This window comes from Trichosurus vulpecula, chromosome 8, assembly GCF_011100635.1.
Source record: "Trichosurus vulpecula isolate mTriVul1 chromosome 8, mTriVul1.pri, whole genome shotgun sequence".
Classification (NCBI taxonomy): Eukaryota; Metazoa; Chordata; class Mammalia; order Diprotodontia; family Phalangeridae; genus Trichosurus; species Trichosurus vulpecula.
Genome location: NC_050580.1, coordinates 72,589,882 through 72,871,755, shown reverse-complemented (window position 1 = coordinate 72,871,755; position 281,874 = coordinate 72,589,882). Strand labels below are relative to the sequence as shown.

The 281,874-nt window shown below is 41.7% G+C and overlaps 1 protein-coding gene across 2 annotated transcripts; it reads left to right on the top strand.

The window, feature by feature from the left end:
• The first annotated feature begins 58,247 nt into the window (after window positions 1-58,247).
• On the top strand, window positions 58,248-267,261 carry ARHGAP22 (Rho GTPase activating protein 22). Of its 2 annotated transcripts, none has more exons than XM_036736347.1 (8): window positions 58,248-58,470; window positions 187,294-187,422; window positions 230,958-231,165; window positions 240,438-240,570; window positions 244,477-244,550; window positions 245,267-245,388; window positions 253,264-254,221; window positions 266,487-267,261. In XM_036736347.1, the coding sequence occupies exons 1-8, from the start codon at window positions 58,419-58,421 to the stop codon at window positions 266,713-266,715; spliced, it is 1,905 nt and encodes a 634-aa protein (XP_036592242.1). In that variant the 5' UTR covers window positions 58,248-58,418; the 3' UTR covers window positions 266,716-267,261. The 2 variants fall into 2 exon arrangements, with proteins under 2 accessions (XP_036592242.1, XP_036592241.1); XM_036736346.1 differs by having other exon boundaries at window positions 187,294-187,470.
• Window positions 267,262-281,874: the final 14,613 nt, after the last annotated feature.

Sequence of the window (281,874 nt, the reverse complement as noted above, 5' to 3'; positions counted from 1 at the left end):
ATATGGATAGCATTTTCCATCATGAGTCATTTGGAATTATCTTGGATCATTGTATTGCTGAGAAGAGCTAAGTCTATCAAAGTTGATCATCACACAATGTGGCTGTTACTGTATACAATGTTCCCCTGGTTCTGCTAACTTCACTTAGCATCAGTTCATGTACACCTTTCCAGGTTTTTCTGAAATCCACCTGCTCATCATTTCTTATAGCACAGCAGTATTCCATTACATTCATATACCACAACTTGTTCAGCCATTCCCCAACTGGTGGGCATCTCCTCAATTTCCAATTCTTTGCCACCACAGAAAGAGTTGCAATAAATACTTTTGTACATGTGGGTCCTTTTCCCTTTTTTATGATCTCTTTGGGTTACAGCTGTAGTACTGATATGCTGGGTCAAAGGGTAGACACATTTTTATAGCCCTTTGGGCATAAGGACCTTATGATCTAAAAGGATGCTTAAGTATGATAATAATGCTAGAATGAAGTAAGGGCATAGGAGGAGTCAAGATGAAGTGTTATAAGAAAATTTAGGAGACAGTGATTGCTTTTGAGGGGGAAGAGGGTTGGAGCATTAGGAAAAGCTTCATGGAACAGGCAATATTTACACTATGTTTAGAAGAAAGAGAATGATTTCAGCAGTCATGGGGGTGGAGGGGATGCATTTTGGCCACAAGGGATGGTGGTCTTTGCCAAATGCACAAAGTTGAGAGAAAAAAATAGGCTGAGAGTGAGGAAGAGCTAACATACCTGTTTGCTGGAATGAATAATGTGTCAAAGAAAGCAGAATGAATTCAGGCTAGAAATAGATCAGCTAACGTCTTAGAATGACAGTCTAAATTGTTTCTATTGTAAGCTCCTTGAAAGTAAGAATTGTTTCATTCTTCATATTTGTTTTCTGGCATCTGGCACAGTGCCTAGCACATAGTAGGCACTTAAATGCTTGTTGATGGTTTGGTCTTCCCTTCAAAATCTTTAAATAGTTCAACTTAGTAATATCCCTAGACCATTGACTTCCTTGCCCACTTGTTCTCTTGCCACTCATCCCTTCCCAAAGCTCACGCATCTATGACTTCCACTTTCCGACTTCTCTGCTCCTGCTTCCTTATTGCTGAATAACACTGGAAGGAGTTACACAAGCATGTTGATGGGGTCCACTATAGATTTTTGCTATCAAATCTCAAGTAGTCCCACACTACTGCCTGCCAATTCCTGTCTTCTTCCTTGACCTCTCTATTTTTTCCTTAACCTGACTCCAAATCTTGCTTTCTTTTCCAAGCTCCCATAGCCAATTCTCCATTCAGTCACCAAGTCTGGAGGCAGCATGGGACAGTGGGACAAGCACTGATTTTGGAGGCAGGGGACTTTGTTCTCAATCTTAATTCCAATGCTTGCTACTTTGTGACCTTAGTCCCATAATCTCCTTGGGTCTCAGGTTCCTCTTCTGTAAGATGATAGGATTGGGTTCAATAACCTCTAAAATGACTTCCAGCTCTATAGCCACTCATATCATCTACCTTCTCAACATCTCTCTTATCTGTTTCCTTTCTACTCATACCATGGGACCATCTCCAGTCACCCTGATTTATATCTGGCCACTGGACCCAGATGGCTCCAGAGGAGAAAGTGAGGCTGGTTACTTTGCACAGCCTCCCCTCATTTTTAAATCCAATTCACTTACAAGTCTTGGCATCATCTTCAAAATGTCACTGGTCCTCTTCGAGAACAAAGGACAAACAACAACTCATACCACAACCCCTCTAATCTAGATCTCATCACCTCAGTAGGTCTATCACAACAGCCTCTCTTTCTTCACCCCATCTTCCTCAAAGCCTCCAAATTAACATTTCTAAAGCATGTGTGACCATGTCAAGCTGTGTCCTCCTCAGGAGGTTCCATGGCTCCCCATTTGCCTTTTAGATAAAATGCAAACTCCTCTGTTTGGCACTTTAAGTCTTTCACAGGCTCACATTATTACCCCTCCCAACTCTACGTCTGAGCCAAACTGGCCAACTTGAAGTTTCCTATACATGGAATTCCATACCCTACTTCTGTGCTTAGGGATCGGCTGTTCCTCAAACCCTCTTGTGTCACTGCTTCTAGGAGGCCTTTGCTAATTCCTTCAGTTGTTAGTGCTTACGCCCTCTCCAGCTCCCATTGTGGGGTGTTTACTTTGTATGTAACCTGCATTTATTTTAGCTGTGAACATATGTCATGGTTATCACACACACCCTACCCTATCCCTAGTAGAATATAAGTACCTGGAGAGCAGGAACTATCTCAATTTTGTCTTTGTATCACCAGCACCTACCACAATGTTTGGCAAATAAGGGAGGCTTAATAAAATATTTCATTAGTTGATTGATCGATTCCAATGGCAATAAAGTGCTATTGGAGGTCTTAGTGTTGGCATAGTGACATACTTGCACATTGGCAGTGGCAGGGAAAGGGAATGAAGGTTAGAGAGATTGGGGGCAAAGAGAGCTATTAAAAAGCAATCTCAATAACCCAGTGAAGAGGTTATGAGGACCTGGACCAGTGTGGCATCTGGGCAACTGGATATTCTGCAGTTGTTACTGGCCTTCCTTGATTTCAATAGTCTGTTGTCTGATTTTGCAGCCAGCTTGAAATAACCCTAGGAAATTAAGCTACCCATGAAAAGATTTCTGATCATAGTGTGACATGTGGCATTTATAATTATTGACTCTTTCATGCCAGAAAAGAATTTTATAAACTAGGTTAGTCATCCCGGAATCAATTCTATTCATTGTCCTGTAATCCCCATTTACCGTTATGAATAGAAGGTTCATAAGAAAAGTTGTCAAACGTAGCAAGCAGCTTGAACTAAACCCAACCAGTCCACACCTAGTAGAGTGAGCCTACTTCTCTAATTCAGGTTAGTCAATCTGCTCATTTCATTCTTCTTCAGGTTAGAAAAATTCTCAAAAATCTTCATTTTTATAATATTCATAGCACAAATAGTTCTCATGGTTCTGCTCGCTTTGTCTTGCATTAGTTCATGTAATCTTACGAGGCTTTTTGTAGCCACCTATTTCCTCATCTCTTATAGTACAATAGTGCTCCATCACATTCACATACCACAACTTATTCAGCCCAGGAGAACAATTTATACAATAACAACAACATTGTAAAAACAAATAACTTTGAAAGCTACAAGAACTATAATCCATACAATGACCATTCATAATTCCCAAAGACTGATGACAAAAGTTGCTCACCATTACAGAGAGTTGATGCATTTAGAGTATAGAATGAAACATATTTTTGTATATAGCCATTGAGGGAATATGCATCGAGCAAAATTTGTTTTTTGTTACAATTGCATATTTCTTACATTAAATTTGTTTTTCTTTTCTTTTCTTAGTGGTATGGGGAAGGGTTGTAGAAGGAAAAGAAAAGAGATTTCTCTTAATATTAACTATTGTTATAGCAGAAATTGTTCTTGTGGTTCTGTTCACTTCACACTCAGGCCTTCGAACACAAAGTTGATAGCTCTTCCCAATACTTGATAGTGTTCAATTAATGCATGCCATTATTCTCCAAATTGCTGTTGCATTATTTTTTTAATCCTAAAGTAAGAGGTTTGAATTCTCTTCAGAAGCTGCTCCTCATTCTTCTGAGTATCTCCACTGATAGGGAATCTTTCAACTGTGAGGGCAGATTTAATTTTTGGAAATAGCAAAATGTCATTTTCAGTTGTCTGGTGAGCAGAATAGGTGATCAAGGTGTGCCATACAAATTGGACCAAAAAATGAGGTATGAGTGTAAAGTATTTAGACTGATTTCTTTATAAGACTCATGTACACTGATTCTCCTCAGGGACACTTCTAAATAAGAAGGTCAAAAAAGTATTTTCAGCAGAAAATTGTTGTAATAGTATTGTTGAAAAATTGTTGGAATACTACAAGTTCTTGTGTTTTTATTCACATGGGTATACCATCTAGGACCTAACTAGACCAATACACAGGATTTTATACAAATACAAATTGTAAATACAAGGTATTCCAAAAGTTTTGGAGCAGTTTTAAGCCTTAATCACTTAATACCTCCAGCCACTGTGCAAGGACACAAAACTTAATTTCTTTGCTTAAAGAACAAAGATATGCCATCTAATGGGTTGCAAGCATAAAAAAGACTTCCCAAGGATAGCTAATAAATCAGCCAACACAGGTAAAGTTCCAGAGTAAGTCCTAAAACCTCAATTATTTCTTTATCTATGTTCAAAATCTTTAGAGTTATATGTGGGAGATCACTTTTTATTTCCAAAGTAAATTGTTTAAAAATGCTTTCAGCTAAAGATTTCCCTCCAATACAGAAAGTAGTTTCTAAAATTTTGAGAAACTAATCAGAATTTCAAAGATCAGTGATAATATGTGATAACTTTTTCTTATACCTACCCTTCCACATGATCCAGGTCAGTTTAGTTTAAATGAATATACCCACTTTAGAACCTGCTACACCTTCCTTTGTCTCTTTCTTCCATATTTCCTTTCTTACTTAGGTCTTTAACCTTGCCACCTCTATTTTGGTCCCTCTTTTCTGCTTTTTTTTCTTTCTGTTTCTCTTTTTCTCTTCATTCTGTTAGTTCCATGTTTTCCCAGCCCTTACTTTCCTCTACTTCCCTTATATTTTCTTCCTTTTTCTACTCTCTTAATTCATCACAATATCAATTCATTTCAACAAGCATTTATTGAGTCCTTGTTATGTACAAGGCACCATGCTAAGTGCTGAGAATATTTTTTAAAAAAAACTAAATGATTTCTTCCTTGAAGAGCTTACAGCCTACTAGAATATGACATTGAAATTTTTAACAAGTATTATTTACTTATACCTCATCCTCTTCTAACTCTTTTGCAATAGCAGTTCTAGACTCACTTGTCAACGGAAGTCATTAGAATGTGTGGTCCTAGGGACAGGAGCTGTTTTTGCTTTTCTTTGTATTCCCAGTCCTTGGTACAGTCATTGACAAATTGTTGCTGTTACTCAGTCATTTTCAGTAGTGTCTGACTCTTCATGACCCCATTTGGGGTTTTCTTGACAAAATACTGGAGGGGTTCGCCATTTCCTTTTCCAGCTCATTTTACAGATGAGGAAACTGCAGGAAATAGAGTTATGTGACTTGCCCAGGGGCACACAACTAGTAAGTGTCTAAGGCCAGATTTGAACTCAGAAAGATGAGTCTTTCTGACTCCAGGCCCAGTATTCTATCTACTTCACCACCCAGCTACCCACCTTGATGCATATTAAGCACTAATAAATGCTTATTGACTTTCTGACTTCAAAGTCTCAGATTCAATGATTCTGTGATTTTGTGACAAACGTATTGTTCCATACCCAGATCCCCTATGTTGGTAAAGAAGGAAGGCAGGTGCTTCCTCAACTACTAAATAACATTTTATTTTCCGAGTTATTCATCCAAAATGCAAGTTAATACCTTATATTTCTTTAATGATGCCTGAATTAAATTTATAGACTTGTATGTGACCTCTGATTAGTTTTTTTTTCCATATGAGTCAGTGACCCTTGATGAGGGGAGAAAGTCAGCATATTATAAAAGAGATGGTTGGCTGGTCAGTATCTGCATTGTATACCATAAAGGAGTTTCTATAAATTTAACCTGAATTTGACCTCAAAAGGGCATAACAGTTTACTATTCAAGAGAAAGAAAATAAAAGGGAAAAGAATATAAAGGGGCAAGAGCCCTAGCAAGGTCAACCATGAGTATAGGAAGGCAATTTATTGAGTTTTGATTATCTTTCATTCCTTCAACAACTATATTTTAGCATCCTAGAGGTTGTCCATGACAGACCAGTTTCATTTTTCCTTTCATACCTTCATAATCATGTCTTATATCTAGTGATTATCTTAGTACTTCAAGGATCTGTGATTTCTTCTATGTGGATATTCCCCACCTTGGTGGGGGGAGAGGTGAAGTGTGGGGGAAGCAAGGTGCAGAGAAAAGAGCAATGAACTTGGAGATATACATGGGATTTTAGTTTGAATCTACCCCTCTTCTATTCACTACCGGTGTGACCTTAGGCAAGTCATCTTTCATATCTGGGCCGTACTTTTCCCAATTATGAATTGAAGAGATTGAATTTGATGACCACTAAGGTTCCTTATATCTCTATATCTATATTCCTATGATCATCAGATGCAAAGCAAACAAATAGCTTCTCATTGCCTTAATAAGTGGTGTCTGTGAATTGCTGAGAGAGAAACCTAATGTCAAGATGGCGATAAGCCTCTGCAAACTTAGCTATCCTGGTCCATGGAAGAGAGATACATAAATCATGTAACCATAGCACCAATCTTACATAAATGTGTTTCCAGAAAGGAAAGTCAAGTTTAAACATTGTGTTAGTGAAATTAGTTACTTACAAATAGAAGCCACAGTTCTATATTGCATAGTAACAGTGACTTCAAGGTATGTGCGCACTGTTAACATTAGGGAAATGATATAATTCTTTCTTCTTAGATTTGTAGCTTTAACTCTATCAACCTGCATTGACTCTATTTTGATGCACTATGGGATCAGTTCTCTATTGTTAAATATCAGCAAAGGCTCAAGTTTCATACAAGAGCCTAAGTACTGGCTGGCATGTGTACGATCAGTATCGTAGACCAGGCCCTCTTGGCAAAATGTCAACTCTCAGGGCCACCGCTTGGACGAATTCTAGGAACAGCATGGAGCAGTAGCTATTGCAAATACCCAGTTTGTACTTCTTATCTTTATAGCTGATGGTATAGGGCTTACTGAAAGAGGGACACTGTGTTCTGGGATAATGATTTGCAGCTGCCAAGGCTATTACATTACTGAAAGCACGTGTGCCTTTCAGCACCTGGACAGTGTTTCCTTAGCTTTGACAGCTGTAGACCATGGACAGTACCTGGATTTTACCATCCATTTCCTGACACTGTCAAATACAAATTCCTCAACCTGACATTCAAATCCCTCCATAATATGACCCACCTAGCCATGTAGCCTTTTGCCTCTTTTTTTTAAAAAAATGCAAATCCTCTCTCCATTTCACATGCTTTCCTTTATTGTCTCTCCCATACACAATCTCTGTCTCTATGGTCGTAACTCCTTGGCTTGTTATGTCCATTCCTCTCCTTTATATTTATTAATATTTGCCCTATCTATCCTTCCAGATCATATTTCACTTCCTTCATCAAGCCTTCTTTAATAAGGTCAGGCCACATTGTTTTCACCATATATACATATATTTGCTTTTTATTATTTATGCCAGAAAATTAACATTTTATTGCATAGTATCACAGTATGGAATTATCTATATATTTTAGGACTTTTATGCTCAATTCATAAAGAAATTCCATAGAATATTCTCCTGTTTGCTTTTTTTCCATATATCTGTCTTTTGTCTCCTCAACTACATAGTAATTCTTTAAGGGAATGAACACTTATACTTCTTTCTTTACTTCATAATTGAATATAATGATAATAGTATTTCTATAGTGCATTAAGGTTTTCAAAGCACTTTCTTCACCACAAATATCTGAAGTAAACAGTGGAAATATTATTTTCATCATATAAATAAGGAAACTGAGGATATGGAAGAGGAAGTACGTTACCCAAGGTCACCTGGCTGGTACCATCTACAGTGGAACTTGAACCCAGGGCTCCCAAATGCCACTTCAATACTTTTCTTTTACCCTATATCACCAAAAATAATGCAGCAAGGTGGAGCTGGTCTGATGCAAATACTATATAAAATGAGAATGTTGTCAAAGTTTTGATGAAAATCCAAAAGCAGAAGGATATTCCAAAGATGGGAAAATGATTAGATCAAATGGAATAAGAAATAAAATAGAATAGAATAAGCAAATTTAAAATATAGACACCATACAAGACATAACATTACAAAGAGAATATGAAATATTTTGGGTTTTTTTTCCTTTTTGGTGATAAATGCCATACGTATCTGGCATAAGTAAAGTCTGGAACCTGACAAGACTCATTCATAAGTGGCCCAGCTTTGACTTGCCACTTGATTCATTGCTATATATTCAACTTATTAGTCCCAAGATCTATAATAATCTAGGTATATGTTGGAAAATATATTTCTTATCAATAAATTTACAATTGCTTAATAATCAATTAATTAGCTCTAATCCATTCAATATTAATTATGTAATGAACCAGAGAAACATCCTTTCCAAATGGTTATTACTATTACTTATTGATATACATACACATATAAATATCAAAATATTAGATATATTATTTATTTAAAGTGAGTGGCAATTAAACATAAAGATATATGTATAAATAAATACAGTATTTGGGCTATGACAAATGTCATTGTCAAAGTCTTTAAAAACCCTCAAAATAACAGTAGTTGACTCCTCTTCACTTATATGGAAACAGTCTCAAATTATTCAACTCACTCCGAATCATAAAGTCTGTTGAACATCTTCCTAATATTTCTTCTCAGGATTAGTGTTTTATCTCTTTATATTCTCTTCCGTAATGACAGGAAACATTCTTTCATTTTTTCTCAAGGTCTTTTTAGAAAATTCTCCATATAAGACTTTTTCATAAAATAGCATAAGATAGTTCTCATTAGAAAAAGCTCTCTCCCCCTCACTCTCTCTCTCTCTCTCTCTCTCTCTCTTTGTCTCTGACTCTGTCTCTAACTCTCCCTGTCTCTCTGATACATGCAGACATAAATCTTGATGACTTCTTAGTGATCAAAGAATAAATCTAGACATGTCCACACACATACATACACCCCACCTTCCTGACTCCATAGGGAGAAGTGCTTCACATCGAACCATTTCTCAACTGTCATTTCCAGCTATCTTTCCCCCTCAACTTTCCATCTAAGCCCTTAAACCTACAGTAACAATATCTGCTCTCTTAAAGACACAGTAATAGTTTCCAGGAGATTATAAGATGTGGCACAGCATCGGGGCAAGGGCCCTAGAGAGAGGGTAAGGATAAATACATAGTGGTGATGATCAGAATGAGATTAGAGTGGAGAAAACCTTGATAACACAAAATTACATGGAGATAGAAAGGCCAGAACATCCATCAATTAAGCAGGCATCTGTTCTGACCAAAAGAATCATCAGGATGGGAAGGACCAAATGGTGTGAATACAATGACCAGCACTGGAACAAGGAGTAAGATGTAATAACTTCCCCCTCAGTCTGTAACAACCTACCAATTCAATTTCACTTTAAAGACAAATGAAATATGACTACAACATAATGGGACTGGCTTTCTAACAATCTTGCTAGAACTTATACAGCCAAATGAGCATTCTCTTTCAAAGGAGTCAATTTATGAAGCCCTACACTTGTTCCAATATGTTACTACTGCTGAGAACATGTCTGGGTCACCTCTTTGAGAACTGGACTTAAAAGCCAGATTCCTGGTAAGTAAGAAAACTGGTCACATTACTTTATAGTGACATCTCAATTTTTTTTCTTTTTAGCAAAAATGGCATTGTCTTGCCTGATTATTAAGCTTATTCAATAAGCATGGCTCCAAATAACTTTTGTAATAAGACTTAAAAGAAAAAGGAGATCATTAATCAAGGGAGGGATTTCCAGGATGAGTTAATGGAGGATAGTCCTTGAAGAATGATTAGGATTTTAGCAGAAAGAAATCGAGGGAAAGGGCATTCTAGGCAAGAAAATCAAGTTAGTAAAGACACAATTATTGATGTTTTGAGAATTTTCAGACAGTTTGGCAATGATATTGGTCACAGCAAAAATACTCTGTGTGTGTGTGCATATATGTGTGTATGTATATGAAAATATATACATATATGTGTATATCTATATATCTTTTTGGTGATTGCTGCTTTTTTGAATAAATCATGTATTTAATAATTTTGGTATTTATATAAATCAATAGACAACAGTAAGAGGAAGAAATGTATAGAGCCTAGATGTATAACATGCAGCCCTTGGGCCATATATAGCCTATCTGACTAGGCTTGAGGCCTATATGAAACTGTAGCCCCCACCCACAAAAAATTTTTAGGCTATCACATGTGAGCTAGTAAGCTAATAGTTCTCTTTGAGGCAGCTAGGAGGTAGAATGGATAGAATGTTGGGCCTGGAGTCAGGAAGGCCTGAGTTCGAAACCAGCCTCAGAAACTTCCTAGCTGTGTGACCCTGGGGGTAAAGTCATTTAACCTGTTTGCCTTAGTTCTGCCAACTGGGACAAAATAGGAATAATAAACAGCACCTATTTTTTTTGGCAGGGCAATTGGGGTTAAGTGACTTGCCCAAGGTCACACAGCTAGTACACGTATCAAGTGTCTGAGGCTGGATTTGAACTCAGGTCCTTCTGACTCCAGGGCCAGTGCTCTACTTACTGTGCCACCTAGCTGCCCCAACAGCACCTATTTCAAAGGGTTTTTCTGAGGATCAAAAGAAATATTTGTGAAACATTTGGCACATAGTAGGCACTATATAAATGCTTATTCCCTTCCCTTATCCCCCCACCCAGCAATAAAAAACAAACATTTATGAAATACAAGACACTAGGGATAAAAGAAAAACAGAAATCCCTTTCCTGAAAAAGCGTAATTCTTGGTGGGGGATGGGCAGAAGTATGACATTTACACAGACACATTAATATAAATGTGGTATATACAAAGTAATATGAAATTATTACAAGAGGAAGAGGGAAGATAGCCACTTGACCCTATTTCTTATCTTTTACTGCTGCCTAGCGATATAACAGGAGCCTTGAGTCGATTAGTAATTATAATTACGAAAACTTTGTGCTGTCTGCACAGATATGGATTTCTGATCACGTGTCCCATTACTGGGGTAAGAGTGGGGGCAACTTGAACAGGCCTGGCAAGTAGTTAGTTTTTGTTGTTATTCAGGAGAAATGTAGTAAAAATAATGAGAGAGAAGACCGGTAGGGTTTAAATTGTGGAAAGCCTCCAATATATTAAGCTATTTGTACTTTACCCACTTGGCAATGGGAAAGTATGGAAGCTGTTTTGAGCAGGTAAGTTACCTATTTCCACGTGAAGATTTCCTCATCGTTAAAGGCCTTCAGTCAGTTACTAGATGGTCATCAGGGATATTGTAATTAGGATTTATGCTTCTTTGGTTTTTTTTTTCACTTTTCTGTTTCCTGCCTTTTGTTGCTGTTGCTTTTGCGATGTGGCTAATGGGGAAATACATTTTACATGACATCACATATGTGATTGATATCATATTGGTTGCCTTATCAATGAGTGGGGGAAGGCCGGAGGGGAATTTGGAACTAAAAAAATTAATGTTAAAATAAACCAATAAAAATTTTAAAATAAATTTTAAATATATGGAATAGGAGCATGGCAGTGGGGGGGAGGAGGTGGAGAGAAAGGATTTATGCTTCTTGAATGGAGTAGAGTCTAGACAATATGACCTATGAAGGACCAATTAATTCTCAGGGGTTTCTCGTGTCATTCTATGATAACCTTGACTACAGCTTGAACCAGGGTGATGATGGCCATGAGAACAGAACAGAACAGACATTTTGGAGGAATGCACTTAACAGATGCTCAACAAACATTGCTATATTGAGTAACTAAATACTGCTTTCATGTGTTTGTAAATCAAAAGTTAAGAAACAGCCTTCATCTTCATGTGTACCAAGAACAGTGTTTAGAGGTACTCGACTGTCTAGAGAGGCAGTGTGGCATCACAGATGGAGTCAGGCCTCAGGCTTGGCCTCACATCCAGGAAGTTCTAGGTTCAAGTCACACCTTACACACATTCTAGCTGTCTAATTCTGGGCAAATTGCTTAATCTCTCAGTGTCCTAGGAAGCTCTTGTTGCAGAAGTTTCTGAGAAAATACCAACCTGCACTGGGTAAGGAAGTCCCTCATCAGGAGCTCCCTACATCTTGGAAATCACAGGTCCAGTCTCTCCATTCTTGGGATGGACTTGCGCTCCCTTGGATGGCCAATCTATTTGTAGGAGCCATGCCAGCATGGCATAATGAATGAAGCTAGAAGATGTGGGTATGAGCTTTGGAAAGTCTCTTAGATCTCTCAGAACCTTGGTTTCCTCATCAATAAACTGTATATAACAATCTATATACTATCTACCCCATGGACTGATTTCTGAGTTAGAAAGAACCTCAAAAGTTCTTTGGCCTTCTAGTCAAATCTATATCTGAACAAGAACTCCTTTTACATCATATGGAGCGAGTGGTTATCCAAGACTCACCAAGAGGGAGAACCAACTATCTCCTGAAGCAGCCCCATCCAACTGCCATCCACTGCCCTTTGTTTTGTCCGGGGGGCAGGCAGAACCCAAATACCCAAAGAGCATTTCTCTCATGTTCCCCATTGAGTCTTCTACTCTGAAGGGTTACCATCCCACGTCTTCAATCGGTTCTCATATGACAGATGTTGAGAGTCTTCACTAGCCTAGTTTATCTTTTCTAGATGACCTTTAGCTTACCAATGCCCTTAGGTTTCTCACCTGTAAAAGGAAATGGTTGGACTAAGTTTCTAAGGCCCTTCCAACTCTAATACACTATGATTTCTCCCTTTTAAAATCTTTCTAGTAAAGCATATTGGAGGGAAAAAATGCTAAAAAATAATTTTGGGATACATAGCCCAGTAGCTTTTCCCGCTTTCTCATTGGCTATTCTAAAAATGGATTTAAGCAGAGATAATGAAGGTCAGCTAACACCTGCTGCCTTTCAGTTAGTGAGATAAACTAATACACTGATCTTAGCAGCTGCTGAGTGCAGGGCTATGTGGAAAGCATTTGATCATAAAATCTGAGTTTCAAAGGCCACAGGCAAACAAGGGAGGAGTTTCAATATTACAGTTCAAAATGCCAGGAGTGTTGTGTTTAATCAGAATAGGAGTGAACTCTGCAGACTAAATAAACTAGGGAGTTTTTGAAACACATAGGATAGTGATAGTAATTTCCCTTTTAAAAATCACATGAAATCACAATCTATGGTATCTAGTTTACAATTTTATAGTAATAATATGTACAATATTAATAACAAATAGCTAATTGTCCTAACATAAATATAACAAATACTATATATATATACACATGTTACAAATTAATATGTAATAAGTACTGTTTTTGATGTCCTAGACTCCTGGAATCTTGCTAAATCTTTTCTCTTCTCTTCTCTTCTCTTCTCTTCTCTTCTCTTCTCTTCTCTTCTCTTCTCTTCTCTTCTCTTCTCTTCTCTTCTCTTCTCTTCTCTTCTCTTCTCTTCCCTTTCCTTCCTTTCCCTTCTCTCTCTATCTCTCTGTCTCCCCCTTTCTCTCCCTCTTTCTCCCCCTCTGTTTATAATCTGTTTTTCTTTCTCTCTCTTTTCCCTGTCCTTTGATTCCTCTATGCTTCCTTTTACATAGAAGATGCTCAATAAATGTCTGTTGAATGAATGCATTTTTTTTCAGTGAAAATTTTTCATATTGATCAGATGTACTGGGAAATGTTTTGTTGTCCTTGTACCTTGCTTTTTATCAAACCAGACAATTATGTAAAGTAAAGTTTAAAAAAATCAATCACCATCTAACTGAAATATTGGGAATAATCACAATAGACTAAATCAGAGGAGGCATAAGTACTATATTACTTTATAATTTTGCACAAGGTCCTTCACAATAATCAATAAATATTTGCTGAGTACACTTTGCCAGGCACTTGGGGATACCTACCTCTTCTCTCAAATCCAGTTGATGAAATGGACATATGCATTAAAATACAGCTAACATTACAAAGAAGGGAGTAATAAAAGTCAAATAACAATAATGCCTCCAGGAGCCCAGAGGAGAAGAGAGAGAGCACTGTGAGTTAGAGAGGTCATGGAAGAAGGCTTGCACAGAAGGAGTACAACTTGAGCTGGAATTTAAAAGTAGGATCCACATAATCAGAGAAGAGGGGAGGGGCACATCTGGAGTAGGGGTCATTGTAAATCAAAGCACAGAGGTCTGTTGAGGAGACAGAGAAGAAGAACATCCTAAGCAAAATGGAGAGCACCACACACTCTTGTAATCCTCCAGCATTTGACAATCCCACCTTTCTCACTGGATTGTTTTGAGGAAAATTGCTTTGTAAACCTTAAGGCAGAATGTAAATGTGAGTTATTTCTAAAAAATATTTATACTGAATTTGTCTCTGTTGATACTTCATAGATCCCTGAATATGGGTTTTCGTCTGCTACTAACAAAAATATATGATATGGGATAATCACATGATATATGTTCCAATTGAAATGTTAATCAAAGACCTCTCCAGTCTGGAAATGTACAATATGATCCATGCAACCAATAAATTAGCATCATAGATTTAACACCGTAAGCGTCTATAGAAGCTGTCTCACTTAGCAGTTGAGGAAACTGAGACGTAGAGAGTTTATAAATGTCTTACCCAGGGTCACACAGGTAGTAAATAGCAGAAATGGGGTTTAAACTCAGGTTCTCTGACTCTAGAGCTGGTACGTTTTCCATTGTACCATGATGTATTTATTGAATTGTTCAGAGAGTAAAGCTACTAAATATGGCAAATATAGGATCATAAAGTTGGAATGCAACCTCCCACTCAGTGAGAAATGCGTTTTACATCATCCTTGCCAGATACTGAGTGGATCTCTGCTATCTTTCATTTTATTCTAAACCACAGGACAGCTGTATTTAAGTCAAGTTAATCCTTCTCTAAAGCTGAAAATTTCCCCTTGTAATTTCTACTCATGGTGGAAGAGCATAAAACAAATCTAATCCTCCTTTGACACAAACAGTTCTTCAAGTTTTTGGATGATTTTGTTTTGTTTTTTCCATATTGAGGCTGAACATCCTTCATTCCTTCAAATACTCCTCATCAGACGTGGTTTCTAGATCTACTGCCATGCTAGTCACCCTCCTTTGGATACAATAGAGTTTCTTAATGTCTTTGCTGGAATATGGCATCCTGGAATTTTTTGTTGTTCTGTCATTTCAATTGTGCCTGACTCATCATGACCCCATTTGGGGTCTTCTTGGCAAAGACACTAGCATGGTTTGCCATTTCCTTCTCCAGCTCATTTCACAGATGAGGAAACTGAGGCAAATAGGGCTAAGTGGCTTGCCCAGTATCACACACAGTTAGTAAGTATCTGAGGCTGGATCTGAATTCACAAAAATGAGTCCTCCTGACTCCAGGCCAGTGCTCTATCCTAGCTGCCCCAACCCTGAAATCACCAAAGTACTATAAATATGGCTTGACTAGTACAAAGTAGAATAAGACTATTATTCTCTATGATCTGAACCTTACAGTGATTAATGAGGTTTTCTAGCAGCTTCATCACAATGTTGGCTCCTTTTTAGTCTGTGATAAACTAAAGCCTCCAAACGTGCCTCATTCATGTTCTGTCGTCAGACCGAATCTCCCTCAGTATATCACTAGATGACAGTGCAGTAAATTTGATGCCTTACATTTTTCCCCAGATTCCATCCTGTTGGTATTAATTCAGTACTCCAACTTGTTGTAATTCAACAATATAACTTAACAAACATTTATTAAAAAGCCCCTGTGTGTACTGCGCTTAGTGCCAAGGGTGCTACTTGAACATTTCAGTGGATCTAGGATTCCCTTCTAATGATAAAGATTACAATCTGTCCATGCCTACTTCTCCTGAGGGATTCTTGCCTGCTTCCTCCCATGAGCTTGCCACAAAGGCCACCCAGTGTGCTGTAGGATCCCCTCCATTTCTCCTGCTCTCCTGAGAATACCAACGGAGTGCATGGGTTTTCCATTGGTTGTCTTTTGTTTTCATGACATGTTTTTTTGTTCATACAAATCATCCAATGCTAAAAACGTATGACTATTAGAAAGATGGGCCTGTGTTTCAAGAGAAAACTTAGGATCCTTAAAAGCACTTGGGAATTCATGGAGGCTGTTCCAGCTCACTCTGTTCCTTCTGTTCAATCCTAGTACCCCCTTCCAATCCATCTGCATTGGCTACCCAAAATATATAGAGAGGTAGGCCAGCTAGATGGATCACCAAGCCAAGAACATATCATACTCTGGACAGCTGGTATTCTTCATCTATGAGGTTTTTTCTTGCATGGATAGCTAGTCTAATTTCATTAAAATGATTATGACTCTCATGTTAAAAATAAGAGGATACTATGTAATTTGCTACTAACCTAATTTTATAGCTAAACTGAGACATAGAGGACGTGAAGTAAACTGCTCAAAGCATTTTGCCAAATTTTCCTCACATTGTAAAAAGCTGGGTTAAAGTTGCCTTGGCAGTATTATTATATGACAACAGTGACCAGAGCAAACTCATGCAGCATTTTCCTTTATTACTATTGTGTTATTTCAGGCCTTTAGCCAAGTAGAGCAAATTCAATCTGGAGCCAAAAGTTTTATTGAATTTTTTTCTGGTTAAATGTTCCACTGATATCCTCATTTGCCAGACACACTTCCCCTTTTCTCTTCTCTTTGGGTGTCATGACCTGGAACTAGAATTGTCTTTGCCCTTTTGAGCTGTTAGTGATATGTGTAGGCAGTTAATAATGATGGGAGTCACATGACTTCTGGTCTTACCATTAAACTCAAATTCCTGCACAAATTATAAGGAAAAAGCTCTGCTATGTCCAGCATTCCCAGGCCTCCTTAAAATTTAAATTATTTAGAGTCTGAATTATTGTTCACATAATAGAAGATAAAGGTTTTTACTTGCAGGCATTTTTTTAACCTGGATATACAAGGTTAAATCTTAAACACAGAAAAGGGGTGGCCACTTTTGTAGTAGGACTGAAGATTGCGATATACCTCCTAATTAAGATATATGTGTGTGTGTGTGTGTACATATATATGTAAATATATACACACATTTATAAGTGTCTGAAATTCCTTCCTTCATCATCATTCCTTAAGATCCTTTGAGATGAGTGAATCATACCTCGGTCACAGTATTATGTTACCTGAGAAAGATAACATGATGATTATCTAATACAAGAGACTCCCATTTATATAGCACATTTATAGATATGACATTTTGGTTATACAATACATTAAATCCCCATGCATATAGGTAACATGTTGTCTAATTAATTAAACTCGCCTTTATAGTATTCTCCAAGATTAAAAAATGTTTTTTTCCATAATCAGTTTTTTTAATTGACTTTATTTTATATCTAGAGAAACAGAGGCTCGAAGACAGTAAATGATGTCTTAATGATCCTGGAGCCAACAAATGTCAGGGTTGTAATTTGAGACCAGGTCTCCTAATTCCAGGTCCAGCATTCTTTCTACTATATGAAATGCCTCACCACCAGCACAGACTAAATTATCAGATGAATTACTACCCATTTTCACTTAGTGTAAAACAGATCCCTAAAGGAATGAATCACGGGAAAAAATAAATTTTGATATCAGAAATAGAGGAAGGAAAGTTTGAGAACATAGCATTCCCAGGCTCACTGGGATATCATAGTAGGAGGGACTTTGAGCAGGGAGAGACAATAAAAGGATAATAATTTGACACTTGCGGATCATATGAGCAATAGGAGTTCAAAATGGACCAAAGGGCATGGAAAGGCAGGTAATAGGAAATTGAGGCAAACCACATTTCATAATCCAATCCAGGGCTAGCCCTAGTACCATATGTCCATATAATGAGATATATAGATAGATAGAGATACGTACTATGTCCATATAATGCGATAATAATATAACAAGTCTTGTCCTCAATGACTTTCAATATAAAGTCATCAAGTAAATAGCTGGGGGGAATAGCTAGGCTAATACAATTATGAGAGGCGGTAGACAGAAAGCTGGTCTTGGAGCCAGGAAGATCTGTGTTCAAATGCTTTCTCTTCTACCTATTGGTGGTGTGACCCTGGGCAAGTCACTTAATGTCTGAGGGCTCCATAGCAAGTCTTTTCTAAGATGAAAAGTTGCAGGAAAGGTGTTCACCTGCATTGGTAGGAGTTTCCATTTGATCAGACACAGTTGGACACAATGTACACTGACCCCAACATCATGATGTCATTTCAGTCCCCTTCAAGTACAAAGGAATTTCCAAACCTGAGAATTCCTTATCTCGGTGTCATCACAGGTCCATTCCCTATCTCTAAACGAAAATATAAAATAAACCAAGAGGAAATATAACAACTTGAATCAGGGACATAAACACATTAACTTGACAACAATAATAACAAAGATAATAATATTTCATATGTATATAATATTTTATAGTTTATAAAGTACTCCATAGCAATCCTGTAAGTGACACAAATTATCATAATTTCCATTTTATATATGGGAAGACTGAGGCTCAGAGTCACTTGCCCATTGCAATTGAAGCCAGGATGCAGACTGAGATTTCATCTCCAAATCAAGTGCCCTTTATATTATACCAAGATAAATAATATAAATTGCATCACCACTTACAGATCCTATAGTGAATCACTAGCAAAAGGCAGAACCAGAGTACCAAGCACTTCCTTGTGGCAAATCATTACCCTTGTATGATGATGACTCTAGACACTTTAGATTGACCAAAGTATTCTGAGTATAATATGGGTCTGTTGTTCTTGCTGGATGAGAGAAGAAAGGGTCCATAATCCATGGACCCAAGGCCATTTACCGTTGTATTCTCTAGAACATATTCAAAGCCAGAATCAAACTGACTTTAGAGACCAACATAAAGCTTTTAAAAAACTAGACTCAAGTGTACAATTGAACATACTCACTGGGAAGTCCCTGTCTTCAAATATCCTTTAAATCAGTAGAGACTTCCATTTAATCCAATAAAAGTTTATCCTGCTGTGAGCAATGCACTCAGAACAGCAGGCTTCAACAAATAGAAATCTTGCTCACTGGGGTTTGAAGCCCATGTATATGCCTTCTGTATTTATCCATATGTTCTTCATTCATTCAGTGAGTATTTTTAAGTGCCTACCCCAGTACATACCTAGTGTTTAAGACCTGCCCTTCTAAAAAGATATGACTATAGATTACAAGAAGGAAATTGTTTACCTTTTCCCTGTAGTTTAGGAACGGAGGACCTTGTCTACTGAACCGTCAAATACCGAGGTTCATTTTGGACCATAGTTCCCGAATCACGTGTAAGCATTTATTTCCTTTGGTCTAACAAAGCTATAAAGTATAAAGTTATTACCAAAAATGAATACAAAAGACAACCATCAAAGGTAGTCCTGGGCAGTAGGACACAATGCAAGAATGTTGGATTTGGAATAAGAGGCCTCTCCAGGTTTTGGTTCCTCCTCAGTAAAATGAGAGCCATCTGCCCCTTATGGTCCTTTCTAGCAATTCTGTGGCCACTACTGATACCATCCCAGGAACACTGCTAGGAAGGGGGTGAGGGGAAGCTACTGAAGAATTCGAGACAGATTAGTATTAATGGCCGCGACAATTGAGAATGAGGCAGCAGACAAGGAAAAGGTTGTTATTACATGACGCCTCAGAGCTTTTCAAGAGCCCAGTGTTAGATCAGGTATCTGGGAAGACAACAGGCCTTCCTCCTGGGACTCCACATGCTTGAAAGATAACAGCCATGACAACAACATCACGAGGATGAAGACGATGATGATGGCTAACAGCTGCCCTTTATAAGCAGATGCTACCATTAACCTCATTTTGCAGACCAGGTTACTGAAGCTGAGTGTCTGTTATAAGTGTCTTGCCCAGGGTCCCACAGCTAATAAATGGGACAGGATTCAGACTCCAACACTATCATTTTGCTCTCCTATCCAGCACTCACACCCTCATCTCTGCTCCCTTTCCTTCCCCATCTGCTAAAGCCCATCAAATTTTACCAAATGCCCAGCAGTTAGATGTGCCAGGTTATAGGTTGTTGTTGTTCAGTCATTTTCAGTCGTGTCCAACTCTCCATGATTCCATTTAGGGTTTACTTGGCAAAGATACTAGAGTGTTTTGCCATTTCCTTCTCCAGCTTATTTAACAGATGAAGAAATTGAGGCAAACAGGATTAAGTGACTTGCCCAGGGTCACACAGCCAGTAAGTGTCTGAGGCCAGATTTGAATGCAGAGAGATGATTCTCCCTAACTCCAGGCCCAGGGCTCTGTGCACTATGGCACCACCTAGCTGCCCTATTACCTTTTATATAGTAGGAACTTAATAAATGCTTGTTGAATTATATTGAAGCAACCCTTTTCATTGAAAAATACAGCTTCTAGGATGCTTGGCACAGACATCAATAAATGTTTGGATCCAGAGGTTACTAAGTTTTTTGTTTTGTTTTGTTTTGTTTTGTTTTTTTACTTCAGCTCCCAAGAGAGCTCTGGAATCAAGACGACAACCCTCATAATAAAATAATAAAAATTAAAATCATGTTGATAAAGTACTTCCCATCCATAAACTCTGTGAGATAGATAGGTAGAACAAATATTATTATCCCATTTTATGTATAAGGAAATTGAGACTGAGAAATGTGGCAACTTTCTCAGGGTTACGTTGCCAGAAAGTGTCAGAATTTGAATTTGAACCTAGGTCTCCTGAGCCCAGGTATTATACTCTTGCTGTTATACCATGCTGCTGCCTCTTCAAGGATCTTTAAAACGGTGGTAGTGGTGATAAACTAATGCCTTTGTTAAAGCATGAAATCCAGGAGCCCACCAACTGATCTAAAAAATTAAATTGTGTCCTTTAGTCTTTGACTTATTCCCAAGGAGACCGGGAGAAAAATAGTCATACACACACACCCCTTTAATTTTGTAAAGCACTTTAAGTGTGTTTTCTCACTCAATCCTCATAACAACCCTATGAGGCAGGGATCACTATTATCCCCAGATCATTGATGAGCAAAAGGAGACTGAGAAAGGTCAAGGGACTTACAAAGGATCATATAGCTGATAAATGTATGAGACAGGATACAAACTCAGATTCAAACTGAGTCTAAATCATCCATCAGGATGTATCCCTGCCAGCTGCATACTGAGTTGGTTTTAAAATGTAATATTATCTATGTTTTATTGTAATTGTATTTATTTTATTATATATTTCCCAAGTATATTTTAATCTTTGGCCAAGTATTTAATGCCTCTAGCACAGATAACATGTTAATTTATTTTAAATTTAAATTTAATTAAATTTTAAATTAAATTTTAATTTTAAAATTTTAATTTTTAAAATTTAAATTTAATTAATACATTTAAACTCTTTAAAAATTTAATATTTTTTCCAAGCACACATAAGGCAATTTTTCAACACTCATTTTTGAAAGATTTTGTGTTCCACATTTTTTTCCCTCCTTCCTTCCCCAAGAGGGTGAGCATTCTGATATAGGTTAAACACGTGCAATCAGGTAAAACATATTTCCACAGTAATCATGCTGTGATACAAGAAACAAAGCAAAAGGGAAACAAAACAAAAAAAAATGAAAATAGTATGCTTCAATCTACAGAGTCCATTAGTCCTTTCTCTAGATAGAGAGTAATTTTTTAAAAAAAGATGTCATGACATAGAGAAAAGAGAACTTTTAAACCCAACACTCAGCATAGAACAATTGAGATAATATATGTAAAGCAAACCTTAGAGTGATATATACATGCGAATTATTATAGTGCTTCGCGCAGAGTAGATATCTAATACTTTTTTTTTTGGAGGTGGGGGAAGGTAAGGCAATTGGGGTTACCCAAGGTCACACAGCTAGTAAGTGCGTCAAGTGTCTGAGGCTGGATTTGAACTCAGGTACTCCTGACTCCAGGGCCGGTGCTCTACTCACTGCCCCACCTAGCTGCCCCTATCTAATGCTTTTTAAAATGTATTGAATTACATCTGGAGTCAAGAGGACCTGAGATTGAAACCTGGCTTTGCTATTTATTTTTGAACAAGTCATTTTCAAAATCTTTCCTGGGCCTCAGTTTATCCCTCTCTGAGATGGGGAGATTGGACTACATGACCACCAACACCCCTTCCAAGTTTAAACCCTGTGATCCCGTTCTAGCTGCCTCATACTGTCTTCTTACTCCAACCCACCAAGTTACCAAAGTAATGTGTCTGATCCAGATGTTAGAGCTATCATTAGTCTTGAGTCTGCCAGATGGTGTATCCTTAGCTTTCCTTCTAAAGGTTTTCCCAATAGTTGTAGGAAAATTTAAAGCTATGCAAGCTTAAAGTTATTTATATTTAACAGCTATTAAAGCTCCTAATTGGTGTGAGTTCTTTTTATGTTTCTTTTTAAGCTGTTAAAGCTTAAAACTGCCCTAAGACTTTTGGGAAACATTGTATCGACCAGTGTCATTGCAAAGAGACAATGTGATTGTCTAGTGTCACGCTGGATATCCTTTGTGCCTTGGGCCAAAGGGAGATAGTAGGATCAAATGTATGTATGTAGATTCACAGCAGCAAAAGATTACTCAAGATTCAACCATCATTTCACTCTCCAGGACCCATTCTCTTCACACAATATGTTTGCAGTAAATGTTATAAGCCTTATTTTACATCTGGAGCAACGCAAAAGTTGAATATCTGTCCAAAGAAACACAGCATACAACCCAGAAAACAGAATGCTTAAACAAGAGTTCTTCATTGTTTCTGTCCATCTCCCAAAACTTGGGACAATATCCCTGCAGAGGGCAGAGTGGCCCTGAATGCTTTCATCAATTAATACAATAAATTCTGCTCGTCTGACTTATCAATATAGTCAGATTTCCATCCCTGCCCTCACTTCTTGGGGCACCTATTGACACTGTTACTTCTCCAGCTTCTTTCCCAGAGAAAATTAATTGCAGATGGCATTTATTATAACTTGTATTTTTTTAAATAGATCCTCAAATATTTACCATCTAGGAGTTTCCTTATCCAGTCTTCAGTTTCTTGGCAGACGAAAAGCATGCTACATGCCTTCTTCAAAGCTTGACCTTGAAACTTAGCCAATGTAGACAGATTATTTTTTTAAATGTAGAATTATACAGTGTTTTTGACATCCATAAACCCTTTTGCCAATCTAATTAGAAAGCTTCTTAATGAAATGTTGATGTCTGGCTATCTCTGCACCTGGTACCAACAGGGAATGCTGGATATCACCTTGAACTCGCTATACTGTTCACTGGCCTTCCTTTCAGAATTCCAGCTGGTCTGTATCCAAGAGGAATGAAAATTACTTGAAAGATTCACAGAAGATTCTCATTCGGAAGAATGGGAAATTTAGCCAAGAAAAAAAGTCCTGATATTTTTGTATTCATCTAATACAGTGATGAGACTTCCTATCTATTTAGCCATATCTATCTCAAGGGAGACCAGAACCAGGACTCATTAACTCACAGGTACACCTTGCTTTGCACAATCCATATCTTGCTATACCAAGGACTGGTACCTTCTTCTGCATTGTGATGCAGATTATGGCTTTCCATACTTTAGGAAATAGTCTCTTTGACTTCCTGTAGCCAACTTCACAGTAACAGATACCTCCAAACTTAAGCTAGGTAGCAGCCGATTGTAGAGGACCCTGAATTCCAAAGAAGTTGGAACTTAACTCTGTAGCCAGCAGAGAGTCAGCCCACGAAGGAGTGACAGAACCATCACTGCCCTTTGTAGCAACGCCCAGAGTGACAAGAGTCTAAGCAGTCCTGGGGAACGACTCTCCACTTGTCCAGCAGTGAGGGCCAACCAAATTATGCCTCCTCCATAAAGCTTATTTTTTCCTGGTCATAAAACAGAAATGACTTTTTTTTATTTGGAAAGAACTTTAGAAATGATCTAACCCAACTTGTTAATTTAATAGTCGCGAAAACCAGGGCCCAGAGAGATGAAATTACTTTCCCATAGTCACGCAAGTCCATGTTTCCTTAAGGACCTTTGTAATTCCTGCCCCTCCCCCAATACCTAGAATAGATATGCGCACATGGAAACAAAATTCTAATACCCTAAAGGAACCTAAAGATCATCAAGGCTATTCCATCCTTTTGTTGTTATTGTTCAGTCATGTCCATTTAGGATTTTCTCAGCAAAGATACTGGAGTGGTTTGCCATGTCCTTCTCCACCTCATTTTACAGAGGAGGAAACTGAGGCAGATGCGGTTAAATGACTCAGCCAGGGTCACACAGCTAGTATGTGTATGAGGCTGGATTTGAACTCAGGTCTTCCTGACTCCAGGCCCAGTGCTCTATGTAGTGCACCACCTAGTTGTCCTATTCCTTCCTTTTACAGATGAGGAAACTGAGACCCAGAGAGACTGTGACTTGTCTATGGTCACATAGTTAGTTAGTGACAGAGCCGGGTCTAGAGCTCAAATCTCTTCATTCTTTGTCCAATGTGTTTTCTCCCTTCTCTACCAATCTTCCTAGCTATAAAAATTCTCTTATTTCTTTTGTAAATTTGAACATAATCATCAAAAAACACAAACATTTCAATATACAAACAAGAAAGAAGTTTGTAAAAGAAGTCATATAAAATGGTTTTTTTAAAAAATGCACATTACATAAAATTTAACAGTGCATTTGTGTCTTCTGTACTTTTTTCATTTTCTTCTGTGCATTAAAAAATGAAACGTTTTATTGCTGGTCTTTTGGGGGCATATTGATCACTAACCTAGGTATTCTGAACAACTGTAGAGTCTAGGAATTAAGGCTCTGAAACTGTGTCTCAGTATAAATAAAGGAAGGAGGAAGCATGACACTGTGGAATGAGTGTTAGATCTGGAGTCAGGTACCAGGTTCAAATCCTGATTCTGCTGCTTAACACCAGTGTGACCACTTCACCAAACCTGGCCTCAGCTTTGGCATCAATAAAATGTGGGGAATTGGACTAGAAAATCTCCAAGGTACTTTGGGTTCTAATGTCACTATTCTACAATATACTTTAAAAGGACCAGAATGCATACCAGAGTTGGATTTAGTACTAAGAGAAGCCGCATGATTTTTCCTTTCTCCAGGAACTAATACTGTCTTCTTGTCTGGGAACAAAACTTGTCTCCTTTTCCTCTGTGGTCCTGGTGATAAAAGGGAACTGTTCATGCTTCTCTAGATAGGTTGGATTGTAAAATTCTTCGAAAAGATTAAAGTCCAGCAAAGGACGTGGGAAAGTAAATGATATTTAATGTGCTATAAAGAGAGTGAATTTTTATCAATGCCCAGGAAAATCTTTGCTCAGTCCACATCTCAATCTGAGAAGATAGAAAATCCCCATTAATTGGCTGTTGCACCATTCCTTTGTTGAGAATGTTCCAAAGGGGTTTACATTTGTGGGTTGACATGTCCTTTACAGCAGAGGTGTCAAACTCAGATAAAAACAGGATCACTAATCTGTACAGAAGGATTCCCACTGACCCCATATTGACTTATTGTTAAATGCTATCTATGTTTTATTCTAGTTTTATTTATATTGTTAAATATTTCCCAATTGCATTTTGACCTGATTTACACAACACTTAGATGTTGTGGAAGGTCACATGCTTGACATCTCTGCTTTAAAGGACCCTAGCCAATCAAAGGCATGAGGAAGTAGAAAGAACCAAGGCACCTGAGTTCAAATGTAACCTGAAACATTCACTAGAAATGTGACCTTGAGCATTTCACTTAAATTTTCCGAGCATCAGTTTTCTCATTAATGAAATGATTGTTATGCTTATACTACCTACCTCATAGAGTTAAAGAAAATTCTTTGCCCACCCACTTTCTCTCTCTCTCTCTCTCTCTCTCTGTCTCTCTCTCTCTCTTTGTCTCTCTCTCTCTGTCTCCCTCTCTCTCTTTGTCTCTCTCTCTGTCTCCCTCTCTCTCTGTCTCTCTGTCTCTGTCTCTGTCTCCCTCCCTCCCTCCCTCCCTCTCTCTCTCTCTGTCTCTCTGTCTCTCTCTCTGTCTCTCTGTCTCTCTCTCTCTCTCTCTCTCTCTCTGTCTCTCTCTCTCTCTCTGTCTTTCTCTCTCCCATATATATGTATATATATATATATATACACATATGTATGTGTGTGTGCATATGTTGTATTATTACTATTCTCATTTATCAGTGAATAAGTTAGAGCCAGTGGAGGGAATGTCCCACACTGGAACACACACTCAATGTTGCCTTTCGCCTTCCATTGGAGTATCTTATCTTGGTTTAAGTTGCCAATTGTCTAGACTTTTCTTGCTACTGGTCTCCAATGACTCTAAAGGAGAGAGGGAAGCTCGTGACTTGGTGCAGCTACCTCACTTAAATCCAATTCACATGCAAGTCAAGACATGACCCTCGTGATGTCATGTTCTCTTCAAGAACAAAGGATGGTCAACAAATACTGCCACATTTCATGTATATAGGAGACTGTCCATTGTCATGGACATTACAGCATGTGATTACAGTATTTCTAGTTTACACTGACTTTGGAGATAATCGTTTGGTTTTGGTTTGGTCTGGCAGTTAGATGGGTAGAAGAACCAGGAGGGAGCAGTGTCATGAAAACCCAGTGGGGAGAGGGAAGAGAGAGATCAGCATCTGCAGAGAGGTCAAGAAGTAGAACTGAGAAAAGGCCATTAGATGTGGCAATTAAGGGGTCATTGGTAACTTTGGAGAGAGTAGGGTCAGTAGAATCATGAGGTCAAAAGCCAAAAGAGAATGAGAGGAAAGGAAATGGGACCAGTAGACTAAAATGGGCAGCTTGATACAGTGAGAACAAAAAACAAAACCTTGAGCTTGTGTTCCCAATTGGGCCACCATTTCCTAGCCATTTCTTTGGGCTTTCTCTCTGGGATCCAATTTCTTCAGCTGTAAAAATAAGGGTATTAGACTAAATGACCTCTAAGTCCCTTCCAGCTCTGGCGTTCTGGTGTTTTGTGGCCATTAAAGTCAGACCAGTTAGATCAGTTCTGTGGTTCTCTGTATTGGCACCAAGAGGACTGGAAATCTTAAAACAATCATGGAGGAATCATTTGGAGTCATGTAGACATGGAGCTAGCCACAGCCAGGTGTGGACCTGAGGGAGAAATTGGAGTATAGCAAGGAAGAACCATATAGCATTTGAATCCAAGAAGTCAACCTCCATCAACTGTCACGTTTCTATTCCTTCCTAATTAAGAATGAAGGTCAGCCAGAAGCTGCTGAGCTCCCCAGTGAGGATGCCATAAATCACTTGGTTTCCCTTGCTTTCTTAGCACTAGGGACAGCGGGACATTCTTAGTCATCACTCCTTATTTCTGTAAACTAAGGATGGATTCTTTTTACTTTTCCAGAAACAGGGTAGAGTCCCACAGACAGGCACCCAGGTGTTTGGTGACAAAATCTGAGGGATTAAATTTGAGGAATAATTAGTTTAAAAGAGCAGAAAGTGTGGAACAGGTGACAGGGAGACCAACTTAATTTTGTCATTCATGATTACTTCCAACTTATCCTATCTATAGCTTGTTTGTACCTAGTTGTTTGAATATATCTTCTCCGTTAGACTGTGAGCTCCCTGGAGGCCTTTCTTTGTATCCCTAGCATTTAGCATGGGGCCAGGCATGTAGTAGACACTTGATAATGTTTACTGACTATATGTGTGGAGAATAAGGGTGACTAAGAAAAGGAAGGAGCAGCTAGGTGGCACAATGGATAGAGTACCTGACCTGGAATCAGGAAGACCCATCTGCATGAGTTCAAATCCGGCCTCAGACACTTACCAGCTGTATGACCCTGAGTAAATCACTTAACTCTGTTTGCCTCAGTTTCCTCATCTGTAAAATGAGCTGGAGAAAGAAATGGCAAACCACTCCAGTATCTTTGCCAAGAAAACCCCAAATGGGGTCATGAAGAGTAGGACAGGACTGAAAAATGACTGAATAACAAAGGAAGAGGAAAAATGAATAGAAATACTTTCCTAGGAAATACAGAATTATGGAGTCATTGAATGTTCAAGCTCAAAAGAATCTTAGATGTCGTCTGTTCTATTACCTTAATTTTATATGTGAGGTAACTGAAGCCCAAAGAGAGGTCCCTGGTCATGCAGCTAATAAGTGGCTGAGCTGAGAAGGGCAGGCCTTCTCATCCACAAGTCCTCCCAGTCACTGGGAAGACTAGAGCTATGTTTATGCAAAGATAGAAATAAATGAAATTAAAGAACAATACGATGAAACTCAACTTCCACAAAGCATGCTGGGAAATTTCCCACAATGCTAGATGATAAGGCTAAGTTCCTGGGGACAGTAAGTTATTAATGTTTTCTCTTCTACAAAGGAAAATGCAAAAAACGTAGTCTCTCCTACAGGCAAAGGCCAAATTGTCCTCTGGCATCATTCTATCACAGCCCAATCCTCTTAGTGAAAACCATTTATGAGCAAACAAAGCATAATTCTAGATTCTTCCTTCTGTTCCCAGGGGCATGTCTGTGCAAACATGGTGCTTCTTAGCTGTGTTATATAATCTTGCTCTGAGACACTGAGGAAGATAAGGGGTATGGAGGTGGGGGTGGGAGGATTCTTGAAGTCTTTCGATAACCAGTCAGGAATCAAAATAGGAAGAGATGACTCACAATGGCCAACCAGTGTAAGGCACCGACTCAGAACAAAGAGATTGATGAGGTCCTTTCATTACTGATCTTAGCTATGTTTCGGCAGATGAAAAAAGTGTGTGGGGGAGTTAGGGAAGAGGGAAAGCAAGGCAGGGGATTAACTATCCAGACAGCTGGTGGAGAAAATCACCCATTGCAAGGTGCTAGGCAAATTCTCCAGTTGGGCCACGGATACCTTGGTGTTTCTGTTGCCAGTAGCTTCCTCAGGAGATAACCAGGCACCTCCTCACTTGAGGTCTTCAAGCAAAGGCTAAGGGACAACTCGTTAGGAATGTTGTTGAGGGGACTGCCAGGCAAAATACAGGTTGGACTAAATGGTGTCTGAAGAGATAGGTCAAGACTGAACTAGGACAGTTAGAACAAACACTCAATATTTGTGAAAACTTCTCCCAATTCTGATATTCTGCGAAGGGATTTGTGCCTCAGGCAGAGACTGAACTAGACTTCAGAGGTCTTTTTCAACTCTAAGATTCTATTATTTAGTATTAATATTGTGTTGCATTGTTATTTGTTTATGTGCACATGTGTCTTACTTTTATAACTCAATATACTATGCCTGTACACATTTCTCTCTCTCTCTGTCTCTCTCTCTCTCTCTCTCTCTCTCTCTCTCTGTCTCTCTCTGTGGGTGTGTGTGTGTGTGTGTGTGTGTGTAAGAAGCAGCATGGTGTTGTAGAAGGACAACTAGGCTTGGAGTTAGGAAGTCCTGGATTCAAATCCCACCTCTGACACATACAATCCTTATGATTCTAGGCAAGTTGCTAACCTGTCCTGTCCTCTAGGTAGATCTCTAGGACTCTAAGGTGCATCAAGAGGGGCTACCAGTATTAGCTTAGTGAGTTTTCTCACCTGTGAGTTCCCTACACCAATTAAATCAAAAATCAAGTCCCTATTCCTATCCACATGAGTGCACAAATGTATTTATATGTGTGTGTAACAAATATTTGTACTTGTGTACTTTCTCTTTGTTTGACCTGTTTTCTCCATGACATCTTGAACTCTTTTCTTTGAAGCCCTTCCTTTGGTAGGAAGTCTGATCACACCTGCCATGGGCCTCTCCACCGCTCTCTGTGTGATGCTTACTTGCCTTCCTTTAAAGACTGTTATACTCCATTGGTTACAGTCATATAATATTGGTTTTAAAAAGATTGGCTTTATTTGTAGGAAAAATTTGGAGGTCATTAAAGGAGCTTTGAGATTCCCTGAAGAACATCTCACCTGCCATCTTCTCCTGTTTAATTCTGGGTCCAACTCGTGGTCCATTTGCACTGTCATGTGTCTGTTAATCAGCTAGCCTTTAAGGCCTCTACTCTTCTCCAGGCACTATGCTAGGCCCTTGAGATTCAGAGAAAGTGAAAAAACTGCCCCCTCCCTCAAGGAGCTGACATTCTTCTAATGTTGGTGGGGAAACACACAAAAGACTATGCCCACACAGGAGATACAGGGCCCATGGGACGCAATTCACAGTAAGAGGGGCTGGAAGAGGCTTCTGGCAGAAGGTGGGATTTTAGCTGAAACTTGAAGGAAGCCAGAAACTGAAGAGTAGAACAGAGTGCATTCCAGGCACGGGGGACAGCTCATCATTGTTCGTCCTTCGTTCTCGAAGAGGACCAAGGATGTCACGAGGGTAACATCTTGACTTGTGCATAAATTGGATATGAGTAGGCCAGACCTGCACAAAGTCAACAGCTACACTCTCTCCTCCAGAGTCATCAAAGTCCAGCGGCAAGACAAAGGTCCAGATGACTGGCCAGGGCCCAGTGTGCCAGAGGACAGCTAGTGTGGGGAGGGCAAAGAGGTAGGATAAATAAGATGACAGTAGCAGCAGCGTTACAGCTAGCATTTATAGAAGACTTTAAAGTTTGCAAAGCCCATAATACGTAGTGTTTCATTTGATCCCTCCAACAACCCTAAGAGATAGGCATTATTATTAACCCCATTGTACATTTGGGGAAACTGAGGCAGGTGGAGGTTAAGTGACTTGCCCAGGGTCACATAACCAGTAACTGGCTGAGGTTGAATTTGAATTCATTCCTTCCTGACTCCAGACCTAGCGCTCTGTTCACTATGCCACCTAGCTACCTAATCATAGGCAGCTGCCCAGCCTGTTAATAAAAATAAAGATGCTGTTGCTAAGAATACCAGCAGCAATAGAATTTATATAGTGCTCTAAGATTTGTAAAGCACTTTACGTGTTATCTCAGCTGATCCTCAGAACAACCTGTGGCGGGGGAGGAGGCCCTATTATAGCCCCCATTTTGCAGACGAAACTGTGATGCAGAGCAGTTAAGTGACTTGCCAAGGATCTGGGGCAGGGATTTGAACCCAAGTGTTCCTGAATTCTCACCCATCATTTGGTATTCTATGGCACCTAGGGGCCTCTGCCTGTTCTGTAGAAGTCATGTCTTGATAGCCATGAAGGAGGAAGTCATTCATGAAGTGCTATAAATAGCATTAGCATTAGAATAAATCAGAATAAATAACAAAATATAATAAATATAAATATAATAAATGAACAAATTAGAATAGATTAGGAGGCCTGGCAATCTCGAAGCTTCTATTCAACGGCTTCTTTTCTCCTGTTCTTGCTTAGCACAGTGCCTGGCACATAGTAGGTATTCGATAAATGTTGACCAACTATTCCTTTGTGGTGGTGTTGACTCTTTCAAATGCCTTAAAGACATCTTACTGAAAAGATCAGTTTCATCATGGGTCATCATGGAGGATTTTCATAGACTTTAGGTGTAGAAGGGACTATAGACATTATCTTACCCAACCTTCTCAAATTCCAGATGAAGAAACTGAGTTCCAAAGAAATGAAATAATTTTCTGGGTTTTGTGGGGATTTTTGGAGTTGGGGAGGGGTGGGATGGTACCCCTGACTCGTCACTTCACTTGTGTTGGAAGCTTCTGGCAAAGAAGCTCCCACTACCAATGCAGATCAGCAATGAGTTGTTCTGTAACTTTTGATCTTAGGTTACAGAAGTAGTAGTGAGTAGGAGAGTTGGGGTTTTAACCGAGCCTTCCTGTCTCTTTGTCCAATGTCCATCTGTAATGCCTCACCAGTAGGTCGTGGGAGGTCAGTGAGTAACGGCCAGCTGCTGCAGCTGACCACCGACAGTTGGTGGTTGACAAGTGATCCAGGAGCTAGGAAGGGCCAGAATGCCAAGACCCGAGACCCTTGGCGAAGTCAGAGCCAGAAGAAGTCTGTGGAGGAAGTCAAACCCAAAGGGGACGCCAAGAGCTGGAAATGGCGTAGTCAGTCTCAAGAACAGGGTAGAAGACAGTGATAGAGACTAATGAAAGAAAGAATTAGGGACAAAGATGAAAGCAGGTCCTTCATAAGTGTCTCTGCTCAATTAACCAGAAGACATGGGGGAATGAAACTGGCTCTTGGACCAGGGTCAAGAGGACCAGGAGGCATCTGCCTCTGTGCTAGCGGGTCACCAGGCAGTTTCTCTCCCATTTAAGAAGCATAAAAAGTACCTTTTAGAGAGACACCAAGCCATCTCACTACAAATTAGGAAATGAACAGAGCTGCTGAGTGGAACTTTTAACTATGTAATAATAATGGCATAGTGGATAGAATACTGGACTGGGGGCCAAGGAGATGAGTTCAAATCCTACCTCAGACATTTGCCAGCTGTGTGACTGTGCAAATCACTTGACCTCTCTTTTTTGTTTGTTTGTTTAAATTTATTTTTTATTTTTAGTTTACAACACTCAGTTCCACAAGTTTTTGAGCTACAAATTTTCTCTCCCTCCTTCTCCTCCCCTCTTCTCAAGACAGCATGTAATCTGATATAGGTTCTACATGTAACTTTGCATTGAACTTACTTACATAAAACCTTTCCTATCCTCATGTTGCTCATCTGTAAAATGGGGGAGATAACTGCCTTACAGGGTTATTGCAAAGCTCAAATGAGATAATATGACTAAAGTGGCTGGCAGACTTTAAAGCGCTAAATCAATGTTCCTGATGATGCTGACAATGACCATAAAGTATTTTCTGAATAAGAGCATTGTCGAGTAGGAGCCCCGGTGCAGAGTTCGAATGAGTGTCTCTGGATAGGAAGATCCTCCAGATTTTTGAATTTGCAGTTGACAATGGGCAGTGGCATCAAGCCTTGCAAGCTGACTGTGCTTCCTTAGAGGGATTCACAACCGCTCAAAGGAGTCCAGCCTCACAGGAAGGGGAAGGGAAGGGGGGAGGGAATAAACATTTATAGAGTACCCAGTAGGTACCAGGCACTGTGCTAAGCACTTTGTAAATGTTATTGCATTAGATCCTCGCAACAACCCTGGGAGGTAGGTGCTGTTATTATCCCCATTTTACTGGTGAGGAAACTGAGGCAGACAGAAGTTAGGTGACTTGCCCAGGGTTGCATGATTAGTAAGTGTCTGAGACCAAATCTGAACTCCTGCTCTCTATCCACTGTGCCACCTAGCTGCCCCACTGAAAGGCTACCCACCTTTAAGGTTTGGCTCAAATGCCATCTTTATCTCTTTCAATAATCCCTTGCTGCTTCTCCCTTTAAGTAATTATCCATCTTTACTCTTGGACCTGGTGGAGGAGTGAATTTTGGCCTCTCCCATGCAGTTATCACACCCTGCAGTCATTTTGGAGTCTAGTTATTTACTTGTATCTCGGCTCCTCCTACTTAATGTGGGAAAGCCCCACGTCCTCTCTGACTGTGAAATGTCCCCCAGCGGCTTAATATCATGCTTTACTCACAGCAGGCGTTTTAAAGGTATTTGTTGACATTGAAAAATACAAAAAGTCCACTTAAAGGTCACCTGGCAGTACGTACAGAGCAGAAGGTTAGAAGCCAGAGGAGACAGACAGGCAATGTCTCTCTGGGCTTCAGGTTGGCATCGCTTGTGCATGGAACTCTGAAAATGGATTGAGAAGCAGTCTACCATAATGGTGTCAGAAGGGATCTGGGTTTGAGCCCTGCTTCTAAACAGTTAGTCAGGGGACCACAAGCAAGGTACTCAAACTCTAACTTCATTTTTCCTATCAGTAAAGTGGGGATAAGAATACCTGTGACACCAACTTCTTCCAGTTCCTACGAGGATTAAAAAGATAATAAGTATAAAATGCATTACAAAAATAACACATGATTAAAGTGTTAGTTTTGTGATTAATTTCAGACCAAAATTCTTTGTGCAAGAAAGAGAAACTTTACTTATAAAAGGAAATTGGTTTTATTGAGTTTTCAGAAAACCCTGTTATCTTTAACACACACACACACACACACACACACACACATGCCGCATGTTGGAGAAAAACAAAAACCAGAACTCATCTTGATTATATCTAATCCTTGGATTAGATTGTCATGTGACACAGGGAACCTGATATTTTAAGTGATTAGAAAATTACCAGTTTCTTAGAAAGGATGCCTTGGAAGTGTACAAGAAGGCAGCCAGGCATGCTGAAAGAGAGAGGGAAAGAGAGAGGGAGGGAGACAGAGAGAGACAGAGAGAAAGATAGAGACAGAGAGACAGAGACAAAGAGAAAGAGAGAGAGACAGAGAGAAAAAAAGCAAGAGACAGAGAAAGAGCGAGAGATAGAGACAAAGAGACAGAGAGAGACAGAGAAATAGAGAGAGACAAAGACAGAGAGAGATCTCTGCAGTTTGTCTTTACCCCAAATGATCACCCAGAAAGGTCGACCTTCTGAACTCCTCATTTCCCTGCAATGTCACATCAAGATTTTGATCAGTGAGGCTCTGGCCTCATGCTGTGGTCCCTTTTTAAAGTTGTATTGATTCCTTTTGTTTTCACCCTCAGTGACTTCCCTCCATGTGCAAGTCCTCTTCCCTCCCGCCCCTCTCCCCTGTAACTAATTGACATGGCTACAGCGACTGACACCATATGCAGCATTCCACAACAACCATCACCCTTCACTTCTCCAATGCAAAGAGACACATGCATTTTCTGAGTGGTCATAGAGACAAAGCCAGGTTAGTCAATGGATCAGTGACAAAGCCAGCACTTCAGGGTTTGCAAAGATGTTATTTCATTTAATCCTCACAGCCACTCAGGAAGGGAAATGCTACTATATTCCTCATTTTATGTATAGGGAAATTGAGGCCAACAGAAGTTATGTGCCATACACAGGGTCACGCCATTTTTGCTGTTCAGTCCTTTCAGTTGTGTCCAACTCTCCATGACCCCATTTGGGGTTTTATTGGCAAAGATACTGGAGTGGTTTGCCATTTCCTTCTCCAGATCATTTTACAGATGAGGAAACTGAGGCAAACAGAGTTAAGCAGCTTTCCCAGGGTCACACAGCTAAGTAAGTATCTGAGGGCAGATTTGAACTTAAGTCTTCCTTAATGCAGGTGTAACTCTCTATCCATCGTGCCACCTAGCTTTTTTAAATTAATTTATTAATTTTATTATTTTTATTTGTATTTATTAAATAATAAATTTATTAATTTTATTTATATTAATAGATGCTTAGTAATAAGCATTTATTAATAGTCTATATGTCAGGTGCGATGGCATTGTGGTATACCAATGCAGGTCAGCACCTTACATGAAACTCAGAAAGATGCCTAAAGCCTAAAGAGGTCTAGTGACTTTCCCAGACTCACACATCCAGTGTGTATCAGAGGTCTCCCTAGCTCTAAGGTTAGCTGTCTATAATCCCCCCCAACTGACCTCCACCCTCACCCCCACCCCACCTCGGCCCTTCTATTATACCAAGTAATGTAGAGAAGATCACTTAAATTATAGAAACCCATCTATGTTCATAGATATGAAATAGATTTACACAGCACTGTACAGATATAGGAGATTATCATAACAATTGGCATTTTAAAGTTTGTAAAGTATATATATTATAGATATAATACATATTTTAATATATTCTAATATAATATATAACATTATCTAAATTATAATATATTATATACTGTATATAATATATTATAATTTTTATAGAGATAATATATAATTTATAATCATATTATGATATAATATATATATATATATATATAAAATCTAAGCTGAGTCTTGGCTTTGGAGCCAACTCTGCTCTGCCACCTGTGACCCGTGTGACCCAGAATGACTCATTTAACCAATCTAGGCCTCAGGTACCTCGCTGGGCTAAATTCTTTTAAGATTTTCTTTCCATTCTGATGATTTCATGAGTCTCTTGTGATCAGGAGGAATTTTTTTATTATTATCACATCCATTTTACAAATGAAGAAACTGAGGTTTGGAAAGCTTAAGTGTGTTTCATGGCCACGGAGCTAGAAAGGGTCAGAGGTGGGACTAGAATCAAGCTCTTCGTCTGTCTGAGCCTTTCTTGTCCCGGGTGCACTGTCCCTAGGCACACCAAATGTAGGTGAGTGTTGTGCTTCTCACACACACAGAGGATCATGACAGTAACAGCACAGGAAAGAAAAGCCAGAAAAATGAGGGAATTTATTCTGAGTGGAGCTCAGGCCCACCCCAGAGCCAAGCTGTGAATAAACACAGATCTGGCTGGAGACAGGCTCAGTTATTTATTTATTTTTGCCCCGCGCCTTTCTCATTTGGCCACTAGGTGGCAGCAGCACACGCAGTCACTCTACAGATGTACCCCTTACTGCTACTGTCCTCACGTTGTCGTGTTGGCTGTTCAGCGGGATACATTGTTCCTGGCCTGCTGTCCTATGATCTTTTAGCACCTGACATCCCCCCAGGACCCAGCAAAGCGGCCCTTTCTTTAACAAGTCTTTTCCACACAGCCCCCTCCCGAATTGCCATTGTATTAGAGGGTCCTGGAGCTGAAAGGGACTTCAGAACCATCTAGCCCAGGGATGGGGAACCTGCAGCGTTGAGGCTGCATGTGGACTCCTAGGCCCTTGGGTGCGGCCTTTTGACCAGGTCCAAGTTTTACAGAACAAATGCTTTTATTAAGGGGATTTGTTCTGTGAAGTTTGGATTCGGTCCAAGGGCTGCACTAGATTCAAGACCAACCCATTCATTGTACAGATGAGGAAACCAAGGCCCAGGAGGCTAAGCGACTTCCTCAGGTACTAGGTACTTCCACAATACTAGGAGCTGGAGTCAGGATTTAAACCTAGGTGCCATGACATCAGAGCCAGTCAACCAACCAAATATTTCTGAAGTTAATCAGTCAATTTATAAAGCACTTTGCATCTGCTCGGCATTGTGCCAAGAGGTGAGGACACGAAGAAAGGCAAAAGACAGTCCCTGCCGTCCAGGAGTCCAATGGGGTAGACATGCAAACATGCAACCATACGAACAAGCCACATGGAGGATAAACTAGACACGGTCAACAAAGAGAAGACACTAGAACGAAGGGGGATTAGGAAGGCTTCTTGTAAAAGATGGGATTTTAGCCTGGACTTGTAGGAAGCCAGGGACGCCAGGAGGCAGCGACAAAGAGGCAGAGCATTCAAGGCTTGGGGGACGGCCAATAAAAATGTCGAGAGTCAGGAAATGAAGGTTTTTGTTTAAGGAACAACATGGAGGCCAATGTCCCTGGATCAATGAGTACCTGGTGGGGTAGTGGAGGGGGGTGGTGTAAGGGGGAAGAAGAATGGAACGTTTCAGGGACTTTTGGGGTGGAGGCATGTTATGAAGGGCTTTAAACACCAGCAGAGGATTTTTTTATTTGATCCCAGTAGTGACAGGGAGCCGGTGGAGCTTAATGAGTGGGGTGGGGTGGGGGCGACAGGGTTATATCTGTGCTTTAGGAAGATCACTGTGACAGCTGGAGGCAGGGTAGATTGGAGCAGGGAGAGGCTTGAGAAAGGGAGATACCCCAGGCTACTGCAAAAGCCAGTCCTCTTACCCCGGTCCTATGGTTCCTTAGAGGCATGGTGGCACAGTGGGTAAAGTACTGGCTCTCCAGGATTCGAATCTTGCATTTCATGTGGACTTGGGCAAATCGCTTTCCCCCTTAGACAAATCGTTATGACCCTCGCTCTGCTACTTCCTAGCCATATGACCTTGGACAAACCATTTCATCTCCCTAGGCCTCAGTTTCCTCATCTGTAAAGTAGGGGTGAGGAAGGTAGATTCAGCGGCCTCTGAGGTCCCTTCTGGATCTCAGCTTATGATCCTACGTCTTCTCAACCCATTCTGTTCATTGGCAAGGGCTCTCAGTAATCCTTTAAAATGAGGCAAGGACATTTCCAACAGTTTCTGACAGGCTAGGCAGCCAACAGCCATAGGAGAGGGTGTGTTTAATTGTGTATGTTGGAGGGAAGGGGGTGACAGTAGAGGAGAGTTGTGTTTGACTTCAGTAGGGAGAAGTCTCCTGGTTGTATCTGAGACCCACTATCTGCTTGTCAGCTAGGTGGCAGAGTGGTTAGAGCACCAGGTCGGGAGTCAGGAAGACCTGAGTTCAAATGTGGCCTTGTACACTTCCTAGCCATGTGACCCTGGGCAAGTCATTCAACTCTGTTTGCCTCAGTTTCCTCATCTGTAAAATGAGCTGGAGAAGGAAATGGCAAACCCCTCCAGGATCTGTGCCAAGAAAACCCCAAATGGGGTCACAGAGAGTCAGACACGGCCGAACAATAACAATAAATTTGCTTGACGCCTCATAGAATAATATAAGGAGGACCTGGTGGGTGAGGTGACTTGTCCAGGACGACACAAGTATTTAGAGGCACAGCCGGGACCGGACAGGAACTTCTCTTGCTTCCCTTTTCTATTCCATGCTCATAGTACTCAACACTATTTCAGTTAAAAAGAGCCTCAGACATGATATAGGTCCATGGCTTTATAATAATTATAAGATTTATAGAGTGCTTACTGTGTACCAGGTGAAGTGCTTTTGATCCTTACAACAGCTTTGGGAGGTAGGTGCTGTTCCTATATCCATTTTACAGATGGGGAAAGGAGACAGAGGTTAATTACTTGCCTAGAGTCACATGGCCAGTAAACCTCTGAGGGAAGCCTTCAACTCGGGCTTTCTGACTCCAGGCCCAGCACTCTGTCTACTGTGCTCCCTAGCTGCCTGCTTAGGGACTAGCAGAACCAGGGTGATGATAATGACTGACATTTACACACTGTCCTAAAGTCTGTAAAACACTTTGTACGAACTATTTCATCCACCCTTCTCAACAACCGTGTAAGACAGGTCTTGTTATAATGTTATTATACAGAAAAAGAAACTAAGGCTAGGGTCCCAGAGCTATTAAAGGTCAAAAGTGGGATTGGAACCCAAGTCCCTTGACTTTTTTTCCTGACATGCTGCCTCTCCAGAGGCCCAGAGGCCTGGTTCTTCGACAAGCATTTCATTGGAGCTTAGAAAGCGATTTGCTCCACTGAAAAACCATTATCATTCTAGCCTGCAAATGGATTTATATGACATCTCCTTTGAATTCCCTTCAACCTCCTCATCAAAAGGCCTGTATTAAGATCTGTCTTTGCACAGCTCTAGGCTAAGGGCTCGTCTGCCCTCTAAAGGCTTAAGGATGAAGTAGATGGTAATCTCTAAGCCTTTCAGTTCCCTGGCCTCTCCGGGAGGGAGGCGGCAACTAGTTCTCTCATCTCCATTTCGTAGATGGAGAACCTGGGGCCCATGGAGATTATCCAGGGAGTCAACAGAGCTAAGATTCCTGTTTGTCTAACTACCAGAGCAAAGAGCACGCTTTATTCATCAAGCTTTATTCATCCTAGAAACAATCATTTGGGGGTTAGATTAATGTTGAAAGGAACGGGCATTCCTTTTGAGCAACTGATGGAACAGGAAATTTAACAGAGATTCACCGACTCAAGGCCTTGACTTGAAGCTCAGAGCTGACCACGTCTGCCTCTGCCTCTGCCCCTCTGCCTTTGCCTCTGCCCCTCTGCCTTTGCCTCTGCCCCTCTGCCTTTGCCTCTGCCTCTCTGCCTTTGCCTCTGCCTCTGCCTCTGCCCCTCTGCCTTTGCCTCTGCCCCTCTGCCACTACCCCTCTGCCACTATCCCTCTGCCTCTGCCCCTCTGCCTTTGCCTCTGCCCCTCTGCCTCTGCCCCTCTGCCACTATCCCTCTGCCTCTGCCCCTCTGCCTTTGCCTCTGCCCCTCTGCCTCTACCCCTCTGCCACTATCCCTCTGCCTCTGCCCCTCTGCCTCTGTCCCTCTGCCTCTGTCCCTTTGCCTCTGCCCCTCTGCCACTACCCCTCTGCCTCTGCCCCTGCCCCTCTGCCTCCGTGCTCCATCTCAATGGCTGAAAGCTGTCTCCTAAACTTCGGGTTTACTGGCTAGGTTTCTTTCTCAAAAACCAAGCTTTAAACCCAATTCACTCTGGAGCTCATAGGCTGGACGAGAGGTCCCTGCCCTCCTAGCACAGAGTGAATGTAAATACCAAATTGTAACTGTTTCTCTTTTGGCCAGGAATCCTGAGGGTCTTCCCTTCCCAGTTTGATTTTTTTTTTTTGAGTTTTGATTAAAGGGGCCAACCCTTGGTTAACTTCTTAAAGAGGCCTATTCACTGAATGGGTGTTACCTCACTCTAAGTGAGTACATGAAAAGGCCTGAGCCTAAAAGGCCAGGGTCTCCCAGTGCATCCTGGGTCATCTCCAGTCATCCTTATAAATACCTGGTCACTCGATCCAGGTGGCTCTGGAGGAGAAAGTGAGGCTGGTGACCTTGCACAGCCCTTCCTCACTGAAATCAAAGTCAACTGCCAGTCATGTCACCATTTCCCTGATGTCATGGTCCTCTTCAAGAATGAAGGACAAACACAACAACAAAGCCTTCGTCGCAGTTGTCCCCCTTGCCTGGAATCCACTCCATCCTCCCCATTCCTGTTATAAATTTTCTCATCCTTCGAGGCTCAGCTAAAGTGCCTCGAAGCCTTGGACAAACCCTCACTCCCTTTCCCCCGGCTGAATTCAATTTCTCACTCCTCAAATTTTCCTGGAGCATTTGTTGTTTTCTCTTTGCCTCATTACCTTCCTTGTACCTTATTTGTGTACATATCTTATGTCCACGCCTCCTTCCCCCATTAGAATGATTGCTTATTCAGGACAGGGAACATGGGATCATAGATCACAGACAACTGAAAGGGATTTTAGAGGCCATCAGTTTTACTGATGATGTAGCTTAGGCAGGAAGAGACTTGTCCAAGGTCACTCGGGGGTTTTTGTTCAGTCATTTCAGTCCTGTCTGAGTCTCCATGAGCCCATTTGGGGTTTTCTTGGCAAAGATACTGGAGTGTTTTGCCATTTCCTTCTCCAGCTCATTTTACAGATGAGGAACTGAGGCAAACAGGGCAAAGTGACTCACCCAGGATCACCCAGCTGACAAGTAACATAGTTGAAATTTGAATCTAGGTCCTATGGCTGTACAGTTCAGAGGGCATCTAATCTAGCCTTCTCATTTTCCAGATGAGAAGCTGAGACCCAGAGAATAGAAGTGATTTTCCCAAGGTCCCACGGGTAGTCAGTAGCAGACAATGTCCTCTGACTACAAATTCAGCACACTTTGTACTCTACCACATTACCTCCGGGTTAGGGCATCATTTTTCATCTTTCTATCCCCAGGGCTGAGAGCATGGTGGGTGCTTAATAAGGGTCTGCTGAATTGAAGCCAACTAAAGCAATATTAATACAAATTCCCCTCCCCCTTCAAAATTGCCTTCGGCAGTCCTGACAGAGTCGGTTCATTTGTTAACAAGGTGTCTGCTGATGAGCCTGTGACAGATGGACAGGAGACTAGGGTGTGCTTTTCTTCAGGGCAAACCACAGTTCATTTTGTTTTCTTTTCAGAAGACTGGGTGTTGCTTGCACACCAAACTGTCACATTCAGGAGAGATTTTAAAAAATGATTTTTTTAAGGGAAGAGCAAAGATGTGTTTGCACAATCAGAAAACACCCTGAACCCAATGCCTCAGTCCCTGGAGCTATACAGTCTATATGTATGGGATATAACAAAAGGCATAGCACAACAATCCAAGTTTATTTGTATGGCAGTCCTCTGGAAGGTAGGAAATAGACAGTAAGCAGGCCTAAAAGCAACAATAAAGAAAACAGACCATAAAGTAGGAGTGGACTGTGTGAACCAGAGACACTGACAGCCTTCCCCACTGATGATCCTGCTCTCGTCTCCAAAAGAAGCAGAGAAGGGTTTGGAAAAGAAGGCTCCAGAAAGCTCTGTGCCCAACTGGGACCTTTCTTTACTGCCTCTTCTTTTGTGCATACCTCCTGGACTGGATAGGGGGTGAACACTACTACTCTACTCTGCAAAGCACAGACCCGAGAATGATTCCAATGAAAGGCAGCCAGGAAGTTAGTAACTCAGCTGGAGTTAGAGCCCACATCTCAATCATTTTGTGAGAACTTACTTCCAAGGCTGCTGGTCCAATAGAAAAATGTATGCCAGGGGCTGACCTAAGTAACTTACAATTTCCCTAAATTTGGACCTAATTGAAAAATGATTCCTTCCAATCAGTTTTCAAAATCTGAGCCAAGCACAAAAGTTTCAAGAGGCTTGGAAATGTTTATTTTGCTTTCTCTGATTTTTTTTTGTCTTCTTCATCTGGTCTGTCTTACTCAACTGGAAAGTTAATTCTGGAATTTTAAATACTGAGAGTGGGGATATTCATTTAATCTACGTCTTCTAGTCAAGGAGAGGATCACACACACACATGCACATACACACACACACATGCACACACGCATGCCTGTTGTCTTCTTTGTGGTGCCAGAGCCAATCATTATGATTCTACATAATGCATCACAGATGGGCACCTAGAAGCGATGTTAGAAGTCATCTACTCAACCTCATTTTATAGATGAGGAAACTGAGACCCAGGGAAGTTAAATGACTTGTCCAAGTTTACCCAAGGTAGTAAAGAGCAAAGGCAGCATTTGAACCCAGGTCTTCTGACTCCAAATTCAGCTCCATTTTCTATATATCTCAGTGCTTGTCGTGAAAATATTAGAATTGGCATGGACCTCAGGGATTATCCTTTCCAGTGGTGACCTACCTTGCCTCTTAACCTTGCTAATTGTTATTCATAACTAAAATTTCCTCCCTGCAACTTCTATCCATTGCTCCTAATTCTGCTTTCTGGAGTCTTCCTTGATAAAAAGTGCTTGGTTGGAAAACAATTACTGGGTAAACCTCTTGGTATAGAAATGCATATAATACACATAAGGTCCTGCCTCTTTCCTATATGAGCAACCGGTTGTTGAAAGGGGAAGAAGAAAAATGGACCAATCATGTCAGAAAATGAATTTTAACATAAAGAAAAAAGAAGTAATTCAACTTGTGAAAGATGTAAGGTGTTGTCTCTTTTACATAGAAACAGTTTAGTTTTTAAAAGGGAAAGAAAATAACTTTTGTTTACAGAAAACCAAAAAATTTCATTTTAAAAAGAAGTTTTTCAGATTGAATTTGAAGACAGATTTTTATAAATGCCAAATAAAGAACTTGGAAACCCTGTTTAAGGACAAAGAAATGATTGAGGTTGATTGTGGACCCTGTTAATCTGCATGTATTGTTTTTAGAATTTAAGAGGTTAAGACTCATAAAGTTATAAATCAAATAGGATAATTAAATAAGAACTATTAACTTTACATCTAACAGAAAGGTAAATTTCTCGAGTTTTACATTATAAGGGAAAGATGAGTCACTGAGCTACAGAAGCCTCTGATTTGAGTCATTGAGTGTGCTGAAGAAATGAGGAGAGGAAAAGTAGAAAAACCAGCTGGAGAGAGCAGAGTTGAGAAAACAGAAGACTTAATAATAGAAAGATTAACTTAATAATAGGGGCAGGGGGTGTCAGCTTCAGCTACTGTATTGAGTGTTGCTGATTGGCTGGTGAAATGCTGAAGCTCATTGGAAGGGAACTGAGTTCAGTTTATTGTCCATTAGCACCATAATCAGTATGAGAGAAGGTTACTCTCTGCTACCTTCTCCTTCCTCTCCTCTGTTTGAGAGCATTGGGTTGGGAGATGGGAGAAAGACAGGCTTTGCAGTAGTTTTAAGAAACTTGAATGTGTTTGAACAATCCAGTATCCCGTTGAATGAGGAGCTGATTGGGCTTGTCTGTATTGCCCAGAGAGTCAACCTGAGGAATTCTGTAGTTCTCTTAAAAGAGAACTATTTGTCACTATAATAGGGTAACACTTCTTCATTCCCCTTTTAAAGGGGGTGGGGTATGAGTTTTTAAAATCTGTCACTGTTTTATCAAATCAAGAGCATAAAAGAAGCAGATATGTCCATCAGGAAAATGGTAAGGACAGAAAGGGGAGCAGTTAGCAAAGAATCAGGTTCATGTGGTACAAGTTATTCATAAAGAGAACAAGACCATCAAGTCCCATGGTCTAGAGTTGTGAGTTGCCGCAAGCACGTAGGTTGTCATCACTCATGAATCTCTCAGCCAGGTTTCCATAAATTTGAACCACTCTCCCTCATGCTTGTATACATTGGTTGAAAAGTATGACTCAGGTTTTTGTGTGGACTATGATACTTGCTATCGATTCTTATACTTGTTTTATGACTAACTGTGATGAGTATCATTGCTCATCATTGCTGTATCATTAAGTTTTATGTTAAAGAGCTAATGGTGTCAGCATTTGTGACTGACTTTTCTATGCAGATGGAAATCACACCCATGGGGGCTCAGGAACTACAGAGGAAGAGTGAAGCCTTTCCTTTTCTTCCTGTCACACACATCAGGATTATCCCCTAGGACTGTAGAAGAGTTTGAAATGTAGCTGTGCGGTGATGGCCTTTTTATGGGAACTTAGACCTATCAGTGTCATGGCATATAGATGTGAGTGAGCCAGCCCAGAGAAGGAGAGTGGTGGTCATGACATGAGAGGTGTCACAGTGTTGTCTATGATAGGCGTGATATGCCAAGGGCTAACTTATAGGGGCTAGTCATGGTAGTTTAAGACCTGTGTATGACTAGAACTGAGCAACCCTTACCAAGCAGGCAGTACATACCTCCACAAAGCCAGCTCAGGAGGCAAAGATTCCAGCAATAGGCTACACACATCTTTTTTAGAAATAGAGAGACTACAGAAGACCCTCCATAGGTAACTAGGCAAACACCCAACTTTCTTCTAGAGTGGACTAGGCTCGTTCTTTTTACTATTTAAAAATAAAGGTCATTTCATCTCTCTGGATCTATTTTCATGATCTTACAAGGTATCTAACCAACAGAGGGTCGCAAGAGTATTCAGGACAATCTCCACCTTTAAATTCAACACAATAGCCGCCCCCCCAACCCAATTACCTGACATTTCCTGAATCTGTTGGATGCCTAGGAAACCGAGAACCTTGGAAACTGGTCTCATTCTTCATGAAGAATTAAAAGTCTGCATTATTGAGCAAAACAGGCTGGAGCAGGGTTATGATAGGAGATTCTATCCTTACCCCAAATCCCAGTGAACTTCTGTGTTTCTGTAACACTGCCCTTCATTCCTTCACGACAACATGCCTTGTTTCAGAAAACAGGAGCATTGGGGGAGGGGAAAGGACAGTGGGATTTGTAAAATAACTAAAGTGGGCACAAGCTGGCTGAGTTCAATGGTGTTAGGCCACATTAAGTGCAAGAAAAATGTTAACCAAGAATTTCTCCCCAGGGATTTCCCTTGTGTTTCTCTGTGGGAATTCAGAACTCCAGACACATTCCTTCTTTGAACAGTATCCATTGTGGTTAAGGGTCCGTCTCTCTTATGTTGACGAACAAACTAGTCTTTGACATAGTCATGTATCTTAAGGCCCTTGCTTTGGGGCTCCGTGCCTTGGTTGACACGCACTGGTAACCATTGTGAACATTAAGGGGGCCTCATTTGAGGCTTACATAGGCTAGGTAAAGGATGGCATTTGAGAGTATAGCCCCTGCCCAGTTTTGTAGTAAACAGCAGGAAGAGGAGGTCTTTTATCCTGAGTTCTGAATCTCTTTAGGTTGGAGGATTATACATTTTGAAAAGAATTCAGACCTTTGGGAAGTGGGGATTCATTTTCCCTAAATAAAACAATTTGAGGAGAAAAATGGTCCAAGATGCTTCAAAAATATTTAAAAACAATACATGCCCTATCCCAAACTACATGGATTAAATTCTTTTTAATGCCATCAAGTAAATCCCCTCTGTTATGCTGTTTTCTTGGGATGAGACTGATGCGAATGTTTTTAGCTAACTACATATTACTAAAATGGCTAAACAGAGGCTGCCTCCAAATATGTCACATGTCTAAAATGAGACAGTTTTAAAAATAAAATATATATGGGAATATGTATGTATATAGTTTCATACATTTAAAGTTGAAAGGGACATTAGGTGCTATCTAGGAAAATGAGTCTCAAAAAGATTGAGGAACTTGGCCATAGGTCACACAAGTAAAAAGTGGTTAAGGGATTTGAATCCAAGTCTTGTGACCCTAAATGCAATACTCTTACCAATGCAGTAGGCTACATGTGCTTGAAAAAATAATTATTGTTGCTGATTTGTTTCAGTCACAACCGACTCTTCATGACCCCTTTTGGGGTTTTCTTGGCAAAGAGACTGGAGTGGTTTGCCATGTGCTTCTCCAGTCCATTTTATAGATGAGGAAACTGAGGCAAACAGGATTAAGCAACTTGCCCAGGGCCACACAGCTTGTGTCTGTGGCCACATTTGAACTCAGGGCTGCCTGACTCCAAACCCCTGCTGCTCTATCCACCGCACAATTACCGTGTTTAAAATATCTAGTGTAAAAACCATTTCTTTTCACTCGAACAAAGACATTCCATTAATTCTTATTAATTCTAATTTCTTTGTTTTCATCACTTTTCTTATTTTTATTTTTTTCCATTCTTCACATGATATACATTCAGAGCATCATTATTGGTCATAAACACCGGTCAACCAGTCAACATTCATTAAGTGCTTACTATGTGCCAGGCACAGTGTCAAGCCCTTGAGATACAAAGAAAGGTAAAAGACAGTCCCTGCCCTCAGTGAGCTCACAATCTAGTGGGTGAGACAACATGCAAACAACTATGTACAAACAAGATAGAGACAAGATAAATTAGAAATAATCAACAGAGGGAAGGCGCTAGAATTAAGAGGGATTGGGAAATGCTTCTTATAGAAGATGGGATTTTAGCTGGGACTTGAAGGAAGTCAGGGAAGCCGGGAGGTAGAGACAAGGAGGGAGAACATTCTGGGCGTGAGAAACAACCAGAGAAAATGCCCTGAGTATAGCGATGGTGTGTCTTGTTCCGGGTACTAAAAGGAGGACTGTGTCACTGGATCAAAGAGTTGGGGGAGGCGGGTAAGGGAAGGGGGAATGAAAATGATATAGGATGGAAGAGGACTGAAAAGGTGGGGAGGGCAGTGGCCAGGTTATGGATTGCTTTGAACATCAAATATAGGATTTAAAAATTTATCCTGAAGGTGATAGGGAACCACTGGAGTTTATTGAGTAAAGTGCGACAAAGTCAGATGCATGCCTTAGAAAGCTCGTGTTGACATCTGAGTGAAGGGAGATACTAGAGTGGCAAGACAGTCAAGGAGACCAACCATCAGGCTACTGTAGTAGTCTAGGCATGAGGTGATAAGCGCCTGCACCAGGGTGGTGGCAGTGTCAGAGGAGAGGAGGGGGCATATATAAGAAATGTTATGAAGGTAAAATCGACAGGCCGTAGTAATAGATTGGATATGCAGGGTAAGAGACAGTGAGGAGTCACGGATGACACCTAGCTTGCAAGCCTGGGTGCCTGGGAAGATGGTGGTTCCTTTGACAATAATAAGAAAATTTGAAAGGGGACAGTGTCTGGGGGGAAAGAGGCTGAATTGAGTTTTGGTTGAGTTTAAGATGCCTACAGGATGTCCATTTCAAGATGTCTAAGAGGCATTTGGAGATGTGAGACTGGAGGTTAGCAGAGAGGTTATGGATGGATAGGTGGGTCTGAGAATCATTGCCATGCCACATATACCATCTGGGACTTTGTTACAAATTAGAAAGCAAGAGATGCTTTGGAACAGAACAATAATGTATATGCTTCTACTGACATCCTATTCTCTTGACTCATTGTTGACAAAAAGTGAATGGCCCTTGAAGGCTATGCTTGAAGTGTGCTGGCAGGTTCTACCAAGCTGGAAAGGCTCTGACTATGAGTCTGCTGAGAGATGGCAGGTTGGGTGTCTAAAGGCCAACTTCACCGATAACTGAAGAGGTTTATCGCCCAGTTAACCCCCAAAGGATGAATTTTCTGCCACAGCAACACTGCAAGGTTGTGTACTAAGTTATAGAAGAGTTGTGATCATTTTTGGTGGAGGGTATAACCACACTAAATGGAATGCAAGCTCCTCAAAGTGTTGCAGTATGACCTGTAAGACTTCTTCCAAAAAGCCATGTTTGGGGAAGCATGCTTACTGACATCCACATGAGACTGAGTTAGAGAATGAAGGAATTCAGTTGTATTTTAGGAATTTACTGAAAAGGCACATGTTTCAGAACTTTTTAAGATGTTTTCTGTAGAAATAACAGATTATGCCATATAAACCTTCTGTGTTCTGGATCCTGAATTTAAAAATCCAGAAATTATAATTATTTGTTCATTATTTCTACAAAACTATCAGGTCTCTTGCTTTACATTTTAAAATTAGAGTTTTTAAATTTGGTTTCATCTGCATTTCCCAAGCATATAAAAGTTCAGGAGATCTAGGTCTATGACCATCGCCATCTTTGTCATCATCATCATCATCATCACCCTCATCATCTGGTACGTCATGCTAAAAGGTGCTGGGGATGAGGGTGGAGAGGGATTTAAAGGGAACAGATCTGACATTCAGCGATCCCTTCCTTCAAGGAGCTAATTGACCAAGGAAGACAGGCATAATCTTATTATATTCTATATAAGGTAAGAATATGCTTCTATCCATCCCATGGCATATATCTACAAATATTCTGCAGCACATCTGGGGAGATCAAAAGGTATACTCTAGTCTCAGAGCTATAACTCATAATTTGCCATTTGGGGAAAATTACACAAAACCTACTATCAAATCAAGTAAAGTGAGGCTCTAGACTCTAAGGCTCCATGGGAGAAGCCGTCTGAATTTTACTACCCTGGGACAAAGCCCCAATCACCCCGCCCTAGTTATAGACTTCTGTAACCTCTGTGGCCAGAATTGATGAGGTGGGTGGAGGATAGTACACCTGCAGAGAGACTGAAAAGGTAAGGGGGCACTTGCTCTAAAAGGATCCATAAGAGGGTCTTCATTCTTGCCCAATTTCAATTTAGCAAGCCAAGACTGCCCCTTCTGAGACTGCCCGTAGCTGCTGAGAATCAGGCGGTACACGGCGGAGATCACCGCAGTATAGTAGTGAGTCCCAGCATGCCGAGGGTTGAATCTGTTTGCCAAATGAGTGAATGAATCAATAAATGAATGAATGGAGAATCCCACATTAAATCATAAAGGAACCTGATCCTTTCATCTGACTACAGACTTGTTATCATTCCAAAAACCTTCACAGAATCTCAGAATCCTGGAGCTAGGAGGAACTTCATAAGCCATCGAATCTCACACCTGAACAGAAATCCCTTCCCTACTAGTATGGCAGGTGTTCATCTGACCACTGCATGAAGACTTCTAAAGAGGAAGAACCCACTGCCTTCCCAGTCACCCATTTCACTCTTGCATAGCGCTGTTAGGAAGTTCTCTGCCCCACCCCCAACCCCCATCATCAATCACAAATTTGCTTCTTTGCAGTTTCCACCATCGAACATAGTTCTGCACCCTGGGGCTAAGCAAAACAAACTGAATCTCTCTTCCATATAACAACCCTTCATATACTTGAAGGATGCTACCATACCGCTACCTCAATCCTTTCTTTCCCAGCTTAAAATCGCCAATCCCTTCAACTGACCTTCACATGACATGATCCCAACGTCCTTTACTATGTTTCATCCCTAAACCTAGAAGGGCATAAAAGCCCCAGGTCTGGTAAATATTGAATCTAGGGAAGTGTATCCAGTGGAATAGATCAAAGCCCACATGGCATGATGTCCAAGTCGCAAGACTGAGTTTTACGTTGTCAGTGACATCATGGTCGCTTGGCTCCGATTACTTTTTTTGAAGGGTGGAGAGATTCTGTTGATATTTGTATATGTGGCCACATTTGAACAAATCTATAAATCTTGTAAAAGTTTATAGTCTTCTTATAGAGTCTCTCCTCTAGGAGCAGGGACCCAGGATGGGAAATTGGAGAAGCAGATCCCAGAGACCAGAGACATGGCATCCTGGGCAGCCAATTTCATGATAGGAGTGGGAATCAAGCTTATGCCAAGGCGAGGGTCTGGCAGAAGGTCTGGAAGGTGGGAAATGGAAGCTAAGAAGAGCAGTCTGAATGCCCCATGGTTAATATTTAGGACCAAGATTATGCCATATAAACCTTTTTTTACCTCACACAATGTTTACCTTCTTCATATATTATTGCAAGTCAATGCCTCTCTTGAGCAGCTTTTGGCCTGGAATGTTTAGTAGCATTTTCAATAATGGGGCGAACAATGAGGGAAACAGCAGTGACAAATCATAGACGCTCTATCTCATCTATTTTTGGATCCTCCAGTATTCTCTGAAGTCCAGCTCTAGGCAATTCACTCTAAGAAATGAATCCAGAATATCAGTAAAATTGTCAGAAATTGGATCTGAGAGGCACGCTTACCCTAGTCACTTGAACCAGACCCCTAATAGTTGAACGGTTTCAATTGCTTTTTTTTCCCTTTCATACAAACTTGGCAGCTTTTCAAAGAGCTTGAAAGCTGATGCTGTAAAGGCATTATATGGATTTTACTTAGTAATAATAGACTCAAGGAGGGCAATATAATATAGTAAAAAGAGCACTGAGTTTGGAATCCTGAGATCTGCTTTTGAATCCTGGCTTTGCTGCTTAGTGTTCTTTCGGGGGTGACTTCCCCTCTGGGCCTTCTGGTTTCTTCTCTGTGAAAGGGGGAGGTTGGACTACAAGATCAATTATTAAAATCCCGCCGCTGTCTTAATCCTCTGAACCTAAGATTTCCGAAAGAGGCCTTAATGATTCCATCACCCCAAAGTAGTTTCACAGACATAGAAATCAATCATTAGATTGCCCCCATCAGATATTTGTTGACCACCTAATACAAGCTAGGCATTGGAAAAGGGACAAAAGCCCCTGCCCTCATGGAGCTTATAATCTAATTTAGGAACACAATACATAGAAGGTCAACTAGTCTTTTTTAAAACCAGAAGTGCCATTTCATTGGTATAAGGAAATGATAATGAGTAAACCCCTTCTTGCAGTACAGGTTGGCATCTTTTTATCCCCCTGCAATTTGTAGCCTGAAGTCATAACCTGAGGGCACTGAGAGGTTAGGTGCCTTGCCTGGGACAGCATAGTCTGTGTGCCAGTGCCAGGACATGAACCCCTGATTCTGAGGCCAGTCCTCTGTCCCCCACACTCAAGCTGCCTTGTATGGGATCACCAGCAGGTGATCCCATACAAAGTGCTCAATGTGGGCCAAAGTCAGAAAGGACTCATGAGAGAGGCAGGCCTCATGCCTCAAAGCATAGGTTGTACTTGGATAAATGAGCAGTGGGGCAGGGAGGGATAAGGACTTTAGATAGGGAGGGTGGCACAAGCAAAGTCGCAGGGGTGAGTGTGCCCAAGTCTTGTTTGGGGGACCCTGAGGAGACTGTAAATCATCAGGGTATGGAGGGGAAAAAAAGAGATCAGAGCCTAATAAAAACCAGTGTTGTTTTTTGTGATGTGCCTCCCTTATGTCATATCATACAATCTCGGTGCCCAGGGCACCTCCCAGGGAAAAGGAAGTGGGTAGCTGGGGAGGGGGGAAGTACAATACACTTAAGATACTAAAAAATATGTAGGAACCATTAATGTCATAACCTTGGTGTTAATCGATGGATATCACTAAAACTTTCTGGTGCTTTTGTGCCATTTGGGCAACTTTGGAGTAGTGAGCCTCCCAGACTCAAGAATCCCCCCCCAGATATGTGTATCACAGTGTAGGCACAGCTAGTTAACAGGCTGTAAGTTCCTGGAATCTAGAGGTTTAACTATTTCACAGCAACCCAGGCTTGGTCCAGGGCACTGACATGGGGGAGCTTTCTTGGAAATTTGACAGTCATACCCAAGCCTCAGGGTCCTCTACCAGCACGCCTGATCCCAGGCTGCCACTCTTAGGGTATTATTGCCAGGGTATCCTATTTCTGCAGATAGACTCTCTGTGGGATGAGATGCTGTGCCTCAGTCAGATTATCTTCTGCGTCACTCCCTTCCTTCATTCCCAATCCTTCAGCTGAATTTGCCCCCAACATAAGAATTTCTAATTTTGAGTCTGCTGGAAGCTGATCCCCCTATACATTCATATTGATCTCATGTGCTAGTGACGGAAGGAGGAAGGGAGGGAGGAATGGAAGAAGAAGGAAGGAAAGGAGGAAGAAAGGAAGGAACAGAGGGAGGGAAGGAGGGAAGAAGGGAGGAAGGAGGGAGGGAGGGAAGGGAAGAAAGAAGGAAGGAAAGAGGGAGGGAAGGAAGGGAAGAAGGAAGGAAGGAAGGGAGGGAGGAAGGAAGGAAGAAAGGGAGGGAGGAAGGAAGGAAGAAAGGGAGGGAGGAAGGGAGGGAAAGAAGGAAAGAAGGAAGGAAATAAGCACTTATTTAGCGCCTACTATATATATGAGGCACTGTGCTAAGCATTTTACAAATATTATCTCATTTGACCCTCACAACAACCCTAGGACATAGGTTATTATTATCCTCATTTTATTATCCCATTTTACAGCTGAGGAAACTAAGGCAAACAGTGACTTGCCTCGCATAGTTCAAAAGCGCCTGAGGCCAGGTTTTCTTTAAATGCTAGACAGAGTATTTTGTATTTTCTCCTGGAAGCAATCAGGAGCCAGTGAAGCTTCAAGAGCAGCTTAGTAACCTAGGTTTATGTTTTAGGAACATTAATTTGGTGGCTGTGTGGAGGACGAATTAGAGAGATGGGAGGCTGGGTGCAGGGAGTGCTATTAGGAGGCCTGGCAGTAGTCTGGACAAGAAATAACGAGCGTCTAATATGTGGATAAGTAAGAGGAGAAAAGGTGATGGATGTGAGAGATGCCGTAGAGGTGCAATCAACAAAACCTGACAAGACAAGAATTAGCAGCTCCCTGCATTACGTCAATAGAAAAGACTGCATGAGCAGGGGGGGTTGGGATAGAGTTAAAAGAAGTCTAATTTTTCAGCATTTGTTCACTCACCAGTCTGTTAATTATGAATGCTCTGGGTATCATTACCCATACATATGCTAACGTAGCACGTTATTCATACATTCATCCATGTATACAGTGTATACAGTCCATAATTACCAGGCTCAGGTCTGAGCTGGTGGAGGAGGGGGGTCACACAAAGGAGAGGAGGGACAGCAATGGAGAAGCAGAAGAACTTACTGAGAGCTCAGCATTTTCTGTTATGTGCCCGATGGATTCTTCTTTACTATACAAACGTTCCCCAAGGGGGTTACCATCACCCCCTCTCCTTATTTCTGTCAATCAATCAGCAAGCTTTGCCTAAGTACCTACCGCGTTCCAGGCATTGTGCTGAGTGCCGGGGATAAAACTCATTTCTTAGTTTAATTCAAAAAGAAACAGAATAGGAACATCATAGGATTATAGATTTCAAGCTAGAAGGCTCCTCACTTGCCAGATAAGAAAAACTGAGGCCTAGAAAGGTAGTCACTGGCCCCACGGTCAAAGAGGTAGTACGTGGCAAAGGGGGTATTCAAACCCAGGACTTCAGACTCCAAATCCAGTGCCTCTCTCTGGAATCATGCCATATGTTCATTCAGAGGCATCTTCCAGCCTTGGTGTACAAGCAGGGTATACGGTAATCTCAAAGTTCTCAATCTCTAACTCTTCCTCTGGTGTGATACTCTGTTCTTAAACTGGATAAAATTCTTGTCTTCTCTTTATCTGAGTTTGACCCCTGATGTCATTCTTCAGTCCTTCATTTCCTGGCAACCAGATAACTAAGTAAAAGGTGGTTTGCACAGATAACATTCATAGAGACCACTAAGCATTCCTACAGTTCCTGCTTAAATCAGACGTTAACTCATCTATCTGCTTCTACCATTATAATAAACTCACTGTGATTATATAAGATAGATACACCACCTGGTGGGTTCCTTGGTGTAACATTGGCTTTCTCTCACTCTTTTAATTATTGCTCGTTGTGGCTATTTGTTCTCCATTGTCTAAGAGGACCAATGACATCAGGAGGGTGGTGTCTTGAGTTGGGAGTGGATTGGATATAAGTGAGGCAGAGCTGTGCAAAGTCATGGGCCTCAACTGTCTCCTCTAGAGTTATCAGAGTCCAGTGGCAAGACATAGATCAAGATGACTGGAGACGGCCCCCATTCATCATACTTATTCTCAAAAGAAACACGAGATTCACAAATTTAGAGCCATTTCCGTCCTGAATGTCCATATAGACTATTTGAGCCCACTCAACTATTTGAGCCTTCTAAGCTTGTATTGGTCTGATCAGCCATAGATGGACATAACTGTACATCGATCCTGACATCATATCATTTTGGTCCTCTTCGAGCATGAAGAACAAACAATAAAACATCCATTTATGTTTTTCTCTGACACCTCATTATGAGTCGAAGGCAACTCTACCAGCAAACAGGTCTTATCAATATGAAAAAGTCTGACTATGCCCTAGCAATAGGTAAGTTCCCTACATTGATAAAATCACATGAAACAAAGATGTAGCTCAGGACTATGGCAGACAGGTGTCATGAATTCATTTATTTGGCAAGTTTTTGTGTGTCCGACTGCAAAGTATAAAATAAATAAAGGAAGTGGTCCCCAGCTTCAAGGAGCTTACAGTCTAGTCAAGCAATGAAGACACATGTATAATGAATTAGAAAATAAATAGAAGGATGTAAAACACTATACTGTACCAGAGGTGAGGCCTTGCTTTGCCTTCTCCAGCCTGGCTGGCTGTACTAGTGCCGGGAGGCTGACTCAACTTTGAACTATTCTTGGACGTTGTATATTCCAAAATACATTTGAACTGTTCAGTGGGGAGCCTGACCCTGTCTAATAGGCTCATTCAAAACCAGTCTGCTCTGTAACTTCCTCTTAGAAAGATAAACGAGTGTTACTACAATGGGAAAGCTATGAATTTTTGCTTTGGAAATGTTAGCCGGGGATGTTAAACAGTCAGAGGCTTTCTCACTGGAGAAGCTATTTGGGAAGGTCTGAGAGCTGCACTTTGGAATTTCTCAGGCCTCATTAAGCATACTGTGACTAACTGATCTTACTTGGTGCTAAAACTGTTTTCAACTGACTTGGCAGAGAACAAAAGTCAGAATTTTGTCTATTCTCTTCACATTCTCTTTTTTTCTAAACAAATATATGTTTTATTGAGGCCTTTTGTTCTTTTACATCACAGTCAATTGAGATATATGCTCCCTACTGGTATTGAACTTTCCCTTATAACAAAGGAACAATTAAGCAAAAACACTAGATACGGTAACTGAGACATAAATGCAGAATAGGATGGTGGATAGCACGCTGGGCTTGGATTCAGGAGAAATGAGTTCAAATCCTACCTTGGTCATTCACTAGCTGTATGACCTAGCTCAAATCACCTAATCTCTCTGATCCTCAATTTCCCCATCTGTAAAGTAATTATAGCACCTCATAAACATGTGGTGAGGATTAAATGAGCTAATACATATATAAAGAGATAGTGTGGTGCAGTGAAAAGACTATTGGCTCTGGAATCAGAGAATCTGAGTTTTAATCTCACTTCCTGCCTGTGGACATTGGACAAGTCTTTAATCTTTCTGGTTTTGAATTTTTTCATTTGTAAAATGAGGGGATTGAACTTGCTGGCCTCTAACATCCTTCTGAGCTCTAAATTGAATAACCTATGTGATACAGACCACTCTTGCCCTTACCACCAAAAGGCCAGGTAGTTATATTTCATTCTTCCCTCAGGATTCTCTAGTACTGGTAAGGAGTTTTGGGTGGCATCTAGGCTCTCTCTAATGGCCCCGACCCCGTTGATGGTGTTCCATTTAGCCACTAACAGTCAGATTAGCTTTTACACAGAAGTATTTACTTCAAAAGCTATTACGGCAAACATAAAAACTTACTCCTGAATCCTAGGGCTAATCCCCCACCTGCTTTGTACCATCTCAGGCTCTGGGGAGAAGAGGATTAGGTTCAAAGCTTAGGTCAGTAAAGCACAGTCCAACCATGCCAGGCTGGACGGCTGTACCATCTCACCTGCAATCCTGGCTCCAAGGTCATCATGGTTTGAACTCCAAGTCCCATGGGGATCACCGATAACACCTAGAAACTGAGAAAGACAAATGAAAATAGAAACAAACATCCCCAAGCCCATTTCTCTAAGCTGGAGTAAAAGAAGGAGCAGGGAAAGGAAGTCCTTCCCCTCTCGCTGATTCATTTCATGGTACCCACGCTGTAGGTGAACTGTGATCTCTACCCTCTGAACGCAGCAGATAAGAGTAGAGAAAAAGAGCAGCAGAAAAGACTGACCAGTTTGTCCAGTTTTAAAGATACAGGTGGCCAACCAAAGGAGGTTATACCCACTCAAGAGGTAGAGGAAACAGAGGCCTCCATGTCAGGCAATCTGGACATGCTCTAAAGGCCACTTAGAGGCACCTCCATGTTAGGTGAACTGAGCATCATGCCAGACAAGCCTGGATCATACCAATATAACACACTTCACAAAACTCAAAGTGATCTGTGCCCCCATTCTACCACTGCCTGGGTGATCTCGGACAAGTGACCTGACCAAGCTGGGCCACAATGTCCTCTTCTCTAGGAAGAAGTTAGACCTGATGACCTCTTAAGTACCTTTCAGCACTCCATCTATCATTTTATGATCCTTATTGAAAGAGGACCTAGACCTGGCCTTGCAGGCAGGAACATCTGGGTTCATGCCCCTACTCTGACCCATACTGACCATTTGACCCTGAGGAAATAATTTAATCTCTCAGTGCCCACAGGCAGCTCTCTAAGATGGTAAGGTACAGGGCAGGTGCCAGTCTGCACCCGTAGTAAGAGTTCTTCACCGGGAGCTCTCTGCCAGGGGTTCCATGACCTTGTTTATTTTTCTTAAATATATTTTGATAACTGTATTTTGACATAATTGATTCCCTTTAAAATCTTATCTTATGCATTTAAATAAAACATTATTCTGAGAAGGGGTCCATGGGCTTCACCAGACTGACAAAGGGGTCCAGGCCACAAAAATGTGGTTAATGACCCCTGTTCTATGCTGATGAAATTACAGATGTGGTTTAAAGTCATTATGAAACAACACTCTTCCCTGGTCTCTCCCCCGCAAAAAAGGGAGGTATGTTGTATTATCTGTTGTATCATCTGCAACATTCTTGACTCCTCCCAAAAGGAGAGAGGTATGCTATATTATTCCTACTCTGGGACCAAAAATGCTTGTTACAATTACTCTCAATTTGGCTTCCTTTTCATATTCTTGACTCCCTCTTTTTTAATAATTCTTCCTCATTTTCATTAACTGAAAATGCTTTGTCAGGATGCTGAGCATGCAACCTCTTTGCACCTTTCCTCCTGGGGAGTTGTGACAGAGCAGAAGACGGACATCAAGCCCACTGGCAGTGCATTAGAAGACTTGATTCTGCTTAGAGGAGCCTGGGAGTTTTTTTTTCTTTCTCTGATCCTTCAAATTCAGTGCTTGTGGGTGGGCCCTATCAATTTGGCACCCCAAAGAGAGAGCCTCCTGGGGTCCTTTTCCAGCTCAGGTTCCACTGTCCCTGGATACTTTACCCAGGGCTCCCCACCTTCCCCTGTCACTATCACATCTCTCTCCCAGCATATGTGGCTCCATTTTCATTTGACAAAAAGGAAGATAAGACTAAGCAGCAGCATCTCCAAGAGATTGGAAGTAAATTAAAGAAATTGAGACCATGGGTCGAGTCCTCTTTGGGGTCTAGGAACTGATGGGGATTCATTGCCAAGCAAGTCAGCTGCAAACGTTGCCTCTGCCTGCCATTGCGCTGTGGGGTAAGGGACATTGCAATTAAAAGGCTCAGGATGACTGAACCAGAGGAGTATCTGCTACCATGGGGAATTGACCTATGGGAGAATCAGAGCCTAGGGTGCTTGCCTATGGTATGAGCAGAAAGTCTGCAGGAGCTATTGTTTGCTTTGAAGCCAGCCTTTAATGTGGGCAGACAGAGCAATGATACCTCCTTTCCCTGTTAACAGCATCTTGCATCAGGTTCAATGGTCTTTTTATACCCCCTTAAGAGTTTACATTCAGAGCCAGTGAGCTCCCTTCTGGCTCCATGAGAACAGGCATCTGCTGCTTCCATAAAGCCCCCTCTTGTGGCCTTTCCCTCCTTCAAAGAGGTGACAATTAATAAGTCCTGGAGGTCTAACAGGCGAGGAAGAGCTAGGGCCATGCAGGGAGCCTGAGCTGGGGTCGGGGCCCTGCCCAAGAGGAGCAGATAGGGGCGGAATCCCCAAGGCCACAATCTGCTAGTTCTCAAATTGATTAGCAGGGTCTGTTTGTGTTGGGGATGTTTGCAGAGCTTGGCAGGGAGGGGAGCTGGGCTGCATGCACATCTTGGAGGGTTGGTGAGAGTTGGGAAACAAGCAGGGAAAGCTGTCCGGCCGGGCAGACGGGGCTGCCCCCAGCTGCTGCAGGGCCCGGCGTGGGGGTGGGGGTGGGGTGGGGTGGGGGTGGGGGTGGAGGTAGGGGTGGGGGTGGAGGGAGGGGGTGGCGATGCTCACCCTGGCCATGGGGCTGGAGCGCTTTGCAGAGCCTGTTGGCAGGCACCCCTTGCAATGCTGCCTTTGGTACTGGGCGCCTGAGGACGGTGCTCCAGTGAGGACGCAGCTCTGCCCGGGGGACCAGCGGAGATGACTCTCTGACCCAAGGCTACTCGGCAGGGGCGCTGCACCTCGGCTCGGCCATGGGACTGTGCTGCTGCAAAGACTGGAAGGGACACCTGCGGGAATCCAAAGGTAACTTCGCTTTCCCCCCCCACGTGGCTCTGCGCTGCTTGGGACCTCGGGCTGCTTGGACTGTCCAGAGCCCGGCTCGGAGCGCAGAGCTCCCCTGCCTCCCTTTCCCCTTGGCTGCTTCCAGGAAAGTCTTTGTGCTGCTTCATTCTCCGCATCGCCGTTCTGGGCTTCCTCTGGGCAGCTGTTTGAACTGTCTCAACTTTGGAGCGCGCTCTGTGGGGACTGAAAGTCCTCAAGGACTGACTGGGCTCTCCCTCCCCCTACCCTTCCCTCTTATCCTAGAGAGATGTGTCAGAAGGACCGGTTTGCGGTCTAGACTCGGCACCTGGCACTGGGGAGCCTTGGGCGAAGTCGGGGAAAAGGAGAGAGCTTTATTTATATCCTTATTACTCAAAATCTCGGACCCAGAAGCCCAGCCTTAGTCACCTCGAAACACACAAACATATTTCTTTCAAGTTATCTGCTTCCTTTTCACTCAGATCCCAGGACCTAGAACCCCAACCTTCCTCGCCTCTCCACACACCCCTATCTCAAGTTAGCCAAGTCAATACAATTTGAAAAAAAAAAAGGAGGTGGGGGAGTGGCCTGGAGCCCTTGGTTTGCTGATCCCACTCAATGGAGGCTTCATTCACTTTAAAATGCTTTGTTTTTGGCTTGATCTGCAAGGGAAGAGAGAGGGTCATTTATTTTCCTCTCCCCATCTTGTCACAAAATTGGAATTAGGGATCATGACTCAGAGGTTTCCAAAGTCGTCTTTGAACCAATGAGGGGAGCTCCAAATGAAATGCAGCAAAGTTGGATGCTGACCAAAGACAGTGGAATATGCTTATGATATTGCATTTTATGATTTCCTGTCTATACTCCTTGGCTTTGAATAGTCTGTCCTCGTACAGACATATGGCGAGTCCTGCTTAACCCTTGTTCAGCAGGACTTCTGGAGTTTTTTAGAAAATGATGCATTCCCCCCATGTCCTCTTCAAAAAACAAAGAATGAACAACAATAGCAAATCTGGGGTCAGAAGTGGTTTTTAATATAAATTGATGTAGTGCCCCTCTTCTGTCAAAATTTATTAAAAATTATCCACTTAGTCCAAAGTTAAGAGTGGATGGAACCCAGGGGTGACTCAAAGCTACTCGAAGGAACCCTGGGTTCAATTCATACTGGTGTCGTTGCAGGAAGGGTGGTGGCCTATCTGAACCTTTTAATTAACAGATAAAGGAAACTTCCAGTGTGGGGATTCTATTTATAGATGCAGACTCCCTCCATGTTTGCAAATCAGTGATTCTTCCATAAATTAATTGTGTTTTTAGAGAGTTGCTTGGAGGCACTGATAGGTTAAGCAGCTTGCTCATATCCACAAAGCTGGTATGTGTTGGAGGAGGACTTGAACCCAGATCTCTCTGATTTCAGGGTCATCTCTCCATTCACCATATTATTCTCATGGGATACTAATCAGAAAGCCTTCCTTTTGCCAACCATCAGAATTGGTTTTCAGAGGCACCTGTGGATTTGTATTAAACCATCTGTATTTTCCCTGGTAATCACAAGAATTTCCCAAGAATTTCCCCAAGTGAGTTGTTGGAATTACATTTTCCAATTCATTTGCCTTCTGTGATTGGTAGAAGCTTCCAAAACCATCATTCAGATCCCATCCATTGGCACACTTGTTTTTTTGTGAACTCAGGTGGGGAAAGTACCCTGAGCAATAGATCAGTAGCCTAACATTAAGGGAGGCAAACCATCAAGGTGACTGTCAGGGATGTGGCAGATCCCATCTTCCCATTTTTAACCATCTCAAGTTCATCTGTGTGAGCTAGAGTCCTGCTCAGAAGTTATAGGTAGGTAGGCCCATGAGAAATTTCACTAGAAGGAAGTCAGACTTTTTTTTTAAGTATTTTGAGATTTGAAAAAGATAGGCAATCCCCTTCCCCCCAAGATAGCAGCTGCCTTTATCACCCTTGCATTTCTATCTGGCTGAATGGTTTAGCTTGAAGTTTTCTATGGGAATCATCCCGAAGCAGGCCACCCCGTATTTTGCATGCTGCAAAAAAATGACAAGACTGAATCTACAATCAAATTGACAGGGCGACAGAAAGATATTTTAGTGGCTGTAACCTTAACAGGGCTTAACCCCCCTCTACCTTTGAAATACAAGCCCGATACTTCATCCAGTAGTCTTCTGTTCTTTCATTAACTAAGGGAAACACGGTGGGGAGCCCCTGGTATTGTTTCTTTGAAAACCCTCTCGAGGGGGTGGGGTGAGGGAGTATGCCGGCTTAATCACCCTTAACATCACATGCAAAATACCACTTGAGTAGGTGCCCCATTGGGGAGAAATTGATAGTCAGGATGTAGGATAAGGAGTCCTCAATTAATCTTAAAGAAGCAAAAGGCTCAGTAAGTGGAGCTGGGTTTGCATGTGAGTGTTGTAGGCCCCTAAGCTTGACAAATGCACTTGCTTTGAACTCTTTAGATCTTGCCTTTTGGGTCTAATTGTTTCCTTGTGCATGTTTCCAGATGTTTCCATTATTCCTAGAACTATGACAGTGAGGTAAAAACTGAATGAAGGAGAACACGAAAATGCCAGGCACCATTGATTGACCAGGATGTTCAGATCATAACACCTTCTGCATGTCCTAGGTGGGGTAATAGACTCATGTTTAGGAAAACCTAGGTTCAGATAGTGCTTTAGATACTCAGTAGCTGTGTGACCCTGGGCAGATCCCTTGACCTCTATCCCTGTCTGTTATCTTCACCTGGAAAATGAGGGCATTGGACCTGAAGCCCTCTAAGGCCTCTGCCTGCTCGAAATCTATGATCCCATGAACCAACCTATGATCTCATTTTTAGACTTTGAACAATACCAACCATCTCAGGAGTGAATGAAAAAATTATCCTTGGGAATAAAGAAAAGTAGCTGTCACAAAGCCCATGGACTTTATTCATTAGGAAAGGCGTGTACCAACAACCCTTAGGTAGCTGTCTGTTAGCTCTGTACATATAATTAAAATTATAAGATCATTAGGCCAGAGCTAGAAAGGACCTCTGGGGACATTTAATCCATCTTCATTGTGTTGTTGTCGTTCAGTTGTGTCATTTGGAGTTTTCTTGGCAAAGATCTTGGAGTGGTTCACCATTTCCTTCCCCAGCTCATTTTACAAATGAGGAAACTGAGGCAAACAGGGTTCAGTGACTTGCCCAGGGTCATACAGCTATTGGAGTGTTTTAGCCATTTCGTTCTCTAGTTCATTTTACAAATGAGGAAACTGAGGCAAACAGGATTAAGTGACTTACCCAAGGTCACACGGCTAGTAAATGTCCGAGGTCAGATTTGAACTCACATCTTCCTGACTACAGACCCTACCCTCTGTCCACTGCCCAGTCTAGCTGCCCATGACCCCTCATTTTACAGATAAAGAAACTGAGGACTAGAAAAGTAAAGTAACTCAAGAGGTTTCACTCTCTGGTTCCCCCTGACAATCACTGGTTCTCCCCCAAGCTACATCAGCTGGTATATCTTACATGGTTATGGTTGAAGAAGAGGGAGAGGGAGAGTGGGCAGGAGGAATTGAGTTATTCTTATGGCAAGATTGTTAGAGAAGTAATGGTTTCCTTATAGGTATGAGATAGGAGCATCAGCAGCTATGAAAACAGGGCATTACAGGTTCTGGCCCACTTTGTCCTCCACTCACTCACCCCATCAACAAGCATTTCTCCAGCACCGACTTTAGGCTGCTAGGTGGGATGGTAGATAGAGCCCTGAACTTGGAATCAGGAAGACTTGATTTCGAATTCTGCTTTGTTTTCAGTCTCCCTATCTGTAAAGGGGGACTGATAGCATCTATCTCACAGGATAGCAATGAGGGTCAATTGAGATGGCGAATATCAAGCACTTTGTGTGCCTTCCAGTGCTATACATAAATGCTAGCTAGTCTGTTATTATACACTTGGAGCTGCGAAAAATAAAAATGAAACAGTCCCTGCCCTCAAGGAGCTTTTGTTCTCTCAGAGGAGATTTGTACAGATACAGAATAAATATAATAATGCTAACAGCATTTATAGAGCAGTGCAAAATTCTTGACATAGCTTATTTGTAGCGAGCTATTATCATCCTGTTTTTACAGATGAGGAAACTGAGGCTGAGAGGTTAAATGACTTTTTCGGGGTCATAAAGCTAGTAAATATCTGAGACAAGATTCAAATTCAGGTTATTCTGACTCCAGGTGCAGTGAGGTGAGCTCTCCACTGTTCTATCTAGCTGCCGTAAGCTAATTTGGAGAGGAAGAAGAGTTAACGGTTGTGAGGGGAAGGGGGGCTGGAAAGGCTTCAGGTACAAAGTGGTCCTCCAGCTCTGAGTCTTAAAGGAAATAAGGGCTTCTATGAGTTGGAGGCCACTCTATGGCTCAGTGATTAGAGCACTGGACATAGAGTAAGGGGACCTTGAATTCAAATTCAGCCTCAGACACTTACTAGCAGCATGACCCTGGGCAGGTCACTTACCCTGTGTCTGCTCAATTTCTTCAACCCTTAAAGAAAGATGATAATAGCTCCCACCTCCCAGGGCTGTTGTAAGAATCAAATGAAATAATATTTCTAAAATACTTAGCTTAATACTTGGCTCCTACTATATGATTAATAAGTGCTTTCTTTCTTTCTTTTCTTCCTTTTTTTTCCTTCCTTTCTTCAGGGCAAGGTGAACACCAGTGCAAAAGTGCAGAGATGGCTGGGGTGCCATGTTTGAGGAATAGTAGGTAGCCAGTTGGGCTACACTGTAGAGTTAGGGAAAAGCCTTAACTTACAATGAAGCTGGAACACTAGCTTACCGCCATGTTGGGAAAGGCTTTAAAAGCCAATTTTGAGAGTTTATATTTTATCTTCAATGCAGTAGGGGGCCAAATGGAGTGATGCTTCATGGGTACCAGTACGATATTCAAACCTTCTCTCTGTTGTCCCTCCCTCTAGCTTTGGGACTGGCCCACTTTCTCTTCCATTCACTCACTCACTCAGGTGCTGTCCAAAGATCACTTCATTGGTTCGTGGAGGATGTATTGGAGGAGGGAGAGCACTGGAGGTGGGTAATCCAACTGGAAGACTGGGACTTTATTTCCTGGATTCTCTTCTATAAGATCTGACATGGAATCTTTGCTCATTCATTCATTCACTCATTCATTCAATAAGGACTTATGAATGTGTCTCCTATATTCAAGGGGCTGCCCTAGACAGGAGGGATAAAGACAAAAAATGCAACAAGCCCTGCCCTCAAACACCTTAAGTTCCATTTTGGCAATAGGCTATGACTTCTTTCTGCTCCTGTGCAGAAGAAACGCACATGAGTGAAAATAGTTATAATGGACAATTCTACAGTCTTTGAGTGCATACAAAATGCTTTCCACCCATTCTCTTCCATAGTAATCTTGTGAGATTAGTAGGGAAAGTGCTATACTCTCCATTTTATAAATTAAGAAAATGAGGCACAAAGTTTAATGTCTTGCCCATGATCATGCAAGAGCTTAAAATGATAGAAGGAAGCAAGGAAGCAATCAAATGCCTTCTGTGTTCCAGGCACTAAGCTAAGCACTTCACAAATATTTCATCTGAGACTAACCACAGCCCTGAGATCCCAGCAGGTGCTATTATTAGCCCTATTTTACAGTTGAGGAAACTGAGGCAAACATGGGTTAAGTGACTTGGCGGGTCTAGATCCAGTTTATAAGTGATGGAAGCCAGAGGCTGTCCAGTTTTCCTGACTCTAGGCCCAGTACTCTCTCCACTGTGTCTCCTGGCTGGCTGCCTCTGAGGAGGCAGAGGAAAAATACTCTTAAAGAAATTAAAACCTTTTTATTCCCGACTCCTTGATTATACAATGAGACAGCAGAACCTGCACTCCTTGGGGAAGAGAATGGAGATGCTCCCGTGGGTTGAAGGCAAGGGAGGAAGTCGTAGAGAGGCTAAGCAGAAAGTGAGTGTGGGAGAAGAGCCTACTACTATTACTAACAGTGGTGTTTATAGAAATCTTCAATGGCACCTCATCCTCGATCATTCTTGTAATAACCAAAGAGATTGAATCTGAATTCAGTAAACAGTTGGGAACAACCGCTGACCAATAAAACAAACAGACTCAGTCCGATGGATTTTGGAAATAATGTCTGAATTTTTTTTAATGAAATTTTTATGAAGCTTAGACTCAGATATTCTTATGGGCAGCCAGACCTAAGCCGAGCCATCAGGGCTTTGTCCAAGGGCACTGGAATCAATGTTATTTGTTTGTTTGTTTTTTCTTTTTGTGGGGAGGCAGAGTGCTAATAGCATTTGCATTACTTAACAGCATTAGAAAAACTGAACTGAACACGTATACTTAACAAGAATCATTAATTAAAGTGGGAAGCTAGGAGATGGTGCAGCTTCCAGCCCTAGGCAGGGGCTCCTCAACTGAGATCTCCTGTTCCATCCACCAGAAGAGGTCTTCCCAGGAATAACCAGCGTCTTTGTCTGTCCTCCACAAGGGTTATGCCCCTATCTCTGTCTCTGTCTCTCTCTCACACACATACATATGCATGCACACCAAATGTGTCTTACCTGATTGATTAGAAGATATACTTAATGTTGCTTGCCCAGGTATGTTTTGTATTGTTTATTCTTGGTGTAAAAGTTGCCTGCAACAACTCTGTCACTGGATGAAAATGACCATATATAACAGAATGGAATATATCCCATTTGAGTGGTCCAAATAAAGCGCTGTATTCTCCAACATCTGGCACAGATGATGCCAGGTAACATATATATTAGGTGATAGGCAACATTTTTAGTGGTTTGTTTTTAGGAGGAAAAAAATAAGCTTATAACAGGAATTGAGTGTTTTTCTCTTATAATGGTAAAGAATTTTTTTAGCAGGCCATATACAATTAGAAAGGTCTTCTTGCTCTTTGGACACACCATGGATGCTTTTCAACAGGGGGAGGGTCTTAAAAATAACCTGTCTCTTCTTCTTTCTAAGGCCATACTGCTCTCTAGGGAGCTGTGGTAAGCCTGAGGCCCCTATGAGATCTTCAGTCATCAAAAACAGATGTAAGCATTTTCTCACTAGACTGGACTTAATGAGGTCAGGAAAGTGGACTAATATGTTTTAGAAAGACTTGTAGCAAGTAAACACAGAGTCATAAAATGTTAGGCCTGTGAAGGTTGAAATACAAAGATTTTTAGACTTAACCCTCAATTCATCAGAAAGTCCCACTAACTGGAACATCCCTCCTCCACCCCCACCCCCATTCTGTACCATTTCTGACTAGTCAAACTTTTACTGTATAATAGCCGTGTAGAAACTGACATACCATGCGAGCTTGGAAAATACCCAGGCTCATTAGTGAATAGTACTATGAAGCTTAAAAATAGCATTTCCCACTTATATTTTCTTTGTCCTAAAAATTCCAGAGAGGTTCACTATACAGAAAATAGACCAATGGGGTTCAGGGGAAAACCATCACCCCTACCAGGGACCCAGAAGCCATGACCCCCTTTTGAGAGCTACACAACCTCAGTTTCTATTCTCCACTTTTCCCACGCTTCCTTACTTCCTGTTCTCAGCTGAGTAGAGTAGGAAGGGGTATTTCCAGTGATGCTTCTGGGTGAAGGGCAGCGATCTCATATAGTCTAAATAGGGAGTTTGTTTGCATAAAATAATTGCCTTTGTGGCCCTGAATCCCTCTAACGATAACCATCATAATAATATCTTGTATATAGGAGTTCATTGGATCATAGATTTCTTCCTGGAAGACCATTTAGTTGGGGGCTTCTTGACCTTTCTTATGTGTTATGAACTCTTTTGGCAGCAATCTTGGGACAGTATTTTTCAAAATGAAAAATAAAATACATAGAATTAGAAAGGAAACCAATTAAATTGAAATGCAATTATGAAAATATTTTTAAAAACAAGTTTATGGGACCCGGGTTAAGAACCCATTATAATCCAAGCCTTCATTTTATATATCAGAAAAAAAGGCTTAATGGGGGTAAGTGACCAGCCAAAGGTGACACACCTATTAAGTATTAAGGATGGAATCAAGCTTTCTGACTCTCTCTAGCTGTTTATCCACTAGGCACGTATTACAGCATTTGCTCTTCACACCAATGCTGTGAGACAGTACCACTTTCCAGATGGGGAGAGAGAGGCTAATTACTTGTCTGAGGCCATTCTAGGACAGAGGGCACATAGTGTCATGAGAAGACGGTCAAAGCCAGGCAACATAGTCCTGCCTTCTTCTTAAAGGACTTTTCTTGTAATTCTGTAATTCACTTTTAGACTATTCTTGTGTGCAATTCTATTAAATTCCACAAGCATTTGTTAAGTGCCTACTATGTGGAAGTCAGTCAATAAACATTTATTAAGTGCATACTCTGTGCCAGCATTGTGCTGAACAGTAGAAATACAGAGACAAAAATCAAACCGTCTCTGCCCTCAAGGAGAGTACAGTCTACAGGGGAGGGAAAACAAATATAAAATTAGTAAATACAAAGTGCCTCAAATTTCAAGAAGGGGAGTGGAGAAGCACCCCAACTATTCTGATATTCAAAACAAGTTTTCAAAAATCCAGGTGAGTCAAAATTTCTATTTAATTGATTCAAGGATGTACTTCTCTCTGCTTTGACTATAATAAACAGTTAAAGGGCTATTCATCTCAGCACAGGCTGACAGTGTTGGGGCAGAGTTCTTTGGGTTTTCATAAACCAAGCTGTCATCAGCTTCACCATGTTGGTGCGTTAGCTGGGGACAGAGTTTATTATTCTGTCCTAAGAAAAGTCAGGGGTGGGGACTGGGTCCCGGGGCAAATAGCTACTCATTCCTTCTGGTTAACAGAAGACAGTCTTCCTAGCTACTCCCCTGGCTGTCTCTAGGCAGTTCTGGCACTAGGTGTTTTCGTAATTGGAGCAAATACCATAAGTATGTGGTATAAGTGCTATCAGTAAAGGGGAGGTAGGAAACAACTTATGAGGATAATCCTTGGGACATCCATAGATGGCCAGCAACACAGGGTGAGGAAGGTGAATGGGAATAGGAAAACCTCTCCCCACTTCAGTAACTGGTATTGTTTTTAACAGTTCTTGCCATTTGCTATGCTATGGAGTTTCTATACTGCAGAAGGACTGGAGTGCCGGAGGAAAAATCCTACTCTCCTTGGCCTACTTATGACTGTGCCTCTGAGCTCCCTTTCAGGCTTGTGACTGATCTGAGATTTCTTCTAGGCACTGAGAGAGGTTATAAATCCATGTTGGGCCAAAGCATAGAACCAATACCTCTGCCTCTGGTTTGGGCAGTGGCACATTTATTCCATAAATGATTTAAATAGCAGCCTGATGTGATGGAGAGTGCCTGGATTCGAAGTCAGAAGGCACAGGCTCAAACTTCAGCCCCCCTACCCCCCTCAATTCCTCTGAGCCCCCATCTATTCACATCTATAAAATAGGGACAATGTTTGCATTAACTTTTCCAAAGGTTCCTTTGAGGAAAGTGCTTTGTAAATGTGAGTTGTTAAGAATATGTGAGATTCCGGAATGCTAATCCTTACATGATTAATTACAAGGGGGCTTTGTATTAATTATAAGTGTTTATAGTAATTAGAAATTTTTATATTAATTACAAGTGGGCCATTTTTCAATAATCTCAACTCCCTAGTTACTAAGTATTCCAATATCTCGAGTTGGCTGGGTAATACTACTAATGATGGCTGATAATTAAATAGTGCTTTTCAGTTTTCAAAAATGCTTTACACACATGAATTCATTTTAACCTCATAAACAAACCTGGGAGGTAGATGCTACAGGTTTATTTTACAGATAAAACCTGAGGTTTAGAGATTTAGTTGCTAACTTGCTAACAAAGCTAGTACTATGTCAGAGACAGGGCTGAGTGGAAGTTTCTAGAAGGCCAGAGCCAGTCTTCCCATCAAGGTACTCCCTTATCCTGATAATTTACGTAAAGTTTCCATTGGTCTGGGCACAGTTTGAAGGTCTAGTTCAGGAGCAGAGAACCTGTAGCGTTGAGGCCACATGTGGCTCTCTAGGGCCTCAAGAGCAGCCTTTTGACTGAATCCAAACTTCATTTGCTCTGTGAAGTCTGGATTCAATCAAAGGGTCACACTTGAGGACGTGGAAGGCCACATGGGTCCTCAGGGCCACATGGTTCCCCACCCCTGGCTCTAGTCTTAAGCATGATTTTAATGTTTGTTTGTAGTGAGCTTGGCCTTGATTTTCTTTGCTGACTGGTTTGAGCAATACCTCATTCTAGTTAGAAAACTGCCTTTTTCTAAAAAACAAAATATTTCAGCATCCACCTGTCACTGGATCAATCAGGAGAGTAAGGAGAAACCCAGAGAGAAGTATGGAATCTCAGAGCAGAAAGTAACTTTGGGGGCATAAACGGGTGAGTCGCTGGGTGCTAACCAAGGAAGAAAAGCATGAGACACGCAGCATGGAACAATGGGACGAAAGCCGGATTGAGCATCAGGGTGCCTGGGCTCAGCTCCCAGCTCTTCTGCTCACTGTAACCTGTGTGATTTTGGCTCAGTCCTTCCTTCCTCCTTGTCCTCATCTTTAAAATAAGAGGGCTGGACTGGATGCCTTCCTGGGTCTTTTCCAGCTCCAGCATCACTGTCTCTCTGATTTCTCCTACCTCTGAGCTTATAATCCTGGGAGCCCATGCGCATTTTAATTCTTAGGGATATTTCATTTAGAAGGTGATTCATTTAGAACCTGTTGGCTCCAGTTCCCCAGTGGAGATTAGTTTATGCTCTGGGGAAAGCAGAGACTCGTGAGACACTCCCTGGAGGGTTAGATGGATGACCTAGAAGAGATAGTGAAGAAATGATGTTGTCTTTGTTACCCCATCACTTCCTTCTCACTCCCTGCTCCTCCAGAAGTCGGGAAAGGCCCAGTCTGTAGAGGCCCTGCTCAGGTTGGGGTTTAGAGAAGCCTCGGAATGCCTTTCTGCTGCCGCTCTCCTTGCCAGTCCCCCTCTCTGCGCTGTCCCTCAAGAAAGAGATCAAAGACTGGTCTGTGGTTGTTGATGATGTGAAGGAAATCCCTACTTGAGATCAGTGTTGACCTAGATCGTTTCCAGTGCTGGGTGTGACTTTGAACTCTGGAGTTCTGAGATTTAGCATGACTATCTGATATCAGGCAGCGTACACTTGAGGGGGACCATGTTTCAGAACCTGGAATGCCGGAGGCTGATTTCCAAGAACTGTTTGGGGGTCAGACTTCAGTCACCTCCTAGTGTTGTCAGTGAATCCCATTAATTTAGAGCCACTATCTATTATTTACCTATGGTAGGAGATAAGGGATAAGAGTCATGGGGGGGTGGGGGAGGTGCCCTCCATGAAAGAATGGGAGAACTCCATCAAGGTGCCCCTGAAGCAGTGAACACTTCAGTGCAGGAGTTAGATAGAGAGGGCTTTGGTATAATGTTTTATACACTTCCTTTTAGTTTTGAGAGGATCATTTTTTAAAAGCATAATCTTGAGGTTGTCTGTACAGTGGTAGTAACAGCTGTCTGGAAGTTCTATCCAGGAATTTAAACCAAAACAAACATTAACCTTTGTCCTTGTTCATGCTAAGCTTCGGTAATATAAATAGGGTAGGAAAGTAACATTAATCTTTTGGGGTCTGGTGAGCACTCATATTTTCCTGGCCTCTCTCGCTTTAACTAAAATTGATGGGCTGCTCTGCAGAAAGAGGCAGTCTTTGGTTGGCCTCCTGAATAATAGGTTCTCTGGAAAGTAGAGAATCCTGGGTCCTCTCAAGAATCTATCTGAGCCTATTCACGATGGATCAGACTTAACAATAGGATTGGCATGTCAGAACCGGCCCTTTGAGAATTGTAGTGAGTAGCCCAAAGTATGACTTTCATATGTGAACAAAGTAAAAGGTGAGGGGGCTTAAAAATACTTCATTTAAACTCATAGATGGAGGAACAGACAAACATTTAAGCACCATGTGCCAAGCATTGAATACAAAGAGAAGTCTCTGATCTCACAAAACTAATTAGGAGGCGAGGGGGAACAAAACCCACATAATGGAGTTAAATTGCAGGATGGATAGAAAGACCCAGAGGTTCCTAGGGTAGATTAACAGGTCCGATGTGGGTCTCAAGAGAATAACTGTAGGGTAAATGGCCTTGAAGGCTTTAGGACATGTGACAAGGCCTGGTGGTCTTCCATCTCACGGGAAGGACTGTATTTGGTGACCCAGCTCAACCAAACAGCTGCATTGCTATTCCCATCAAGATGCCCTTATGAGGTCTACATGGTCCAGGGTCAGGACCGCTGAGGCTCTTTAAATCCAGTCCTCTTACTGAAACCCAGAGAGGCTGTGACTCACTCAGGATCTCAGGTTGAAAAGCATCACAAATAGGATTTGAATGTAGGGCCTTGGATTCCCTAGTCAAGGGAGTCAAACACACCACCTGTTTACTTTGCATATGTTCCCTGTCCTGTCTTTTAGGAGTCATCACCATCACAAGAAATCATCCTCAGAATCTACTCAAGTCTGTGGTTTAACCATTCCCATCTAGAGGAGGCCATTTTGAGTGTCCTTACCCTTGACAGCCTTATAGTCTGAGGGCAGTGATGGGAATGGATGTAGAAGACATACGGGAGGCAGGATAGAGGAGCAGCAGGCAGCTAGGTGATGCCATAGTGCACCAAGGGCCAGACTCCTTTTCCTGAGTTCAAATCTGGCTTCAGACCCTGTTTGCCTCAGTTTCCTCATCTGTCAAATGAGCTGGAGACGGAAATGGCAAACCACTGCAGTATCTTTGCCAAGAAAATCCCAAATGAGGTAGTGAAGAGTTGGACACAACTGAAATGACTGAGCAAGAACAAGATTATCTGTGTCTATATTGGTTCCTTATCCCCCAGCTCTTGGTGTTATCTAAGCTTTTCCTTTCCACATCAGCATATTCAGCATGTAATAGAAACTTAATAATGTTAATTTTATTTTTTGTATTATACTGCATTCCTTGATTCCCCCATTTGCCAAAGGACAAGCAGCCATTTCCTCCCACACCAACATACACTTAATTTTTCCCCTTTCTAAGTGCAGTTAAGATGTTTATATGATTTTAGGATGGTTATTGTACTTGGAATGAGAAAGACTTAGGTGGAAATCGTGCCTCTGGAATTATGTGCTGTGTGACTATGGGGAAATCTCTTTGTTTTCTCTGTGCTTTGTGCTTTTGCTTAATCCATAAAATGAGGATTTCATGGGATCATAGATTTTGAGCTGGAAGGGACCTCAGTGATCACCTAGTCCAAACCCTTTGACTTTGTAAGGGCGGAGGAGAATGAGGACCAGAGAGAGACACTAATATTTGTAGTATGTACCTCACGAGATTGATCTCGGGGTCAGATGAGAAAAAAACTGTGCATCAACTGCTTTGCAGACCTCTGTGTGGCATCTATCACTCTGTATTATGGAAATATACATACATCTTCTAGGATCATCGGGTCAGAGTTAGAAGACTTTAGCCGTCATCGAGTCCAACCAACCCTTTCATTTTTCAGCTGCGGACACCAAGTCCAAGATCAGGATAGTGAAGGTCCCCAAACTCCTTAGTGTCTGAAGTAGGATCTGAACCCAGGCCTACCTGACTCCAAGTCCACAGTGACATCTACTATACCGCACTATCTCCTCTCATGCCTTCCAGACTGTAAGCTCCATGAAGGCAGTGCCCACAGCTTATCTAAAATTCAGATTTTCCTCATTGCCTAGCTTAGTGATCTCCACTGACTGAGTAGTTAGCTTTTTGGATCTGTAGCTGAAAGGATCCTTACAGATCACAGAGTCCTACTCCTTCATTTGGCAGATGAAACTTCTGTGGCTTAGACAGGTGATGGAAGTTTACCTAAGTGAGAAGAACCAGAATTCAAACTTAGATCCTCTCATTCGAAATCCAGAAACAAGTACTGGTCAGACAGCAGAACTCAGATTTGTACTCCAGCCCTCAGATCCCAAATCTAGAGGCCTCGTGGAACAGATGGAGCGACCGTATACCTGTGAAAGGTGCTGGAAGCATTCATTGGCTAATAGAGATAAGGGGACTCCTCTGGAGGACAGGAATAGTTTCTATAAATATATATGTCACAGTGGAGAAGTCTTATATAAGAAACTGCCCACACTTCTTTGCTAGGCTATTTTTGGCCCAATTGGGATGAGAAAAGAGCTGAATTTCATATTTTAATACTAAAAAAAGAAAAAAATGCATGTCTCCTATTTTTATCATATAAGTCAGTCATTTCTAAACCTTGGTTCTAACCACAGTCAAGGATACTTCCAATTAGCAACATTCTCAAAACAAAATGACTTTGAACTTGACATGCTGACTACATATCACCCAGTACTTCAGGGTGAAGGGACCAGAGATTATATAATTATGCAAAAAAAAGAACCCATAGCAGTATGCTCTGTCTCCAGTATATTTAGGAAGCATAGATTTCATATTAATAATTTACAAGACATTTTAAGGTTTACCTTTACAGTGTATCCCAAAAATCTTGGTACAGTTTTAAGGTATTAAAGCTTGGGATACCCCATCTTTTTTTTTATTTGTTTCTCACAACCACTCAGTGAGATAAGTACTAGAGATATCATTATTCCCAGGAGACGGAGGTACAGAGATTTACCTCATAGTCTCACAAGTAGTCAATGATATGATTCAAACCCAGTCAACTCCTGGCTCCAGGCCTAACTCTCTTTCTACTACTCTGTGGTGGTGTCTCTCTGGGCCTCCACAATCCTAAGCAACCTGTTCTTCCCTCAGCACATGAGTCTTTACCTGAGGCCCAGTTGTGAGGAAGAAGGCCTTGAGAAGCCAAAGATGCTTGGGAACTCTACGGTTTCACACATGCCGGGGGGCCTAACCCAACCTCCAGCCTCTTGCAGGCCAAATATTACACCTGCCACTCATAGGGCATTTGAAAGAGTCATTTTTTTTCCTATCTGGGTTATTTTTGATGAGTGTGATTGGTTAATTGTTTGAGGTCAAAGCTCAAACAGCCACTGCAAACAGACCCTGCTGTCTCTGGCTCAAGAGCTACATGAACTGGGGATCAAGGATATCTTTATCTTGCCAGGTCAAGTGACCCTTTGCTCAGAAAACAATGAAATAAGAGAAGTAAGTGAAGCCCTGAACTGACCCAACATTCCCAGACCCCACTGTCCCAGGAGAAATGGGTACACTCAGGTAGAAGGGCAGAAATTAAGAGGCAGGGTGAACTCCAAATAGTTACTTATTCCCAGTAAAATGGAAAGAAAGCTGGATTTGAGATCAGAGTTTCTGGGTTGGTTCCAATTTCTGCTATTTATTTTCTGTGGGAAAGTCACTTAAACTCTCTTGGCCTTGACTTTCTCTCATCAGTATAAAGAGGGGACTGGACTTTACCCTTGAGGGCCCCCCTAGTTTTAATTCTATGGTTCTGTGATTGTGATCCTTTAAAGCAAGAGCTCTTGGCATTTTTGCATGTGTCGTAGACCCCTTTTAGAGTCTGGTGAAACCAATGGGTCCCTTCTTGGAATAATGCTTTTAAAAATAAAATGAAATATATAGGATTACAAGAGAAACTAGCTGTATTGAAATAAAGATGTAAATGTTTTCCTATCCAAATTCATAGACCCCCCCCCCGAAATCAATCCATAGACTTCTCAGTCAAAAAATCTCTGCTTTAGACTAATTAATTTTGTTTTTGTCATTAGGCTCCCAAAGGGATTGCCCCGATGTGTACAATGTGAGGGAAAGTTTAGGAAGGTGATGGTAAAAGAATACCCATGAACGTTGGCATTTATTTTAACTTTATAAACAAAAGCATCCAGGGGGTGCCAATCAATTAACAAACAAACAATATGTCAGCCATTTGGCTAGGACCTAGGGGCTACAAAGACAAGCATAAAAGAAGTTTTTGCCCTCAAGGGGCTTACATTCTTTAATGCTTATAGGCATATACCAAATATATATAAGATAATGACAGAGAAGGTCATGGGAGATATTGCAGGAGACTCAAGCACTGGGGGATATAGGGGGTTAGGAAGGGTTTCATAGAGGAGGTGGTATCTGAATTAAACTAAGAAAGAAACCAGAGATTGAAGAGGTCAAAGTGTATGGGGAATGACATTTGAGACAGTCTTTGGGTAGGCTTGGAGATGGGAGATTGAGTGGTATATAGGAAGGCCAACAAGGAGACCAATTTGTCCTGACCACAGCACTCATGAAAATGACTGGCGTATATGTAGAAAGACTTCTGAGTTGCTGCTGTCGGGGAGGGACTTTTGGGAGCAAAGGGCACACAGAAGCCTTGTGAGTATATTTCATCCCTGTGTAGATCCAATTATTACAGTTGATGGACCACTGGACTTGGGTTCAGAAAACCTGAGTTCAAGCCCCACCTTGTCATGGGTTCTGGTCCTGGCCCCACCTCATCATGGGTTCTGGTCCTGGCCCCATCACTATCCAGCTCCATGTCATTGAGGCTTCTCTATGGGCCTCAATTTTCTTATCTGCACATTGGGCTAAGTGGGCTCTCCTGTCTTTTCCTTCTCTAAGGAATTGAAGGATCTGATGATCCTTTCTAGCTTATAAACATGCTGTGATTCTTTGTAGAACCTCAGCATGGTTTGTGCTCATAGAAGCTACTGGAAATTAAAAAAAAAAGTAAGGTGGTTAATAGCTATGGTGCAGAGGGAATGCTGAGACATTAAAAAGGCAACCACATGGTCGGTCTAGAGATGTGTTTTGTCCGTAGGGCAGCTGACGAATCTGCCTCCCTCTAAGGGGTGGATTGAGGACATATGGTCACCGGAGCTGAATCTATCATATTTAGACCCAGCAGTTTGATGGTCCTTGACAAACCTTCCCTCCCCCCACCCCCATGGCAAACACGGATTCTATGGCCCAGAGATGACCTGGCTTTATTGGTGGTTATGGTTAATCTGTACACAGCTAGAGTCAACACCTGAAGGCTCCACAGAGCACTAATCACCTTTTAGCGGAGCCAGCCAGTAGAGGGACAGTAAATGGCTGATGTCTGGGTCAGGCCAGTGGGTCAGTGGATTGTCTATTAAGAAGAGCCACATGTTGCATGGAAACCACCAGCAATCTGGCTGAGTCTGATCGCTGAAAGCAGAGAATCAATCTGGTGTCTAAGCATTCTTGCCTTTAGTTATCCCTCAGTCACAGTGTAACTGTGTTTTCTTAAAGATTGCCGGACTATTTCCTCAATCAGTCAACATTTACTAAATCCCTACTATGTGTCAGGCACTGCACCAGATATTAGGGATGCAATACAAATTTGCAGAGTCCCTGGGTCTAAGGAGTTAATGAAAAGGCCACTAGAGGGTGGGCGTTAAAAGAAAACCAGTCTATTGAAAGAAAGTTTGTGTAGTATTAATAAATTAGTAAATGTAGGCTTGAGCTAATCAGTTATTTAAAATTATTATATAAAATTATTATAGTATATAAAATTATTATTAAAAATTAACATTGTGCTATCAAGAGCTCACACTACAGTAGCACTTTAAGATTTACAAGTTTTTCCTCCATATACCTATAAGGTAGTTATGCTGTTATTAATATGCATGGAGATATTTCTAAAGTTAGAAACTGAGGCCCATAAAGGTAGCAGTGACTTGTACAAGGTAATACAAGCAGATAGGCTCAAACTCAGGGCTCTTGACTCCAGGTGTGGTTCTCTACCTCTGTCACCATGTTTTTGTTTTTTAAAGAGACCTTGGAGAAGGGAGACCCTTTGTCAGAGCATACATCTGGATGTTTGATTAGGAAAAAGTCCTAGGAATTAGGCTTGAGTTAGCTACCGGGGGTTGAGGGCATATAGCAAGCAGCCTTAGAGTTCAGGAGGATATTTCTTCTCTTTGTTGATCAGACTAAAGGAGTTGATGGACTGCTGGACTTGGGTTCAGAAAACCCGGGTTCAAGTCCCAACTGAACCATTTCCTCTTTGTGTGACTTCAGGAAAGTCATCTCACCAATCCAAATCAAATGAGGATCATAGTAGTTCCACCGTGGATCTCGAGGGTTGTGAGGAAAGCATTTTGTAAATTACGATCACAAAGAATCTATGAATCGGTATAGGGAACGTTCTCCATCAACTCATCCATAAATCATAGAGTTTATAGCTGAAAGGGACCTTGCTAACCATCTTGTTGAACTTAGAACTAATAGAGAACCTTCGCTACGAAATGTGTGCAGCAAATGAGCTGTCACCCAGCAAAGCCGGAGCTGTAGTTAGGAAGACCTGAGTTCGAATGCAGCCTCAGATGCTTATTAGCTGTGTGACTCTGGGCAAGTCACTGAACCTCATCTATAAATTGGGAATAGCAAAAGCATTTACCTCCCAGGGTCGTTGTGAAGATCGAATGAGATCGTATTTATAAAGCACTTAGCACAGTGCCCTGACCCATAGCTGAGGTTGCTCAGTTGTGTCTGACTTTGTGTGACTCGAAGGACTTTTTCTTGGCGAGGAAACCTCCTCCAGTGTGTCTTCATTTTACAGATGAGGAACTGAGGCAAATAGGGGTTAAGTGACCCACCCAGGGTCACACAGCTGGTAAGTATCTGGGGCAGATTTGAACTCAGATCTTCCTGACTTCAGGCACAACACTACCCACTGGGCCACCTAGCTGCCCTTGCGCATAGTAGGTGCTGTATAAATGTTTTCTTGTATGGACTAAATGTCCCTAGTTTTGTCAACCAATTCTCATAAATTAAGGACTTAGGGCCCTTTCCCATATGGGTTACCTTCTGGCCTATCAATATCTTTGCAAAATGGCAATGCCCAGGTACCCAGGACTGCAGAACAGAATGCAGCAAAACTATCCGCTCCTTCCTCCTGGAAGCCATATCTGTCTTACTGGAGTCCAAGATTGCATTAGCCTTTTTTTTGGCTACCACATCACACTGCTGGCATGTCGTGTTTGTGCTCCAATAAGACCCCTCTAGATCTTTTTTCAAGCAAACCGTGTAATGATTGCCTCTGCTACATTGTAACTGTGAGGTTGATTTTTTTGAACCCAAGTATATTTACTCGTATTATTAAATTTCTCCCAGTTAGAGCCAGACTAGAGTTCTAGCCTGCCAAGATCATTTCTGAATTCTCTGCACCAACTATCTTTCTCAACTTTGTGTCACCTGCAGATTTGATATGCATATTATGTGTTCCTTTATCAAAGTCACTGATAAAAATGTTTTTAAAAAAATTAAGACCAAGCACTAATCTCTAGGATCATGCAGAGAGGACCTCTTGCACAGTTGACATGAGGTCTTTGATAACCTACCCTTGAGAGATGTCCCAGATGCCTAAAGGTGAAGTGACTTGCCCAGGGTTACACAGCTAGTGAGTCTGAGAGGCTGGATTAGAACTCAATTCTTTCTGACTCTGAGTCCAGCATTCTATCTTACACTTAGGTGTCTGTCAAGCACTGTAGAAATGAATGCTATTGCCATTTTTGAAACAAAACCTGTTCCAGAACATTCCAGATATGGGATGGCCACAGGTAATTAATCTTGCCCTTCTTCCTCTGAGATGACTTGATCAGCAAAGGTTTGTTTGCTTGGCTGGGAATATGATGGTGGTAAACACAACTTGGGCCTACTCGGAGACAAACCAGTCAGTCAATTAAAGAGAGGTGGTGTTATAACAGCATGGCTCAACTGTTAATTCACATTCCATGAAAAACTTGCTTCAAAATTCCTATTTGTCAAAGGCCACGATGGGCTGTTTGTGGCTTGTGGAGAAGAAGCAGGATTTTTGCTAAACGGAGTTGCCCCATGACTCCTGTTTGGTGTTTCCTTATCTGACAAATGACAGTGACCCAGCAGGAAGCCTATGATAGCATTTGGAGAAAGGGCTTCTTCCTTCATGCCTTCCATTTCTCGGCTGGCTCTCTTCTTCCTAATGTAAGCTAGCCAGAGGAGAAAGGCTTTGCAAGATTCTCCATCCTTGGAGCTCTCATAGGAGAATTTATTCACCACAAGGGATAGAAGGGAAACTGCAGAAGTTATATTAATCTTTCTTCTTTAGTGGTTAAAATGAAGCTCTATCAAGAGGGACCATTCTTAACAGACCTCAACTTTCCAGATCTTTGGTCATGATTCTTTTTTTTCCTTCAGAGACAAAATGCTGAGCATTAGACAAATAAACTCAGAGTCTTTTGGGTCCAACTCCCTCCTTTCACAGCTGAGGAAACCAAAGCACAGAAAAATTAAATAAACCTAGGGTCACCTGACTAATAAGTGTCTGAAGCCCGACTCAAACTACAAATCTCTTCCCACGACAGACTCCCTCCCAACAGATCACAGATCTAGAGTGTTAAGGGACCTCAGAGGCCATCTATTCCAACTTCTTGTTTTACAGACAGGGAAACTGAGGCTTGAGGAATTTAAGTGACTTTACTCAAGGTCACACAGGTAATTGTCAAAACGTAGGATTTGAACTCAGGCTTACAGGGATCTGGAGTATTAGACTTAAAGTGAATTACCCCCAAAAAATCAGTTGCCTCTCCAAGCCTCAGTTTCCCTGTTTATAAAATTAAGATAGTGATACTTTCACTGCCTAGGTCACAAAATGGCCATGAACACCTAATGAAATAATGTGTATTGTGTTTTAAAACTTAATTATCCCAGGCATATAATTTCAGCTAGTAATTACCTTCATCAAATATGACTTAACTAAGCTCTAAGTTATACCTTAGAGAGTTGCCTAGGACCCAGAGAGGTTAAGTGATTTGTCCCAGGTCACACAGGCCAGTATTCAATCCTATTTCATTGAGAGAGTGCTTATTAAGCATATATTATGTGCTTGACATTGGTAGTAAGGCTTCAATGACAAGATACAAACAAAAACCAAAGCCCTTCTCTTTAAAGAGCTTATATTCTATATGGGGTTTGGAGGCAGGGGGAATGAATACAGATGAATAAATATAAACCATGTACAGGATAAATGCAAAGTAAGTAACTGTGTATGGGGGGGATTGGAAGCATTAATAAGGGGGAGCAGAAAGTGAAATAAGTCTAGAGAGATGTTATTTGTCCTTCATTCTTGAAGAGAACCATGACATCAGGGAGATGATGACGTGACTTGCAGTTGACTTGGATTTGAGTAAGGGAGGGTTGTGCAAGGTCACCAGCCTCACTTTCTCCTCCAGAGCCATCTGGGTCCAGTGGCCAGATACAGATTAGGATGACTGGAGATGGCCCAGGAGGCACTGGGGGGAAGATAGATTACAACCAGAATGTAAAAGGCCTTTAATGTCAACAGAGCACTTTGCACTTTTTCCTAGAGACCATCGGGAGCCACCAAAGCTTCTTCAGTAGGAGAGTGACATGAGATCTGTACTTTAGGGAAATCGATGTGATGGCTCTTTGGAGGATGGATTGGTGAGGGGAGAGACTTATGATGGAGAGAGGCCAATTCCAAAGTCATTTTAATAGTCCATTGGAGGGAAGGTCTCGAATGAGGCTAGTGGCTCTAGGAGTAGAAAGGAGAGGAGGGATGTTATGAGAGACAGGGATATACAAAGGACGAGATTTGGGAACTGGTTGTATATCAGGGCAAGGCCAATGGAGGATGTTTCAGAAAAAGAATCTAGGTGATTGATTGATAGTGAGACTTGAGCCCAGGTCTCCCTAACTGCAAGGCTGGCCATATACCAATATGTGCTTCCTTTCTTTGTAACCTTTTTTTTTAGCATTATGCATAATATATGTGCAAATATTATGGGCAGCTAGGTGGCGCAGTGGATAGAAGACTGGGCTTGGAATCAGGAAAATTCATCTTTGTGAGTTCACATCTGGCCTCAACTACTTGCCAGCTGTGTGACCCTGGCCAAGTCATTTAACCCTATGTGCCTTACTTTCCTCATCTGTAAAAAAAATGAGCTGGAGAAACAAATGGCAAACCAATGTAGTATCTTTGCCAAGAAAACCCCAAATGGGGTCACAAAGAGTTGGACACAACTGAAATGACAGAACAGCAAATATTATTATGGCAGGTCTCCAGTCTTTTCAAGCCAATGCCTTGTTCAGATTCTCCTGTGTGCTATTGAATAGAGCAGTGTTTGATACTTCATGACAAATCGATCCATACAGCGATGAGATCCATCCACATCTGCCACCTTTTATACATTTAGTCTCCCCCTGTGGCTCATTCCACAGTGGGATATTTCATCGTCTATCCTCTGGTTTCAGTATTTTGTCTTTCTGTGAATTCTCTATATGGGCACTGTAAACTTTTCTCTGGTTCTTTTAATATTTTATAGATCTCAGTGCAAAACTCAGGCTAGCCATCTGCCATGCCTAATTATCTTATTGTCTGATTGGCACAATCCTCTTTCTGGGCAAATAACCCCTTCTTAATATCCTTTACTCCATTTCTTGCTCTCCAGTCCTTATTAGGGATAGATGGTATAGCCATCTCACATTCACCATTTCTCTTTCTCCTGTCCTTTGAGTTACCCAATGATATAAATTCTTCTGAGGTCATCATAGTGTTCTTAGTTAGAAATTACCCTGTCTAATCTTTTTTGATGAAAAAATAGCAAAACAAGAATGTGATTCCAGTTAATTACTAACTACCTACATAACTTTAGGCAAGTCACAACCTCTCTAGGCTTCTTTAGTCATCCACCATAAGACAGCCTTAGATTAGATCAGTGGTGCCTAACTGGGGTCCATGGAGTTAAAGGGGGCTATTAAAGAGGCAGCTAGGTGGCTCAGTGGATAGAGTGCTGGGCCTGTAGTCAAGAAGACTCATTTTCCTGAGTTCAAATCTGGCCTAAGACACTTACTAGCTGTGTGACCCTTGGCAAGTCACTTAAGCCTGTTTGCCTCAGTTTCCTCATTTGTAAAATGAGCTGGAGAAGGAAGTGGCAAACCACTCCAATATCTTTACCAAGAAAACTTCAAATGGGATAAGGAAGAGTGGTACATAACTGAAAAACAACTGAATAGTGAGTCTATATATTCACTCAGAATTGTCATTTTTGTGATTATAGACTTTCTCACTCAAAGGACAATAATAGTGTGGTGGTGGTGGCAGGAGGGTGGTTTGGAACTGTTTTATGTTAGAGAGCTTCACAAGATTGAGAACCAGTGGTCTGGATGATGACTCATGTCCCCTCCACCTCTGAAATGCTCTGTGCTTGCTTTTTTCCCTCTACTCTATGCATTGGCTCAGATATGAGCTTCCTTCCCCTGCCACTAAATATAAGTAACATCCTAAATGAGAGCTTTTTTTTCCAAATTAAAACCATAATAAATATATAGACACATACACGTATCTTTGCCAAGAAAACTCCAAATGGGTTCATGAAGAGTCAGGCCCCACTGAAATGACCAAACGACAACAAAAATATGCATCTACTTAAATATACATATGTGCGTACATGTGTGCGTGTGTACATACATACATCCTCATGCACAAGAGTTCAAAATAACACTCACTATACATCACGCTCAAGTTGTACAATCCTATATTGGGAATAATGCACTATTTTAGGATAGGAAATTGTGAAAACTTCAACTTTGGCAACTAACTAAGCCTTTCGTCAAGCCCTGACCCAATCAATCATCCTTTCTTTGCAAGATGGCAGAGCAGTAGGAACTCCTTTAGAAGCCCCCATTGCCTCTACCTCCTCCCAGGCTGGGTTGCACTAGTGACCTCCTGAAGCCAGTTACTGGCACCAGAGAGCTCCCCCCAGGCTGCCTTCTTCCTTGCCAGGTCATAAATAATATAAAGGATATATAGCAGCACCAATCCTGATGGCAACTGAATGAATCATGGGACTTGGAGGAAGTGTGTGCACACAGGAACATCGACACCGAGGCCTGGTTTATGTTATGCGGTTCCGTTTTCTCTCCTGCCATCCCTTCCCCCTCCTCCCCCTCCTCCTCTCAGACTCACTCACCCCTGCATCGCAGGAGTCAGAATGTTCCAGGGCTAACTTAACTAACGGCTAATGGCTAACGGCTGCCATCTCCCAAGTCTGCATCAGCGCCTTCTAACTGCCAATGGCAAAGGGCTGCTGGAAAAATGAAGCTGGGGGCAGGGACTGTGAGCTGGGCTGGAGAGGGCCCTAGTGCTTACTAAAACCCTTCTTAGCTAGGTTGCCAGCACGAATGGTCTGCTTAGCAACTTTCCTTTGGAAAGGAAAAAGACTGATATAATATAACCCTCGTTGTCTCAAAAAGGAATATTTACCACAAGGTCTGCATCCAGTAAAATTAGCTGTAAAATAGCAGATGGACAGTTGCCCATTCTGGACCAAATCGATTCCGGCCGCTGCCCCAAGCTGGCGTGCTATTCATTGTACAGTGGAAAGTGTGCTGGCTCAGGAATCAAATGTCTAGGTTCAAATCCCACTTCTGACAATGACTGTGTGAACTTAGTCACCTTAAGTTCTTGGGCCTCAACTTTCTCATCTGTCAAATGGAGGAGGTCAGGTAAATGGCTTGGAGATATATGAGGCCTGTGATAAAAATCTGTGCTCAGATTGATTGCCTCAGGCAAGAGGCTGCCATACAAGGTTCATCACCAGCTAGTAACCTCCAGGTAGCCCTGGTTACACAAGATTAATCCCTAGGGCCTCTGGCTATCTACATAAACAAGCTGGGCCCCACTGGAGGACCCTAGTTTGCCAAGGACAGGGACAAAATGGCCCTATTCCACATAAGTGGAGACAGCCCTTGACCCCCAGAGACAGGAATCTGCAGCTAGTACAACAGAGGAAAGCTGAGCGGGCCACCAGTGAGTACAGAATGTAGCTTGTGTCTCATGGCCTTGCTGGACTCTCACCCTGTTAACCTAAAGCAGATTCAGTGTACAATCGTTCACTCAATCAACAAACACATTTATTAATGCACTAGGCACTGGCCTAAGCAGCTGGAGATACGAAGAAAGGCAAAAACACAAAAACAATCCCTGCTGTGTGGTGAGGATGTGTGTGAGCTCTTTGAGCTTAGATACTAATTAAGGAGACAACATGTAAACAAATAGTGTGTAAAAGATAAGTAGAGAAGAAGGAAAGTAATCTCACAGCAGAAGGCTCAAATGACGGGGAAACAAGAGTGTCTCCTCCAGAAGGTGACATCTTAGCTGAGTTGTGATAAAAGCCAAGGATACCAAAGCAGAGGTGAGAGGCCCCCCACCAACTCCCACCCCCCGAGCAAAGGCAGTGTGGCTGGATATGTATCATCATGTGTGAAGAACAACATAAAGGCCAGCGTTGCCAGTCTGTACCATGTTTGGAAGAGAGTATGGGATGAAAACACTGGAAGAATAAGGCAGTCAGGTTGCGAAGACCCTTAAAAACCAGACAGGGCTCTGCTTTTGATTCCGGATGGAGTAGGGAAGCCCTGGATTTGATTGAACGGGGAGCTGATACAGTCACACCTCTGCTTTAGGAAAATCACTTCGGCAGCTAAGGGGAAGACAGACTCGAGATAGGGAGGCCAATTAGAAGGTTACTGCAGTTAATTTGCAGGAGAGGTGATGAAGGCCTGTGTGAGGGAAGAGAAGGCAACATGGAGGAGAGAAGTTTCAAAGGCAGAAACAGCAGGATTCAGTGACTGATTGGATATGGGATGTGAAAGAGAATGAAGCATCAAGCAACAGGCCAAGGTTGTGAATGTGGGAGACCAGGAGAGTGAGGATGACCTCAGCAATAAGAGGGAAGTTCAGAAGAGGGGAGCGTTTTGGGGCGGCGGGGGGGGGGGGGAGATAATAAGATAAAAGAGTTCTGCCTTGGCCATATTGAGTAGGAGATGTCTACAATCCATCCATCCAGAAGAGGGCCCAAGACAGAGCCTTGGGAGAGATCCACTGTTAGGGGGCTAACTACACAATCTGAGTCGGTTTACTGTGCAGTAACAGTGGATATTCTGACCCTTTCCTTGGTTCTCATCACACTTCTTGGATGAATGGGATTTACTGAAACCCTGTTGACGGGCCCACCTCCACAGGGAATTTCATGACATCTTGAAACTAAATTGTTTTTGTGTTTTTTGGTACATGAATCTCATCTGGCCTCCTAAAAGAAAATCTCATTCATCATAGAGCTCCTCTTAAATATCTTTGAGACCCTTCTAGCACTTAGCCAAGTGTCTTATGTGAAGTAAGCATCAAGAGATATTAAAAGAATTAGTGAATAATATAGCTTATTTACGTAGTGTTTTAGGTTTATAAAGTGCTTTCTTCACAGCAATGGTAGAAGGTAAGTAGTTCAAATATAACATTACCCCCATTTTATCCATTTTAAATGAATTAAATTAAATTAAAATTTTACAAATTTAAAATTAAATTTTAAAAATTTACAAATTACAAATACCAGCACTCCAAGAAGTGATTTGGCCAAAGTTTCATAGCTAGTAAGTTGGAGCTTGATTTGTACCCAGATCTACACACTCTTTCTACTATCCCCTTTTTCTGCCTATTCTGCTAGGCTCAGGAGAATTAGGACCAATAGGTAAAAGTTAAAGGGAGGCAGGTTTTAGTTCAATATGAGACAAAACATCTTTAAAATTGAAGCTGTCCTAGAGCATAAGTTCCTTGTGGACAGGGACTTTTTCAATTTTCTTTTTGTATCCTCAGCATCTAATGCAGTGTCTGGCACACAGTAAGTGCTTAATAAATGCTTGCTGATTTTTTTAAATTATAGCAGTTGGATAGGCTCACAAGGAGATAGTTCTCTAGCACTGAAAGTCTCTGAAGTGGGTCGGATGACCACTTCTCAGGAGTGTGGGGGAGAAGTGTTCAGTTTTGCATTGGATTAGATGGCCTCCTAGATCCCTTCCATAATAAGGAAAGCCAGATCTTTGTATTTTCCATTTTATTTTATTTTTTATTTTTTAAGACTGGGTTTCCTTGTCAGGTCCAGATTAGAAATGCAAGGGCTACTTACAGTCCAACACCACTTTGCTCTTTGTTGTTGTCTTTTTAGTTGTTTTCAGTCCTGTCCCACTCTTTGTGGGAAAACCCCATTTGGGTTTTCTTGGCAAATATACTGCAGTGGTTTGCCATTTCCTTCTCTAGCTCATTTTACAGATAAGGAAACAGAGGCAAGCAGGGTTAAGTGACTTCCTCAGGATCACACAGCTAGTTAGTGTCTCAGGCCAGATTTGAACTCAGGAAGATGAGTCTTCTTGACTCTAGGCCTGGCACTCTCTCCACAGAGCCACCTACCTGCCTCTACTGATTGGGCAGAGAAACTGACCTGCTCTGTTTCTGACCCCCTCCTTAGGCATCTCAGTGGCTCCCTACTCTCTGGAAGTCGCTCTATTGATTTTGAACTTAGCGTGGTCACTCAGACAACATAGCTCCCCACAACATAGAGCTCCTGAGCTCAAGATACAGCAGCTCTTGACCTTCCTGATAGCTGGAATTATAGAAATGCACCACCATGTTGGACTCATATTAGGTTTTCTTAAAGTCAAGCCAGTATTTGAGGAATAGTTTACGAGAGAGTACTTGGATATAATTTGAAATTCTTTAAGACAAAAACAAGGTTCTCTTTCTTCTTTCTTTGTGATTTTATTTCAGTTTTATATTATTTTTCTTTTATAGCTCAAAATTCAAAACTTCATTTAAGAATCTGTGAAACCAAATTTGGTCTCCCTATCACAATTCCATATATCATCCTGATTCTATCCTTTCTTCTAATTATTTGATAGCTTGTTATGTATTCCAACGCATTCACTGCTGGAATGAGCTGACAAGTTTTTAATTCCTAGATATTAATCACATAGACTCCCAGCCGCTCTCTTTCTGTTCCAGCCTCTTTCTGGAACTGCGATAAGTTGCCCATTGTTCTGGTTTATTCTATAGTCAGAGGATATAGCTTTCTACCTGTGACATTTGGACATTACCAGGACTCAGTGCTATGTAGTTACTCTATGAAGCACTTGAGAAACATTAGCTATTATAATAAGAACGACAGCAAAGAGAGAAGACAGGACCTAGGACAGAGACTGGTAGGGCTGCTCCTTGGACTCAGGCTATAAGACAAGGCAATGGGGAAGACAGGAACCAGACCTAGGAAGACAGAAAAATTGAATATAATCCAAGCAAGACCAGGAGTTAGAGAGTTAGCCAACTGAAGCCAGTAGCATAGGTCATCAGGCCCAGGTTAAGCCAGGGTTAGAAGTGGTAGACATGGAGTTACTGAAATGGAATCTAGGATTCAAAGCCAGAGAGTGACATAAGAACCTGGGAGGGCCAAACCAGGTAAAAAGAAAAAGTAGGTCATCTGGGATGACCTAGAAAAACTGGTATTGAATGAGGATTTATAGGCTTCTGCCTTCTTCTGATTGGAGTACTTAACTGTTTTTATGTCCTGGGCCTCTAACAATCTGGTGAAGCCTATGTGGACCCCTTCTCAAAAGAATGTAAATTTATAAAACAAAATATATAAGACAGATCTATGCTTCAGTTTTGATGGGCTTCCTTCAAGTCCCAGCCAAAATCCTACCTGCTACAGGAAGCCTTTCCTGGTCTCTCTGTTAATTATTTCCCTTTTATCCTGTATGTAGCTTGTTAGTACATAATTATTCGCATGTTGTCGCCCCTGTTAGGCTGTGAGCTCCTCAAGAGCAGAGGCTGTCATTTACCTTTCTTTGTATCCCCAGTGCTTAGCACATAGTAGGTGCTTCATAAATGTTTACTGGCTAGCTGACTAACTGGTACAGATCTTCAATTATCCAGATATCTTCTTTGAAACATACTGAAAGAATTTGCATATGTGGATGCAGACCACATCTTTGAGAAATAACAGACAATGAGAGAGGAATCAGGAGTCTGGAGGTGGGCAAATGTCCCAATTTGCAAAATGCAAGAAAATATGAAGTAGGAGCAGTTATAGACTGGTGACTTGACTTTGAATCTCGGCAAATAGATTATTAAACAAATGGCTTGTGAGCACTTAGAAAAGAATGTGGTGGTTATAAAGAATTAGCATGAGTTCACTAAGAAAAAGGTATGCCAGACAAACATTTCCTTTTTTGACAATTTGTTATATTGGTAGGTCTAGGGGATGCTGTCAGCACACACTGGATCTCAGTATCAGAAAAGTCTTTGAAAAACTCATGATAACTATGTGAGCAAAAGTTTTAAAAGTGGGTTGTAAGATGGCTGCTATTCTGAAAGTGAATGAAGATCATGAAACATTATAATGGGGTTCAAAATCATCTATGATGGGAACAGAATGAATTGAGTAAGAAGAGGAAGAAGAGGAGCTTATTAAACTCTAAGGGATATCTACAGGGAGGGTCCTAGAAACAGCCTGTAAAAACCAAACTAGAAACGCAAGGTAGGAGAATGGTGTGAATAGACTTTGGAAAAGGCATGGAGGAGGGCCATCTGGAAGTAGTCACTATATTGAGCAGTTTTTAAAATCTTCTGGCATCTATCTATGCTTTGATAAGAGATAGGAGGGAGAGAGTGGAATCTGGCAACAGTCTGGGAAGTGAAGAGGATTGAAACTGTCCCACCTCATGACTTGGGTCCAAGTGGAAGACTATGGAAGTCACCTCACCTCCATTCCAATGGGAGTAGGATGTTCAGGCTACCCCTGCCCCAATCTTCCAGGAGGATGAAGCTGTAGAGAATGGCCCTGGAATTCCCCTCCTTCTTAGGCTTCATTCTGAGAAGCAAGGGACTCTTTTCCATTTGGTCTTTGTGAGGAGAGGAGGGAAGAGGGCAAACTAAGTCCTCCACCTCTTTCATACCCTCTTCCCCTTTGCCTGAACACTGTTCTTATGCTGCCCTCTAGTTACCCAACATTCCTCATTGTGGTCAAGGCACAATCCGGTCTCTTCCCCCAAGAGTCACATGTGCCAAAATGACCTTCTCTCTTATTTTCTAGCCCATCAAAGGTCCCATTCCCTCAGCATAGATAATCTTAGCTGCATGTAAAAGTAAAGGAAATGAATCCCCATTTCTGAATATGTAATGCCACTGAGTGGCAACAAGACTTGAACTGGGAATAAGCATTTATGTAGTGCCTACTGTGTGCCAGGCACCATGATAAGTGCTTTACAAATATTATCTCATTTAATCCTCAAAATAACCCTCTGAGATAAGGGCTGTTTTTATCCCCATTTTGCAATTGAAGAAACATAGGCCAAGTGACTTACCCAAGATCATGGTAGTAAGTTTGTGAGGTCAGATTTGAACTCAGGTCTTCCTGACTCCAGACCCAGGTCTCTATTTATTGTACCACATAGCTGCCTCAGTGACGCATGAAATTTTTCCTGTACCGTTCCCTTGTTTTTTGTATTTATATTTTTGTAGGTTATTTTATTTTGCCCACAAAAGTGGCAGTAGCGGGGAATAGTTGTTAAAATGTTGGACTCGAGGTTAAGATATGGGTTTTCATCCTGCTGTTGACTCTAACTAGCCATGGACAAGGCCTTAATTTCTCATCTGCAAATGAGCATAACACCTGTACTACATAACTCAACTTTTTGTTGCAAAGTTCAAATGAGGTCACATATGTGACTATTTTTTGTTTGGATTGGATTGCAGTTGGTGGTGTCCTTTTAGGTACAAATTAAATTAGAAAACCTATTAGAATTGTTTTCAGCTCTGAGAGTCTGTGATTCTCTTCTGTCTTCAAGCCATCAGCACTACCCCCCTACCCTTCCCCCTCCACAGAAGACCCTACTTTATACTTTTGTAACAATTCGCTGGTTTTAAGTCTAAAGGAGCATAGCCTCTAAGGTCTACATAGTTCTCTCCTCTTAAGCTTTAGAAAGTTTATTTTATGTGAAAAGTTCTGAGTTTAGTCAAGATTGCTCAGAGCCCCCAACTAAGAAAATTTCTAACACATAGGCAAAGGATGAGTGCTTTGTCTAACATTATATTTATATCTCTCTCTAGTTGACCTGTTTGTGCTTGAAGAAAGATTACTAGAATCTTTCCCTACATATTTTGGGGTAGCTTCTTCCTTTTACACAAATTCTTAGGACCAGACCCAGTTTTCATACAATGACTTGGACTCAATGAAGTAGGTAGGGCCCATTCACACTTGATTGGGCCCAGAAGTATGCTTATCTAACAAAAGTAATTATTTTTAAGTGAGTGGAGTAATCAATGGAGCCCCGACCTTTCACTTTACTGAGAAAACTGAAGAAATCCATTAGGAGCCCCATTTCCTTCCCTGTTTCTAGACCTCAAATATAATCAACATCACCCCCTCAATTCCATCTGCCTTTGTTCCACTCTCTAAGGAAAAGATGGTGCTTCTCCTTGCTGAGGCCTATTTCTCTGCTTGTGCTCTTGATCCCACCCCTTCCCTTCTCTTCTGGAAATGTGTCCCTTCATTCATTACTCTCTCTTTTTTCTAATCTTCAGTCTTTATCCGTTATTTCTTTCCATGTTGCAAACACGCAGGGATCTCCAGTCCAAAAAAACCAAACAAACAAAAAACCTTCACTTGATGCTGCCATCTTTTCAAGCTGTGGTTGTATATCTCTCATCCCTTTCACTGCCAAACTTGGGGATTCCAAGAGACAGAAGTACCTGGAATGCTCTCCCTCTTCCCCTTTGCCTCTTGGGATCCCCAGGTCCCTTCAGGACTCAATGCAAGCATCACTTACAATATGAGGTCTTTCCTGCTCACCCCAGTTGCTCGTGTTCTTCATATTCTCTCTTCCCTTTTGCTCCCACATACACTAGAATAACTTTGCAATTACTTATTCCTAGTCGTGTCATTTTCCTCCAATGGAACACAAACTACTTGGAAGCAGACATTGTTTTGTTTTTGGCATTGTGTCTAGAGTATCTAGCACCATGCATAGCACATAAGTATTCTTCTAAAAAAAATCTGTTTTATTGGGTTGAACTGAATTCTGAGAGATTTTGTGGTACTGTTGGTTAAGGCACTGTAATACAATACAGATTTGAGCCTCACCACTAGCCAGCAAGGGTCTCTAGGGAAATATTTTAAAAGGGTATTTTAAAAAATTAAAATGTAGATATTTGTTTTTTACAACAATAAGGCTTAACAGTTCATTTTAGCCAGTGCATAAGATTACTATCATATAAAGCAAAGAAAGAGGAAACAAAACACCAATATGATGACATACTATATTTGCTAATTTAAGCCAAATTCATATTGATCCATTCTCTCATACACAACTGGCTTTTAAGAAGTGCAACTCCCTCATGGGCCTGGTTTAATTTTGTCTTCCTTCTCTTTACTCTCACCAATGTCACAAGGCCAAGAATGCCCCCAGTCAGCTTCTTTCTTGGAGCTTCAAGACAGCCAGCTTCCTCTTTCTAGAACTGTCTGCTTTAGTCATCTTCTCCCTGAAGTAAAACTTCTCTTTTAGGAAAAACAAACAAACAACAACAAAAGCCTTTCTTGAGTCATATTCCTGAAACTGATTTCTTGCTCTTAGTTCCTTTTTGGAGCTGGTTCCTAGAGTCAGGAGCTCTGAGCTGCATCGTGAGTTCAATCAATCAGTCAATTGATCAATAAAAAAAGAATTTATTAAGAACTTAATATATGCCAAGTATTATGCAAAAAACGGGATCTCTGCCCTCAAGGAGTTTCCATTCTAATGGGAGAAACAACATGCAAAACTTGAACTTACAGGAGTAAGTGGAAGGTTATCTCAGAGAGAAGGCACTATTGGTGAGGAGACTGTCCCCACTAGGAGGTGTCGTCCCCAGTAGGGGGTATCCTCCCCACTAGGGAGGGAAGATGGGGACAGGAAAAGTCTTCTATAGAAGATTCAATTTGAATTAAGTCTTGAAGAAAACAAGAATGGCAGGAGGTAGGGGTGAGGAGAGCATTCCAGGCATGGTGGACAGCCCATGTTCTCCCCGGAGAGAATGTAAGTTTCTCTAGCCTTGCATATATCAGAGGCTTATGGCTTTGTTTCAACTAATACCAAACTGTTGTGTTCCTGATTCCTTCAAGAGATGGATGGATTTGAGTAGGATTAATAGGTGAGTAATAGGGAGTAAAATATATGAAGGAGGAGGGAATGATAATAACTAGGGAATCATTCTGAGGTCAAGCCCAGAAATCCATAGAGACAGCTGAAGAAGGGGATTAGTTAGGAAGGCAATAAATTCAGTGGTGGAGGAGGGGGAGGTCTGATGGGGGTAAAGTCAGGAAAATACTGAAGAGGGAGGTTGCTCAGATCATCACCTACATCATGAGGGTTCTTAAGGTTCTCTTGGTCTCTTCTAAATCTGATACCTGTCTTCCTCCATTCTGTACAGAAATTGGAGACTGGGTATGGAACATGTACTGGCAGACTCAGTATGAGTTGTGCTGACCTGCCTTTTAAAAGTCAGAATGTCACAGGATAAAGTAGACCATCCTTTTATGCAGATATGTGCTGGTCACATCCCCTCTTCACCCAGCTAAAGGTCACAGCTACCTGAGGAACTCAGACACATACTTCTTGAATTAGGGAGGTAGATTTTTAATGGGCCAGAGATATTTTGATACAATATCAACATATGTCAGACATATCCTAAAAATCTCGCACCAACTGCTACTTGGTACAGAATTAAATATTTATCAATTATGAGCCAAATATATTTCTGCATGGTGTGAATGACTGATAGTCTTTCTTGCCTCTCTCAGGGATAATTAAATTTTAAAAGAAAGTGCTTGTCAAGCAAAACTGATCTCTAGTTGGTAGAATTTCAGGCACTGTGAGGAAGATATCTGGTTGCCAGTGACCTGGTGAGAAAAAGAGAGAGGCCCAGCTGCCTGATATCTCTTAAGAGATAAGGATATGGGTGTCTTTAAATGGAACTCAGAGAAGGTTCTTGCTTTATCTAGTTCTTTCCTCAAATGACTTCATAAATGCCTTTTTTACATTTAGCATTTTATTTTATCTTTTCCAATTACTTATAAAAACAATTTTTAATTTTTTTTAAAGTTTGAGTTCCAAATTCTCTCCTTCTTCCATTCTTCCATCCTCCATAAGACAGCAAGCATTTTGATGTAGGTTATACATGTGCCGTCATACAAAACATATTTCCATATTAGTCATGTTGTGAAAGAAAATGCAGACCAAAAAATACACACATACAAAATAAAGTATAAAATAGTATGCCTGGATTTGTATTCAGACACCATCAGTTCTTTCTCTGGAGGTAGATGGCATTTTTCATCATAAGTCCTTAGGAATTGTCTTGGAATCTGAGTCATTCACAGTTAATCATCCTACCATATGTTGCTGTTACTGTATACAATGGTCTCCTGGTTCTTCTCATTTCACTTTGTATCAGTTCATGTAAGTCTTTCCAGGTTTTTCTGAAAGCATCCTTCTGCTCATCATTTTTATGGCACAATAGTATTCCATCATAATCATATACCACAACTTATTCAACTATTCCCCAATTGATGGGTATTCCCTCACTTTCCAATACCACAAACAGAGCTGCTCCAGATATTTTTGTACATATAAGAACCTTTTCATTTTTTTTAATCTCTGGCATACAGATCTAGAAGTGCTATTGCTGGGTCAAAGGGTATGCACAGTTTTATAGTCCTCGGGGCATAGTTCCAAATTGCTCTCCAGAATGGTTGGATCAGTTTATAACCCCACCAACAACGCATTAGTGTTCCAAATTTTCCTATATCTTCCCCAACATTTATCATTTTCCTTTTCTGTCATATTAGCAATGCTGATAGGTGTGAGGTGTTATCTCAGTTTTTTAATTTGCATTTTTCTAATCAATAGTGATTTAGAGCATTTTTTTCATGTTACTATAAATAGCTTTAATTTCTTCATCTGAAAACTGCCTGTTCATATCCTTTGACCATTAATCAATGGGGAAATGACTTATATTGTTACAAATTTGACTCAGTTCTCTATATATTCGAGAAAGCAGGCCTTTATCTGAAACACTGGCTGGATAAATTGTTTCCTAGCTTTCTGCTTTCCTTCTAATCTTGGTTGCATTGGTTTTGTTTGTGCAAAACCTTTTTAATTTAATCAAAATTATCTATTTTGCATTTCATAATGTTCTCTAGAAGACTTTATTTCTTTAGCTAGACAAAAAGAAGCTATCAAATTTGAGCTCCTTCAAAAGCGCCCACAAGTGTTTGTGAACTGTAAGGTGTTTTGGTGGGGGAAGGCCATCCAAGCCCTTTAGCCTACTTTGAAGGCTAAGGTACCATCCGGAACAGAATAGAAATGCATCTGTTTGTCTGTCTGCCTGCCTGCCTGGTCTGTTTGGGATTTTCAGAGGTGCTCGTTCACCTTAGAACAAGTGCCTCATTTCTTACTTTCCCGCCTAGGACACTCAGAGGGGGCTGAGCTGAGGCTCAGGTGTATATGTTAAAATATGGATCACTGTACTCATATGAGAATTTCCCTGTGAGTCTTTACACCCGTGTTTCCTCTGATTTTTCAAGTTGTAAGTGAATGACCCTACTGTGTAAGCAGTAAATTATGAATCATAACCAGAAAAAAATTGTTATATTTATTCTATGTAATATATAGTTATATGTTATATTTCATATTATGTATACTATAACAATAATAATAATGCTCATCTTTATATAGCTATAAGGTTTGTAAAACACTTTAAATATATTATATTATTTAATCCTTAAAACAACCACGTGAAAGGCAGGTGATTATTACCTCAATTTTCTAGATGAGGAAAATGTGGCTAAGAAGAAAAGTGAAGTCATCTGTCCATGGTCACACAGCTTTTAAGTATCTGAAGTGAGATTCATACTTGGGGCTTCTCTTATTCTATCCCCAGTGACAACCTACCTCTCAAAGCCTTTCTAGCTTGGTAGAATTTGTCAGAGCTAATGCTCTTCCATTCTAGCTGTCAAGAACCCATGGTCCCTTCCCTGTTTCAGTGAACTGAGGAAGACCTTATTGTAATATACCTAATGACAAATAATAGAGTTAGCATTAAAATGGGCTAGTTTGCATAGTGACACGATTAGTATTAACAGAAAGACTGCACCATAATAGCAAGACCTCCATCCACACCAGAAATAGCCTTACAGTGGTCATTAACATCCAGGCAGGGGTGAGGCAGAGCTGTCCTCTTGGCCTGTTTTTAACTTAACATTGGAACTGATACTACATACCCTGATGAGGATAGGAGTAGGGTATGATTTGTACAATAGGAAAATTAATGTCCTAGCATATGCAGATGATTGGGCCATAGTTACTGACACATAGCTCCCTGACAAAATATGCTGCACAGTGTAAGAGATTGACATATGGGTGGGAGCTCATTTTTACAGGACAAAATGTGTGTCTTTGTTGATTGGTGGCTGGGTGAAGAGAGTACTCCTAATACAATTCCAAATACGAAATTGGGAGATCTCAATAATGTCTGAGGAAAACACCTATTCTTACCTTGGACTCCTCATGGATTCTCAATTCTGCCTCAAATTTTGCCAAGGATGCAATAGCTGATATGACCACAAACTTAGATCTCATGGACAAATCTAAATTACCTCCTTGGAAGAAGACAGATAGACTTTCATCTTACCCTACATCTCATTCCATCTTAAGAATTGTGTGATTCTCCAGTAGTATTCACAAACTCTTGGACAGAACAATTACAAAAGATAACAAGGAATGACTACACCTCCCCCAAAGAGTCAGTAATGAGTTCCTGCATCATTCCTATAAAATGGGGGAATGAACCTGCTCCCACTGGTTGCAGCAGCAGATATCAGTCATCTAGCTCATGAAGTGAGGCGTCTGGCATCAACTGATCTGGGCCAACTGTCCCACCATTTTCATAGTGATATAATGACGAACAAAATCAAAATGTGACTCTTGTCCAGAAGACCTGGACATAAACTTAAATATGAGGGCGTAGTATCTTCTAATATCTGGTCCTGGCTGTAGGTAACCTTCCAGTGATTGTCAGCTGTAATCTAATTTGAGTGGAAAGTAAAAAAAGTGATGTCTTGGCTCTATGGCTAAATGATAGCCTGCTGGCCCTAGAAAGAGTAGAGAGGAATTTGAAATATGCACAAAGATATTATTTTAAATAGCAACTAGTCAGCTAACATGATTAGGTAAAGTATATTCTGTTACCTCAATGGCTGGAGCCTCAATTTGCTTTTTAATGAGGGAAGTAACTTTTAACTGATTTGCAAGCTAGTCATTCATTCACAGAGCCAGACTGGACTGAGTCCCATTGAAGGGGGCCAGGAGATCTGGCTCTAGAGAGAATAGCTATCATCGATATGGGCATCAAATAAAACTCTCCCACACATCCTCTGCCACTGTGGTCCTCAACTGAGTGGGGCTGTTACCTAACAACATGATACTATTTTAAATAGACATGTTAAAGCTAAGTGTCAGGAAAAAACTTGAGATTTGAGTAAATTTGACATTTCCATTAAGGAGTAGACTTAAGATTAGACTTAAATAGACTTGGATAATAACAACTGTACTGCCACATACTCTTTGAAAGTAGATACTCTACCCTCCAACCAGCCAGAGCTGGCAAGATCGAGGAATATCATGATGGCATCTAGCTCAGGATATCTACAGGGTGTATGATGATATGCTGATAATGGGGACCCCAGGAGAAATGGGATCCAGCAAATGACATTATATTATCTAACTTAAAAATCATTCTGAGATATGCTACCCTGATGGAGAAGCTATTGGTATGGGGCTCTATCAAATGGGAGCAGGAACATACATCAAATACTGTATATAACAGAAAGTAGGCAGTCACAGAATGAGCTCTTGAGAAAAACATTAATGAGAAGTGATTGTGTCTCTTTAAAATACAGTGTACCATAATGTTCTTTTGTGATCCATTTATAATTGAATTTTACGTAATGGAATGTTTACTTCTTTAGATTTCATATTGTACTTTTAGTATTACTTGGAACTTGATTGTTTATTCCTGGAAAATGTAACGTGTGATCAAAAGTATCTATAAGTCTGTTCTCTTATGGTAGAGCAAAGAACATATTCCCCCTTTAAGAGCTGGGGAGCATCTCTTTCTAGAAAGTGCTGAATTCTAGACTGATGTTTCAACCAGTTGGTTGGGTTCCCATTGCTGCTGTCTTGTTTTTAGTGTATAAGTGTTATCTTCTGTTAAGAGGGAAATCTCGCAGCATGTCTGGAGGACAGATTGTAGTTTAACTTAGTTAAGAGATTAAGCAGCCTTCTCCACAGCTCCGATCTAATGTTTACATTTTAATTTCAACAAATAAAGAACAGAAATAGTGCAGCTCTGCAGGGCATACCCTTGAATGTGTGCCTCACCAAATGACTTCCAAGGCGGCCACTGTTGTGTCTCAAAATGATTAGAGCACAAGGTCAGAAGCGGGCTTTGGGACCAAACTGCAGCTCTGGAACTCCCACAAGAGGAAGATTAGATTGTAAAGTTGGAGTGGGAACTACAGGGCAGAAGAGATTGTGTACAGGCTTTCCTTAAAAAAAATGCCCAGGAATTCTGAGCAGAGATGGGCGTCTTAATTCCCTATGCAGTTTACATTCTTCGTGAGATTGGTTCAGTTTCCACTCTTAATGGTCACAAATTAAGATATTCCTGTACCTTCCAGGGGATTTCAAAGTCTCAATATTATATTTATTTTTGAAGGAAAATGGAGAAAGTTTGGGATGGAGGAGGCAGAGAGGGACAAGAGCCCATAAAGACAGAGATGCTGACAATCGGTGAAAGAACAAGTAGTCATCCTGGGAACCAATATTGGCTAATTCTAGGTCAGGGATTCTTCACGTGAGGTCCATGAATTTGGCTTTTTAAATATTTCAGTACCTGCACCTCAACATAATTCATTTCCTTGATAATCCTATGCAATTTATTTATGCAGTTAACAACATTATTCCAAGAAGGGGTCAGTGGCCTTCACCGTAACACCAAAGGGGGACATGACACAAAGTAAGAGCCCCTGCTCTTCACTGAGTTTCCTAAGTGATTTAATCTCCAACAAACAAAGGAGTTGTTAAGGAACCCATCTCTTCTCCTGGCCAGGGAGTCTGGAACGAAAGTAAGCTCATGTCCTTCCATCTTCTGCCATCAGAGATGTCCGGGGTCGCCAAGAAATCATAAAACCTGTTTCATCCACAGCTGGGAGATTGCCATGTTTATATCCCCCTTGGTTTTATGGCAGCTCACCTGGTTCAAGTCTTACAATTGCTTCCTGCGTGACATTGGGCAGATCACTTAAACCCAGGCTTCCTCACTTTGTTCGTCTGTAAAATGGTTAGATTAAATGACCTCTAAGGTTTCTTTTAGCTTTAAATCTATGATTTTTTTATAAAGGGCTCTACCAAGCCCTACATGAATATAGGCCTTTAACGCAGTGCAGTGGTATCAAAATCAAATAGAAACGGGAGCCACTAATCCATATATGGATATGGATTGGCAACAAGGTGGCATGGTGGATGGAGTGCCAAGACTGGAGTCAGGAAGACCTGAGTTCAAATGTGGCCTCCGATACTTACCAGCTGGATGACTCTGGGAAAATCACTTAAGCTTTTTTGCCTCAGTTTCCTCATCTGTAAAATGAGCTGGTTAAGGGAATGGCAAACCACTCCAGTATCTTTGCCAAGAAAACCCCAACTTAAAGGAGTCACAAAGAGTCAGACACAACTGAAAACACTGACAATTCATATGTAAGGATTCCCATGGGCCACGTAATTGCCTTAGTTTTTCTTTATTTTATTGCATTTTCACTTATTTTGTTAAATATTTCCCAATTACTTTTAATCTGGTTTAGGCTGCTCTAGGGAATGTTGTAGCTCACAAGCCACATCTCTGACACTTCTGTAATGGAGAATATGTTTTCTTTCCATTTCTTAAAAAAAGATCAGTCAGATTTATTCAGATGACTGGCCTTCCCTGGGAAGACCTCTGGGTCTTTCTGCCATTCCCAGACTATCATTAAAGCCTCCTTGAAAATCAGGCTCTGAAGGCATAATTCCTTTCTGTGTTCCTCTCCTTACTGCTGCTCATCCTGACCCCAGGATCCTCAAAGGGCAATACAGGATGAAGATGCTGTCTGTTTTCCCATCATCCTTGGGAGCTGCTAAAGGCACAAGAATGTACTTTCTCTTTCAGCTTTATTTTAATAAGTTTGGGATGCCAGTTCTTATTAAGGAAGGACTGTACATTTATTGCCTTTGAGCATTCAGCACTGACCATTAGAGTTGTGTGCATCCCAGAGAGGCTGGAGGAAAAGCAAGCTCATATCTTTTCGTCTTCCACCATCGGAAATGTCCAGGGTCACCAAGAACTCGTAAAATCTATTTCAGCTATGGATGGAGAGATTGTTGTGTTTGTATCCCCCCCCTGATTGTGCCAGTTGACCTGGTTATTTTCTGCCAGAACATTCATGAGTCCAGTTCTAAAGGCCATTGATAAGTTCTGTACTATTTGTAGAATATTCTTAAAGTGCCCACAACAGTAGCATTCATAAACTAGTTGCATATTAATTATCATTGGCATAAGGTTGGAAAAAAAGATCAGAAGAATGAACCTTCCATTATGTGCTCTCCCCTCACCCCTGCCATAGCAGCTAAGGGGGTAGCTGCTAGAAATAAGAATAGTTCGCATTTATAGAGCACTTAGGATCATAAAGTAAGAGTTTGAAAAAAGCTTTAGAAGCCATCCAGCCCATCCCCATTTTAGTAATGAGGAAACTGAGTCCCAGGGAGGTTAAATGATTTGCCTAAGGACACATGGATTATAAACATGTGAGGAAAGATTTGAACCCAGGACCCCTGACTCCAGAGCCAGTGGTTTTTTTCTACAGTAAGATGCAGCCTCATGCAGAGGCACCGAATGGGTGATCCTTGAGCTAATACCTCAGAATAACTCTAATCATATGCTTCATGAGGGACTTTTTCTTTATGTCTCTATGAGGCAAAAGAACCGATTGCTTACTGGTTAATTCTGCTTTTTTTTTTTTAGGATTCAAAGGCACCAATAGTAGACATAGAAACAGAGTTGGAAGGAGCTAGAGGTCATCTACCCCAACCTCTCATACAGTGTAAGATGCTCTTCTACAGAATGCCAATTGGCAGCCATCCAGCCTCTCCTGAAACACATCCAGATACCAAGAGTTTACTGACAGTGGCTAACAGCAGATTCCATTTTAAATTCATATGTTGAGCCAAAATCTACCTTCTTTTAACTTCTAACCCTTGCTCAGTCCCCTAGATCTTCTTGTAAGAAAGTCTGATGCTTTTTATGTGAAAGCCATTCAAGTTTTTGAACACAGCAAATATGGCTCTTTACATTTTTCTCAGATCGGTTCAACAAATTCAGTTCTACAGATTGCAGAGAGGCCGCAAAGTAGATAGCGAGCTGTACACAGAGTCAGGAAGATCTATGTTCAAATTCAGTCTTTGATACTAGCTGTATGACTGTGGATGGGCAAGGTGTTTAATTCAATGCTGTGGGAAACTCTCTAAGAATATAAGTTGTAGAAGAACTGAGACCTACATTGGTGAAAGAATGGTAAAAGAATCATAGGTCTTTGATGTGTGTATGGACATAGATATGTTAGCCCACATGCTTAAATATATACACACAAATATATGTTAGACCTCATATACATACAAATATATGTATGGATAAATTTTACATATTTTATATGAATATATAATTTATATATTTTATACATAACTACATTTGTATGTATATATAATTATATATACATATAATTTACGTATTTTATACATACCTATATTTACATGTATAATTATATACATACATACCTATGTGTGAATGTATATATTTCTATGGCAGCTAGGTGGCTCAGTGGATAGAGTGCTGGTCTTGGAGTCAGGAAGACGCAAGTTCACATCCGATCTCAGACATTTACTAGTTTTGTGACCCTGGGCAAGTCACTTAACCTCTGTTTGTCTTAATCCACTGAAGAAAGAAATGGCAAACCATTCCAGTTATTTTTGCCCAGAAAATCCTGTGGACAATTTGTATATATGCGTGCATGCATGCATGTATGTACATACATATGCATATATACATACACACACATATATGCATACATGTGTAGAGATATAGATTGATATAAACACCCCATGCTAGGCACTATACAAATATGAAAAATGGAACAATCTTTGCCCTCAGTGAGGTTATAATTGAATAAAGGTGGGTAGGATGTATTTACAAACAGATGTAAGGTAGAATATGATGAGGAGGAGAGACCCAAAGTACTCCAGAAGGATTTTCTGAGGCTATCAGGGGAGGTAGTCCCTCAGCTATGCCTTAAAGAAAAAGATGAATTTCAACAGATAAGGGATGGGGAGGAAATATGTCACAGTCTTGGGAGTAAGGTAACTATTTGAAAGCACTGAGATGGGAAAGGTCAGTTGAAGAAGAACTTGGCTGAAATTCGTATTACGTGAAGGGTTGTGATCTGCAGTAATGGTGGAAAGGTAAATTGGAGCCAGATTTATTTGGGTGTCAGGCTAAGGAATGATCTTTTTTTTTTCCCTGAAGACAATAGGAAGTCACCGAAGGTTTTCCAGTAGTGGAGCTATAGATGAATCAATCCGCCATCCATATTGACTGTCACAACATATCCAAACAGCAAACAGACTATGATTTGGAATTTTGTCTTTCTTATTTTAGAGGCACAACATCAGTCTCCGGTCTGTTTGCTTTGGTTGTCAGTTGCATGTACAGTAATTATCGTCTAGTTTTTTTCCCTGATTGGCATTTCTTGCCATCTGTACCTTCAGTGACAGCTGCTGTTCCCGGGGCCATGCTGCTGGAAACTGCTCTGAACGCAGAGTCAGAGCTTCAGAGCATCTTGGAGGTTAGAACAGAGGAAGGACTTTGTAAGTCTGTGCTCCTAACCATTATGGACCAGTCAATCAATCGACAACCTACTATGAGCCAGACTTTGTGTTGGAGAAAATGAGGGCCCCCAAACACAGTCCTTTCTTTCAAGGTGCTGATATTGTAAAGGGGGAGACAATGTGCAGGTAACATACCAGATAAAACATGTGTAGTGTTTTACAGATGTTAAAGAGCTATATATAAATGTTACCACCAGGTATATGCAGTACAGATGAAAGATAATTTGAAAGGGGAAGGGACCAGCAGCAAGATTGGGGGAGTGGTCCACACCATCTGCAGAAGGTGGGATTTGAGCTGAGTTTAAAGATGCTGGGGAAATCAGGAACCCTAGTAGTAATGGTGGGTGAAAGAGAAAAGCCATGCCACAAGAGTGGGGAAAGGCTACTGTATCTGGAAAGGAAAGACTTGAGTTTTTACCTTCTCTAGCTTTGTGAACTCAGGCAACTTCTTCCTCTATAAGATTAAAGGGCCAGATTATAGTGAGGGTTTCTTAATCTTTGATCTGTGAATTAAAAAAAAATTCTGATAATTGTATTTGAGGGTGATTAGTTTCCTTAGCAATTTTATGCATTTAAAAAACATTCTGTGAAAAGGTGTATTGGTTTTACAAAGGAGTCCATGATACACACACACAAAAGGTTAGGAATATCTGGAGTAGAAGATGATCACTTAAGTCCTTGTGAGCCCACTTTTCTATCTTGAGGTGGGACGAGGCAGTTATAAAACTGTATGCATGGAAAGCCAGCTAAATGTGCAGCAGAGAACGGGATACTAATATTGAGCTTTGATGAAGTAACCAGAATCAAAGGATGTGAAGACATTTTCTCTTAATGAATGGCCCTTTCTAGAGGCAGGAAATGTTCTCAAAAATAACAATCTTTTTGGTTCATAGGATTCTATTGTATAGGGTAAGAAGGATTCCACCCTTGCCCTAGGGCATCCTGTAGGTAATGAGGAGATGGACGGTGATTAACCTTAGATCCACAAATGCTTTTCTGTGGCACCCAGCTACAGTTTTTGAAATCAAGTTCAAGTTTTCTGAAATAAAACTCATTCTGTTCACGCTCATTTCCTCTCAAATCCTTTTAGAACCAATGCATAAAGGTCAATATATTAGAGAGACTCAATTAACCAAATCTCCATGACCCCAGAATCCTTCCTGCCCCGCTTGTGCCCACTATAAATGCAGGGGTAGAGATCATAACAAAAATCAAAAGAGGGAGCCGGGAGGTCAGGAAACAAATATTTTCCCCTGCTCTTGGTTACGCCTCGTGTGTGTGACAATATTTTCTTCCTCCCTTGGTTACAGACATGCACACAGGCTACAATAAAGAAGGAAAGCATACTAGGAAAATTGGGCATCTGGCCTTAGCATTGTACCAGAAGCGTTTTCGGGCTAGAGGTATTCAGTGGACAGACATTAACCCTTTGACTGCCGGTCCTCTACAAGGCCCACGCACATGACTTACACACTCCTCCAATACTTGGTTTGTTGCCAGAATTTGGAGTGCAAATTCTGTGCTGCTAAGCAAGAAAAATAATGCACACAAGACCTCCTCGCATTACTTCTCCATCACTTCTTCATCACTTATCCATTATTGAGAAAACATAGCTGCTGGAGAGAGGGTGCCCCTCCTTTCATGGGCCCTCTACACCACTTTTGCTCATCGGGCCACAGGCTCAATGGAATGAGTAGGGATTTGCCTAAACATTCCTGTGAATCAAGACCATGGAAAACATCTTCAACTTTACTGTTAACAACTTGAACTTGGTTGTTACTCCTGGGTCCAGCAGTACAGTGATAAAATGATTAATCGAGAACAGAGAACAGTTTTATAGATTATTTTATCTTAATGACCATGGTTATTTTTCGCTAGAATCATTATCATTAAATCTTCTTTAGTAAATACTTATATGCAATAGAGGCACGGGGCTGTGCATACTGATATATTTAGCAATGCAGTGGCTGGTGTCTAGGAGTTATGTGTTCCAAGGCCATTCAGAAGGGCCACATTAAATTTTTTTTTTAATTCTCTCTCTTTTCGGGAAGACCCGAATTCAAATCTGGCCTCAGACACTTATTAGCCATGTGACTCTGGGCATGGCAATTAACCTCTATTTGCCTCGGTTTTTTCATCTGTAAAATGAGGATAATAAGAACACCTACCTCCCAGGGTTGTTGTGCATATCAGATGAGATAATATTTGTAAAGTACTTAACACAGTGCCTGGTCATAGCAGGTGCTATATAAATGTTGGCTATTATTAAGTATTATTATTAATAATCATATATAATTATGTGTTATATATAATATATAATTATACATAAATTATTATATTATATATAAATTATAATTATATATAATAATTATATTATTAATTATGTTGATCTGATAAAGTCAGATGAAGAACGCTTGCCTCTAACTCATTCACAAGCCCACGATCCGGTTTGTGAATTTAGTAAGCCTTTCCGAGAGCCAAATGTGTATAAGACCCCGTGCTATAAGACCAGTGGAGCTTATGGTATAGGCTGGTGGTCTGCTTAGTCATGTCTGACTCTTCACGACCTCATTTGGGGTTTTCTGGGCAAAAATACTGGAGTCGTTTGCCATTTCCTTCTCCAGCTCATTTTTCTTTACAAGGCAACTGAGATAAACTGAATTAAGGAACCTGACGATGGTCACACAGCTACTGAGTGTCTGAGGCCAGATTTGAACTCATGAAGATGACTCTTCCTGACTCCGGGCCCAGCACCACTGAGCCACCTACCTGCCAGACCAGTGGTGTCAAACTCAAATAGAAAGGATCCCTGCTGGCCCTTGTATTGACTTAGAGAATCATATATTAATATTACCTATTTTTTTTAGATATTTGTACTTATTTTGTTAAATATTTCCAAATTCCATTTTAATCAGCCAGCTCCCTGTTTTTCAACTTTGGTCTAGACCAGGCATGAGCAAACTACTGCCGAGGGCTGGATCTCACCAGTAGCCTGTTTTTGTAAGGTTTGCGACACAAAAACAAGTTACAGGCAGGATTTGACCCTTGGGCAATAGCTTGAGGACCCCAGGTCTAGACAAGATAGATAACACAAGTAAACAAATGACTATCATACCTAACAGGAGTTTTTCACACCTGTGGGACAGATTTATGTGGGTTCTCAGGTGGCCTAAGCTAATTGGCTTAGACTTCCCTCAAGGGTGCAAATAGATGGGATCCATGACTCAGGCTCTTGGGGTTCTCTTGAACTTGGTTGTCCCCTTTGAATAGACATGAAAAGGAAGATCTGATCCATAGCAATGAGGCTGAAGGAAAAGCAAAGAGGAGGATATTACATTATTTTTTTGGCTCATTTTTATAGAAGCCATTCAAGGCCTGATTCAATGTAAGCCAGTTTTAAAGCAGGGTTTGTGATGGTGGAGGGCAGGTCCGGGACCACTCGCCTCATTCTGGCCACTTCCCCCTGCTGCCACTCCCATGCACACATGCCATACTCTAGACTTTAGGAAAAGTCCAAGTCAGGGGGATGCTCTGAAGTATTCTGTGCTTGGGCCAGAATGAGTGGGTGGATGTCAAACCACCAGCCCCAGAATTCAAGTAACCCTCTCCCAGCACCTCAGACACTTAAGTGTCTCTTCTTTTCCTCATTCCAACTCTACCTAATGCAAATGTCGTTCACTTCCTGCTATTTCCTGTGACACGGCTCTGTTTGTCTTTAGTTCATTAAGTCACAGTTTTTCTTCGAATGGCTTCTTTCTGAGACTTTTAGAGCTGGGAAAAACTTTAGAGATATCCATTTTACAGATGGAAAAGTAAGAGAGGTTAAGTGATTTATCCAGGATCACACAGCCAATCAGTGACCTACAGAACCTAGATCTTCCAGCACAATCCAATGCACTTACGAATATAGCCAGGTGCCTCTTATTATAAAGCTTTATCTCTAAGTTATTACCACCATAGAAAGCACACATGTGCCTTACAGCAGAGGTTCTTCACTTGGGGTTTGAATTTTGGAAAAATAATAACTGTGTTTAAACATAATTGGTTTCCTTTGCAATCCTATTTATTTTATTTTTCAATTTATTTGTATTATTTATTATGTTATATTATTTTTATATTTTATATTATTTTTATTTTATTTAAAAATATTGTTCCAAGAAGGGGTCCATAGGTTTCTCCAGACTACCAAAAGGGTCTGTGACATAAAAAAGATCAAGAACCCCTCCCTTAGATAATGAAGTGTGTCTTACATCCACTATAAAACCCAATGAGTAGTCTTAAAGTTTTCACGATGTTGTTGTACATCCTAGGAGAGGTTGCTTGTTGTAGTGGATAGAACACCAGGACTGGGATCAGGAAGATTTCTGACATATACTGGTTGTTTGACCAAAGAAAAGGCATCTAATCTCTCAGTGTTCTAGACAACTAAAACTATATATTATCGAAGCGTCTACATTAGAGGAGGGAGTTTCCACACTGGGAGATGCAGTCACGGCTCTGAACCAAAAAAGCATCCTATATAATAAGTGATATGTGAGCCCTATAAAGTGAATGGGTCCCCTTTCTCTGAAGCCAGCACCTTCACTTCCAAACCTTTCAATTATGGCCAATATCCCAGTCCCTGCCTTCCAACTTTGAGGATCTGTCTCTATTCCCCAGACCTATTCCCCCAAAGCTTCAAGTGTTGAGATGGGATGGAGAGGAGGCATGATCTTGACTCTCTCTCTGTCTCCTGTAAGCCTTTGTTTGTAGGCCTGTCTCTATGGCACTGTGTTACTCATAGGTCTACTCTTCTTTTCCCTATCCACCCCCCTCCATCAGCCCATTTTACAGGAAAGCTGGTGATGACCAAAGTCCTAAGAGAATTGTCAGGCCACCTTTGAGAATTTGGCTGCTTCTTAAACTTTGCCTGTGCCAATGAAATGCACTCTCTCCTCCCACACTCACAAATGACATTAGATCTGTCTCTACCCAAGGAGCATCTTAAGAGACCAGGTGGATCATAATGAAGACCCGTAGTCTCTGGCAGGCTGAGCCACCTCATAAAAGGCTCGTTATTCTAGGGGCATAGTGGTCTCATTTGATCAGATCTGAATATTTATTGCTTGTTTCCTACCGAAGGTTGTGAAGTATGCCTCTGAACCCATTCCTTGGATCTGTGCATCTGGACAGCCTCTGGACAGTGGTTCTGGGTGGGAAGAAGAGAGAAATACGCTTCTGTCTTTAGCTGGCAGCTCACACTTAAGACTTGGCCAAGAAATGAAAACCTGCGCTTGTCCCACCACTGAGGGATTCAGATGAACAGCCTCCTTATCTCAGAGATAGCCGCCGGACTGTGCCAGGCAGAGCTGAAAAAAGAGGCTCTTTGTTGTCGAGGCTGAATTCCCCTTCTTCTGTTCCCATCAGCCACCCTCTGAAAACAAAATCGCCCAGACAAACCACCCTTCATGGGTGGGGGCCATGCCGTTGGACAGCCGGCCCTGAATTGGGGATTTATCAGATAGGGTGGATTCTGTGTTCAAGATGAAGAGGAGGGAGGGCCCAGGAACTCTCCTGGTGTTTTGGCTTTTTTCTGCAACATGTTTTTGAGGCTTTTTTGGGTTCCATAAGCTGTCTTACTTTGAAAAACCCCTTTCAGCAGGGTAAGACAACTTCCACCTTGCTGGCCCCCAGGGTAGGTGGGCTGGCCTAATGTTCTCCACAGCATTTAATTTGTGTCACAATGAAACACAAAACACTCCCAGACCTGGACTCAAGAAGACCCAAGTTCAGATCCTCCTTCATACACTTTCCAGAGTTAGGGCTAGACAATTCACTTAGCTCAAGGGTGGGGAACCTGTGGCCTCCATTCCACATGTGGCCCTCTAGGTCCTCAAGTGTGGCCCTTTGACCGAACCCAAACTTCACAGAACAAATCCCCTTAATACAAGGATTTGTTCTGTAAAACTTGGACTCAGTCAAAAGGCTGCACCCAAGGACCTAGGAGGCCACATGTGGCCTTGAGGCCAAAGGTTCCCCACCCTTAACTTAGCTGTTCAGTCTCATTTTCCCTATCTGTTAAATGGGAAAGATAATAGCACCTACTTCACAGGGTTATTGTGAGGATCAAATCAGAGTGTTTATATATATATATATATATAAATGTATATATATTATGTATCTATATATGTATATGTATATATATATGTATATGTATATATATGTAATTTTGCTAGCTCACATTACTTCTACTACTTTTTTGTTGTTGTTTAATCATTTCAATTGTGTCCAACTCCTTGGGACCCCTTCGGGGGTCTTCTTGGCAAAGATACTAGAGTGGCAGTTTGCTGTAGGGTCATCCCCAGTCATCCTGATCCATATCTTGCCACTGGATCCAGATGACTCCAGAGGAGAAAGTGAGGCTGGTGACTTTGCACAGCCCTCCCTCCCTGCAATCCAATTCACTTGAAAGTCATGGCATCACCTTCTTGATGTCATGGTCCTCTAGGGTGAATAATAACAACACCGTCAACCACAGAGTGGTTTGCCATTTCCTTCTCCAGCTCATTTTACAGAAGAGGAAACTGAGGCAAACAAGATTAAGTGACTTTCCCAGCGTCACACAGCCAGTGAGTGTCTGAGGCCAGATTTGAACTCAGGAAGGTGAGTCTTCCTGACTCCGGGCCTGGTACCCTATCCACTGCGCCACCTAGCTTCCCCAAAAAATTAAAAGGTTAGACACCAGGCAATACACTTTTTTCAGCTATAGAAACTCATGAAGACTGACCTGTTGTTCTTGTTCATTTGTCCAACTCTTTGTGACCCCGTTTGGGGTTTTCTTGGCACAGATCCTGAAGCGCTTTGCCATTTCCTTCTCCAATTCATTTTACAGATGAGGAAACTGAGACAAATGAGTGAAGTGACTTGCCCAGGGCCACACAACTAGTAAGTGTTTAAGGTTGGATTTGAACTCATAAGGATGAGTCTTTCTAATTCCAAGGCCAGTATTCTATCCACTGTGTCACCTAGTACCCCAACAGTACTAGTACTACTACTACTGTGATGACAACTACAGCTAGTATTGTGATGACAATTACAACTACAACTACAACTACAACTACTACTACTACTACTACTACTACATATCTGACCAGGCTTTAAGGTTTCCATCCTTCTAGCAAGCCTCAGTTCACATTCACTACTCCCAGTGGTTTTTGCTCTCTCTATATTATGAGCGACAAAAGTTACTTTAAAAATACCTAGGATAGAAGGTATCATATGGATGCATCAAAGTTAACCTTTGATTCCTTACTAGAATCCCAACCAGTACAAAGCAGCAGCTTCTCAGCAACACAGAGTCTTAGAGAGCTGCCAAGGACACTGAAATGTTAACTGCTTTGCTTGGGGCCACATACAGTATGGCAGAGGTGGAACTTTAATCTAGGTCTTCCTGACTCAGAGGTTTGCTCTCTACCTGTCACACCAGAGTTGGAAGGGACCTTCAAGATCAGATGGAGGTTAGACTAACTTGGGGCAGCTAGGGGGTGCAGTGGATAGAGACAGGGCCTGGAGTCAAGGAGGGTCATCTTCCTGAGTTCAAATACAGCCTCAGACACTTAGTACCTGTGTGACCCTGAGTCACTTAAGCCTGTTTGCCTCAGTTTCTTCATCTGTAAAATGAGCTAGAGGAGGAAATGGCAAACCACTCCAGTACCTTTGCCCAGAAAATCCCAATTGAGTCATGAGGAGTTGGACGTGACTGAAAAGACTGACCAACAAAAAGATTAGCTGGCCCCTGAAGTTTCTTCCCAATTGGAGATCCTGTGATTCTGATCTAGTCCAAACCTTGAGTTTTCTGGGGGAGGAGAATGAAGCTCAGAGTGATGACAATTTAGTGGCAGATCTGAGACTGGATTCCACATCGCCTGGTGTTGTTTGTACTACACCATGAGTATGTTCAAAGATTGATGTGATGCAGAGCAAGATTTTGAAGGGGAGTAGTGTGAATGAAAGCTAAAAAAGGATGGAACTAGGTTGTAGAGTATCCTGAAAGCCAGGCTAAGGAGACTTTGTTTTCTCACAGAAGCAGCAAGCAAAGAACGATTCTAGCCACACTGTGTTCATGTCCAAAGTCCCTATGATAGATAGATGGATAGATGGATGGATAGATGGATGGATGGATGGATGGATGGACAGATAGACAGAGAGGCAGATAGAGCATTTATTCAGCACTTACTGTGTGGCAAGCACTGTGCTAAGAGTTGGCTTTACAAATACAAAGACAGTTTCTGCCCTCAAAGAATTTGCATTCTAATAGAGGGAGATCATACATAAAGGAGAATGATGCTCAGGGAGGAATATATTGGATTGAAAATTGCAGGGTGAGTGAGTGGAGCCATTGATGATTAGATTGATAAACCCTTGAAAATATTATGTGCCCAAAAAACAGACCATGTAGAACTGGTTGCTCTATTCATAGGGAATGAGCCACCACTAGCATTGGGATAACAATCAGGTCACTCGGGGCCTCCTTGGAAACATATGTTAAATTATATGTGTGTACATTTATTTAAAAAAAATACAACTTTAGCCGCAGGAAACTAAAATAGGGAGTTGTGCCCCTGAAAAGGATTGTACCTGCTAGTGTTCTCTTCATTATACCCCTCTACCCCTTTAATTAGGATGTCTAATCCTTTACATGGCCACTGCTCATCCAGACCAGAAGGAATGCTGAGAATATGTGTTTTTTTCTAATAAACTGAATTAAAATGTGGAGAGGTTTTTTCTCCATTTCCTGATATCCATTAAGATAATTAGAGACACTCTGACTCAAGTAAAAACAAGACTCTTAGTCTAGCGGTGGGCAGGGAATTCCCTAGGGTTATCAGGCTTTCATGAGTTTCTGACAACAAATTCACAGTTTCCCTGCTAGAAGGACTCACCCTGGCCTAGATTAAGATCCAGTCAAGGTCATGAGTAGGCCACTGTTATCGGTTTTTATGGATTGCCTTCATGGAGAGATTGTAGGCGCTTGATGAAGGCGCTTAATAAATGCTTGTACGTTGATTGATTGATGGTGAATAGCCATCGTAACAATAAAAGTATTCCACAGCTGCTTCAGCAAGGACCTGCCTGTTCATGCTCTCAGTGGCCCAACACCCTTAATAATCCCATCTACCATTCATGTTTCTAGGATAGGTGTGTCCACTGCTCAATATCTTTGCTCCTTTCCATTTTTTTTCCCTCCCTAGACCTTAGCATCTTTTGTACCTGTCTCCATTGGCAGCACATCTGCAGAGGGTGTGGCAGACACAGATGTTTCAGACACAAGACTCTGTTGGTTTATTGTGACTGTAAATGTGGCTTCAGAGACACAAAACAGACAGTAGGTATCAATGAACCAGAGTACAACAAAATTAGAAATTGAAGTTTCCAGACCCATGGAGTTTCTCTGAAGTGACATGGTATAGTGGAAGCAGTTCTGGATTTAGGGCTGTAAGACCTGTGCTCAAATCTGAGCATTCTACCTTGGTGACCTTGGAAAAGTCACTTATTCTTCCTAGGTCTCAATTTCCTTATTTGGAAAATGGGAGGGCAGAATTGGAAGAAGTTCCAAGGAGATGGGTTTTGGTTAGATCTAAGTAAAAGTTTCCTAATAACCAAAGCTGTCAAAAGTGGAATCAGGTGCCTTGGGGAGTGTTGGGTTCTCTGCCTTCAAGCAGAGGCATTTCAGGGATTTTGTAGAGGTGCTTCTTTTCAGATATAGGTTGTACTAGAATAATGCGATCTCCTTCCATTTCTGAGACCCAGAGAATTAATGGGCAGTAAGTAGCACATGCCTAAAAGAATCGATCCACAATCTCTAGTTATGCAAACACATGTTGAGTTCAAAAAATAAATTTCACAATTCAAAGATAGCAGAGGTTGAGCTAGATAATAGTTCATCTGAAAAAGATTTTTTAAAAAGTAGTCCTTTCTACAAGCTCAGTATGAGTTAAAATTGTGAAATTATATCCAGGAAAGTTAATGCAATCTTAGGCTGTATTGAGGAGCATAGTATCCAGGACAAGGGAGGTGATAGTTTCCCTGTATTATATACCCTAAACAGATCACATTTTAATATTGTATGCCGGCCTGGGCACCGTATTTTAGGAGGAATATTGACAAGCTGGAGAGGCCCCAGAGATGGGTGACCAGAATAGCGAAGGGCTTCTGATTCATGCCAAATGAGTGAATCAGTTGAAGGAACTTGAGATGTTTAGCTTGGAGAAGAGGATTTTCCTAGAAGATATGATGGCTGTCTTCAAGTATTTGAATGGCCATCATGTACAAGAGGGATTGGATTTATTCTTTGCATCCTCAGAGAGCATATTTGGAGCAACAGATGGATGTTACAGTGACATAGATTAGGTCCTGATGTCAAGGAGGAGATCCTAACCATTAGAGCTCCCAGACGGTGGGATGGGCTGCCTGACGAAGTGGTAGTGAGGTCCCTCTCACTGAAGGAATTCAAGTGAAGGCTTAACCACCACTTGCTAGTTGTGATGCACAGGGGATTTGGATTCACATATGGGCAGAGTTCCATGACTTCCGAGACCCATTCCACGTCTGCAATCCTGTGATTCAGTGACTAAATGTTCCCTTCCAGCTCTATTGTGCTATGGCCCCAGGAAGGAAAATGGACGATGACTATTTACCCCACAAGAGGGCGCACAAGAGTCAGGCTGCATATCCAGGAGCCAGTGTGCTCATTGGATATAAGGAGGAAAACGTCTTTCTTAGGCTGCTGGGGAGGCCCTCCTGAATGTATTTACTGCACCTGTTTCAGTATATGCCCGGGTCACAGAAATGCCAGAATTAGAGATGGCAAAAGCCCCACTGGAGCATTCTAGCCAGGCTAATGCATTTGTTTCCCATCTTTTTTGTTTGTTTTCAAATCCCAAACAGATCAAGAGGCCAGTGTGCACAGATGGGGCCTCAAAGACTTCCTTAGGGAATCACCTTTAGTTTTAGTTTTTAATTAATTAATTAATTTTTAGTTTTCATCATTCACTTCCGTAAGATTTTGAGTTCCAAATTTTCTCCCTACCCCTCCCCCCCTCCACCCTAAGAGGGTGTGCAATCTGATACGGGCTCTATACACATATTCATATTAAACATATTTTCACATTAGTCAGAAACAACTTTAGTTAAGAATTGATGAGGACAATTAAACTGGATGACTTGATTTTAGAAGCATTTGGCCACTCATCGTAAGAAGTCTGAAAGAGGGAAATTGATTTCCCAGGCTGTTGTCTCCATTTAAGAAATGTGATTTTTCCAGAATGAAAGTGGCCAGCAGAACTCAGTTTAATCTGTGACCTGTAATTCTCAATACCATCTTACACCATAGTTTTCTGTAGGTTCACAGACTCTTTTAGGCAAAAGAAAGACCAAAGAGTGTATCTAATCCAGCTCCTGTACCTTTATTGTTCTTCATGTGTGCTGGCATTCAGGATATAATCTAAAGGGTGATAGGGAGATGCCATTCTAGGGGGATCAGAACATCCTAGAGTAATCATAAGTGGGTCAAGAAGGTTCAGTAATGCTCTGGAAGATAATGTAATTATCATAATGCCAATGACAATAAACATAGTGGGATGTTGCGTATTTCGTACCTTTCAGGAAATTGGGGGACTGCAAAATTGGAGAAAATTGTCTGGAATCATATGACCATAGGTCTAGACCTGGGAGGGATTACATAGGAAATCTGGTGCAACCCCCTCATTTTACAGATTTTGTTTGTTTCCTTGTCATGGTCATTATCAACCACAATCTAGAGATTTGTGTAGCTCATTCTCATAATGATTTTACTGAGGTGAGAAGGTACGGATGTGCACATACATATGGTGGGAATTGATTCCTTCTTGGCCATAAGTGCTGCTGCTATTCAGTTGTTTCAGTCATGTCTGACTCTTTGTGACCCCATTTTGGGGTTTTCTTGGCAGGGATACTAGAGTGGTTCACCATTTCCTTCTCCACCTCATGTTACAGATGAGGAAACTGAGGCAAACAGGGTTAAGTGACTTGCCAAGGGTCACATAGCCAATAGCTGAGGCCAGATTTGAATTCATGAAGATAAATCTTCCTGACTCCATGCCCAGTGCTCTACCTAGTTAAGCAAATTGACTAGAGTTACATTGGTATTAAACATCAGAGGTAGAACTTGAACCCAGGTCCTCTGATTTGTCATTGTGTCAAGGTGACCCTCAACGTATCTGCTAAGTGTCTCATTATGAGCATTCGCTCATTAAAAAATTATAAAGACATGGTCAGTAGTTACTGATGTTCTTTCAGACACCTTCTTTTAGACAGTAATAGGATTGTTTCCATTCTTTTGATCTCTTCCCCTACTTAAGATAGCTTATAAAATTAGTCCCTCAGTGCTTTCAAGATCATGTCACCTTCAGCATAACTTTACTCCATGCATGTTTGTCCCAGCTTCTCTTTCCATTTGTAACTTCCTCATATGGCACATTGGGAAGTGAAGTGTTTGGTCTAAGTGCATTGGTTCTAGGTGGGGAGAAAATTGATAAGTCACAATCTTATGGAAATGAATGTTGAAAACTAAAAATAAATTAATTAATCTTTCAAAATAATAAAAGTATTGGTTCCACAGCTATTTATTATGAAAATGAATCATTAGATAAATGCTGACACATCTGCTTCACTTTTGGTGAAACTATCGTCCTTGCGCCAATACAGAATGAGATGACTTAGTTGGATCCAATGCCAAGCTTTCCGTGAGCTTATTTCCATCATTACTTGTTGTTGGTTTATGAAGCAAGGCTGATCTATGATTACTCAAAAGAGACCAGCCATATAGAAAGAAAAAAAAAACAAATTAAAGAAGAACACTTATTATTGAGTCTGTAGCATGTAGGTACATGGTCATTTTATTGTATTAGTCATTCAGTACATATACCTAGGACAGGGAGGGCATGAGAACAATGAACCTGGTGCAGAATTGAACAGAAGAAAGAAAGCAGACAGGACTGAATTTGGGAAATTGTTCCATATTTTTGTTTTCTGATAATGTCTTCAAATGTTATCCTAGTTAGAGTCAGCTGAATGATATGGGCTTTTAGGAGCTGGGTCTATGGCCAACCTCATCCCCATTTCACTCACTTTTTCTAGCACATACTACCCTACACACCTCCTAGGATCTCAAGGACCATCTTACTTATAAACCAATATTTTGATAAGATTGACACTAAGAAAGAAGAAAGCTGGGACTGTGAGAAGGAACTAGGTTGGGGAAAAGATGACATTTACTATTCTTTTAGTCCCATCTTAATTTCTGTTAAGCCTTATGGACCCATTCCCCTGGATCTCAGTAGAGTGTATCCTGGGTGCCTGAAATGGCTAAAATAACTACAAAAAATGAATGACTTGGGACAATTTACTTTCTAATCTTAGATAACCCCACTCCCCAATTTTACCAATGTAGCATAGAATATAAGCATATATTAATTGTGTCTGGATCTTAGGGTTACAGTCACAACTTCTCTTATGATGCCCAAGCCAGTTAAGAACTTACTGAAGCACATGTATTCATGAGAAGACTGACCCTGAGCTCTAGGGTTAGGAAGAAGGGCTTCTGTGAAGGCGTTCACAGGTATCCCTGGGTCGACAGGCATGTGAAGCACTCAGTATGTGTATAAGACAATAGCCCACTGAGAGATCTTGTCTGGTATTTTGTGGCATCTTATGCCATTATGAGGAAAGCCTTCTGTAAATCTTATGATACTATATAAATGTGAGCTTTTATTATTATAGCTGTTGCTGATGTCACTATTATTATGGTAAGATTAATAACAGCTAGCCTTCATATAGCACTTCAAGGTTTGCAAAGCACTTTACAAAGATTATTTCATTCTGTTCTCACAATAACTCTGGGACAGATGAGGAAACTGAGACAGATAGAAGTAAAGTCACTTGCCCAGGATCACACAGAAAGTAATTGTTTGAGGCCGGATTTGAACACGGGTCTTCCTAACTCCGGGTAAAGTGTTCTCTCCATTGGATAGAGCCACCCAACTGCCTCTGTAGTATGGTCTCCTGTGGCCAGTGCTTAGCTGATGCTGCACCCAGCAGCTCCTATTAGGTGCTTAATAAAATGCTGGTTGAACTAAACCATGTAGGGAGGAGGAAGTTGCCAAAGAGCTCTCCTCCTTATCTCATGGAAGAATGTTCCTGTCCCATTTACTCTCTCCCTAGTGCATCTCCCTAGAAATCTTCACATGATACTGATGCAGGGTGTTATAATAGAGTAATGCCTCATTTATCCAGTATGGATAATTTTTCAGATAATTAAAACTTTATATCTGAGCTTTCCAATACACCTTTACAATAATGGAATGGAACACCAGAACAAGTGTGATATCCGGTTTACAACCCAAACGGTCAGATCCTTTGAAGTGTGGATATGGGACAAAACCCTGCTGTGGGATGCCAAGTACCCAGTGAAGGGACACATGGACACAGATACTCTCCACCAGCTGTCTCCCCATGAGTCAATGCACTAGGGAAGAGAAACAAAGACACATCCATATCAGGGAAGTGTGACCTTAGGAAACCTAAACAATGCAACAGCATTCTTCCCACATTATGGAGATTTATCTAGGTCTTGCTCTTTGTGAATATTTCAGAGCCAGGCTAATTAAATTTTCCATTTCCAATAAAAGCCCTTTCTCCATAGGTATCCCTAGTAACATCCTCATGTGCTTCTGTAATGAGACAGTTTAATGGCACTCAACTGAAAGCATCTTGGCACTGTCCACTAACTCAGTGCTGAACCATATCATAACTCTTCTTAGTTTTGCCGGAAGCACAGGTCATGAAACTCACAAATTTACCCTTCTAAACATCAAAACCTTTTTTTCCTCCCAAAAAAAAAATTTCTTGTGGGCACCTTTCTTAAATGTATTATACACTTCTCTGGAGCATAACTGAGCATCATTTAATCTCCTTTTAGTAACTAAGGGTCATTGCAAACATTAATTGTTGTACTATGCTGGTGATAATAATTATTGAGATCAATAGGGCTGTTTGTCCCACACTAAATATCCTTAGTCTGCTGCACTTTTGGAGTTCAGGTGTCTCCTTCTCATCACAACTTTTCCTCCTTGAATTGTCTCTTGTCGATGCTTATTACTATACCTATCTCTATCAACCTCATCTAATTTACTGTTTAAAATCTTCTGTGGACTGAGAAAATAGGAGAACAAACTTGTTAAAAGTGTGAACTAAGGTTAAATAGATACTGCGTGAAAGTCCAGTAGACTCTCCTGTGAGTAAGAGCTTTTGACCTCAATTTTGCCTACCCAGACACCTTTTTCCCCCTTTGAGTTCACTGCTGTATTTTAGGTAATTGAGGTTGCCAAGTAAAGGAGATGTTACTGTTATCTGGCGCACTTTCCACTAGACTGTATTGCCTTAGAGTAAATTACCAATGAAGCAGGAAATCTGAACTCCCAGCCTGAATTCACTGCAGAAAAATCAAGAATTGACATTTCACTTACCTCCCTCTTCTTTCTCTCTCCCTCTCCCTTCACCCCTAGATATCTATCTACCTCTATCTATAGATTTATATATACATACATCTATATAGAGATAGATAACACGTCTAGAGATGATACAAGACTATATCTCTATAGATGTAGATATATCTTAAATATAGATAGATACAGCTATGCAGAAGATATATCTACATCTATAGATGTATTATCTATATCTATATAGAGAGATAAATGTATGTATCTTTATAAAGAGAGGGTAGAGGTAGAGAGCTAGATATAGATATCTACATCCATCAATAGATAAATCTAAATATGCATATCTATAAATATGCACATTTTATATACATATATGTGGAGAGACAGGTGGGGGAGTGGAGGAACAGGAAGAGACAGGGATAAAGGGAAGGGGAGAGGGAGGGAGAACGGGAGAGAAGAAGGTAGGAAAGGGGAACAGAGAGAGGGAGAGAGAGAGAGAGAGTCTTATTTTGCTAGAATTGTTGATCTATAATCTCAATTTCTTTTAACTTTTGGGGTATTTTTTTCATTTAGCCAGAAACTTATATAGAATCAGAGCATTTGAAATTAAAGAAGGCCTTAGAGATTGTAAGCCCAATACCCTTGTCTTACAATTAAGTAAACTGAAGCCAAGTCTTCAAAGGTGAAATGACTGCCCTAAGGTCATGTAGTTGGAAAGTGACAGTTCACAAAGTGCACTTTGTGACTAAACTCCTTGAGAAAACCATGTACAGTAGATTCCTCCACTTTCTTTTCTCTCATTCTGTTGGTCATGCCTACAATGCAGCTTCCAAACTCATCACTCCACCTAAACTGCTCTCTCCAAAGTTACCAATGATCTCTTAATTGCCAAATCCAACAAGACCTCAGTTCTTGTTCTTTTTGACCTCTCTGCAGCCTTTGACCCTATCGGTCACCCTTTCTTCCTCGATTTTCTCTTCTTTCTAGGTGTTTTGGGACACCACTCTCTCTTGATTCTCCTGCTACCCAATAGACCACTCCTTCTGAATCTCCTTTGCTGAATCCTCATCCAGGTTGTGCCCTCTGACCATACGTTTCCCAAAGGACTTTTGTCTGGGCCTTCTCTTTTTCCCCTATACTACTTCACCTCAAGATCTCATTAGTTTCCATGGATTTAATTATCGTCTCTATGCAGATGACTCTCAAATCTCCCTATCTTGCCCAAAACTCACTGTTATTTAATTATTATCTTTAGGCAGATGATTCTCAAATCTACTTACCATGCCCCAAACTCTCTGTTGACTTCCAGTCCCATCTCACCTTTTAGACATCTTGAACTGGATGTCCAGTAGATATCTTAAACTCACCATGTCCAAAACCAAACTCATTATCTTTCTTCCTAAATGCTCCCTTTTCCTACCTTCCCTATTACTATAGAGGGCAACATCATCCTTTCAGTCTCCCAGGCTTACAATCTAGGAATCATTCTCATCTCCTCACTATCTCCCACGCCGCCACACAGATCCAATCCCAAAGCTGCACCCTAGCTGTGCTACTTTGGCCAAATCGGTTAACTTCACTGAGATTGTTTCTTCATCTTAAAATTCTAATAATAACACATACCCTAACATTACAGCATCATTATGCCCTGCCAACTTCACAGCATAAGATCAAACATGATCTTATGTGTGTGGAATGAATGTTAATATTAGAAAACATCATGAACATGTAACATATAGCTGTTAAAACCTAGTCAGCATCACCAGGCACCAAAATCCCAATATTTTGGCGGGTCTGTGTTCTCATCCCTGTGAGTACCCTTTTAATAACAGATTGCAACCCATTTAGGCTTTTAAAACATATACAATTCCTATCCAGTCCCTCCCATAAATTTGCCACAGGGGATCCACCAAATATATTGGGGGCCTTTCTGTCATTTTCTTAGCATTGTATGAATGTCACTGGAGCACATAGACCATCCACTAATTACTTCTTGTTTTCACTATGTGACTGTTGAAATGTGAAAATATCTTAAAATCCATTCCTTGCTCATTTCAAAATCACTGGAATTGGAAAACATGGAAACCATTTTCTCTTTCTGTTGATGTGAATGATCTTGCACAAGAATAGCTGCATTCTTATGTTAGAAAACATATCTTGAACCTTGGAAGCTCCCCAGTTTGGGGGTGTTTGGGCAACAGATGGCATTGTTTGTCTACTTAACAACCAACAGGTGGGAATGAATGCCTCAGTAGGAGCAGCAGCAGCTTTGGGACAGGAGATTTAACTGTCAACAGAGCCCAGTTATGGTAATTTAAGTGGAAGTTGGAGCAAGGACTGAATCAGAATAAGGAATGAGCAGATTCATGGTTGGGTAGATTCAATGAAGATCAGAAATGTGTGTTCACAGGACTGTGGTTGAAGCTAGCTGAAAGCAGATCAGGAGCCAGTGACAGTTTTCAGTGCAATAGTTTACACCTCAAAGATTAGCAAACACTGCAAATCAAGGTTTGATTTATTGTATTTTTGATTATTTAGACCTAAGAAAGTGCTAGGGGAAATGTTAATAATGAAGATTAAAATTAAAAGTGTTTCAAGCATACTTTTTTTTCAGAGAACCAGTTGTTAAATATTTACCAGGTGTTATACCAGTGGCTATCAAGGATTAGGTGGTATAAATGATGATGCTGGAATTGGGCTAGCTAGAGAAAATATGCGAACAAGGGTCAGCTGAATAAGTTATCTCTGCCACACCCTGCTCTCAGGTGAGAGTATTTGAAGAGCTACCAGTGCCATTTCTGCCTTCTATTAATGTTAAAGTTATTTCTCAACATTCATGGTGGAATTCAGTGGCATCTGGATCATAGCATCCTAGATATAGGACTGGAAGGAACTTTGGGTGGAGGGTGTGTATGTAGGTATATTCCATTGAAACTGCTCCCTCCAAAGTTACCAATGATCTCTTAGCTGCCAAATCCAAAGGCTTCTTCTCAATCCTCATTCTTCTTGACTTCTCTGCATCCATTGACACTGTTGTCAATGACTCTCTCCTCTCTGATACTCTTTTGTTTCTAGAGTTCTGAGACCCCACTCTCTCCTGGTTCTCATTTTACTTCGCTGACTGTTTCTTCTCTCTCCTTTGCTGGATAGTCTTTCAGATCATGCCTCTTAACCGTAAGTGTCCCACAGGGTATAGTTTTGGGCCCTCTTCTTTTCCCCTTCTTTACAATTTCCTGTGGTGATCTCATCTGCTTCCATGAATTTAAATACCATCTCTATGCTAATGGTTCTCAAATCTATCTATCTTGCCCCAAACTCTCTGCTGACCTGCATTCTCACATCTCTAACAGATTTTCAAACATCTCAAACTGAATGTCTAGTAGACATCTTAAACTCCATATGTCCAAAACACAACTTAGTAGTTTTCCCCTAAATCTTCCCTCCTACCTTGACTTTTACTATATAGGCCAACACTATCCTCCCAGTCCCTCAGGCTCACAATCTAGGAGTCATCCTGGATCCCTCACTGCCTCTCACCTCTCTTTATCCAGTCTGTTGCCAAGACTTGCTGATTTCACCTTTTCAGCCTCTCTCAAATACTCCCCTCCCTTGTTTCCTCTGACACTGCACCTAGTGCAGGTCTTCACCACCTCACCTGTGGACTCTTGTAATAACCTGCTGGTGAGTCTTCCTTCCTCCTGTCTCTCCCTGCTCCGGTCCTTCCTCCATTCAGCCACTAAAGCAGTTTTCCTAAAGCCTGAAGCTATCATATGACTATAAACCCCAGTGGCTCCCTATTGCTTCCAGCATCAAATACGAAAGGCTCTGCTTAGCATCCAACTTCTCCAGTCTTCTTTCTCCATGCTCCTCGAGATGTACTCTTCGATCCAGTAACACCGGCCTCCTGACTGCTCCACAAATAAGACACTCCCTCTCTTGGCTCCAGCCTTTGAGCTGCCTGTCCTCTAAGCCTGTGATGGTCTTCCTCTTCTGTTCTTACCACTGACTTCCCTTAGTTTCCTTATAGTCTCAAACAAAATCCAGCTTTCTACAGGAAGCCTTCCCTAACACCTCCTAATTCTAGTGTTTTCCCTCTTTTAATTATTTCCTATTTATCCTGTATATAGCTTGCTTTGTGGATATTTGCTTGAAGGTTGTCTCTCCATTATACTGTATGTTCCTTGAGGGCAGGGATTGTCTTTTGCACTCCCCAGTGCTTGGCACATAGTGTTTAATAAATATTTATGGATTGATATAGCTTCTACTATGTACTGTGCTGAGTTCTTTTTACAAATATTATCTGATTTGATCATCACAACAACCTTGGTAGATGAGTGCTGTTATTATCCCCACATTATAGTTGTGGAAACTGAGGCAAATACAGGTAAATGACTAGACCAGAGTCACACAGCAAGTAAGTATCTGAGGCTGGATTTGAACTCAGGTCTTCCTGACTCCAGACCCACCTAGCTGCCTCAAGTCCCAACTAAAATCTCTTCTACAGGAAAGTTTTCCCAACCCCTTCATTTTACAGATAAGGAAACTAAGGCCTAAAGAGGTTAAATGCCTTGCCCAGTATGGCACAGTTTTGGAGGTAAGATTTGAACCCAGGCCCTCTAACTACAGAGGATGGATGGAGGCTGGGTCTCTACATTTCACATTTTGCTTTTTCTCTGTGGAATAAAAACTCTATGGGATTGAGGGTAGGCTTAGACCCCAAGAAAGTACTCTTAAAAACATGTTGGAGGAATTAAGGGCTATCCCCCACCTTGAAGGGAGGGTACAGGCACTTAAGGGTATGACTCCTCCCTCAGGGAAGAGGTGAAAGGAGGTATTATGGTCCGACTTCTAACAATGCGTGTGGGTCTCACTGAGACCCAGGACCCCCTAGACTATGATGTTCCCCAGGTTCCTCTCCAAGCCTTTTGGAAAGTATTCACATCTTGTTTGTGAATCTTATTGCTGCTGGTCAGTTGTTCTCAGTCAGGCCAGATTCTTTGTGACCTCATTTGGGGTTTGCTTGGAAAAAATACTGGAGTGGTTTTCCGTTTCCTTCTCCAGCTCATTTTACAGATGAGGAAACTGAGGCAAACAGGGTTAAGTGACTTACCCATAGTCACACAACTAGTAAGTGTCTGAGGCCATACTTGAGCTCAGGATGATGAGTCTTCCTGACTCCATGCCCAGCACTCTATCCACTGTGCCAGCCATACCCTCCAGGGCCATCCTAGCTTTTCAGTGATTGTGACCCCCAAGACTTTTGAAAGCTCTTTACATTTCACTTGAAAACATTATTTAATCAATAAATAGTAGAACTAATGAAGTACTCAGAAGTGGGCTAAACACTGGGAATACAAATGCAGTAAGATCTCTAGCCTCAAAAAACTTACATTCTCCTCTAATAACATCTTCTGGCTTGATCTGGAACCATTTGACAGGAGCTTGAGTTTAGCTAACCCCAGGAGAGAAAATGTTCCCCCAATTTCTCGATAGGTTTTGAGAATCTTAGTTTTAAGTTGATGGTTCTATAAACAGTATTCCTTCTAGCCCTTGGGTGATGTTTACATTCAGTTCTTTGGAGAGAAGCATCAGAATAAGAGTAGGCTGCAAGCAATTTCAAGCAAGGATTTCTAAGGAGAAGCATTGTAAATGATAATATCTGGTCTAAGAGAAAGATGGGCTGGTCATGTGGTAAGAGCACAGGATAATCAACAGCCAGCTGGTGTGTTCCATCAGTATCCCTTCAATGTCAGAATCTGAGGAAAGCTCATTGAGTGATAATGCCCCATAGTGAATTTATGGGAGGACATGTAGATCACACGTATTTCTCCAAAAAATGATCACCTGTTTGACTTAATCACCTTACAGTGTCTGGTGTTATTGATCTAAATTTGCGGATATGTCCCTAACAGTAATATGCAATGAATCCTGTTTGTCCATAATCCTCTCAGGTATTTTGTTCTGTTGCCTGAGTAACATTAACAGACAGGCAGGATAGGCTATCAGCTCTGTGATATTCAAGAAATACTTTCTTCATCAACTGAAAAGAAAGAAAACAGGGCAGGAACTAAATATGTGGTGTGGTGTAGGATTGTGTGTTTGTGCGCGCATGTGTGTATGTGTGTGTGTGTGTATTAAACTGTATAACTGCTGGCTACAAGAGTGAGCATGACGTATCTGTATGTGGTTCCCAGTTCACCGAGAACTAACTGAAAATGTCTCTTTTGTGTAAACATGACTTAATACCATCCGTTGTACAGTGGTGCTGATAAAAGTGAAGTCCAACCACAGTCCTGCAGTTTGCGGTCACAGCTGTGGAATTTGGGGAGGGGGAGTCTTGTGAGGGCAGCCAACTGATTGTTTTGCTACTGTGTCTCAAATTTTCCAGATGATATTTGCTGGAAAGAGAAAATAGAATCGCATCTTTCTGGAAGACATTTTGGTGTCCTTAAAAGAATTGTTTTTGTAATTTCAGAGAAGTCCTTTTGATCAAATTGTAGACTATATAGTCTAGTTTCCCGTTTATTAAAAATGGCTCACTGCATGTGTTGTTTTGAGAGGCTCTCTTTGAGACTTATTCCCCCTTTCTCCAACTACCCAGCATCTTAAATTTAGCCTTAAGCCCACTGGAAGTTAGAATTCCATTTCCCACTGGTCCTCTGTTTTCTCTGATGGTATCAAGTGAAGTAGCAAAACACAGATAATTAGGGGAAGAAACAGAAATGGAGAGAGATGGCTAAGTGGAAAGAAGAGGATGGTAGAGGCAGGGAGAATGGGAGCAGAAGATTAGAAAATGTCATTTTTTGGTTGAATGAACAAGAGTCTACAACTTACTGGGATAAAATCTGCTATTACCTAAAAGTGAAGATGGCTTTTCATCATTATTAAGTCAGAGCTCCTCTGGGTTTCTGATTTTTTTCTTTTCCTGTTTAACTTGTTTTTAATGAAAAAAATTTTTAAACATGACCCTTCACACACACACACACACACACACACACACACACACACACACACACACACCCCTCCATTGGCTCCAGGGCTCATCTTCTCAGAAAAACAAAGGAACAACTGTCTTCTGATGATTTAACACAATACAATGGATATTTCTCTCATACTTTTCCTTCAAGGATCTAAAAAGCAATAAGATCTGTTATCTAGCTGATTTGACCAGCCTGGTCAAACATATTATAATTTTTAGACAGAGAAATCAAAGCACTGAGGAGCTGACTGTGACCTCCAGGTATAATGAGTTCAAATCAAACTCACTTAAAGTGTAAAAGTTTAGCAGTCCAACCTACCCAATATAATAGTAATAATAGCTGACCATGGAATTATAATGGCCAACCTCGACCCCAAAGAAGAAATAAGAATAAGTATCCCAATCTGAAGAAGACTACAGAGAGAGAGAGAGAGAGACAGAGAGACAGAGAGACAGAGAGAGACAGAGACAGAGAGAGACAGAGAGAGAGAGAGAGAGAGAGAGAGAGACAGAGAGAGAGAGAGGAAGAGAGAGAGGGGGAGAGAGATCTGAGAAAGCTGCATGGGAAAAATGAGCTGACCTTGAAGGAGGAGAAAGACTAAAAGATGCAAGTGAAAAGGGAGTACATTACAGGAATGGAAAATGGCTAATGTGGAAGCAGAGAATGGATAGATGGAATTCACTTTAGGTATTAGCTAGTAGCTTAGTTTGGTTAAAATTTAGAGTATGAAAAGGGCAGCAATAGGGAATAATGGTGGGAAGGTGTTTGGAGCCAGGTTGTAGAGGATCTTAAATACCAGGCTGAATGGTTTAGATTTTATTCCAAATGCAACAAGAAATCACTGTTCGATGAATTAGAGAGGAGAGAAGCTGGAGGCAAGAAGAGCAGCACAGTGTTTTACACACTTTTCCAGTGCTTTCAGTTGATAACCCCATATATAGAATCAGTTGCCAAATCTTGTCATTTCTACCTCCACAACTTCTTTTGCATCTGACCTCTGACCTCTTCTATCTCCTCCCAGCCCCCGGCCCCTTAGGTCAGGTCCTCATCACCTCTTCCCTAGACTACAATAATGGCCTCCTAATTCGTCTCCCTGCCTTACATCTCTTCCTACACATGCCTCCACACAGAGGCCAAAGTGATTTCCTGAAACACAAATCTGATGGTGCCACTCACCTACTCAGTAAATTTTAGGGATTCCCTGTTGACTCTAGGATAAACGCTTCTATTTGTCTTTGAAAATCCTTCATAACTTGACCCCAACCTACTATAATGTTGATCTTCCCCGTCCATTAATAGGCCTATATGACCACATGCGTTCCATCAAGGTTGTCTTACTGCTCAAGCTCCGGCCCAGCTGTGATACATCCTGAGTGACATAGAGCCCGTTGGGGGGGGGGGAGGCTTGCCTAGGGAGGAGCTTGCTTAGGGGGAGGCTTGCTTCTAGGAAGGCTTTACACCTTTTGTTACTAAGTTAATTATGCACTGAGTCACAAAGATTGTGATGCCTTCTGACTCTGAGAAGTGTATATATACTCTGAGTTGGTATTTTGCTTTGGGGGCTCACTTATGAGAAGGACCTTTTGATTTCCTGGTCGAGACTCTGAGGAGCCATATGTTCAGACTCCCCTCACCGCCCCTCCCCCGCCCCACTACTCAGATATAAAGACTCTCTCACTCCAGCGGTGCGTGTAAAGTGTATAGCAATATTGCTTTGATTCAGGCAGTCAGAACCCTGTCTGTTGGTCTATGCTAATTTCTCTGCTTTTGTTTTCTCTGAAGTTCAGGGTGCTGACTCCCTGAACTAGGGAATGTAATTAAAGAAGATGGTTGACCCTTTAAAAAGCCATCTTTCCTAGTAAAGCGGATCAAAGAACCTATGCTAGCAGGCCATCCTGGGTATGCTAGGGTGCTTGCTGCTATACCTACTTTTCCAGCCTTAATACATATCCCTCTTCTCACCACACCCTAATGTCCTCTCTATTATTCACCCTCTCCTCTGTCTTCATGCATTGTTACTAGCCCTCCCCTATGCCTGGAATCCACTCTCTCCTCATGTCCACCTCACAAAGTGATTCTTTTCCTTCAAGCACCATTTTCCCTGATCTTCCCCTCCCCCCATTACCAGTGCCCACCATCCCAAACTACTTGTATTTACCTTTTTGTTCTATATATATTTATTCAGATATATACATGCTAACTCCCTTATAAGATTTAAGCTCCTCGAGGGTAGGCATTCTTGTATTTTTTGTCTTTGTATTGCCAGCACCTAACAGAATTCCTAGCATAGGATACTCATTAATTTATTAAAAACAGGTGCTAAATAAATGATTTCTTGAATTGAATTGACTGATTAATTCTGTAGCTGCTACAAGGATCTAAATGAAGGAATAGGTTGTATGAGTACGTAAAAGGTATTAGATGGGGAAGCGTTACAGGATCAGCAGGAGTTGGTCACTAACTGGATATGGAGGCCGAGAGTGAGCTAAGAGTTAAAATGACTCCAATATTACAAAGCCAGATGATGGCAAATGTTGTAATACCCTCAACAGAAATAGGAAAGTTTGGAAGAGAGTGGTTCTATAGGGGCAGATAGTCCATTTCAATTCCACTTTGGACATAGGGCATCTGAGGTGCCATTTTGGTAGCCAGGTTGGGATGTCTAGCAGGCAGCTGGAGCTACGTAACTAGAGTTCATGAGGGACATTAAAGATAGATATATAGATCTGGACCTTATGTGCCCAAGGAGGATAATCAAATTTATGGGACTGAATGAGATTATTAAGGGAAGAATTGAAGAAACTTAGGGAGCCTAAAACAGAACCCTGGTGGGGGGAGACTGAGGAGTGGAACAAGTAAGAGGACAAAGAGTAGTATCACAGAAGACAGGGGAGGAAAGAATCTAAGAGGTGAAGCTTGAGCAGTCAAAGAGAATGAAGACTATTTAGAAGGGACCATTAGACTGAGCAGATCATTGGACAACTTTGAGAAAGTCATTCTAGTAGAATGCTGGGGTAGGAAGCTAAATTTCAAAGGATTAAAGACTGGGTGGGGATATAGTAGAGGCGGGAGGTGTCAATAACTGTTTCTAGGTGTTGGGTATGGAAAAGGAGATCAGGCCAATAGCTGAGGAAGATGGGGAGATTAAGTGAAGAATGTATTTTTAAGGGGTAGTGGGGGAGACGTGTATGTTTGTAGGTGGCAGGGAGAGAGCCAGCAGAGAGAAAGAGATTGAAGATGGAAGAGAGATGGAATGATTGATGGAGCAGGCTCCTGGAAGAAATGAGATAAATGGCACAAGTCCTAATAGCTAACATTTACATAAGCACCTACTATGTGCTAGGCACTATGCTAAGTGCTTTGTGATTATTATCTCATGTGGTCCTCACAACAACCCTGACAGGTGGGCGCTACTATTTTACTGGTGAGGAAACCAAAGCAAACAGCTTAGGTGACTTGCCCAGGATCACACAGCTAGGGAGGGAGTATCGGGGGCCCAGTACTCTATCTGCTGCACCACCCAGCTGCCTCAAGTAGAATGCTTAGTCTTAGCTACCTGTTCTTCAGATAATTTAGCATTTCTTGTTTGTCTGTAGGTCCTATAGCCCATTTCCAGAAAGCTGATCTCAGCATGACTCTGTTTCATCACAAAATAGAGAAATAAACGTTTGGACTCAGGAGAACTATGTTCCTGTTCCTCAAACATTAGCTGTGTGACCTGAGGCAACCTGATTCATCTGAGTCTGTTTCCTCATCTGTAAAATATATTTAATCATACTGGTACTTCTTAGACCACAAGGTTGTTGTGAGGCAAATGCTTTTAAGCTTGGAAAAAAACATGTAAAAAAGCGTGATTATCATCACTACTACTACGACCACTACTATTACAGCAACGACTACCACTGCTACTACTACCTCCACTACCAGTACTACTAGTACTGCTGCTACTACTACTACCAACACCACCAGATTAGAAATACTGTTATATAGTATCAAGACATTAAGTCATTTCATATTCTGCTTTAGCCTGCTATCTTTAATCAGTTCTTTAATTAACATTTATCAAGCATCTATGTGCCAGGCACTACGCTAACTAAGGAAAACAAAAAAAGCTAAAAGATAATCCCTGTTTTCAAGGAACTCCACAGTCTAATAGAGCAGACCACATGCAAATAACCATGTGCAATCTATAAGCAAGGTAAATTTGAAATAAACAATAGAAAGTGCATACTAGAATTAAGGAGATCAGGAAAGGCTTCCTGTAGAAGGTGAAATTTTTATTCAGAAATAATATAATTTCCAATTCAAATATAATTTCTGATACATTTTCAAATGAGCAAATCTCTTTAAATTTTAATATATTTCATTGAATACCTCAAGAATCCATGATTTCATTGATGTAGGCACTCCGTTGTCAGCATAGAGAGCAGCTTGTTAGAGAATTAGTAAGTAGACAGAAAATTCAGCAGCCTTAGGCCAAGCTAGTAATGAGTGTCTCCAGACTTTGCTAGGCTATTCCTTGATCAATAGACATATAGTATACCACCAGGCTCTTAGCATGGTGCCTGGCCCATAGTAAGCACTTACTAAAAGCTGGTTGATATTGACTAACTAATCAGGCCCATGTGTGAAGCCTTGATCTTCCAGAGCTTGTGTTCTGTTCTGACTCACCTTCAAGAGCCCAGGATTGCCTCAGTGCCCACGATGAGTAGTCACAGTAGGAATTCAGTGGGAAGTTCACTGAAACTATATGGAAATTACAGAGATATATGCTACCACTAAGTAAGATCTACAGTTACAGCCTCCAAAATTCTGTATAATAAATTAACATATATTCGAGATGGTTGATACTGACCCACAATTATATCCCTGAATATATCTTACTATATTTCTCACAAGGATCATAATTTAGAGCTGGAATAGTCTTCAGAGATCACCTAGTCTAAGAGTTTTTAACCTAGGGCTCTGTGATTTTTTTCTTTTTATTCATTTAGAACCTATGTACAGAAAGAAAAAAAAGCACTTCCATGTATACAGCACAACAGAAAAAGAGGATTTGATATGAAACCATTAATCTCCATTTCACCCTGTTTACTTTTTGAAAAATTGTAATAAATACTACACATCATTTTCAAAACTACCCTGCTTTTCTGTGCTTCCTTCTGAATTTTCTTTTGTTCTCTGCTGTGTACTTTTTATTTCTATTTTTTTCTCCCTCCCTCCCCACCCCACACTAGAGAAGCCACCATCTGACACAGATATGTATATACGTATGTCTGTGTAAAACCATATTATACATATAAACTTTTAAAATATATTTTGATAACTATATTTCAATAGAGTTGGTTTCCTCGGTAATCCTCGGTATTTTATTTAATGCATTTAAAAACACTGAAATGGAGTTCATAGGCTTCACCAGATGGGCAAAGGAGGCTATGACCTTCAACAAAATTTCTAATCACCTCTGATTCTAGTCCAAACCCCGAATTTTATCGATGAGGAAACTGTGAACTAGAGGGAGTGGCAGACCTGTTTAGGGTCACAAGTAGGTCATTCACCAAAGATCCAAACTCATATCCTCTGATTCCAAAGGCTGTGTTCTTTCCCCTGTGCTAGTATTTTTCCCCCTGTATAGTTCTTTATTAACTTTTGAAATGATACATATCCACCTCATTGCCTGTGGACGGGAAAAAAAAACTTTAAAACTTAAAAAAGCTTTCTCACAGTTTTGTTGCTGAGATAAGTTCAGATATTTCCCCCTCAAATACCTCAAATATCACCAGAATCTTAGGAGATTTCCCATGCTTTGAGAAATGAAACTTTTCTTACAATGAAAGTCAAATGGAAAATCTCATTTGTTTAAAAAAAAGGAATCTAGAAATAAGGGAGATTTGGGGTTTCCCATAAGATCTTCTTTCTGTTCTACTTCATCCATGGAAATGTTCCTTTTTTGTTGATCATTAAATTCAGATTTTTAAAATAAATCTGAAAATCTCATTTAAAAGGACATTTAGAAGTATTATTTAAACTCAGTCAATAATTATTTATTAAATGCCTACTCTGTGCCAGGGATAGAAAGAAAAGCTAATAAACAGTCCCTGCTCTCAAGAAGCTCATAGTCTAATGGGAGAAAATAAGCAAATAACCATGCATAATACATATATATATACATATATATATATATCTGTATCTAGATAGGTATCTATATGAACATATGCAGGTACAAATAGACATATTTATGCACACATATATGTATATATAGGTTAAATGGGAGATGATTATGTAAACATATAACTGAATGTGTATACATATATACGAATATCACATGTATGTCTATATACACATGTGTGCTTTATACATATGTATGGGATATATTGGAGATAATTAAAAGGGGAAAGTCACTAACACAAAGGGAGATCAGGAAAGGATCCCTGTAGATGGTATAATTTTATCTGGGACTTGAAAGAAGCCAGGAAATGAAGATGAGGAAGGAGCGAGTTGGAAGCAAGGGGCCCTCCAGGGAAGATGCCCAGAATTGGGAAATGAAGCCTCTTGTTCGAGGGTATAAAATGTAAGAAGACTAGAAGCATGGGGTAGGGCGGGGTGGGGTAGCCGGTTAAATAGAGTATGATCCAACAAATTTGGTGACGAATACATTGAAGAGGGTTCCAGGAGTTCTGATATAGAGAAGATAGACTCGCATATTTACACAATCAAATGGATCTGCGATCTCTGCTCTGCGAATGTTCTCTCCAAAGACAAAATTCACAAGCCCATCCTGCCTGCCCATTCCAGGCAACACTTGTCTGTGTCTTCACCTGACTCTGTCACAGGAAGTCTATCCAAGATGCCAGAGGTCTTCTTCTCTTTCCCTTAACATCAAGCGGGCAGCAGTGGAGCCCAGGGGATGCCGTTGGTCGCCCTTCAGCGCTGTCACACACCATCCCGTCTACTTTTCTCACCATACATTTCTTTGATCACACCCTTTTGCGGTTCTTTATTGATAGGCTGCATTCTACTCCATGTACCTCCATCCCACCATTACCCTCTGATGCTTGGAAGGACCCGTTAAAGAGCTGTTAGAATTAATGGAAAACTTCTAATTCTTTGGAAATCAGAGTGTTCCACTATATGACTCACAGCCATTTAATGACAGCAATAGAATATTGACATTAAAAAGATGGGTCTTTGTTCCAGGGAGAAGTTTGGGGTCATTAATAATAATAATAATTATACCTAGATTTGGTAAGGTTTAAGTTTTGCAAAATATTTTACATAGATTACATTTGATCATCACAACCCTGCGAGGTAGGCGCTATTATTATCCATATTTTAGAGGAGGAAGGATACAGCTAGAGGTGAAATGCCTTACTCAGAGTCATGGAGCAAGTGTCTGAGGCAAAATTTGAACTCAGGTCTTACTGACTCTGAGTTCGTACCACCTCGCTCCTGAGGAGACTAAAGGAGCTAAATCCTCCTGTTGGATTTGAGCCTGGCAAGGATCTTAGAGGTCATTTTAACCTGACCCACTTGGAGTCTAATCCTTTGTTAATGTCCTGTCCAACCTAGCCCCTCCTGAGTTTAGGATAGGTTAGGATAGCCATACTCCTAGTGTGTAAGCAAGTCTTCTGTGGTACCAGTAGCAATCTGGTGGAATTGGGTCAGTACTACACTACGTCATAAGAGAATCAAGCCTGTGAGCTTGTTACTAACAAGAAGGTTAGCAACAAAAAAGCCAATACAAAATCTGTTAAAGACCGGAGGCAAAGGGAGCCAACACCAACCAATAGACAAAAATGTATTAAGTGCTTACAATAGTAAGCAGGCAATTAGAGTTCAGGAATCAGATTAGGGGTCGATATATAGATTTGGGCTTCATTCACCTAAAGCTTGTAATTGAACCAATGGGAGCAGATGATATTACTAAGGGAGAGAGTAAAAAAGCTTCTCAAACCCAGAGGTGAAAAATTGGAAGTGGGGTTAGGGCAGGGGAGAGAGACTCATGAAAAATAGGACAAGGAGGAGACCTAGGAGAGAGGAGTGTCATGGAAGCCAGATGCAAGAGAGAGAGAAGAGCCACACACCATAGCTAATAAAGGACTCAGTAAGATCTGAGAGTGGAAGGGAAAGGAATCAGTATGTCAAAAACGAGGGTGAGCAAAACCTGCAAGAGATCATAGGAAGAAGCATCTGAGCCAGGCAGAGCTTCGTGCATTTTGCTTTTGTCGGGAAACCAGGCAGCAGCCTGAGAGCTTTTATCTGGAGTGCGGCAGACGTAGCAATGTGTTGTTCAGGATGAAGGAGAGAGGGAAGGCTTCAGCTCCAGTTCCATTATTCTCCACTCCCTCTAGGCTTGTATCTTACATATAAATGGAGCACTTACATGATTCTGCCTGATATTCTTTCTATTTGATCATCACCACTTGTGAAAACAGCTTAAAGTGTGATCCTTAGTCATTTCAAACCTCTTGACTTTTGAAAAGAGAAATCACTTCTCTCTGTTTTTGTCTTCCTGTCTCCTTTCCACCTTCTTTGTCTCTGTCTCTCTGACCATCCTCTCTCTCTCTCTCTCTCTCTGTCTCTCTCTCTCTCTCCCCATATAAAATATACATGTTTACACACATATGTACACATATACACATATACTGTATACATATCCACATATATACATGCATACACACTATATATATATGCATGTGTGTATACATACTATAGATAGATAGATAGATAGATAGATAGATAGATAGATAGATAGATATTGTGTGTGTATCTACTCTGGAAAGCACAGAAGCAGGAGAAATGGTAAGGCTCAGAGGTCCCTACGATACTGTGGCGTGACAGATGGTTTGGCCTGGTGATCCTCTATCCTACTAGAAGGATTAGAATTGGTGATGGTAATGGGGGAACTGGAGGTGGGGGAGGGGTAGTAGCATATCAGGGTAGGTTAAAAAACAAAAGGTATCAAATACAACTTTTAAAATGATAATAAAGATGAGAAAGTAGGCAAAACATCAGTACTGTTCAGGAGAGAGCCCTTCCAATCAGCTCCAGGTTCCTCACTGACAGTCCAGAGGCCACATTCTACAAAATACCTAAAAGGAAGACAAATAAGTATCAGTTACTGGTAACCTCCGTTGGGCCATGCAGCTGTGGAGGGAGCCCTGTGGTCCCCTCAGATAAGGGCTGCTAGCTTCCTCTGCAGATGCTGAAGGACTTTTCATCCAAAAGAAACTGACATTTTTAGGGGACTTGGCTTTTCCTAGTGTTTTCCTGTCTATATGTGATCTTTGCCTTAACCCTGGGAGACAGCTAGGCGAGATAGTATCATCCCTTTCTGAGAGATGAAGAACCAGAGGAATATAGAGGTTAAGGGCACTGTTGCCACTGTAGTACCCTAGGATCTGGTCATGCACAGCCTGTGTGCCTGATGGAAGGTAAACAACTGTCTCTGTGACATTGCGCATTGAGAGGATTGGATGGGACAGATACTGAGATCCTTTTCAGTTGTACATTTATAGTAATTTGGGCTATAGACCCAAGTTGTAGAGGAGGAAGTAAGTTTGAGAGAATGATTTTCTGTTCCTTGTTCTTCTCTCAGTACCAAAGCCATAAATAGGACAGGGTGAACCCAGTTTTGCCTCAAGGCACAGCTATCCAAGGGAAAATGCTTTCTTTCTCCCCATGGCATTTAATACATACATTCTTTGCTTTCTTCTGCACTTCTATACAAGGTCCATGGAGCACTTCTCCAGGACAAGCAAACTTTCTCCTCTAAACCCTAAAGCCAAGACACCCCTCCCTATAAAAGTCTCCCCTCAAACAACCACAGCAGAGAGACCAACAATTGTGTTGTCTCCACATGCCATCCACTTCAAATGAATCTGCAGCAGCATTGTTAACACCTAGTTACCACTCTGCTCAGTGATACCTGCTGACCTAGGCCCAAATTAACCTACTGCCCTTCAGGTTCCCCTTTTATAAACATGTAAAGAATGATTGGCTTGTGTATGAGTGAATACCTCTCCCAGGTATAGTTGTATCTTAAACCTTTTTCTCCTGGTTGTACAGTAAAAGACTTTGCCTTCTCTTCAAGGAATTTCAGGCGCAAGTGGGAAAATATTTTGGGGACAGACAAGGGGAATTTCTCATCCGGTAACATAATACCTCAATTAACAATCATCTGTAAATGAAGCCCCTTTTTTGAACCAAAATCTGGCTGGGCACAGAGGGGTTTGGGGAAGGCAGTAACTTAACTCCTCAACACTTGGCCAATGATGATTGAGGCCTGAGGATGTGCAAGGAATGCCATCTCACATGAAGACCTCTGCCAGGTGGGCCAGGACCCAAGCCTAGTGAGGGAGAAGGAGGGCTGTGCTCTATAAGCCTAAATCACCTGGTCACCTGAAGTCCTGCCATCATTGAGGTAGGAGTATCCCTGCATGGGTCAAGAGAGTTAGAGAACCACAGCCTGCCTGTCCCGGGAGGGAGAGTGTCTCGCCATTGATGACAAAGGTTTTTTTTAACACTATAGCATACCTTTGGAATCCTTTTTCCTTACTAGAGACATTGCTCTACGCTCCTCATGATGCCAGCTCAGTTGGTAAACCCGATTCAATCTTTTTAGGGTTCCTGAGGGTAAGGGCAAGAGGGGTGATAAAAAAAGAGATGGCACTTTGTGGCCATCCATTGGGAGGCAGCTAGTGTCACAGTGGATAGAGCATCGGGTCTAGCGTCAGGAAGACCCAAGTTCACATCCAGCCTTAGACTTACTAGCTGTGTGACCCTGAACAAGTCACTTAAACCCTGTTTGCTCCAATTTTCTTAATGGTGAAACAGAGATAATAAAGCATTTGCCTTATAGGATTGTTTTGAGGCCCAAGTGAGATACCAATGCCCGAAGTATGGTGTAGCACTTAATAAATGCTTGTTCCCTTTCTGTCCAGCCCACACTTTACTGTTTTACAGATGAGAAGCTAGAACCACAAGAGGTAAATTACTTTGCCTCTAGTCATATAGTTAAATATTAGCAGAATCAAGTCTGTAGCTCAGTCTTCATCTTCCCAACCCATGTTCTTTCTACCACACACAGATTCTCACTAAATGTGGCTCTTCTGTCCCTGAGTGGTGCTGCTGGCCCCTTATTTTAGACCCAGACTGGGGGGAAGTACAAGAATTCAGATATAATGCAGAACAGCCATCCACCTGTCAGTCTTGACCCTGTCTCCCTCCTTGCCCAAAGAAATGGACCAGAGCCAAACTCCTTTCATACCCCTCAGAGCTGTCCAGAGTTCCTAGAGAACAGCCTCAAATTCATAGAATCGGAGTTTTAATGCCAGAAGGGATCAACCCCCTCATTTTGTATTTGAAGGAACTGATGCACAAAATGTTAACATGCCCAAGATCGCAAGGTAATACGGAGAGTTATGTCAGTATTTATTTTTCTGAATAATAAATAATTGGAGGGAGGAGTCACACTGGGGAAATAGATGGAACACATTGAAAATAGGATAAAATTAGGAAATTCAAGTTGAACGTCAAGAAAGTGTTACTAGAAAGTGAAAATGATAGACAACTTCACCTTCAATGATTCCATTACCAAGGCAATTAGATTCTAAAGGAAATTCCTTCGGGGAGGGGTTACTTTTCGTGTGTGTGTGTGTGTGTGTGTGTGTGTGTGTGTGTGTGTGTGTGTGTGAGTGTGTGTGTGTGAGTGTGTGTGTGTGTTTGAGAGAGAGACAGAGAGACAGAAAAAGAGACAGAGAGAGAGATAGAAAGAGAGACAGACAGACAGAGATGGACCAACAGATAGAAACAGACAAGAGAGAGACAGCACCAGTACACTAAGGAGATTCCATGAGTTTAGGGAGAATGATGAAATCATCTTGATCTATCTTCTTTGATACTATACAACTTTTTTTCTTTCTGACCTAAAATTCAGGACTACATGAAGTTATTCAAATGGAGCCATTCAAAAGCTCTGAGATGAATAACTAATGAATTCTCTTTCTTGTGAAATTTTTAACCAGAAGATGACCTCAGCCTAAAAAACCACCTCAGAATTAGGGCGGGAAATTTTGTTGTTTTGGTTTGCTTGGTTTTTTGCTTTTGTGAAGTTCCCCACCAAAACCTGGTGATTTTTTTTGCTTTGCTTTTTTTTGAGCGGAGTCCCCCAAAGGGAGAATGGATCCTAAAGCAGAATTTATTACCCTTCATTAAAATGATCATAAAACATACAGGGGACCCAAGGGTGGGAGGAAGAGCTAATATGCTCATTGATGGTCAGGATTTATGAAACTCTCAACAGGCTCCAACACTGGGCCAAATTTAAGAAGTTAAAGTTTTAGCAGAGAGAATTGTGAACTCTTACGTTAGGGTTCAAAAAGTCAACTTCCCAAATACAAGATTAGAGGCATTGCTGGGCAGCAGTTCATCTGAAAAAATATTTAGGGGTTTGGATAACCAGAAAGCTCAAGAAAATGAATGGAATCTTAGACATTAAGAGAGACACATAGTGCCAGAAAAGTTGTAAATGGCCATATCATCGTGCTCTCTCCGCCCTGGTCAGCTGGGTTATCTGAGTGTGTAGTTCCAGGTATCAGAAGAAGGTAGCCAGGATGTGGAAGTGCCCCTGTATTCACACTGCACAAAGATCCATTGAAGGGACTGTTTAGTCTAAAGAAAAAAAGTCTTAGGGAGGACTTGAATGGTGTCCTGAGGGAAGGGTCGTACACTTGTTCTGTTGAATCCCATGGGGCAGAATCAGGAGCATGTAGAGGAAACATCAAGGAATCAAAGTTACGGCTCCATAAAAGGAAACCATCCTAATGCTTAGAGCTACCCCAAAGTGCAATGGGTGTCCAGGAGTAATGGGTTCCCTGTCACTGGAGATCTTCAGGCAAAAGCTCTCTGACCCATTGTCCCCTCTGCTGTACAAGAGAAACTTGATCAAGCATGGGTTGGAGTGAATGGCCTCTGAGGACATGTCCTCCGAGTCTGAGATTCAGAGACTTCAATTCTATGCTTTCTTTTCTTGAACAAAATTGCATCAAATCGAGTTTTTATGTGCTATTTAAATAGTACTTGCTAATTACTTACTATAAAGCCTTTCTAATAAGATCAAGAGTGAAGCAAAGGTGTCCATTATCACCATGATTTTTAAGCATGGGAATAAAGGAGATTTCCTTAAAATGATACATAGTATCTATCTAAAACTAAGAATTTACTAAGTATACTAGGGATAGCTAGGTGGCCATTGGATAGAGTGCTGAACCTGGAGTTAGGAAGACCTGAGTTCAGATTTAGACTCAGACACTTATTAGCTGTGTTACTGTGGGAAGGTCACTTCTGTCTCAGTTTTCTCATCTGTCTGATGGCCATAATAATAGCACCTATCTCCACATATTGTTGTAAGGATCAAAGTGTTTGGCTCAATACCTGGTACATAACACAGTAAGCGATGTATAAATGTTAGCTCTTGTTATGGTGGTTGCTGCTAGTAAGCTATATAGATTTGTTGTTCAGTCATCTCAGTCCCTATTTAGGGTTTTCTTGACAAAGATATTAGAGTGGTTTCCCATTTCCTTCTCCAGCTCATTTTACAGATGAGGAAACTGAGGCAAACAGAAGTTAAGTGACTTGCCGAGGGTCACACAGCTAGTGGGTGCCAGATTTGAACCCAAGAAGAAGAGTCTTCCTGATTCCAGGCCCAGTACTCTATCCACCATGCCACCTATCTGCCCATAATCAATACATAAATATTAGCTATTGTGGTGGTGGTGGTTGCTATTAGTAAGCAATATATGAATGTTAACCATTGTTATCGCTATCATCATCACCATCATCATCATCATACACCAGACACCGTGCTAAGTGCTGGGAACCCAAATACAAGCAGAAATACAATCCCTTCCCTGAAGGAACTTACATTCTAATGAGCAAAGATGACACATAAAAGGAAACTGGAACAGTGAGGGAGGGGGAACAGAAGGTGCTCTTAGGGAGGAGATGGGGATGGTGGAGAAAGTCCAGAAGGTTAGGAGAGGAGCCTGGAAAAGAGTGAAGCTATGACTGACCTGGGTGCTTTCCTTAAAATGGAGGTTCAGGAAGGAACCAGCCAAGCAGAGGAAGGGGTTGCAAGGAGGGGATGTCCTTCCAGAGTGAGAAGTCTAGGGACCCTAGAGTGAAATTCCAGTGTGAGGAGGCTGATGTCACATGATAGGGAAAGTCTAGAGAGTCAGGAGGGGGCCCAGAGAGAAATTTGCCCAAGACACAGCCTATATCTGCTTTTACTACCCGGTTTTTTTTGTTTTTTTTTTTTTGGTGAGGATGAATGCTGTTCAGAAATTACAGTTGTCTTTTTTGATCTATGGGCTTTTTTCTCCCCTTTCTAAACACACACTGGGGAAGGAAACAGACTCCTTTGTTGACTATTGACTGACTACTCTCTTAAGTGAGGAGTCTAAAGAGACCAAAGGGAATCCTAAAGGGATCATCATTGTCCATGCTGAGTCTGCATCAGGAAATTGATCTCCTTTAGTAAAAGCCTTTTCAGGAAATGCTTCACACTCCTCACTACAACTCAGGTTTCAGTTCGCAGATCACTCCTACACTCCTACAAGTTAGCTATTCTAGTGATCTCTTTTCCAGATGCCTTATACCAAGGCAATAAAGAAATGAAAGTCAAGCGAAGCCCCCCTTGTTTCTTATGAGTGTAGAAATGACTGACTTTGTCTATATCAACGAAGGCAAGAATAATCATCCCTCCTAATCTCAGGATACACTTTTAATTTCCATCTACTCCATCATTCCTATCTCACTTCATCCTCTATCCATGGACCCATAGATTTTACAGCAGGAAGTCCAACCCCTTTATTTTATAAACAACACTGAGGCCCAGATGTTAAATAATTTACTTAATTAACTTGCTGAAGGCAAAATAGGGAGTAAGCAGGAGGGCATGGATTCAAACTCAGGCTCTCGGATTCCTAATTTCTTTCTTTTCACTTACATTACCTCCTACCATATTATCCCTGTACTTTCACCATTCTGTGGACCTATGACAATGTCAGAGAGAAGTAAGAAGTCTATATCATATGGTGTTTAACAGTCTATGACACTGGGCTTCAAGTCAAAGAAGACGAAGTTTAATAAGGAGAAATGTAAAGTGTTACCCTTGGGTTCAAAAAATCAATTTCACTTGTGTTCTAGTGAAAGTTTGCTAATGTTGATGACAATGTTACTTTGATTCTTTGTCAGATCTGTGATTGTGTATTTCCTCTACCAGTGCAGACAGCAACCCCATAACACCTTACCATGCTGGACACTTCTCATCAATATTTTATCAGGAATCTGCCCATAGAAGATTCACTCAATATACTGAAGGCCCTTTTTTGGTTCTTTTCATATTTTCAAGATACCAGGGTGTCACTGAAGTTCTCTATCTGCTGCCTATCCTCAATACTATCTCCTGTGTCACAAACAAAATACAAAGTTGATAATGATATACAGTTCTTAAAACAGTGCAAAGTGAGAAGGAAGAAGGCCCATCCAATGTTCTCAGTCCGTTCGTGGCCAACCGGTTTCTGAGGCAACACAAAGTCTGACCCTACACGTTTCAGTTCATAAAATATTCATTCTCATTGGGAACATGAACCATGACAGTTCTCTTGCCTTTTAACCATTTGAACAGGTAATGGATTTGGAGACAGCTCTTGAGAGGAGAGTGGGGCATAGATTCACCTTTTCTCCATCTCCACTGCCCAGTCCCCAGTGGGGGGGACAATGTGTTTCCTATCCTCTGGACTCATTTTCCAACTGTAGTTTCCTATTCCGAGATCCCAGATTCTGCCCAGAGAAGTAATTTCACTCTTTGATCCATAAAGCATCTTGTAGCCTGGGCTTCCAACATTATTGTACCTTTATGGTTTAGGTCAGAAAATGTGACTCTCTGTCTCTGTGTCTCTCTATCTCTATCTTTCTGCCTCTGTCTCTGTCTCTCTGTCTCTTTGTGTCTCTGTCTTTCTATGTCTCTGTCTCTGTCTCTCCTTCCCTTCCTCTCTCCATCTCTGTCTTTCTGCCTCTGTCTCTCTCTGTGTCTTTGTCTCTGTCTGTCTCTATCTATTTATCTATTTAACTATCTATCCATCTATCTACCTCTATCTCTCTCCTCTCCCTCCCTCTCTCTCTCCTTATATTTCTGTCTCTGCTTCTGTCTCTCTCTGTACTTACCTCTGTCTTTCTGTTTCTGTCTCTTTCTCTCTGTGTCTGTCTGTCTCTCTCTCTCCTTCCCTTCCTCCCTCTCTCTCTCCCTCTGTCTCTGTCTTTCTGCTTCTGTCTCTGTCTCTCTTTGTGTCTCTGTCTTTGTCTCTCTATCTCTCTCTCTCTCCTTCCCTCCCTCCCCCTCTCTCTCCTTCTATCTCTGTCTCTGTCCCTTTCTCTCTGTGTCTGTCTCTATCTCTGTCTTTCTCTTTTTCTGTCTCTGTCTTACTCTGTCTGTCTCTCTGTCTATTTCTCTGTTTCTCTCTGTGATTTTCTCTGAGTGTGAATTTCTCAGAATAGAAATACTTTCTAGAGAAATGCAGAAACAGAATTGTCAGTCCCGTAAAATCATTGGCATAGGACTTGTTCACACATATCCCACATGTTAAGGGAGGCAATATGCCTGTTTTTTCTCCTCGACAACTCACAGATCCAGCTACCCACCCCCTCCCCCCAATACAAACTGATGAAATATTGTGGTTAGAGTACTTAGTGATTCTTAAGGACTGGAGAATCGGGTTAAAGGGGCAGGTTCTGGTCTGGTGAGACCCTGTTTCTCTTCCCTTCTCTTGACTTGTGTTGAATTATCCCAGAATGGAGATCCCATAAGGCTCAGACAAGCTGGCCCTTTGCAAACTCTATTTCCAAACCTCTATAGATGGACTGCCTGTCTCGTGGCATGCGCTCTCATCCTAACTGTTTCATGGAGTGAGATAGTTGCTTCAGCACCTACTATAAATGGCACTTTGCATGGGCACCCTCCAAATAATTCACCGGTGTCAGGCTCATTATTGATCATGACCAAAATATACATTCTGAGAAAATACAAGTCAGTAAGAAACTCCTTGTGGTATTTGCAGAGAAAGCCACGTCACAGAACTCAGCAAGCATATGGTTGTGTGGTTGGACTATGACCCTGACAAAAGCTGATTCCTCACAGCTTCAAAAGAAAGCATATTGTGAATGAAGTTGGCCTCACACATAGAGTAGGAGTTACCCAACACAATGGCCTGAACCACTGCCCTGAAATCCCACCATTGAGAGATTGATTAGAATTTTTCCATCTCTGACCTATTATGAAACAGTTAGTGAGTATCTAGGGCCGGTTCTGAACACTGGTCTTCCTGACCTCTGATCTTAGCACTCTACCTACCTTGTCGTGACACCTCATTAAAACTTCCATGTAAGACTACTGGGAAGAATACATTATTTTATGATTTTTTAAAAATCTCACTAACTGAATTGTAGTGGATAGAGAGCTGACCTGTAGTCAGGAAAGATGGAGATTTATTATATATTATGTTTATTATGAGTCCTTACTTTAGGTTAATGCACTGTAGCTCTGGGCTACTTAGATGTTTTTATGGACTTACACTGTGCATTGATGTGAATATTCCCTCCAATGATGTACGTACCAGCCTCAACTGTGCCTGCCCATCCTATGGGACTTTTATCCATATATAGTACAGTGGAAGGAGTATTGATTTTGGAGTCAGATAAGCTGGGTTCAAGTCTCACCTCCAACACTTACTACTTGTGTGACATTAGGCAAGTCACAACCTCTCTGGGTCTCAGTTTTTTTACCTATGAAATCAAGGAGTTGAAGAGACTTGAATCCTATGCTTATAAGTTGTCCATAAGGGATTTACCTAATGTGCATAGCAAATTCTTTCTTCATATCAAACGTAAACCTCAGCCAAAGCTGACTGATCAGAAAACCGAATGAGTGGGTTCCAATTAAATGTGGCTTGATTGAATTGTACTTTATTTTTCTTCCCTTGGTTCCCTGAAAGCTGCAGGAGCAGGCTTCCCTGAAGGAAATATGAGAATGGCACAGACTAAGTGAGCAGCATAGAAGGTGCATTAAAAGTGCATTATCCTGATAGCTCTTCAGTGGCCTCAGGAGATTTGCTGCTTCTCCCAGTGAGGCTGATTTAGCAAATCCTCTCATTTGGGAGAACTTCTGTTCCTTCTTATTTTCTAAAGCTGTACCATTGAATATGGGCAGAGGAGACTGAGAAAGTAAGAAACAGATTTTGTTTGTTTGTTTGTTTTTATAGCCATGGGACTCATCTACTAGGGTGCCATTAGTCGAGGGAATTTCTACTACTCGGTAGCTAAAGAAACCACAGATCTTTTGTGTAATACCCTACTAGCTATAATAGCACACAGGATGCCCTGACTTGTGGGGGTGAGGCAGTCATGGATCCATCTGGGTTGAGCCTGGGGACGAGGCCCAAAAAAGTGGCATCAGGTTCAAACGGAATGATTTGGGGGAGGGCAGCCAGAGTCATGACTACTTGATGACCTGGCATATCTTTTTTGCCCACTGCATTGGCTCCAAGAAATGAGATGGAGGGAGAGGGAAGGGAGGGGCATAGCCAAGAAGGAAGCAGGGGAGTGAGCAATATGGAAACCATTGTAGCAGGTTCTCCAGGAATGGCTGCCGTTTTGGCTTCTATTTGCTAACCTTGGAAGTCTCTAGACATGTGCCTAGTGTGCCTATGGGTAACCTGCCACTGGACAGGCACACCAAAAGTAGCAAGAAATGAAGGTCGGAAAGAGAGAATTTTTTAAAAGGCAAATAAAGCAGATATACAAATTTAAAAAGCACGGTTGTTTGGTACCGGTCCCATGGTGTCTTTGCATCTGCCCCAGCAGTATCAGCATATTAGAATGTAATACAATAACTGATGTTTATTATGTTGACCCTGGATTATCAAGAAAATGTCAAAATTATGTCTGGTATCTTCTTTTGAAGCAGGCAGGGGATTGTGTAGTGCTTTCAGAAGATCTCTACAATCATTAAAAATAATAAAAGCTTGAAGGAACATGCTTTGCTCTATCCAGAAGTGCTCATTTCCCAAAGATTCTGGGCAACTGAGGTTGTATTCTCTACTCACACTTTGCAGATTCATCAGCTGACAAAGACCTAGGAGCTAATTAATACCTCTTGGGGAAGGTTTTCCAGCATTCTTGTTACTGCTCTTTTCCTTCTCAAATTATCATTTGATAATTATGAAATGATCATTTGATAAGCTGTTGACAGTGTGGTATCTCCCACTCACCCATGCCCAGGATGCTCCGTTAAGGCGGGATTTTTTGTTTTACAAATCTGTCTTTGGATCCCTAAGACCTAGCACTGAACTTTGCACATAGTAGGTGCTTAATACATGCCTGTTGGATTGGATTGGTGTTTATTATAGGATTTTTTTAAGGACTATCACATACAACTGAGCTTATAATGTTCTTTTCTCATCTGCTCCACCTTAAGGAAAACTAAAAGGGGGAATTTGTAAGTCTCTTCTGGTTCTTGCCGTCTTCAATGTTTCTGTCAGAGAAGGAAAGCAGCTGTCTTGTCTCTGCAGAGATGAAACAAGTGTGTTACTGTAGGAGAGAGGGCAGCTGGTGGCGGGAACATGGAGCCGAAACTCTGAGCAGGAGGGGAAATTAAACAACCCTTCCAGCAACAAATGAACGGATGCTTGGATTCTCCACAAGCTCCCCGTTGACAGAAATGAGAGGGAGGTGGCTACGAGGGCATGGAAGGGAGAGAGGGGTTAGGGAATCACAGAGCGAGGCTGGCAAAGCTATTCTCATTACTAGTCCAAATGCGGTTTAATTTATATTAATTAACTTCAAGTCAGGAGATGATTTGAGTCCTAAGCTATTTCTGAAATGGAAAAAAAACTGATCAGACCTCTGTGCCAGTCCAGAGTAAGGCTCTGCCAGGAACTGAGAGTCCTTGTCAGTAGCACTCTTTGCCCAGTCCTTGAGAGACACCACATCTCCCCAAAAGTAGTAAGATTCTTCTTCCTAAACACAGTGAGAACATGTGGCTGTTAGTACTACTCTAGGAAATGCTTTGAGACTGGAATTGATGAGGGAGAGATGGGATTCCAGCTTCTGGGCTGACTTCGATCCTCTGTAAGATGAGCTGTGGGCCCTTGGAGTGTTCCTGAAAAGAAGAATGCATGCATCTAGCAGAGGAGATAATTGCATTCGTTTGTGGGAATGTCAAATCCCAGCACTCACTCACCTGTCATTGAAGCACTTTGCCCTTAAAAGGTCTGATCAGAGCTTCCCTGCTGTATTCCCTTCTATCACCTCTTGTCATCCAAAGGCATATTTCAGAGACAAGAGTAGATGTCTGCCATCAGGTCCTCTGTGTTCAGTGGGAAACATTCAAGCTTCCTGGACTGCTTCACTGCTCCTGTTTTTAAGATGTGCAGCCCATGTATATATGTCTGTCCCCAGAAACCTGAGGAGAAAAGATGTGCTGGGGACTGGGAATGAGATGCCAGCTACCAGAACACACAGGTGATGAATGTAATGGCATCTGAGCATGTCAACAGGCCTTGTTGACAGTGACTCGAGGCTAATTAGCAGTAATGGAGGGGAGGGGGAAGTGGGAAGGGGAACTGGCTGGTGGATCTGCCAGCTGAATACACACAATTTTACTTCATGGGCCATTCTTTCTTATTTTAGAACACTAGAAGTTAATCTAAAGCTCTGGTAGCTAAAGGATATGTGTGTGTGCGTGTGTGTGTGTGTGTGTGTGTGTGTGTGTGTGTGTGTGAGAGAGAGAGAGAGAGAGAGAGAGTTGGGGGAAGGGAGCTGAGCATCCAGATATTCAAAGATAGATGGAATATGGTTCTTTGGAAAAGAAGAATATTTGGATCATAGATTTTGAGCTATTTATCTGTATCTTCCCACTCCATCCTCACTCCCCTGCCCCAAGTAGAATGTAAGCTTCTTCAAAACAGGGTCTTTCGAGATCATCACCTACAACCACCTCATTTTACAGGTGAAGAAAGTGAGGCTAATCAAAGTTAAGTGATTTGCTTTAGGTCACAGGGGTAGTAAAAGGGTTAGGACTTGAATGAATTCTCTGACTCTGAACCAAGCACCCTGAGATGCACTGAATTGCCTGAGCTAAAACGTGATACCAAAACTACCCTTTCCTACTCCTCGTGGCCCCCTCTGACCTCTCTACTTGTTTGGGAGACTGTGAGACATGAATCATGGTGCCTGCCTAGGATATTCTAGTTTCGGTTAGTGATCTCTTCCCTTACCTCTTCAATTGTGGATTTCTAATTGCGCACAGCAAGAACCTCAGGAAGCATCGTACAAGAAAGGCCAGGAACACAACAATGCAATTGAGAATTCTGAGGAATATCATGAGGAAATCCATGAGGAATTCTCCCAAGTCTCACTCTGAGAGTTCTGTTCCCTCTGCCCTTGTACTTTAATCGTTGAATTAGGGAGGCAGGACTAGGAAAAAGAGCAAAAGAAAAAGTACAAATCTTGGCAACAACAGAACAGATATCTGAGTTAATGAATCTCACTTCAAGTCCATAGGGTCCTGTCCATGCAGATGGACTGGGGCAACTTAAGAGTTCAGTCCAGCGTCTGGACAGTGGGCTAGGACAGGTGGAAGCCACCATAGGGTTGAGAAAGATCTGAGGGTCAGAGCCAGAGTCCAAGGCAGACATAAGTAAAGATGGGGGAGATGGAGGTGATGAATGAGTCACCCAGAAGATAGGTCCAAAGCAAGTCCATGGACACTTAAGATATATCACTCGGAGTCGTGTAACTCTCACCTGTGCCCTGAATTCTAGGTCCTCGCATGCTTTCCTGAGTACTGATTCTTTGCTTCCAGAAGGTATTTGAAGAATTCTTCACATTGTAATAAAACCACTAGACCTGTTCTGCTTGGGGGGCACAGGCCCAGGTTGCAAAAAGGTAAACTTTGCTTAATATAAGGAAAAACTTTCTGACACAGCATCACACAATTGTAGAGTTGGAAGGGGCTTTGGCAGCCAGTAGTTCAAAACCTCCTGGAAAGGATTATTAATTAGTCATCTCAAAGTGGAATGAGAACGGGGGTCCTCCTTCACCTCAGGTCCTCATCCTGGTTAGCCTTTTGCTGGCTGGGTTGTAGAGGGAGTGTTACCTGTGTTTTCAGGTTAGTTGGTCCTGGAGGTCTATTCCAACCCTACGATGCTGTGATTTCATGATTCCAGGGAGCCTGGAAACTTTCCAATCTCAATCAATGGTTGAAGATCACATTTGGTTATGAGTTTCTCATCTCTGCTTCCCTGTGTTGGTTTTATTTCAGAAGCTTCTCCCCATCAGATTATCTTGGAAAGCCACTTAAAACACTGGGAAGTTAGTTACCTGACATGCCCGGAGCATAGTGCCAATATATGTCTCTGGAGGTACTTGAACCCAGGCCTTCTTGACTTGGAGCTCAGGTCTTGATCCACTCACTACCTGCCTCTTATAATCACAAGCATAACTAATATTTGTAAAATATTAATATGGTCATTTCATAGATAAGGAAATGGGGACTCAAAGAGATTAAATACTTTGTCCAGGGTAATGCCGCTAGGAAGTGTCTGTCAGAAGTCGAACTCGGGTCTTCTAACTCCCAAACCAGGGTTCTTGCCCTCATACCCTGCACTAGTTTTGGTGAGCTCAGCCCTCAGTCCACAAGGAGACTTTTGCCCCACTTGTCCATGGTCTGACAAAGAGGCTATCGGGAGTAAAATGCCAAAAAGCAGACAGGAAGGGAAGCAGGGCACTTGGGCAGGCCCCAGAGGGGATAATCCAAAGGAGATTGCTTAGACTTTTTTGTCTTTATGAGACCAAGCACCTATCACCTTATCACAGAGGTTTTCTGATATTTCCAGCATGACATAAGCTCCAACCAAAGGGAGCCCTGTACAGAATCACGGGTACAGAAAGTATCCTGTTGCCAAGGTTTCAGCCAGAAATAAAGCAGAGACCGTCCAGCCAATGAAAACACCACAGAAGCTACTAACTGCACCGCGGGAGCAGCTCTGAGACTTTACAAGGGAAGCCTGGCTGCCTCCATATATTTGAAATACACTACACCTCAAGGCACAGGGGGTGGCGGGGGGCGGGGGGGCGGGAAGAAAGGCAGATAGTGAGCACAGACACATTTTTGCTGACTACTGGGGAAAATTTCCATAATAGCAAAAGGTACATTGGACCACGGAATTGCTTCCTGAAGAAAGCAATAGGAACAGTCACTAGAGGCAATCCTGACTAATTTTGTAAAAGCCAGAGGAATGTTCCAGTGTCCTAGGAACAGCCTCTTCCATTTGCGTGTGTCTCATTTACCTCCCGGACTATGTATTCCTTGACTGAAAGGACCAGGTCATTTCTCACCTTTACATCCCCTAGCACAATATATAGTTGTGATTTTTCTGCAAAGCAGATCTGACAGTATCATCCCTCACCTTCTCCCTCAGTAATCTCCAGTGGTTCCCTGTTACCTCAAGGAGTGAATATAAAACCCTCTGCTTGGCATCTGAAGTCCTTTACTACCTAGCCTCTTCTTCCATATCTATTCTTCTTACACTTTTCTCTCCTTCACCCACTTTCACTTGATGATCCAACTACTCAGGCTTTATTTGCTAGTCTTCACATGGGATACTCTTGTCTCCCTATTCCCCTAGCTGTCTACTATTCCTGGGATGCTCTGTCTCCTCCCCTCTAACATCCTGGCTTCCTTGGCTTCCTTCAAGACTCAGCTTACATCCCACTTTCTCCAGAAGACCTTTCCAGGGCTCCAACTCCTAGTGCCTTCCATTTACACCGTACATATCTTGTGCATACATAATTATGTGTATGTCGCCTTCTCCACTGGAGAGCAAAGACAGTATTTTTGCTTTTCTTTGTATGCCTAGTACTTGGCACAGTGCCTGTCAGGGAAGGACCACTTACAAAAAGTTTGTTAACTGACTCACCTGGCATATACTTAATAAATGCATATGACATAATAATAACAATGATAACTATAGAAAACCTTATATTTCCAAGAATGTTTATATCTAAATAAATAATTCTAGTTTTATCCTCATAACATCCCATAAAATAAGTAGAGGCAAATAATTCTTCCCCACAAACCTTGGTGGGAAGAGGGGAGGGTCAGTCTCTACCTTTAATTTCATCTGTTTAGCAAACTTGCTTTGTGGGAACTCCTTTCTCACTGCAAATTGCATCTGGAACCTAGAGTCCTAGAGAGATGCCTTGGGCACTAGGAAGTTAAGGGACCTGGGCATGATCAAATAGGATTTTCTAGGGTGCTTAATCTTTTTAGGTGTCATGGATCCCTGTGGCAATCTGGTGAAGCCTATAGAACCCTTCTCAGGATGAAGTTTTTTTTAAAAAAATATATAGAAATACAAAGGGAATCAATGATATTGAAATATAGTTATCAAAAGATTAAAATAGCAAATTCATTGACCCCAAGTTAAAGTGACACTGACATAGGTAGTCATAGAAGCAAAACTTAAATTCTGACCTTCCTGATTCCAAGACCAGCCCCTAACCACAAAGACACACTGCCTCTGGGAGATGAGGTTTTTTTTTTATGCCAACATATAACCTTTCCCTAAGCTACACCCTCCACCAAGAATGTGAAAGTCAGGTAACAGCTCCAAATTGATCCTCTGCCTACCCCATACTGCTGGAAGTCTAACCAAATCAAGTCACTTTGTAGAAAATTATTCTTTTCTCAGGTAGTGGAATAGAGAAGGAAGAGGGTCTCAAGATCACAGACTGCCAGGGTCTTGAAAACTCTGACATATGTCAGAGTATGTATAGCAGAAAAGCAATAGAAAAGGGATATTAAAAAGGAATTGTCAAGGAAGCAGCTGTCATTAACTTCATGACACTGTCTTAATACAGATTTAGGAATATATTACAGGTACAGGCTTTTGTTGTTCTCTTTGCCTGGGGCATCAAATGGCTTTCATAGCCCAATGAGAAAGGATTCCCCACAAACACACAGCACAGGACAACAGAATCAGACACACAGGAGGGCCACGCAGGTAACCAGAATCCTTAGAACCACACTGACAAAGATGTCTCCCTAGCTTGGCTGTTACCCCTCTTTCTGAAACACATGGCTCAAAACCGCAGTATAATGGCCCAATCCAATACCAGCCTCTATACCCGGTCTCTCTGTCCTTTTGTAAGCTGCCCACAGACAACTTCAGGATGGAAGTAACTATCCTCAGAGGTCTGTGGGAGCAGCTGTTGTCTTCCTAATATCACAACTCCACTTCTCTGTCTTCCTGATTATGACAACACAAGTGACCAAAAAATTAAACAACTTCTCCCTTCAGAAATCTGTCTATCTATCTATCTAATGATCATATATGCATACATGTATGTGTATTATGTGTATATAAGCAAATATATGTACACATGTATAAGAATTTTAAAAGAGTGCTGATATACTCACTTTTTTTTGAGATGGCTCATGCAACTCAAGGAATCCTATAGTCAGAGATCCTCTGTCTGTTGGGCATCCACTGGACTCACCAAAATCTCCCACCTCAGATATGATCCACCCACCCACTCCCAGTCATTGGATTCCATTGACTTCTCCTGAGAAGTATTGGCTGGGGGTCTGGCCCTATAGGGTAGCTACTGTCTCTAACCTTATCAGGCAGCTTATACTTGCCATGAATACCTTCTTCAACTCTGCCTCTGAGAATCCGTAGCTTTCTTTAGGCTACACTCAGGTGCCACCTCTTTTAGGATGTTTCCCCTGATGCTGATGCCACTCCTCCTCTTTGTATCATCCTGTATTTACTTATTTGTGTGCATATCATATGTCTCAGTAGAATCTAGGTTCCTTAAATGCAGGACTGGTTTGTGATCATCTTTGTATCATCGATGCTTTGTATACAGTAGGCACTTTTTAAAAAATGTTCCATCACATTTGAGTTTGAAGACCCCCTAAAGTAGGACTAGCGAGTAAAATCTGTAAAATGCCACACAGAATCACATTTTCAGCCTCCCACCCCTATTTTCCAGGGATGCTGTTCTGTGAGGCAGGGTTCAGTTCCATTTACTCTTCATTGGTTCACAGTGGGCTTTCTAGAAATCTCCTTCCCCCATGAATTGCAGCATAAAGAAATTGCCCATGTGGGAAGGGGCCAGAATCACAAAGTCTTCACCTTCCTTCTTAGTGATTTCCTCAGGCTTCCAAACTGCAATAATCCTACTGAATAGAGAAAGCTTAGGAGCTTAGAGTCATAAGATCAAGAGCTGAGAGGGACCTTAGAGGGCATCTAATCCAACCCCCCCCCCATTTGACATGTGTGGTAACTGAGGCCCAGAGAAGTTAAGTGACTTGCCAGCTATTAGAAGCCAGCTCTTTCTCATCAGAACCCTCTCTTCACAGTCACTCTTCCCAAGGGTTCACATGCGGGCATTCTATCTTTTAATAGAATCTAAGTTCCCTGAGGCCAGAGACTTTCATTTTTGTCTTTGTATCAGCTCAATGAGCTGAGTGACTGATATAGAGTAAGTCCTTAATAAATGCCTACAGGTTAGTCCACTGATTTATTAAAGTACCTACTATGTGTAAGATACTGTGGTAGTTTCTGGGGGTACAAAGATGAAAAAAATGAAAGTCTGTACCTTCAATTAATTTATTCTTCACCATGTGTTCCCAAGCCACTACACTCCCCCACCTACCATCCTTATCCCCAAGGTACCTAGGTACAGAAAACAAATCCCAGGAGCAACCCAGAGCACCGCACAGGTCCCCAAGGAAGATCAAAGTAAACCAACTCTAAATAATCACTTCCGGCTATAACCACTAACTGTGATTTAGATTGGTTTCTCGTGAATTTGGTGGTGAAAGCATTAAGAGGCAGTGTTTTAGACGAAAGTACATGTACAGAGAGGGGTGGGTGGTTATAAATAATGTGGAGCAAAGAATGGGTGGGATGATTGCAAGGATATGTCTTGAACTTCCCAAACCTGATAGTTTCCCCATCTCTCCCACCCCTTCATTCCCCTGCCCCCACCCCCTGCCAGCTTCCCTTCAAACACGTTCCTGGTTGTGGTAGCAGCTGATTAATGCTGAAGTTTTGGTGGGAAAGAAAAAGGGAGGGGAAAAGTCCCTTCCTCAGTGTGCTTTAACATACATATTGTTATGGAAATTGTCCTCAGCCCCCTGAGCCCAGTTTCAGAGGTGGCGGTATCAGTGTGATGCACAGAGGAGAGAGCGCTCTCTGCAGTGCCCACCGGGCCACTCGATAGCGCTGGTCTGCTGCCACGGGAGCTCTGTGCTCATCACCCAGCGCCTCCCAGAGCCAACACAATCATTCCCTTCTGCTGGCCCGGGCATCTGCTCCTCTCTCTTCACACCCAGTCCAAAGGAGCCCAGCTTTTGGCTGCAATATCCCTCCTGCCACCACCATGCCTTTCTTCACTGCCAAGTATCTTAAAAAAAGCAAATGCCTCCACAAGGGTAAGTCCCCCCCGGCAGCGTCACTGGGATAGCTAATGCCTGATGCGTTGTTGTTGGGGTGTGTGTGTGTGTGTGTGTGTGTGTGTGTTTTCTCCCCTTTCCCTTTAAGCCGCAGGGAAGGACATTTCTAACACACGGTGCCACTGAACCTCGGAGTGTTTGTTGCAGGCAGGCTCACAAAGGGTTTCTGGGTGTGTGGTGTTTGTTTCTCGGGCATTATCCTGCAGCATCTCAAATTCAGCCAAGCTCAAAAACCAGGGAAGGGAATTAACCCTTTCTGAATCAGTAGTGTTCATTTGCTAGAACAGGATGGAAATAAATGAGACAGGCTGGACAAGGTAAGACTGTATGTAGCCTTGCGGGGAGGGCGGAGGAAGAGATGTCACTTTGAGCTCTGCCTAGGAGGAACCTGTAGGAATGCTCTTGTCGCTGCATAGGAGAGGAGCTGGTCAAGGGACGATTTCATTCTGTTGCTGCGGGTTGTTGTTTTGACTTTCTGGATCAAACAGAGCTGTGAAATTAACCTGCGGTGCAGCTGTTTGATGCTTCTGTCTTCTTAGGGTTTGTGGAAACTCGGGATGCTGTGAGGGATCTAGTTAATGCGGCATTGATGGGGACTTTGTCTTTCCCCTCAACCCGCCCCCTCCCCTTTAGGAATTCCTCTCGGCAATGTTTATCCTGCGTATTATTCACATAATTCTATGGTTTTCCCTTCTGCATTGTGCTTTGAGTTATGGAACAATCCACTTCCAGGGGAGCCCAGCCTTCCCCTAGTGGTAGAGTGTGTGATCTCTTTTAGGGGCTGTACTTTCTTTCTCTAACCCGTTACTTGAATAGAGTCCAGCCCTGTGAGGTGACTCTTTTAAGGAAACTGAATGGAACCAAAGGTGGCGAGTTGGCAGTGATTTTTTTTTAAAGAAACCAGGGGTTGCCTTTCTCTACCCCCTCTGAGAGAAAACACTTTCCTTACAACTGGTATGGCATTTTCCATCAGGCAAGACTTTAGTAGCAAACCACAAAGTCAGCCTGAACGAGGAAGAATGTCAGGGCTACAGACATGAGCAGTCAAGCCCATACCTGTCCAGTGGATTTAAAAGGTCTGAAATTGCCTTCAAAAGGCCTGGGAGGGAGTGCCGGGAGAAGATGGAGCACGGGGCCAGGGCTCCGGCTTTTCAGAGTCATTTTCAGTAGGGCCGGAGCTCTGTGGGTCATGTGAGACATCTCATTTACCCTTCCCTTGCTTTTCCTGCTATCTGTCACCCAGCTGCGTTCTCACCCACAGTATCCTGCCTCCTTCTAGTCTGACGCTCCCAGAGCATAAGCTGCCGCTACAGAACTCTCTGTCTTGGCTTTCAGGGACTGTCAGTGAGTTGGTCCAAGCCTATACTCTTCCTGACAGTCAGTCAGAGCAGTTAGTGAGCAGAGGTGTTAGCATGGGGGAGAGGGAGGGATACTTGGTCATGTGTGAAGGAAGCAGCTTTCCCTCCACTTAGAGGCGAGCAAAGAGCCCTTTTGTATCCTTGCATGAAAGAGGCTGGGGATTACCAGATATGGACATCTTTTTAAATACAGGACAAGTTTCCCCTTCACCTCGAGGAAGAAGGTACAGTACAGTCCTAGTCCTTGCTTTTAAATGCAGTGGGTTTCGGGAGGCTGCATCTTAAAGCAGCTAGATTGCTCTGAGGTGGGATGCAGGCTGCACAAATACTGGCATGCTGCTGCTCAGACCAATATCAAGGAGGCATTAGTGAGAACAGTGGGGTGGGCAGGTAAAGGTGTCCAAGGGGGAAGCATGGGCTTATATGGAACAAGGAAAATGAGCCAAATACTAGAATGTAGGAGTGGGGGAAGTAGGGAAAGGCAGCCTAGGCATGGAATTAAATCAAATTGAGGTGTTTTTCTTTATTAAGCAGCACAGAAAAAGCAAAATAATAAAAATAGGAATGTAGGGAAACACATTTCCCTCCCCTTGGTAGAGAGAGAGGTGAAGGGGAATAGGGGAAGAATGCAGCATGTCTTGTGGGACGCAGTTACGATGTCATATTTTTGAATTGTTTTTCTTTGTTAAGAGGGGAGGTTCACTTCTAGGGCTGGGGGGAGGGGTGGGGTAGAGGGGAAGGTTATATCCAGATAGAACTGGAGAGAAAAACAAAAGGTAGTCATAAAATTATTGTCTAAACATTTTAATTAATTAAAAGCAAAAAAAAAAAAAGATGGAGGGAGAGATCAACCAAGGGGTCCAGACGGTGCCTGGACTGCTAAGGCATCACTGCCTTAGCATCATCACAATAAGTCTAGGTATGAAAGTGATGTTTTATAGCATATCTGAATGAGAAATAAAAGCTAGGCTATGACAGGAAACAAGGAGTATCTCAGGTGAAATCACTTATGCAAAATCTACATAATTGAGTAGGGGGGATTCGGGGATTCGGCAGAACAGACACGGAGAGCACTTGGTGACCTGAGTACATTTTATACTTTCCAAGCAATTGATGAGACATTGGTCACAGCCCGGAAGCCTGAATCCTCCCTCTGGGTACTCTCAGGAAGGAGAGAGAGGTCCTTAAACTTGAAAAGTGGTGAGCGAAAGTCAAGGAATAGATGAGGTGTATTAATGGTGACTTTGTGAGTATCTTCATAAAAGGAACCCCTCTCCCCTCCCCAGCCATAGGATTAGCTAAATAATAGTTGCTGCTCCTTGGTAATGAGCTACTACCCAAATACTTGGATTTACAAGGGCATCACTTATGGGATAACATTGTATCAAGTCATGGGAATACTGGGAACTGTGGAGTTCAAGTATAATCCACGTTCCTGGTTAGAAGCATTTTATTCTGCTAGCCTGAAATCCTCCATGGTACAGGGAAGAAGGGAGGCTGCTTGATTCAAGCCCTGCTCTGGTATCTCATGGTAGCACATGGGTGTGACCTTGGGTCATGCCAGTGTTTATTCGAACGGAGTGTAAACTCACTCAAATCCTACCAATTTAATTCAATTCAATAAGCATTTATAAAGCACCTACTATGTGCCAGGCACTATGCTCAGGTGGTGGGGATACAAAAATTTGCTTACGGTCTAATGGGGGAGACAACATGCAAACAAAAATATATAGAGCAAGCTAGTTACAGGATAAACAGAAAATAAATAAAAGAGGGAAGCATCAGAATTGAGTAGGGTTAGTCCATCTCTAGTCCTCTGCCCCCCTCCCCCAAAAGCATAATGTCTGTAACATCCTGGACAAGTGACTATGCAGCCCCCATCCATTGATGGGGAACTCATTACCTTTCAAGACAGACTATTTCACTTTCAGATATCTCCAATTGCTAAGAAATGCGTCTTTATATTGACCTGAAATTTGTGTCCCTGAAACTTCCATACGTTGATATGGAGGAAGGAGGAGGAGGAGGAGGAGGAAGAGGAGAATGGCTAGCATTCATATGGCACTTTAAAGTTTGAAAAGCATTACCAGATCCTCACAACAACCCTGGGAGGCAGGTGTCCCATTTTATAGATGAGAAGACTGAGGCTGAGAAAGGTTAAGTCACAAGGTCACTAAGTATCTGAAGCAAGATTTGAACTTGGGTCTTCCCGACTTTAAACCCAATTCTCTATCCACTCCTCCATCTAACTCCTTGAACAGCAATCTGCCTGAACCTTCTTTGGCGTAATAACTATTTCAATATTGGAAGATAGCTAGCGTGTCCATTTAAGCCTTTTCTTTTCCAGACCAAACATGCCAAGGTTCTTCCGTTCCCCACTGCCTTGGGAGGTCATGTGTTCCTGCCTTATTTAGATCTTCGGATAAAGGCTGGATGACCAGGGGCAGGGAATATTGGAGATGGGATTCTTGTTTGGGGGTGGGGTACCGATCTTTGAGGTCTCTTTCAATTCGAGATTGAGATTCTTCTGGAAAGTTTTTAGTGATTCCCACAAGGGGCATTTGATCATTAGCCCCTCACCAGTAGCTGTGACCCAACCCTGCTGCCAAACAATTCTTTTTTTTATATGCCACCTCAGATGCTTAAAATGCCACATCCTTGACATGTTCCAGTCACAGTTCATTGCTAGACTGGCCTAGACTACAGTCTCGCCCATAGCACCTTCTCTTCACATGCTGCCCCTCCCTCTTATTCCATCAGCCCACCCCTTCTTCTCTCCCTCCCTTTTCTCCTACTGCCCCATCCCCCAACATGGAATGGTAGAATGTTACAACTGGATGAGACCACAGAGGTCATCCAACATAGCTCCTTCATTTTTACAAGAGAGGATGCTGAGACCCAGAAAAGTCGAGGGATTTGCCCCATCTTGGGCAAATTAGTAAGTGGGAGAGCTAGATCTGGAACCACACTTAAATAAATCATAATTCGATAAGCATTTATTAAGCACCTACTGTGTGCCAGGCACTGCACTCAAGTAATGGAGATATAAAAAAAGCTTATAATCTAATGGGAGGAGACAAGATACAAACAAAAATATAGGGAGCAAGCTATTTACAGGATAAATAGAACTAAGTACTAGAATTAAGAAGGGTTAGTCCATCTCTAGTTTTCGCCCCACCCCTCTACAGAGCTGGAAGGGTCATGGGAGATCATCTAGTCCTTTTGTTTTACAGAAAAAGACACTGAGGCCCAAGAGGCTAAGTGATGCCCAAGAGGTTAAGTGATTTATCCACGGTCATATAAGTAGCAGAACTGGAATCCAAATTCAGAACCCCTGATTCTAAATTTACCAGCCTAATGGTTCTCAAGTGTTTTCATCTTAGGAATACTTTACACTCTTAAAAATTAGCAAGGACCTCTCCCCAAACAGTTTTTCTTTATGCAGGTTTTATCTATTAATCTTTAGAAAGTAAAATATCGCATATTAAAAACAAAAAAGGAAATTAAAACATCTTATTATTATGAAAATCATTTTGACCTCTATGAACCCCATAAAAGGGTCTTAGGGACCCTTGAGGGTCCCCAGACTGCTGGACCAGTCCATGCTCTGCAGGAAGTTGGAAATGATCTCAGAGGTCATTGGTCTAACCCCCGTGTTTTTACAGATGAGGAAACTGAGACTCTGAGAGGTTCTGTGATTTTTCCCAAGGCCACACAGCTAGTAAATGGCAGAGCTGGGGTTCCAACTCCCGGGCTCTGTTTACTTATCCCATCGAGTAGCTTGCCTCTTAATATATCTGTGTTAAGCTGTGTTTTTTTATAGTGCTCTGAGTATCCAAAGAGGTTTGCATATGTGGCCTATCTCATCCAATCCTCACAGTCTGACTGGGATATGTCTTGTCATCCCCCTCTTACAAAGGAAGGAGCCACGGCTCATAGAGATTAAGTGATTTGCCCAGGGCCACACAGTAAGTTTCAAAGGTAGGATTTGAACCCAAGTCTTACCTGACTCCAAATCCGGGGCTTCTTACAAGTACAGCATGTGGTTGTGTAATATGCATGTCTCTGTATAACGTATATATGTATTCAGATATCCATACATGCAGATAGATACCGGGTGTCCCAAAAGTCATAGTGCAGTTTTAAAACTTTAACAGCTTTGGGTGTGTGTATATTTGTGTCTATAGTTGGTGTTTACAGGGTTTTGCTCCATCATCATTCCTAGCCGAACTCTCACACTCCCCCTTATAGCATGGAATTTGATATAGGCTTGGTCCACTTTGGACCTTCTCCAAGGTGGTCTATTACTGGAGGCATCAAAAAAGGATCTCCTCCCACAGAGCGCTGACCTGAGTCCAGTTGTGTCTGCACCGTCTGGGCAGCTTGGCCTGATTGTACTGTGGCCCTATGCCTCAATTTATTACTACAGAACAAGTTTCTGTGTATCTCCCTAACAGGGAAAGATGAGACCATTGAGAGAGGTTGCAGCTAGCCGATTGGACAGCTGTCCCAGGAGAACGCTAATATATGCACCTCAATCTGGAAGGGGTGCTCTCTGGAGCCAGGCGCCACGGCTCTGGACTTGGCCCTGAGCTCTTCCATACTTTTATCAGAGATGTAGATGAAGGCACAGATGGCTTGCTTTAGCAAATTTTCGGATGGTGCAAATCTGGGAAGGAAAATGAATGTGTTATGTGACAGAATCAGGATGCAGAAAACTTTCCACAGGTTGGAATAATGAACTGAATCAAGCAAAATGGAATTTTTAAAAATAAATTTGTATTGCTGATTTTTGTTCTTGAGTCACTGACTTTTCATAATTTATCCTTTTTGCTTCCAGACCCATCCGGTCTGATCATCTTTTTTTCACAGGTGAGGAAAGTGAGGTTCAAAGAGATTGATTTTTCCCAAAGCCACACAGCTAGTAAGCGGCAGAGCATCCTTTATAACAAAGAAGAAAAAAGAAAGAAATAGCCCAGCAAAACCAACCAGCACATCAAAAAGCTCTGACATTGTATTCAGCATTCTATATCTGTGGGTCCCACCTCTGCAAAGAAGGAAAGTTGAAGGTGCCTTCTCATTTTTGTGACCAACGCTGTCTGTGATCATTTTACAGCATTCGGTATCTATTGTCTGGTTGCTCTTTCTTTTTGCACTGGTGTAGTCATTATGTATATCGTTTACCTGATTCTGCTGCCTTTACTTTATGTCAGTTAATGTAAGTCCTAGGATCATAGATTTAGATCTGGAAGGGACCTTTCTGTCCATTAACCCCTCATATTACAGATGAGAAAACTGAGTCCCAGAGAAGTTAAGTCTAGCTGTGGTCACTTAAACTGGTCAGTGTTTGAGGTCAGGTCTTCCTGACACCAAGTCTAGTGTCCCATTAGGTATGTCTTCCCATAGCATGACAAAATTGAACAGGAATGAACACAGAGTCCTCCATTTAAATTTAGAAAATCAGTTGCACAAGAAAAGGATGTGCGATGTCAGTAGATATTCTGGGGAGGCTTGGAGATAGAAATTAGGCTCATATTCCACTATTCATAGTCCAGAGGGGAGATTTCCCTTCAGCACCTCTCACCGAGACAGGGCGTTTAATGGTCTTGGATAGTGCTGGACGGGGGATGGCGTCTATGTCTTTTAAGACGTGGAAAATCTGGCTCACTTGGCTGCATAGAGTGAGTACAGTAAAGAGAAATTGGAATTGGTGGTGACAACTCTAATAGCCTCTAATATCAAATATAAACTCCTCTGTTTAGCTTTTAAAGCCCTTCTCCTCCTTCCCTTATTTACCTTTCTGATCTTATAAATTATTTCTCTTGCCAACCTACGTACAAATCCTGACTCTTTGTACATATGTGCTCTGAGGCCAGTCACCCTTGGGCTCAGTTTGCTTATCTAGAAAGTAAGAATCTTTGAGTAGATGCCCTCTGAGATTCCCTTCCAGCTCTGAATCTCTGCTCCCTTGACCCTGAGTCACCCATGGAGTAAATAGCTGTCATCACTACCCAGGGAATTATCTGTTAGAAGCAGGGCTATGACTTGGCCACCACTGAACTTGGAATGGTAGACCCTAGTTAAGTACCATTTAATACAGTAAGCAGCATCCATCAGCACCACTCAAGAGCAGGAAGCAGAGAGGGAGACAGACACAGAGAGAGAGAGACAGACAGACAGACAGAGAGAGAGACAGACAGACGGGGGTGGGGGGGGAAAGAGAGTCTTGCTTTTTCAAAGCAGAGACTGCCTGACACTCCCGGCAGGAAATTGATATAACTTCTTGACAATACACCTCTGAAGCTCTCTAGAGACAGGGATTTGCCAAGTAATAAAAGTGCATTATTAATTTTCCTGAGTTGTGTTTATTATATAATACTTGTGATGGGAGGAATCTTCCACTAACTGTATCACATTATCCCTTCTGAGCGATGGGAACTTTTGTCATTTTTAACTAAATCAGAAACATAGAGAATCATATAATTGGAAGGAATTTTAAAGGTCACTAGCCTAGCCTCCTACCTGTATGACATTGCTAATAAGCTGTCATCCAGCCTCTGGCTCCATACTCCTAGTGACAAGGACCCTCATTACCCCATTAGATAATGCATCCCATTTTTAGCTGATCTAATTATTAAAATGTTTCCCGATATACTGAGCTGAAATTTACGTCCCTCTCATTTGGATCCAGTGGGCCCAGCTTTAATTGAAGGTCTAAGTCTAGGTCAGGGGTCACTAGGTGGAGCCATAGTGCACAGAATGCTGGGCCTAAAGTCAGGAAGACTCATCTTCACAAGTTCAAATCCAGCCTCAGATACATATTAGCTGTGTAACCCTAGGCAAGTCACTTAACCCCGTTTGCCTCAGTTTCCTCACCTGTAGAATGATCCCGAAAAGGAAATGACAAACCACTCCAGTATCTTTGCCAAGAAAGACTCTCGCAGAGCGTCGGACATGACTGAAAATGACTAAACAACAATTCTAATTTCTCTTCCATGTGATAGTCCTTCAGATAGAGACAGCCAGGCGGTTCAGTGGATAGAGCCTACCTCAGATATGGAGGGGTGGGGTGGGGGCAGCAGGTACAAAGGCCCTGAGTTGGGGAGCTGTGTGTGAGCCAGAGTCAGGATTCAAAGCTAGGTCTGCTCATCTCCAATCCAGTACCCCATCGCTAACCATCCTGCCTCCCTGTCCTCACCTGTACAATGAAGGCAGGCTATCATCAGTGACCTCTAACATCTCTTCTAGAGACAGACCCCACAAAACCTCTAAAGGAGAAGGGGCAACCAGACAGACAAGGATGTATGATGTTTGTGAAACCATGTGGCACAGTACAGGACATGGAGATGGGATCCTAAGATTCGCGGCTGGAAAGGCTCTTGGGAGTCATCTGGTATAACCTCTTCATTGTCCAAATGGGGAAACTGAGGCCCACAGAAGTTAAATGACTTTCCTACTTTTCCACACTGTTAATAATTAGTAGAGTTGGGATTATACAGTAAAAAGACCACTGTGTCTGGTGTCAGAAGACCTGAGTTCAAATCTCCCCTCCGGCTTAAAGGGCTTTGGAGGTCCTTTGTTGGTTTAGAAGTAAAGCCTTTGATCCCAGGGGCTCTAGCTCTAAATCACATGCCCTTTCCGCTGCATTGTATTGCCTGGGTCAAAATCCCACCTCAGAAACTTATCCACTACAAATGTAGGCAAGACCCTCAAAGCTTTATCTGCATCTGTATTGGTACCCCTACCTGGAAGATAGGAACAACAGTCATTCCAATAGCTGTCTCATAGAGCTAACATGAGGAAAGTGCATTGCAAACTTTAAAGAGCTTTATAAATGTGAGTTTTTATTCATAGAATTAACTTTTATCAAACTAGCTTTATGGAATAATAATAAATAAATAAACATAATTCAATAAATGGATAGATAAGATAAATAAACAAGCAAATAAATGAATAAACAAAGAAATACATAAATAAAGAAATGATCACAATAATAGCCAGCATTTATATAGTGCTGTAATATTTGAAAAGTATTTCACTTAATTTATGCTTGTTATTTCACTTAATTTCAATTCACATTGAAATAGCTGAAATGGATTTGTTGGAGTATCTAGGAAAGTGTTCTGGCTCAAGATTTAATAATTTATTAAAGAGTTTACCTGTTTGGGAGGACTGACCCTTGCCTCCAGGCTCTCCAAGGATGGGGCCTGTGTCCTTTATTTTTTGCCTATCTCCCCACATGGCCTACTATAGTACTCTACTCACAGTGTGTATTCAGCACATGCTGTTAACTGACTGACTCATCCTTTGTAAGAAGGAAAGATTGGCAGTCTCAAGAGCCACTCCACTCCTGCATGATGGTCAGCCAAGCTGGCAAAAGGCCAGAAAGTCTGGGGAAAGTCTGATACATATCCACATTTTACTTTGCTAAACTGAAAGAAATCTCTGTCCTTTGCCTGTGGAGAAGGATCTTCATATTCTCCGTGGGTTTTTCCCCTTTAACCTAAGCCTTGTTATCGCAAACCCAAAGACAAGGAACTGGGGAGCGTTCCATTCTCCAAGCCCTGTGGCCCCTGGGCTCTTCCATTATACTCTTTCTGTAAGTTGAGGAGAAGATGAGAATTTTGCCAAACACCCCCCTGTAATGTTCAGGGGCCCACCAAAGAGTGGACACTCCTATCATTATCATACCACAAGGCAATTTCTGGGGGAGAGGGAGGCCCGGGGGAGCCTGTCTGTAGTTTTGCTTGAAGGACTAGAATTTAAACATATAGCATGCATCAGCCCGTGAGATTCGTGAGATGCAGTGATTACGAATGGTCCAACCAAATCGCGGTACACAGATGCCCTATAAGGACTGGTAAATATGATGGAGACAGAAAAGAATGGGAAGACAAAAACTGATTCAAAGTGAAGTAAACAGAAGCAGTGAAAGAATATGCGTAATGACTACAAGAAAATAATGTACAACAGCAGTGCAGCCACCACGACCAAATGCTGTGAAAATATAAAGCTTGGCCCCAAAGGGGAGAGCAGTAATGCTGATAATAATAATGATAGCTGGTATTTGTACAGTACTTTATGGTTTTCATATTATACATATATATACACACACATATACACATATACATACATATATGTATATGTACACATATGTATTTACATAATACACACATATGTATACACACACATATATAATTTCATTTGAGAATAAATACAAGACACTACCCCTCCTGCCATTTCTTTGCAGATATTGGGAACCATTAATATGAAACACTGCATATAACCTCAAAATTTTTTGATACGTCAATTGGTTTTGCTGAATTTCTCTTCCCTTCTTTTATTAAAAAAAAAACCCTTTATTATAAGAAATAAGTCCCTGGGAGGATATACGGGAGAATACAATGGGAAATCTGGGTAATATTAAAAAATATATCATTTGAAAAATTATTTTTTAAATTATGAGATGACATTAAAATTCACAAGTCATCCGATGAATTAACGATATGCAATGGATAACGTTCTGGGCTTGGAATCAGGAAGCCTTATCTTCCTGAGTTCAAATCTGGTCTCAGATACTTACTAGCTGTGTGATCCTAGGCAAGTCACTTAATCCTGGTTGCCTCAGTTTCCTCATCTGTAAAATGAGCTGGAGAAGAAAACAGCAAACCACTCCACTATCTCGACCAAGAAAACCCCAAAAACAGCTTACAAAGAATCAGGCCTGAAACAACTCATCAACTAAGCATTCACTCATATCTGGATAATTAGGGGCCTGCAATTAAACTGTATTGTGGCTCACCAAAGCCATTGTATAGAACACCTGGAACCAGGGTGCTTTTCAGCCTAAAGCAAGATAACTTTAATCCAAAGGCCAGGGCGCTAATTTAGGTGAAGTAACTGCCCTTCTAACTCCTACTGCATTTGAACCTTAACTGATCCACACTGGTTGACTAAATCTCCAGAGAGACTCTCAAAACTCTGGTGGCTGAATGACCTTTTCCTTCTCTAGAAGCGGTTGCACCCAGGCAACATTAAACCATTGGATAAGTAGGTTATTTTCCCAAGGTCACTCAACCGCAAATGATGATTTCCAGGTAGAAACTAAGAGGCTGATCTCTCTAGTGGGTGAGATGGCAGACTACTGGAAATCGTGATACTGTGAGGACATCATTTGAACGCCATCCCAGTCTTCCCATGATAAGGTGATTGCTGTACTAGGTCGTGTGAGGAGGTTCGTGTGTAATAGAAGACAAAGATCCATCCGATAAAGAGCCAAAGGCTTTCTCAAGAGTGAGACAGCCATTTACTTTTCCAACAGTGACCTCTGGTGGGGAAAGGAGCCACCACCACTGTGGGTCCTATGGGAGACAGACTTATACAGGCTCAGCATAACCCTCTAAATCTGGGATGGATCCAGGCTGCTGCAGTCAAAATACTGATTTTAGAGGACAAGATTTGACCCCTCGAGTGCTGTGGTTAATAACAATTTGCTGTTTCTGACTCTTTGTGTCCCCATTTGGGGTTTTCTTGGCAAAGATACTGGAGTGGTTTGCCATTTCCTCCTCCAGCTCATTTGACAGATGAGGAAACTGAGGCAAACAGGGTTAAGTGACTTGCCCAAGGTCACACAGCAAATAAGTGTCTGAGGCCAGATTTGAACTCAGGAAGATGAGTCTTCCTGCCTCCAGGCCCTGCATTCTGTGTAAGCTGGCATTACCTAGCTGCCCTTCCTGACTCCCAGTCCAACACTATTCCTTCCACTACCTCTGTTAGAGAAACAACAGATTCCAGAGCTAGCCTAATGAGCCTTTTCACTGGGATTAGAATTTCTGTATTGCTTTATACATCTTTTGTTTTTAGTTCACCTACCTATTCTTTCCCCTCCTCTACTCAGAGAGCCATCCATTATAACAGAAACAAAAAGAGAGAGAGAGAGAGAGAGAGAGAGAGAGAGAGCAAAATGAGTCAATACATCTCAGTCAAGCCTACCAGGGCATCCCGTGTTCCACATCCATAGTCCCCCACCTCTGTTAAGAAGGAAGGGAGGTGCATCCTCATATGTCTTTTTCCCCCAGATAAGCTTTATAATTATGCAGGCTTCAATTTCAAATTTCAAAAAATTGTTCTTATTTTTTACATTTCTTCATTGGAACTTGGACACAAGTTGAAGAGCTATAAAATATGTGGACAGTAAAATCCAGACTCCAGCCTGAAAATTGGAGGAGTCACTGGAGGAAGGAGGAGGGGAGAGTTGTTCCCAAAGGACCTAGAAAAGGATAAATAAGGGATGCTTACTGTCCTCCCATTTAGTCCCCCTGAGATTGTTAGCAACAGCAAGGACTGTAGAAGAAGGCTTCTCTACGTGGCCAGCCTGTGGGAATATTTAATCCTTCCCCTCTGTGCTTCAGGTTACTGTATGTATAATACAACTTATGTCCCAAGGGGCAGAACACTGGGTGTTATGGAGGTTTTATTTGTGAGTGGAAGGAAGTCACCACAATTAAAAGCAGAATAAAAAGAGGGGACACAAGATTGACTGAAGCACTTTCGAAATGAGGTGGCTTCCTGCCCTCAGAAACAAAGAGAACTTGATTCCTCCAAAGAAGGCAGAGGCTGTCCCCTCCTGTGCCCTTGGGGCACCTGCTGAAGGCTGCCTAGATAGGATGTGATTTCATAAAAAAAACTAGACAGCAGTGGAAGGATAAGCTAGTGAGGATACGCTAGAGATCTGACGTTTCTTTGGCCTATGCTGCCATCCTTAGATTGGAGAATGGCGATAACGTTTTTAAGCATGTTGCCCTAATTATAGTTTGGTTATTATCCATCCAGGATGACACAATGTCAAGTAATCATAGCTGCTTTTACACGCTTCCCTCACAAAACCCTGTGAATAGGAAGTGCAAGTATTTATTCTCATTTCTGCTTTCCAGCTGAGGAAAAAGTAGCCTTGAAGAGGTTAAGTAACATGCCCAACGTCACCCACAGCTGGGGTGAGTGGGAGCTGGGACTTCCACCTGGGTCATCCTGACACTGAATCAAAGGCCGGGGAAGGTGACATGTGGTCAGGAAGCCACTAGAAGGTAGAGTGGGTGACAGAGAGTGGTAGGAAATGAGGCTGGGGAGAGAAATTGGAGTCAGATTTTGTGAAAAGTCCTGAAAGTCTCTGGATTTTATTCTAGGGGCAGATAGTGAGTATGTTGTTCATTCACTCATTCAACCATCGTTTTATTAAAGTACCTCCTATGTATAAAGCATGGTACTAGATGCTAGGAGATCTACAAAGGGAATTAGACCCAAGTCCCTGCCTCTATGGAGTCTGTAATCTAGCTGGAGAGATTCGACAAAGACACAAATATGCAAATCGGGTAGGTTCAATAATGAATCTCTTAAATTGCATTATTAGAATTCCACACTGTGGATTTCCATTGGGCTGGAACCAATTTCCATATTTTGCATAAATTATCACTTCAAATAGTGCAAATGTGAATACATGCCACCACTTAAGGGGATTCGTTATTTGCACTAGTTGGGACTTAGCCATACTATAGTGTACGGTAAATGTGAGGAGGAGGGGGTAGGATGAATAGCGTATCGTTAGATTCAGGAAGACCCAGTTTCAGGTCCTGCCTTGGAATGGGACTATGGGCAGATTATTTAAGCTTTCAGTGTGTTAAGCCTAAGGCTATAATTTACAAAGTATTTGTTTATCTACAGGGGTGGAGGAAGTTTTCCTATTGGAAAGTCTCTACACTGATGAAATTACAGTTCCCCCAACATAATACAGTAAATATAGTAATATATCCTGTAATAAATACAGTATAAACACAGTAAAATAGTAAAGGTAAAATATAGTAGGATACAAAAGGAGATTCAAGGCATTGTGTTATCAGAGTAAGGGGAGACAGTTTCCGTTGCTGCAGCGAGAGGGGGTTGTTCTAAGTTAGCAGCAGTAAAAATCAAAAGGCGAGTTGGATGTAAGATACAGATAAAATAGCATTTATGGGACCTAGCAGATCACTGGATATGGGAGATAAGGAAAAGAAAGGGAGAGGCGAATCCGAGTGATCAGGTGAATGGTGATGGCCCTCACCAAAAGAGGAAAGTCATAAAGAAGAATTGATTCAGAAAAGGAAAAAAAATTCAGGAATAGAGAATTTTGAGTAATCAATATTAGCTAGGTGGTACAGTGTAATAGAGCATTGGACCTGGAGTCAGGAAGGCCTGAGTTCAAATCCAGCTTCAGACACTCGCTAACTGTGTGTCCCTAGGTAAGTCACCTAACCTTAGTCTGCCTGTTTTCTCCTCTGTGAAATGGAGGTGAAGGAAATAGCACTGACCTCTGGGGTTATCCTGAGGATCAGGTAAGATAACATGTAAAACATTTTGCAAACCTTATGTTGCATATTCTTTTGCACTGCATAAATGCTTGATGTTGTTAAATTTTATCTATCCCACGGGGTGCTGGGAGTTGTGTAAAGAGCACCGCATAAACTCCAGTTATCCAGTCCCAGCACCACCAGGACATAAAAAATCCCTTCTGTTCTCTGTGCTTTGGTTTTCTCGTCTGTAAAATGAAAATGAAAGGGTCTCTGAGGTCCCCCGGTATCTCATAGAGTCAATGGAAATGTTGCTTTGTTGATAGATTCAGCTGCTAAAAATTAATTATGAAGAGATACGGAAAAACCAAAAAAAGCTCTTCTTGCATGAGAGACCAGTTTAGGAATTGGAGGAAAGGAATGGGGAAAAGATGACTGGCGTCCGACTCCACCATCTCATGAAATGTTTAGACCGGGCTTTCTCCCCTCCTTCTTTGGGTGCATGGACACCTCAAGCTGGAGCAAGGAGAGAAGGATCTGCCATAAGAATAGCAACAACCACCATGATAACAACCCAAAGGAATCAAAACCTAAAGGGCTTTGCTTGTATTATCCCATTTTATCCACGCAACCCTGAGAGGTAGGTGTGGTTATTATCCTCATTTTACAGAAGAAGAAACCGAGGCAGACAGAGGATAAGCGACTTGTGCAGGGCCATAGAGATCTTCCTTACTCCAAGACCTTCATTCTGTCTACTATACCAGCGGTGTCAAAATCAAATAGAAACTGGGGGCCACTACTGGGCCTGGACTCAGGAAGACTCATCTTCCTTAGTTCACATTTGGCCTCAGACACTTCCTAGCTGTGTGACCCTAGGCAAGTCACTTAACCCTGTTTGCCTCAGTTTCCTCCTCTGTCAAATGAGCTGGAGAAGGAAATGGCAAACCACTCCAGTGCCTTTGCCAAAAAAACCCCAAATGGGGTCACAGAGAGTCGGATACAACTGAAAAACAGCTGAACAATCAAATCTACAAATAAGAATTCCTGCGGGCCACATGTTGACTTAGTTTTAGGCATTTTTATTTACTTTGGTAAATATTTCCCAATTATATTTTGATCTGGTTCTCGCTCTGGGAGTGTGGTGGAGCAGGCAGCCCACAGTTCTCCTGTTTGACCCCGCCACATTTTACCAGCTGGCTGCCTTGACGGGGGTGAATTGTCTAGCTGCATCTACCATACTTTCCGTAGCATTAAGAGCAACAACCCTAGTTCCCATGTTCCCATTTACATAACCCTTTAAGGTTTGCAGATTTGCTTTTACATAGATTATCTCCTTTGACCCTCATGGCATTAGTGCTATCATCAGCTTCATTTTAGGGTTAAGGAAATTGAAGATCAGAAATGTTAGGGCGCTTGCCAAAGCTTACACAGCTAATGGGTGTCTGAGGCAGGACTGAGCCCTATCTTCCTGATTTCAAGGTCAGTGTTCTATCCTTACACGATACTGCCTCTCACGAGGGCAGCCAGGCTCTGCATGGTTCATTTGGATTGGACGCCTGGTGTTGATAGGCAGGTGAGTTAAAAGCATCAATTGGAGTGCAGCAAAACATCTTCAATACTTCACGTGATCTGTGATATCATCCATGTGGGCACCCCTCCTCCAAGGTCGATTGTAATTTCTTCTTGCCTTAGCAGACAGTCTTCATCAGTCGCTATGCCTCACCCCAACCCCAAAAAAAGTCATCCCCGGAAGGTCAGCTTTCCCATGAAGATCCTCTCTTTGACCTACTTAGTCTTCAAATAATAATACATCTAAACATTTATATGTGTGTGTGTGTGTGTGTATGTGTATATATATATACATATGGATGTAGTGTGTAAATAAATATGCATCTATTCATATGTTATCATTGTTCAGCTGTTTTAGTTATGGCCAACTCTTCATGACCCCATTTGGGGTTGTCTTGGCAGAGATACTGGAGTGGTTGGCCATTTCCTTCTCCAGCTTACTTTATAGATGAGGAAACTGAGGCAAACAGGGTTAAGTGACTTGCCCAGGGCCACACAGCCAATAAGTATCTGAGGCCAGATTTGAACTCAAGACGAGTCTTCCTGACTCCAGTCCTGACTCTATCCGCTGCACCACCTAGCTGCCTCAATATACTCATCATATATACATATATGCATGAATACATATACACACATACATATATAAATATAAATGTATACATGTATGTGTGTATATATATAGATAAAGAACCATATAATTAGAATTTTATAACATTTATATAATTTCATAGATGAGGAAACTTAGGGAGCAGTAGATAGAGCATTGGGCCTAGAGTCAGGAAGACCTGAGTTCAAATCTGGCCTTGGACACTTAAGAGCTGTGTATCCCTGGGCAAATCGCTTAACAACTGTTTGCCAACTATAAATGGACATAATAATACCACCTAATTTGAAGGGTTGCTGTAAGGATCAAAGAAATAATATTTGTAAGAAAGCGCTTTGTGCGGTACGTGGCACATATTAAGTGCCATATATAAATGCTTATTTCCTTCCCTTCCCTTGGATTTAAACCCAAGTCTCTCTTAGCTCCAAGTCCAGAGCTCTTCCATTTTATCATCTCACCTAAAGCGGCTTATAGTCTTGCCTGTGTGGACAACTAGATTGTTTGGTGTACTTTGAATTGGGTCTAGAAAACCTCTCCAAGGACCTTCTGGTTGTCTTACTATGATTTTCTGGTCGTTTTTCTTGATGAAAACTAACTCTAAAGGCATTACGAAAATATCCAAAACTATTTATGTAATCAAAGAGTTAAAGTTTGGGTGGAGAGATTCTCCACTACCAGAGCCATAACTACTAATTTTAGTGCCTGGGGCAAGCAGCATGTACCCTCAGATCAGCTTTTTAATTCATGATATGAAAATACTACAAGTAATTAAAATAAATTCAGTTGAGTGGAAGAGTTACTATCGTAGCTCGCAGATGGGTGTTATTAACAATGCTCACCATCTGGCAGCTCCTAATTTTAACTAATCATTCTTGCTAATTAGGTACTAAGCACATTTGTTTCTGTGCTGTTGAAGGAGTGTTTATACTGTCCATGGGTAAATATAACGGTTTTTTAAAAATACACAAGTTAAAAAATTATTTCTATTTTTTGCTCCTTCTAAATTTCAGGACCTCTAGGGGAAATTCTGCATGCCCTGTCTATCCTGGTTACAACTCTGTCTTGTATCCTCTATCTTATCACTTTCAGCTTGATTACTAACTTGTGATTCTGTGCTTACTCCAGGGAGTTGAAAGCAAAGCTTTGGTCTAGGGGTCTTTTCTGTAGCTCTGAATTTCATTTTGATGAAGTTAGAGACCGGACCAAGTTCTTCAAGTGTCCTAGTTTCAATGAAGAGATAATGTCAGCATCTTCCAAAGAGGAGAAACAATCTAGTTGAGTATCATCTAAAGGAGATACTACTTATAAACAGAAACAGAAAATCAATTTGGTATAAAACCCATGACATGAAACAAAAAATTCTCACCACAAATCAAAATGAGTCATCCAGGACAAATACACTGGGATAGTTTTTAAAACTCTCAAAGCCTGTGTAAAAAAAAAAAAAAAACTCTCAAAGCCCCCAAGAGAAGTCTTCATTATAGTGTAATTTTCTTGGCTATGAATAATCGTTCCCTCATCTTTTTTTACAACTCCTCTTAAGGCATCACTACTTCCTAGCATCTCATATGTCTATAGAGGTAATGCTAGTATTGTTTTTAGAATAATTCCCTGCAATCAAAGCCACAACTAGGGCAAGGAATGGGGCTTTGCCCCAGGATATCCAAGCTTAAAGGGCGTTTACCTGCATTCCATCAGTAGCATAGAAACAACTGCCCTTAAGCATTAGCAAGAGTAATTAGTTAAAATAAGAATGTACAGGCAAGGCAGCCCAGACAGAATGCTGTCCTTGGAGCAGACCCTACCTCCAACATATAGGGTGAACCTTAGTAAATCGTTTAACCTCTAAGTACCCTAGACAATTGGCTAAGACTATCAATTGCAGAAAAGCAACCTGCCTTGGTAAAGAGAGTTTCCTTCCCCAGAGCACCATAAACCAATCAAATCTCAAATCTGATGCATTTTCTCTTCCCATCCCAACTTCCAGTGGTTGTAACACAAGTGAGTTTCTCCCAGGCTCAGCCTTGACCACTTCCTCCTCCCCCCAGGAGACCATCTCCCCAGCAGTAATCTCTTTCTGCCCACCCTAGGGTGATATCTTGGGATTTATTTAGACCCATCCATTCTCAATGGAATTTGTCTTAAAAAGCTGATTCAAGGGCACTTTGTTTTCCTGCTTACCCCAGGTGTCAAATTACTTTGCCCAACAGCAGAAAAAAAAAAGACTTTAATTAAAAAAAATGCCTACTTTTCAGATCTTTTGCTGTGGTTATACCAAGGCCTAAGTAAGTAGGTTAAAAACTGCCCAGAGGCTAGCTTCATAGTTGAGGTAAGGCTAATTACTGGAGATATGAAGATGATGCAATTCCTGCCACCCCCCCACACACACACACATTCTGTTGGTGAAGATGGAAGATATAGCACGTGCCTGTGTACTAAATACATACAGAATAAATACAAGGGAATTCTTTTTGTGTCGGGTAGACTATTGCTGTCTCACATTTGTGTAATTATAAATCATAGATTATTTCAGTTAATGCTTACAACAATCCCGCAATACAAGTGGAACAAGTACTAACAGCCTCATCTCGTAGATGAGGAAATGAGGTACAGAGAGCTTGAGTGATTTGCCTAGGATCACACAGCTAGTAAATGTCTAAGGCAGGATTTGAACCCAGGTCTTCCCGATTTTTCAACCATATCTGAACCACAGCCTGCTCAAGATCTGTTTTGTACCTAGCTTGACTTCTGGGAGAGGATGAACTTGTTTGTCTAAGCTGGAAACGTCTGTTTAATGAGCCCTTATCAAGGAACATCCTTGATGTTCCTGCCCCACTCCCTGGTGTTTTTCCTCCGACACATGGTGGCCGTGGCCACGTCTCCAGAGCCGCTGGTCACATTATCAGGGATTGTGCAAACCTCTCCCACTTCAAGGAGTAAAAGTTGGGGGAGAAACAGCTGGCCGCTGCTATGGGATTGCAGAGTCTCTTTTGTCCAAAAGGGAGGTGGAATTGGAGCTGGCAGAGGGGATGGCTGGATTTAGCCTAGTGTCTCAGGCCCACCTAGTCTATCGCCCATCTGCATTTATTTCAATTATTAATCAGGCTGTTGAACAGCTTATTGAATGTGTTTAACCCAAATGCAAGCTCATTAACTTATCTCCTCCCTGCACAGACCAACCTTTGACATTGGTATAAGAATGTTAACCCTTATCTTTCCTCGGGAGTTTGAATATTTACATCTGAAACCAGCATAAAGAATGTTAGACATGAACCCTGACAAGTGGATTTGAATTTCAGTTATGTCCCTTATTAGTACCCGGGTGATCTTGGGCAAATCTACCTCCCTGTGATTTGCCCTCATCTGCCTGTCTCAGATGAATTTTCCTCATCTGTACAAAGAAGGAATTGTAGGAGATGCTTCCTTCTACTAAAATTATCCTTTGATTCATAAAGTCACTTTAATCAGACAGCAAGGTGGTACAGTGGATGGTGTTCAGCTTGGATTCTGGAAGTCCTAAATACTGATTCTGCCTCAGACATTTACTAGCTATGTAACCCTGGGCAAATCATTTAAACTTTCTCAGCCTCAGTCTCCTCGTCTATAAAATGGGACAATCTCATTAGCACCCATGAGTTCAACCATCTATATACTAATGATTCTCAATCTACTTAGTCAGCTCTCATGTCTCTCCTGAACATCTCGAGCTGTGAGATTGGAAATCATGAACTAGATGTCCCATAAATATCTTAAGCTCAATGTGTCCAAAATTGAACACATTATTTCTCCCCAAAACTCTCTCTTCTCCCTAACTTTCTTATTACTCTTTGAGGGTACCACCACCCTCCCAGTCACACAGGCTCACAACTTAAGTGTCACTCCCTTCTCGTTCTATCACCCCCATAGCCAATTTTGATTTTGCCTTCATAACATTTCTCGTATATGCCCTCCTCTCCTCTGACACTCCCATCACCTATTTACCATTTCAACAGCTTTCTGGTCCATCTTCTTGCCGCGGTTTTCTCTCCATCATATTCCCTTCTCCACTCAGCTATCACACTGATCTTCCTAAAGTGAAAGTCTGACCATATAACCTTCCCTAGATCCAATAAACTCCAGTGGCTCTCTGTCACTTCTAGAATCAAATATAAAATCCTCTCTTTGTCATTCAAAGCCTTTTATAACCTGCTTCCCCTCACATGCCTTGCTAGTCTTTACACCTTACTCCCCTTGCAGTTGGGTGACACAGGCATCTTTGCTGTTGCTTGTACAGTACATTCCCATCTCTCAACTCCAGGTATTTTCACTGGCTGTCCCCATGCCTAGAATGCTCTTCCTTCCCTATCTCAGCCTCTTGGCTTCCTTTAAGTCTCAGCTAAAATTGAACCTTTTATAAGGAGCCCTTTTCTGATCTCCCTTAATGCTGATATCTTTCCTCTGATGATTATTCCCAATTGATCCAGTATATATCTTGTCTATATAAAATTGTTTACATGTTGTCTCCCCATTAGGCTGTGAGCTCCTTGAAACTGGGGACTGTCTTTTACTTTTCTTTGTATCCTGAGTCCACATATTAGTTGCTTAATGAATGCTTATGGATTGATAGGACCTAATGAGATAACATGTATAATGCTTTGCAAAAATTGAAGGGCTATATAAATGTTATTATTTTTATTCATTGGTATTATGATTATTATTATTTTATGCCTAATACAGTGACAAGCTGTTCTGGACACTTTCTGTCTACCTCTGGCACTTATCATAAAGAGAAACGATATACTAGATTCCGAGGAACATTGAACAGCTGCTTCTAGGTGGCAGTTGTGGTGCAATGTAGCGTAATGGTAGAATTCTGGGTTTGGAATCCAGAAGACCAGGTTCAACTTCTGTTTCTGAGACTCATTTGCTGTATGACCATGATCAACACACTTCATCTCTATCAGTCTCAGTACAATCATCAATAAAATTGAAATCATAATACTGGTGAGAATCCAGTGAGATAATGTTTGTCAAGCCTTTGCAGACTTCCAAGCTATGTAAATGTCTGAAAAAACTTGAAGAGCTGTTCCCTGGAAGAGGAATTAGAGTCACTGTGTTTAGGCCCAGATGGCAGAATGAAAGACCTTGGGTTCAAGTTGCAGGAAGGCAAATTTAGACTCTATGCAGGAAAAAACAAAAAAAAAAACTTCCCAACAATTAGAGTAGGAGGTTGTTAACCTGGGGGCTTTGAACTTGTTTGGTTTTTAAAATTTTGATCTATTTTAGTATATTTGGTTTCCTTTGCAATACCATGTATTTTATGCTTTTACAAAGCATTTTTCTCAGGAGTCCCATAGCTTCACCAGAAGGCCAGAGGTTACCATGTCATGTCACCATGACCCCAAAAAGATTAAGAATCCCTGAACTAATGCCCCTGGCAGTGGAATGGGTGGCCTTGCAAGGTCCTGCCCACCCCCACCCTCCCATCCTAAGTCCTCAGGTAGAGAAACTGGATGACTTCTCATCCGGTGTGTTGTGGGGAATTCTCTTTTGGACATGGGTTGGGCTAGATGACCTCTGAGCGCCCTCTCAACTCTGAAATGCTGCAATCCTGTGATATAAGATGGCTTTTTCTCTCTCCCCATTTCTGGCTTACAGCAGAAAGAAAAGAGAAACAGTGTGGTAGAGTAGAATGTAGTTAATTCTTGGGGTCTCCCACCCGAGTTTGAGTTTGACATTGTGCATCAACTTCCTCTTCTGTAAAAATATATGCGTACTACTGACGCAGCAGGACTACGTGGGTAGCCGCAATGTGAAAAATCAAATTCCTCGGTGAATTATCTTTCGATGATTTATGGGGAAAAAAATTTTTTTTAAAAGACACAGTCAAGAGTTGAGCAGAATGAAAGCGTGTGAATGGGCTGTGGAAATTTTGCACTGCTTCCCTCACCATGGGATTGTTTTGGGGATCAGGTGAGATCGTATCTGCAAAGCATGATCTAAATGTGAATTATTATCCTGACAGATCCAGCTGGACCTCCCAAGTGAAGGCTAACAGAGAAGGACAATAAGTCCTGGGGGTGGACCTCCTTTAGGGGTGGGAGAGGAATAAGCATTTCTACAGCTCCTACCGTGTACCAGGTAGGGCTAAGTGAGTGCTATTTACAAATCTCATTTGATTCTTATAACAACTCCGAGAGGTAGGTACTATTATCGCCCCCCAGTTTGCAGTCAAGGTAACTGAGGCAAACAGAGGTTAAGTGACTTGCCCAGGGCCACAGTGCTGCTCAGTGTCTGAGGCCACATTTGAATTCAGGTCTTCCTGACTCAAGGCCTAGCACTCTATCCACCTAGCTGCCGTTGACCCCACTCCTTCCCCATTATTGAAAGCCCCTGATGCTGAGCTATCCTAGCAACTTTTTTGTAGAGAATGAGTCACAGACTTATTGATGTAGAGTTGAAGGAGTCCTCAGTAGCCATGGAAGTTTATGCCCTCACTTTATAGGGAGGAAACTGAGGCCGGTAAAGTTAAATGACTTGCTGGAGTACTAAACTTAGGTTTTTCTTTTTCTTTTCTAAATAAAGAAGTGGATTTACAAAGTGAGATCTGGTGAAAGGTCATTTAATGTCAGACCCAGAGAGAAGAGCTAGAGTTTTAAGGCTGATCCGAAGGGGAAGAACGAAGGGTTCTCAGTAATTCATTAACCACACACCTCCACTCGGAAAATTTCCAGGCGTTTAAAGTTTGTTTGCTTCTGAATGGCCTCTGAAATTGGGAGCTTTCCAACTCTTCAGAGATGACAGGAGGCATCCTGGGAAGCTTACATGAGGGTGCTTTCTCTTTCAATCCAAGAACATTCAGGAAATCTGTAGTTTGATCAAGACCATTCAAGTACCTGCCTACTGGGCACAGGGGTACAGGGATACAACAGGGATAAAGGGATACAACAATGGAAAACCACACCATCTCTGCTTTCCAGGTGTTTACAGCATGCATATGAATTAGGAAAAACTAAGGCAGGGTGATAAGGACAGAGAAAAAGGAAGGAAAGAAGGAAAGAAAGAAGGAAGGAGGGAGAAGAATAGAGAAAAGGAGAGGAAGGGAAGGGAAGGGAAGGGAAGGGAAGGGAAGGGAAGGGAAGGGAAGGGAAGGGAAGGGAAGGGAAGGGAAGGGAAGGGAAGGGAAGGGAAGGGAAGGGAAGGGAAGGGAAGGAGGGAGGAAGAGAAGGAAGAAGGAAGGAAGGAAAGGAAAAGAAAGGAGGGAGGAAAAGAAGAAAGGAGGAAGGAAGGAAGGAAGAAAGGAAAGGAGGGAAGAAGAGAAGGAGAAAGGAAGGAAAGGAAAGAGGAAGAAAGAAGGGAAGGAAGAAAGGAAAGAAAGAAGGAAGGAAGGAAAGAACAAAGGGAGGGAGGAAGGAAGGAAGAGAAGAAGGAAAGAAAGGAAAGGATGGAGGAAGAGAAGAAGGAAGGAAAGAAAGGAAAGGAGGGAGGAAGAGAAGCAAAGAAGGAAGAATTACAGAATGCCTTGTTAATATATGCTCAAATGCTTTATTTTTTTTTTTAAAAAGTGGGCCCAGGGCCTCTCTTTAATTGGCTGTGTTGCTCAGTAAAACATGATGAACTCTAATCTCTAAATGCCCTGTGCTTTCTCCCACTTCTGCCTCCCCTTCATTGGGTGGGATGACAGAAGCATCCATAGCTTCTTGCCAGCACACCTATGCCCAAGGTCCCACGCTTCATTTGGCAGCACTGCTTGGAGCTGCTGAGCTGGCCTGTGCAGCTGGGCCATGCCAGGAATGGAGCATTCTGATCATTGAGAAAGAAAACAGAACACAGGGGCTCATTCTCCCTTGATCCGAGGGGTGCGTGACTTCAATGCTGTGGCGTTCCATTAGGTAAAGAGTCTTTGTAAACACAGAAATCACAGCTGTGTCCTTGTTTATCACTCCTTTGCCCCAAATGACCTCCTGTGATTCCCATACACTCCACCACGGGGTACTGGCTGGTCTGCCTCTATTCTGGGTCATGCAGAATGCGCATTCATTGATTTGTTGTTGCCTTACATCTGCTTTGGGCCTAGTTGGAACACTGTCCCTTAAGAAGCATCAAGCATTATTGGGCATTAAAACCTACACACGAGGCAGAATTGGCCCCAGTGTGGTGCTAAAGAAATATAGCCTTCCACACTAGCCTGTGCTTTGAGCAGGTGTCTCCATCGTTTGTAATGAGCTCTGGGGTACTGATGAAACCTGGCAGGACCGGACATTAATGAGCAGGGTTTCCAAAGTGCCAAACAGCTCCCCAGCAGGAGAGGAGCAGCAGTAGGCCAAACAGAGTTATTGTTTACTCTACAATGGGAGCCTGAGGGCAGAGCCTGAAGTAAATAGAAATAGAATGCCAGAGTGAGCAAGCTGGCACCCGTCCTCCCCAGAGGGGCATCAGTGAGTCAAACGCTAGGAAAGTGGCAGTGGTGGGCACAGCAGCTTCAAGAGTGAGCTTCAGTTGTGTTTAGGGGAGAAGTGAGAACGTTCCTGATGGATGTTTCATGACCTCTGCCCTTGCGGGGAGGCTCATCTGCCAACATGGCTATATTTTCTAACTCTAATTTAATCTTTCTTTTATATCCTTCAGCACCCAAGTGATCATAAAAAAACAGTGTGATATCAGTCTTCACAACCCTGTCTCCAGATTTTATTTTCTGGACCTGAGCTTTCATAGATAAAGGAAACTCTCAGTGAGGCAGTTCACTCTACCAGTTCAAACAGCAATGGTTCTGCATTCATTATCTCCCTGGGCCTTATGTATATATCCGAACAAAATATCTGCCCTGGCTTCCTGCCTCTGTCCATACAGTACCCCTATGCCTAGAATTCCCACATCTCCTTCACACTTACCTTTCAGTTCCCTTCAAAAACCACAAATACCAGCTTCTTTTTGAGGCCTTCCTTGAACCTCCCCACCCTGGAAATAATGCCTCCCTCATCTGATCTCAAAGCACTTAATGCCCATCCTATATAGCATGTGCTTTTCACATTCTGAATTGTATTTTATCTATCTCTGTACATAAATTTTTATTCTTTCTCTATTGTAAAAGGACCAGTGGCTAGCAGGCTGGCCTTGGAGTCACGAAGACCCAGGTTCAAGTCCTACCCCTGATACACACTAGCTGTGTGATCGTGAACAAGCCCTGGTCGCTCTCCAAGGCTAAGTTGAAGATGAATGCAAATATGCGTTGGTGGGGAGAATCTACACCTAGAGAATTCCGTATACAAAAGAAATCACAAAAGAATAAAACACAAAAATTATATTGTATAACCAGTAAGGATTATACATTCTTATTTCACTTTGTGTACAGCACAGTGCTTTGCACGTACCAAGTGCTTAATAAATGTTTGTTGGATAAATGAGTGATAGATAGATAGGGGGAATTGTGATAAAAGTCTCCTAAGATTTGAGGATTGATTAGGTAATGGAATTGAGAAAGTATCTTCCATAAGATGAGACATACAGGAGAGCTAAGACTCAGGCTTCAGTTATTTATGTACTTACTCCATTCTTAACATCAAATCTGTGCATTTCCTCATCACTTGGAGGCACCTAGCATCCTGCTTTCTGTGAGTGCCTTGCCTGTAGTAGGTGCTTAATAAATGCTGATTGATTGATTTCAAGGTCATCAGAGAAGAAAAAGACCCCTCTGTCTAGCCAGAGTTAAATGTAAGCAAATTCTTCAGCCTCATTTGTCATCCTCTTCTGGGAACAATAAAGTAACCCCTACTCAACCAGTCTCTCAGCTGTCTGTGAGCCAACCTCAAAGAGGTCCAAGGAAGATAAATAGCAGTGATCTATCTGTCTTGTTGGCTGTAGGTGCTAGTTTGGGCTATTTGTCAAGTCACTCCTGCACGCCTGTAATAAAAGACTGCCTATACCAAGTTATTTTCAGGCCATTGCAGATGTAATCATGGGGTTGCGGACTGCTCTTCCAGATACCAATTTGAGTCACTCTGGATTGATATGTGAGCTCATCCATGTGGGTACTCCCTCCAGCCGTTCAAGTCACCATCCATCCACACCTTCTGCAAATTTGAGTTACAAGCTATCTATTATTCTCTGCTATCTCTGCATGGGTAAAGAGAGAGACGTGTGTTTCTGTCAGCTTTTCAGCATGGTACATTAGAAAGAGTAATTCCTTTGGAATCCAAGGACCCCAGTTCAGATCTTAGCTGTTTGTATGACTGAGCAAATTGCCTAACCTTTCTGGGCCTCAGTTTCTCATTTGCACAATGAAGAAGTTGGATAATGTGGCCTTGAAGGGTCCCTCCTAGCTCTAAATCCATGTCCCTTCCAGGGAATGAGATAGATCTAGCCCCTATTTCAAGCCAGCCCTAGAGGTATACGCTATTCCACAGAAGTCCTAGGGGATCTGACCAAGTCAAAAGGATGATCTTAATCTGAAGGATACCCAGGAGGCAGAGAGAGTTCCAGGATCATTGCTCTCCTTCAGGTCCATTTCAGGGAAGTCTTTATATGCCCCCCAAATTCAAAATTGGACAGATAGCTGGAGAGACGGAGCACAAGAGAAATCATTTCCACCTAAATGTGTCCATTAACACTTCTTACATGAATGCAATGAAAGTGATCTCCCACATAATTCTCATCCTGGGGTGGACTCTGGTTTCTGAAAGGTGGTTTATTGGAGGCCCTACTGAGCAGGACTAGAGGCATCAGATACAAAACTAATCTTTTGACAATAAACGTAGGTAAATGGGGAGAGACTCCTTACAAGAAGGTTGGCCACCAGGCAATGATTCTTTTTTCCCCCAGTCCAATCCCAATTTTTTGCAGAATTGAAGTATATAAATATATGCAGTTCTCAAATCCATAAAATGAGAGTTGAACTAAATGGCCTCATACCTCTGCCCTGAGGCCTGCTCTTTTGAATAGTAAATCCTTAGCTAGTCTGAACCACCGTTTTGTGAAAAACCCCTGGGGATGCTCACATCCTTTCTGGCTCAGTTAAATATCACAAATTCTCCAACTCCTCGCCAGCAACTCCCCCATCCTGGAGATACCTTCGTTCTGAAACCTGCTCTTCTGATTGGTGAGTTCCTAGACCACACTGCCACTTCATGAAGGGCTCCAACCATGCTCACGTCAAATTGGAATCAACTCACTCTCCTTTTCTTGTCTTGGTTGCCCTCTTCCCCACAGCACCTCTTTATATATGGCATCTTCTATTATAATATTAGATTCTTAAAGAAAAGTACTACTCATATTTCTACCCCCAATACTTAGCACAAAGACTGGCAAGCAATCAATCAACCAACAGATAGAGTAAGTACTTTATAAAATGTCTGTCTCTCTAATCTATTATCCTAAATGCATCCTAAAGGCTATTCATTTACAGAAGAAGTATAAGTGTCCCACAGAGTCATCAAAAAATTAGGCAGGAAATATGGAAACCCAAATTTGTATTATGTATGGAGAAGTATGCTTGTTGAATTCTTACATGTGGGGAAACTGAGTTAGAGAGAAGGGAAGTGACTTGTGGTGAACTGATAAACAAGTAGAAAATACAACCATTATTCCTTCAATCTCAGCTTAGTGATCCAGCCTCATGATCCGATCGAGTCTTTGTATAGGTCAGAAATATGAAGTACAGACAGATATAGGGATTCCTACAAATGGATCTGATGACACTCTAGACATCAATTCACTCCAGTTATAAAATTCTGATCAACCAAAATCTGGCAGATGAAGGTGAATAAGGATGGAGAAGAAGCCATAGTGGTCACTAGTGAATTTTGAGAGAATGTGTGGTGGTGCAGAGCTTGAATTACCAAAAAAAAAAATGAGGGGATTGAATCCCTGTTTTAAATTACAGAGGCAGCGGAGTGGCTCAGGGGATAGAGCATTGGACTTAGAGTCAGAAAGACTTGAGTTCAAATCTGTTCTCAGCCACTTGCTAGCTGTGCAACCCTGGGCAAGTCATTTATCCTGTTTTATCATCTATAAAATGGAGATAAAGATAGCACCTACCTCCTAGGGTTATTGTGAGGACTAAAATGAGATATAATTTGTGAATAATTGTGCAAACCTTAAAGCATTATATCCTGTGGCTATTATCACACACTCCCCAATCTAGCCTCTCCTAGGTCTCCAGTCTTCCTGATTCACCTCAAGCCCTTGAGATCCCACCAACGGTTTAAGACTTAGACTCCAAGTTTTTTCCAAATCCCTGTGCAGTAAGAAATGGGGAAAACCTCCCACTACCAGTCACCTACTCTAGGAACAAACACTGGTTTTGTCACTAAGGATTAAGAACACTCACAACCTAGATTCCAAAGAAAGCAATATTTGGAAGGTGTTCCCAACATCCCATTCCCTTCCATATAACCAGAGGTATTTTCTCACAAGTTGGTGGAATACATCCCATCAGTTAATAAGCCAATTCCTGCACTATCCCTCCAATCTCTGTACACATCTGTGAACAATAGATTACTCCCTGCACAAGGCCAACTCCTCTCGAAGGCAGAGTCTGCTTCCTTTCTCCCTTTGTACTCCTAGTTTAGAGGATGGGACCTGGTAGGTGCTATTATGTAGGGAGCTGGATTGAACTGACTTTCTCCAGATCTTACACATCAGCGTTTCTTTTTTCCAGAACAAGACAAGTGGGGGTGGGGATAACTGGGGGGTGGGGGGAGGGAATTGCTTCTTTAACTCTCCTCCTTGAGGTCCCCTTCACCTTGCAAAGCAGTGTGGAATCTGGAATTACAGTTGAGTTAAACAGTAATTAAACAGTGAGGCCAAATACTTCCTTGGTTTTCAGTCATTGGCCTGGCACTTAGAGTTGCCTTCTCTCACTCACAGAGATTAACTGGGATTTAGTAGGTGCAAGTTCTGTTTATATTAAGACAATTCCATGGAAACCACCACATACCACTAGTCCTATTCTTTTCTATGTAAATTCCAACCACTTTCAGTCTCTGGAGAGGGGCTAGAGTCCTTTCCTTCACTAACAAATTTGCATCTTTAAAAAACTGAATGTACTTTACTCCTTCCAGTTGGCTGAGGAGAAATAGAGGTCAATAGGGGGAGCAAATAGAAGTTCAAAGTGTTGTGAATAATCTTACATGAATATTAGATAAGGACAGGACTAGGCATTTTTTTTATCTTTCTCATAGAGGAGCAGATTGAAGCCAACAGTTGAGCTGGTAAGTCCCCCTTTTAAAGAGAAAGGACCTGAGGGTACTGGAAAGATCAAAGGTCAAGCTATCTGTGACCAAGCCTTCAAGTCCCCCTATACTCACCAAGTCCAAAGAAAGGACTTATTTCTCAACTATGCTTGACTAGCAGCAAAAGGAAGCAACATTTTTGGTCTCTGCCAATCACAACAATGGAACCCGCCATCATTTGCCTCTATATTTAAGTGCTATAAGCATGGGGTAGTAGATGGAAAGCCACTTCTGGGTCAGAAAGACTTTAGTTCAAGCCCTACTCCCACATGTAGTGACTGTGATCGATCCTGGGCAAGTCTTTAAACTCCTTGTCTCCTAGACGGTAACTCTCTAAAATTACATATAGTACAGAAGAATTGATGATCTGTGTTGGTAGAGGTCGTTGCCCTTCCTGGGAATTCCTTATACCAATGAAATCACAGATCCAGGCCTCCTGAAAAAGACAATTAAAAAAAAGTTCTCCAGTTTCAATTAGGAATTACATGAAGAGAGTCAAAAGATTGAAGTGCCCAAAAGGAAAGGAAAGGAGAGGAAAGGAAAGAAGGAAGGAAGGAAGGAAGGAAGGAAGGAAGGAAGGAAGGAAGGAAAGAAAGAAAGAAGGAAGGAAAGAAAGAAGGAAGAAGGGAGGAAGGAAGGAAGGAAGGGAGGAAGGGAGCGAGAGAGGGAGGGAGAGAAAGTGAGAAAGAAAGGAAGGAAAGAAAGAAAGAGAAAAGAAGGAAGGAAAGAAAGAAAAAAACTATCACAACAGAAGGGAGCATGGCTAGTAATTTTGAAGATATCTAGAAGCTCTGGATAGAAGCACCTAGATGTCCACTGTTAACATCCATATGTTTTAAGAGACAGCTCCTTAAAAGTTCAGAGAAATGAGAGCCATTTTCAAAATCTCCAATCCACCAGCTTAGAAAACCTCATTGTAATGGTGTAGGTTACATGAAAGTCAAGGAAGTCCAGATATTTGCTACCAAAGACAGGGAAGGACTGGAAAAGACTCCTTCCCTGTCACCTGCCACCTGTCCTGATTATGTTTCTCCTCTGCCTTCATAGCTCTATTTCCATGGATCTCTACTCTTGAGTTTGCTGTTGTTCAGTCATTTTAGTCATCATGTCTTAGACCCCGTTCACAGTTTTCTTGGCAAAGACTTGGCACCAAAGAGGGGCCACCATAGTCATGGAGAAAGAGGCTTCTTGTCTCTGCCATTGTGGTCAAGGCACTGATCTTGTCTGAGGAAGAGGAAGAAGGAGCCTAGAAATGACTTTCTCCCGTAAGTCAAAGTCTGTTTCATTACAGAGTGCATGAGTTGGGACTTGAACCCACCTCATCCTGATTTCAGACCCAGTTATCTATTCACTCTGCTAGGCTGTCTCAGCACTCACACCAGTAAAATCACAGATCTTCCTTGATGCCCATGAACCTCCCTAAAAACTACAGGTTGTAGGGATCTTAAAGGTCATACAGGTAGTGTCACAATGATTTATTTTATAGCTAGGAGAAGTTAGATCAATTCCTTTACCTAAAAGACTAGGTAAAAATGTCTACAGTGAAGCCTGAATGGCACTCTAATTAGCTTTGTCACAACATGAAATTGAAATGTTTGAGAAGTGCCCATTGGATTGGATATTGGTGATAGGAGGACTCATTCTAGAACTGAAACCAGTTAGGAGTCCTTCAACAAGTATATTGTTGCACTGGCATAATACCCCTTGTCCTGTTTATGCATGCTTCTCAAACATTTCAATTTTGTGTCGTGACAAAGGTAATTAGGGTGCCATCCAGGCTTCATTGTAGTCATCTTTACCTAACCTTTTAGGTAAAGGAATTGATCTAATTTCTCCTAGCTATAAAAATAAATCATTGTGACACTACCTGTATGACCTTTAGCATACAAATCACTCAACCTTTGAAGGGTCACAGTTTGCTCATCTGTAAAATAGGGAGGTGGACCTAGTCCCTGAGATCCCTTCCAGTTCTAAATCCATGATTCTACGATCCTGTAAAATCCTACTTAATTATTTGGCTCTAATGTGACAGGAACACCCCCTGTATTAAAAAAAAAAAAACTGCCCTAAAGATGTGAATATTTCCCTTTTTAAATGACTGACAGCTGGTGCTGAAATGAACATATTTCATATTGAAATGCCAGTGGCTGTACTGTCACTGTGTGGGTCATTTTGTGTTAAGTGCTCTGTGCCCTGGGTATCCCTGCCCACAACTGGGAAAACAGCCTGGTCTAGACAGATTCGTCCGCATGGTAACTATAGGTATGCTGCCAGCAACAGGAATACTTATCTCCACCAATAAGAGGCTGTTCTCGCCCCACGGTGTCCCAAATTACACAAATTAGGTCAATATCAAAGCAACCATGATTGGCAGGCAGCATCCAACACATCTTGTTAAGGAGTTAATAGTACATGACACATGGCTATTTGCATTCTGGGAAGACAGGGGCATCATTAGTCCTCAATTCGATTTTTGTTCTTGTTTAGTTGTGTCTGACTCTTCTGACCCCATTTGGGGTTTTCTTGGCAAGGATGCTGAAGTGGTTTCCCATTTCCTTCTCCTGCTCATTTTATAAACAAGGAAACAGAGGCAAACAGGGTTAAATGACTTGCCCAGAGTCACGCAGCTAGTAAGTGTCTGAGTCTGGATTTGACCTCAGGAAGATGAGTCTTCCTGACTCCAGGCTTGTTGGTGCGCTATCTACTGTGTCACCTAGCTGCCTGGATTCAATCCAGTTAACAAACTTATTAAGCATTTAAACTTCACTTGGTGCCAAAGATTGAAATACAAAACCAAACCAAAAACCAGTCCCTTCCCTCGAGAAGCTTATATTCTACTAGCAGGATATATATGGCTTGTACACAGAGAAGTAAAAACAAGGTAGTTTGAAGAGGGAGAGAAAAATGACAAATAGGAGGCTGGGGGCAGGCTTCACAAAGGAGGTGATAAGATAAGCCCTGAAGGAAGGGGAGCATGTAGAGGTGGAGTGCAAGAATGGGTGTGCGTGGGAGACCAAGACCAAGCATTGGGTTCACAGAACAGCAGGCAATCCAGTTTGACGTTAGATACTGTGTGTGGAGAAGGCAACTATGAAATGAGGCTGGAAAGGTGGGTGGGGCCCCAAATGCTTCCCTGAGGAGTTTGTATTTTTCTCTTAGAGATAATGGGGAACCACTGAGGAGTTTTCAGCAGGGAAGTGACCAGGCTTTGATAAAAGTTAGGGATGCCTCAGCTGGAGAAGCCAATCATGTTCTCAGACCTGTCAAAGCTGACCTTTCCTTACAATCACACCGTATCCGATTTAATATTCCTCCAACTGCTTCACTTTCAGATGTCAAGATTTTTGTTTTATTGCCTCTTTTTTACTTCCAGATTTCACTCTATTCTACGTGTTTGAAGTTGCTGGATGTCTAACCTAGCTTAGTCTGCTAACTAAAGTAGTACTGTACTGAAAAATGAGATCTCTTCTGCTCATTTTACACATGAGGAAACTGAGAGGTGGAGTCACTTTCTACCAAGGTTTCTACTAAATAAATCCTGAGTCAGATTTGAACTCAGATTTCTAAATTCATTCCATTAATGAAAGTGCTTCTTATTTATCTTCACTCCATAAGACATGTTCATGTATATATTTATATATATATACACATGTGTATATATGTATATATATATACATGCTAAGAATATGCACATGAGCTTTCAGAACATAAAATTAACCGACAAAGCTGGTGGTTGTCGTGGTTGTGGTTGCTTGGGTTGTGGTTATCATTGCTGTTCAGTCATTTAGTTGTGTCCGACTCTTCCTGACCCCATGGACCCTAGCACAGTAGACCATTAAGACTATCTCTTGAAGTCTGTCCAAGTTCATGTTTGTTGTTTCCATGACACATTCATCGTCTGCTGCCCCCTTTCCTTTTGCCTTCAGTCTTTTCCGACATTGAGGTCTTTTCCGACATTGAGGTCTTTTCCAATGAGTCTTCTCTCTTCATTATGTGGCCAGTGTATTCAAGCTTCTGCTTCCGTATTTGACCTTCCAGTGAATCGCCTGAGTAAATTTAAGTATTGACTGATTCGATCTCCTTGCTGTCCAACGGATTCTCAAAAGTCTTCATCAGCATCACATTTCGAAAGCGTCATTTCTATGGCACTCAGCTTTCCTTATAGTCTCACAGCCATACATCGCTACTGGAAACTACATAGTTTTGACTATGTGGGCCTTTGTTAGCAAGGTGATGCCTCTGCTTTTTAGTGTGCTGTCCAGATTTGCCAAAACTTTCCTTCCAAAAAGCAAACTTCTTTTAATTAGAATAGCACTAATTGAGATCTGCCACCTTTCTGCACTCCCCGTCAAAGATCTATAAAGGAACTAGGGAGCTTTTGTGAGAGGTCTCAATTAAAAATATATTAGGAGCCTATTAATGTAATTTTGCAGCTTGATTCTGTATCTTTTTTTAAAAAAACAATCTCTCACAGCGCTTTAAATGTTTTCTATTGCAATATGGAACAATAAAATGAAAAGAGAAAAAAGAAAACAAAACAGGAAAAATCCAAAGAAAGAGTAAGGATAGTTTATGTTTCTGCATCCTTTAGGGATTAGAGGGTTTTAGATCTATAATTACAAGGAACCTCAAAGGCTGCCTTGTCCAGCCCGCTGCCCCCCTTATTTTGCAGATGAAGAAACCAAGGTTCAGGGAAGTTATGTGATTTTTCTTGGCTTGCATAAGTAGTAAGAATTAGAAACAGGATTTGAATCCAGGTCTTGACCTCAGATCCAGCCCACCTTCCAATGTATTGCAAAATGCCATTCATACCTGTGAGCTTCTCATGAGCTTTACAGGAAAACTATTCCAAGTGTTACCATCATTTCAGTCTGGGACGCTGTAGGTGCTTAATGAATACTTATTGATTGGTTGAGCAAACTAAGGCATAAGTAAAGACCTGTTGGCCCAGGAAGTCCTAGATTCAAATTCTATCCATGATGCTTACTGCTTGTGTGACCTTGGGCAGGTCACAGCTTCCCTAGGCCTCGGTTTCTATATCTGTAAAATAAAGGGATCCAACCTGTTGGAGGGGTTCTTCCACTTCTATATTTACTATCTTTTGATCATGTCATCCTAGGACTTGCGTAACAACACACATAGCTTATAAAAGGTAGGGCGAGGATTTAAGCCAGGCCTCCTAACATCATCCTATACATCCTATATATTCATTATGGCACTCTGCCTCTCAAATAGCCTGCAAACCAATGGAATCTTGCTGCAGCAGTGGTGGGGGAAACCCCACAAAACCTTAGCTCCAGAAAGGAATCGCAACCAGAAGGTTCTTTGGAGATCAGTGCCACGCAAAGTGTCAGGCAGAATGTACGAGTCCTTGAAAGAGGAAACTGTAGATTCTAAGATGTCAAAGAGCAAAATAAACCATGTGGTCGATTCAGAGATTGCTAAGCAAATCCTCTTCTTTTGTCTTTGGAGTAGGGAAATGTTCACGTTTGCTCCTGACTACAAATATCTAACATTTATGTACTGTCTTAAGGTTTGCAAAGCGTTTTTACAAATATTATCCCATTTGATCCTTACCATGACCCTTAGAAGTAGGGGCTGTTTTGCCTCCATTGGATTCATGAGTAAACTGAGGCAGACAGAAGGCAAGAAACTTGCTCGGGGTCACCCTGCTAGTGTCTGAAACAGCTCTCTAACCATTTGGCAACCTAGCTGCTTCCGTCAAGTTCATAATCTTTTAAACAATTATCTTTTTTAAAACATCCAGGAAGCAGTAAGGTAGTAACGGATGTGCTTTTTTGTCTTACAGGTGGTGCAGGGGACCGGGAGAAGATGCCTGTCAATCATGAAGCTTTCCTCCTTATGGCTAACTCCCAGAATGACATGGAAGATTGGGTGAAAGCCATCCGGCGGGTCATATGGGCTCCATTTGGTGGAGGTATTACAAATAGCTCCCATGCTCCTAAATTAAAACTGTTGCCTCAAGGTAAACCTCTTCCTCCCCTACTTGGATATGCATCTTGTTCCCGAGTCCCCCATGTGTATTTCTAAAGTAGCCAGGTTGGTCTGCAGGTCTCTGGGACAAAACATCAGAAAGGTCATAGAACTGACAAAAAAATACTAGGAGAAAACTTTCCCCCACAACAGGAAGCAAAACTGCTTTTTAAGAGATTCGGGTGGGTGTCGGAATCTGTTTGGGTACTTGTCTGCCTGTATTTGTGTATAGACAGTGAGTGTGTGGTTGTGTGTTGATGGTGAATCCTTCTGTGTATATGCATACATGGTGTGTGTGTGTGTGTATGTGTTCGTACTGCACATGACCCCTTTCACCCTTTTGCTCCTGCCAGATGGGACAGATGTTCACATCGGCCCCATCCTCCATCCCCCACCTGTAAAAGCTGAGCTCCCTATTCTGCAGCTGAAATTTTGCTTTAGGAAAACAGCAGCAAAAGCCTCTTAATGAGAGATGATCACTTAAAGGAGATGGAGAAATAATCATATGAATAACATGGGGAAAAGAAATAAAGCAGGTGACCAGAAAACTCCAAAAACTTGGATCCTGTTCCCCATGTTACCCCAGGGTTTCCAGACCTTCAGGTTAGTTCCTGAGCTATGTGAACACCAGGTTTATGCCTCTTTCCTATTGTTTGAAATGGAAGAGGTCTCATTCTTTATTCCCTACAAATCAAGGCCATGGGTGTAGCCACTATATGCCTTGTTTCATTGTTTGTCAGTCATATGCAACGATTTGTGACCCCATAAGGGGTTTTCTTGGCAAAGACACCGGTCTGATTTTGCTACTTCCTTCTCTGGCTCATTTTACAGATGAGGAAACTAAGGCAGAGTTAAGTGACTTGCCCAAGGTCGTACATCTATCTCGGAAGTATCTGAGGCCAGATTTGAAGGGAGAGGAATCTTCCTGACTCCAGACCCAGTACTCTATGCACTATGGCGACGCCTAGCAGCCCTTACTATATGCCTAGACATCTACATATTAATTCAGACTCAGAACTGGTCTCCTGGTTCTGTCCGCTGTCACTTTGCAGCAGAGGTCCCTAGCAACTCGTCCACCTGTCAGCCATTGCTCTTTATTCTCTCCCAATGGGACACTTTCACTGGCATCTGGACATCACAATGAATAGAGAAGCTGGGCCTGGAGTCAGGAAGAACAGAATCCAAAGCCAGCCTCAGACACTTGCTAGCCGTGTGACCCTGGACAAATCACTTAACCTCAACAGCAGCCACAACGACAAGCCTCATCTGTAAAGTAGGGATGAAAATAGCACTTATTTCCCAAGGCTGTTGTGATAATCAAATGAAATAATATCCCTGGGACAAAGTTGGTTGTTTTGGTTGTTACAGTAGGGGCTTAATAAATGCGTGTTCCCTTAGCTCTGCCTCCACAGGAATCATAGCATCATAGATTCAGAATTGGAAGGGCTCTTGGGGTAATCAAGGACAACCTGCCCATTTTACAGATAAATAAACCGACATCTATGGAGTCCAGTGTCAGAACCGGGATTCAAAACCAAGTCCACACTGACTCAAATCCAGAGCTCATTCCCCTGCAACATGCTACCTCCCTAGCAGCTTGGACCTTCCCTGTACTCATTCATTCAATCATAAGCACTGATTAAGATTATAGTAAGTGGTGAATGCTGTGCTAGGCAGCTGGGAATACAAAGCAAGAATGGCACTCGAGACCATCATCTACTTGACCAGCCTTTAAAGTATCTCTTAACTCCTAAAAATGGAAACTGCTACATACTTTGGAAATTTAGGATTCTTCTAATGTGCAAAAAATCCATGTGTTCAGTTTGGTCTAAGCTCTTTAAGTCTAAGATCATGAAACGTCCAATATTATCTGCCCTTGGCATAGGTGACGTCTGAGAGAGATACAATTAACAAGAGGTACCAGACTCCTAGCCAGTGAGAGTTAAGAAAGTTAACTCACAATTAATTCAGCCTGACACCAGGCCCTAGGTATCAGCAAAACGCGAGCATGAATAACTGAAGGCCAAAGGAAATGGGTTTCCAATGCAAAGGGGCACAAAAGGAGGGATTATTTCTGGCTGTGGAAGTGCCGGATGGTGAGGACAGAGGCTTAAATATCACTTATGAAAAAAAAAAACAGCATCAGATTCCAGGCCTGTATCATGGAATGGCCTGTCCTACAGTCACTTTCTATGCTGTCTCCTGGGAAAAAATCCTTGTGTCCCAGGATTCTCTCTCTTCACTTAAGGAGAACTCCCCGTTTTCTTTCAAAGCGACGGGAAAGTTCATGTGTTTTCCTTTGATGATTAACTATCTTTTGGCAGGGAGTCCTTCCCACCCAAGCGCTCCAAAGTGGGCATCCAACCCACCTCAAAAGTCTCTCTAATTATCACCCACAGGTAATTAGTACTCAGGAATAGGAAAGGAGAAGGGAGAGAAAAGAGATGACTGCAGAAGAAAAACAGACTTTTAGAAGCCACTTTACGGACAAAGCAGAGCAAAAGAAGTATGACTTAGGGGACAGATAGAGCTGGCCAAGAAGACCCAGGTTCAAGTCCTGACTTGGATGAATACTCATGCTATAACAGAGGGTAGATCAGTTAACCTCTAAGACTTACACATTGTAGAGAAGGCGCCATTGTGTATTGGAAGAGAGAGTTTCTTCATTTGGGAGTGTGTCTGTCCCATCAGACTCTCCTTGAAAGAAGAAACTTCTTTTGTTTGTTGGTTGACTTTTATATGAAAAATGCTTAGCACAGTGCCTGGCACATAGTAGATACGTAATAAATATTTGTTGATTTGACTGGGAATTCCCTCTATCCATGTAACCACAGTCCAGTCCCTTATCCCCATTTTCTGGTCTAGAGCTAGCTTTGATAACCTGCTGACTGTGCACTTCCCAGGGGCAGAATTCTCAGGGAATGAAAGTGACCTGGGGAGGAAACATTTTCTCTGATTCTAGGACATCTCTCTTGGTTTCACTATGGTTAGATGATTTTAGGGAAAGCACTTAAAAAGGAAGAGAATCCCTGCCCATCATGGTGGAAGTCAGTTTTGCTGTTGACCATATTACCAAGTGGACTTTTGAAATGCTGTCGAAGTGGCCATAATAACTAGACCACGTGATACAATTATTATGTCTAATCCGAAGACTTAGTCTAATACTTTGTCATTTGGTCGATGAGGGGGACAGATGCTCACTGTTGTGTCACAAAGTAATATGACTATATCTATAATTGATCTTTGTTTTAGAAATTATACTTAGGACTTGAAACATACAGTGAAGGGCCATTGTCCATTTAGTCAAGCTTTATCTACTGTGCTTGTAGATACTCAAAATCCTCATGGAAGAGGGATTAGACTTATTCTGCTTGACCAGATAGGGGAGAAGTAGAAGAAATCAATGACAGTTTTAGCTCATAATGAGGAAAATCTTTCCAACAGTTAAGGCTATTTAAAAAAGGAATGAATTACCCGAGGAAGCAGTGCATTTCCTGTCATTATGGGTCTTCCAACTGAGTTTGGATGGTCACCCAAAACATCATTGTAGAAGGGATCCATGCTTTCAGTAAGGATTGAACTGGTTGCCTTTTGTCTCATCTAACCCTTCAATTTATCCATCTTTGTTTTAAGTAGACTCTTAGCTACCAAGAATATTTATAGAATTATATGAAATTGAATTATAGAAATCAAGAAAGAAACCTCACCAGTTGTATTAATTTGCCCCTTCTTTGGGGTACAGAATAAAAGCATAAATCAAAGAAGTTATAGATCAGTATATGTGCTTGAGCAGGTTAATTTCAACTTGTCTTTACAGAATCAATTCATCATAGGCATCTCAAATTATATTGCATCTATATTTATGAGACATAAATCAAAAGAACTGCCAATTTACCTAGCTAATTTGTGTAAAGTATATGGTCCCTTCAGATGATTAGAGGGGAAAACCATTTGGGGGGGGGGTGTGAGTTATATAACCTGGTTGTTGGGTTATTGGTAAATTAACCCCAAGACAGCCAAATATCCACAGCTCCTTAGTAAATAAAAGAGAGATATGGCTCCTTTTGAGATACAATGTACCAGGAAGCTAGAGACTAGTAAATGCCCTGAGTTTCAGAAAAGAGGAAGGGATGGAGTAAATTAAAGAGACAATAGGTCAGTAATCCTAATGTCAGTTCCTGGAAAAATTCTGTAATTTAAAAAAAAAAATTAAGCAGAAGCTCCCAAACATTTGGAAAAGAACGAAGGGTCATGAAGAGTGTAAACAGACTTATTTATTTTTTGGACAGGGTTAGGAAGTTGATGAGGTTGATGGATCGAGAATTTGTTGGAAACATGAAGGAGAGGCAGTGCGGGAAAGTAGATGGAGTGTAGGAGGACCTCCATTTGATCCTTTGTTGACTGTGCTAGTGTGGACAAGTCACTTGACCCCTTTGAGTCTTGGCTTCCTAATCTCTGAGATGGGATTCACAGGGTTGTTGTGAGGCTAACATGAGGTAATGTACATAAAGAGCTTTTGAAATCTCTTAACACTACACATATATATATACATATATACATGTATATATATGTATATATGCTATATAAATTTCAGTTGTTATTAGAATGTATTGAACAAAGTCTCTCATGATATACTCATAGACAAGATAATGAAATATGGCGAGGATGTTGGTAATAATAATGACTCAGTTTATAAAGAGCTTTCTGAAGGAGGGTGAGTGATATATTTGGAGATAAAAGTGGTGTAATAAATCAAACATATCAGTGTACATCAGATAGATAAATAGATAAGGAGAGAAAGAGATCAATAGCGAGGAAAGGAGGTAGGGAGAGAGGAAGAGAGAGAAGAGAGAGAGAGGAGACAGAGAGAAAGAGAAAGAGAGACAGACAGAGAGAGAGAGAGGAGAGAGGGAGAAGAGAAAGAAGAGAAAGAGAGAAAAGAGAGAGAGAGAAGAGAGAGAAAGGAGAGAGAGAGCTTCATGCTCCAAGAAGTAGATGATGCAAATATTATCTCCATTTCATGGTGAAGTTAAAGGACTCTCTTGTGGCTATCCAACTAAAGAGGCAAAGCTCAGATAAGAGAATTAAAAAGAATTTATGAAGAAAAATACATCAAGGTAGCAACCCTTTGACATCTGCTGAACATCAGCAAGGGATTCTAGATGTTGCCAGCTTTTTTCGGTGTTTCATAATGATATAAAGATGGTCCATGAGAACAAAAGGGGGTGGGCCATTGCCATCTCAGCTCCTACCTAATTGAAAGTATGTGCTGGCTAATGGGTAAGGGGTGACCTGGTCCTTGAAGCACAGCAGGTAATGCACAAGCTGCAGACTAGCTGAGGCCTCCCCCAACGGAGCATCCCTCAACAGAACCCCTCCGAACACTGATTGACAAGAAGGACTGGGAACAGTGGGGTCAATGAGTCAACTTAACTTTCAATACCTTAAAAGTCTGTTTCTGTAAATACGTAGAATATAGTTGATTCATTTTATTTTTTAAATCACTATTATAATTATACTAATCCAAAAATTTCTCCCCATTGGCAATAAGATAAAGTATAAATTTGTTAGCCTGGCATTCAAGACTCTCAGACATCTCTCTGGCTCCAGCTTACCTTTCCAGTCCAGCCTCCTCTGACTTGCCTTATGTGCTGTACTTTTCAACCAAACTGACTGGTTACCATCCCCTATTTTTGTCGTGGTCATCTCCTGCCCCTGGACCTTTATTAGGGCAATGACCCATGCCTAAAAGAGAGTTTGCCACCCTCTGAGCTACAGTTTCCAGGTGAAATCCTTCTCTTTCTGCCAAGTTAGGTGCCAGTTCCTTTATGAAATCTTTCCTTGTCACCACACACACACACACACACACACACACACACACACACACACAAAGCTGAAGGTGTATTCTCCCTGGATGTCTCCATTGTTCTTCATATATTCTGCCAAATATAACTAATTGTGTATGCTGACCATAAGCATACTGTACTTTTGTATACCTTCCCTTAGGTTATAAGCCAATTGAAGACAGAGACGATATCTAATTTCAGCCCCAACCACAGTGCTTTGGACACAATAACTATTTAATAAATGATTACTGAACCTAATTAAATTGAGAGAGCAAACAGACTCAGAGATTACTGTTGTTCTCAGAATAAAAAATCAGGACACATGGTCAAACAAATGATTATCTTTTTGTTGGTGTTCTTAACTATGTACTTTCCTTTCTTAAAGTCAGGATGGACTGTCCAAAATTTATGATTTCCTTACTCAGAGGCACAGAACAATCCATCAGTGGTGAGGCCAAGAGCAAAATTCTGGTTTTCCAACTTATGGTCCGTCTACTAGGTCATATATCAATCAGTATGCACTTAAAGAGCCTACTCTGTGCTTGGCACTAGGTAGACAAAGGAAAACACAAACAAAAAAAGTCCCTTCTCTGAAGGAGTTTAGATTTTATAGGGAGAGATAACAGGTGCACATTTAAGCATATACAAATTTATGCATACATATAATATATACCAATATATGTATGTATATATATAATCTATATAGATATATGTATATATATATATGAGAAAGAGAAAGAGAGAGAGGAGAGAGAGAGAAAGAGAGAGAGAGGGAGATAAAATGTACAAATAAATACAAGGTAATATTTGAGGTGGGAGGTAATCAGAAGAGAGAAGAGGTGATTGGATCTGGAAAGACCTCGTAGAATGTGGGGCTCGGGCTGAGCTTTAAAGGATACAAGGGATTCTAAGAGGGAGAGAGAGAGGAGCGCATGACAACTATGGCAGCTTGTACAATCGTACTAAGAAAAGGGATGAACTGTGGTGTGGGAGGAAGAGCACCAGTCTGGCCGGACCATTGTTTGCATCAAGGAAAATCATGGATGATAACCAAAGGTAGGTTGGAGCCAGGTTGTGAAGGGATTTTTAATGCCAAACAGAAGAGTATGTATTTGTATCATGGCAAGACAATGTGGCATAATGGAGAGATGGGATGGGACAGCAGGAGACTTGAGGTCTAGTCCTAGATGTTGTTGGGTTGTTTTCATTTGTGCCCAGTTCTCTGTGACCCCACTTGTTAGCTTTATTAGAAGAATAGGGGGTTTTCCTGGCAAAGATACTGGAGTAGTTTGGTATTTCCTTTTCTAGCTCGTTTTACAGATGAGGAAATTGAAGCAAACAGGGTTGAGAGACTTGCCCAGGATCACACAGTGTCTAAGGCCAGATTTGAACTCAGGAAGTTAAGTCTTCATCCTTCTGATCCTAGGTCTTTTACTAACTCACTGGGCAAATTCATCATCTCTGTTGGACTCAGTTTCCATGTCTGTCAAATAATGAAAAGCGCGCTGGACTGAAAAGTGTTTGAGGTGCTTTTTCATTCTGATAGTCCTCAGTTCCACGAGCTACAGAAAAACTAACTAAAAGATTATGATTAATTAATAGCCTCGTTTTGTAATTCCTGTGTCACTGAGGAAGTGCACCTGTGGCTTTAGAAAGCCCAAATGTAGTTATTCTGAGTAGCAGTTCCTCTCCTCTTGTAAGAGTTTGTTTTCAGTTGCTTCCCATGAAGCATTTCAGGGGCAGAGACACACCAATACAAGGTGGGGCAAAGGTGGCTCCATAGAAAGCAGGGTAGCCTGAAGAGCCATAAGGGACCTTGATGATCATGTAGTCCCAGCCCCGTCTTTTACAGATGAGGACACTGAAGCTCAGAAAGACCAAGCCCCCTGTCCAAGGTCACACATGTATGTCTTAGCAGACAGAGATAGGATGTGAAATGAGCCCTTACCCTTCAAGCTACGCCCACAATTAGAGGCCTACTTTGACTCCCAGGGAAGGTGAAAATCCCCAGAAGAAGGAATTCAACCAATGATTTAAATGCAGATTTTCACTACTATCTGGGGGAATATCTGTTTGAAATTCAAAGTGTCAAATGGTAGCCCTGGGCTCTCCAGGACTCAGTGAGTTGAAAATTTTAATTTCACCAGCAGGGTTTTTTGCTACAATTCAAAAGTCTTTTTTCAGAAAATTGGAATAAAAGGTAATTAAAGTAAATATGATTTTATTGTGTCAGTAACAATGAATGAATGACAAAAATCATAGACGAAAAGACCTCCTAGATAGAGAAACAGTAAGAGACTCTATTATGACTTGGAATAGACTTTATCAAAAGTGGCAAGTTTTACAACATTTGACCTGTAGATAATTCTTTTCTAGGACTTCAGTTAAATTCACAAAGAGAGATCAGAGAAGGTCCAAATGAAATCATAATGTAATTGGGAAAAGTTTGACAAAATACATTAAAAATATAATTCAACATAGATAATGTTAATTTGTGGTTTTCTAAGTCAATGTGTGGCCTGCGGGCATCTGTTTCTATTTGAATCTGACATCCCAGTTCAAAAAGATCTGTATTTTTATCTACAAACATCCCTAATCTCAAATCCTTTCCCTTCTCTGGGTCAAGTTTTTTCTTCTGTAAATGAGTCTTCCCCTCCCCCCCACCAAAACCTCCTCCAAATCTATAATTCACTTCTTCACCCTCTCAACAAGGCAGCAGGGTAGAGATTGACCCCAGCCTCCACCATAACCCCAGCAGGAGAGAGCAGCTGTTTTGTCTGAAATCAGACCCGGTCTCCCCTCCACTGTGTCTTTGGCTTTTGGCCTAAGGGAAAGCTAAGAAAGCAAGTTCCTCATATCTCAAGTCCTCTGAACCTTGAGCTACCAGACGTAGTAGAACTATGCATGGCCCCTTTCCTTTGCAAAGCTCTTACACAACAGAGACAGGCTTTTTGAAGTATGAAAAGAGATACTTTGAGTTCAAGGTGAAGGTTCAGGCTGGCATTGCTATGAGCTTAGCCCTGGTTACCTTGGAGTTACCTAGTTGGATGTTGGATTCCCCTCAGATTTTTCCTTTCTATAATTGGAAGAGGGGAAGGGAGCCCAAATCTCTCAGACACAAAATCCAGAACTGTCTCCTGTGTCTGGTAGGAGATATACCAGTCTCTCTTCTAAGTTCAAAATCAAGCTGTGGACCTTGACTTCCCAAATTCCTGTGCATTCACTTGAAAGATTTGTTGTTTCAAATGTGCAGTCCTAATGTTCCATTCTCTGAATGCTTCGTGTGTGTGTGTGTGTGTGTGTGTGTGTGTGTGTGTGTATGTGTGTGTTTAGAGCTTCCACAGCAAACCACTCTGAATGGCAGAAGAGGCTAGTACCTGGAAGGGATGGGGAGGGGTGCAGTTATAGGTAGGGAGGACATTTTAAAAAGGCAAGAGAAACAGTTTTACAGCCTGGGTCTTTAAGGAGACTCAACTGCCCAGCCAGTGGTGATAAGAGCCTATTCACTGACTGTCCACTAATGTTTCCTCCTCTCACAGGGGAAGGAATGACTGTTTCAGCAGTCTTGCTGCATGGCTTAAATTCCCCTGGACTCTGACAGCAGAAGTCATATTAAATAACGTCCCGGCTTTTCATTCCGGCCTTACATTTGTTCCATATCTGGCTCAGATCCCTGGGGCTGGAAATCAATGGGACCTGTTCTAAGTTGGTATCTGATCTAGGGAGAGAGGTGGAAGATTAGAAAGAAGGCCAAACTCTGAGGGGTTGAGTGGAGATGAACTGTCTCTAATTCTGTAGAGATATCAGTTCAACACCTTCGAAGTTTACCTGCTCCCGTTCATTGCAAACAGGCAAAAGGGGGTCTGGTTTTAACCAGGACTTTGCTTTCAGGAGGCCGGACAGATTTCTCTGGCTCTCCATTTCAAAGACCCAGATTTCCACATCCCTGAAAAACATGTAAACATATTTCTTTTAAAAGGAAAAAAATATTGAGAGGGGGGCAGGGGAGAAGTTTGTATATCTGAGATCCTGTCCAAATTAAGCTCTGGACTAATAATAGACATACCATGCAGCTAGGAGTATGAGGCCCACTTTGTGGGGCAGCTGCTGGTAGGTTATTTCTCTTTGCAACCAATCATTCCTATCAACATGGGCCTGCATCTTTCTGTGGATTTATCCATGAGCGATGGCAGAATGAAGGGGAAAGAACACTCATCCAGGATTCCAGAAAGCCAGGTTTGAAGCTCCACTCCATCACTGATTAGCTGTAGGACTTCCATAGGCCCAGAGCCTTACAAATGTAGATAGATGGGAAGGTAAAGACCATAGAACCCAGATGAGGAAACTGACACCCAGAGATTAACTCAGAGACTTGACTGAAACAGCAGGCATTTAGTATCTAAGACAGGGTTTAAATGTGGGCCCTCTGACTCCAACCTTAGCATTGTTTTGGAGGCAGACTCAAAAGCTGGTATAATTTCCACATGTTTGGCAAACCACTTTCATCTCTCTGAGCCTCAGTTTCTTTATCTGTAAAAACAGAGGGATTTTACTTAGATCAGTGGCTCTTAGACCTCCTCCTTAGAATAATATTTTAAATGCGTTAAATAAAATATGTAGGATTACAAAGGAAATGTAGTTATCAAACAATAACTACAAGTTCACAGACCAGAGTTTAAGAACGCCTAACTTATAAGATCTCTGAGGTCACTTCTGGCTCTTCCCAGATCTTATATCAACTATCCACAGAGCAGATCTGCTTTTCCAAATACATTCTTTACCTTCTGCAAGAGCCATTTTCCAGTCTGCCTAGCTGCTCCCCACTAAGGTGACCCCCCCATCTACCTGCTACATGTTTCATATATACCTAATTATTTGCATGTTTTCTTTCCCATTAGAATGTAAGCTCCTTGAGGGCAGGAACTATATTTGTCTTTCTTTGTAACCACAGTGCTTAGCATAGTTCCTGTACTGTGTAGTTGATTGGTTGGTTGACTGACCAAGTAAGAATCAATTCCCCTCCTAGTTGCAAGAACTTCATTGATGACCCCTAACATTTATAGTAGGTCTGTGGATCCATCACAGGGCCCTCTCCATGTACCTCACAGGTATCTTTCCTTTACTATTCCCTAGGAACTTATTTCACTGTCAACCTCCTGGGTCCTTCTTAGAGTTGAAACAAGTTTTGCTTCAGATAGGCGGTCAGGCTTGAGGAGGCCATAAGTGGGGAAATAATACCTCCCCCCGTAAGGGGATAGGAAGAGGATGTGCCCCTCAGACTTCTGACTTCCTAGCAATCCTGAGTTTTACTCAGTATAATTCAATTCACCAAGAGTCCTAGGCTTCCTGAAGCTTAACAAAGTATACACAGGTAAGTTAATACAAAATAAATATGAAGCAATTTAGGGAGAAGGGGATGCATTAACCATCGAGGGAAATGAGGTGGTGGCCTAGATGGCCACCCTTCCAGCTCTAAACCTTTGTTCCTGTGATCTTAAACAGACTCCCCACTTGCAGCTAGGGAGTGTAGACCTTGGTGATGTATAGTCAGGGAAGGGCTTGAGGATGGGGCTCTGATTTTACCCACTCAGCTCACCCCAAAGTCTTAACGGACAAAGTTGGCTTAGATTAGTGACATCTGCTGCCCCTTGCTACTTCTTCCTTACCTCCTAAACATGCCTCTTTCAGCATGACTGGTCACTCAGAAGCCAAACAGGGGTCCCCAAACCCTGGTGTTTTCTATACTCCAAGTATATCAAAAGAAGTGATAAGAAATTACCCACTAGAGCTCAAGACACAATAAATTTTTATTGAAAAAGTAAGTACATCTCACAGAATTCCTTTGGGAGGGAGTGAAGGCTTATAGATCTTTAAACTGAACGATAGGCTATTGGATCTTAGAGCCAGAACTCAGAGGCCATGGAATTCAACTTCCTCATTTTACAGATGAGGAAATGAAGTGCTATGCCCAGTGTTACCTGGGAATCACAGCTTCTAAACAGCTAGGGATCCTGACCTGGACTAGATTTCTCAAATTTAAATGGCTCTGTAAAGAAGTTGCATCACAATAACACTGTGGGGGGCTTCTTTGTCCCCCTTTTTATTTATGAAGACACCTTACCTCAAAGGGGTGACATTCCTTTCCCAGAGCCAAAAGTCATACAATCTACACCCAGGACTCAGACCCAGGTCTTCTGACTCCAAAACTGGTGTAGCATTCTCTTTCAGTCACTTGTTGGATTCTGAAATCTCTCTGCCTCTGTCTGTCTCTCTGTCTCTCTGCCACTGTCTCTCTCTCCTCCTCTCTCTTCCATCCCCCAACCCTGATATCTATCCAGACATTTCATTTAAAATCAGAACATCCAGATTACACTTATTAAAACCAGGTTTGTGGGGGTGATTTCTCCATGATTGAATACCAAGGTATGTGTATGTTATTTGTGATAAGCCTAAAGCAGGGGCTCTTGGGCTTATTTGTGTGTCCTGGGCTCCTTTGGCAGTCAAGTAAAACCTAGGGAGCCCTTTTCAGAATAATGTTTAAATGCATAAAACAAAATACCCAGAATTACAAAGGAAACCAATTATAGTGAAGTACAGCTACAATGTTTAAAAAAAAGTTCATGGACTCCAGGTAAAGAACTCCTGGCTTAATGGAAGATATTTTTAATTTTTGTAAATGAAAAAAAATGTTTAATTGTTTACTATGTGTCAGGCACTGTGCTAATAGTAGTTGCCCTCAGAGAGCTTACACTTTTTCCAATTTCATAAAAATTCTGAACTTAACAGAAGCCAAATTTTAAAAAAAGCATTTTTGTAAGGTAATGTTTTTTCTTTATAAAGTTTAGAGTTAACTTCTGCCTGCCTGATATTTTCCTCAGTGACTTACACCCCCTCCCCCACTCCCCAACCCTTCACCTGGGTTTTGAAGTGAGGTGACAGGAAAGATTTAGTGCCTTCTCTGTAGGAAGCTCTTCCCCCTTGGGGGAATAATCCCATTTCAGTGTCTCAGTTCTCCAGTTCTTTCCTAGGGTCAAGGCAGCCCCCAAGAAAGGGGCTGGATTAGCTGGAGGGGGTCTGGGGGAGGAAAGCCTAACATTTTGGCCGGGGCTGGAGGCAAGAGGTCCCCTAACCTCTGTGCCTCTGGAGGCTGTTTGGGTGCTGATACTCTGTGACTGGCTGCAGGGGCCCAGGGTGGAAAAATCCCCCTCCTGCGTTCTGTAGCCTGATGGAAACTGGAATAGACCAGTGGGGGAAGGGAAGAGAAGAGAAGAGAAGAGAAGGAAGGGAACAGACCAGACCAGCTTGGGGGCAGACCCACTCATCGCCTCTTACTCTAGGGAAGGTGCACGGTGAAGGAGGCCTGCAGACAGCAACTGGTGAGGTTCTGTCCGAAGTAGATCTGACAAGCAATTAGAGTCTGAATATATTACCCGGCCTATCCCGGAGGATGCCTTTGTTAAAACTTGCGCTCGGGACTTAGCCGCTGTTTACATTGGCTGCAGCTTTCGAAGTCGGCGAAGGGAGGGAGAGGAGGGTGGGCAAGATCCTACCTGCCGCCGGCCGGCCTGCCTGCCTGCCGTCTATGGGGCTGGCGGGCCACATTTCATTGGATGCCTAGAATACTTTGTGCACAAGTCATCTTTGATGCCAAGGCCCCGAGCGTGCACCAGATGTGCCTCTGCGGCCTCGCCGAAGAGAGCCGAGCTCCGCTCCGCTCTCCTCCTCCGCTGGCTTCATGGAAGGCAGCCAGAGCTGGGGCGGAAAATGTGTCTGATGCCCGAAGCCGGCGGGACTTCCTTCCTCTGCAGCTCCTGCTCCCTGAAGCTGCCTCCCTTCTGCCTAAAGCTCAGCGCCCGCGATTTAACTGAGTGCTGTGCCAGGACCCGAGGTACCAGCCCGGCTCTCGCTGCGCGGCCCCGGGATATCCTTTCCGCATCCTCTCTCTCTCTCTCTCTCTCTCTCTCTCTCTCTCTCTCTCTCTCTCTCTCTCTCTCTCTCTCTCTCTCTCTCTCCTTTCTTTCTTTTGAAAGTTTAACGCTCCTTCCTTCCTTCCTTTTTCTTTCTTTTTCTTTCTTTCTCTCTTTCTTTCTTTCTCTCTCCTCTTTCTCCTTTCTACTGAAAGTTTAATGCTCCTTCCTTCCTTCCTTTTTCTTTCTCTCTTTCCTTCTCTTTCTCCTTTCTACTGAAAGTTTAACGCTCCTTCCTTCCTTCCTTTCTCTTTCTTTCTTTCTCTCTTTCCTTCTCTTTCTCCTTTCTGTTGAAAGTTTAACGCTTCTTCCTTTCTTCCTGCCTTTTCTTTTCGCCCTTCCCTCCCTCTCTTCTTTCATTCTTTCTTCTTTTTTTTTCCTTTGCTAGAGGAAGACAGCTGGTTGGCACAAGTAGAGATAATCTGCTTGGGGTTGGGGGAGTGGAAAGAACAATCCTGGGGCTTCCTTCTTTTACAACTCTGTGCTTTGGGAAGAGCACTAGATTTAGAATGAGAACAATTGGGTTCAAATTCCGCGTGTGATCTTGAGCAAGTCATTTTCACTATTTGGTCCTCAGTTTCCTCAGCTAGAAAATTGGAAGGGGAGGGGGTTGAAATTATTGTCTTCTTAAGGTCCTAGCTATAAATCTGTAATATATTCTGAGAGTGAGCGTGTGCAGAGGGAAGAAGGAAAAAATTGGGAGGGGGGGTAGTTACCTGGAGGACAACGGTGAAATGTGGCTTCTTTGAAATGCGTGAGCTTGGTAGAAGGAGTCATGGCTCGGACCCTGGTTTGCATGCATGTGCTAGGCGTGTGTGGGGGACTGGCCTGCAAACGCTCTGGTTACAGATACATCCCTGGCTGCCTGCGCTCTTCATTCCTGTGGACGCGAGAGGGCAAGTGTCCCCAGAACCGTGTCTGTGTGTCAGAGAGGGGGTCATGCTCGCATGACAGACGTTAAGGATGGGCTCGAGCGCGTTTGGAGGCATCTGGGGGAAGGGGGGGGGAGGGGAAGACGGTTAAGAGGGACTTTGCTTGAAAGGTGGCACCTTTCCGCGCGATCGGAGAGCAGTAATTGCCCTCAAGCGTCGCTTGTGTTTTTGGCTCTGAGGGTTTTGCATGACCTTTCCCTGGGGCTGGTAAAAGAGAACTTTTTTCCTCCCTCCTGTCTCCCTTTGTAGAATGTTCTTAGAAAAAAAAAAATTAGGAAGGAAGATGTTTTTACTGCCCACTGCATGTCTGAACAGCACCACTGAATGTATGGGCATTGTCAGGCTAATGATGGTGGGAGAGCTATTCAGGCCAGGAGGAAAAGAGCTGGTTTGTCGAAGTTGCTGAGTGTCTGTTTTCCTGGAGTACAGACGACTTGAGGAGGAAAAGGAAAAATGTCACCTCCTCCTTCCCCACCCCACAAAAAAAAATTGGTTTAGAATCTTGTTGGCGCTCAGATGGGTTTAAGGGGATGGCCCTGCCCACCTCCCCCTGCCTGCTCTGAAGGCCCTCTAACTCTGTGGCGCTTGGCTGTGCCCTCGGACGAAGATGAGGATGTTCACCCCTTTGGGGCCAATCTCTGCTGGAGGAGAGGTTTGCCAGCTAGCCAGGTGCATGGAAATCCCAGCTTTTGCTAGGGGGACTGCCTGAATGGGAGAGGGAAACAGCTGAAGCAGTGCCCTGAGGAATTTCAGGTTTATCCATGAGACCAACAGTTTGCCAAATTCCATGTTGGTGGCAGGAGATGGTGGTTTTGTGTGTGTTTTTTTTTTTTAAAGCGTAGGCTGAGACCTCGAGGAATAGGCAGGATTGGCTGTGTTTCCAGGGTTTCAGACTATGCCACTGGAACTGATTTCTGGCTGGGATCTCATTCTTCAGGCCTGCCAGGGCCTTTGAGGTAACTCACAAGTCACCAGTGTTTTTTTCTTAGATTTCAGTGATGAGCTCTGCGGGACAGGATTGGGACCGTCAGGAAAGATCGGGGGAGGGAGGAAAGGAGAGAAACCTTCAAGGTCACCTAATTGTGTAAAACACACACTCTGAGCAACTGCCAGCTGCGTTTCCTCACGAGTTTACCTGGTCTCCCTTCCCATCCCCCAACCCATTAAGGCAATTGTGAATGGAACCATCTGCCATGACTGGACTGGGGATGGGGCTACCAGTTGGGGTACCTGGTATGGAAGATACCTGAGGTCTTACCACACAAAGTCTGTTAATAATAACTGACTTTAAAATTTGCAGAAGACTTCATATATTACCTGATAAAAACCTTGTAAAACAGAACTACAGGGGTCTATGATAACCATTTTACAGATGGGGAGACTGAGGCTCAGAACTGTATAGTGACTTAGTTAAGCTAGTTTCACAGCTAATTTCAGAAGGAAGAACTGAACTCAGATCTGTTCTTTCTACTGTGTCATACTGCCGATCCTATTCTAAGTGGGCTGTGAAAGGAGGCATCTCCTGGATTTTCAACACGGGATAGAGGAAGGTATTTTTGCCCTTTGTCGGAGCAGGCTTATTTGAGAAAAATAAGGACTCCTCCCTCCCTCCACACATGTAACAACACTGTGAGCACCCCTATGTAGTATAAGTATAAGGGGAAAGAAGGAACAAATATTTATCAATGCCTATTCCATGACAATCCCTGTGCTGTGTTTTACAAGTATGATCTCATTTGATTCTCAGAACAACTCCAGAAGGTGGGTACTATTATCCCCATTTTGCAGTTGAGAAAACTGAGACAAACCAAAGTTAAATGACTTGCTGAGGGTCATACAGATAGTGAGTGTCTGAGGCTGCATTTGAACTCAGGTCTTTCCTGACTGTGGGGCTATTATTCTATCTACTGTCCCAACTAGCTGCCTAAGGGTACCAGAGGAAAATATTGTCCTTGATAATATTAATCATATTGTAAGAAATGGGGGAGGGGAGTTTTATTTCCACAGAATTGAAGGTGTACCTTTCCCCCTCCCCCACCCCAGCTTTAGCAGAAACCAGGTCTCATGTCGGTCAGGTGAAAGGTCAGAGGCTTGTACACATGCTTAAATGAGCCATTTGAGGAGGGCATGTAGGCAGTCAGGGGGTTGTATCTGGCCAATGAAGAGCCTGGCGGGAGATTTGAGGTGAGGGTCTATTAAAGGACTGACATCCATCTGAGTCCTTTGTACTTTCTCCTGTACTCTGTTCAGGGGAGGTACCCATTTATTCAGGGGGAATAAATGTAAATTATAATTAAAACGTTCCTGACTTCCCAACAAGTCTTGCTTATTCCCAGACAATGTATGTTTCTAACAGTTGGGGTCTCGTCGCGGGATCGATATAGCATTGGAAGAAAGAGGTATTTCACACAGAATGGGTGGTGCCCCCACTCTTTTGCAGTGGGCCCTAGTATCTGCAGGTGAAAATTTCTTTCTTCAGACTGCTAATTTCCTGGGAGTATTTTTCTAGAATCTTTGGGAACCCAGGAATGTGAGTAAAGGGGTTAAAGGGAAGGAAAATGGCTGTAGACAGCGCAAGTCAGGTGTGCCTGAGCAAGGTGGGGCATCCTGCTTTGTCATGTCTGGATTCACTCCAAATTGAGAAATAAGATTTGCTTCAAATGGGGAAAGAACTCTTAAAATATTTGACCTAGGTGGATTTCTAGAATGTATTTCTCCAAGTGCTTTGAAGAAAAGCCCTGGTCGGTTGATCCAGGGAAAATGGATTGGGAAGTTTGGTGGATGGTAAAAATTCTTTCTCTCAGGGTGGGGTCAGTTGAGTCTGGCTAGATATTGGGGAGACCAGGAAAATTGAGTTTTGGGGGGACCCTGACGAGGGGTCTTGAATAAGGCTTCTCAGACTCTAAACCTCGGCACCCTGATATCTGGACAAAGAGACCGGCACAGTTTGGCCAGACCTTAATCTGAGGGGAGGAAGGCAGGCAGATAAACCTCCTTCCCAGTCTCAGAGATAAGGGAAATTCTGCTCTACACCCTGGAGCAAGCTCTCAAGAAATCCCAAACAAGAAACAGGGAGTCTGTGTGAGGATTGGCTCTGTTGAGTTTTCGGGATTGAGGGAAGACAAGAAAACATAAAGGAAGAGAGCTCTTAGAAGTTATGACTGAATTTGAAATCTAAATTGTGTGCAGTGTCTTCTCTGTGTGTTTAAGAATGTGATTAAATTATTAGTCATTTAACTCTTAAGTTTTAAGGTAAAAAGCAGCTGGAGAAGAACCTGGTGAGTATAATTTTTTTTTTTATTAATTTGAAATGTTTGAGGTGGTTTGGGTCAAGATTAGGAAAGAAAGCTTGAAATTGGAGATACAGAGGGTAAAAAGTTTCAGTAAAGATTGGGAAAGAAAGAGAGATAGAAGCTGGAGATAAGGGATTTGGGTGGGAGAAGAATGGCTACTGAGTCCACTGGCTCTGAGTCCCTGTGCTCTTAGCCAGTGACTCCTCCCCCACCCCCACCCCCACTCCACCTTAGACTCCACCCAGTCTGGGTGTGTCAATCAGGAGCTGAAGCTAAAAGAAACTTGTAGCCTGATGGGAAAATAAGGTTGATTACTAAAACCTTAGTAATCCAAGGTTTTATATAAAATTGTACTAGTAGCTAGGGATGGGAAATTAAGTTAGCCCCCTGAAAATTAGCATATCTAAAAAGGCCTGCCAGGCCCAAGTATAATCCACCTAGGGAGAGATCTGTACTGTTGATAATCCTATGCTCCTCTTCAACTTACTTTTGTCAATTGTCTTTAGCAACTGAAAGGGATTTTCCCCTCCATGTTATCTGAGGCAGCAGGATAAAGGGGAAACTAAAGATATTTTAGCTTGGTATACACAATTGGTGTGTATGAAGATGAGTGGGGGAGCAGCAAACCCATGTGCTCTTAAGAACCACTCCCTTCAGGGGGCAGAGCCAAGATGGCAGCTGGAAAGCAGGGACTTGACTAGGGCTCTCCCCCAGGACCCTCCAAACACCTATAAAAATGGCTCTGAACAAATTCTAGAACTACAGAACCCACAAAATAGCAGAGGGAAGCAGTGCTCCAGCCCAGGACAGCCTGGATGGTCACTGGGTAAGGATTACCGCACAGAGCTGGGAGCAGAGCAGAGCAGAGCCCAATGTGGGCTGCGCTGGAGCAACCAGACCAGGAGCTGGCAGAACAGGTGTTAGCGCCTTGAATCAGTGAGCTGTGGGAGTTACCAGACTTTTCAACCCACAAACACAAAAGACAACAGAGAAGGTTAGTGGGAAAAAACTGTGGGGACAGAGTGAAAGGAGTTTTCAGTTCAGCCACCGCCCCAGGGGCAGCAGAGGTGGTGCAGCTACAGAACTATAGCTGCAGTTGCTTCCTGCTCCAAGCCCACTTGGTGGGAGGGATTAAGTGGCAGATCCAACCAGGAGTGCAGAGCCTGCTCATATCTGAGTAATGGTCTAGGTTGGTGGTTCTTGGGGGAGGAGTAGCACTGGTATAGCAGAGCTTGCTGTGTAGAAAAAGCTCTGAAAACAACAGCACAGCCCCTCAAGCTTGGGACAAAGTACTCTATACTCTACAAGCAGTCATACCCCAATGAAAAACTCAAGGATCAAGTAGTTGGCTGGGAACATGGCCAGGCAGCCAAGAAGGACACAGATTCAGACTCAGACTTTGGAATTTTTCTTTGGTGACAAAGAAGACCAAAACATACAGCCAGAAGAAGTCAACAAAGTCAAAGAGCCTACATCAAAAGCCTCCAAGAAAAACATGAACTGTTCTCAGGCTATGGAAGAGCTCACAAAGGATTTGGAAAAGCAAGTAAGAAAAGTAGAGGAAAAATTGGGAAGAGAAATGAAAGAGATGCAAGAAAACCATGAAAAACAAGTCAATGACTTGCTAAAGGAGACCCAAAAAATACTGAAGAAAATAACACCTTAAAAAATAGACTAACTCAAATGGCAAAAGAGCTCCAAAAAGTCAGTGAGAAGAAGAATGCCTTGAAAGGCAGAATTAGCCAAATGGAAAAGGAGGGCCAAAAGACCACTGAAGAAAATACTACCTTAAAAGTTAGATTGGAGCAAGTGGAAGCCAGTGACTTTATGAGAAATCAGGATATTATAAAACAGAACCAAAGGAATGAAAAAATGGAAGACAATGTGAAATATCTCATTGGAAAAACCACTGACCTGGAAAATAGATCCAGGAGAAATAATTTAAAAATTATTGGACTACCTAAAAATCCATGATCAAAAAAAGAACCTAGATATCATCTTTCAAGAAATTATCAAGGAGAACTGCCCTGATATTCTAGAACCAGAGGGTAAAATAGAAATTGAAAGAATCCACTGATCACCTCCTGAAAAAGATCCCAAAAAGAAAACTCCTAGGAACATTGTTGCCAAATTCCAGAGCTCCCAGATGAAAGAGAAAATACTGCAAGCAGCCAGAAAGAAACAATTTGAGTATTGTGGAAACACAATCAGGATGACACAAGATCTAGCAGCTTCTACATTAAGGGATGGTAGGGCTTGGAATATGATATTCTGGAGGTCAATGGAGCTAAGATTAAAACCAAGAATCACCTACCCAGCAAAATTGAGTATCATGCTCCAAGGCAAAATATGGGTTTTCAATAAAACAGAGGACTTTCAAGCTTTCTCAGTGAAAAGACCAGAGCTGAATAGAAAATTTGACTTTCAAACACAAGAATCAAGAGAAGCATGAAAAGGTAAAAAAGAAAGAGAAATCATAAGGGACTTACTAAAGTTGAACTGTTTTGTTTACATTCCTACATGAAAAGATGATGTGTATAATTCATGAGACCTCAGTATTAGGGTAGCTGAAGGGAATATACATAGATAGATAGATAGATAGATAGATAGATAGATAGATAGATGGCACAGGGTGAGTTGAATATGAAGGGATGATATCTAAAAAAAATAAAATCAAATTAAGGGATGAAAGGGGAATCTATTGAGAGAGGGAGAAAGGGAGAGATAGAATGGGGTAAATTATCTAAAAAGTGGCAAGTAAAAGCAGTTCTGTTGGAAGGGAAGAGGGGGCAGGTGAGAGGGAATGAGTGAATCTTGCTCTCATCAGATTTGACCTGAGGAGGGAATAACATACACACTCAATTGGGTATCTTACCCCACAGGAAGGAGATAAAAAAGGGGGGACGATAGAAGGGAGGGCAGGTGGGGGAGGAGGTGATCAAAAGCAAACACTTTTGAAAAGGGACAGGGTCAAGGGAGAAAACTGAACAAAGGGGGATAGGATAGGAAGGAGCAAAATATAGTTAGTCTTTCACAATATGAGTATTGTGGAAGGGTTTTACATAATGATACATGTGTGGCCTATGTTGAATTCCTTGCCTTCTTAGGGAGGTTGGGTGGGGAGGGAAGAGGGGAGAGAATTTGGAACTCAAGGTTTTAAAAGCAGATGTTCAAAAAAAATTGTTTTTGTATGCAACTGGGAAATAAGATATACAGGCAATGGGGCATAGAAATCTATCTTGCCTTACAAGAAAGTAAGGGAAAAGGGGATGGGGGGAGTGGGGTGACAGAAGGGAAGTCTGACTGGGGAATGGGGCAATCAGAATATATTCCCCCCACCAAGGAATGGGGGAGGGCAGAAATGGGGAGAAAATTTGTAATTCAAACTCTTATGAATATCAATGCCAAAACTAAAAATATTAAATAAGCAAATAAATAAATAAATAAAGGAACATAAAAGGAAAACCCAAATGGATGAAAACAAAAAAGAACCACTCCCTCCTCATCTTTCTTTAGAGGACTAGAGGACTTAGAGTCCAAAGGTCTTTTTGCTTGAAAGGGAAGGGGCCCACCTCCTTCAAATTCCTTAGGCCTTTTGTTAATTCAAGCCTTTTTGTAAAAACTCTGAAGAATTGGAGTCAGGGATTGGAATGCATAAGATGATGCTTGGAGAAAGCAGGGTGCCAAATTCAAATCTGGATGTTTTATAAAAGCAAGTAATGATATGAAATAAAATTTTTTTTTTCTCTAAGTTCATTCGTGGCCAGGAAAATATTCCTAATACCTGGGCCAGAGGCAACAGTTGGCTAGGAGGAGTTGTACAGTGCTAAATAAATAAATAAAATGTATTTGAGGTATTAATGTATTAATATATGTGATAGATTTATTTATATATTAACATGTTAATATATAAATACCAGAAGTAATAGGATCAATAATTTCTATAGGTGATAATCTGAAAATGTAATTCAAGTCATCTTTTTTCTAAATTATATTTTTAGAGTTCTCTTAGGCTATAAAATTTGAGACACCCTTGTGAGGTCTGAATTTCACTATATATGAATTGGTCTTTTAAAAAAGAGTGTGATAAAAATGTGATAGTTTGAAACTGTTATATTTGGTTATGAACAAGTAATATTACTTATAATCTCCACATTTTGGCAACGAGATGAGTGACTTCTTGTGTATGGAGAGTTAAAAAAAAGCATTCAACTAATTTGATGGGTAGTTTCAAGTTTTAAATACATAAAAATGTTAAAGGCATTACATTTGCATGGTTTCAATGTTGTTAAGGATTGTACTATCAGAGAAAAATGATGAAGGGGTTAAAAAGCTGTTTTTCAGTTAAAATTGTTTTGGTAACACTTACTAGCATTTATGAGATTGTTAACTAAGACTTTGTGAGGTCTCTTGTAATTTTTATGTACACAAAGTTTTGTGAATAGAAAATTTGGAAGCTTTGTGATATCTAGAAATTCTGTAGTAACAAAGAATTGAGTTGTGGGAATTTATGAAAAAGCAATTTTTCTTCTAATCTCAATGTTGTTAGATTAAGAATTGTACTTAATCAAGAAATTGAGGCTGTTAACTAAAACAAAGATTTTGGACTTAAATTCTTGAATTTTATGAGTCTGTGGATAGGACCAGGGAGAGAAGATAAGGCAGAGACAGGAAATTCTAAAGAAGTCAAAGTTTAAAAAGTGGGGACTGTGCTGAAAAGACAGTCTCTTCCCCTACTTCCCCTCTTCTCTTTTGGTCTAGATAAGGAGAGCTTGATCTATCCCCACCTGTAGAAGGGAAGGAAGAGGGAGGGGCAGCAGTTACTGGGATTTAAGTCTTACTGAGAAAGAGAATAGCAGGGGTCAGAAGCCATTGGATCTCCAAACCTGGTTTTTTTTTTTTAAGTCAGCACAAAGTGATGGGTTTTTAGGATAAGATTAGGTCTTGAGATGTGGGTCTTAAGGGTAAAGAACCAACCCTCTGGGGGAGATGATATGATACTGCCTTTTTTTAATGGCAGGTCTCTGTAATCAAAATAAGTAGTCAGTGATAAAAGGAAAGGTATATACCTACAGACCTAGAAGGGTTTATGGGGAGAAATGGAACATTTGATTAATGCAAATATGTGAAATCTTGCTGTTTTTAGTCAAACAATTGGGTAAATTGGTACTCTTGTATAGTCATATGAAGGATAATCCTCTTTGTAAATATTAATGAGAATAATTTGGACAAAGGGAAAAAGAAGGTTGTGAAATAAAGATACAAATGTAAGGTTGAATCATTATCCCATAGATTAAGGCTGGGATTTAAAATTACATTGTATTTATGTGGAATATGGTGCTTAAATGTTTCAAAGTAATATAAGAGCAATTGAGTATTAATACAAATGGTATAATTAATTGCTGGAATTAAATCAGACATTTTCAGTTTACGGATGCTAATCATTTAATATCAATTTAGTAACTTCAGTAAGGGCCAGAGCCTGAACTAATAATCAAATAGAAAAAGAGCCTGGACCTAAACTTCTTTGTTCTGTGAGCTTACTCAGAGAATGCCTCTTCCCATGTCAACAAGGCCAGATCAGGCTAACTTAAGCTCTGCCAGACAACCTTATGGGAAGAGACTTTTGAATCTTAAAGGGAAAATTGCATTGCAGTTTTCTTTTGGGTCTCTGTATCTGTATTTACAAAGGGGACTGCCCCCTTTGATTTGTCAATGCCGCCATCAACCTTTACCCCTTCCCATATTTACTTCAATGGGTGATGATTAAGGGGAAAAAAAATTCAGATGAGAAAGAGAGTAAGGGAGTATTAAAGATGTGGAAACAAAAATTTGAATAAAAGAAGGTGGGGAATTGTAAGAAATGGGGGGAGAAGTTTTATTTCCACAGAATTGAAGGTGTACCTTTCCCCCTCCCCTACCCCAGATTTAGCAGAAACCAGGCCTCAGGTCAGTCAGGTGAAAGGTCAGAGGCTTGTACACATGCTTAAACAAGCCATTTGAGGAGGGCATGATGTAGGCAGTCAGGGGGTTGTATCTGGCCAATGAAGAGCCTGGCAGGAGATTTGAGGTGAGGGTCTATTAAAGGACTGGCATCCATCTGAGTCCTTTGTACTTTCTCCTGTACTCTGTTCAGGGGAGGTACCCATTTATTCAGGGGGAATAAATGTAAATTATAATTAAAACGTTCCTGGCTTCCCAAAGAGTCTTATTTATTCCTAAACAATGTAAGTATGTTTCTAACAATATGAATATAGTCTCAGGAGAGAGTTCTGATGGGGAACTGGGTTGGGGCTACAAATCTTCCCTATGTCAGGAGCAGAGCTAACAGTCACACCCAGTATCGATGCCCCAAATTTCCCAGTTGTCAGTCAAAGCAAGGCTTTTCGTATGTGGACTCTGTATTGCTCTGGTGACTTCTAGGTCATTGTGTAGGTGATAGTGGTTTGGGTTTAGATGTTGTTCCTCTTCTTTGGGACCCTAAAAGGGGCTTCTTCCCAATGTCTCAGCTCTCCCTGAAAGGGAATAGCTTCTATCTCTTAAAAATAAACAAACCATAAAACCCTTCATCAAATCTCTCCACTGCTGTTGTTAATCATGCTTGACAAGGGTTTGATTTTCCCACTTATGTAAAAGGGAAAATAGATTCGCAAATAATAACAAGGATGGTAAGCAATTGAGTGACAAATTGTTTATAGCTGCCTGAATTGCTCGTTTTGGGGAACAGAATCTGTTCCTTCCTCTTAGTTCCAGCGTCATCAGGAGGGGAGAAAAGGAACTAGGCAGTCAAGACAGTTAAAAAAGGGGGGGGCGCTACTCTCTTGCTAGATGTGGAAGGAAGAAATTCTCAGAGCCCGAGCCTGTGGTGCAGTGGGTCAGGAAGACTCAATTCACATCCTGCTTCACATACATCTTAGCCATTTGACCTTGGGCAAGACATTTAACTTCTGTTTGCCTCAGTTTCCTCAACTGTAAAATGAAGATAATAATAGCACCTACCACTCAGGTTATTCCAAGTATCAGATGAGATCATTTTTGAAAAGTACTTAACACAATGCCTGGTACATAGTAGGTCATATATAAATGTTAGCTATTATTATTTAGGGTTAAAAGGACCTCAGCCTCATTACACAAATGAGAAACCTGAGGCAGAGAGCAGTTTAGAACTTGTCCAGGGTCACATAATATCTGAAACAAAATCCTTCCTTCCTTCTTTCATTCTTCCCTTCCTTCCTTCCTCCCTCCCTTTCCTTCCTTCCTTTCCTTCCTTCCTCCCTTCCTTTCCTTCCTTCCTTCTTTCATTCTTTCCTTTCTTCCTTCCTTTCCTTCCTTTCCTTCCTTCCTTCTTTCATTCTTCCCTTCCTTCCTTCCTCCCTCCCTCCCTTTCCTTCCTTCCTTTCCTTCCTTCCTTCCTTTCCTTCCTCCCTTTTCTTCCTTCCTTTCCTTCCTTCCTCCCTTCCTTTCCTTCCTTCCTTCTTTCAATTTTTCCTTCCTTCCCTTCCTTCCTCCCTTCCTTTCCTTCCTTCTTTCATTCTTCCCTTCTTTCCTTCCTTCCTTCCTTCCTTCCTTCCTTCCTCCCTCCCTCCCCTCCCTCTTGCCTTCCCCTCTTCCTTCCTTCTTTCATTCTTCCCTTTCTTCTTTCCTTCCTTCCTTCCTTCCTTCTTTCCTTTCTTCCTTCCTCCCTCCCTCCCTCCCTTCCTCCCTTCCTTCCCTGACATTCACACAGCGCTTATCATGTGCTAGGCACTGTACTATGTGCTTTATAAATATTGTCTCATTTGATCCTCACAACAACACTACAAGGTAGGTGTTATTATTGCAGATGAAGAAACTGAGGCAAACAGGTTAAATGACTTGCCCAGGGTCACACAGCTAGCAAGTGTCTGATGCTGGATTCAAACCTAGTTTTTTTCTAACTTAGGTCCAGTGCTCTATAAATTCTGCCATGCTGCCTCTCTCAGTCTGTCACATTTTACAGATGAAGAAACTGAGACCCTAAGTGAATTACCTCAGGTCCCACAGGCTTCTCTTGACTCTGATGGCAACTCTTGCTCCCTAGCATCCTCAATAGCAACCTGAAATAGTCTTGGTGTGCTAGGTTGAAGAACTGGGGTCCTCCGCCCCAAGGTGTGCCCCTTAACTGGATAATTTAGCCCACCCTTCCACCTGGCAGTCAAGTTGGAAATTCATTCTCAGTCTCCTTCCTCGTAATCTGTTACCCAACTTCCATGCTGTTGAGCACTGGAGCACAGTCTCCTCTATTATTTTCTAAACCTCACATCTCCATGGCAACACCCCCAAAGCAGTTATTTCATCTATAGCCTCCTTAGAGGGCACAGGTGCAGATGAGCCACCTTTAGCCACTTTGGTGTACAGACAACTAGGCCATTTATCACAGCCATCCATTATGTGGGACACCCTTAGGGACACCTCAGGACACTGGGTGACTTCAGCAGGGACATCTAGGGTACATAAGAAGACCAATTTCAGTGAATACAACTACAAAGAATTGGCAAAGACACAGTCCTGGCATTCACTTGCTTCTCTTAATTCTCTTCTAGAACTTTCTCATCTACCTCCAGGGCTTCAGCTATCACTGCTAGGCAGATGATTTCTATACTGTTTCTCAAGACTAATCTGCCTCATTCAGCCCTGAGTTTCCATCTGCCTAATAAACATTCCCACCTGGATTTCCACAGCATCCAATCCTCAACACTCTCAAAACCAAAAAACTAAGCTTGTCTCTAGGATGAAACGGAGAAAGTCACTTGATTTCGCCTTGCCTTAGTCCCCTCATCTGTAAAATGAGCCAGTTTGACTCCATGGCCTCAAAAGTCCTTTCAAATTCTAAACCTACGAACCTATGACCCCTCTTCCCTTTCTTATCAAGGGTCTTCCTCCTAACTTCCTAATTTCTGTTCATGACACCAATCATCATTTTCTCAATTACTTGGGCAAACTAAAAATCTGAGTCATCTTTGACACCTATCTCTTTCTTCTTCTTCCTTTTCCCTACTCCCTCCTCCTTTTCTCTCCCTTCCTACTCCTTCAAACCCTCTGGCCTCTTCCTCCCCACCTCCCATAGTCACCTGTTGCTGCCTTGCTGGTGCCCTCTTTCTGTCATCTCTGCCTCCAACCTAGATTAGTGTCTCATTAACTTCTGACTTGGACTCCACCATTGCAGTATTCCAACGGATGTCCTTAACCTACATATCCTTCCCTACTTAAACTTGTTACTCATGGCTCCCATTGAATAGCTCACATCTGCTCAGTGTTTATAGGGTACATTATCTCATTAGATCCTTGAGGTAAAAGAGCCCATGGAGTTTAGTGAAAAGAAAGGAGGCATAACCAGACCTATGCTTTAGGAAAATTAAACTTTGAGGGCCATAGAGGATAGACTGGTGAGGGAAGAGACATGAAGCAGAGACACCAATTATGGCGTTATTCCAATAGTTCAGGCAAAAGATGATGAGAGCCTCAATTAAGTTTAGAGTTGGTGGAATAAAGGGAAGGAAACTAATGTTAGAGATATTGTGGAGGTAAAATCGACAAGACTTGGCAACTGAGTGGCTTTGTGGGGAGAAGAGGGATATCTCTCAGGATGTAAACCTGTGTGATAGGAAAGATGGTAGTACCTTCAACACATGTAGGGAAGTTCAGAAGAGAGACAGTGTTGAGGTGGGGGTAGAGTTCTGTCTTAGGCATTATGAGTTTGAGATGCCTACAGCACATCCAGCTTGGAATGTCCAATAGGCAGTTGGTGACGCATGAATGAAGATCAACAGAGACTGGGATCCAATATATAGAAGTTAGTCATTCCTCCTCCCCTGCCCTGCCCTGACCCAATATATATTCCCTCCTTCCTCTGAATCCACTTTTAGTTATTCATCTGACTTTATGTTTAATTAAATGAATGGAATGTTTTCGATGGGTTGACAGGAACAATCTTATTTTGAATGGCAGTAGGTATTTTATTAATCTTCAAATGGACCTTTGTTCTTTTCTAAAGTCAGTCACTGTAACCAACAAGACTAAAAAGAAATACTTACATTGGCTGCCCCATTTTAAAGGCCCATTTCAAGTATGACTTCTTAATGGAGGTCTTTTCCTTATCCCTTCCCTTTCCACTTTGAATGTATTTTGTATTTATTTACCTATGTACCTGTTTTACACACACACACACACACACACACACACACACACACACACACACTAATGTGAGCTAGAGGGCAAGGTTTGTTTTATTTTTGTCTTTGAATCTCCAGCAGTTAGGCCAGTGCCCGACTCCTAATAGAGTCTAAATCCTTTTTGAATGAATGAACGAATGAACCCCATGGTGCTTTCTCTGGGCTTCTGTCATGACCCTTTTTGTATTTAATTTTTTGTAAATAAGATTTTATTGATGGCATTTTTTTTACAGCACCATAATTTCCCTGCTTTACGGGCGTTCTTTGTGTATTTGTCTTATCTCCTCCATCTGGGGGAGATTTTTACTGGTGTACAAAACTTTCACTGCTATTTACTACTGTCTTAGAACCTATAAACATAAAAATTGACTTTCCTTCTTCCTCCTCACTTGGTCCGGCTTCATTGTAGTGGAGTAGAACAGTGGGCTGACTTGAAATCAGGAGACCTCTGTGAAGTAGAGGAGAAGCAAGTCAGTTTCCCTCTCTGTGCCTGTTTTCCCTTCTGTCAAATAAAAGGGTCAGATTAGGGGATTTCTCAGGTTCTTCCCAGCTCCCGTGAAAAACCTCAATTTCCTATTCAGAACTGCCTGGCTAAGGAGGGCACCTGGAGAAGTCTGAGAGTTTGACTGATGTCTGGATAGTAGAGTTTGGGTTAGGAAATGCTAATTGACATTTCTGTTGTCCTGCTTTTAAGTAGCAATTAACCCTTACAAATTTGCATTTCAAATAGTCCAGCCACCCAGACAAAATTCTCTTGTACTTCCAAACTTGTTTCCAAAACCCAACAGCAAATAAAAAGGCCCAAGAGGAAATGGGTGAATAATACCATCTTCCTTTAGGTGCTATGCTGAAAGCTCCACCCCCTTTTTAAAATTAAGCCCTGATAGAAAGATAACTTCTTTTTCCCAAGATGCACCAACCATACTTGGAGGGGGAGGTGTGGGTAGGTGACCAGGTCAACATCAGCTCAGGTACTATGACTTACATGAAGCCTTCTCTGATCCCCTCTTCTGCTAGTGGGCTCCCCTTCTCCCTCCCCACCACAGCCTTGTTTTTACGTTGCATATACTTTGCGTATTTCTATGGGTTGTCTTTCCCCCCTCCCCAGGCCTGGCTCTCTATCCATTGCCCCATCTGGCTGCCACTACATACTCATTACATTTTCCAAATTGCCATGGCTCCAGACTCTTGTGATTCTTGTCCATCTTGTTTTATGTGTTTCATGAAACATATGTTTTGCATTTGTGCTTCCAGTCCACCCAACAGTAATTTCTGAAGAATCTGTGATGGCAGTCCATTCTTGGTCTTTTCATGAGTGTGATGAAGTCATCTACTTTTGTAGAAATGCTTTCACTGATAATATTGACATCCCAATTATTTAACTCATCTGTTCTGGGTGGTCAACAAAGGGGGGACTGTCAAATAACAGTGAAAATTGTTTTCCTTTGTAGCTCAGCAAACCAGTAAACTCATTCTGGATTATATTAGATAAGCAGTTTACAGAAGTAATAGGCTTTGAAATCGTGTCCTTCAATGCTGTGTCCTAGTTGATAATTAACTCCATGATAAAAGGAAAGCTCCTAGCATTATGGCTAACAGTTTTATCGCCAGAGTCTTTAAATGTCAGATTAGTTATTTTAACAGATTTTAATTGATATCTCTTTTTCTTGATATCACCTACATTTCACACCTCCCAAAGGCCCTTTCTTGTAGCAAAGAATTTTTTAGAAAATAGGAAGAGAAAAATAAATTCAGTACAACCAGTCAACACTTCAATATTATATGCAATATTCCACACTTAACAACTCCTTCCTACTTGTGAAAAGGAATAGGGGAGAATGTCTTGCTCAATTAATTTTTGCACAAAAAAGAATGGCTTGAAAAACTCATTGGACTCCCCATCACTTTTTTGCCTTTCTTAACTGATTGATTTTTGCTTGATCATGCCTTTTGTTTTATTATCACCTTCATTTCTAAAGTTATGCTTTTTCTTTCTCTATCCAGGGAGCCATTCCTCATAACATGATTTTAAAAGTGGCAAAAATAAAAAAAAAGTGGCCATCATCTTCAATAACATGTCCTTCCTCGATTTTTTTTTAACATTAATTTCTTCTTTGGAGAATTAGTGCAGTGAATCAATAAATTCTTGTGCTCCTCCTCTATGTGTTCACAAAAGTTTTGGGTTTGGGTTTTTTTTTTCAGTCTAAATAACCTTTTTGTTTCAGTTTAAATAACCTTTTTTGAGAGATTTGATAGTAAAAAAGAATTCAGGGAAAGCAGAATAATGGTTGGCCCAATCTCAGGCTCATAAATTCCCAGCATCTCCCAGTCGGAAGAGACTTCTGAGTCCAGTCTGTACCAGAACAGTAAACCCCTCTCGACAGCAGTGATGGGTGATCATCTCATTGGAAAATTACTTGGGAAATCTATAAAGAAACACAGTACTTACCATGCTGCTTTAATAATGTATCCTAATTCCAGTGGTCTCAGGGTGTGTCTATTAGCTGGCTTGGCCAATGAGTTAGCTTGGAGCAGGAACAGGTTCAATGGGGAACCTAGTATCAAAATGAATGAAAAATTTAATTGGAGAAGAAAAACTTTCCTGGGTACAGAGCTCAGGCTCAGTGTCCTGGGGGACAAACTCCAAAGCCTAGTGCCTATATAAGTCATATTGAGAAAAAAGGCACTTCCTCCAAAACCATCTTGCTCATCATTTCTTATAGCACAATAGTATTCCATCACAACCATATGCCACAACTTGTTCAGCCATTCCCCAATTGATGAGCATCCCCTCAATTTCTAAATCTTTGCCACCACAAAAAGAGCTGCTATAAATATTTCTGTACAAATAGGTCTTCTTCCCTTTTCTTCTGTCTCTTTGGGATACAAACCTAGTGGTGGCATTGCAGTTTTATAACTCTTTGGGCATGGTTCCAGATTGCTCTCCAGAATGGTTGGACTAGTTCACGATTCTGCCAACAGTGCATTAGTGTCCCAGTTTTCCCACATCCCCTCCAGCGTTTGTCATTTTCCTTTTCTGCTACGTTAGCCAATCTCATAGGTGTGAGGCAAACATATACACATATGTAAAGTTCAAAGACCGTGTGTTAAGAACCCCTTGTTAGTGGACACTAGTTCAGAGCCAGGAAGACCTAATTGCCAGTCCTACCTGAGACACTTACTAGGTGTGACCTTGGGCAAGTCACTAACCTCTCTCAGACCCGCTTTCCTCATCTGCAAATTGGTAACAATGGCAACACCTACTTCTTGGGGCTGTTGTGAGGATCAAATGAGAGAAAATACTGTGCAATAATACTTAAAGTGCTATACATAGTTCAGTGTCAACTTGCCCTATCCATTTTCCTAGGACCGAGTCACATGTAGATGCTTATGGGAAGAGATTCATAAATAGCAGTTAATGACATCTACGAATAACATCTTCCAGAAAAGAAAGCAGGCCACCAAGTATTATGTTTAGTGTCTCCACCCTGACCCAGGCTTAATGGAGAGAAGGATCAGTCTTGATGATCATCATGCCAGCCTCTGCTTTTAGATACATTACAGATCATAAATGTGGAGATAAAGGGGAGGGCAAAGCCATCTACATCCCCAAACAACTCCACCTTGGCCCCTTGCCTATAGATTTAAGTCACCAGGTATTTACCTTTTATTTTATTGAGCAAGTCTTAGTTCCTTTAAAAAAAAAATCAGAAGCATTAATTTTCTTCCCCTCCCCCATTAAGAAAAAAGAAAAATGCCCCCCTCCCCTAATAAATATGCATAATAAAGCCAAACAGATCCCCATATTAGCCATGTCCAAAAATGTATGTCTCACTTTGCTCTTTGAGTCCACCCGTTCCCTGTGGGCAAGTGGGGTAGCATTCCTCATCGTCAGTCTTCCACAACCATGTTTGGTCATTTGTTCCTTGTGTTGGTCTGAGTTCTTAAGTATTCCAAAGTTGTTTGTCTTTAAAATGTTATTGCTATTGTATAAATTGTACTTAATTCACTCTGCATCAGTTTATACGAGTCTTCCCAGGTTTCCCTGAAACAGGGTAATTATTCACTATTTCTTGTGGCATGATAGTACTCCATTTCATTGATAATCAGACATTCCCCAAGTGAGGAGTTTCTCTCAGGTTCCAGTTATTTGCCACTGCCAATAGAGTTGCTTTAAATACCTTTTTGTACCTATGGGTCCTTTGCTTCTTTCTTTGGTCTCTTTGGGGTATCACTAAGTCAACAGATATGCGTAGTTGAGTTTCTTTGGGGGCATAATTTCAAATTGCTTTTGAGAATGGCTAGACCACTTTAACAACTCCACCATAAAACCTTAGTGTTTTTTTTTTAATTTAGGAAGAAGCTTATCCTGAAAGTAATTCCATGAATATTGGATAGATGTGCAAAATAATAATAATTCTTATTCTAATTACATCAAATTAATTAAATTGAACACTAGAGGCTTTTTTAGCCCATTGCCAGTTGGGCAATTTTAATAAATTCCATTTCTTTTATGGAGTTCTGCAAGTGAAGCTAATTTCTCTTTTATAGTTCAGCAAGCTTTCCTTGCTTCCAAATTAACTCTTCATTTTCTATGAAGTTTTCTTGAGCCCTGGCATTCTTTTTGTTGTTGGTACTGTTGTGGTGTTTTTAATTCTCTATGTCACAGGGCTGTGATGTAATAGTTACTTATTAAACTGAAATTTAAAGGATGCAATAGAATTCAATTTTTGCAAAATACCTCAAAGTCCAGTCAGTCAGCTAGTGCTAATTATTTTCCTACTACACAGTACTTGATTTGCCATTCTTCAGACTTCTACCTAAAGCAGATTTTTTTTCTAATGAGTTTGACCCTACCCACCCACTTCACTTAGCATATATAATACAGGCATGCACAAAACAATACCTTTATGCAAGTCATAAAATGTACTAAAATACAGACACCTTAGATGCTGCTCCATGATAATAAACAGAATTATGGAATGAAAGGTAAAGTTAATAGTAAAGTATGCACAATATTGCACAGTAAAGTTAGCATAGATGTGCAGTATGTTGTCCTTTCCCTTCCCACCACATCTAGCCTTTATCTCTGGTGGTTGGCTCTGCAGTTTTTTAATGAAGCTAACTGAGAGATATTTGGATTGTGGCTCTCTTTTTTTTTCCCTCGTATATCTGACCATATCAAGCAATATTATACTCAACTAGTCTTTGAACTTTTAAAAATCTCCAAGTATTTGGATCCATCTTTTCAATACAAGAAAAAAATTCATTTAAATGATGAAATGCTTCTTCCAGCTGTTTTGTTGTAAACGTTTTAGTGTGACCTCAGTTTCCAAAGCTTCCCTTTCTTAATATGCCATCTTTGCAGGTGGAGGCTCAATCAGATCCTCATTCCACAGTTCTCTCTGAAATTCAATCAACAGCTTTACATCATTCCCATCTACCTCTAGCTCGAATTCTTCTAATTTTATAATCTTGTTACTCGCTTCTTTGAGTGTTTCATCTTTGTCAAATCCACTGGAACAAACCGCTGGGCATGCTTTTTTTCCCCCCAAACTTTCTTATACAGGTTTCTGTTACATCTTCCCATGCCTTAGCAATATTCCAGATTATTTGGTAAGTATTATGGGACTTCCAGAAATCTCTCAATGTCAACTCCTTATCTGCATCCAAAGCTGCAATTTGTCTGGGCAAATGTAGAAATTTGAAATCCCTCCCTGATCCACTGGTTATAATAATGTGGTAGAGTTAGGGGAAGGTAGACCACTTTTACATTTTTTACATTTTCTTTAAAAACATCTAGATGGGGAGGGTGACCTGGGGCATTATCCAAAAATAAATGGAAAGGAATTCCATTTTCATTACAAAACTTCCCAATTTAGGAATGAAGCTGTGTAGAAACCATTGGTTCAAAGATGATAAGGGCTCTCCAAGCCTTCGGATTAGTGAAATAATGCACAGGTAGTATTTCCTTGCTAATTTCTATGCTCTGGGATTTTCCATAAGGTAACTGAGAAAGGATTTTAATTTTCACATCCCAGATGTATTCCCTCTAAGCAGAAGAGTGACTCTTTTTTAAAGCTTTATGCCCCAGCATAGTTTTTTTTCTCTGCCAAGATGTAGGTTTGAGATGGCATTCTTTGATAAAATAGACTGGTTTCATCTACATTAAAGGTTTGCTCTGGCAAGTAGGGAGTTTCTTCTAATATTTTTTTTGCAGGAATTCTGGGAACTTCTTTGCTGCTAGAAGCCTCTCCCAACACTTGCATATTATGAAATCCTGCATGATTTTCAAATCATGCAAATGAACCATTTCTTCCTTGCTGTAAATACCCATATTCCTTCAGAGTACTTTACCTTTAAATTTTCAAGGAAACGTCTAGTCATTGCTTGAGTTGTCATCACACTTAAAGGAGTATTCTTCTGAGTCTGGTCTATCCAGATCATTAGTAGTTTCTGTATCTCTAGAATAAGCCCCTCTTCTTTGTTTAGATAGATAAGTTGACCTCATGCAAGCACTCCCTTTTGTGTACTGCTTTACAGGTGGCGCTTCACTAAGTCAAGACTGAGTTCACGGTGCCATCAATGACGATTTTTGTCCTTCGTGTTTCCTAGTTGTTTTCATTTTCATTTCCAAGTCTTTCGGTTTATACTTATGAAATGGTTCACTTTTCCCCTCAAGAACACATTTTCCACCAGGCACAGTGAAAGTGAGATTGAGAAGTCAAGGATGAGTACTGAGAAAAGGCGATTAGGTTTGCCAATGAAGAGATCGCCGGTGAATTAGGAAAGAGAAGTTTTGGTTGAATGAACCACGAGCTTAGAAGCCAGATTGCAAAGAACTAAAAAGAGAGTGCAAGGAAAGGAAGTAGAGGTACCTACTGTAGATGGACTTCTTAAGGAGTTTAGCAATGAAAGGGAGCAGAGATACAAGATGATACTCAGCAGAGATTGAGAGATCAAGCAAGAGTTTTTTGAGGATGGGGGAGACATAGGTGTGTAGGCAGTAGACAGAGAGAGAACAGGGATGATAGAGGGCAATCTGCTGGAAAAGTCAGGATGGAATGGGATCACTTGTACGTGAAGAGAAATTTGCCTCGGTAGGGACAACAATCACCTCTTCACACGAGACAAGGGTGGCAGATGAGTTTGTGGCAGATGACATCTGGGTGTTGTGAGATGAGGAGAGGGAGCTCTGAGGATAGTCTCATTTTTTAAAAGTGAAATATAAGTCAGGATTCTCCACTGAGAGGGTAGGAGAAGGGGCAGCCTCCTATGGGAGGTCTGAGGAAGGATGAAAGGTTTGGGAAAAGCCACTGTATTGGGTGCAATAATGAGTTAATAAGGAAGGCCATGGTGAGGGTCTAGTCGAAATTATGTAATCTCTCTGGTTTTGGACAAGGCATTTAAGGTCTCTGGGCCTCCGTTTCTTGAATTGTAAAATGAGGGAGTTGGACTCCATGACTTCTGAAGCCCCTTCCAGCTCTTAGCCCTAATGACCTTAGGATTTGGGTCACCATTAGTTGTCATCATATTTGATTACTGGCTATTTAAAGGAAGTGTTCTAGATTTCAAATCTGTGGCTATTAGAGGTTTGCTTTCTCATTATTTATCCCTTTTGTGCTTGGTTTTCTCGGGGACAGGTTTTTCATCACTAGTTAACCTTTTCTGTGTCTGCTATGATAATCTGAATGACTTTTCTTTTTAGAGCTTCTTTCAAAAAAATTGGTATGGCCCAGAGATCACAAATATCTGGTGCCCAGAGAGAAAAGGTGCAAGTAATTTCTCCTCTTTTTACCTGCTTCTGTTCACTGGCATGCGTACAGTCCCCTCCATTTTGGCTCTTCCTCCTTTCAGGTCCCATAGGAGTTTGTGGACACAATTGTTATTTATCATTTTATAGCCTAAAATAAGTCATTTCATTTATAGCCATTCCCATTATTAGGGACATTAAATAGCCAGTTGGCTAAATGTTTATAATGGTCCATGATTAACTTCCTAAATATTTGACCCCCATCAATAGTGAATGCTGGGAGGTCCAGAAAAAGAATGGAAACTACATATAAATAACTTGCTTCTTTAATTAAAGGCAAGGCACCATATTTACTGCCAGATATGTGAACTCAATATCGTTAGACTCCATTGAGTGTATATTTTTTTCTTCCTGTGTACACATCGACTCCTAGGGACTTTAGAGGCCATCTAATCTAAGAATGTCAGGACCCAGTGAAGTTAAGGGACTTTCCCAAAAGTTATGCAGTGAGTAGTAGAGCTTGGATTGACATTCAGTTCCTGTGGCTGTGAGAGCAGCATCCTTTCCAATGTGCTGTGCTACATCGCTCATGTCAGTAGAACAAAATATGATTGCCAGAAGCAATTGTATTGAGTGACATGCAACAGATAAAGAAAATTCCCAATAAAAAAACCTGTTTTCCTTCATTGTTGTGGAACCTGTAAGGTTTGCTACTATCCACTAGAGACCTTAATTCTTCACTGTATGTAATACCTATGGCCTGATTTGTCAAAAAACATATTTATGTGTTGCAGAATGCAGGATTTTGTGGAATTAAAATATGGGTATTTATGAGAATATTAAAACATATCCTTTAACACAGCGTCTGCCTTCCTGCATGTTGTACCTTGGGTAGCTATCTACCTTGCCTACCTTTAGTTCCAGATTCATGCCCAGGTCATTACGCAGGGAATTATAAAAGTCTTAATGCTAAAGTAAGACTTTGGGGATACGTCGTGTGTGTGTGTGTGTGTGCGCGCGCACGCGTGCATGTGCTCAATTCATATAAACACGTTAATTTATTTTAACTTAACCCTAATTAAAATGTGTGTGTATACACGCACATATCATAGGAAAAAAAAAGTGGGTTGGACATAAAACTTCAGAGCTTTCAGGTATAACTTGTTTTGCTTTATAAGTTTACAATGTCGTGATGAAATCCAGGAACCTGAGGGAGGAAACTTGGAGGAATACTTTTAGATGAAGATTGGTGGAGAAAAAGAATTGATTTTGTTCTTTGTAGTGTGCTATTGACCACCTAGTAAGAAAAAGGAAATAAGTGATTCTTTAGGAAAACAGGTCGCAAACCTGACACAGGGGTGCGTAGTAGTGATAAGAGACTTCAATTATCTTGATATCTACTAGGGTAGCTAATAACTTGTCTTAATGATAACTTCATTCCTTAGCAGAAGACTCATTTTCCCTCCCCTTGTTAGGGAAAATTCTATATTGGATCTGATTTTCAATATCAGGACTGGACTGGTTGTTGAGTTGGAAATAATGGGAATATTGTGGTTAAGTGATGGCCTTTCACAGTTTGTGACTGAGCAGAGGAAAAACCAGGCATAGTCTGACATGCACCTTAAATTTCAGGAAAGCCTATTTCAGATGAGGTTCAGACAAAGAATAAGGAAACTTCCATGGACTAAAGTTCTATAGGATAAGTCAGGCCAGAAATGAAGACCAAAAAAAGGATACCACTCCAGTGTGTTTTCCCCCCAAGGTAAAAACAAACAAACATTAATTGTCTGAAGAGACTGATGTGAAATACACAGTGAACTCCTACATCAACCTAAGTTGGGGAGAGGATTCTGGGAAGATGGCAAAATAAGACAGAAAATGACCTGACTCTCCCAAATTCCCCCACAAACAAGTGAAAATAAGGCCTCATAGTGAACTTTGAGTGGCAGAAATAATTAAAAATCCAGATAAAGCAGTTATCCACCTAAGACAACTCAGGGAGGACCTTAGGAAATATCTGACTTACCAAGTGGTAGTTTGGTTTGATTGAAGAACATATATCTCTGGATAGATACTGCCAAATCAACACACAATAATCCCAGGGGTAGCTGGGGGAGAGGGTAGGGTGGGGTAGGCAGCAGCCTCAGCTTTAGAAACTTTTGCCCCATGGGAAGTGTGGGGGTTAGACAGCTGACCTGGGAAAGATGTCGGTACTAGACTCCAGCCCAGGTGCACTGAGCAGATGCAGAGCCAGGCTATGGCTGTGGGCTAAGAGGAGGGAGCACACTCCAGTGAGTACTATAGCAAAGGGGTGGGGACCCTGCTAGCTGTGGGCATTTTCTGGGGTGCAGTGCCTAGTTTTGGTTCCAGGGCAGAGGAGTGAACTGAAGTGTGCAGCCATGAGAGGGGCCACAGAGAGTAAGAATGTTTACTGTGACAGCTTTGCTGGCGTCCCTGGCCATGGCTCAGGGGCAGAGAGGAGTACCTGAGATCGGGTATCCAGATAGAGGTCAGAAAACAATACAAAAGACCTGAAGCCTGAGATACTATCTCCTACACCTTGGGACTAGAGTCCAACCATAACACAAAGCTAACAGCCAAGAAATAAGCCACTAAAAATGAGTAGGCAAAAGAGAAAGAACTTGACCATAGATAGCTACTATTGGTGATAGAGAAGATCTGGGTTCATACTCAGAAGAAGATAGTGAAGTTAAAACAATTACTTTTTCTTCAAAGAAAAATGTCAAAGGATTGCAAGCCCAAAAAGAGTTTTTTGAAGTGCTTACAAAGGAATTTTAAAAATCAAATAAAAGAGGTTGAGGAAAAACTAGGAAAAAAACAAGGGTAATGAAAAAAAAACCAAGAAAAATATTAAAAAGAAGGTCAACAAATTGGAAGAAGAGATCTAAAAACTTAAGGAAGAAAATAACTCCTTAAAAATTAAAATTAGGCAAGGAGAAGCTAATGATGTTGTAAGACACCAAGAAATAATAAGACAAAAGAATGAAAAAATAGAAGAGAATGTGAAACACTTCATTAGAAAAACAACTGACCTGGAGAACAGATGATCAAGGAGAGACAATATAAGAATTGTTGGACTATCTAAAAGTTATAATTTAAAAAAAAAAAGAGTCTAGACACAATACTTGAAGAAATGATAAAGTTAAATTGCCCTGAAGTTTTAGAATGAGAGGGTAAAATAGAAATTGAAGAAATCCACCAATTACCACATGAAAGAGATCCCAAGATGAAAACCCATAGGAACATTATAACCAAGTTTCAAAGCTCTCAGGTTAAAGAGAAAATACTACAAGCAATAAGGAAAATAATACTGTGGAGCTACAGTCAGGATAACACAAGATTTAGCAGTGTCTACATTAAAAGACCAAAGGGCATGGGAAAATCATATTTCAAAGAGCAAAGGAGCTGGGTTTGCAAACAAGAATAACTTATTCAGCAAAGCTGGGTGTAATCTTGAAAGGGAGAAAAAAGTGGATATATAATGAATTAAAGGACTTTCAAGTGTGACAAAAAGACCAGAACTGACTAGGAAATTTGACCTATAAGATTCAGGAGAAATATAAGAAGGTAAACATTAAAGACCAATTATAAGGGATTTAATAAGGTCAAAGTGTTTACTTCTCATATGAGAAAACATTGTAACACTTAAGAATGTTATCATTATTTGGGTAGTTTGAAAGAGCATACATAGATTGAAGACTTAGTGTTGAGTTGAGTGTGATGGGGTGATCCTAAAAAGTGGAACTGGGTAGGGAGAGGTAAAATGGAGCAGTTATCTCATGAAGATAGGATGTGAATGAAAGAACTGTCACAGTGGAGGATGGCTTGGAGGGCTGGAATGCTAAAACCTTATTCTCATCAGACTTGGGTTAAAGAAGAAGGGGATAAAAGTCTTCTTAAGTTTCAAAGAAAGAGGAGGGCAAGGGAATAGGATAAGGGAGGGACTCTTAGAAGGGTGTACAGAACAAATCAACTTGGGTTTTTAAAATCTATGGATAGATGATGGAAGAAAGAACATATAATAGATTAAATATAATATATGTTATGGTCCTGGAAAATTAGTATCAGAGGTACTAACAGTCAGAATGAGCTGGGGCTAGTGGGGAAGCTAAGGTCAGCAAAAAGGGTTGTTGTTAAGCTATTGGGGAAAAGAGGAAGATGAAAGAAAATGTAGGATAACTGCTTAGGTCGGAAGAGACAACAATAACTGACAGCAAAAAGAAGGAAGAGTTGCTTAATCCTTATTTTTATTTTTTTCTCACTAAGGAGAATGATCTTTGCCCTGTAAATGAACCCAAATGACCAACAGGGAGTTGATTCTCAAGATAAATAAGGACATGATAAGAGAGCTCTAGTTGCCTGTGATGGATATAGGTCACCTGGCCCAGATGAACTCCATCCTTAGGAAGTGAAAGACTTAGTGGATATGATTCCTGGGACACCATCACTAATATCTGAAAGTCCATGGAAAATGGAAGATGAAGGGTTGACAAAAGACAAATGCCTTGATTTTCAAAATAGGGAAGAGAGCAGAAACTACAGACTATAGGCCAGTGAGCTTAGTTTTGATGCCTGGGAAAATTCTAGTTTGGAACATTAAGCAAGCAGTTGGTGAACAACCAGAAAAGTGGTGATCACAAAGCGCCAACATAGCTTTGTCCAGAGCAAGTCACATCATGCCCAACTAGCATCATTTCCTCAGATCAAGGGATTGCTGCAAATGTAGCTTACCTAGATTCTAAAGAGTAGTTGACAAAGCATATCACGCTATTCTTGTGAAAAGATGGAGAGATGTGGATGGGGTGATGATACAATTAGATGCATTCATAATAAGTTGAATTGCAGAAGTCAGAGAATTAATGGGTTCTGTGTCAGCTTGTCAGGAAGTCTCCAGTGGGGGATGAGTGCCCCCGGGGTTCTGCATATTTAACATTTCCATCAATGACTTAAAGGTTTAGCTGGCATTCTCATCACTTTTGCAGATGGCACAAATCTGGGAGGGGCAGCTGACATACTGGATGTCTGTATCAGAGTTCAAAAAGATTCTGGTAGGCTAGAATGGTGGTGTCAAATGCAGTTAGAAATGGGGCCCACTAATAGGTACGTGAAGATCCCTAAAGGTCATATGTTGGCTTAGTTTTTAAATGTAATATTGTTTGTTTTATTGTATTTTTTTTATTTTGTTAAATATTTCCAAATTGCATTTTAATCTGGTTCAGACCACACTCAGAAGTGTTGTCTATGGGCCACATGTTTGAAACCTCTGGACTAGAACAATGGGCTAAATCTAATAAGGTGAAATTCAGCAAGGATAAGTGTAGAGCCTCACACTTGTTTTCAGAATAATCAAGTTCACTAGTATCTGCCAGGGGACTCATGGCCAGACAGTGGTTCATTTAGAAAAAGATCTGAGAGTTTTAATGGACCAAAAGTTCAGTGGAAGTCAGTGAGGTCTTGGGCAACATTAAGAAAGTCATTTTTTTTTTCTGAAATAAGCAGGCGATGCTTGTCTCTCTGTATAGTGCCTTAGTCAGACCATCTCTTGGAGTCTTGTGTTCAGGTGTGGGTGCTACAGCTTAAAGAAGTTTTTGACAAGCTGGAGAGCATCTCGTAAAGGACAATAAGGATGTGAGGGCCTTGAGTCCAAGCCATGGGAGCAGTGTTTAAAGGGACCAGGGAGGTTTATCCTGGGAAAGAAAACTCAGCTTCCTTCCGGTGTTTGAAGAACTGTCCTCAAGTGGAAGAAGGATTAGGTCTGTTCTGTTTGCTCCCAGAGGGCAGAACCAGGAGTAATGGATGTGAGAGAAGGGATTATTTTCCTATTATATTAATATTTCTATGTATTTATATTTATATTATATAATATTATATTAATATTTTCTATTATATTTCTATTAAATTAGGATTAAGGTTTTAGCTTTCTATTTCTCCATTCAGGGACCAGCCTTTGTAGGTCGTTCAAAGAGTCTCCAAAGGACAAGGCTGATAGATAAGATTGGCCTAATCCTTGGGGTACATGCTCCATGAACATGGCAGAACCTCACCCAACTAGGAGACCTTACTTTTTGTTTATAGTGTAAACAGATTCTATTCTAGGAGAATTCCAGCCCTAAAGCATTAAGCCCATGTCCTTGCTCCCTTCCACTGGAGTCTAGGGTAACCCAGCTTATGAAGGAAAAAACCAACCAGAGTGGCCTGAGTAGAGATGGATTCCTTTGTCCAGATTGCTGGAGGCAGCTGAGTCTCATGATCAAGCCACAGTGTCAGCAGGAGGAGCTGAAGGCTTTCAGCTCATCTCCATTGGAAAGTCTACCCCCTCATTCATTGTTCACCCATCAGGATTGATTTTCACCTGTCAGGGGCACTTTTCTAAAGTATGTTTTCTAAAAGTATATTAAGTATCTCCATTAAGTGACTTTAGTTACCAAGAGAGACGGCTGATCATCAAGTTATTATCACCTAGCCTGATTAATAAATTGATTATTAATTATCCAGCAACTCTGTCTCTTGGGTTGTTCATTCATCTCAGGTAGAAGTAGCAAATGGGCAAATTGAGACTTGATTGCAGGAAAAATCTTTTACCAAGTAAAGCTGTCAAGAAGGGGTGGGTTCCTCCTCACTGGAAGTCTTCAAGGAGAGGTTGGATGATCTCGAATCAAGTGTGCTATAGTGGGGACACTGTCAAGGTCCAATGGGTTGGACTAGATGGTCACTGAGGTCCCTTTAACTCAAAAGTTAGTAATCCTGGAAATCAGAGATTGTCATGTTTGTCCTTCATTCTCGAAGAAGACCGTGACATCAGGGAAATGATGACATGACTTGCAGTTGACTTTAATTTGAGTGAGGGAGGGCTATGCAAGGTCACCAGCCTCACTTTCTCCTCCAGAGCCATCTGGGTCCAGCGGCCTGATATTCACCAGGACGACTGGACATGGCCCAGAATGCATTGGGAGACGGGAAATCAGAGAAGGCTTCAAACAGATAGCATTAAATGCAATTACTCCACCTGCCACTGGACTAAGGACCTGATTGGCTTCTGTAATTCCTCATCCCCTCCTACTGCATTCCTCATTTATCTCTTCTATTAACCCTTAGCCAGATCTTTTTTTCATTGCTGTTGTTTTTTCCTTTCTCCATCACCTGCCATCATCAGGTGGGAGAAAGCAGGGGGAGGGGGGAAATCACTTTATATCATACTTTAAGTTTAAAATTCACTTTACACATTTTAGCCCATTTGAGCTTCCCAACAACTTTATGATGCAAGTACTACAGGTATTCATTACCCCTATTGTACAGATGAAGAAACTGAGCCTTAGGTCAGCAGAGCAACTCGTTTAAGGTTACGTGGCTAATAGAGACAAAGCCTTGATTGGATTCCAGGTTTTTTGAGTCCAAGTCCATTGTTCTTTCTCTTTTAAAAAAAAGAAAGAAAAAGGAATTAACACTGGGGTTGGGGGTTATTCTCTCCCTGCTCCAGGGATCTTTGGGCAGCGTTTGGAAGATACTGTGCAATATGAGAGGAAGTACGGCCACCGCCTGGCCCCACTGCTGGTGGAGCAATGTGTGGATTTCATCCGGGAACGAGGACTCACAGAGGAAGGACTCTTCCGGATGCCTGGTCAAGCCAACTTAGTCAAGGATTTGCAGGATTCGTTTGATTGTGGAGAGAAACCACTGTTCGACAGGTGAGTTTGAGTTGTTCAGTCAGCTGGCAGGAGCCACAATAGAAGATTTTCAAAGAGTATTCAACGTGTTCCTTTAAGTCCTTTATGAGGGACTTCTGATGGCCCATTGGGCCAGTGAGGAAGATGGCAGCCAGAAGATAAAACAGCAAATTAACGTAAAAATAACAGTAATGCCTTATGTGAGTATGAAGGATGTTGCTGCCTATCAGATGGTGCTGGACTTGAGGCAGAAAGCCTGGGTTCAGGTTCTACCTCTCTGCGAATGTGAGCAAGTCACTTGTACACTCTGAGCCTTTGGCAGTTCTCTTAAGTGACTGACCAGTTCCAGACTCAGGAATTCCCATAGCAACAAAAACTCTAGGTCATTGACATGTAGACATCCACAGGTATATTTTTATATAAAATCTCCCCTCTCAACTGGTTTGGTGATTACCCTTTGAGTTCTTGAAAGTCCATGCTGGGGAGCATTTCTGGTCCTATAGCAAAAATCTAATTCCAGCTTGGTAAGAACTTCTAGAAACTGACTGTGTGTCTCTGGCTCTGAGAACTCTGAGAGCCAACCTAGATAAATTTTGAGACTCTCATCACCACCAGGTTGGCCACACCAAGTAATTTTTTTTCCAGCCATAATAACTTTTGTTTTGTTTTGGATTTTTTGGAGGGAGTTGGGGATTAAGTGACTTGCCAGGGTCACATAGCTAGTAAGCGTCTGAGGCCAGATTTGAACTCAGTTCATTGTGACTGCAGGGCTGGTGCTCTATCTACTGTACCACCTAGCTGCCCCCCAGCCATAAAAACTTTTGAGATTATCCAGAATGACTGAATGATAGTGACCAGCATTGAATTGTTGGTTTTCCTGCTCCCCCAACCAAAAGGGATTTCTTCTTCCAAAAGTGTTTCTTTTGTATCACACATTATCTTTTTTATATATTCCCTGTATCATATATATTTTTGGACATATCATCTCTCCCTCCCCCATTAGACCAACTTCTTTGAGGAAAATAATTGCATCATTTTTCATTTTGGTATGTCCCCATCGTTCAAACCCATCAAGGGCTGAAATCTTGGACATGGCTTCCTTTGACTGTTGTATGAGCCAACACTCCCAGCTTCAGGTCATTTCCAGATTTAACAAACGTGTTACCAGCAGAGACGTAGCTGGGAAGTCACAGAGCTGGAGTTAGAACGTAGGCCTCCTGACTCCTAGCCCAGCCATCTTCCCACTCTTTCCCAGAATCCGACCACCATCTTGTTGTTCTTTGAACAATTGTTGACACAGTACTTAAGCTTGAGACCATTCAGCCATTTGTTTCTCAAATTTGAAATGAAATGAAAGTCTTTAAGCACTTAGCATCAAGTTCAGTTTTGAGGTTTGTGTGAAGTTGGGAAAAGGTTCAGACACAATTTTGTTTTCTGGCTTAGTTGAGACGTGTGATGACTTGTAAAGGATCTCAGTCTCTGGCTTAGGTAAGAAGACCAAAGATTTTGTCATATAAGAAGAAAGCAGCACATGGCTTACAGAAGAAAGGGAGACCACAGAGCTAAAGAATCATGGACTAAATATCTGAGCTAGAAGGGGTCTTTGTGATCATTTTCTACAGCCCCCCCATTTTTTTTGAGGGGGGAAGGCAAGGTAATTGGGGTTAAGTGACCTGCCCAAGGTCACACAGCTAGTAAGTGTGTCAAGGGTCTGAGGCCGGATTTGAACTCAGGTCCTCCTGACTCCAGGACCAGTGCTACCCACTCTGCCACCTAGCTGCCCTAAGCCCCTCCCCTCCATTTTACAAAGCATAAAGCTGAAGCTCAGAAAAGAAGGGGGACGTGTCAAAGGTCATATACCTAGCAGCACAGAGAACATGCTGATGAATAGAGCAGATGCAGAGGCAAAGGGATCAACCAGCCAGATATTTTTTGGTCAAAGGGGAGAAAGAGTATTTGGAGCTAGGAGAGGCTTTTGGACACCAAAGGCGGTCATCCTTCTTATGCTAAAATGTCATTTACTTTGGTGGTTACTTATATCCTGTGCCATATATAAACACCCGAGGCTATAAACCAACTTCCTCGTTATAACTTGTGCTTAAGGATTGCTGGGCTCCTCACTCCATCTTATCACCTGATTCTTTCCCAACCCTGGGCATCTTCGGTCATGTCTGAGAGATTCTGGCTGGAGAGTCTTGCTGGCTGTTCATAATGTATGACTTAAACCAGGCTGTTGAAAGAATAAGGAACATTTGTCATGAGTAAGAGAAAACCTAAGGTGGAGTATAATGATAGCTGTCTTCAAATATCATCTGAAAGAGGAATTAGGCTTGTTCTCCTCAATCCCAGAGCACAGAGAATAACGTTAGAGTTGGAATAAGGAAACATTTCTTTATCTCAACATTCAGAGCTGTCCAGAAGGGAAGACATAGCCTTCTATTGCATTGGGTTCTATTCACTGGAGGTCTTCAGTCAGAGACTGAAAGACCACACTTTGAGGATTTTATATTAGAGGAGTCTTGTTCAGATAAGAGAATCTGAGACCACTTTCAACTCCAAAGCATCCTACACTGAAAAGAGAGTGGTTTTGAGGTCAAAAAGATCTGGACCCAAGTCTTGCCTCTGATATGACTTACCATGAGAAAGTTACCACACCTCCCTTGGCCTCAGTTTCTTTATTTGTAAAAGGAAAAGGTTGAACATCTAAGGGCCCTTTAAGCTCTGGATCTATAATTCTATGATACTGTGAGTCATTGGACTGAGAAATGTTCATAGTCACTGAGGCACAAGTGGAGAAAAGGAATATGGCTACACCTTCCCACCTTCACATGACATCTTAATTGCCTGATATAATGGAAGTCTTCTGCTCTGGCTTTCACCACTGGGCAATCTAAAGGAGTTCTCTCTTGCTGTGAATCTTCCCAAACCCTCAGAAAGTGTTTGAAGGGAAATTGTTTTTTCTCCATATAGTAACTGATCAGCAACCCAGGAATCCCATCCAGGAAGCAATGTATGTGTCTTTTTCATCCACATGCTGAAGTCTATCTATTCCTTTCCGTGATACCTACATCTTGTTACTTGTCATTACCAAGTCTTCCTGGTGACTCCCAGCACACTGTGATAGTGACTTTGCATGGAATTTGGGGCCCCCTCCATGCTGAGGGGCCAGTGGTTGAGCCACATCAAAGTTCTTCCAGCCCTTCAGAAAAGGATGCCTTTGTGGTTACTAAAATCAGATGTCATTTGCCAAGATCCACTGTTTCCAGGCCATCCTTCTGCCCTCAAGAGTCTTTAAGTGCTTTGATGGAGCGCTTCAGCTTCTAGTTGTAAGTTAACAGGTGTCTCCACATTGGCTCATTATCTTCACTGGCTTAGAACGAAACTGGGTCGTTTCATTTTTCTCCACTGACTTAATCTTAAGGAATTGTCAGAGAAAGGATCAGCTTGCCAGTTCCACAGCAGCACCTCACCCAGACCCCCTCCCTCCCTTTACCCATGGCTTATAGTTAATCATTCCTTGTACTGGCCAAGTACTGACTACGCTAGGAAACAAATGCCCACAAGGCTTTTAAGACTTGAACTGAAGACATTCTCCTTATTCCCACCCACCCTGTGACCTCCTCTCTTTGATTCTACAAGACAGTCAATATTTGCTTGGCCATTGAATCAGAAGTGGAGCTGCCTTGAAAGAGGGCACATTCCCTTGCTGCTGAGAGGGATAATTGGCTGTCACTGACTAGAGGGAGGTCACTGATCCCAGCCCATGGGGGGCTTTGATGGAGCTGGAGGTAGAAGACCAGGAAACCTGTTTTCTGTGTACTTCCTGATCACTGGGGCTGCAAATGGCAAGATATATTCTAGGATTTTATCCATTGTCAAGCAGTCAACATGTATTTATTAAGTGCCTGTTGTTTGCCCAGTTTTGTGCTTACTGCCTGGGAGATAAGAGAGAAGCAAAAGAAACTTTCACCATTTGAGATCTGGGGTTTCCTGTATATCTATTTAGCCTGGACTGGATTCCCCTGCTTCCTACTGTCTTCTGCCATTGTAGGCTTTATCCCTTCCACGGCAGGACAGCAAAGAGTGACTAACAGTCATGCTCTTAGTTATTGGAGGAGAGATCAGAAAGAGCACAGAAAACCTCAAGGCAGCTGTTGGGCAAGATTTCCTGGAGGTGGTAGGAGGATACTTCATCCCTCATTCCAGGGCTCTTCTCTGACCTGTGACTTTTGGCTTAATAACCTGGTCATCTCAGGTGAGACTTGCTACTTTTAATAAGGGAGGAATTCAGACTTGGGGGTTGATAATCTGGTGCTTTCCTTAGAGCTTGCCTGTGGCCTTAGAAGAACCTGATTTTTATCTAGGTCTGAACATCCAGTTTATCTGTGAAGTCACCCTCCCTCCAACCCCCCACAGTATATCCTAGATTTATCCGGATTTCTGTTTAACTAAATGAACTGGATGTTTCCATTTTCTTTACGCAGTCCATCCCTGCCTGGTACTGCTGTATTAGTTGTGTATGGATCTCTATTTTGAGTGGCAGTAGGTGTTTTAGTAGGCAGATAAATGGCTTAGTGGATAGAGTGCTGGGCCTGGAGTCAGGAAGACCTCAGATACTTACTCGTTATGTGACCCTGGGCAAATCACTTAACCTCTGTTTGCCTTAATCTATTGGAGAAGGAAATGGCAAATCACTCCAGTACTTTTGCCAAGAAAACCCCATGGACTTTATTGGTGTGCTGTGGTCCACAGGGTCACAAAGAGTCAGACATAGCTGAACAACAACAAACTGTTTTAGTGACCTCAGCTTTTCAGTAAGGTCATTCACTCTGCAACTAGCTAGATTGGAAAATAAACTTATTTTGCTTGGTCCATTGGTGATGGAAAGACTCAGCTTAAGTGCTACCTCTTAAAAGAGGCCTTTCCTTTCCTGTCCTGTCCAAGAGGCTGATGCTTAACTTTATCCTCCCTTTCCTACCCCCCACCCCCAAACTGCTAGGGTCTTTGCTATTCTGGTTTCTTTGTGTTTAACATCATAGATATAAAGCTGGAAGGGGCCTCAGTGGCCATCTGGTTCGACTTTAATATCTTATAAATGAGGAAGCTAAAGGTTCCTTAACCTGGAAAATCCATCTTCCATACCAGCTCCCTTCCCCCAATGGTGAATTCTGCCATTTTGGAGAGGGGCCCAGCCTGACCAACCTTTATTCCCCTTGTGGTTGTGCTTTGGACTTTCTGGACATCTACACTATTACCTCATACAAATACCTTTGTCCTTTCCCCATCCACAACTGATTTTCTTTCCCTTTCTTTTTGTGTGTTTTCTTCCCTATTAGAATATAAGCTTTTGCTTGTATTTGTATCCCCACTGTTTAGCATAGTGCCTAGCATGTAGTAAGTGCTTAATAAATGCTTGTTACCAGCCTACTACCTGCATAGGGTAATCAAGTGATTTAACCAGTCACACAAGGTCAGGATTTGAACCTAGGTTCTCTGGTTCTATAATCCATGCTCTGTACAATGGCTACCACCTTTTACTTTGCATTTATTTATTATTCACTTATCTGTGCATTTGTTATCTCCCCCAGAAGTGTGCAAGTTCCTTGTGGGCAGAGACTGTTTTTGTTTTCCCTTTTTCTCCCTAGCATCTGTCACAGTACTTGAAAGATTGTTGCATGAATGAATGAATGAATGAGTAATGGCCATTGGCCTTGGTCAACTTTGGAGTCCAAAAACGCGGGTCTTATCTGGGACTTACCCGTGTCACTTGCTACCTGTTTTTTCCCTTGGGTGAACTCCTTCATCTCATCAAGCTTTTCCTTTAAGTCCCAAGTAAACTCCTGCCAGCTGCTAGCAGCTTTCCTTGACCCCACTTAATTCTAGGGCTTTTCCTCTTTTTATCATTTCCTATTTATCTTGCCTATAGCTTGCTTAGTATATATTTGTTTGCATATTGTCTCTCCCATTCGATTGTAAGCTCCTTGAGGACAGGGGTTATCTTTGCCTTCTTTTTTATCCAAAGCATTTAGCACAGTGCCTGGCACATAGTAAGTGCTTAATAAATGTTTATTGATTGATTGATGGTTGTCTAAAATGGTAACAACAAAGCCTCCTCTGCAGGGCTGCTGTAAACAGTTATACGAAGGGGAGCAATCAGTCCACCAGTCATTTGCCATTTTCTCTAGTACTTTTTCTCTGGAGAATGACGTCTTGTCTAGGTGGGACTTCCCTGTTTTCTTTGCTATTACCTCAAGGTCACTAGAATTGCATACACATGGGCAATTTTACTCACCTTAATTCCCACTATCTCCAAGGGTCTTTCAAAGACTGTACATGTCAGATAAGTTGCCAACATGTGTTGGTAGAGGGAATTTGAGCATTAGAAATTCCATCTGCTGATGAAATCACAGGTCTGACCAATAAAAGTATATTTCTGTATCAAAGGCTTTGCCTGGGGAGCACAAGTTTGGACAGGTCCTGCTGAGCTGGGAAATTTTCGAGTACAGGCCTGGCAACAGACTATCTGTTGTCCAAGGACCAGCCTCGTTAAGTTTGGAGCAGCTTGCCATCAGGTTGGTTGCAGAATGTTGGATTTTCCCCCTACAGCAATTCTAGCAGCCTTCCTGCTAAAGCATGGAGTAGACGTGTGATCTGGATCAGTAGGGGGAGCCCCTACCCTGACAAAATCATGAAGCCCTGGAATATGAAAGGTTTATTCCCGTTAAATTCTTCCCTGGCCTAGCTCTCCCTCTATATTGGCAAACAACTGCTGATGTCACCGTGTTCCTGCTGTGACATCAGCAGCATCACCTAGATACCGAGACCAAAGCAGAAGACAAGTGTCAGTAAAAAGAAGAACATGGCTTATGTACCAATAATGTGGTAGGTGCCAAACTAAAATGAACAAAGGGACCCGACACTGGGGCCTTTGGCCTTTGAGTGCTCAGAGCTTTGAGAAGCTTTAGACAAAATGAGTCCCACTGAGCATGTGATATACAGTTTATTAAGTGACCTTGACCAAGGAACAGTGAATCAACCTGGGGAGGAGTGAGCAAATTGGGAGGTCACCAGCCGGCTCATCAAACCGTCACAGTCTTTAGACAAGCAGACCAGGCAGAGCCTTTGGAAGGACAGTAGCTCATGGATACCAGGGAATGGGAGACTATTTGTAGGCATAGCAAAGGACCTGGAAGAACAGGAACTTTGGAAGGGGAGGTGGAATTTGCCTTCCCAGTGGGCCAGGAAACTGTCCTTCAACCATCCACAGGGGAGAAGCAACTTTAGTCACCTTGTACAGGCGAGAGCCTTAGGTCTCCCAAAGTGGATGGATCTGGGTCCAGCGGACTAGCCATCACTCTGGCTTACTCTCTAAGGCAGAATGGACCGAGGTAGCCAGGAATCAATTAACTTTCATTTATAAAGCAGCTGCTTCCTTCCAGGCATTGCGCTACCCAGGGCTGGGGATACAGATACAGGGTGAAACAATCTATTCTTGAAAGGAGATTACATTCTAATGAGGGAATCAGAGATGGAAGGCAGGCCCCTGGTCCACCACTGGGCAGCCACGGACACAGCTCTGCTACCATCTCTACATAACTATTTCTAGGATCAGGAAATGAGAGAACTAGTCTCACTGTTCATTTCTGGTTCCCCTGAAATCCATATCTGCTCTCCCTCGTTCATGTAGAGATCAGTTAGAGACTAGAAGGGGGCGGAGCTTAGATCATGATATGAGCATCAGGTCTCTAACATTGTTTCCCAGCCTTCCTAGCGTTTACCCATTGCCTGGAAACGTAATGTTGTTGCTTTTGGCAGAGGGTTAGCAGTGATCCGGAAAAGCGATTTCACAGAAACGTAGTACCTAAGCATCATGACAGTCCCATGCACCCCCAATGTCTAGCTGCCCAGGATTCATACCTAGGTCTTTGACACTTAATCCATCTATCTAATGGTCTAGGGGCAGGACATGTATTGAAGAATCTTGTAGCCTCAGGAAGCCCCTGGATATAGGGTCAGCTTCTATGCCCATGACCGTTGGGATCCACTAGATTGAATCACTGAGAAACTGGATTCTGTGATAGGCTAGGAACCAAAGCATTGAATGCAAATATACTCAGAAGCCAACACAGAGCAGTGATGCTAGAAACGTGTTATGAGACCCTCAGATTAAGGGGGTCAGGGAATTCTCAAACTTTTAAGATCCTTGGAACAGCAGTGGCAGGTTTTGGTTATGATCTCTCTGCTTGACTCCATTTTCAGTGACCTTTGAAGGGTGGGGTTGGCATTTGATGACCAAGCCATCAGGGACAAAGGAGCTTGGGGCGGAGGGAGTGGGGGCAGTTTGACATCGACCTGGTGCTGACCTGAAGAGAACCGTAGCACCGATTCCTGTATTTGGAGCCCAGTTCCTCACACATGTCCAGCTTTGATTTTTCCTTACCTGGCTTACTTGAGAGAAACAACCCCATCCAGGTGTCTGGAGGAGAAAGCCCATTTGATCCAGGAGCTTGGGTCCTGTCAAAGACCAGAGTGAGTGGGCCTACCAGGGAGCCCATTATCAGCCTGTGTGGCCAGCTCCACATAAAAGAGTAGGTGCCCTTAAGGCCTGGGTAGAGGATGTGCCGCTGAGCACGAAACCCAGATGACTCAAGGCCAAGGGCTCAGGCACAGGAAACCCTGGGCCTTAAGTTCCTGACAACAGCCGCTAATTATCATCTTTCCTGATTTCCACATGCCTAGAGCACCAGGTGGTGCATGAAGTGCCTCCCTTTTCTCTTCTCCCTCCCTTCCTTCTCCAGGCTTCTGTAGGAGAAAAACACTCGTTTTCCAAGTTCTCAGACAGCTCTGTAAGCTTCCTCATATTTATATTTTCATATTGATTGAAAGGAGAAAAAGGAATTGAACATGACAGATGAGAAATTATAGCTTCCACCTTCCCCTCTCCACTGATTCCTCCATTATGTTTGCCTCCACCAACTGAAACATATTCCATACAGGCGTCATGATGGTAAGTACTGTGCAGTCCATGCTCAATAGGCGTATAGAACCTTAGCAGACAAAGAGCAACAGAGATTTAGGCTGCAGAGGAAGTGAATGTGATGTGCCAGCAAAATGGTCACTTGTGGGTATGGGCAGATGCACATCCACTTAGCCCAAAATCTACCTCCAAGAGTTTTCCTTTTCTCGGCTGGGAGGTTTTCCTTGCTAGTGTTCCCTCTTTGTCACATCTCTCTCTTTGAGCAGCAGCAGAATTAAAATGGCCTTAGACTCTTTCTCTTCTGCTCTCCTCACAGCACAACTGATGTCCATACAGTCGCTTCCCTATTGAAACTGTATCTCCGGGAGCTCCCTGAGCCTGTCATCCCCTTTGCCAAATATGAAGATTTCCTCTCCTGTGCTCAGCTGCTCTCAAAGGATGAGAGTGAGGTCAGTGGGCCTTTTTCTTGATATCTTGTTGGAAGTCCTTCCTGGCCAACAGCCTTGCTCAGGTAAGGAACAGTTGCTGAAGTCAGAATGAGAAGCAATAATTGGGGATGGCCATAGGTTAGACATTTATAGGAACATAGGATCATTCGACCAGTAACGTAAGCCCAGGATTGAAAAGCTAGGGGGAAAAAAAGCTTTAAAAACTAGGATATGGAAATTGTCTTAGTTTAGGCGTCTTTAACTCTTGGAGATACTTTAAGGAAAGGCTAGGTACCCAGCAGTCTGGTCTTGCTTCATTCAGTCTACCAACATTCATTAAGCACCTACTATGTGCCTAGGTATAGTGCTAGGTGCTAGGGATACAGAGATAAAAATGAAACAGTCCCTCTCCTCGGGGATCTTAGAGTTTGTTAGACAAGACAACATTTACATAAATAAGTATATTTGAAGTATAAATACAAGGGTTGGTTTTTGTTTTTGCTTTGTTGTGGTGGTGGCAGCTTTATGCATGTATGGTCATTATTCGAGGAAGGTTTCATGTGGTGTCATAAGTTGAGTTTTGAAGGAAACAAAAGCTCCCAAAGTGGTAAATGTGAAGGCGTTCCAAGCATGGGGGACACAGTATGAAGGTGTGGAGATGAGAGATGAAATATCATGTGCAAGGACCAGTAAGAAGGCCAGTTTGACTGGACTAGAGAATGTACAAAGAGTGTTTTACATACACACATACACACACATACACACACACACACACACACACACACACACATATATATGATTGAGAAGGTAGTTTGGGGCTAGGTTGTAAAGGGTTTTAATAGCTAAGCAGAGAACCTTATAAGATCCTAGAGGTCGTAGGAAGCCATTGGAGCTTATGGGGTAGGGAAGTGGCGTTGTACTTTAGGAAAATTACATTTGTAGCCGTGTGGAAGGCATATTGGAGAGGGGGAAAATGTGAAGCACGGCGACCAATTGGATTATTGCAGTAAACCAGGCAAGAGGTGATGAGGGATTGAAATAGGGTACTGGCCACGTGATTAGAGGGAGTGACGGTTGCAAGAAAGCTTGTAGAGATAGAAAAGGTAAGATTTGGAAATTGATTGGATATGTGGATAAAGGAGAGGGAAGCATTAAGGAAAAATCTGAAATTGTAAATGATAGTAACTGTCAGGTGGTTCCCTTGATAAATAAATGTAAATTCAGATGTGAGGTGGATTTGGAGAGAGTTAATGAGTTTTGAACATGTAGAGTTTGAGACGCTCATGGGATATCCTATTTAAAATAACCTAAAAATAAATAAAATCAATTAATTAATTAAAATAACCAAAAGGCAGTTGGAGATCTACAGCTGGAGTGCAAGAGAGAGGTTAGGGCTGGATTGGTTAAAGGAATTGGGTGTGTTTATTCTAAAGAAGAGAAGACTCGTGGTGTGCAGTGGGGGAGGGGGAAATATGATTGTGTGCAGGGAGGGAAGGTCCTTGTTTTATGTGACCCCGGAGAGCAGAGCCAGGAGCAGTAAATAGGTGGGAAGTTACCGAGAGTTACTTAAGGAAGTTACTTAAGCTAAATGGAAGGCAAAACATTTTGACCATAAGAGCTGTCCAGAAATGGGATGGGATACCTCAGTAGACAGTGCATTTGTCTTCCTTAGGGACTGGATGATCAGTTGCTGTGTATGCTACAATAAGGATTCATTCTGTGTATGGGTGGGACCCAATGGTCCCCTCCTACTCTCACATTCCAGGATTCTAAGACACATAGATTTGACATCAACATAAGGATCATAATTAAACCCATGGAAGGGGATGAAATAAATTGCTAAGTGATAGAGTATAGAAAAAGAATAGAAGAGGATCCAGGTCAGCCTTAATGAACCAGCAGAGGAGACCGAAGAGTGGTCTCACAAGTAGAAGAACCAAGAGTGGACACTGTCAGGAAAAGCCATTGAGGAGAAAGCATCCAGGAGCAGAAAAGGTGACTAATCATGTCAAATGCCGCAGATAGTTTGGGAAGAATGGGGATTAAGAGAAGGCCATCAACGCAATTAGGAAATCATTAGTAACTTTAAAGATGGCAGTTTCATCTAAGGTCAAAGGACAGATTTGCAAAAAATAGAGTAGGTAACAGGGGAGAAGTGGAAGCAGCAGCAAGGGAGAGTTTTTTCCTGAGGGGCTTTGTGACAGGGCTACGGCTAACAAATTGGATTTTTCTAAGTTGGTTTTCTGGCAGTTAGGGAAAATGCTGGGTCCTTGGGAAGTCAGCCGCTCTGAGGAGAGAAACCTGAAATGGGGAGCTACTATGAGCTTTCCCTAGGAATGAGGAAGACAGTGAAGCTCCGGGTCGGGCTCCCAGTCTATGAACTGACAATGAATGAAGAAAGCAGAACAAAGAGAAGAGGGATTTTCTCTCCTGAAGACAGGATGAATTAATTGACCCCTCTGCCCCATTAATTTTGTGACTTCCTGCCTTTCATCACAAACCTACCCAAATAATAGTTACTCCATGCTTCATAACAGAAAGGAACAACTCCAGCAGGGCTTTCCCTTGGGCCCAGTACAAACTAGAAACATTTAGCAAGCCCTTACTGTCTACTAAGATGTGGGACAACAGTTCTTTGTTTTCTATTCTTCCCTTTGTCGCCAAGATCAATGACTCTAGGCTAGTTGGAGAGGTGGAAGGAGACAGGAGACATCTAAGTTTTCAAAATTCAAATGTACAAATAAGTCCTTAGCCTCACATCTAACTTCTGTTCTTTGAAAGGGTACAGAAGTCCTTCAGCCCCACCACATTCAGACAACAAACATGATTACCCCATGGGTTTCCTGATCATCGTGGAGAACATCTTAAATTTTCTTCGGAGAGATGAATGTCTTAGGAGCTTTGTGTACCTTGTTGGATTAAAAGTGTCTTTCAGCTAGAATCGGGGTGGGGAAGTTGAAGGGGAGGCAGAGGAAATTCATATTTGTCAAATAATAGCACTGTGCTAAAAATACTCTTCCAGTAACACTGGGGTTCTTCCATAACATTCCTCCCTCTACTTTGCAAGCTCCTCTAGAAATGCAGTCTTTTTTTTAGAGTCATTGGTGTGCCTCTGTGATCCTTTTAGATTTGAATTCCTCCTTTTTATACTGTAGTCATTTATATATATGTATGTATATATGTGTGTGTGTGTGTGTGTGTGTGTGTGTGTGTATATCCTAACCTCTCCCATCCACATATATACCCAGAATCTTCCCTTTTAACAAAGGATCCAGTTAAGCAAAATAGACTGCATCTAGCAGAATATATTAAACATTTCACTACCCATGGTCCCCCATCTCCACTCAGAGAAGGGTCCATCATGTGTTCTCCAGGGTCACAATTGGAGGGCTTTATTCTGACCCCCAAATGGGGTCATGAAGAGTCAGACGTGACTGAAAATGACTGAACAATTCTGAGTCCACAGTGTTGTTTTCATTTACAACTCTTGGGGCCGCCATCAGTGTGGTTCTTCTGGTTTTGCTTCCTGCATTCTGCATCAGTTCACTGAGGTATAAGCCCAGTCCAAAGCATGACTATCTTCCTCACTCCTGGGGAAAGCTTCGTGTGGCTCCCTACTTTCAACCTTCTCTTCTGAGCCACTGATTCTATGAGGACCCAGACTTTCCCCCAGCAAGAGCTGGAGAGAAAAACAAATTTATTATCTGGAGTTCTGACAAAAAAGAAATCTCCTTTCTCAATGCTATGAGCCTCAGTTTTCCTATTTCTGATAGAGGAGAGAATCAAAACTTCCAACTTTCTAAGAGATGCTGTGTTGGTTTCAGCTCAGCCTGGGAAAGGTATAGCATATATTCAAAGTGAAATTATTATCTTCCTTAAATAATGTATGAATTTTTTGTTTTTTGTTTTTCCTATTTGGACACTAAGGGCACTCTGGAGTTGGCTAAGCAGGTGAAAAATCTTCCTCAGGCCAATTATAACCTTCTCAAGTATATATGCAAGTAAGTAGCATTGGGAGTGGCTTGGTGGGAGGGTAGGATGTTGCTTTGGTTAGATATACTGAGAGGTTGATTCTCCTATGCTGAGCAGAAAGCCAATGGACCCAAACACTATCCTTGACATTTCTCTGTCATCCCAGTGACCTGTGAAGCCATCTCACTGAGCTGTAGCACTTTTTGCTCCTGTCATCCAACCTCCCTTTCCACTTTTAGACTCTTAGGTTCTGCCCTGGAGTTCATGCAGGATATAACCACCTTCTCTAAGCAGGGCAGGGTTGTTTGATTAAAGCTTGGAAGAGATGGACAGTAGCGAAGACCCTGGAATATCACCTCTGTCTTGAATGTGAAACTTTTAGTCATAACTAGGACAGGGAGGCAGGCCTTTGCAAATCCCTATTCTGGTTTGCAGCTACCCCAGACTGCCTTTTCCCAGCCCTATCACTGGGGAATATGAAGGGTATTGCCAATGATAAGCCCCAGTGATTGGTAATTTCTTGTTGGCCAGTAGACCAATGTAAATTTACTTTTTTTGTTTGTTTGCATGAGACAAGCTCATTTGGTTAGTTATGGGTTTTTCCCCCCTAGCCGTAATGGGCATATAGGTGTGGGAATGGGAGTAGGGATATAGATAATTATTGGATAAGGGGCAAAGGGAAAGGGAAATACCCAGTAAATCTGGAACCAATATTCTGTTCCTTTGTTTTCTTGGACTTTTCAAGGTTTTTGGATGAAGTTCAGGCTCACTCGAATATAAACAAGATGAGTGTCCAGAACCTTGCTACAGTGTTTGGGCCAAATATCTTACGTCCCAAAAAAGAAGATCCAGTGACAATCATGGAAGGTACCAGAGGGTTTTGTTGGGCAGTAAAAACTGAAAGCAAGTTGACATGGGTCACACTCTTGAAGGCAAGTCAGAATATCTGGACAGAAGCCTCCTTGATAAAACCACTGTAGAAGTTAGGTTTTTGACAAAGCTAGTTCCCTCTCTGTGTCTCTTTTTAGCCATTACATGGATGCCTTTAGACTTTCCTGACATAGATATGATCATGGCTGGGATTGAAGATAGTTATAAAAATATTCATTTTCTCATATATTGGCAATCAGTGTAGTATATCAGTATATATTAAATATAGCATGTCAGTATATAGTAAATAATTTAAATGGTCATTAATTCAATAAGCCATGATTAAAGAATAGTAATTATGATGAAAGACTCAACTCTATTTCTAAAAACATGTGGTCTTCAGCCTCTTGCATCTCCTATGTACTAGAGCTCTTCCGAATCTAGTAAGGCACATAACATCTCTAGGCCTCAGCGGACTGGGCTCATCGCAGGTAGGTCCTGATGTATTTGCTGACTTTTGGGAACCAGAGATTTTATAGGGTCATAGATTAAGAGTAGAAGGGATCTTAGACTAGAAACCATCTGGTCTGGCTCCCTTGTTTTACAGATGAAGCAACTGAGGCCCAGAAAGATGAAGGGCCTTGCTGAAGGTCATACACATAGTGCGTGGCATGGTTAGAGTTCACATTGAGTTTCCCTGCCTCCAAAAATAGCTCTTTTCACTGTATCACCCTGCTTGTTCTGCCTCTGCTCCATCAGAGCCTCTTTCCTCATCTGCAAAAATAAGGATGATCCCTATGTGCATATATCACATGATTATAGTAAGGATCAAATGAGAGAATGTGTGTATAATGCTTGAGAACCTTAAAATTTATGTGTGTATCTGTATTGTGGGTATATATGTACATATCATATACACATATGTATCATATGTATTATGTGTGTATATGTGTATATATGTATGTGTGTGTGTATGTACACACATACATATATATATTTAAAATGTTGTTCAAGCTAAGTGAATGACTGCCTGTGCAAACAATCAAGTTTTTAATGAATCGATGAGCAATGAAACAGTAATGAGCTCACCTTGTACCTTTACTGAGCTCAGCAATAATTTAGATAGTGAATTGAGTATCATTAATCAGGATTTCGTGGCCACATGCCTGGGGCTAAGAAAATCAGGTAGTATTGTCCAGAATGCCCCAGGGTATCAAGAATAATACAGATGGACCTACTTAGTTTGAAACTTCAGTAGCTCACTGGGGGCTTTGTATTTGCTGATGCAGTTCACAACAACCCAGCCAAGATTTCTCATCCTAAGTGACTTGTTCATATCCTTCTAGAAGGTTCTTCATGAAGGATCCACTTTGTTTGTTGGAGACTCCTTCTTCTAGGTCTTTCAAAATTTTGTGCATACCAGCATAACACTTGGGGTTTCTAAAAGAGCCACAAAGTATCCTAAGGAAATGTTGTTATTGCTCCTTAGTCAATAGCTGTAGAAACAGCCAACCTCAACTCCCGTCTCTTCTACCACACGCATAAAGCCCCTTTCTTCTGCAACAGGCAGAGGCCTTACAAGCTTTTAAAACACCTGATTTTTTATGAGTCAACAGATCGTACACTTTTCCATTGTAGCTATTTGAAGTGGAAACATCCCACTTGAACTTGGAATTGAAGAACAATGGCTGCCATCTACAATTCTTTGACTCAGCCTCCCTTTCCACTCCCTTTCCAGCCTTGTATGTTATTTGTTACACTTGATATCAGTGATGGAAGCTTTCTGCCTGCGTACATCCTCTAGGCAGTATATGAAATAGATGGACCCTTTAACCCTAAAGAAGAGCTTAATCTTGAAACGGCTTCAGAATTGTTAGAGGATAGATACGGGACCTGTGATTTTATTAATATAAGGAACTTTTATGTGTGTGTGTGTGTGTGTGTAGATATATATATATATATGTGTATGTATGTATATATATGTATATGTGTATAGGTGCATATATATAGATATATATCTATATATATATACACCTATACACATACATTTAAGAAACTCCTTCTACCTGTGTAAGGTAGCACCTTCTCTGCAACTCACAGTAAAAGACTTGCCTAAAATACTGAGGTTAAGTGATTGACACAAGCATCATGAAATACTATCAGAGGGGGAACTTGAAGCCAGGTCTTCTTGGCTCCATGATCAGCCCTTTATCTGTGTTGCCATGATGCCTCTCTTCAGGATTGTTCTTTGCCATAAATTAGTGTTGCTTATTTTTTTAGACTTTTGAACCATTTACATTTGACTTTGGTTCTACGTGCACCATCCACAAAGCTTATGTCTAACCACATTTCCCTGAGCCCCTTCCCCAGGATTTCCAATTGTGCTTCCAGTCTCCACAGAATGTCCAAGGCTATACCAAGAATAGAACTCTGAAGTTCTGGTGGCAAGACTAGGCTGAACATTATTGTATTATGGATCACTTATCAAGACAGGGAGTTGAGAAGCATGTCACATGTGCCTCTATGTGATAATAATGAGATAACTACGCAGCATAGTGGATAGAAATCTGGAACTGGAGCCTCCCCTCGCCCCCCTCCTTCACTTTTCTGTTGCTTTACCCCATTAGATTGTAATCTCCGCAAAGGCAGAGACTGCCTTTCTGTTTGTATTTTTATTTGCTTAGCACAGTGCTTAATAAATGCTGCTGACTTAACTTGGATCCAGGAAGATTGAATACGGCTTCACACACTAGCAACATGACCCTGGGCAAGTCATTTAATCTCTATAATAATGCCATTTACCTCTCAGTTACCGTGAGGATCATGTGTGTGTGTAGGTAGATAGATATGTATGTATGTATATAGATATATACACATATGTGTGTCTGTATGTATATGTATATATGTATATGAAATCTACATATATATACACACATAGATTTATATACATCTTTATATACATATATAAACGTTAAGTTTTTTTATATATGCACTTTGCAAATTTTAAAATGTGTTATTATGATTATGATTATTGTTAGCTGTACTTCCCAGTCCTCCAGAACCTGGCATAGGACATGTTGTACATAGAGATGCTCAGTAAATATTTGATGATGAAACCCAGTTTGGTTCTAAATTCTAAGCTCCCTGAGGGCAAATGTTGTACCTGACGAGCTTATTTTGTGCTTCACCTAGATTGGAGCTGAAGCATGTATCCACTTGGTGGTGTTTTATCATGATGGTGATATGATGGTGCAGTGATGGTGAGGTCGATCATTGTTCCCTTGACCATGGATGGGTCTAACTTAGTCCATCATGTCATCCCTTCCTCTGGATTTGGCTGCATTGTCCTTGAGGCAGCTAGGCAGAGCCCTGGGCTTGGAATCAGGAAGACCTGAGTTCAGATCCAGCCTCAGACACTTAACTAGCTGTGTGACCTTGGACAAGTCACTCTGCCTGCCTCAGTTTCCTCAACTGTTAAATAGGGATGATAACAGCACTAGCCCCACAGGATTGTTGTGAGGATGAGATGACATGATATTTGTGTTGTTAAGCATTTATCATGATCCCTGACACACAGTATGCACTATACAAATGCTTATTCCTTCCTCACTCCCTCCCCCTCTTGGAAAAAAAAAAAGGGAAATTCAGCCATTGTTCTTCAATTGCAAGTGGAATGTTTCTACTTCGGATAGCTCCAGTGGAATAGGACATAAACAATTTGTTGACTCATATAAAAGTGGGTGTTTTTAAGGCTTGTGGGGCCTCTGCCTACTGCAGAAGAAAGGGGCTCTATGTGTGTGGTAGCTGAGTTAGCTGTTCCTATAGCTATCGATTAAGAGACAATGACCATATTTCCCTGAGATACTTCATGCCTCTTTTAGAAAGCCTAAAATTATTGGTTTGTCATCCCTGGTTTGTCCTCTACCTTCCCCCTTCACATCCTTATAGAATTTGTTTTCTGTCCAAAGGTTTGAGGCAATGATTAGAGCCCAGATTTTTGCTCTGAGTCTGACGTCCAAGTGCTGAGGTTACCTGCTCTGAAGCCTGGTTTCCAAGGGCTAGTTTATGATTGTATAAGCACTAGGCACAGGGAAATCGCTACACTCCACGTGAATGAGAAACCAAAGGGGAATCTGTGTCCAAAACAAAACCTTATATTGGAAAATGAACCAGTTCTTTGACTGTCAGGATTGTTGTAATGAATAATTTGTCCCCCTTTTTCTTTTTAAAATAAATTTTATTTGTGTTTTTTTGTATTTATATCACACTTGTTCCTGGAAAAACCTTCCCTTTCCTTCTTCCCAACTGACACTCCTGTTTAACAAAAATGCTCCATTCAGTAATCTGACTCTGTGTGTGCATGTCTGCATATATGTGTACACAAGTGTATGGCCTTGGAGGCCATCCAATCCAATCTCTCCTTAACACCCCTCCCCATTTTAAGAGATGAAGAAACAGACCCACAGAGACCAAGGTCACACTGGTAGTAAATGGAAGAGGTGGGATTTGAACTCCAATTCTAGGGTTCCGAAGTCAGCCTTCTTTCTACAGCACTAGTAGGTATGTTTTATAATCTGCTCTCTGCAACTCTTACTGGTTTTTGTATGTCTGTGCCTTATTTCACTTACACTGCATTTTCAAATTTTACACTTGCCTCTGAAGCAGGTTTTCCAGAATTTAAAAACATCTATCTACTGGGAAGATTTCACCAGTGACATGCATGACTTCTCTAGTTGTATTGCCCAGTGTTCCCAGGGGTAGCGTGTTATTGTTCAATCATTTTAGCCATGTCCGATGCTCCATGACCCCATTATGGGGTTTTCTTGGCAAAGATACTGAAGTAGTTTGCCATTTTCTTCTCCAGCTCATTTTACAGATGAGGAAACTGAGGCAAATGGGGCTAAGTGACTTGCCCAGGGTCACACAGCTAGTAGGAGAATGAAAAAGGGCTCCTACCTGGGAGACAGGAGGCCAGCCCCAGGTTCTGTTCCCAGCTCTACCGAGAACTAGCTTTGTGAACTGGGATATGTTCTTAACTTCTGTGGAAATGAGGTTAGCCTATGAGATTCCTAAGATCTCTTCCAGCTCTAAATATATGCTCCTAGGACTCTAGGCATCAAGGCCCCTCCCCCAAATTCTAGTCCTAGCTCTGTCATTGGACAAGTCTTCAGCTCTGTGAGTCTGTTTTCATCGTGTGTAGAACAAGAAGGTCGAACCAGATGACCTTGAAGGCCCTGATGTCCTAATTCTCCTTGGTGACTCTTCACCTCTACTCAACCCTTACCAGTCAGCTAAATTTGAGCAGCTGAAAATTCAGCCAAACTAAGAAGAGAATTGGGCTTGGACACAGAGAGGATTGTGTATGAATAGACTTTATGATTGCAGGGTTTAGGGATGGGAGGAGGACAGTTAGGCTCTGTTGGTTTTGATATAGTTCCATGAAATTTTATTTGTGATTATATTATAAAAACATGTCTACCAGACCCACCCCAGGGGAAGGGCCCAAGTCTGGGGCATGACTCATTCTAAAAATGTAAAGAGTTTAAATCATTTAGCTAAGTACAAGGTTGGGGGTGGGAAGGGAGGTCCAGGATCCATTGGTGTCATCAGCCGGAGCTTGGCCAATCCATAGAGAACTAGGACCGGGCCCACCACAAGCACAGTCAGCCAATAAAGATTTATTAAATGCCTACTATGTGTCAGGCACTGTGCTAAGCTCTGGAGGGACAAAGGCCAAAGACAATCCCTGCCCTTAAAGAGCTCACGGTGTAATGGAGGAGATGGCAGGTAAGCAAATATGTACAAACAAGTTATGTATGGGATAAAATAGAAAATATTCAACAGGGGGAAGGCAGTAGAATTAGGACGGTAGTGGGAAAAATTTCCTGTAGAAGGTGGCATTTTAGCTGGGACTTGAAAGAAGCCAGGAAAGCCAGGAGACCATTCCAGCACAAGGGACAGCCAGAGAAAGTAGCCAGAGTAAGAGACAGAATGTCTTGTTCCTGGAACAGCCAGGAGGCCCATGTTGCCTGATCAAATACTCCATGGGTGAGAAAGTGTAAGGTATAAGAAGGAAGGCTGGAAAGGTAGTAGGCGGGGCCAGGTTATGAAAGGCTGTGAAGGCCAAAGAATTTCGTATTTGATCTTAGAAGTGCTAGGGAGCCACAGGAATTTATTGAGTGTGGGAGTGATGTGGTTGGACCAGAACTTCAGTAAAAATCACTTTGGTGACTGAATGGAGGATAGACCAGAATAAGACGAGATTTGTGGCAGGCAGACCAAGCAGCACGCTATTGTAGCAGCCCGGGTTTAAGGGGATGACGGTGTGTACCAAAACTGTGGCAGTATCAGAGGAGAGGAAGGAGGTGTATTTGAGAGATGTTGCAAAGGCAAAATTGACAGGCCTGGCGACAGATTGGGTATAGGGGGTCACAGAGAGTGAGTGAAGAGCTGAAGGTGACTCCTAGGTTGGAAAACTGGGCAGGGAAGGGTGGGCTTTATGCATTTAGTTGCCAAGAAGTGACATACACAACATATAGACTATACACACATGTATATGTGTGCGCATACACACGAATATGTGTGCATATACATATGTGTATATGTGCGTATACATACATGTGATAATATGTGCACACATGTAGTGAGGATTTTTTATACCAGGCGTATGATTTCATTGCAATACTTATGAAGTGTTTCCTCTACCACTGCAGACCTATGAGTGCAACTTAAAAGCTTAGAGATTTCCTATGAACCCTAACTCTGACACATGCACGTAGAGCCGGACTCTGGGAGTTTGGCAGATCATTTGGCATCTACAAGCTAGAGATTTGCAGAGCCCTAACTAGGACTTTCTGCACCCAGGCAAGTACCACAAATTGCCCATTGTGCAAACAGCATAAAATAGGCCCTCCCTTTGAGAGGTGGGAAGGGGATGGTGGAAACATTACCCAATGAGAGGGAGTTGGGGACCCTAGAACATCACAAGGAAAGCCGGCATGAGACCAAAGCCACGTTGGAGGGAGAGTCAGAGTTCATCCTATGCTGCTATCTGATTCTTGCTAAGCAGTCACTGAAAGGCTGAGGGTCAGCCTGGCATGGTGGATAGAATGCTAACCTCAGATTCAGGAAGGCCTGCGTTCACTTCGTCCTCTGACTGATACTAGCAGTGTGACCTTTGCTAAGTCGTTGCATCGCTCAGTTTCCCAGAGCAGCTCATTCCCAATACTATACATTTCCAAGAAGGTTCCAGTAACCTACACAGTTAAAGGAGGTTCATTACCCAGAGTTGTGATGAAATCACAAGTCTGGTCCAACATAACAAAAAAAAGTAGGTGCTGAGCTCTGTTGCTTCTGTCATACTGAGTTTCTACACTTAGTTACGGCTCTGTGGAGGGGATAATAGTCTGCATGGTGAAGGTGTGTCCACTGTGTGTGTGTGTTTGTGTGTGTGTGTGTGTGTGTGTGTGTGTGTGTGTGTGTTATAGAAAAAGCTGGAGAAAAACTTGGGAGTTTCCATTTAGGCTGTACAGTTTTAAAAAGAGAGACCTCATCAAAACTAACAAACCAAATTCCAGCCTTTATGTATTACTTTTAATAGTGCATGGGATGCTACATGTATATATGTGTACACATGTGTATGTATACATATCTATGTAATATGTACATATATGTGCGTATATATGTACATATAACTATATGTATATGGATATATATTTTTTTCTTTTTTTCAGGGTGGAAATTCCCAAGTATTTCTCTGATTTTCCTGGTTTGTATTCTGCCTGCCATTTTCTATGGGGGATGGACCAGCAACCTGTCCCGCATCATGGTTACCTACAATAAGCCTCACGACCTCCCTCTGCTTCCTCACAGGTACGTCCCTTGTCCAGCATCTCATGACAATCCTGATTAGCAAGCACAGTCAGCTCTTCAGTGCTACCCACAGTGATGCTCCTGGCGATGCCCCCAGCGATGCCCCAGTCCCCAAGCCAGAGGTCAAGTCCACCACTCCACGTAGCGCAGCAGAATGGATCTTGGAGGAGCATGTGGAAGAAGGCTGGAAAGAGACCAACCCCACTGGTCTCACTGATGGGCCTTCTAAGAGGACTGGTTCTCTGGACAGTGCCACGGTGGGGACCCTTCCCAAGCCTACCCAAGAGCGGATCAGCCGGCGTACCCAGACTTGCCCCAACAAGACTGCCACCAGTCCCAGTAAGAAGGTTCAAACTTTGCCCAACTGGAAGTACTCCTTCCGGCAACCAGGGGCCAAGTCAGGGAGTCCAAAGCTAGTAAGCTCTTCCTTGGACATCAATAGCCTTCCCAGCAGTGGAAACTGGCTCATGAATGGGTTGTCCTCCCTTCGAGGTCACCGTCGGACCTCATCTGGAGACAGGGCTAAAGACTCCAATTTACCCCAGAGGCTCTCCACGTATGACAACGTTCCTTCAGGCAGTCCTTCCACAAGCGCGCACAGTGTGGCCAGCATGGCATGGTCCACCTCCTCTTGTGAGATCTCTGTGGTAGACTCAGTCAGCAACTGCCCAGTGTGCCATGCCAGTGGCTCGTCACCCTGCAGCTCGGCCCGCTTTGAATGGCCTCCGCAAGGCTCCCCAGCTGCCAGCGGTGACATCAAACCAGCAGAACTGGGGGACAGTTCTGAGAGGCTGGCAGTCTGTGTTAGCACCCTGAATGGCAGCGGCAGCGAGGGCAACAATTTTAACAGCATGTCCAGGGACTCTGCCCAGTGCTCTCACGCCCTGCAGAGCCTGGTCACAGAGCTCAAGGCAGAACTGAGCAAACAAAGGACTGAATATGAGACTAGTTTAAGAAGGTAAATGTCACCCCACGAGCCTAGGGATGCTCATGATGCTGTCACTCCGAGCCCAGCATCACAAGGCTATTTTCGTGGAGATCATTAGAATCCTCTAGTTGTTCAGCTTAAGTATTTCCAACACAGGCAGTTGGGTTCTGAAGGACAAAGCCCCCAGCCTCATCACTGGACTCATCCTACAAGTCTTGTTGCTTTGGGGTCCTCGGACACAACAGAAAATGCTTGCTCCTACCTAGGAACGTGTCAGGTCCCCTCGCTAGTATAACCCCCTCCCCCCTGCCATATGTCATGTACCTAGGCCCCTAAAGGCAGAAAGAAGTTCATCCATTTTCCAGGGGAAAAGATTCTCAGGGCAGAAAAACATGTGAAGTCATACTTCAAGGATTTTTCCTGGTGTGTGTTATCACATATGTAAGAGAAAAACTTAGGTTCACATATAATTTGTTTAGGCAGCTATCTGCTCTGAGCGGTATGCCTTCAAGTAGTAGGCCCAGCTCAGTAAATATTTGCTGAATGAATGCTAAATGAATAATAGCTTTTGTTTATTAGGACACCTTTGATCTAATAGTTCAGAACGCTGGAATCATCATAAAAACATCTGTCTCATGTTCTTTGGTGCCTGAGGGAGATTTCTAGAGGTGTGGGGGTTGGGGACTGTCTTCTCTGGATAGATTCTCATGCCTGGGCTAGCTTAAATATAGTTCTGCCCAATGGCAAAGGAGTGGTCTCTCTGGATCTTCCAAGTTTCTTCCTGGAAGAGCTGTATTATTCTGGGACATCGTGGCAATGGAGCATGGGAATCTGCCCAGTGCAGATCTCAGCCCCCTGTGGACGCTAAGTTGGCTGGCACATTGAAAGGTTGGAGATGGGAAATACTCTAGGGTCTCTTTGTAGGAGATGTGTGATGAAAGGCGTTCTTCGTGGCTGGAGATAGGTGAGGGTCAGGGTTTCTTGGAGAGAGCATCAAAAGAGCAAGGTTCAAGCCTTAGCTCTGCTTAGCACCGTACCTGGCACATAGTAGGCACTTAATAGATGTCTGTTGACTGAATTTTGGCCTTTATCTTCATAACTAACCAAGTCACTTCACTTTGGTTTCCTCAGTTGTAAAATTGAGGTAATGATAACTTCTACCTGCTGACCTTACACGGTTGTCATGAAAAAACTGCTTCAGAAACTCTAGGTGCTGTAAAAATCTCAGTGATGGTGATGATGAGGCCACTGTTTCATTGATAAAAGATAATTCCCAATGAGGCAACTCCTATTATCTATACAGATCAATTCCTTTTCTGCAACTTTTGTTTGGGACCCTTAGCAGCTAAGTGACTTGTTCAGGGTCATAATCATCATCATCATTATTATCAATTATAGTAGAGAATTTTTAAAAGCTTCAGATATGAGGAAGATCTTTGGTTGCCATCTTGAACTCTGGGCAGTATGTAAATTCATCAAAGAAACAGGACATTATTAGGGCTGAAAACTAAGATGGAAAATGGTAAGAAGAGGAAAACTGGAACCTTAAATTTTAGGAGAGAATCAGATTTTCTTTTGAAGGAGAGGAATGGATTTGAGAGATGTGGAAAGAAGTAATTAGTTTTCTTTGGAAATAAGGAATTATTTTAGCCTTTTCCCCAATAATTCTCTCCCCAAATATTGACCTTTGAACCCCAAGAGGCCTCTACTGGGGTAGCAACAATGAATAATAGAGACAGGATGTTTCTAGAGAGATCATGGAGGTAGGTAGAAATAATAGGCCTTGGTAATTGATTGGCTTTGAAAGGTGTTTGATGTATTATCAAACAGTATTTGTCACAGTTGGTACATGGGAGACCAGATGAATGGTGGCACATTGATAGAGAGTAAAATCAGATGGGAGAATACGGTTTGAGTAAAAAATACTAAGTTTGGTATAGGATCACATATTTGTAACTGGAAAGAATCTTACAGGCCATCAAGTCCCACATTCTCATTTTACAATGGAGGAAACTGAGGGAAAGAGAGAGCTTAATTGACTTGCTCAAGGGTCCACAACTAATAAGTGTCCAGGACAGGATTCAAACTAAGGTCTCAATGATCCCAAGTCCCCAACTCTCCAGTACACCACCTAGATTACACTATTTGAATGTGTTGCACGAGTTGTTAGTGATATTTAAGTGTCTTCTAGGCATTTGGAAATATAGATATGATGACTCAAGAAGATCAGGAATAGAGATAAAGAATGGCTAATTGTTAAGTGTGAACAGGTGTTAGATGATGCCAAAGGAGAACATAGAAAGAAAAGGAAAGGGTCTAGGACAGAACCTTGGGGATGACCCAACAGAAAAATACAGATGCAACAACTAAAGGAGAAACAGGAAAATGTGTAGTTTCGGAAGCCTGTGTAGACGAGAGTATCGAAGAAGAGGAAGGGGATGAGGTCTCAATAGTATCAGATCCATCAATCATCTCTCTTTTCTCATTCTAGCTCTTCCTCTTTAATGGTTCTTTCCCATCTGCCTAGAAACATGCTCATGGTTCCTATCCTAAAAACTCACGTTCCTTAACCTTACTTGTTCTATCTAGTTAAACTCCCATCACTCTCTTCTCCTTTGTGACTAAATAATTTTTAAAAGTAATCTCTGTATCTCATGTCTCCATTTCCTTACAACCCACTCTCTCCCCGACCCTTTGTAATCTGACTCCTATCCTCCCCATTTTACTTAAAATGACTTCTTAATCACTAAATCTAGTAGTCTTTTTTTTAAGTTCTTATCCTCCCTGACCTCTGCACAATTTGATATTGTTGACCATCTCCTCCTCCTGGATCCTTTCTCTTGGACTGTGTTTGCAAGAAATGGGATCAAAGGCCCCAAGTAAAGGGATCATTGTTAATAAAGAATGGAGATACCTCTTCCTCTAATAAAAGAGGGAAGGAGACAATAAGCAGTGATTCTGAGAAGTTTTAAGTGAAATGAGAGGCTGTCATCTGCAATAAATGCAGAGATGGGAGGGTAGTTGGGGACTTGATGAGAGATGAAAAGGTTTGGAACGGCAGCTGTGGGAAATGAGGTAAGGAGTCATTAAGAATAAAGTAGAAGGATTTCTGAGAAGCAGTGAGAGCTCAGCCGAAGTTAAGCACTGTAAATTTCCAGTGTTTGAAATCAGTTTGTTTTAAATAATTTCCCTGGTGATTCTCAACAGCCCAGGAGCAAAGAAACCAGTGTTAGGGATTACACAAGATTGAAGATTAGCAGATCCAGTGGTTAAAAAGGGTTAGAGGGATGGCCGCTGAATTATTAAAGTGACCAATGACCCAAAAAAGCCAAGGTTGGTTATGAGGGTATGTCCTTTCATAGTGGTAGAGAGCAGTTGGGAGAATAAGGAGGTTGAGGAGTCAAGAAATCACAGTGAAAGCTCAGAGCTGGTTTAGACAGAGACTAAGAAAGAAGATAAGAGGGAAGGTTATGGTGGGAGAGTAGCATTTCACAGCCCAAAATCTTGGAGGTAGTACCATCTAAATTGTGACCACGTAGTTATGACTAAAGTCAGAAGGAAGTGGAGAAAAAAGCGTTCTAGGGGTTGAGGAGGTTGAGGAATTCAGAGGTCAGGGTTATCAGCATGAATATTGAAGTCCTTGAGGATGAGCCACGTGCTAAAGTTACTGAGGAAATTGGACATTGATAGATGGTGTCAATGAAGATGAAGAAAGAGTGATGTAGACTTGCTTGGACTTCATTGGGGAAGGATCAGTGAGGGAAGGTGGAAGTGGAATGTCTGGCAGGCAATAGCAGAGAGCAAGGAGTATGCCACATCTTGGCCCCATGAGTCAAGGGGTGTGGAAGGAAAATCACCAAGAGAAAGATTTGTAAGTGTTCCCATAATGCCAGGATTAGGTTGGAGCAAAAAGGTGAGAGGAGTATGGGGAGAAAAGTTTGAATATAGGGAATTTGTGGAGACCATAAATATTCTGAAGGGTATAGTAGACGTGGCTAGTAGAGGTACAAAGCAGATTAGACTGGGCCTAGGGAAGACTAGGACCAATCTTAACAGAAATGAAAAGTCAAGACATAGTAAGCATTTATTTAACACCTATTGTTGCTAAGACATAAAGATAAAAATGAAACCATGCCTTTCCTCAGAAAGCAAAGTTCTATGTGAGGTTCAAGGTGCTTGGATATTATTAACCAAAGGATCAGGGAAGGTTTTGTGGACGAGGTAGCATCTGATTTAGGCTTTAAAGGATATGTAGGAATTTAACAGGTAAGGATAGGGAAGAACAGCCCATGCATAGAGAACAGCAGAAAGGGAGGCAAAGGAGTGCAGGGCTTGTTTGGGGCATCTTATTTGGAGCATGGAGGCTGTGTCAGGTAGACTGATGTGGCAAGCTGGTAGAAAGACATTGTCAAATTAATCACCTGATGAGTGTCAAAGGCAGAAGTGCTTTCATTTGAGAAGTTTTCTCTGTTCCCCAACAGTGACCGACCCTGGGCAGATAGGACCATATGAACAAAGAGCTAGAGAAATAGAGATGCCGGATTGAGAACCAGCCAAGTTCAAATTCTAGCTCTGTTAGGCAAATGACTTTACCTCGCTTAGCCCAGTCTCTTCATGTGTCAAACTATGGGGTCTTTATTGATCATCACCAAGGGACAACCTGTGGTATCCATAGTGTCCTTTAGGACCCAACTTGTGGGAGACAATGAGCAAGGCCAATTCTGCTCCAGCCATATAAAAATGAGCAGAATCTTTGTAATTCCCCATAATTAAAGAGGAGTGAAGGAGGACCAGAGTATGCTATGTGTTTTCTGAGTAGGGGATAAGAAACAATATGGAAAGTAATGGGTAATCTCATTTATGACTGCTGGCTCCCTACAGCCACATTGGGAAATGCCTGAGAATTTCATTTGCCAGTGGTCAGGGTAGCTAGCTGTTCATCCCAGGAAGTGATTGTGCTCCCAAAGGCCAGAAGGAAGAATCCAGCAAGGAGGGGTGGAAAGAAGGGTGATTTCTGCCTGTTCTTGATGTAGTCATGCCCTATTCTCGATCTTTCACTTCTCCTTCCTCTAGGTTAACTTCAGGTAAGAAATAGAGTCTAATTGCACCTCGCATTTGGACAGAAGCTTTCCTTTAAGGAGCTCTGATATAGAAAGAAGATCTTAAAATGCTGGCTTGACATTTGGGGCAGGGACAGGTGACAGATTATCAGGGTCAGCAAATACAAAACCATGAAGAAGACTTCATCTCTCATGCACACACAGGCCAGGCTTCCCCTTCCTCTTCCTTCTCCACACAGATATAGCACAGCTGTCATATCTCCCCAGGGAGTATGTGTCACTGTTGGTGAGGAAGTTCAGTGGAAAAAATTGGCATTGGGTCTAAGGACTCTTGGCCCTTAGACTCAAACATTGCCCCACCCCCAAACATTGGCTGGTTTTGCATAGGGAAACTAATGCTCCAGTGCCAGCCCTAATTCCTCAGGCTAGCACTGTAGCATTAACAGATCCCTGAGCTCTGCCAAGTATTTACTGGGTACAGACTTTGAGCAAGCTACTTCACCTGCCCATGACTCTGTTTCTCCATCAGTTAAATGGAGAATAACCACCCTTGCCAATTTGCTCTTAAGGTACTGTGAGGTGAGGCTTATGAGGCAATAAAGTAGCCTAAGATAAAAGGCAAGAAAAGTGCTAAACAGTATTATTATTAAATTGTAAAACAACATCTGAGGATAAGGGTGAATGAGCCAGAAATGAGTAATGATTATAAGGTGCTTCAGGTTCCTACCTGAATCTTAGGTGTGTGGTGGGAGGATTGTGCTACGATGGGTGGTTGTCTATGGTGTAATTGGTATGTGTGCAGGAGGTATTTGCAAGTATAGGAATAGCTTGGTCTCCAGGCCCAGTGGAAATGGCTGGGGCTTAGAAGAAAGACACTATATACACTGACCTGGGAATGACCAGGAAAACTGCTGTTCATTGTGTTCTGATCACCTGGTGATAAGGAAGCAGGACAAACACTTAGTAGAGTAGAGACAACCGTGGTAAAACTGCCCTGAAAATGAGCCTGTGTCCCTTGGCCCAGAGCTCAAAGGAAATGGAATCATTCCTTTAAAAAAGAGAGTGCCTCCCCCACAACCAACACAAGCTCATCATGGCATGCCAGGGGGCCTGGAATCAAATTCTAGACAGACTTACTCCTTATGACCTTGGAGAAGTCTTAAGTGCTGGGGAGCTCAGCATCCAGGTTAGGGTCAGAGATCTGGAGGGCAAAGGGCTTCTTAGAGGCCATCTAGTTAGATGCTCTCAGATGAGGAAGTTGAGGCCCAGAGGGGGTTAATAACTTGCCCAAAGCCACACAGGTAGGACTTGTGTTAGAGGTAGGATGTGACCCCAGGCCCTCTAACTCCAAACCCAATCCTCTTTCCACTGGAACACAACACCTCCTTCTCTGTAAAATGAAGGGGTTGGATTCAGTGACTCCCAGGGTTCTATCCTTTCTAACGCAGTGTTCTTAAGATGTGGGTGGTGGTGGGCTTGTTCACAAAATTATCTAGGGTGAGATAGCTGCCCTATTTCTAGGTTCCTACCAATCAAGACAAAGGAAGAGGGGAACTGTCTTTGGCAGGCTCTTCTGCAACCGCCTTTCCCATTTACTGTTTAGCCTGCTCTCATTACCCTCCCTGCAAGGGTGGCATTAATGGAGATGCAGAAGAACCAAAAATGGATCCCAAATGGTAGAAGGCAGATAGAAAGGATATTTACATGTGGGGAGTCCTACCGCTCGACTCCAGGCCCTTATCATCTGATGCAAGAATTACTGCACCCAATCTCCAAGCTGGCCTTAAAACTTTTTTGACTCCCTTTCATCCTGCACACCTTGGTCAGATTAGTAGGATCTTACCTTTCCCCTGATCAATAACTTTTGTATATGGTTCAACAAATCCTTTGTTGTGCAGTCGTTTCAGTCACGTCTGACTCTTTGTGGCCCCATTTGGGGTTTTCTTGGCAGAGATACTGAAGCGGTTTGCCATTTCCTTCTCCAGCTCATTTGACAGATGAGGAAACAGGCAAGCAGGGTTGAGTGATTTGTCCAGGAATACATAGCTAGAAAGTGTCTGAGCCCAGATTTGAACTCAGGAAGCTCCTTTGAGGCAACTGCAATTTTGATTCTTCTGGGATCATGGATTGCCATGAGTTGCGGCCATGTGGCATCACCTAAAGAGCATTAAAATGAAAAAGATAGGCTTTGGTGTTAAGGTGCTGCTTGAGGTCCTTGAAAGCATTTCCCAGATGTGACCCAATCCACTTTCTGCCTCCTATTCAATCATGGAGCCAGCTTACGATATATCTGCAGCCGTGACCAAGGTGTCTGTGCTAATGAACACACAGTCTCCTGGGCACTGGAATTGGAATAAAAAAGACCAGAGTTCAGACCTTGCCTCTGAGACTAGTTATGTGACAGTGAGCAAATAATTTAGCCTCTCTGGGCCTCAGTTTCCTTTTTTGTAAAATGCAAGAGTTGGACCACCTGGCCTCCAATGTCCACTCCAGCCTTCAATCTGTTTTCCTTTGATCCATCCAGCTCCCACTTATTTTGGCAGTATGCATTCTTCATCTGCTGTGTCTTTCTGAGCCAATCTTATCTGGGTGGTTGTAGAGGGATCCTGTTGTGTTCCAGGGTCAGTGTGAACAGTATGATGTTGACCAATAACAGTAGCAGTTGGAGACTACCACCATGTAAGGAATTATATAAATAGAGGTTCCATTTAGACTTTGTGCAGAAGACTCCATGCCAGTGAGGAATGCTTTTAGTGAGCATGTCTCCCTATTCCAAGTCCTGCTTGTGTCCAATGATTGGAAAATCAAAGAACAAAGTTTTCTTCATGGGTTAATCTATCAAGGAATGTTTTATGATCTGAACATCTGCTTAGGAGACACCTTGATGGAAGAGAGCCTTTAAAGCTGTGTTTTACTTTACAGAATCAAATGCATCTTTGAAATCAATGATTAGAGATGGATCCTATATTGTCCAAACCTCTCAGCCAACTGTGAGACTGCACCATATGTTCTATTGTAGTAACCAGCTTGCCTGTTTCCTTCTAATATTTTTATCAAGTATATCCTCAATGTGTGCTTAATTCGTTCTCATAAATATTTGAGACACTAGAAAATAACCATTAGAAAGTCTTTTGTGGTGACATTAATGGATTGTGATCTTTTCCATTTGCTTTCAGAATCTCGCCTTCATTGAGATAGCTTGAATATTGACCCAGGAAGCTTTTGATTTTTTTTTTGCTTCTAGTATGGATTTCTTCTGAATGTATTTCATCAAATCCAGCTACTTTTATCAACTGCATCCCCTTTAGTATCCTTTCTACTTCCTGAGGTACTGAAGTATGAAAGTCCAACTGTAGTTGGTTCCATTATCTTCACTGATAAAAATAGATTGCTATTGAAACAGTGGCAAATCTACTTCTTGGTCTCTTATTTAAAACTTACCTGACCAAAACAGTGTTGACCTTTGGCTGTGGTATCTCTGCTTGGCAAGGTGGTCAAGATTTGGGGACTGAGGTGGTTTCTAGGTTCTTTTGGCCATCAGGCTTTATATTGGTGAAGCATTCAAAGAAGAGTATTCGGAATCCGTGCTTTTATTCTTGTATATTTGCCATGTCTTAGGGGCAACAGTTTAAATTGGTCAATTGAGGTTTTACAATTGCACACATTGTCTTTCTTATCTTTATCCTTCTAATTTGGTAATGATACCGACCTTTGTTATGACTGGTCAATGATCTGAACACAGACAGCCTGCTCTGGTGTGTCTTGCATACTGGTAACTAGTCATTTTCTGTCTGATAAGATATAGTCAATTTGACTTTTGTGATGTTAGTTATTGCTTACCCCATCCAGCACCCTCTGATTTGCTTCTTAAAAAGAGTATTCATGAAATGCAAGTATAAGGCTTCTTTGTAATCAACAAGCCTTGGGCCTCTTTAATTTCTTAAACCTGAACCATATTTTCCAGCCAATTTTTGCTTTCCTCTCCCATGCTTATGTTCATATTGCAGACACAAAGTGTATACCAAGTTGCAGACTTGGTTTGAAGGAGCTGAGGTTGCTTGTGGGATTTCTCTGTTCCATCCTCTGCCACAAAGGTTGGTACATGAAACTACAGTGATCTTCATGGTGGCCTTTTTCACTTATGCTCTCCATGAGACAACCAAGTTCCCCATGAAATGATGTTTCTTATTGTCTTTAGGCAGGTGACAAAAATACTCCTGCCAGCTTCCCTCTTTGTCCTTCCAAGGAGAATTTCTGAGCTGTCTTCCCATTTGGCTATAACTTTATGCCCTCTAGTTTCATGAATTTCTCTTCACTTTGTCTCCTCAAGGAAGGGGCCTCAATGACCACCCAATGAGTGTGATGGAGTGGGAATTGTTTGTAAGTAAAGGTTTGCATTAGGTGGTTCTAAGGTTCCCTGCCCCAACTCTTACCAAACAGGACTAGATTCTCCTTAAAACATGCAATATGGAGTAGTAGGTAGAATGTTGGACCCGGAATTAGGAGACCTGGGTGCGAATTAGACTTCAGATATCTATTAGCTGTGTGACCATGGCCAAGACGCTTTATCTCACTCAGGGTGTTTGCTCATTAGTAAAATGGGGATAATAATTCTTGCAATGTCTGCCTCATAGGGTTGTTGTGATGAAAAAAAAACCTTTGAAAACCAGTGTGGTAAATTGGAAATGGCCCTGGATTTGGAGCCAGGAGGCCTAGGTTTGAATCCTGTCTCTACTTCAGGTTGCTTAATCTCTCTGGACATAAGTTTCTTCGTCTCTCAAATGAGGGGAGAGGAGTAGGTGACCTCTAAAGTCTATTCCAGTTCTAAACCGATGACTCTTTTCATCTCAAAGCTCTTTTTGAGTCATTAGTACTGGTGAATCTGATGGCCATATCACCTATGTCTGTATGATCTTAGGGTTTACAAAGCCTTATCTTTTCATTATAGTATCCCTGTAATATTAGGTGTAATACAAGTATCCTCACCACTCACCCCCACTTCACAGATGAGAAGCCCCTCCCCAAACCAGGTAGGGGTTCTAACCACTATACCACACTTGCGCCCTCCTTAGGAGAGGCAGCATGCTGTTGTGGAAAGAGTATTAGAGTCAGGATTAAGGAGGTCTGGGTCTAAGTCCCAAGCTCTAACACTTAACACTCACCGCATGAACAAGGATGAGCAACAGGTCTCAGTGATCTTTAGTCTCTTCTCAACTATAAAATGGGCACAACTTTATACAGGACACTGGGAGTGTCAGAACAAAAATGACTAACAAGGTGTTGACACCCAAGATAAGTTAAGGAGATGGTAAGATAACACCTGGCTGCTCTTAATGAATTCAATTCCCCTGGCCCAGAGAAGAAACCATCATCCTTTGGGTGTTGAAAGATCTGGCAGATGTGGCTGTTAAGCCACTTTCAGTGATATTTGAAAGAAGATAGGAAAAGTACCGTGGGACTAGAGAAAGACAAACATCCCGATTTTTTAAAAAGGGAAGAGAACAGAGGCTGTAAACTACAGGCAAGTGATCTTGACTTTGACTCCTTGGAAAACTCTACAACAGAACTTTAAAGGGATGCTGAACATTGAGAAAAGGACTCGGTGATTATAAAGAGGCAGCTTGACTTCAAGAACAAATTATGAGGGGCATCGTTTTTTGGCAGTTACCTAACTAGGAAAGGAAGGGGGAATGTTGTGATTGACTATAGTTTACCTAGATTTTAGAAAAGCTTTTGATAAAATATCTCATACTGTTCTTGTGAAAATGGGGAGAAATGGATTAGATAGTAATATTATAGGATGAAACTAGCTTTTGGACCACTTCACATCTAGGCAGCTCCTTAATGTTTTAAGTGACTGTGAGATTCCATGTCATGTATTCCTAACACCCAGGAAATCACTGCTCAGGACCCAAAAATTGATTTCTGATACCTACATGGCATTACTGTTAAAAGCATATTAAAGCTTCAAAAATATAATCAATGAATCCCAAACTGGTTCGATAGGAGGACTCAGAGTAGTTGGTCATGCTTCATTGTCAGTGTGGCAGGAGTCTTTAGGGGCATTCCCCAAGGATCTGTGCTCAGCTATGTACTGGTTAACATTTGGATAACTTACACAGATGGCATGCTTATCACATTTGTAGATGATTCGAAGTGGGGAGGGAAAGCTAACACAGTAGATGGTAGAGTCAGACTCTAAAAGGGTCACAAAATTTGATCTAAATTCAATTAGATGAAACTCAACAAAGATAAGTGTAAAGCTTTGCAGTTAAGTGCCAAAACATCGATTTTACAAGTATAAGATGGGGAAGGTATGGATAAACATAATTTGACCAACGAGTATTTATTAAACATCTGCTATGTGTCAAGTACTATGTTACGCACTGGGCACAGGTCTGAAAAAGGTCAGCAGTGTGATGCGGTAGCCAAAAAACTAATGGGATCTTGGGCTGAGTTGAGAGAGGCATAGCTTCCAGGCAATGCTGTCACTATACTCTGCCCTTTTAACACTTCATCCAGAGCATTGTGTTCAATTCTTGGCACCCCAGTTTAAGAAAAGCTTAAGCTGGGAAATGGCCAGAGGAGGTCCACCAGGATGGGGAAGGACCCTTGAGCTGGTGACCTGGGAGGATCAGCTGAAAGGGCTAGGCATGTTAAGTTTGGGTGGAATGTGATAGCTGTCTTCTAGTATTGGAAAGGCTGTCATGTGGAGGAGGGGTCAGGCTTGTTCTTTTTGGCCCAGAAGGTAGAACCAGGAGTAATAAGTGGGAGTTGTTTAAGAAGAAGCCAGTTTAAGTTTGACGTCCAGTAAATGCTTCCCAACAATTACAGCTGCGCAGAAATAGAATGGGACATCTTAAGGGGGAGGGAGAGTTTTCCCCTTCCTGAACGTTTTCAAAGCAGATGTTGGATGACAACTTATGAGAATTCTTTTTATATATTTGGAAGTTACAAAATGAAGCAGCTGAGGTTCTTGACTTCAAGGAGGAAATAAGTCTTGTAAATAATTATGATACTGGGGTCTGTTGCTGAATGTCTAAAGTGCCACAAGAAAGTCACAGAATGTTAGTGAGTTAGTGGCAGAGCTAGATTTTACCCATCATCTCTAAGGTCCTTTTCAGTGAGCCAACCCCAAGACAAATAGAACAAGTTTAGCCAGGGATTCAAAACTGCTTCTGTGCTCTGTTGGGATAGCCAAATACTAAAATCATGTCTCTTCTCTTGGTTTTAAGAATTGAGGAAGCCAGTTCCAGCTTAAAGAAACAGATGGCCCGGTTAGAAGAAGACTTAGACCAAGAGAGGAAGAAATTCACAATGCTGGAAATAAGATTGAGAAACTCAGAGCGGGCACGAGAGGATGCTGAGAAAAGAAATCAGCTTCTACAGAAGGAAATGGAAGAGTTTTTTTCCACTCTGGGCACCTTAACTCTTGGGTCAAGAGGCACAAAGGTTCCAAAGTAAAAGCAACTAAAAAAAAAAATCCAGTTTAATTCTGCATTTTGTTTGATCTGGTTTCTTGTTCCCGCAGAGCTGCTGTCCTAGGTATCTGATTGTCCACTCATGCATCATGAGTAATACTGAAGGAATCCCATACTCCCTTGCTGTTGTCGTCCTGGTTTCTGTAATGCCATATATTATATCAGGGCTATCAGGGAAAGTAAAGGATCGCTGAAGACCATGCGTGAAAGCAAGAGGTAAATATTGCTATTTCCAAGGGGCATGAGGTGCTCCCCCTTTCTGGGGTTCCAGGGACCATCATATGCCATTACAATGACTGCAGGATTTGAACTTGTTTTGCTGCACCTTTGCCAGGCTGGACACCAGGGTTCTACACAATGGCCTGAAGGATGTCCAAGGGGAAAGCCTCTGATCGCATTCCCCCGGCAGCCAGGAAGGCAGCCCCTTCAACTCTTCTGTCATGGTCGCACATGCTTCCTGTATTGAATGAAGTAGGACGTTGATATTTTGCATTCTTTATTAAATTTGCTTTAAAATGCCTTGTTTCAATGCCAGAGTCCTTTCTTTTAACTCTTTAAGGTCATTCTCAATGTGTTTTTGCTAGAATTAACTTTAATTTTTTTTCAAGGGGAGAGGGGGGGGTTGGATGTGCACAGAGTTTGGCTTCTGGCTCAACTCTCCTGCCTCAGTGCCTAATGGTTCTCTGCCGTCACTGGATAAAACAAAAAAAGTGGCAAATGTTTGGAGACTGGACTTGGTGGGTTGGCTGACAGCCTACCTAACATTCTCTACATTGGGTGACCTGGTGACCGCAGGTGACACAGAGTCCAGAGACAGGTGATTGAGGATGTATTGTTGGGGCAAAGTCCATCATTCCCCCTGGGCCAAAAAAGGGTTTTCCTGAGAGTTCATTTGGAGGTAACAGTGGTAGAGGTCAGGTATGCAGGAAGGCCCATGTTACCTGAAAACATATCTCAGATGCCTTGTGTTGGCAGTGCCCCAGCAATGATTCTGATTGTGAAGGGAGCTGAGAGCAGGCCCCTTTCTCCTCCTTTACTGGAGCCTCCTTCCTCTCTGCTAGACCACAGTATTCCTTTGCTATTTATCTAAACATATCCCTGGAGAAGTTTTCAATGAGTTCTTTTATAATGATATAAAATATTCATAAGGCTTATTACAACAACCTTCCCCTCACTTCTGCCTCATTTTGGATATTTGTATTTTAGTAGGGCTCAAAAGCCTTAAACCTGATCAGGCATTCCATCCTCCACAGTGCTGTGAATGCTGGGGGTTTTTTTTTTTTGGTTGTTGGGTCTTTTTTTTAAATCCTTAGTGGTTTTCTGTCTCAATAATAAAGAACAAAGTCCATACTTTGGTACAGTCTGGCTCACTAAGCCTTGTTCTGGATTAATCTACTTTGTTCACAATGGATTTATTTGCTGCTTTCTCAAACTTGACATGATATCATGTACCTATGAGTATTTTGCAAGGCTCACCCCTTCTATCTTGGCATACATGAAACTTCATATCTGACTGGGATCCTTTTCATTCAGGACTCAGTCCACGATCGACCTCTTCAATGAACCTTTTCCGGATTCTCCCAACTGAAAGCTTTCTCCCCCTCCTCAAATTTTTCTAGAGATTAAATGGCCATTTTATTTTGCCTCATTACACCCAATCTTGTATTATATTTATCATGGCACATATCCCTAAGCCCCAGAACTTTGCCTTGAAAGTCGTGTTTAATAAATGTGCGTTATAATATATAACAAGGGCTATTTGGTGGCAGATGGCAAGCCCCAGATTCCATTGGCTTGTAGATGGATGAGAATGTGAGAACAGAGGCCAGATTGAGCTGTGTACCCTGAACAAGTGCTTAGGAAATGAGTGTCTCATAATAGGTGCACCCGGACGATTAACAGTCTTTCATGGAGGAGTAATAGATAGGTGAAAAAGCACTTACTGAGTAGCAACTATGTGCAGGACACTAGGAATACAAATTAAAAAACAAGGCAGTCTAGTCCTTAAGGGGCTTACATTCTCCTAAAAGTTACAACATGCTCAGAGATAATTAAATATCAGTCTTATACTAAGAAAAGTAGGCAGTAATTGTCAGACATTACACCTAGGATAATCGGGAAAGGTCACATAAGGGGATAGTTAAGGATGATATAAGGTATGGAAGCATCTTCAAAATAAACACATTGGCCTTATGGCATGTTACCAGAGATCAAGTTTCTGGAAAATGCTGAATTTCTTTAGGATTTTCACTTCCATCCACCCTAACCTAATAGCACCTCTACTGTGAAAGAGCTGGAGATTGGAATCACAGACATGGAGATCATCCCATCTGTCCTGTGTACCACAAGCCCCTTTACATCTTACCTGGCAAATAGTCATGCAGCCTTTACTTGAAGACTTCCAATAGGGAGGTGCCTATTACATCTTAACCCAGGGGTGGGGAACCTTCAGGCTTCAAGGCCACATGTGGTGTTCTAGGTCCTCAAGATTTGGACAAAGGGCCACCCTTGAGGACCTAGAGGACCACATGTGGCCTTCAGATCTCAGGCGAATTAAGAGCTGGAAGAGACCTTAAAGGCCATGGAGTCCAACTCACTCAATTTATAAATGAGGAAATTGAGTCAGAGAGAAAGTTAAGTCAAGGTCACATGGCTAGTAAGTGTTTGAAGTAGGACTTGAAATCAAGTCTTCCTGACTCTTAAGACCACTATGCCAACTAGATGCTAGGACTTTTTTTTTCCTCTGGCACATTAGGGTTAATTTACACATGCAGTTGCCACCTACCTGGTCCAAGAGGGCAAAGCTTGAAGCAAAAAGAAAAAAAAAGTCTAGTCCGCCTACCACATACCACCTTCAAATATTTGAAGACAGCCTTCCATGACCTGGCCTCATCATATGTTACTTCCACTAATGCATTCTATATTGCATCCAGATTGACCTTGCTGCTCATCACAACATTGCAACTCCCACCTTTGCATAGGCTATCCCCTGTGCCAGGAATGTGCTCCTCTTCACTTTCCTGTCTTAGAATTCCTAGATGCCTTCAAAACTCCGCTTAATTGATAGCTCTTAAATGAAGCCTTTCCCGATCCTCCCAATTGTTAATGCCTCGCACCCTGAAATGATCATGTATTGATTTTGTATATACTTACGTGTGTACATTTTATTTCCTGCAATGGATGGATTGCATGCACCTTGAGGACAAAAATTATTTGTCTCCATGTCCTAGCACAGTGGCAGACACAGTAGGCTCTTAATAAATGCGTGTTGATTAATTATGCCTCCCATAAGTCTCCCCTTCTCTAGGCTAAACATCTCCAGATCTTCTACCCATTTTTATATAGCACGAACTCAAGGACCTTCACCATATCCTGGTTGCTCCTTCTCTAGACATTCTCCGCCGTATCAATGTGAAATTTCAATGTTGATATGGGACCTACACATCTTTATGCTACTGGACTTTCCCATGGGAGGGTGCATTCACTCCCTTTCATTTTCCCCCTTAAACAGAAGATGGGACCTCACTCTTCCTTCAAGCACTTGCCCTTCTGAGTTCTTGTTGCCCCTAGCTCCAAAGGCTGCCTTGACCATGTTGCCATTTCAGTATTACAGTCAGTAGGCTTAGAGTTGAAGGTATTATTATTGATTGGTACTTTTTTTTGCAGGGGGGAAGGCAGGGCAATTGGCGTTAACTGACTTGCCCAAGGTCAAACAGCTAGTGTGTCAAATGTCTGAGGCCGCATTTGAACTCAGGTCCTCCTGACTTCAGGTCTGGTGCCCTACTGCACCACCTAGCTGCCCCCTATTGATTGGTACTTTGAGATCTGGGGGCCTGGATTTGACATATCCAGTCTAAACATCCATTACCCTGCTATCTATACCATACCAAAACTAAGATGGAAGTTGCCAAGTAGCTCAACAGAACAGATAGACCAGTCTAACTTTGCAATTTCTGAATAGAGTTGAAGACAACAAAATCAGAAAAGAGAATTCTAGGAGTATTCTCCAGAGAAATCAAAGGAATTCTTTAATGATGGCGGATGTGTATCCAATGTTTGACAGAACTCTAGCAGCTAGTTAATAAAGCAGAGGAATGCTTTAACAACAGAACAAATGAATCGGGTTTATAGGAAAATCAAGGACACTTAGTGAGGCCCTTTCTTAATTAACTAAGGCACCTTTGTTCTGGATCTGAGGACCTGGGTTCAAATTGTACTTTGCTACTTTCTAGCCATGTAACCTTGCACAAATCACACCACCTTTTTCAGCATTAACTTCTTCATTTGGAAAAATGAGGGTGACAGAAAATGGAGAATGACGGAAGAGACTCCCTGGGGTTTTTGTAGTCTCCTCTTTGATGTTTCTTTAGGGTTCCTAGCAATCTCTACATGGAAAGAGATGCTGCGGTACGTGATGACATTGAATGCTGAGCGACTACACTCCTCTCAGCCAGTTATCATGCTGGGTGTGTTGGTGGCAGGAAGGACTATACCCTGGCTACCATATGCCTCACATGTGAGAGAGGAGGAAAATGGTATAGCAGAACAAGTAGCCAAGGCAGTCAAGTCTCTCGAGATGCATTTTTAAAATTTGTTCAGCAAATTTCCCCCCAACAAGTTTATTGTTACATGACAAGGAGATGAAAAGGGGGCATTTAGAAAGCCCTACTCAAGAGAATGGAGCAGAGTGTCTGAATTCAATTGCATGAAGATTTCACTGCTGACTATGTACATAACATTGTCCTAGTACCTGGAATATAAGGATGGAAGAAACATGGCCATCCTTACTTTCAAGGAATTTGCAATCCAGGCCAAGCAGCTGGTCTGGGACCCAGGAGGAATGGTTCTAATCATTGCTTTGCCACTTTCTAGTCTTAGGACCCAGGACAAGTCACCCTCTTGAGACTCTAGTTTCTTCATTTGTATGGTAAGGAAGTTAGACTCGAAGTCCTTGAAGACACTAAGAAGATGTTAACCATCCATTAATCCACCTCCTTTTCCCTCACCCACCTATACATGACCTTTCTATTCTGCCAAATACATGGTTCAGTTACTTAATCATTTTTAGGATCCAATCATAACACTAATAAAATCCCTTAAGCTTAATATCCACTGTTCACATTATAATTGGCTCTTGGAAGGTTTTTGCATATTCTCAATGCCTGCTTGACTAGTAGAGAGTTCACTGGGAAGCCTAGGAGGAAGCTCAACAGCTCATTTTTTTCTCACCAGCGTTCCCTGGCTCAGTGAAAACAATACTGAACTGATGGAGGGCCTCTTTTCTTCTTCCCTACCTGCCAGTGATGGGCAGGTAGGTGGTACAGTGGATAGAGCACCAGGCCTGGAGTCAGGAAGATTCCTCTTCATGAGTTTGAATCTGGCCTCAGACACTTAACAGCTGAGTGGCCTTGTTTGCCTCGGTTCCTTATTTGTAAAACGAGTTGAAGAAGGAAATGGTAAACCACTCCATTATCCTCGCCAAGAAAACCCCCAAGAAGAGTTGGACAGGACTGAACCACAACAGCCTGCCAGTGATCTCTTCTTTTAAATGCCAAAACAAAAGGGCCGAACTGTACCCCTTCAGATTTTCATTTCTCCAGCCACACTGTTAATGATGATTTCAGGGTAAAGGAGCACTGGTTTGTTTTTTTGAAGACTCAACCAAGAACTGAAGTTTTACAGATGTAAACAGTTTTTCTTTGCAAACTGAATTTCTCTCTTCAATTTACCAGAATTCACTCATCCATCCCCAGCCACTTCTCTATTCAGAAAACCTACATTCCATACGGGGAAAAAGTAAAGTTTTTTTTTTTGTTTGTTTCTGAGATAAGGCTCCTTGGCAGGGGTGGAGTGGGGTGCCGGGAATGATACAGTGGGAAGTGGGCTAAATTTGGTGTCAGAGAAACTGAGTTTCAGTCTCAGGTCTACCACATCCTATCCTGTGTGACCATGAGAAATCAATTAACCTGTCCAGATCAGAGTTTCCTCATCTGCCAAATGAACATATTGGACTAGGTGGTCTCCAAGATCCATCCAGTCTTTAGTCTATGGTCCAAGGGGAGTCAGGTAGTAAGTAGCATGGCATCCTAAAGCCCATGTGAATTACAGTACATTCCAGCCTCCTACCAACATGGGGTTTACACAGGCAGGTATTCCCCAAATCTCTATCAGCAGTTTAGTAAAAATGGCAGCACACTTTTACATAAACAGCACTGAAGGACTGCAGAGTGCCTTATCTACATTATCTCATTGGATCCTCACAGCAACCCTGTCAGGTTCATTTCTATTATGCACATCTTACAGATGGGGAAACTGAGGCTGAGTTTTTTTTTTAGGATACAATTATGTCACTAATGGAGATCTTTAATCATAATATCCACCATTCACATCACACTTGCCTCAGTAACTTGGCCAGGGTCATATAGCTAATAAGATTAGAACCTGGTTCTTCCTGACACCAAGTACAGTGCCCTATCGACAATCTCTTCTCCTTTCCATCAGAAAAGATCAGATATGCATTCTTCTCAAGCTAGGCCAAAATCTCAATTGTCTATTCAATTGATTTCTATTCTGGAAAGAAAGAAGAAAGGAAGGAAGGAAGGAAGGAAAGAGGGAAGGAAGGAACGAAGGAAGGAAGGGAGGGAGGGAGGGAAGAAGGGAGGGATTAAGAGAGAGAGAGGGAGAGAGAGAGAGAGAGAGAGAGAGAGAGAGAGAGAGAGAGAGAGAGAGATGTGGGTTTAAAATAAGTCCTGCCTTAGTTAATTTTTTTAGCCATATGTCCTTGAATTTAAACTCTCTGGGTAGTAGTTTTCTCATAAGCAAAATGGAGAGATTGAACTCTAGGTTCTCTAAGGCCCTTTCCAGCCCTATATCTGTGTTCCAACAGCCATGGCATTGCAAAGTTTTGTTTATATTTTCTAGTCAGCAAAATCTCCTCAATTCAAATCCTCTTCATTAGAATTCATGATAATTCTCTCACAGGGCTGGGCAATTGCGCCTGGAGAGACTGGGACTTCTCTTTCTTTCAATGACAGGACTCCTAGCAACTTTCTCAAGTGCAAATGTTCTAAGTCAGTAGAAGAGTTCATGGGTCTCGTCTGCCACCTACTGGGTAAATGAGTCTATGGGAAATGTGCATGCAGAATCATAGAATCTTAAGGCTGGAATCTGGGTATCAGAACTGAAGGAGAAAAGGGAGAGCATCAAGTCCAGCTCTAACTGTGCAGATAAGAAACCTAGGCGAAGGGGGGAGACAACTGGCCCTAACTCCGCAAGCGGCAGACCCAGATGGTGATAAAGTTGTCTGGTTGGCTTACCACTTTGCCCAACTACCCCCTCAAAAGAATAATAGTGTTTCTGACCCATGTGTTGCTAAGTCTGGTGTATTTATGAACTGGAACCAAATGAATCCTAAAACCAACTCAGCAAACCTCTTCTATCAATATCAGTCACTAATTAAGGCTTGAGTACTAGCTGTGGGACTTTGGACAAGTCACAAGTTCTCGGAGGCATCATTTGTCTATCTCCCAAATATTGTTGGTTGTACTTGTGCTACAGGGATCTAGTGAGATAACATATGTGTGACTGTCTTGGATGCTGTAAACCACCATATTGTGATGGAAGACAGCAATCGCCCTAGCGCTTAGCATAGTGCCTGGCTGCTAATAAGCAGTGGATGCTAATAAATGTCTATTAATCAATTATTATTATTAATGATAAGAGCATCATAATTATCTTCACAGGGCAGTAGGAATATAGATTTTCTTTTCCTCTTTTACCTGGGGGAAGGTGGAGTCTTCAAAATATAGGCCAGTAAGTATGGCTTCAAGTCCTGGCAAAATTCTAGAACTAATTTGGAAACATCTCTAGTGTAGCTAGCATTTCTCTTGTACTTTAAGGTTCACAAAGCACATATCATTTTTAGTTGGCTTTACCATCCTCATTTGACACATGAGGAAACTGAGGCTGAGAGAGGTTAAGTGACTTGCCTGCAGTCATACAGATGGCAGGTGTCGGAGGCAGGACTTGGCTCTAAGCCTGGCTCCCCTTCCACTTGTTTTTGTCCCTTCTGTCTACAGCCATTGTGTTAATGACTTGAAGCTAGAGTGAGTGGGCTTATAAAGGATTCAGATGACGACAAGCTGAGACAGATCGCTAGCATGCTGGATCACAGAGTAGAGTTCCACGAAGTCTAGGCATGATGGGCTTGAAGTGATACGAAGCAATTTAATAGGAAAAGTATCAAGTTCAATGATCATAGGATTTACAATATGAAGGGACCTTAGACATCATTTTGTCTAATCACCACATTTTACAGACGAGTAAAGTGAAGCCCAAAGAGAGGCTTGGACTCACAAACAATGACTTGCCCAAGGTCACACCCATAGTACTAAGAAGCAGAAGTGGGATATGAACTTAGGTCTTCTGACCAAATCCAGGGCTCTTGCCACCCCATCAAGTTGCCTTTACACAGGTTAAAAAAACCTATTGGATAAATATAAGACATGTTAGGCTCAGCTCAAGGATAGTTCAGATTAAAAAAGACCTAGAGATTTTAGTAGAAGTACAATATAAGTGATACATGTACATACAAACATACACATATCCTCAGACATCCTACTAGCTATGTGACCCTGGGCAAGTCACTCAACCCTGTTTGCCTCAGTTTCCTCATCTGGAAAGTGAGCTGGAGAAGGAAATGGCAAACCACTCCCGTATCTCTGCCAAGAAAACCCCAAATGGGGTCACAAAGAGTTGGACATGACTAAAATGGACAACAACCAACCAACCACCATTTCCCTAGTGGTACATACCCTATGTAAAAACCATTGGGGTTCATGTTTCTGATTTAATCTTGGAGCCCTAGGTAGATCTATATTTAGTGAATCAGTGTGAAAGAATGAAAATTCTTGATCTTAGTCTCCTGTCATGTGAAATAGCAAAGAAAAATCAGTTTAGGTATAGGCAAGAGGGAGATAAAGAGATGCTTACAAATAAAGCCCCAAACTGCAGGCTGTCTTATAGCAACACTCAGCAGCATTTTGGCCAATGTAATGGATGTCTCTAGCCTTGTTGCTGAGGCCACTTACCTTCCTGGTAATTAGCAAGCTCCTGCAGTAGACATTTGGTCTCCTCATGGCACTTAGTGCTTTGCTCTTAAAGATGGCAATGCTGAATGTGGAGTTCATTTTTCTCGATGGCCCTGGCTTCTTCATTCTTCTTAGCTAACTACCGAGTGCTAGTTTTCCATCCCAGTGTGGTAAATAATTAATACCTCCATTTTTTTTCTGTAGGGGAAACCCCAGGATGTGAGAGGGGTAGGTTCTTTGGATATTTCTCTTCCTCCTATCACTTGATTCCTTGGCTGAAGCTCTCCAGGTCAGGCATCTTGAAGACTATTCTTAAGTCCTGCCAAACACTTGGGTCAATAAATGGGTAGTCATGAGCCATTTGGGAATCTCTATTTTTCCTTGATGTCAAATGGCTAAAGAAGCATGCATTTTGAGCTTCTACAGAACTTAGAGGTCTAGTCTACAGTTTCTGACCCCTTTTTTTTCAAACAAGGTGCCTGACCAAATGTCCATATCCACATGGGACCTTATGAAAATGTTGGCAGTGAATCCAGGGATCAATTCTGGACTCCCTCCACACATTTTTCCATGGACAATTCTCTCCCAAAGGCTTAAAGTTTGAGGAGAGGAATGGAATTTCTTATTCTGATTGCTTGTTGTACTTTTGTCATGATAGAATAGCATAATGCCTAAATAGCACTAACAAGAATTGATACAAAGTGTTCCATCTGTGGCCTAACTCAATTGAGTCATCAGGAGTAGAGTCTCTAGTAGACCGGACCTACTTTCTAAGATTTCTCAATTAGGCAAGGACTCTGCGAAACTGAATGGGAATTCCATCCGTGCCTCTTCTTTCTAAGCTATCCCTCACGTAGGTTTCAAACTCTTACTGGAGGGAGAGGGATCATAGCTGCCCTATAATCTCACAATCCCACTATTTGATATCTCCAAGTCTTTCTACTTGTAGAATTTAAATCTGAAAACAATGATTTAGAGGAATAGAAGTCCAATTTCATGGAAAATAATAATATGCCTCCCCAACATCCTACCCTTAATTCCTCTACTGTCCCCCGAGAAGGGTTACAGCATCCAGCTAAAGGTTTCTGGACATTTGCCTTGGGGCTTCCTAGTCTAGTGTCTCCAGACTCACAGGCGCTATGATGGCTCATCCTGCTAATAAGAGAATTTAATTTACTTCACAGGCCTCAAACACTATGGTCTTAGAAGCAGCTAGAGTTCCAGAATCCTGGAAGGTCACAGGACATTGGTTTCTCCAAACCTGACTTCTCCATATATCCAATTAAATCTCCAAGCAGCCAAATCCATCCAACCATACCTAGAACCTAGATGACTTCTGGAAGATCTTACAGCCCATATGGTCATTGAAAGCTTTTGTTCTGACTTCATTGTGGCATCAGAGAGGTTTCAGAGTCCCCCAAACCTGGCAACCAGCTGAATCTACATACCCTGAGAAAGAGGGTTCCCCAGCCTAGACTTCCAGAAATTTAGTTTTAATCTCTTTTCTAGTAAAGCAGTTTCAGAGTCAACAATTCTAGAATGCTGATGAAGTCACAGATGTTAATATTCTATTCTATCTCAACCCGAAGATGTATAATATGGACAACAGAAAATAGAGTGTATTTAATGAAGTAGAGAAAACTAAATACAAAGTTAATAGTAACTGTGTATAGAAACCTTGAGATTTGTGAAGTGAACTCCCTAGTTAGGGCCCTACCTTCTCTAAGGCCTGTAACGAGAGTGTGATGGTAATATTCATTAAACTAAGATCTTTCTAAGTCTTCAAGGGTCAACCGATGAGTAAACTCAAAAAGTAAAATAACTAGTGATCCAAATAATCAGTTAGGGTGGAGGCTATAATGATAAAGAATCTAGACCTTGGGAACCTGAGACAGATATCCAAATGGCATGAATTAGATGTGATTCAAGAAGGTAAACAGGACCTCTGGGATAACCTGGGATTTGGTAGAATCTGAATCAAAACTAGAACATAGCAAAAAAAACACACCTTGACCAGAAGTAACAGAGTAGATAAAGGGGAAGCAGAGAAACACTTTATATCAAGAAGTTGCACAGCACTGTAGAAATCCATAAACCTGAAGAAGAGAAAGCGTGCCGGAGAACATTAGAGTGATAAGAAGAGAGAGAAGCAGAGCGAACATCTTGGTGATGGAGTCTTGACACAGGTTCCTGGTGAGGGGAATGGTCCAGAATGGTGTAAAGGAGTGGTTTTGGAGATCACTTAATCATCACAGAATTTGAATAAGCTAAGAACTTTACTCCACTACCATAATATTTCCTTTTTCTGTAAGGTCATTAGATTGGAAAGTCTGGGAACTGCTATAGATACCCTTTGTGGAGACATTTGACAATATCTCATCATATCCTTTGTGGAAAAAAGAAGAGAATTCTGTACCTGAATTATGGGACAGAAAGGTGGATTTGGAATAGGCTCACTAACAACACCTAAAACACATTGATTAATGGACCAATGTCAACTTGGAAGGACTCTAGAGGACTTCCCTAGGGATCCATACTTGACCCAATATTTTTACTAGTGACTTGGAATTAAGAGATCAATGTGAAAGAGTCATTAGAATTGTTCTTCCTGGCCCCTTGGGTAGTAACTAGAGCAAAAATTCGATGCAGAGAAGTAGATTTAAGCTTGATATGGGGAAAAGCTTCCTAACAATTAGAGGTGTCCTAATAAAGACTGGGCCGCTCCAAGAGGTGTTCTGGATGACCAGTTTTTAGGTTTGTGGGGATAATCAAAACAAGAGGGGATTCTTGTTCCATTAAGAGTTGTACTACGTGGCCTCTGAAGCTCCTTCCAGCTCTGAGATTCTGTGATTCTGAAATATAAAGCCCTGCCCTTAGTTACAAAGAAAATCAGTTGTACAAGTATAAGATGGGAGAATGGTAGCTGGACAGCAGTTTATGTGATGGGCTCCCTCGTCTTCTCAGCTCCATACTTCGAAGCCCTCTCCACCTTCATCTACTCTTTCTTCCAGTCTGAGGATAAGGGGCTCTTTTTATCAAGGACAATCTCTCCATTTGAGTCTTCAATTGCATTCTTTCTTGTCTCCTCTGGGAACTCACCCCCATTGATTATCCATTCCCTCTCTGTTCTTCAATCATTATCTACTGGCTGCTTCCCCACTGCCTACAAACATGCTCAGGTCATCCCCAAACTTTCAGACTAAAAAAATCTTTTCCCTGCTTTCCATTTCACTGTCAAACTACTTTCAAGCCACGTGTGCCACTGCTTCCCCTTGCATCTCAGCCCCTTATGATCTGCCTTCTAGTGCTATGACTCTGCTGTTTCTTAGCAAGGTCACTATTGAGCTTTTTCTGCTCTCTCCCCCCACCCCCACCCCTTTTGCTGTAGTTTTAACTTTATTTGCCTACAAATGGAAAAGGCCTTTAGATACAAAAGGTAAACAAGAAAGAGAGAGAAAATATCTAGGTTCTTCCTTCTTAAAAAAATAAGTATGGAGTCACTGAGGATATTTTTCAATTAATTCTTCCAATCTTCTGCATTACCAATGATCCTTAAATATCAAATCATATGATCTTAAAAAAAGCTGTCATTCTTTTTAACCCCTCTGTAGTTTGTAACACTCGGTGACCCTCCCTTTCCACAACCCATTTCCATTTTCTGGTTATTTATTCTTTCCTTAACTTGACACTCTCCTCTCTGGGTTCTCCTTCTACCTCTCTGACTGCTCCTTTTCAGTCTCCATTTCAGGATCATCATTCATCTCATGTCCTCTTATGTGGGTGCTCCCCAAGTGTGGGTGCTAGGCCTTTTCTTTTTAGACACTTTTGGCGATCTCATTTATACCATTTCAGTTATCATCTATATGGTGTGATGCCTAAATCTGTATATTGAACCCTAATCTCTTTCTTGATCAGGTAGGTGAAGCAGTAGATAGAACACCAGGCCTAGAGTCAGGAAGACCTGAGTTCAAATTTGGCTTCAGATACTTACTAGTTGTGTGACCCTGGCAAATAATTTAATCATGTTTGCCTCAGTTTCCTCATCTGTAAAAATGAGCTAAAGAAGGAAATGGCAAACCACTCCAGTATCTCTGCCAAGAAAACCCCAAATGGAGCCACAAAGAGTCACACATGACTGAAATGACTGAACAACAACAAAATCTCTATCTTGAAACTGCAGTATCTGATTGACAACTGATTGCTGCGTACTACCACTTGGATGTTTCATTGACAACTCAGCTTGTACAAAGCCTCTAAACATTTTTTTATTTCTGCTAAGGGGCCCACCATCTTCTCAAGGACTCAGGTTTATAACCACATGAATTGTTCACAGTTGTGCTCTTCCTAACTCCCTGTGTCCCATCAATTGTTAAGCCTTGTCAATTTTACCTCCCAAATCTCCCAGGTATATTCCCTCTTTTTACTTTTATAGCCCGCTCAGTCCTTCTCATTGCAATACTGTCTTGGCTGGTTTCTTGCTTCTAGTTTCTTCTCTCTGCCACTTAACCTCCCCATCGATGCTTCAATAATCTTCTTAAGACATGAGGCAGAGCATGTCACCCCTTTGTCCCCAAACTTTCAATGACTCCCTACTACTGTAGGATAAATACAAATTCCCCAACCTTGCATTTCGGGCCCTCCATAATCTGGTTCTAACCAGTGTTCCTATCCATAAATTATCCTTCTTCATGCAAATTTAGCCAAACTAGATTACCAATGCAACCCTTTTCGAGACATGTCAGTTCCCACCTCCATGCATTTATATAAGCCATCTTCCAAGTCTGAAATGCACCCTTTTCTCACCTCTACCTTTCAGAATCATCATCTTACTTCTAGTCATAGATCAGATGCCACCTCTTCCATGGTCTTTTTTCATCTCTCTAGTGCTCTGCTCTTCTTCAAAATATATATTTACTTCTTTGTGTGCACATTGTCTTTCCCAGTAAAATATAAATTCCTGAGGGAAGGAATTCACACAACACTCCATCATCTGACAATACATTTTCACTGTCAGTCTTTCATGTCTGCTCCTTAGCTGAAAATCTCACCTTCTGCATGCGAGAAGTCTTTCCTGATCCCCTTAATGGTAGCACCTTTCCTCTGTTATTTCTAATTTATCCTATCTATACTTGTTAGTATATAGTTGTTTTCATGTTATCTCCCCATTGGACTCTAAACTCCATGAGAGCAAGGACTTTTTGTTTCTGGTGTTTCCCCGCTTTTCTCTGTATCTCCAGGGCTTAGCACTTAACACAGTGCCTGCAACATGGTAGATGCTTAATAAATGATTGTTGACTTCACTAGAGCAAAGCAATCTTTAAGGCCCTCCTCCAACAAAGTATTTATAATGTAGCTAAAGTTCATATAAAACACAAAGATAACACTGATTTTGACAATCAGAGACTCAAAAAAATGAATCATAAGAGTATGGCCAACCTAAGCATTTCCAACATCATGGACAATGAATGTTCTTTGAAGAGCTGAATTGGAAAAGTAATCCCCTGTCTCCACTGAGGTTCTTCAGATGGTTCTGTTTTGTGGATAGCATTGTAGTGATTGCATCTAGCCTTAAAATAAAATTATTTTAAAGATTAGAAATTAAATGTCTTGACTTGCCGACTCCCCTGGCTTCTCCTCTGTGCCATAGACTTTTATCAGGCTGGAAGATTGGTATTAGAAGTCACAAGCTTTTATCACCCAGATGCCCAAATACTCTAACGGAGTCATGGAGTTAGACTCATAGTTAGATGTCTTTGAAACTCAACTCTGATGCTTAGTTTCTGTATGTGACTTTGAGTAAGACATTTAACTTTCCCGGCTCTCAGTTTCTTCATCTAGAAAATGAGAAAGTTGAATTATATGATCTCTAAAGTCCCTCCTAGCTCTAAATCCTACAGTTCTATATGCGTGTCTCCTGGAGCAAATTGTTGCATTTTTAATGTACCTACTTTTTCACGGGAAAATCCAATCTTAATGGACTTTTTTTTTTTTCCTTCCATCATTATTTTTAGGTCAGCCTTTTGCTTAATACCACCTTACATTAGTTTAATATT

Bases quoted from the DNA above. Each gene is read 5' to 3' on its own strand.
- ARHGAP22 (XM_036736346.1), top strand. From the start codon at position 58,419: ATGGGACTGTGCTGCTGCAAAGACTGGAAGGGACACCTGCGGGAATCC. The intron at 58,471-187,293 runs GTAACTTCGCTT...TTTGTCTTACAG, and splicing joins ACACCTGCGGGAATCCAAAG to GTGGTGCAGGGGACCGGGAG. The intron at 187,471-230,957 runs GTAAACCTCTTC...TCCCTGCTCCAG, and splicing joins ATTAAAACTGTTGCCTCAAG to GGATCTTTGGGCAGCGTTTG.